Below are 243,793 nucleotides of genomic sequence, written 5' to 3' on the forward strand. Positions count from 1 at the left end.
GAGCACTGACCCAGGTGCCAATAAATCCCCGACACGCTCCTTCGGGCGAATATCATATTTAAAGCACCAACACAGCAACTCCCTCATTTCACTCTCCTCCAATTTCTCCATTAACTCCTTCACAGTCTCTGCTTCGCTTACCTCCAACACCGGTTCTGGTCTCCTCCTTGGCTCCTCACGATAAACAGGGGGAGTTGGCTCAGGTCTGCGACCTGGCGTAGCCATACTCCCTGTTAGCCCCCCCCCCCAAGAAATTTTTGAGGCTTACTCTCGGGCTTCCATCCGCTCCGTCGTGCTACTTCCTCATATTTGCGCCTCTCAGCTTTCGCCGCCTCCAGTTCTTCCTTGGGACGGCGATATTCTCCCGGTTGAGCCCATGGTCCACCATTATCTAATTCATACTCCCATGACGCTCTCTCCCACTGCGGCTGCGGCTGCTGCTGCTCCTGCTGCCTCTGTTCCTTCTTCGGCTGCACCTTGGTGCGGCTATACTCCCCTGGTTTAGCCCAGGGTCCTCTCCCGTCGAGGATTTCCTCCCATGTCCAGAAATCCTTACAACGTAACTCCTCTTTTTGCTGCTGCTGCTGCCTGTTGACACGCCGCTTGGTCCGTTGGTGGTGGGTGATTCTGTAATGAGTTTCGTCTTCATACGAAGGAGAGTCGGACCAAAATGCAGCGTGTGGTTTACAATCCATGTTTATTAATAATACGAAACACGAATCTCCAATACAATACTACAAAAACAAAACGTAACGAAACCCTAACAGCCTATATAGTGTGAACACAGGGACACATAGGACAGGAACAATCACCCACAAACACACAGTGAAACCCAGGCTACCTAAATATGGTTCCCAATCAGAGACAATGACGAACACCTGCCTCTGACTGAGAACCATATCAGGCTGAACATAGAAATAGACAAACAAGACAAGAAACATAGAATACCCACTCAGATCACACCCTGACCAATCAAAACATAGAAAATACAAAGTAAACTATGGTCAGGGCGTGACAAGAACGAAGTTCAACAACGGTTTGAAACCGTGTAAAAACACATATTTGAGCTGATGCATAGGCTGATAAGCCCGAGCCCGGAAAAAATAAAGAACTGAATTAAAATGATTGTGCCGTTATAGAATACACAGCCCACCGTATTATACACATGGCAGAAAAACATAAAACATAACTAATTTAAGATGTCTTTGGTGCATCATTGGTCTAGCCTATACTCCAAAATGAAACAAATGGACCTTTGTGTGTAGACTGTATTATTATGCATACTGGATGGGCTGGCTACCTTTATGCTACGCTCTAAAATGTCTATCCATGAGTCTGGGAGAGAACCTGTTTGGTTCATTGGTTGTGCACTTGTCGGGGCAGCGAGAGCATGCTCAGTGGTTGATGCTTGGAGTGAAGTGAGTTTTCTTATATTTATTTCTCAGCTGCTGTATTAAGCACATGCTCCACTGTAAAACCGAAGTAGCCTACAAAACGGACCAGTGGGAAAGCACGCGGCCTCCATTCGCTAGTCGCTAGTCGAGTGAATACAGATGACATGTATCGTTTCCCCTGCCCCTGTTCCTGCCCATTTGATAATGGGCCATTCTAAATCGAAACTTAATTTTTACCTATTAGCAAAGACGAGATTAAATTGAGAATAGTCTGTCTGAATGGTGGGAATATGATCAGTTGATGAGAAAACGGCTGTGCAGCCTGAGGCAAGGAACAGAGCTCAAGCTTTTTTTGCGACTTTCTCAAGTCATCAATAGCCTGTTGTAACGGTGTGCGCTGAGAGTCGGGAAGCAAGTACAGGGAGTGAGTGTTTTAATCAATTAACACAACATAATACAAAATAAAAAACACGAACCACGCACAGACAGGAAACTGAAACAGAAACAATGACTCCTGGGGAAGGAACTAAAGGGAGTGACAGATAAAGGGCAGGTAATCAAGGAGGTCCAGGTGAGTGTCATATTGCGCTGATGCGCGTAACGATGGTGACAGGTGTGTGCCATAACGAGCAGCCGGGTGACCTAGAGGCCGGAGAGGGAGCACACGTAACACCTATAATCATGTACAGTACCAGTCAAATGTTTGGACACACCTACTCATTCCAGGTTTTTTGTAGAAAAGTTTTTTGTAGAAAATACATTTTATATTTGAGATTCTTAAAAGTTACCACCCTTTGCCTTGATGACAGTTTTGCACACTCTTGGTATTCTCTCAACCAGCTTCATGAGGTAGACACCCGGAATGCATTTCAGTTAATTTGTGGAATTTCTTTCCTTCTTAATGCTTTTGAGACAATCAGTTGTGTTGTGACAAGGTAGTGGTGGTATACAGAAGATGTGGTAAAAGACCAAGTCCATATTATGGCAAGAACAGCTCAAATAAGCAAACAGAAACGACAGTCCATCATTACGGCAGGGCGGCAGGGTAGCCTAGTGGTTAGAGCGTTGGACTAGTAACCGGAAGGTTGCGAGTTCAAACCCCCGAGCTGACAAGGTCAATCTGTCGTTCTGCCCCTGAACAGGCAGTTAACCCACTGTTCCCAGGCCGTCATTGAAAATAAGAATTTGTTCTTAACTGACTTGCCTGGTTAAATAAAGGTAAAATAAATAAAATAAATAAATTACTTTAAGACATGAAGGTCAGTCAATCCGGAAAATGTCAAGAACTTTGAAAGTTTCTTCAAGCTCAGTTGCACAAGCGCTATGATGAAACTGGCTCTCATGAGGACCACCACAGGAAAGGAAGACCCAGAGTTACCTCTGCTGCAGAGGATAAGTTCATTAAAGTTAACTGCACCTCAGATTGCAGCCCAAATAAATGCTTCACAGAGTTCAAGTAACAGACACATCTCAACATCAACTGTTCAGAGGAGACTGCGTGAATCAGGCCTTCATGGTCGAATTGCTGCAAAGAAACCACTACTAAAGGACACCAATAAGAAGAAGAGACTTGCTTGGGCCAAGAAGCACGAGCAATGAACATTAGACCGGTGGAAATCTGTCCTTTGGTTTGATGAGTAGGTGAACGGATGAACGGATGATCTCCGCATGTGTTTCCCACCATGAAGCATGGAGGAGGAGGTGTGATGGTGTGGGGGTGGTTTGCTGGTGCCAATGTCAGTCATTTATTTAGAATACAAGGCACACTTAACCAGCATGGCTACCAGAGCATTCTGCAGCAATATAGCATCCCATCTGGTTTGCGCTTAGTGGGACTATGATTTATTTTTCAACAGGACAATGACCTAACACACTTACAGGCTGTCTAAGGGCTATTTAACCAATAAGGAGAGTGATGGAAGTGCTGCATCAGATGACCTGGCCTCCACAATCACCCGACCTTAACCCAATTGAGATGGTTTGGGATGAGTTTGACAGCAGAGTGAAGTAAAAGCAGCCAACAAGTGCTCAGCATATGTGGGAACTCCTTCAAGACTTTTGGAAAAGCATTCCTCATGAAGCTGGTTGAGAGAATGCCAAGAGTGTGCAATGCTGTCATCAAGGCAAAGGATGGCTGCTTTGAAGAATCTCAAGTATAAAATATATTTTTATTTGTTTAACACTTTTTTGGTTACTACATAATTTCATATCTGATGTTTCATAGTTTTGATGTCTCCACTATTATTCTACAATGTAGAAAATAGTAAAAATAAAGAAAAACCCTGAGTTTGAGTTTATTTTATTTTTACAAGGACAGTGCACATTCATCAACGTTTCAGTAAAAGTGCCGGTTTTAGCCAGCAGGCTAATTTTCAACCGCAGTCCCTGGGCAGGTTATTAAAAACAATTACAATATAGACAATCATTGAGCAGTGAGCACACGCAGAGCAACATAGGACAAGCAAGACATAGCATACAGACAGAGCAACATAGGACAAGCAAGACGTAGAATACAGACAGAGCAACAAAATTCATAAAAGCAACAAAGTGTTTCCACACCTCACAAGCTACAGACAACAGACAACATGGAAAGCGATTATGTTCACACATCTGATTGCCCTTTACCCATGTATTCATACATTTTGTGAAAGTGTGATAGGTGGTGCAGTATGTCCAAACTTTTGACCGGTAGTGTATGTTTTGATTTCTGAGACATTGTAAGGTTTGTATCATTCACAACTAAATCTAGCATATAGGACCTGTTTCAAATGATCAGTTTACGCTCAACATAGCCACTTCATACAGTATGCGCAATTGCTTCGTAATGGGAAAAAATATCCCTTATTTTTTTTCCAGATAAATTCAATTATATTCTTCTTACTATAAAAGCGTATAAAATAAAATAATGGCACAGGATTTATAAGTATAGATTTTCTTCATGTCCTCATTTTTTAAAACTTAACAAAATGAAATAGTGGATATATTGTGATGGTGTATATTAAATTGATTTATTCAACTTTTTTAAATCAGCGGCTTGTATCTGGGGAGGCCTGGACATGCTAAACGTGTTAATTAATGGTAAATTACCTGAGACCGCCATCTTTTGCATGACAATAACCGGCTGACAAAATGTCATGACCGCCACAGCCCTAATCTACAGTGACAGCTATTAGCGTCCGTGTTGGTTTGGTTGTGTATCTTTATCACAGCAACATGAATCAAGTGTGACCTCCATTAGAACAAATACAACAATGAAACAACTCCCATAAAAAAAACATTATTTTGTCAAGCACTGCCATATTAATACACAATTTCAGAGGAGTGTGCGTGTGTGTGTGTGTGTGTGTGTGTGTGTGTGTGTGTGTGTGTGTGTGTGTGTGTGTGTGTGTGTGTGTGTGTGTGTGTGTGTGTGTGTGTGTGTGCGTGTGACTTTCTATGCCTGCCTGTGTGTGTTTATGTGTGTGGGCCAACCTCATACACATAACCCACACACATACACACATTGCATACACAACAATAGTTCTCGGGTCATTGTGTGCACTCCATGTCTTGACTTGATGCAAAGCTTAGCAAACAGAAAACTCCTCTCCATTCACATTTCATGTCCTTTCTACTTGAAACATTATATTTATTGAGTTTTTGGTTTTCTTTTTACAATAATCAGATAAAGAGGTGCAGTCTCGTCTCCTTTCCAAGACCATGCAACTACAACAACAATGGAAACAATAGCCACCATTTCCCATCATCCAGCAGCGTGCATTATTTTAGTAACAATAACCCTGTAGCCTAGGCCAGCGAAATGTGGCCTAAAATATTTCAGCGTCCTGACCGGTAGTGCTCCAGACTTGGATGCTCTGGCTTGCATCTAGCAGCACTTTCCCCGCTCTGATGTAACGAGAGTTCCCCAGGGACAGCCAGTGACGGCAGCAGATGTTAGCAGTTGAAGAAAAATGAAAGAGAGGGAGACGGACCGAGAGAGACAGATACAGGAAAAGAGAGAGCTAGAGACAGAGAGAGAGAGAGAGAGAGAGAGAGAGAGAGCAAGAGAGAGAGAGAGCTAGAGAGAGAGAGAGAGAGAGACAGATACAGGAAAAGAGAGAGCTAGAGACAGAGAGAGAGAGAGCTAGAGAGAGAGAGAGAGAGCTAGAGAGAGAGAAGGGGGGGAAGAGATGAAGACAAAGAGAGAGCGAGAGAGTTGGAAGGGGAGAGAGCGATAGACAGGAAGACTGCGGAGAGAGGCTAAGACACAAAAACAGGGTGAGATGGAACAACAACAAACAAAAACAGCAAGAGCGGTAGATACTGTAGTTAGCAGTAATATTGAGTTGTGAAAAAAGGTAGTAAAGGTGTGACAGACTGTGCTATCGCCTCTCTCTCTCTCTCTCTCTCTCTCTCTCTCTCTCTTCATCCATCTGTCATAGCTGTCTCCAGTAGTGCTCAGATCACGCACTGTCGCTCCTGCGGAGGTGAAAGCGGTTTCATTTTCCCGGCGAAGCGATGGCGTGTCAGTCTTGTCTGTCTGCCGGTGCGTTCCTCAGACATACTGCACCGTCACACCGCTGGAACTGTGACAGCACACACAGATGTGGCATTAGAGGTCTACTGCCTCGCTGTCACCCGCACACACACACGCATACCTCTGAAGCTGTCACTGAGATGCACTGAGCTCCCACTCTGTCGCTGTGTGACTGGGTTTCTCTGCTAGTTTGTTTCAGTTCTACCGTTTCCTACCATTTTAGTTCTTATCATCCTTGTTCTGACTAACCAGTTCCTCTACTGACATTCCCTTTTGAGTAGATAACAATAATGAGATTCTGTTCAGTATACCTTGACCTCCACACAGATTTGGATTGTTGTTCTTATGTTAAGCTGCTTGTCAATTCATTACGGGGTCAGTGAATTCAGTTCAGAGATGATCTTAGTATTTGCTCTGTCTAGAGTGTCATTCAGTATAACGTCTTACCGTTTTATATTTACTCAAAATGAAAACAAAACACCCCTATTTCTATGGACCAGAAAACTATGATGAATGAAGGGATACCAGTCCCAGATTGCCCCTTTAACTGGCATCCTTCATGTGTGTTGAGTGCAGACTGGGGCTCACAGTTAGAACAACTAATTTCATAGTTTGCCAAGTTCCTTTCAGTTCTAATAATTGGTACAGTGTGTTTTGCCTTTTCCCCTGGACATTACAGTGTGTAATGTTGAGTGTGCATGCTTCCAAAATGCCGCCATTATTTCCTATTTAGCGCACTACTTTTGACCAGGGCGCTGGTCAAAAGTAGTGCACTATGTAGGGGGGCAGGGTGCCATTTGGGCTGCGGCCTCTGTATAATAATCCCCCTGGATGTGAAGCTGATGGGTTGTTTTCTGTCGCCGGGCAGACGGAACACATTCCTCCATACGACGTTGTGCCTTCCATGCGACCTGTGGTCCTGGTTGGACCGTCACTGAAGGGCTATGAGGTAACAGCATTGTTATTATAAGGGTTGTTATAAGTTGTTATGCAGTTGTTATAAGGGGTTATCACTGACACTACCACCCTCACCACTAGTACATTATATTTAGATCACTACTTGTTAAGTTTGCCAAATCCGGTAACTTTCCCCAAATTACCAGGTTTCCCAGAAACCCAGGGAATCTTCCAAATGGTAATTCTGGAAAACCTGGACATTTTGGGGAAATTACTTGAATTGTGCAACCCTACTACTGGTACTAGCACCACTACTACACTCACTAATACATTCTGTTTACACTAATTCCACTTCTACTACTTGTTCTCATTGTGGACATATGGACACACCAACAGAGCAGAGCTTTGTCTCTGTGGTTAAATGGGAGGCAGAAAGGGGAGGTTCCTCTGGAACCTGATGAGAACAGGACACACTAAGCTGAGGAGGAGCACAGTTGTTTACATGGGAAAGGCTGAAGTGCTGTCCGTCAATTCTGAAACAACAGTCTGTGCTGTCCGTCAATTCTGAAACAACAGTCTGTGCTGTGGGGCTCCCTCTCTCACCAACAGAGAGCTTGCTTCAATTCACCAACCAACCCACCCATGCAAACACACACACACACACACACACACACAGTCTGTTTTCAAAATGATGGTCGTTCCATAAATGTTCACTGTGTTTTTCTTATCCCTTTTGCTTGCAGGTGACAGATATGATGCAAAAGGCACTGTTTGACTTTTTGAAACACCGATTTGAAGGGAGGTACGTGCTTTTCTTCCTTCCCCCTCTCTTTTTCCCTGTTCAGTCTGCTCTGCCTGAGTCCTATAGGCTGGTATTTAGTCGTCCCGGGAGGTTTTGCCGAAGGAGTATGTAACAAGTTTGTTTGGCCTGGAGATGTGTGCTAGCTGTTGCTTTAAATAGGCCTTCTCCATGTCCTTAATAGGCCATAGTGGGCCCTAGTGCAGCGCAGGGTTCTCCTCAGCTCCTCTCCTCTCCATGCACCAGTCCCTGCCTGGGCTTCCTGGCCAGTCTCCCATCCACAGTAAATAAATGATGTTACAAAACTCATACTGTACTCATACTGTAAACCGTATTTATATTCTTCTCAGAGTGCAAGCCTTTTGATCATTAGCAAGATGTTTTACATATGGTATTTGACTATAAGCATACTCACACCATCTCTGTCCTCGTCTACTAAACCTTAGAAATCACAACTCTCCCCTCTTCATATGGTGATTTGGTTGCTATCCCCTTTTTATTTGGAATACAGTCTTCTTTCCAAGTGTTACATTTTGCATTGCTATTGATCATGAATCAAGGCTATTTGATTCGGAAATCAGAGCACGCTCTATTCTCTCTCTGACCAGTTATTTTTTTTTCTCTGCCTTCCTATCAGAATATCAATCACTCGTGTCACGGCAGACATCTCTCTTGCCAAACGCTCGGTCCTCAACAACCCTAGTAAGCACGCCATCATCGAGCGCTCCAACACACGCTCCAACCTTGGTAAGTTCTGGAAGTATGAGACCTCTGTGTTCCTCTAGTGCCCTTTGTATTTAGAGAGACTAATTGCATAGAGAAAAGGGAAGGAGTAAAAGATTAAACAAAGCCTTCTGATGTGTCCAAAATGGCATCCTATACCTCATACAGCAGTGGTGGAAAAAGTACTCAATTCTCTCTCGTAGAAGTAAAGATACCTTAAAAGAAAATGACTCAAGTAAAAAGGAAAGTCACCCAGTTAAGATACACTTGAGTAAGTCTGAAAGTATTTGGTTTTAAATATACTTAAGTATCAAAAGTAAAAGTATGAATAATAAAAACAAATCCTTATATTAGGCAAACCAGGAAATCCAGGGTCACACTCCAGCGCTCAGATATCATTTAAAAACAAAGCATTTGTGTTTAGTGAGCCCGCCAGATCAGAGGCAGTAGAGATGACCAGGGATGTTCTCTTGATAAGTGTGCAAATTGAACCATTTTCTGTCCCGCTAAGCATTCAAAATGTAATGAGTACTTTTGGGTGTCAGGGAAAATGTATGGAGTAAAAAGTACATCATTCTCTTTAGGAATGTAGTGAAGTAAAAGTTGTCAAAAATATAAATAGTGAAGTACAGATACCCAAAAAAACTACTTAAGTACTTTACACCACTGCTATACACTATACACTCTTAGAAAGAAAGGCGCTATCTATAACCTAAAAGGGTTCTTCGTCTGTCCCCATAGGAGAACCCTTTGAAGAACCCTTGTTGTTTCCAGGTCAGACCCTTTTGATTCCAAGTACAAATGTTTTGTGTTCCATGTAGAAAGAACCCTTTTCCACTGAAGGTTCTACATGGAACCCAAAATTGTTCTACCTGGAACCAAAAAGGGTTCTCCTATGGGGACAGCTGAATAACCCTTTTGGAACCCTTTTTACTAAGAGTGTCGTTCACGACTTTTGACCAGGGGAAATCAAAAGTCTAAAGTAGTGCACTATATAGGGAATAGGGTGCCATTTGGAAGAAAGCCTTGAAGATGGTTATAGTGCAGACCTACAGATGTTGGAAGGGGACGATTGACCTGTCTGGGGATGTGATTAAAAAGGTTTGTGTTTGGAACAAAAGATAGGGAAAGAGAGGAGAATCCAGAAGCCTGCTGCCAGATAACAAGGTCAAGAACCCAGCTGATTTTACCAGGCTTGATTAACAAGCTGCGGTTTAGAATGAAACAGATTCCTCAGCTCTGACCTCACAGGGGTGGCCGGAGAGCCAACGGAACTATGGAAGCCACAGTCCTAATCTTTGTATTGGATCACTGACATGAGCAACGGTGCTCTGTAATGTTACTCCTGGGTAGCATCCCAAATGGCACCCAATTCCCTATTGAGTGCACTACTTTTCTGACGTGCCGGTTGCTCGGGCAGCGATGTCCCGGGATTAAAGCCCTTTCTGTGGAGCCTCAGACGGAGCGTGGATGGATGCTAGTAGCACCTCCCTCTGTCTACCCCCACTGCCCCACTCATCTTTAAAGATACTTTAAGACTGGGTTACACTTAAAGCACTGCACAGCTCTGTACAACCTCGGTGCTCCACTTTTGATGACAAGCTCTTCAACTGGAAGCCAATGCAACTGTATAATTATTTAATCACTTCAGGGACACACGTGTTGACAGTGCGCTGAACCCGAACTCTGTCTCGATGGCAATAGATAGGAAGACTTTTCTGAAAGCAACAGTTGTTCCCAATGTGGCTGAAGTTATTTCAGGAATCTCTTACAAGCAGACCCATCGCTTGAGTTAAGCATTTGTGTAATTGAGTTAGTGTGTGAAAAGTAATATTATGCGGCCTATGTTGCATTCCAGTCACAGCTGTTAGTTCCTGTTTGATTTCGGCCTAGATATCATCAAAACCCAGTGTTTCCAACAGGAAGCGTCTGATATGAAAAACATCATCATAAAATGCATCCCAAATGGCACTCTATTATTCTCTTTGTAGGGCACTGCTTTTGACCATGGCCCATAGAACTCTGGTCAAAAGTCGTGCACTATATATAGGGATAGAGAGGGATTTGGGATGCATCCATAATGTATTATAATCACCAGACACATCTGGACTCTCCACTCAATTTCCGGCAACACGCGTGTCTTAGTCATTGCAGCAGTGGATGTGCAAACACAAGTTTGTTTGAGCTTCTAATGAAATGTAACGAAGTGAAGTGTTGCTTGAAGGAGATTTCCTGGACTGTCTGTGATTTATGTTTATGACCTAACCACGTCTATCTGGGGGGGGAAAGTGCATTAGCTAATACATGTTCTCTCACGTTAAATGGGATACTTCCGTATTTCCGCATGATCCTATGGCCATTCAGTTTTGATAATCTCTCCTCCTCTCGAAGCCGCATAACTGAAGGGCGGAATGAAAGCGGATTTATGGCTTGACTCTCGTTCTCTCTCCCTCACTCTCTCTCTCTCTCTCTCTGTCTCGTGTCTCTCCAACCCTAATGCTCTCCCTCTCGTTCTCTCTCCCTCACTCTCTCTCTCTCTGTCTCGTGTCTCTCCAACCCTAATGCTCTCCCTCTCGTTCTCTCTACCTCACTCTCTCTCTCTCTGTCTCGTGTCTCTCCAACCCTAATGCTCTCCCTCTCGTTCTCTCTCCCTCACTCTCTCTCTCTCTGTCTCGTGTCTCTCCAACCCTAATGCTCTCCCTCTCGTTCTCTCTCCCTCACTCTCTCTCTCTCTGTGTGTCTCGTGTCTTTCCAACCCTAATGCTCTCCCTCTCGTTCTCTCTCCCTCACTCTCTCTCTCTCTCTGTCTCGTGTCTCTCCAACCCTAATGCTCTCCCTCTCGTTCTCTCTCCCTCACTCTCTCTCTCTGTCTCGTGTCTCTCCAACCCTAATGCTCTCCCTCTCGTTCTCTCTCCCTCACTCTCTCTCTCTCTCTCTCTGTCTCGTGTCTCTCCAATCCTAATGCTCTCCCTCTCGTTCTCTCTTAGTAGCTGAAGTGCAAAGTGAGATAGAGCGTATCTTTGAGCTGGCCCGGACCTTGCAGCTGGTGGTTCTGGACGCAGACACCATCAACCACCCGGCCCAATTGGGAAAGACCTCCCTGGCCCCTATCATCGTCTACGTCAAGATCTCCTCTCCTAAGGTGAGGCCAAGCAAGGCAAATAAGTGGTAACTTACATCTAGTCTGGTTTCAGTCAGTCACCTTCGGTACACGGGAGGCTACTCGAAGAGAGAGGGCGGCCAGGTTCGGGGGTACCCCCCCGCCACTTATGTCTGCCTCAGTCAAGCACTGGCTTCCTCTCTTCATAGACTTCTTAAGGATGGGTCCGGTCACCTCAGTGATCCGGTTCTACGTAGACTTTCGACACTGGGCTAGCTAAATGAGCTTTGCATGTCGTGCTAGCCAGGTTGTCTTAACTCGCCGAGGCGAGCTAGCTATAATACCTATTACTGCCTCCCCACTGGTGTTGCTGGGCTAGCTAGCCTAGCTTATGCTAAAAAGTGTCCTTGCTAACGTTGGCTAGCATGCTTAACTTCCTTGAGTAAAACTTACTAGCTTTCCCCCAGCGTTATGGCAACCCCATTCCTATTTTAAGTTCCTGGAGTTGGAGGGAGTGACGGAAATGGGGTTTAAGTGCACCTCCGATGTAGAAGCAGCCCTCTGAGCACTTGGCTGGGGTAACTCCCGGAGCGTGGGGCCAAGCATGTGTCTGAGTGACCAGTGCGCCCCTCTGCAAAAACATTACTGTGACAACAGTGGCCCCACGTTTGGCAGACGGCGTACTACGTCAGCCATTGCCAGAGCCCCCTGTGCTTATATAGGGGCCAGGCTTCATGCAGGCTATACAGTCTCACAGAAGCACAATGTATGTTGGAAGCTTGTCCATACTTAATGCACAGGGGTAGATCAATCTCCCCAGGGTGAGTATGACAAGTTGGGTCACTGTGCCCATGGCTGGTTCATTACTGGGATTCATTGATTCCTGCCTGTAGCTCACTAATCACTATGAGGTGTCTAGTGATGCAGGTTATGGGCTCTATAGGCGATGAGTTGTTGGTAGCGGAGTCGAGGGAATGAGCAGGGTTGGACACGACCACGCTATTATCCCACATGCAGTCTCTGTGGTTCATAAGAGCCCCCCAAATGAGCTGTCTGTCTCCAGCTCAACACTTTACATTCCTGAAAATGAGATTCAATTACCAATCACCCCTGTCTGTTACAACAGAAGGGGTCCGTTTTTCAGAGCTACCTGTCCAATTTCCAGCTAGGTTACAAGGCGTTTTGTCGCTAGTACCTATGACTGGTTGGTAGGGTAACCTCCATGATTAACTTTTGTTCCCTGGGTCTATGTTTTATGTGTGCGGTCCAGCGCTGGGTGCCAGCTGGTTACTGAAACGCATCTTACTGCCTGAACCTGGTGAGCCTCGTTGTGACAACAGTGCCTTCATGTGGCACTGCCAACCGGGGTACGTCACTGATCGCCAGAGCCCGTGTACCCAGAGTGGGCCGGGCTTTAGGCAAACCTTGGCACATAAACACAGTTTTTTTCAGCCAAGTTCCACAGTTTTGACGGGTGGAACTTTGACGGGTATGTGAGTTCAATTTTCGCCCGGGATCATGCGAACAATGATGTCAGGGTACAGGCTAGAACTTGTTGTGCATCCCCCACGCGTCTGCAGCATCATCACGTCGACTGTTCTTGAGGGAGGAAATATCCTCCCGTCTCTAGAAGCAGGCAATCTGAGTGGTTCCTATGTCGAAGACCCGGGACTTCTAGTACAGCCGGTATTCCTGGTTTACGGAAACGGACGGGACTTTGCGTCCTATTCTCGAACTACGTGCCCTCAGCAAGCACCTCAGAGTCTACAAACTCAGAATGCTCACCATCCGATCGCTATTACATTGATTGGCTGGTGGTAGAGTATGCACATATTCTCCAACCGCTCAGGCGAATAACCGCTCCTCGGTCACTTGAAAAAAAACTGCCGCTCCAAATTCGTTCCATTTATTAAACTCACCATTTAACCAACACCAATCTACTATTGTGACCACCCGGACCTACCATTTGGTTTTGAAGTGTTGAAACCAAACCATATGATTTGAATGAAAACTATGTTAATTAACAGAATGAAAAAGTGACTGTAAGAAGTGCTCATCATTTGAAATAGGCTACATTAAATGACGTTACATTAAAAGGCATATAAACACTCTCTAACTAGGTCAAGAACCAGACAGGTAAACTGACTTAAATACAAATGAAACAAAAATACCTTATTAGGCTTAGTCTACAGTTCCTTTGAATTCATTTTTACAAACACCAGAATTTGTCATCAGGCTCATGCGATGGTGCCTGGAGATCAGGCCAGCAGTGGAGAATACCCTCTCCGTGCTTGCAGAGCCACTGGGAGTCTTCAGGCCACTTTTGCCAGGCTGGGCAGGGATGCAGAGTTGTTTTTAAAAATGTGTAGGCCTAAATGCTTTTTGGCAAAAACGGAAAGCTCCTTGGAAAACATAACATGTCATGCCTATTGGGCCAAAATCTATTTCAGCCTATTGTATAGATAATATAACTTTTAAGAAGTCCGATTTTTTGTTTATAAATACTTAGCTAGCTACCCACCTCATTCCCTTCTGTTAGCATGTGCACATAGTAAGTACACCATCATGCTTTAGGGATAGGTGTCTTTTCGGATTCCACAATGATTCTTTAGTTGTGAACACTAGGTCACCACTCTACCTCTCTTGGTCTTGGTCGTCCTCATCTTTGTCACTTTGATTTTGCACCTGTGTGTTTTATCATTTTCTTTATGAAAAGATTTAGCGAACTCCATGACAGTAGCTAAAGCAAGGGGCTATAGAATAACACAAATAGCCTACAATGCATGCTGGACCGGGCATTCCCTGAGTGAAGTGAACGGTACTGGAGTGAAATTGGAGCGGGGGGGGGGGGGGGGGGGAGTAGAGGCTGTCCCAGGTATGGAACATTTTCGGCAGGGCCGATGTCGATTTTTAGGCATTGTGGGAAAACGCGCAGTGACTTCTATTTTTCGCCATGAGGTATCCCACGGTGAAGTGGGTGCACCGGGATGGCTTACCTTTGATTCTTGTGTCTCCCCAGGCAACCTTATTTCGCAGAGATCATTAACCTTTTAGGCGGGGACCCGTGGAAACACCCGTTAGGCAGGCACCTGTTGTCCCAGGTGCACTGGCAGGTATGGTAAGCGATCCTATGGGCCTGACCACTAGAGGCCAATCTGATGGCTAGAGGTTTACCTCTGAATGTTATTGCTACCAAGGGCGCCCTCCATGAGAGAACTGTATGCGAATAAGTGGCAAGCATTTGCGCTCTGGTGCCAAGATAAAGGACTTTTCAGTGCTCTGTAAGGGACATCCTTATGTTTCTACAGGTGCTTTTCAAGCATTCTCCACTTTAAAAGGGTACATGGCCTCTGGAGTCGGTGGATCAGAAGATACTCTCCTACAAAACCTTCCTGCTCATGGCTATGGCCTAGGCTAAAAGTGCTGGGGACCTCTGTACACCCTTGCTGTTCTCAGTAGGCCCCGGGCGTCCAAAAGCGGCCTTCGCCCCAAAAGTAATGGCTATGTCCTACAGGTCCTATTTACCTGTTCGCCTCCTGCTATTGCTTCTGAAGAGCAACAAAGGTTACATGCCCTGTGCCTGTTGCGAGCTTTACGCACGTACATTAAATGGACCCGGGATATCCGGTCATGTGACCAACTTTTGGTCTGTTTTGCTAATCCAGCTCGCGGCAGGGCACTCTCTAAGCAGCGTCTCTGCCACTGTATTGTGGATGCTATTGCCCTGGCATATAGCAGCAAGGGGCAAGGATTACCTACCAGTGTCCAGTACACCAGGGGTCTGGCAGCGTCTTGAGCATTGTTTAAAGGGTTGACCATAGGAAATATTTGTGCTGCTGCGAGTTGGGCATCACCACATACACATGAGGTTTTATAGCTTGGATGTGTCTGCTCCCAGTATAGAACACTGCGTGCTTGCGCTTGGGACAGGGGAAAGTCATTAGACAGGGCGCCGTTTGCGCAATGCCCAGACTGCCGCATCTGGAGTGGTCAGGTTGGGGTGGTCTGCCATGGGCCGTTTCATTTAGTATCCGTTGGGTCGTGATTATATTTCGCAATAGTTTGTTGCACCAAAGATGACTGACTGAAAGGGAACGTAACGCTATGACTATAACTACTGTTCCCTGAAGGAGAAAAACGAGGTACGACACCTGTTTGACCCCGCACCGCCCGTTCCTGGCCTCGGTGAAGAGCGGTATTAAATTGAAGGAATGAATCCAACCCTCACGCTTATAACCTGTGGAAGGCAGGGCTTCCAGCGAGGCTTGGATTTCATTGGCCTTGTCAGGCGTGATTGTAGATCCTTCATCCAAAGTTGCGAGATTGCTACTCCCCATACATAGTGTGTTGTACTTTGTTTCACTCCTTCATGGAACAGTAGTTATAGTCATAAAGTTACGTTCATTCACAATACACAATTTCCATTCCACAAATACATGTGGTAGTTTACATGGCATATCAAATCATGACATGTCAAATTTGCAATGCAAAAAGTCTGGGAGTGTTATGGCTTGGGTGTAGAAGCTGTTTAGAAGCCTCTTGGACCTATACTTGGTGCTCTGGTACCGCTTGCCATACGGTAGCAGAGAGAACAGTCTATCACTGGGGTGGCTGGAGTCTTTGACAATTTTTAGGGCCTTCTTCTGACACCGCCTGGTATAGAGGTCCTGGATGGCAGGAAGCTTGGCCCCGGTGATGTACTAGGCCGTACGCACCACCCTCTGTAGTGACTTGCAGTCGGAGGCCGAGCGGTTGCCATACCAGGCAGCGATGCAACCCATCAGGATGCTCTCGATGGTGCAGCTGCCTTTTGATGCTCTGAGGACCCATGCCAAATGTTTTCATTAGGTTTTGTCGTGCCCTCTTCACAGCTGTCTTAGTGTGCTTGGACAATGTTAGTTTGTTGGTGATGTGGACACCAAGGAACTTGAAGCTCTCAACCTGCTCCACTATAGCCCTGCCGATGAGAATGGGGGTGTGCTCGGTCCTCCTTTTCCTGTAGTCCACAATCACCTCCTTTGTCTTGATCACGTTGAGGGAGAGGTTGTTGTCCTGGCACCAAACGGTCAGGTCTCTGACCTCCTCCCTATAGGCTGTCTCATCGTGTCATTGATCAGGCCTACCTACCACTGTTGGGTCATCATACTGAATCTCGGGGTACTAGCAGTTTGCCCCAGTGTATTACATGGTTATTATTCCAATACTAACCTTTATTTTCTAGTCATGTATTCAGCCAACCTTCCATCTCACACACAGTAATAATATACAGAACTTTATTATTATAAAAAAATTGACTACATCGTTCAAACAAGATACTAAGTAGTTCAAACAAGATCGTTCCAAGTGATTTTTTATTTTTGTTACCTTGGGCTTCAGGGCTTCCATACATAATATGTGTCAGTGTGTAAAGGTAGAAGCAGGGCAGGTAGAGACTGATCCCCTCCAGACAGTATGAAAGAAGTGAGTGACAGATTGATGAAATGAACAGAAGACGAGAAGTAGTGAAGTAGTGAAGTCGTCTCCTACTGGTTTATGTCTATGGATGTCCCTGGTGCATTGGGGAGCCAATGGTGTATGGATGTGTCTTGTCACTGTTCATATCGCCTTTTTCTTACTGAATGGCGACCTGCTCCAGTTTTTAAACATGGCCTTTTTTTTAAAGCTCCGTCTACTCAGCTCGTCTAAATGGGAGAGAGTCAGGTGTGTGATTCATCACGCTGACCTTCAGCTGTCTGCAAATAACACAATAAAAACCCTGCCATTTCAGGAACATAAAAAGGGAACGAAGGCGTAGCTGAAGATGTGTGAAATACGGCCACTAAATCAACGTTTTGTCAGCCTGAATCACATCTCGACGGGATAAACCGTCTGACACCTCTCGTCTCCTCTTTTCATCAACCACTGCTGCTGTGAATCAGTAGAATCACAGTTCTACTGTGCTACTGATGTTGGATTGAAGTCTCCACCTTGCTGCTACATTGGAGTTGACTTACGTTACAGTGCCGACGATGCTGTGATGTGATGGAGTTGACCTTGTTAGGGTGTGGACGATGCTTTCATGTGACGGAGTTGACTCTGTTGCGGTGTTGACGATGCTTTCATGTGACGGAGTTGACTCTGTTGCGCCGTTGACGATGCTTTCATGTGACGGAGTTGACTCTGTTGCGGCGTTGACGATGCTTTCATGTGACGGAGTTGACTCTGTTGCGGTGTTGACGATGCTTTCATGTGACGGAGTTGACTCTGTTGCGGTGTTGACGATGCTTTCATGTGACGGAGTTGACTCTGTTGCGGTGTTGACGATGCTTTCATGTGACGGAGTTGACTCTGTTGCGGCGTTGACGATGCTTTCATGTGACGGAGTTGACTCTGTTGCGGTGTTGACGATGCTTTCATGTGACGGAGTTGACTCTGTTGCGGCGTTGACGATGCTTTCATGGGACGGCGTTGACATTGCTACGGTGTCCACGCGCTTTCATGTGACGGAGTCGACTCTGTTGCGGCGTTGACGATGCATTCATGTGACGGAGTTGACTCTGTTGCGGCGTTGACGATGCTTTCATGTGACGGAGTTGACTCTGTTGCGGCGTTGACAATGTTTTCATGGGACAGCGTTGGTTAACATCGCTACGGTGTCCACGCACTTTCATGTGATGGGAATGGGATTTGTTGTGGTGCTGACGGTGTCGTGACTCTCATGCCCCTCGCTCATATTTCCCACAGGTTCTGCAGAGGCTCATCAAGTCCAGAGGGAAGTCCCAGGCCAAGCACCTCAATGTCCAGATGGTCGCTGCAGACAAACTGGCCCAGTGCCCTGCCGTGAGTATAGCCACACCGCTGGCCAGAGGTCTACCTGGATCACACCCGCCGCACGCCACAGCTATTACAATCTGGAAGGATACTGTTTCTTTGTGCAGATTGACGATTTGGGTCTCTGTGCCTCAAGCCTCTATTGATACCATAAAGGAGACTGTCAAGGGTGGAGAGGAGGAAAACTTGAGAAGACACGCACTCAAGTTACTTGAAGTCTTGTGTAAATCGTGCACTGACGTTGATTTGCGTGGAGGTTTTTTGAGTTGTGTGCGTATATATCTCCCGTCAGGATTCTGCCCTTATATTAATAATACTGTTGTGGAATGCTTCAGAAAGCCTCATATCTCCTGCCAAATCTATTTCAGTCCTTCTGTGATCTTCTCTGGTTTTCTTTTAGAATATGATCCCAAACATCACAGGCTTGTGAAAAAATCCACCCTAATGTAATTCCAATAGCATCGCATCCCTGGTGGTATTTAGCTTTTAAGAGTCTCCCTGATCTGACTATTCTTGCCAAATGAATATTTAATGCTATTAAATTGGTTATTTTGTCTCTGATACAGTTTTAGTCTAACTTAATCCAAGAAGCATGTCAGTTTCTTGTAAAAAAAAAACAACAACAAAACAAGGTGCAAAGTCATTTGGAATCTATAAAATAAAGTATCTAAGAAAAAATAGATCCTCTCTTATAAAGTTGTTATCTATCGTTGACCCATACTAAGCTCACACCTGTACTGTTTTGGGCCCATAAAGACACTAACAATACTGTTTTCCCCTCTGTTTATCTCTCTCCATCTCCCTCACTCAGGAGATGTTTGACATCATCCTGGATGAAAACCAACTGGAGGATGCGTGTGAGCACATGGCTGATTACCTGGAGGCCTACTGGAAGAGCACCCACCCCGCCAGCTGCAACCCCCCCAATCCGCTGCTGCCCAAGGTGTCCACGGCCGCCCTGCCCTCCAGCCCCGCTCCTGTCTCCAGCATGCAGGTACAGGCGCTAACCAGGCTCCGGGCCATTGTGGGCGGCCTGCTCCGGAGCCCAGACAAGGAGGAGGACAGGGAGAGCAGGGAGGGCAGGGAGACAAGTAGCTCACTGGCCGTCAGCAGTCTTTACTGCCACAGAGTCAGCGCCATGGCACACTGACCACGACAGGGAAGAGCAGGACAGAGAGAGAGAGATGAAGAACAAAGAGATACAGAGATACAGTGAGAAGGAAAATGAAAGAGAGAGGGAGATGGGGGGGGGGGGGGGGGAGGCTGAGGATGCAATGAGATGTAGAGAAACTAATAGGAAGAGGCATCGAGAGACGAGAGGTGGCATGACTAGTGGTGGGCCTGCTAACCATGACTGAACAAGATCATTAAGCCTTGAAATTACACCGACAAATCTGGAGCTTGTGTTTAGAATTGGTTCAACACGGCTGGTTGCTATCCTTTGAAAAAATGAATTCTTACAGGCAGAGGAATTTTGCACGACGCACTTTTGTCAGTTTGAGAATAATGATCTATTTGAAGTGTCTGTATTTAACTGCAGCGAACAATTCGTCTGGGCCATTTGATCGATGCAGATCAGTTTCATGTGAATTTCAAATGTCCACGTCTTTTCTCCGTCCCCATGCCTTGCTGAAACTCCTGACAATGAACGTCCTTTTTAAACTACTGAAAATGATTCTGACGAGTGAGGTTAACATGTGTGTGATTGCGGTGAGTGAGAGGTACTCAGTCAAAAGAGCGGTGTGGACTTCAGGTTTAGATTCCCATGGTGATTCAGCCTTGGTCCTGCAGACTTGGGTGTGCATCCCAAATGGCACTAATGGCCCTATGCAGTGCACTACTTTTGACCAGGGTTCATAGGGCTCTGGTCAAAAGTAGGGCGCCATTTGTAAATCAATCAAGTTCAAACTAATATGATTACTTTTTGGGAAACGTTTAGTATTCTCCAGGACCACAGTCAACCTTTCTAGGGTTGATCCTTTCATTTCAACCTTTGAGTGTGCAGTGCAGTACACGTGTGTACTTCTACAAGTGTGAGTTTGAATTTCATGCATGTGGGTTTGCGTGTGTGTTTGATTTGATATACTTTATGGATGTGGTTGGAGTGTGTGTTTGATTTGATATACTGTATGGATGTGGATGGAGTGTGTGTTTGATTTGATATACTGTATGGATGTGGTTGGAGTGTGTGTTTGATTTGACATACTGTATGGATGTGGATGGAGTGTGTGTTTGATTTGATATACTGTATGGATGTGGTTGGAGTGTGTGTTTGATTTGATATACTGTATGGATGTGGTTGGAGTGTGTGTTTGATTTGATATACTGTATGGATGTGGTTGGAGTGCGTGTTTGATTTGATATACTGTATGGATGTGGTTGGAGTGTGTGTTTGATTTGATATACTGTATGGATGTGGTTGGAGTGTGTGTTTGATTTGATATACTTTATGGATGTGGTTGGAGTGTGTGTTTGATTTGATATACTGTATGGATGTGGTTGGAGTGCGTGTTTGATTTGATATACTGTATGGATGTGGTTGAAGTGTGTGTTTGATTTGATATACGTTTTGGATGTGGTTGGAGTGTGTGTTTGATTTGATATACTGTATGGATGTGGTTGGAGTGCGTGTTTGATTTGATATAATGTATGGATGTGGTTGGAGTGTGTGTTTGATTTGATATACTGTATGGATGTGGTTGGAGTGTGTGTTTGATTTGATATACTGTATGGATGTGGTTGGAGTGTGTGTTTGATTTGATATACTGTATGGATGTGGTTGGAGTGTGTGTTTGATTTGATATACTGTATGGATGTGGTTGGAGTGCGTGTTTGATTTGATATACTGTATGGATGTGGTTGGAGTGTGTGTTTGATTTGATATACGTTTTGGATGTGGTTGGAGTGTGTGTTTGATTTGATAAACGTTTTGGATGTGGTTGGAGTGTGTGTTTGATTTGATATACGTTTTGGATGTGGTTGGAGTGTGTGTTTGATTTGATATACGTTTTGGATGTGGTTGGAGTGTGTGTTTGATTTGATATACGTTTTGGATGTGGTTGGAGTGTGTGTTTGATTTGATATACTGTATGGATGTGGTTTAAGTGTGTGTTTGATTTGATATACTGTATGGATGTGGTTGGAGTGTGTGTTTGATTTGATATACGTTTTGGATGTGGTTGGAGTGTGTGTTTGATTTGATAAACTGTATGGATGTGGATGGAGTGTGTGTTTGATATACTGTATGGATGTGGTTGGAGTGTGTGTTTGATTTGATATACTGTATGGATGTGGTTGGAGTGCGTGTTTGATTTGATATACTGTATGGATGTGGTTGGAGTGTGTGTTTGATTTGATATACTGTATGGATGTGGTTGGAGTGTGTGTTTGATTTGATATACGTTTTGGATGTGGTTGGAGTGTGTGTTTGATTTGATATACTGTATGGATGTGGTTGGAGTGTGTGTTTGATTTGATATACGTTTTGGATGTGGTTGGAGTGTGTGTTTGATTTGATATACTGTATGGATGTGGATGGAGTGTGTGTTTGATTTGATATACTGTATGGATGTGGTTGAAGTGTGTGTTTGATATACTGTATGGATGTGGATGGAGTGTGTGTTTGATTTGATATACTGTATGGATGTGGTTGAAGTGTGTGTTTGATTTGATATCCTGTATGGATGTGGTTGGAGTGTGTGTTTGATTTGATATACTGTATGGATGTGGTTGAAGTGTGTGTTTGATATACTGTATGGATGTGGATGGAGTGTGTGTTTGATTTGATATACTGTATGGATGTGGTTGAAGTGTGTGTTTGATTTGATATACTGTATGGAGGTGGTTGGAGTGTGTGTTTGATTTGATATACTGTATGGATGTGGTTGAAGTGTGTGTTTGATATACTGTATGGATGTGGATGGAGTATGTGTTTGATTTGATATACTGTATGGATGTGGTTGAAGTGTGTGTTTGATTTGATATACTGTATGGATGTGGTTGGAGTGCGTGTTTGATTTGACATACTGTATGGATGTGGTTGGAGTGTGTGTTTGATTTGATATACTGTATGGATGTGGTTGGAGTGTGTGTTTGATTTGATATACGTTTTGGATGTGGTTGGAGTGTGTGTTTGATTTGATATACTGTATGGATGTGGTTGGAGTGTGTGTTTGATTTGATATACGTTTTGGATGTGGTTGGAGTGTGTGTTTGATTTGATATACTGTATGGATGTGGATGGAGTGTGTGTTTGATTTGATATACTGTATGGATGTGGTTGGAGTGTGTGTTTGATTTGATATACTGTATGGATGTGGTTGGAGTGTGTGTTTGATTTGATATACTGTATGGATTTGGTTGGAGTGTGTGTTTGATTTGATATACTGTATGGATGTGGTTGAAGTGTGTGTTTGATTTGATATACTGTATGGATGTTGTTGGAGTGTGTGTTTGATTTGATATACTGTATGGATGTGGTTGAAGTGTGTGTTTGATTTGATATACTGTATGGATGTGGTTGGAGTGTGTGTTTGATTTGATATACTGTATGGATTTGGTTGGAGTGTGTGTTTGATTTGATATACTGTATGGATGTGGTTGAAGTGTGTGTTTGATTTGATATACTGTATGGATGTTGTTGGAGTGTGTGTTTGATTTGATATACTGTATGGATGTGGTTGAAGTGTGTGTTTGATTTGATATACTGTATGGATGTTGTTGGAGTGTGTGTTTGATTTGATATACTGTATGGATGTGGTTGAAGTGTGTGTTTGATTTGATATACTGTATGGATGTTGTTGGAGTGTGTGTTTGATTTGATATACTGTATGGATGTGGTTGAAGTGTGTGTTTGATTTGATATACTGTATGGATGTGGTTGAAGTGTGTGTTTGATTTGATATACTGTATGGATTTGGTTGGAGTGTGTGTTTGATTTGATATACTGTATGGATGTGGTTGGAGTGCGTGTTTGATTAGAAATGGATTTGTATATGGATACAATGCATTCAAAATCATAGAGGATAATCCAAAAAAGTGTTTTACTCTGCATTAGGTGTGTTGGTGTGTCTAACTGTACTAACGGCCGTGTTGTTTGTTTGTGTTGCTAACCCCAGGGCAGCGGGGCAGAGCAGAAAGCAGGGGACAAGGCAGGACAAGGTGGGGAGAGGAAGGGCTCCAGGGAGGACCACCACCATCACCACCACCACAGCCAGCATCAGAGCCAGGAGCAGCCAGACGGGGAGAGGGAGGATGAGGAGGAGGAGGAGGGGAGGCCCCTGAGGACAGAGTCTTCCAGGAGACCCCAGCACATCCACCACCGCTCCTCCTCCCAGCGGACTGAGCAGCACCACAACAACCACCACCACCATCATCATACTGGTGGCGGTGGTAGCCGGGGCAAGGGCCTCTCCCGGGGGGAGACACAGGACTCAGAGACCCCCGAGAGCCGGGAGAGCAGAGAAAGCAGAGACTCAGCCTACATAGAGCCCCGCACTCACCTCCTCCACCAGGAGGAAGAGGAAGAAGAGTTTGGAGAGGAGGAGTATGAGGAGGAGGGGCTGGGAGAGGGGGGGCACCCTCAGCAGGGGCGCTACGAGGCTCCGCCTCACCCCAGGGACCACAACCACCATCACCATCACCACCATCACCGTGGCGGCACTGGCGAGGAGGCGGACCACGTTACGACAGGACACCACCGCTCCAAGGAGCGCAACGAGCAGGACCACAACGAGCGCAACAAGCCGCGCGGTCACCAGCACCACCAACGACCGGCCCGCGATCACCACCAGTACTATGACCGAGACAGGGACAGGGAAGGGGAGGTGGCCCCCAAAAAGAGGGGCGACACAGGGGACTGGGCCAGAGACCCCTATATTCACCAGTGACAGCCCAGCCCCTAGACCACAAACCCCCTCACACACTGAGACAGTGGTACTGTAGGACTCACCCCCCTCTTTCCCAAACCATTCTGTTGTCCCATCTTGCTGCTATACTCTTAAGCCCCTGCATCCCCTGTTTATGTCCGCTTCCTTTGTAAAGCCTGCTGCATCCTTAGCAACGGCAGTATTTTGATCATATATAGATATGGATATATAAATATATAAATGTGTGTATCAATACATAGACGTTGTCGTTTATGTGTGGATATGCATGGATCTTCTCAAATATGCATATTTTCAACCTGTGTTTGATAACGCATGACACAACAGCAGAATTCTCTTCTGTACTGTGCTTTCTGTGATTAGCGTTTTTAAATTGTATTTCTATATTGTTTTTTTCTTTTTCTTACTGCCACTTGAACAATAATTTGTTCATTCAGACTACTGTTAGCGGTGACTGACTGAGAAGTGGGAAACCAGGTAAGGTTAAATGCTAAATATTTGCAATTGTTTTATCTTTGTTTAATTCAAATGTTCCTGTTTTCTTTCTTTCCTTCTTTTTTTAGTTTTTTTATTCTGCTAATTTTCGGTGTTTGGTCCTCTGACATTGGTTCCTCTGGTGTTGATGCTGCCTCTCCATTGGGGCACACCTTAGTCTTGCCTTACAAGACAATTAATAGTGACATGACTTGCTGTCTTACATTACAGTACTGTTGTTCTATTTATAAAGGGTCCAGAAACATTTTATAACATTGATAACACTCTGTTCAGCACTTTTAGCACAACATTCTGTAGACTGATTCACAGTGTTGGTGTCCGGTGTACAGCGATTTGATATTTTAGGGTACAGTTATCGGGTCAAACCAATCCACTCACACACTAGGGGACTTTTATCTATGATGAAATGTCTTTTTTAAGTTTGACCATTTTCTAAGGACAGTTCCATGTACTTAGTACAGTCCAATTAGCTATGAATGTGCATTATGAGGTATTGTGAGAAATTTGCCAATTGTCCACTTTTTCTTTTGAAAATCAATCACAACCACTGAATGATATCAACTGGATGAAAAAGGGAAGCCTTTCTGCTAAGCTACTGTGGTCAAGAAATGTCGTAAAGCCCCAAGTTATAACCGGAGCCATACATTTAGAAACGTTTTCTCTCTAAAAAAATATTTATTTTCAAATATATGGCTCTGGTTATAACCTAGCACAGTTGAGGTTAGGGCCAACTCCTAACTTAGTTCAGGCTGCCCTCTGTAAGTTAAGTAAGTTAAGGGAGTTGATGTGCCCCAAATTGCACCCTATTCCCTATACAGTGCACTACTTTTGACCAGGGTGCACTATGTATGAAATAGCGTTCCATTTGGGATGCACCCCTAGGGTATCCTGTCCCTCTGTTTACATTACCATCAACCAACCGGTCCCCTAGAACAAGTCTTAGTTTTTAAATGTTATTTTTGCCTCAAATATTATGATTATAATGTACAATCCATTTATATGCTACTGTAGTAACACTACACATTTTTAAGAGTGTACATTTGTATGTACATATGTATAAATACAAAAAAATAAACTTGGCAACAAAGGATTTATGTAGAGGACAAGAAAATCAACTGGTCTTAGATTTATTTGAAATACGTTTCAGGAAATGCTGTTTCTTACATACCTGTGGTGTCTGTCTGTACTTTGTGTGTCGGCAACAGTGTGTACGTGCGTGCATGTCTGTGTCTAAAAGTCATCGCTTCCTCTGAGAATGACATTCACAGCTTACGTTAGTACTCTGACCAGGAATGGCCCACCAGGACATGGGAGAGATGAGAAGAGACAGAAGTGAAGAAGACTGGTCTGGTCTAAGAATAGAGACCTCTGAAACCATCCTGAAACTCCCAGGTGGAACCAGCTGCCTCCGAGTCGCCATGACGCCATGGACGTCAACAGCAGAGAGAGAAGGAGAGACAGAAGGGACTGAGAGCGAGAGAGTAGACAGGTTTAAATAAGGCAGAGAGCAGTGTTTTACTTCCCACTGTCTCTCCAGAAATGGACTGGCCATAGGGCAGTTAGGGCGAACGCCAGATGGACTGGTCCATATTTAGCCCAGTGGGCTGGTCCATCTTTAGCCCAGTGGGCTGGTCCATCTTTAGCCCAGTGGGCTGGTCCATCTTTAGCCCAGTGGGCTGGTCTAAATTGGAGGTTTTGCACAGAAATATCATTATCTGGCTAATAATGGGGTCCTTGAGGAAAAACATAGTCCGTGTGTTAGAAATGCCCATCCCGATGTCTGGTCCCAGTCAGTCCCTGCAGAGAGCAGTGTATTACTTCCCAACATTTCTCCTCAGGTCCCAGAAAATACACCAACTCGAGTCACTCTTAAAGCTGCATCTCAATTTTAGTGAATGGACAGTCCCTTTATCTTGTTACACTGCAGAGTACCAACAACAAAAAGCAACCACTTATGCTGTTCCTGGGTCAGATTTAAACCACAGATAGTGGGGTCTTAGAGGCCTGTCAGTGGAGCCATTTTAATCACTTTTCTAGGGCCATTCCTAGATGCTATTTCTCCTCCCAGGAAGCCAGGGAAAGTGGGGTGAGCTGAGGTCATTGTGAAGGTCTGAGTTCTGACTCCAGCACGGGAAGTATGGGAGAGGTGGCCTGTAAATTGAAGCCCATATAGGATATACAGTACCAGTCAAAAGTTTAGACACACCTACTCATTCCAGGGTTTTTCTTTATTTTGCCTATTTTCTACATTGTTGAATAATAGTGAAGACATCAAAACTATGAAATAACACATATGGAATCATGTAGTCAGCAAAAAAGTGTTAAACAAATCAAAATATTTAATATTTTAGTTTCTTCAAAGTAACCACCCCTACCCCGGTCAACAGCACTACACTCCCCACAGCAACTCACCCAAGCCTCCCCCATTTCTCCTTCGCCCAAATCCAGATAGCCGATGTTCTTAAAGAACTGCAAAATCTGGACCCCTACAAATCAGCCGGGCTAGACAATCTGGACCATCTCTTTTTAAAATTATCTGCCGAAATTGTTGCAACCCCTATTCTGTTCAACATCTCTTTCGTATTGTCTGAGATTCCCAAAGATTGGAAAGCTGCCGCGGTCATTCCCCTCTTTTGTGGGGGAGACACTCTAGACCCAAACTGCTACAGACCTATATCTATCCTACCCTGCCTTTCTAAGGTCTTCGAAAGTCAAGTTAACAATCAGATTACCAACCATTTAGAATTCCACCGTACATTCTCCCCTATGCAATCTGGTTTCAGAGCTGGTCATGGGTGAACCTCAGCCACACTCAAGGTCCTAAACGATATCATAACCACCATCGATAAGAGACATTACTGTGCAGCCGTATTCATCGACTACAAATACCTAGGTGTCTGGTGAGACTGTAAACTCTCCTTCCAGCCTCACATTAAGCACCTGCAATCCAAAATTAAATCTCGAATCGGCTTCCTATTTCGCAACAAAGCATCCTTCACTCATGCTGCCAAACATACGTTCGTAAAACTGACCATCCTACCGATCCTCGACTTCTGCGATGTCATTTGTAAAATAGCCTCCAACACTCTACTCAACAAATTGGATGCTGTCTATCACAGTGCCATCCATTTTCTCACCAAAGCCCCATATATTACCCATCACTGCGACCTGTACTCTCTCGTTGGCTGGCCATCGCTTCATACTTGTCGCCAAACCCACTGGCTCCAGGTCATATACAAGTCTCTGCTAGGTAAAGCCCCTCCTTATCTCAGCTCACTGGTCACCATAGCAACACCCACCCGTAGCACGCGATCCAGCAGGTATATTTTACTGGTCACCCCCAAAGCCGATTCCTTTTTTGGCCACCTCTCCTTCCAGTTCTCTGCTGCCAATGACTGGAACGAACTGCAAAAGTCACTGAAGCTGGAGACTCTTATCTCCCTCACTAGCTTTAAGCACCAGCTGTCAGAGCAGCTCACAGATCACTGCACTTGTACACCATTTATAAACAGCCCATTCAACTACCTCATCCCCATACTGTATTTATTTATTTTGCTCCTTTGCACCACAGTATCTCTATTTGCACATTGATCTTCTGCACATCTACCAGTCCTGTGTTTAATTGCTATATTGTAATTACTTCACCACCATGGCCTATTTATTGCCTTACCTACTTATTTAGTACCTTACCTTATTTGCACTCACTGTATATAGACTTTTCTTTTTTTTCTACTGTATTATTGACTGTATGTTTGTAATTCCATGTGTAATTATGTGTTGTTGTATGTGTCGAACTGCTGTGCTTTATCTTGGCCAGGTCGCAGTTGCAAATGAGAACTTGTTCTCTACTAGTCTACCTGGTTAAATAAAGGTGAAATAAATAAATAAAAAAAATAAATTGTCCTGTTGAAAAACAAATTAGTCCCACTAAGTGCAAACCAGATGGGATGGTGTATTGCTGCAGAATCCTGTGGTAGCCATGCTGATTAAGTGTGCCTTGAAGTCAAAATAAATCACTGAAAGTACCACCAGCAAACCAACCTCACACCATCACACCTCCTCCATGCTTCACAGTGGGAACCACACATGCAGAGATCATCCATTCACCTACCCTCACAAAGACACGGTGTTTGGAACCAAAAATCTCAAATTTGGACTCATCAGACCAAAGGACAGATTTCCACTGGTCTAATGTCCATTGCTCGTGACTCTTGGTCCAAGCAAGTTTCTTTTTCTTAGTGGTGTCCTTTAGTAGTGGTTTCGTTGCAGCAACTCGAACCATAAAAGGCCTGATTCACGCAGTCTCCTCTGAACAGTTGATGTGGGAGATGTGTCTGTTACTTAAACTCTGTGAAGCATTTATTTGGGCTGCAATCTGAGGTGCAGTTAACTCTAATTAACTTATCCTCTGCAGCAGAGGTAACTCTGGGTCTTCCTTTCCTGTGGCGGTCCTCATGAGAGCCAGATTCATCATGGCGTTTGATGGTTTTTGCGACTGCACTTGAAGAAACTTTCAAAGTTCTTGACATTTTCCGGATTGACTGACCTTCATGTCTTAAAGTAATGATGGACTGTCATTTCTCTTTGCTTAATTCTTGCCATAATATGGACTTGGTCTTTTATCAAATAGGGCTTTCTTCTGTATACCTCTCCTACGTTGTCACAACACAACTGATTGGTTCAAATGCATTAAGAAGGAAAGAAATTCCACAAATGAACTTTTAACAAAGCACACCTGTTAATTGAAATGCATTCCAGGTGACTACCTCATGAAGCTGGTTGAGAGAATGCCAAGAGTGTGCAAAACTGTCACCAAGGCAAAGGGTGGCTACTTTGAATAATCTCAAATATAAAATATATTTTGATTTGTTTAAGACTTTTTTGGTTACTACATGATTCCATATGTGTTATTTCATAGTGTTGATGTCTTCACTATTATTCTACAATGAAGAAAATAGTCAAACAAAAATAAGGAAAAACCCTGGAATGAGTAGGTGTCCAAACTTTTGACTAGTACTGAACACTTGTAGATTTATGACGTTGACCTTCACCCGCATTGACCTTCATCCATTTGATCAAATCGACTTAATAAATAAATGTTTTGATACTGCAAGCAATATGGTGATGTTTATACACAAATATTTAATGAGAAAGTAGTAAAGAATATGCAAATATACATATTTAGTTTATTTTCAATTTATTTGAGAGAAAAGGGGATAAGTAAAGTAACAAAATCTGTTGAATGTAGAGAGAGCATAAACTGAGGAATAGCTGTGTGATGCCATCTTGTTCCTGTAAAAAATAACCATACCGGTTCCTTGTTTTTAAAGCACTAACTAAAAGGCAGTAAATTGTTAATACCTCGTGACCTCTTTCAGCACGCTACTTCCTGATCTACGCTCCCAGAGCCAGCAAATCCGCTGTCACCAGGGCAGCTGTGTCGTCACTGTTGTCATGGCGACGAGGCGAACGGCAGCAGAACTGCATTTGCCGATACTCATCCACCCTACGCATTTTCTCCCTTACTCACCCATAAATGTTTTTCATCTTGTTCAATCCCTCCCTCCCCTCTCTGTTTATACAAGTCATCCCTATATGGGCCAGTGTTTTAGTAGGCAGCCAGGCAGGCACAGAGGTGGATGTTGTAAACCGCACAGGGAGTGTGTGTTCTAAATGCTCTCCTGCCTGAGTACAGTGAGAGGTGTAAACACCATTATTCCTCTCTGCAGGCCCTGTGTGAAGGCAGGGAGAACAGCTCGGTTCTAACCAGATGGGGAGGGTACTGCTAGTCCAGTCCTGTCAGCTCTTCAGGAACTTGGCAATGAAGAAGCCGATAGTGTCCTTGTTGGCTCGGTGTGCGAGGGGGGTTGGGGACTCTGGCTGTTCTGTGGGGCTGTCATCCTCTCCCCTGGCCTCGGCCGCGCTCCAGCCCAACTCAGGACTGAACCTCTGGAGGAGACGCAGCTGCTCAGGTGACAGGCCAGCTCCCAGCATGCCCTCTGCTCCGATGTGGGGCTCCTGAGAGAGACAGACACCTTAGTTAGTCTTTTTGTGTGTGCACGTTTGTTACCTGAGGCTCTGTGTACACATTTGTTACCTGAGGCTCTGTGTGTACACATTTGTTACCTGAGGCTCTATGTATGTACACGTTTGTTACCTGAGGCTCTGTGTATGTACACGTTTGTTACCTGAGGCTCTGTGTGTACACATTTGTTACCTGAGGCTCTGTGTATGTACACGTTTGTTACCTGAGGCTCTGTGTATGTACACGTTTGTTACCTGAGGCTCTGTGTGTACACATTTGTTACCTGAGGCTCTGTGTGTACACATTTGTTACCTGAGGCTCTGTGTGTACATTTGTTACCTGAGGCTCTGTGTGTACACATTTGTTACCCGAGGCTCTGTGTATGTACACGTTTGTTACCTGAGGCTCTGTGTGTACATTTGTTACCTGAGGCTCTGTGTGTACACATTTGTTACCTGAGGCTGTGTGTATGTACACGTTTGTTACCTGAGGCTCTGTGTATGTACACGTTTGTTACCTGAGGCTCTGTGTGTACATTTGTTACCTGAGGCTCTGTGTGTACACATTTGTTACCTGAGGCTCTGTGTGTACACATTTGTTACCTGAGGCTCTGTGTATGTACACGTTTGTTACCTGAGGCTCTGTGTGTACATTTGTTACCTGAGGCTCTGTGTGTACACATTTGTTACCTGAGGCTCTGTGTGTACACATTTGTTACCTGAGGCTGTGTGTGTACACATTTGTTACCTGAGGCTGTGTGTATGTACACGTTTGTTACCCGAGGCTATGTGTGTGTGTGTGTGCATACGCGTTTGTTACCCGAGGCTGTGTGTGTGTGTGTGTTTACAGGTTTGTTACCTGAGGCTGTGTGTGCATGTGTGTGTGCGCTACCTGAGGCTGTAGTGTGAGGCAGGGGAAGGTGTTAAGGGCCCAGGCCACCTGCTCCTCATTCTCTGCCAGAGTCACAGTGCAGGTGCTGTACACCAGGACTCCACCTCTCTTCAGGAGCCGTACCGCCTGCCAATTATATACACACACACACACACACACACACACACACACACACACACACACACACACACACACACACACACACACACACACATTAAGGTCACACTCACAGTAAGCACTCTTTAACATGCCCTCATCGCTCAATAGATAGACACTGCATTGTCAAAATGCTGGTGCAGCTATGTACACACACACATTTACCTTACTGCGGTCTCTCCAGAGCCTAGATATTAAATGGCCTTAAGGAAACTCCAGTGGACACTGATGGAGCGCTTTGTGCCGCTGGAATAAGTGATGTGCTCACTATTGGACCCTAATCTCCCCACAGTAATCCATCTGCCGGCTATACTTAAGCTTTTCATCAGAGTATATCGGAGCCCAGAGCTCTAGAACACACAAGCTCGTCCACACTGTCCTCTACTGGTCAGCACTGGTCACGGACAGTGTTATGCGAGGTAAGTGTGCCCGAGCGGGCATGCATGCGTCTGTGTGTGTGTGTGTGTGTGTATGCGTGTGTGACGCACGGTGTGGAAGAGCTTGCGCTGTAGAGGCTGGTAGGAGCAGATCTCCTTCAGGTTCCAGGTACAGACCATGCTGGGTCTCTGGCCTAGACCGCTACATGGAGCATCCAGCAACACCCGGTCAAAACTCTGTGGAGGGAAGGGTGGACCTGAAAACAGGGTGACATGAAAGTATCCAGGTCTCTGAATTAGTAACCACGCTAGCCAACCAAGAAGAGGTGAGAATAACATTGAAATCGGCAGTGGTGTTCATGCCGGCGATCTAAACGGCACCCGATTACCTATAGTGCACTACTTTTGCCTAGGCCCTGTTCAAAAGTAGTGCACTACGTAGGGGATTAGGGTGCCATTTGGGATGTGCGTCCCATCAGTTACATTCCGTACCCTCAGTGTCCTGGGCCTGGTCAGTGCACACAGCCTTGATGCTATTGAAGCAGTGGGCTTTGATGCAGTCCAGATGCAGCGCTTTGGCGTTCTGACGGATGCGCTCCACCTTGCCTCTGATCTTATCCAGGGCCACTACCTCTCCCTGCAAGGGACAAACCAAGTGGGCAGCAAAGGCAAAAACAACATTCCAGGTAGCAGTGGGAAAAAGAGCTCAACCTTGCACAACAGCTCCACCTTGTGGAGAAGTAGATGTAATGTGCAAATGGAAACTTAAAAAGGGACATTTTACTCATAAATTAAAGTTTTGTTTTCAATTATTTGGGGTGGAGCCACATAGCTGGATCTATACAAGTGACGTAATGGGACGTGGCTTCATCTTGACATTAGACCACATTAGACTACTTTACATCTCACAAACTTTGACCTGAAAGTGTAATGTCCCTTTAAAGCTGCAATATGTAACTTTTTGGGTGACCCAACCAAATTCACATAGAAATGTGAGTTCTTGATCTGTCATTCCCATTGAAAGAAAGTCTAAGAAGCGGTAGATATGTTCTACGTGAGCTATTTCTATGCTTCCCGTTCTTAAATTTGGTTTTTGTGTCTTTCACTTTGGGTTTTGAACACCAGCTTCAAACAGCTGAAAATAAAATAGTTTTGGTTATGGAAAATATATTTCACAGCGGGTTAGATGGTACAATGATTCTCTACACTATACTTGCTTGTTTTATCACATAATCTGAAATTAGGCGAACTATAAGAATTTTAGCAACCAGGAAATTGTGGAGCAATTTCTGCATATTGCACCTTTAACTTCAAGGTCTTCAAAGCCCAGCAGAGCCCCCCCCCCCCCCCCCCCCCACACTCTCTCACCTGTCCCCGCATCAGGGCAGCAATATGACAGGTCTTCCCCCCGGGAGCGGCACACATATCCAGGATGCGCTCTCCAGGACGGGGCCCCAGCACGTGACCCACCACCACCGATGGGAGGTTCTAGAGTCATAGAAAGAGACGGGGAAAACAGAGCTCAGAGTATGAGTGCTAATCTAGGATAAGTGTTGCTGCTCAGATCATAATGAATAAGATTTTACAGAGAGGTGGGGACCTAGCACTCTACTCTGAAATGCTTTGTGGTTACAGGCCCAGGTCCCCAATGTCCATGTGATCTTATTTGTTGTGATCAAAACCGATTCTAAAATCAGCACTCCTTCTCTGAGATTCTTGATACACGAGATGCCCCTGATTACGACCGTCGATCCAGAGAATCTACTGCCGTCTCAAAAAAACTGCTGTTCAAGAGGTACCTGTAGGAACGCCAGGCTGGGTAGTACCCCATCGAAGGAGGGGCTCTGGTACAGGGGCTCTACCATCCGAATACCAACGCCCCTACACGGGGAGAGAACAGTGACATTACTGTAAAATATATTCAAGCCTGAGCATGTTTTACAGCGTAGCGTACACTTTTTACTAGGACTAAATCTTTCTGAGCATTGATATCGAGTATCTGCGCCTGCTTCATTCAATGAGGCTTGATCTGTAGTAAAACTTTACTCCAATAGCAACCATACTATTACCATGTTACTACCACTTTGATGTGCTATAAAGTGCTGGCCAAATAGCAGCCTTATAACAAACTAGTGTAACGCTGCTCTGAGAGAATTTTGAATAGAGATTCGAGAACTAAGTGTCTCTGCCTACTTGACTGGTTCGTCTGAGCAGAAGATGCCGGAGCGGTCCATTTCAGCGACTCCATTTCCCACAAACACTTTCTTTCCCTTAAAGTCCTTGTTCCCCCGTGTGCACTTCCCCTCCAGGTCCGAGAACACAGACACAGCATCTCCTGTCTTCATGACTGAAACAGACAGAAAATGATCCGGCAACAGGTTTACGAGTCAATAGTCTTTTTTTTTACAGTTCTAGCACAATTATCTGCAGTAAAGGCAACTAGTATCACAACATTGATATGTTACACCACGTCCTGTCTTCATGACTGAGACCAAAACACGCCGCTAATATTGTGCCTCCAGTCCAGGCCATAATGTTCATTCTCAAAACTATTGTTTCAGTAGACTGCTGATAACAGTTCTAACGCAACAATCTGTGGAGAACGCAACTAGTATCCCTTCAAATGATTGAAGAAGAACTCAAGGGTCTACCAAATCGTTACGGTCAAAGGTACCAATGGCAACTAAGGAAGTGAAGGAAAAGGGTGCCGTCCTTGGCTTGTAGTTGGAGTGCATGAAGTCCTCTTACACTTGGGTGTGGCGAGGATCCCTGGGGCGAAGACGTGCGCTCCCCTCAGAACAGCACTGCCACACTGAGCGCCTACTATGACCTCCGAGGTGAGCTGGACCACAGGCCTGAGCGCAAAGTAAAAGGGTGGTAAAAACACATTTACATGCCGCTTATTTTCTATGGTTACGTCCCAAATGGCACCCTATTCCCTATGTGGTGCGCGAGTGATGAGGTGAGGAACAGCGCTAATGATCAGAGGTACCACTTATATGCTATCCCCACACACATACATATCAATAGTAGCAAAGGACAAATTCTTGGAAAGATTAAGAACAGAAGAGAAAGTTGCCTCATGTCATTAATAGCAATTGTTGGTTTATGCGGGGCTTTCTTTGTGTCTTTAAGTTCTGTCGTTGAGTTGGTTACATAGGTGAATGTCAAACCCAATGTGCATAGTGTTTTTGCATAGCGAGTTCAATTAAGAAAATTGTTCATTCTACTGTAATTTTATGAAATCATGTGTAGTTGTGGCCATGGTGGGAGTGATTTTGGAGAGGGTTTGGGATTTTTCTAAGCTCTGGTCCAGGAAGGCTCAGAAAGCTGCATGCAAAGTCCTGGACAAGAGCTTCGATTTTTTACATCGGTAAAGAGTGCTTTTCCCTCTTACCTTTGTGGAGTGGAGTCTTACACTACACGACCAAAAGTATGTGGACACCAGCTCGTCGAACATCTCATTCCAAAATCATGGGCATTAATACAGAGTTGGTCCCCCCCTTGCTGCTATAACAGCCTCCACTCTTCTGGGAAGGCTTTCCAATAGAGGTTGGAACATTGCTGCAGGGACTTGCTTCCTCTCGGCCACAAGAGCATTAGTGAGGTTGGGCACTGATGTTGGGCGATAAGGCCTGGCTCGCAGTTGGCGTTCTAATTCATCCCAAAGGTGTTCGATGGGGTTGTGGTCTTGGCTCTGTGTAGGCCAGTCAAGTTCTTCCACACCGATCCTGACAAAGCATTTCTGTATGGACCTCGCTTTGTGCACGGGGGCATTGTCATGCTGAAACAGGAAATGGCCTTCCCCAAACTGTTGCCACAAAGTTGGAAGTACAGAATCATCTAGAATGTCATTGTATACTGCAGCGTTAAGATTTACAGTTGGCACTATGCATTGGGACAGGTAGCGTTCTCCTGGCATCCGCCAAAACCAGATTTGTCTGTCGGACTGCCAGATGGTGAAGCGTGATTCATCATTCCAGAGAACGTGTTTCACTGCTCCAGAGTCCAATGATGGTGAGCTTTACACCACTCCAGCTGACGCTTGGCATTGCGCACAGTGATCTCTGGCTTGTGTGCAGCTGCTCGGCCATGGAAACCCGTTTCATGATGCTCCCGACGAACAGTTCTGGTGCTGACGTTGCTTCCAGAGGCAGTTTGGAACTCGTGAGTGTTGCAACTGAGGACAGACGATTTTTATGTGCTACACACTTCAGCACACAGTGGTCCTGTTCTGTGAGCTTGTGTGGCCTACAACTTCGCAGCTGAGCCGTTGTTGCTCCTAGACGTTTTCACTTGACAATAACAGCACTTACAGTTGACCGGGGCAACTCTAGCATGGCAGAAATTTGACAAACTGACTTGTTGGAAAGGTGGCATCCTATGACGGTGCCACGTTGAAAGTCACTGAGCTTTTCAGTAAGGCCATTCTACTGCCAATGTTTGACTCTGGAGATTGCATGGCTGTGTTAAATTTTATACACCTGTCAGCAACGGGCGTGGCTTAAATAGCCAAATTCACGAATTCAAAGTGGTGCCCACATACTTTTGTATATAAAGCTGTCATCAAGGCAAAGGGTGGCTACTTTGAAGAATCTCAAATATAAAATATATTTTGATTTGTTTAACAGTTAATACATGATTCCATATGTGTTATATGTGTTATTTCATAGTTTTGATGTCTTCACTATTAATCAACAACGTAGAAAATACTCAAAATAAAGAAAAAACCTGGAATGAGTAGGTGTGTCCAAACTTTTGACTGGTACTGTATATAGTGTATTTGGCGGACATTTTGCAGGCATTCCTGACATACCTAGGCCCGATGACAGGAAGAAGCAGCACATCTGGAATGTGTGGGTGGGGGAGAATAATAACGGAAATGTCTTCAGACTGAGAGTCACACTTCTGCTGCTGCAAGAACAGAGGTTGCAGGGTTAGAAGAGCGCGCACTGAGGCGTCAACACACAGAAAACTGTGTTGAAAATCATAAATGCATACACACACACAGTCAGACATAAACGCTCTTACACAGCATACCCACCGGGACAAAAAATACCTTTAGCAATAAAAAAAAAGACAATTTAAGTAGTTAAGTTTTCGGGCAAAACTGCGCCATAGACATGTCCACTATGGCTGTGTCCTGATTCTCCACCCTTTTCCTAAAGTGTGCATTTGCACCCTGTCATGTATTTAAAAGCATTGGATTCGTGTAAGCATTGGCTGGAGGGAGTTTCCCTCATTGTTAAATCCATGACTGCTGATGTAAAAAGGGTTTTATAAATATATTTGATTTATTGATTGATTGATGACGGAGAGTGATCAACTGTGCAAGTGCACACTTCGGTAGAAGGGAATAAACTCAGTCCATCTGTCTCTCACACTATAGCCTAGAAGGAACCTTGAACTCAAGCACATTTCAGTTAACGTCCTACAGTGAATCAATCCCACCCCCACGAGCCAGCAACACAGAAAGCAGACTGCTCCCCACCTGTTTGAGTTCCTCCCCAAGCCTGTGTTGGATCTCCTCCAGGGAAGCCAGGTGAGTGCTGGCTCGTACACAGGTCAAGGCAGGCGGGTGGGACAGGCAGGACAGCAGCCTCTGGAACCTCTGCTCTGCCTCTCCTTGACTCACTGCAGCCAGCACCTGCACCCAAACATAGGAAAGGGGGTGTCAGGTTCGAGTAGCTGAACATTACTTCTCTATTTCAACAGATCATTGATGGGTGACACTTTGAACTTCAGGGCCCATATTCATGAAGCATCTCAGAGTAGAACTAGGATCAGGGCCTCCCTTTCAATAACATTTGGATTCATTTTATCTAAAAGGCCAAACTGATCCTAGATCAGCAATGCTACTCTGAGAAGCAGGAGAAATACATGCCCAGATAGCTGTACATAAATAGATGAGATCTCATGTGCGAGAAAAAGCTTAGGTGTCATTTAGGAACAATAAAGTTGCATCTAGTAGAAGTCAACCAACGTCTTGTTCGAACAAGAACATAAATGTAGTCACTATCAAAACAATGAACACAAACACATTAATTAGTGTGTGTGTGTGTGCTAGGTGCTTTTAGCAACGCGGGTGTATTTACATACTAAAATAAATAAATTTAACCTTTATTTAACTAGGCAAATCAGTTAAGAACAAATTCTTATTTACAATGATTGCCTCCCCCCCCCCCTCCCCCGGCCAAACCCTCCCCTAACCCGGACGACGCTGGGCCAATTGTGCGCCGCCCTATGGGACTCTCGAACACGTCCGATTGTGACACAGCCTGGGAACGAACCACGGTCTGTAGTGACGCCTCTAGCAGTGCCTTAAACCGCTGCACCACTCGGGAGGCAATTGCTTTAAATTGTACTGGGTTGCAAAAAAAACAGTCCGTGGGAAGCCAGAAAATAAATACATTTTAACTTTCCTGCCGATGGGCAGGACAGTTGATCATTATGAGAGAAAATATCTAAAGGATCATATTATTAAACATACTTTCCAAACTTTGGTCTGTTATATACCCCACTTCCTCTCTGCTTGCCTCATGTCAAAACAAACGTCCCCCACAAGTTATTCCTTATTTGTCCACATATGCCGCATGTGCAGGACTTTTATTTTGACATGAGAGGCAGAGAGGAGAGAGGAAGTGGGTCTACAACAGACCCTGGCTTGGAAACTCTTTAATAACACAATTCTTTAGATATCCCTATGTGTGTGTGTGTGTAGCAGGTAAGGGAACCCCACCTCCTTGTTTATGAAGACATTCCTCAAGTAATCATGAACTTCTGGCTTCAATGCAATTCTTGGGAAAATTGACATTTCTTCTGGCATTGGTTATGGCAATTTGAAGATGGAAAGAAATACACCTATTTCGACCTGAGATGTAACCTAGGTTATTACATAAACAGAAATTAAAGTTATTGTTAATTACTGCATACATTCCCTTGAAATGGTCAATATCTGACCATTTTAACCGGAGACCTGGGAGCGAAAAGGCTAGTTTTAGGTGATATGAAGACATCAAACGCATAAGCTTCTTTGCGATTCCATTATCTAGCATGTTCCTCGCATGAAGTATTGATTCAAAGTACTTTTGTGTGCAAATTCTAAGCGAAAAGCGTTTTACAAGTCAGTTTTGAATCAGTTTCCATGCTACTCACGTTACATTTTTGGGTGAAGGATCTTCGTAGGGTATTTCCTTATACGTCATTAACATGTCTGTATCGTAATGTTGGGAGTTGTAGTTCTTTTGAGGCAATCTAATTGGAGTCGTTTTCTCGTTCTTTAGATACTGTTCTGCATGTTGTTCTACATCCATGTTGCTATTGACACACACATTTCAGTTCAGTGATAATTCAAAGATTTTGTATATATGTTTTGAGTTTATGTACATTAATCAAACATTAATCAACTCACATGTGATAGTCACTTACAGATTATTATTACCTACTCATTAATAGTATCTATAAAATGAGACATCTAAAACTACACCAGACAGGGATGCTTCATTGTTTTTTTTTTCTTTTCTTGAGGACACCATTTTTCAGCTCTGATTTACTTCACTTAGACTAAGATTAATACTAAAATTACAATCCTAACTACATCAGGACACTGATGTGAAATGTGTTTTTAATCGTATTACATTTTAAGGGGGGGGGGGGGGGCAAAACTGTTGTTTCTGCTCAGAACTGTCATTGGCATTCCTGTGTCAGCTGATTTAAAATATATATATATATTTAACCTTTATTTAACTAGGCAAGTCAGTTAAGAACAAAATCTTATTTACAATGACGGCCAAACCCGGACGACACTGGGCCAATTGTGCGCCACCCTATGGGACTCCCAATCACGGCCAGATGTGATACAGCCTGGAATCTATCCATGAACTGTAGTGATGCCTCTTACACTGTGATGCAGTGCCTTAGACCGCTGCGCCACTCGGGAGACACTGAAAGGTGAAAGTAATATGCTGTAAAGGGGTCGATTGGAATTCACTCCCCTCGAGTACTATCTCTCTTCAAGCCCTTGCAGCAGAGGAGGTCAGACCTGGTCTCAGCGGTGTCTTTCTGAAGGTCTCTTCCTGTTGGAGTTTCCTTCCAGTTCGGCTGTTGTTCTCTTCAAGCTCAGTACTAGAACAGTGGTAGCTGGCTCAGTGCAGTCTAGGGGAACATAAAGTTGTTATTCTATGGGGAGTTTCTGTATCCTCCCTTTGTCAACATCAGCTCAAAGGCGAAGGTAAGATGTTGTACAGGGGTTGAATAAAAACCATATTTTCTCTCATCAGAGTAGCAAAATCTCCAAGCATTATCCCTGTTACAATCTCTCTTCAAACCCTTGCAGCACAGAAGGAGGGTAAGAACTCAGCGTTGTTTTGAAGGTCCTATCTACAATTGGAGTGTCCCTTCATGTTCTGCAAAATTGTTCCCTGGAGAGCTGCTTTGAATTTCAGTCCTCATTCCCAGTTGGTTGTGCAGATCAAATGTGATATCAGGTGATTTTTGGTGTCCTCTTCTTCTTTCTTCTTTTTCGATGCTGTCTTTGGCTAATTCCATTGGAGGAGGGTTTGGTTTTGAACATTAAAGAATTTTAAGACCCAATTGTCCAGTTAAGTACCATAAAAGGGGATGTTGTTTTGGTACTAACAGCTACTAATTCCAAATTACCAAAATCTCTCCCCACTCCAATCATGTTCCCACCCTTACCCTCCTCAATTTGCTTACATTGCTATAGAACCTGCAAAAAAAAACGAGAGTAACAAACAAGAGCTGTCAGTTACAGAATGGATAAGATTTTGTAAAAGATCTGATAGGTATGACATAAAGTATGCAATATGACATTGTTTGATGACACAGTAATAAATGTATTTCATATCAGCATTTCTTATGGCATTTGCAACGGACACGGACTTAGGGGCGAGCCCGGTCCGACAGCCAGTCGTGCAGGAGGATCTGCTCCAGAACGGGCCTCTTCAGAGGGTCTTGCTTGAGGCACCAGCGGACCAGGTCTCTGCATTCTATGGAACAATAGGATTAGATAGAGTCACAAATGGTATCTTGTTACAGTAGAAAAAAGTATACAGAGAGAACAAACTTGTTGCAAACTTCAGTTTAAACTCTGTGAATCATGTATCCTACCCTAAACCATTTTTTAATGCAAAATAGTTCAATTCTGTGTTTCTACTGTGTCGTCATCGCTTTGGATAGTGTGTAGATAAAGCACTGGTAATTGGACCCGTACCAAATTGCACCCTACTCCCTAAACACGCCTACTCTCCTCCCAGCTGCAACTATATACCTTTGGAGATCCCTCTCTTGAAGCGCAGGCGTCCTCGGATGATTTCGGCCTCTTTCCTGAAGGGCAGGTCACCGTTGACCAGGCCAAACAGAAGCACACCCAGGGACCAGATAGTGGCTTTCCGCCCCTGGTACTTTCCATCCAGAACCCACTCAGGGGGGGAGAACTCTGTAGTGCCTGAGACAGATGGGGGGGGGGGTTACATTCCTTTGCCTGAAGCTCACAACACCAATGCTATTCAGTCTTCGTCTCTTCTCACCAGCAAAGTCCCTGAAGAGTTTCTCCCTCAGCAGATCCCCGCAGCCAAAGTCGATGAGCTTGACGTTCAGAGTGTCCGTCTGCACCAGCAGGTTCTCCACTTTGATGTCGCGGTGGATGACGCCGCGGTCGCGGCAGTGCCGTACCGCCAGAACCACCTGGAGCATGATGACCCTCGCCATGGCCTCGTTGAGCTTCCCACCCATTGTCTCACAGTAGTCGTACAGGTCCATGCAGGAGGTGGGACGCTCCAGGACCAGGATGAACTTCCTGGGCTGCTCGAACCAATCCACCAGCTCCAGCACGTGTTCACAGACAGGGGGCCGCGACACGATCTGCATCAGGGCGACCTCCAGGGGCAGCCTGTGCGTTGTTCCAGGCTAAACGGGGGAAGGTTGATTAACAACCATTTCATGCATTGGCAGTGCACAGTGGGCTGTTATATTGGTCTGACTGTACAAACAATTATTAGGTAGGCTAGCACTCCGATGTGACTGTTTTGGTGGTTTGTTGGGTAGGCTCGTACACATTTATCAGACTGTACTTACAATTGTGAGGTAGTACTCCGATACACCCTTAGGAATGTACTTAATAGCGACCTGAGTGACAGAGAAGGGAGAAGCATGTTGTGAATAAACAACATAATTGTGGTAATGTCTTATGCTGTGGATGGACAGATCTAAAGAGGGAGGAAAGAGAGGGAGGGATGATTACTTCTCTCCCATCTTCCTTTCGTGTTCCCTCATAGACGGACCCACAGCCTCCTTGTCCCAGCAACTTGCCCACGTTATAGAGCGAGGTGAAACTGGCTGCAACACAAATGTCACAGTTAAGGACACGGCCCAGTCCCTCCCCTAACCACACACTGTTTATCAGGCTGTTCAATGTCTAACAGGCTTCATTGAGGACAATAACCAGATCTAGAAGAGCACAAACAGAGCAATACAAATAATCAGACAGGGGGCTTTATTGTACACTTGACTTACTGTAAGTCAGCCCTGTAGGCCTTTAGGTACAGTGCCTTGCGAAAGTATTCGGCCCCCTTGAACTTTGCGACCTTTTGCCACATTTCAGGCTTCAAACATAAAGATATAAAACTATTTTTTTGTGAAGAATCAACAACAAGTGGGACACAATCATGAAGTGGAACGACATTTATTGGATATTTCAAACTTTTTTAACAAATCAAAAACTGAAAAATTGGGCGTGCAAAATTATTCAGCCCCCTTAAGTTAATACTTTGTAGCGCCACCTTTTGCTGCGATTACAGCTGTAAGTCGCTTGGGGTATGTCTCTATCAGTTTTGCACATCGAGAGACTGACATTTTTTCCCATTCCTCCTTGCAAAACAGCTCGAGCTCAGTGAGGTTGGATGGAGAGCATTTGTGAACAGCAGTTTTCAGTTCTTTCCACACATTCTCGATTGGATTCAGGTCTGGACTTTGACTTGGCCATTCTAACACCTGGATATGTTTATTTTTGAACCATTCCATTGTAGATTTTGCTTTATGTTTTGGATCATTGTCTTGTTGGAAGACAAATCTCCGTCCCAGTCTCAGTTCTTTTGCAGACTCCATCAGGTTTTCTTCCAGAATGGTCCTGTATTTGGCTCCATCCATCTTCCCATCAATTTTAACCATCTTCCCTGTCCCTGCTGAAGAAAAGCAGGCCCAAACCATGATGCTGCCACCACCATGTTTGACAGTGGGGATGGTGTGTTCAGCTGTGTTGCTTTTACGCCAAACATAACGTTTTGCATTGTTGCCAAAAAGTTCAATTTTGGTTTCATCTGACCAGAGCACCTTCTTCCACATGTTTGGTGTGTCTCCCAGGTGGCTTGTGGAAAACTTTAAACGACACTTTTTATGGATATCTTTAAGAAATGGCTTACTTCTTGCCACTCTTCCATAAAGGCCAGATTTGTGCAATATACGACTGATTGTTGTCCTATGGACAGAGTCTCCCACCTCAGCTGTAGATCTCCGCAGTTCATCCAGAGTGATCATGGGCCTCTTGGCTGCATCTCTGATCAGTCTTCTCCTTGTATGAGCTGAAAGTTTAGAGGGACGGCCAGGTCTTGGTAGATTTGCAGTGGTCTGATACTCCTTCCATTTCAATATTATCGCTTGCACAGTGCTCCTTGGGACGTTTAAAGCTTGGGAAATCTTTTTGTATCCAAATCCGGCTTTAAACTTCTTCACAACAGTATCTCGGACCTGCCTGGTGTGTTCCTTGTTCTTCATGATGCTCTCTGCGCTTTTAACGGACCTCTGAGACTATCACAGTGCAGGTGCATTTATACGGAGACTTGATTACACACAGGTGGATTGTATTTATCATCATTAGTCATTTAGGTCAACATTGGATCATTCAGAGATCCTCACTGAATTTCTGGAGAGAGTTTGCTGCACTGAAAGTAAAGGGGCTGAATAATTTTGCACGCCCAATTTTTCAGTTTTTGATTTGTTAAAAAAGTTTGAAATATCCAAGAAATGTCGTTCCACTTCATGATTGTGTCCCACTTGTTGTTGATTCTTCACAAAAAAATACAGTTTTATATCTTTATGTTTGAAGCCTGAAATGTGGCAAAAGGTCGCAAAGTTCAAGGGGGCCGAATACTTTCGCAAGGCACTGTATTTGCATTTTACAACAATTGGCCACAGTTGAATTATCTCATTGAAACACTCTGTGGTGTCTGGTCACTCAAACCTAAGGCAAATTATAACCGATGTGTCTGACCTCTGCGTGGTGGGTTGCGCCGGACTTTGGTCTTGTGTTTATCACAGACTTCTGAACCTTTAGAGTCAGTTCTCTCGCTGCTGGTGGATGCATCTGTTGATGTGGAGGAGCCAAAGGAGCTGTATGACCCGGATGCCATGGTGACCTTGATCTTCTTAGCAGCCCTAAGGTCGTCTGAATCCAGATCTTGGAAAAAAGTCATCCTTTTCCTCTTTGATCCCATGTCGCATTGGGTTTCCTTGTCCTCCATCTTGGGGGTTGGTAGGCCCTTTTTCCTTGGCATCTTTGAAATTGCCCTGGTCTCCATAGGAGTGGGCCAGTCAGGGTCAGCCTCACTCTCAATCTGCAGTTTCTGGAGAGTGCTCTGTGTCAATTGAGGACAAGGGAGCACCAAGGAAACCATTTTGGTTATGGCCTGCTGGCTGGACCGTTTTTTGGTTGGGCGTTCGCCCCTGTCCACATTGAACCTGCACTTCCTCTTCATTCTCAGCCCCTTGTTCTGAAACAGTCAGACAGTCCTAACATTTTATTTTGGGATGTTTGTGATAACCTTTATGAGAAAATAGTGTGATTTGCAAGTGCACCAATAAGCCACCTTGCCATTGTAATAGATATATGTAAGCCCTGTCCAGAACAGAGACAAACCAAGAGCCACTAGGCCCCATAAAATTGTGTAGGTCTGAAAGGATTTGATTGCCTAAGCAATATGGTGAAAACAATTATATTCAGCCTATTCTAGGGTAAAACAAACCAATTGAAAGAAAGTTCAAGCTCATACTTGAACTTTGATACTATTTTTCACTGTTCACATCGAAGACCATTTACACACTTTTTTCTCACCATAACCTATTCTGTTGAATTCAGTCCTGGGTTCAAATACTATTTTAAATCTTTCAAATACTTTGCAAAGTAACACTGAACACCACTCTCTGAGCCATATGCACACAAAAAAATATAATTCACACATGTTTAATACACACATGAAGTAGGACAGATGTAAACACCCACCTATTTATTATTATTACTATGACTGTTTGCTTTAGCCTACCTGGAGTGCCAAATTAGGCGGGGTTTGTCATTTTAGGACTGTTCCATTGGCCTGATTTCAAACAGTGTTTCAACCCAGTTCTGGTTGGATTATCACTGAAGTCAATCAAATGTAGAACCTACCAGGAGTGTGAATATAGAAAGTTGTTCCGGTGAGGTGGTGGACCCGTTTGATTGATTTGTCCATCAAAATGTCTATATATACATATACATATATATGTCAGACATGATGTCATCTGGCACAACTTTGTCACACAGTTGATGTCACAATAGCTCACTCTTAACAACAACGCGGCCAGTCCCGGCGACAGTAACCCCCACGCTTGTTGTTAAAAAAAATACTCCTGAATATATAAATAAACATTTTATTCAGGTTTTTTTAAATGAAAAATAATCCTGTAAATTTTCAACCAATTATTGAGCCCCTAGCGTCAACGTCATCAATTGTAACCTGACACTTAGGCCGGGGGTGGCATTTGAAATACACTGCATCTGGGTTTACACAAACAGTCAATTTGAAGAGGCTAGAACACACAGCCAGATCTCGGATTAAGGAAAACTTCGTGTATATAAGGTTCTCACTGTAGAGTTGGCTAGCTAGCAGCTGGAAACGAGTCGACTTGAAGTGGTTAATGTTAAACCCTTAGCTAGCTAATTTAGCTCCGGGCCGTTAGCTCACAGAATTCCAAAGGCACCATCAGGAAAGAGTGTTGTGTCAACGTATTTGGCCATAACGGATAGTAGTGACTCTGATGCTAGTTAACGTTAGCCCATATACAAAATAACTGAGTCTGGTACCTCGGATAGTAAAGAAAGGTAGCTAGTTAGCTAATCATTTCTCAACTAGAGTTTTGTTGTGGAGCTAGCGAGTTAATTTACGTGGCTTGTTGTGGACCTGGTTATTCATTTCAGAACTACTAACGGGGGCTTGTTGTGCCAGCTAACGACGTTAGTTAGCCCTGGATACGTCGACTGTCCACTCTTTGCAGTTTAAACCACTAACGACATGGGTCTTATATTTGCCAAACTGTGGAGTTTCTTTTGCAATCAAGGTGAGTACTTATCTACCAGCTAACATTTTTAGCTTGCTAGTAGCTAACTAGTACGTTAGCTAGTATACACGCAATAATATGGGGCCTTCATCAGTAACGTTAGTTAGTTAGTTGGCTAGCTAACGTTTTTGGTTGCCAGCTGTTCTTCGTCCCGATGTGTAGTTAACGTTATTCCTTGACAATGGCTGCATGCAAAACAACACATAGTAGTGGTCTAGTTAGTTGGCTAACTATTTATTTATTGTAGCTCAATTTTAGGTAGTTACCGTGGGCAACATAATATAATGGTGGTAGATGTTCACAGAATCAGCCAGCTAAGGATACTGTTAGATGTAACGGTAACACTCAAATAGCCACATGTTTGAGATGAATAATGTGCAGTCTGTGGTCCAATTTCGGACTTGCTGTTTAGGCTACTGTTTCTGTTGACTTTGAGAAATGGACACACGGGACAACTTTGGAAGGATGTGGAAGTCGGTTTGGAGTTTTATAGGGCTAAATGGATAACAAAGACGTGTTGTAATGGCCCTTTCCTGTCTTTTCAATCCTGCAGAGAAAGAACATGTCAATATAATGGAATTGGGCAGAGCCTTTAAAAAAAAATAAAAAAAATAGGCAAGTCTTTTAAGAACAAATGTTTATTTACAATGACGGCCTAGGAACAGGGGGTTAACTGCCTTGTTTAGAAACAGAACGACAGATTTATACCGTGTCTGCTCGGGGATTCGATCTAGCAACCTTTCAGTTACTGGCCAAATGCTCTAACCTCTAGGTTACCTCCCTCCCCCTTAAACCTGGTCCCATATCTGTTTGTGCTCTTCCCAACTACATTTCTCATTGTCAAGCCAAACATGACAATGAGGGACAAGGAGTTGGCATGATGATAGCACAAACAGACTGGCACTCATGCTAGCCTGGTCCCAGATCTGTATACCAATGGAGGTAATCTATAGTAGAACAACTCTCATACTACTGTCCCGCAATGTTGGGCCCTAAAGTAATCCTGTGGAATTGTGTATCCCATTGGCCTAATCCCTCAGTGAGACAGAAGAGGACCAGTGAATTGCTAATCCCAGCCTCCAGTGTTTTAGACTAGAGGACTTTAACAGGTCAAAAAAGTTCTTCCGAAATGGATCCATGGCATTTCCACCTGACCTGATATGCATAAATAAATAAAAATAGACCCGTTCCGAATGGACTCGAGGACAGTCGGACCTGTTACGAAAAGACCGGTGGAAAAACAGACCAGTGCTCATTTAGGTCCGAGAGTAGAAAGAGGGAGCGAGAGAACCCCAAGCTGGGCGCTGCCAGCGACATCAATAAACGAGCTAACTTGGCCAAATGATCCAGTTACTTGCCCTTAAACTGAAAATATATAGATTTGTTGTTTCAATGTGTAGCATATTAAAAACTTTATAGCCTATTTGATTAGTTTCTACTTTCTGAAAACAATTGTCCACCTCACGTTTCAGATGTAGGAGATTTGAGCGCTAAATGCATCAGTATGATATATATATATGTATATATTATAAAAAAGTATAAAGGAAGGCATAGGTGTCCATTTATTTAAAAAAATAAGTATAAAGGAAGAGCTATAAGAAATACACTGCTCAAAAACATAAAGGGAACACTTAAACAACACAATGTAACTCCAAGTCAATCACACTTCTGTGAAATCAAACTGTCCACTTAGGAAGCAACACTGATTGACAAATTTCACATGCTGTTGTGCAAATGGAATAGACAACAGGTGGACATTTTAGGCAATTAGCAAGACACCCCCAATAAAGGAGTGGTTCTGCAGGTGATAACCACAGACCACTTCTCAGTTCCTATGCTTCCTGGCTGATGTTTTGGTCACTTTTGAATGCTGGCGGTGCTTTCACTCTAGTGGTAGCATGAGACGGAGTCTACAACCCACACAAGTGGCTCAGGTAGTGCAGTTCATCCAGGATGGCACATCAATGCGAGCTGTGGCAAGAAGGTTTGCTGTGTCTGTCAGCGTAGTGTCCAGAGCATGTGACAGTCTGGAGACACCGTGGAGAACGTTCTGCTGCCTGCAGCATCCTCCAGCATGACTGGTTTGGCGACGGGTCAGTCATGGTGTGGGGTGGCATTTTTTTGGGGGGCCGCACAGCCCTCCATGTGCTCGCCAGAGGTAGCCTGACTGCCATTAGGTACCGAGATGAGATCCTCAGACCCCTTGTGAGACCATATGCTGGTGCGGTTGGCCCTGGGTTCCTCCTAATGCAAGACAATGCTAGACCTCATGTAGCTGGAGTGTGTCAGCAGTTCCTGCAAGAAGAAGGCATTGATGCTATGGACTGGCCCGCCCGTTCCCCAGACCTGAATCCAATTGAGCACATCTGGGACATCATGTCTCGCTCATTCCACCAACGCCACGTTGCACCACAGACTGTCCAGGAGTTGGCGGATGCTTTAGTCCAGGTCTGGGAGGAGATCCCTCAGGAGACCATCCGCCACCTCATCAGTAGCATGCCCAGGCGTTGGAGGGAGGTCATACAGGCACGTGGAGGCCACACACACTACTGTGCCTCATTTTGACTTGTTGTAAGGACATTACATCAAAGTTGGATCAGCCTGTAGTGTGGTTTTCCACTTTAATTTTGAGTGCGACTCCAAATCCAGACCTCCATGGGTTGATACATTTGATTTCCATTGATCATTTTTGTGTGATTTTTGTTGTCAGCACATTCAACTATGTAAAGAAAAAAGTATTTAATAAGAATATTTCATTCATTCAGATCTAGGATGTGTTATTTTAGTGTTCCCTTTATTTTTTTGAGCAGTGTATAAAGTGTCGCTGGTTCGCAGTTGTCCAACTGAATGTATCTTCCGCATTTAACACAACCCCTTAGTTAAATGCTCGGGGATTCGATCCTGCAACCTTCCGGTTACTGGCCCAACACTCTAACCACTAGGTTACCTGGTGCCCCATTAGCTAAGCCTAATAGCTAGGCATACCAAACCTTCACAGAAGTTAATTTTGATATTACCCTAATAAAGGTAAGTCAAGTCATTGTTTACAGGGAAAATACAAACAGGTTATTATATTGCAGCATTAAATTGAGTTTTGCATCTTGCCCTTTTTTTGTTTTTTCCTTTTCATGGTTTGAGTGCGTGTAGCCCTAGGCCTTCTGATAATTATGTTATATTGCAGCAAATGTAACATTACTCTAAATTTGGCCAAAGAAAATGGCTGAACAGAATCATACAAAACATTTAAATAACTGGTTTAAACCTTGAACAGGCCTATATTGCAGTAATTACCAATAAATGTGAGTGCCTACTGTAGGCCTACCCAACAAATGACAGCAATAGGCAAATGTTATTTTATAACAGGCCTACTTATAACCTAAATACAGAGAACAAAATACAGAATTTAATTTGGGCAACAAAATGATAAAATTTTTGCATATTTCAAGAACTGGTTTATGTTATTAAATAGGCTAATAATAATATACAAAAATAATAAAACAAATGATAATGGGTACCAAAACAAATAGGTTAGAAAACTGCATCAAACCTGAATAGTGAGTTCCATTTGGCCGTGCCAACCTTCTCATCTTTCTCCACTACAATATTAAACTTGTCCCTGAGGACATTTTTTCTTTCTCGCTCTCTCTCAGCAGCAGGCGGACGTGAGGCGAGCAGCCGGAATCACTTTCAGCTGGGCAGAAGCTATACGTTTTTGAGTTGCAGTTGGCTGACAACAATAAAGCTTGTGCGGTTCTTGTCTGTCTCACGCACATTACATTTAAGAGGACTGGTCCAGATGACAAATAAATTTTAATTGCACAGATCCATGGCAATTTTATATCAGATCCGAGAGACAAGTCAGAATTTACCATTTCGGGGGCTTAGAACTCTACCAGTTTCACTCACATCAACAGAGTTAATGGTAGTGAGATTACTACTAGGATGGATGCTTGTGGAATGTGCATTCTGGACCACTTCCATCATGGTGTTTGTCATATTGAAAACGTTTGATTTTGTTTGAATGGAAAATATAGAGTTCACACCAGTCCATGGATATGGAAATGTTGGATAGTGTTCCTTGCATGTAATAAAGTCTCAACTCTCTCTGTGAGCTTTTTTTGGCCGGGCCAACCCACATCCACAACAAGGTAGCTATCCTCTCAGGAAGCAATAGCTGTGGAACATCTGACGACATCATCTGTTGTGTGCCAAAGCCTGTCAAAGTCATCAGCCTTCTGATAGTACTACCTTCCTCCTTGTCGCCCATGGGCTTCAAAGGTGAAGTCCCCTATGGGGGATATTCTAACACAGACGTGCCAACTTTGATTCAGGCTTTGGTCTGCCAGCCACTTCTGTATGACAGTGGAGTGTTAAAGGCCCTAAAGCAACACAGAAGCTAAAGACCCTGTATGGTGATTTTTGGGGGGTGGGCTACTTGCACTTGTGTTAAGCCAGCTAAAGCTAGGAGCTAAGCTAAGAGAGAATTTGCTTGAAGAGGTAGGCTAATTAGCTTTGAAAATGGCTCTGGTGTGAAGTTTCCCGTAGGTACAGATCTAGGATCAGCTTCCCCTCCTTTAATCTTAGTGTGGCAAGAAGGTAGTGTATCTTTGGAAGGGAAACTGTAACCTGTGCACACTTTCTTTGTTGCAGAACACAAGGTGATTATTGTCGGGTTGGACAATGCTGGAAAGACCACCATACTGTACCAATTGTGAGTACTTAAAAAAACGTTTTAACCTTTATTTAACTAGGCAAATTCTTATTTACAATGACGGCCAGACGCTGGACCAATTGTGCTCCGCCCTATGGGACTCAAAATTACATCTAGATGTGATACAGCCTGGATTAGAACCAGGGACTATAGTGACACTTCTTACCCTGCGATGCAGTGCCTTAGACCGCTGCTCCACTCGGGACTACTACAATTTCCCCCCCCCCATGTCTACTGTCTCCATGTATCTTCAACTAAAACTCAAGCGTTTTTCTATGTTTAGGGAAAACTCCTGGCCATCCTACTAATGACTGTTGCTCTCTGAGGTAGATGACTGCAACGTTTTTGTAACTTCCTCCTCAGTCTGATGAACGAGGTGGTCCATACCTCGCCCACCATCGGGAGTAATGTGGAGGAGATAGTGGTGAAGAACACCCACTTCCTCATGTGGGACATCGGGGGACAGGAGTCTCTCCGCTCCTCCTGGAACACCTATTACTCCAACACAGAGGTAAGTTACACCCACCACCCCAACATACTCTACTCACCCAGTGGCCAGTGCTGTACGTTTTAGTGGTAGCAGACAGATGGTGCATCAAGGTCCAGTGGTGTGTGTTGTAAATAGTGGGGCTCCTAATCCCTAATAGATGCTGTCAGAGAGGGGAACAAAAGTATTACCCAGCTGCCGTGTTTGTTCAGAGCACAGACGGACCAAAGGGGCGTCCCCGGGTTCAAAGGTCACGCTGACAGAGGCCTGTCTGAAAGGCATGTTTTGCCTCAGCAGCTTATGGTAAGAGTGAGGGGAAGAGGAGGATGAGGAATGTGGCTCTTCATTGGAGCTCTGTTTTAAAACCCCCCCAGTAGGACTCTTCAAACCGTATGACACACTCTTGCCAATTCTGGAACCTGACATCTGCTATGCTCTGTTCACATGCTCACTTCAGCACAAACACTGCATCCACATCTGCTATGCTCTCTGAACGATACACAATGAGTCATTAGCATGCTAGCCACCAGCCCCGGAGCAAGCCCAATTGTGAGGGTCTCCGCTCGGAAATATCCACCCACCATGTTTCACTGTACCTGTTCTAAATGGCATCTGAAAAGATGAAGTGTCCTATTGAATCTATTGGCTTCTATGGAAGTCATGAGCTTGTTTCACCAGCCATCTGTGCTCTGTCTCTGTAACTTGTCTGTTGCTGTACTTGTCTTCCCAGTCGCATGTGGCCAATCATTCCAAATCCCTCTCGTTCACTCAACGAGTACGAGCATAGTGTCTTGCTGGTGACAAACCTAATGGCCGTGTCCAATATCTGTCTTGCCTAGTACTTATTTAAACTGCGTACTTTGTAATAATGTTACTGTAGTGAACAAAATATAAACACAACATACAACAATTGCAAAGATTTTACTGAGTTCATAACGAAGTCAGCGAATCAAAATAAATTAGGTCCTAATCTATGGATTTCACGTGAATGGGAATAGAGGGATGCATCTGTTGGTCACAGATACCTTAAAAGAAAAGGGTAGGCCCGTGGCTTAGAAAACCAGTCCGTATCTGGCCACCATTTACCTCATGCAGCGCGACACATCTCCTTCGCATAGAGTTGATCAGGCTGTTGATTGTGGAATGTTGTCCCAGTCATCTTAAATGGATGTGTGAAGTTGCTGGAACTGGAACTCGCTGTCATACATGTCGACCCAGAGCATCCCAAACATGCTCAATGTGTGACATGTCTGAGTTTACAGGCCATGGCAGAACTGGGACATTTTCAGCTTCCAGGAATTGTGTACAGATCCTTGTGACATGAGGCCGTGCATTATCATGCTGAAACATGGTGATTGAGGCAGATGAATGGCACGACAATGGGCCTCAGGATCTCGTCACGCTTATCACTCTGCATCGATAAAATGCAATTGTGTTCGTTGCCTGTAGCTTATGCCTGCCCATAACAACCCCATTTTTTGGGGGGGTCATTTTTATTAGGCTCCCCATTAGCTAACGCTATAACGCTAGCTAATCTTCCTGTGGTCCAAGACCAATTAATGAGACATTAAACAATTACAAATCAAGACTTCAAACATTTAACAAGTAGACAATACAGACAGGAAACACTTAACATTCAGCTGATGCCTTCTATTTCCTGTCCAGTGATATGGTCTATCGCATTAGATGTTCTTGTGTAGTTGTGTGTGACAACTGCACATTTTAGAGATGCCTTTTATTGTCCCCAGCACAACGGGCACATGTGTTATGATAATGCTGTTTAATCAGCTTCTTGATATGCAAAATCTTTGGGCTCCTAAGTGGCTCAGTGGTCTAAGACACTGCATCTCTTTGCAAGAGGCGTTACCAAAGTCCCGGGTTCGAATCCAGGCTGTATCACATCCGTTCGTGATTGGGAGTTCCATAGGGTGGCACAATTGGCCCAGCATCTGGGTTTGGCTTGGGTAGGCAGTCATTGTACATTTTGTTCTTAACTGCCTTGCCAAGTTAAATTTAAAAAAACTGGCAGGTGGATTATCTTGGCAAAGGAGAAATGCTCACCATCAGGGATGTAAAACCAATTTGTGCTCAATTTCTGGGATCTTTTATTTCAGCTCATGAAACATGGGACCAACGTTTGACCTTTTATATTTTTGTTCAGTGTACATACTATTTAGAACGTACTGTTTAGTGAAAAAGTATGCAGTAAGCAACAAATAAACATAAATACTCATCTATCCTGAGAAGGCGTGATCTAATGCACAATCACGCAAGAATAGAGTACCCCTATTCTTATTAGCTGTTGTCAAACACGGGTGGGTGTGAAAAGACTATTCTCTTCCTCAAGGGTGCAACGAAGTCTCCTAGATGAAAAGCTGAAATGAGTATGACATCCTGGCATTTTTAAAGCATACATTTTTTTCTAAATATCACATACTATCTATTTTCGCACACCTCAAAAGCCTACTATTTAGTACGCAAGTACGTGTTTTTGGAAATGTCTACTTTCCTCTTGCAGGATTTATAAAGTGATTTCAGTTGGCATTTTCTGTCTCCTGTAATTCCCAGTTTATCATCTTGGTGGTGGACAGCACAGACCGAGAGAGGCTGGTGATCTCTAAAGAGGAGCTCTATAAGATGTTGGCTCATGAGGTTCGTATATTAACCCCCCCAGTACTCTGACCTTCATTCACACGCATGCTGGCACATAAAACTGGTGGGAAACCATACAGAACTAGTCTTGTCTTATCTCTGTAATTGATTTTTTATTTTTTTGCTAGCCAAAAAAAAAAGGAGCTAGTCTCACAAGTCCACATGAGTGATTCCTAGTTCCCTCCGTCACATTGTTTAGGGGAAGTTTCCGTTGTGCTTGGTTGCGTCCCAAATTGTGCCCTTTTCCCTATATAGTGCCATAAGGCTCTAGTCAAAATGAATGCACTAAAAAGGGAATAGAGTGCCAGTTGGGACACATGTTGTAGTGGAAGTTGCATTGTTCTCTTTGCCCCTTCTTTCTTCCCAGGACCTAAGAAAGGCAGCTTTGTTGATATTTGCCAACAAGCAGGATATGAAGGACTGCATGTCGGCGGCGGAAATCTCCAAATACCTCACCCTCAGCTCCATCAAAGACCACCCCTGGCACATCCAGTCGTGCTGCGCACTCACAGGAGAAGGGTGAGAGGGGCCTTGGCATCACGCGGACACACACACACAACCTTAACACTGTCCCATTCCTTTCTATAGCCTATGTGATACGCCTCTTAACATTACTTCTTCTGAAACTTCAAAAGGGATCTGCAATTTAGACTGTTCATCATTTTTTATTTTCAGCTTATGCCAGGGCCTGGAGTGGATGACCTCGAGGGCGGGACTAAGATAGCCCCTTCTCCCTCGTTGGATGTTGAACTGACTGACTACCGTTCTCACCTATCTGGTGTTCTCAGCCTCTCCCTATTGGCTTCTTAAAAACAAAACAAAATTGTTCAATTTTGAGCTTAAGGCTGCACGGGAAGCAAGTGTTGCGTCTCTCCCTGCTACATCAACTTGACCTCGCCTGGGTTGTGTTCATTCAGCACCAAACAGAAGAAAACAAACCAAAACAGGGAGGGACTTCCAGAACTTGTCCAATTAGAAATGCTCCTTTCCATTACGTTTTTGCTACGGTGTGCTGTAATGAATACCACACTATTATAAGGTCCTTGTTAACTGGACCCTCTTACTAAACCACATGGACTTTTTGCTACCTGGATGTGATCAAGCTGATAGTAAACTGCAGTAGAACCACAGCCAGAAAGAACACTTCTCCTCTAAGACTGGAATACTAAGTGTCCACTTGAAGCGATGGACACACCATCACCACTACATATCATGATTATATATCATAATGCCATATTAGGACCTGGATTAACATTTAGGTCTCTTGAATGTTCTGTGCGGAAGTGTTTCATCAATCATGTATTCATTTGTCTGTCTATTTTGATGCCTACTATACAGAGGCCTATACCAAACAGTGTTTACCTACTCACTTATGGTAGTCAGGTTAACTTACTTAGGTTGGGGAAAGGAAGGGGTTTATCATGGTGAATGGACACCGGGTAGTATCAGTAACACTGGTATTCTATGTTGGTTACAGGAGTGGAAGTCTGTTACAATACATGTGTTTTGGTTTAGGCCTATGTGTGCAGGATGGCATGTTCAAGATATTTTTAACTACTTTTTGGTGTGTTTTTTTTATTTCCTGGTGAGTTGTCGTCGGGGCTTATTATACATGGTCAGAGGGTTCTGTTCAAAAGTAGTGCCCTATATAGGGTGCCGTTTGGGATGCACACTGGGTACAAGCCTCGTGGTGCTTGTTTCTTTGACTGTGGGAGCCAATGTATTATTGGGAATAGTCGTATTGCATTTGACTTCTCAAGCGAATGTCGCTGGGATCTGTTTTTCTTAGCACTCATTCACACCGGAAACAAATGGGGTGCTAACTAGTGCTGAGCGATCAACCAAAATGTTGTTTATTTTTTGTTTTTTAAACCGCTAATTGACCAACTTTGGTTCAATTATTTGAATTCCATATAATCTAGCCCGATCTGTGCGACGTATTTTCCAAAAGGCCAATATTCATAGTTTAGTGCAGAAAACGTGATAATTAACTACAATGACCATTATGCATAATCCTACTTTTCAGTTTTTTTTTTCGTTACTCCTGCTATGTTAGGTTAGTGTGGGGCAGACACTTAGACCGAGAAATGCATGATCAAGAGGGATAGAGAGCAGTTGCTTCGTGAGGTATCTACCTGAAAATGCATTTATCTAAGTGATTGATAGTATGCCTTATTTCCATTGAAGAACTACTAAAATAGTGGGTTTTTTTTTTGTCAGACAGCATAGGCAGCAGCTCTTTAGAGATGAGGAGATTTGGAATTAAAGTCATCAAATAAAACAAATGTAATATACAGAATGAAATATTTTTAAGTAATTAAGTGATACGCAGTAAATTGGCAGTCACTACTAATAATGGGAATTTTAATAATTGTTTTCTGTTAACATTTAACCCACAGTGCATTTAATGTTAAAATTGTATCAACTGAAAACTGTGATTATTGGAAAAAAAATAATCAAACCGAAACCATACAGACCTCAAATGCAGTAATCGCTCGGCACTAGTGCCAACCAACCACTACCGTGGTAATATCAGTGTTCAAAGCTCAAGTTTCATACCAGTATTGTACACATGTCGATGCAGCATTTTGATTAGATTATTTTAGCATTTTGTGTATACACATCTCAAGTATGTGTTGAGATGTCGAACTGAGCAGGTCAGTAATTGCAGCTACGTTTGTTAGTGTATCACCTTATTCTGACAGAAATGACTCCTTAGAGTTAAAGTAGCCTGAGTGTCAGTCTGTTTGTGCTATCACACCACCTCCTTGTTTTAGCTTGACAAGGACATCAATGGAGTTTGCAAAAGCACTAATGGATCTGGGACCAAGCAAGCGTTAGATATATGGTAGTCTTTGTGCATTTTTGACTGCAGTGTGTCGGAACATGCCATCCAGTCCCCATCAGCTTATGTTGCGTACCCTCAAAACAGCTAGCCTGATCCCAGATTTGTTTGGGTTTTAGCCAACTTCTCTAGTTAGAGAAATTGGCTGAAGCACACAGGTCTGGGACCAGGCTACTGACAGGCCTCAAAAGGAGTCAGGGTTAGGGCTTCTCCTGTGTCAAATGTGCCACATGTCAGACAGACTCGCATGTGAATGAATGGGATGTTGATGTTCTTCTTATGTCAATGTCTGTCTGCTTGCCCTGACAATATTTTATCCCTTGTTCCCGCTGTATCAAGATTCTCAGAGTCTAGAATCAGCCCCATTCCACAATATTACTCATTGTGGATGGAACCACTAAATTGATCCTAAATTGGCACTCCTACTCTGAGAAGCATGCTACATATGGCCTCTCACCACCAGGATTTGTTACGACATTGGCCTGATGGGTGAGTTCTTTTAAATAGCTAACAGATCTATGCACGTGTCACTTTGCAGGTGTGTGTGTGTGTGGTGAAGTCGAGGAAACAACTTCAGTCTTTTCATTGGGACTAGATTCAGAGTAGCTCAGGGTCCGGTTTCCCCAAAGTACCTTAAGGCTACGTTCATCATTAGGACCTTCGTAGGAGCATCGTTAAATCTCTTAAGCTGTTTCCCAAAACCACCGTTTTAATAAAGCTGCTCTTTAACACTTATTTACCCACGACATCAGGCCACTTGTAGAACAGCTAAGAATGTCGTTAGATGCTTTTTTTTTTTGCCGTTCTGCTTGACTTTAAAAGATAAATACAGTATAGGCTACAGACCTAATATACTGTATTTGAATATATAGCTAATTGTAGACTAGCCTTCCGTCTAATATTTGCCAAATCTTGATTTAGTGCGTTTTTATAGGGTAAACATTAGAATAAGCCGCCTCAATATTTGTAGCCATAGACAATAAATAACATCTCTCTAGGAGCTGATCCCTCGTCAGTAATTCTAATGTTAAGATTGGAAAGGCAGAACGCTGCTCCGAGAAGGGCAGTATCAACACAGGCCATAACATACTCTGTGGTGGTTTGTGAAAAGCATGTTATAGCTTTGACTGTTGTAGGGCTAGATTAAAACGGTCATAAGCCTAAGTTTCAGTGGGAAACTGGGCCCTGGTCCATCGCGCGACAAGTTACAAAGCGCAGTGGCATCCACCCTGGTCCGGGAGAGTATCTGAGTCCACTGGTTTTAATTGACACACAGTTAGCATTATGTGAAACCGATGGACCCAGGATGTGTCCCAAATGGCTCCATATTCCCTATAGTTACTACTAGCAGTAGAGGGCCATTTGGAATTGGGACACATACCCAGTCTCTTGAGAATCATAGTGCATTCCATTGGTCCATCTAGTGCTTTATACTCTGTCAGACAGTGGAATGGTCAGACACTTGAATCAGGATGATAATCACATGTATGATCTGGGTTGCACATTTCAGTTTTATTTTTAAATAAAATATTGTATTTTGAAATGTGAATCTGGTTTGTTCACTGATTAGGCCCAGAAGGCTGCGATTTGCTTTTCAATGTTTCAGGCATCCACAGCTGGCTGCCAGCAGTCTCATACTGTTTATACCCTCTCATGGGTGAAGACCTGATGAACATATGAGGACATCTGCAGACCCTTCTCAGAACAGAGAACCTAGCAGCTGTCATGACCAAGGCTGCATTTACACAGGCAGCCCAATTCTGATATTTCTTTCACTAATTGGTATTTTGACCAATCAGATCTGAATAAGTTCTGATTGGTTAAAACACTAATAAGTGGGGAAAAAGATCAGCATTGGGCTGCCTGTGTACGCTATCATCTGGTGTGTTGCACCGCCATAATAAAGTAAGCAAGACTGTTATTAAAAACAATGTTTTCTCAATGTTATTATAAACTCAGCAACAAAAAAAAAGGGTCCTGAAAAAGGAACAGTCTTTCAAAGATAATTAGTAAAAATCCAAATAACTTCACAGATCTTCATTGTAAAGGGTTTAAACACTGTTTTCCATGCTTGTTCAATGAACCATAAACAATTAATGAACATGCACCTGTGGAACGGTTAAGACACTAACAGCTTACAGACGATAGGCAATTAAGGTCACAGTTATGAAAACCTAGGACACTTAAGAGGCCTTTCTACTGACTCTGGAAAAACACCAAAAGAAAGATGCCCAGGGTCCCTGCTCATCTGCGTAAACTTGCCTTATGCATGCTACAGATGTGGCCAGGACAATAAACTGCAATGTCCGTACTGTGAGATGCTTAAGAGAGCGCTACAGAGAGAAAGGACGGACAGCTGATCGCTCTCTCAGTGGCAGATCACGTGTAACAACACCTGCACAGGATCGGTACATCCGAATATCACACCTGCGGGACAGGTACAGGATGGCAACAACAACTGCCCGAGTTACACCAGGAACGCAGAATCCCTCCATCAGTGCTCAGACTTTCCGCAATAGGCTGAGAGAGACTGGACTGAGGGCTTGTAGGTCTGTTGTAAGGCAGGTCCTCACCAGAAATTACGGGCAACAACGTCGCCTATGGGTACAAACCCACTGTTGCTGGACCAGACAGGACTGGCAAAAAGTGCTCTTCACTGAAGAGTCGTGGTTTTGTCTCACCAGGGTGATGGTCGGATTCGCGTTTATCGTTGAAGGAATGAGCGTTACACAGAGACATGTACGGGATTGAGGTGGAGGGTCCGTCATGGTCTGGGGTGGTGTGTCACAGCATCATTGGACTGAGCTTGTTGTCATTGCAGGCAATCTCAATGCTGTGCGTTACAGGGAAGACATCCTCCTCCCTCATGTGGTACCCTTCCTGCAGGCTCATCCTGACATGACCCTCCAGCATGACAATGCCATCAGCCACACTGCTCGTTCTGTGCGTGATTTCCTGCAAGACAGGAATGTCAGTGTTCTGCCATGGCCAGCGAAGAGCCCGGATCTCAATCCCATTTAGCACGTCTGGGACCTGTTGGATCGGAGGGTGAGGGCTAGGGCCATTCCCCCCAGAAATGTTCGGCAACTTGCAGGTGCCTTGGTGGAAGAGTGGGGTAAGATCTCACAGCAAGAACTGGCAAATCTGGTGCAGTCCATGAGGAGATGCACTGCAGTACTTAATGCAGCTGGTAGCCACACCAGATACTGACTGTTACTTTTGATTTTGACCCCCCCCCCCCCCCTGTTCAGGGACACATTATTCCATTTCTGTTAGTCACATGTCTGTGGAACTTGTTCAGTTTATTTCTAAGTTGAATCTTATGTTCACACATATTTACACATGTTAAGTTTGCTGAAAATAAATGCAGTTGACAGTGAGGGGATGTTTCTTTTTTTGTTGCTGAGTTTAGGTGAAAAATATACTCTAGCTTGCAATATAACACTGAGGACGTATTGTAATGAGTGTTGGCCAGCGTACTAACACAAGGTGATTTCACGTTAAACCATCAATAAGTGCTAAAAATAACCCGCACAGCTGATTACAACCATCATTGGCCACAATTTACTGCTCCTTAAAACCCTTTCCTGCAATCAAATGACCTAGTAGCCACAAGAAATGTTAATGTTTTTCATAATTAATTTTTAATTAATTAACTTAATTCAGAAAATCCAGTGTTTCTGTCAAACGGTTTTGTTATATTTTAGCCTTCTGTGATGTATACAAAATGTAATATTGGGATGCAAACTATATTTGACATGGTACAGGTGCCCGTAACCATGTGAGGCGTATACTTTTGTTTTAAAGTAGATTTGTTTAAGACTACCAAGAAACACTCTGTGACCCTGATTTAGCCCACTGCACATGCGCAGATACAGTGTGTGACCGTGAGAGTGAAGTCTGCATCTTGCTCAGCTCAATATCTCTTGTGCTGTTCGTGGCAATGTCATTTCGCAGAGTCTACCTTTAAAACAGATGTCGAGGTTATCTTTTAGACCTGATTGCTGCCAACTTTGTTCAAATATACCCTGGGTATTATCATCTGAACAAATGTATCCTTATGTTTTAGTAGACTAAGGGAGATGTCATCCCGTAGAATTGAAAAAAGCATTTCCTTGTTTACCACGGCAAATCTACTGTGGTAATTTACCCGAGAGCTTGTATCAATGGAAAACTACTGTTGGTGAAGCCTATTCTTATTTTTTTTTATGTAGTCCATGTCTTTAAAAAGTGCAAGTTGGCATTCATTGAGATGACTCATGTACTGGAGGCAGTTTTGCAGGTCATCAGTAGTTAACACAGCCACAAAGTCACAATTATGGCTAAACACCGCCTATTTCTTAAAATTTGATTTGAAACCCAACCTTAACCACGCTGCTAACCTTATGCCTCTCCTGAAAGGAAGACCAAAAATATCATTTTTGTAGGCTGTGGAATCTGACTTTGTGACTATTTTAACTAGTGACGAGCAGAGGGCTATCCTATGAAGGTTTGAGAAGTTAGCGAGGTAACTTTGGTCAACTGAGTTCAACACCTTTTAGCCAGGTCAATTTCTATGGTAACAAATCTTCACAACTAACCTGCTCGGCTAACTCCATTTACCCTGGATTAAATGACTGAGCCACGAGTTGAGGACCAATGAAATCTTGCAAAGATTGCGTCATCATCCCCTTAATTTGAGGAAGACAACTGATTAAATATGTTGTTAATCAAATGTTTTTTGTGTGTTAAATGGTACACATTTTAATGACATAATGCATTTTAAACTACACGCACAGTAACACTTATGACTTAATACAATTATTTTATCGATAGGAGTGAGAAACATATGCTTGGGGTTGTGCATTGATAAGCACACCAAAAAGTCAGCATTAAAAATAAGAAATCAAATAAAGACGGCACTTCCTAAAAAGCTTATTTCACACTATAGCCTGTGAAGATAACTTTTCTTTCATTTTGATTTCGGCAACCATTTAAAATGTAGCACTGACTCGCCCATGTATTGGTATTTCAGCATTGGCTCAATGAAGAGTTTGCGTTCGACTAGCCATGTGCGACATGCACGCGCAGTTTCAAACCTGCTAGATTTAGTGGCAGGCGGATGATCAATATTCACCATTGTAGTATGGATGAAGACTGACTTGGAATGTGAAGCTAACAGAAGCCGGTGCTTTTACACAGGCAGCCCAATTTAGATATTTTTTCACTAATTTATCTTTTGAGCAATCAGATCAGCTCTGAAAAAGATCTGATGTGATTGGTCAAAAGGCCAATTAGTGGGGAAAATATCAGAATTGGTTGCCTGTGTAAACACTATTATTTTGCTATTTAAAATTAAGGTGAAACGGTTTAATGAGAAATAGGCTTACTACTAATTACAGTTTTTAAAAAAATACATTTTATGCACGATGGCGCACGCGCGAAGCCGGTTTGGGTTCCGTGTTACGGTTTCTATATTCCGGATAGGTTGATATTTCATTGGAGTAGAGAACATAGACGCAGCTGTCTTGTATCATAATCACTTGACTTGGTAACAACTGACCTGTTAATAGTGTTTCAAGAAATCCAGCTTTGTAATTAAGAGAATGGCTTTGCTGTGTTAACCATAGGTCCCCACTGACGGGGGATTTACGAGAATGGTGTGCATCTCAAATGGCCCCCTATTCCCTAAACAGTGCACTACTTTTAACCAGGGCCCATAGGAGTGCACTACATAGGGAGCCATTTGGGGAAAGGTTGTCCAACTGAAATGAATCTTCCACATTTAACCCAACCCTCTCTCTGAATCAGAGAGGTGCAGGGGACTGCCTTAATCAACATCCATGTCTTCAGCACCTGGTGAACATTGGGTTAACTGCCTTGCTCAGGGGCAGAACAACAGAATTTTACCTTGTCAGCTCATGGATTCGATCCAGCAACCTTCTAACCACTAAGCTACCTGCCACATCCATGGAGTAGAGGCATGACACTAGAGGCCTTTGACTGACACACTGCTAGAGCCTTAAACTATATCATTTCACACATGAAGAAAAAACCTGTTCTATGTCATCTGCTCGAAACGGCTACTTGATATGGCGTCCAAAATATTATTCACACATCCTTTTCCAATGGATATCCTTGGATTTCTGTTGCAAGAGGAGCTCTGATTCAGTCAGTTCATATCCTGTCCGGTATTTGCATCGTACTAACAGACAAAAGGCTCATATCAGCTTATTAACGAGGTTCGTTAGGTTGTGTAACCATGTCTGTGTCCCAAATTACACCCTTTCCCCTATTTAGAGCATTACATTTCCATAGGGCTCTGGTCAAAACAAAGGTAGTACACTATATAGGGAATAGGGTGCAATTTGGGATGCAGATTATGTTTCCTCTGTGGCCTAGGCTTTCCAAGTATCGCCACGTCTCGGGTGACATAAGACTGGTTAGAAATGAATGGATGTTCTCTTCCATTTCACAGAGAAGAATGGATCTTCTCTTCCATTTTCTATGTGACCACCTCTCTGCATCTGATGATATTTCTACAAGGGCCATTAGAAGTCCAAGTAGTCTGTCTAACTGTCTGTAGCATGTTTACACAGACAGCTCAATTCTGATCTTTTGCCAATAATTGTTATTTTAACCAATCAGATTAGATCTTTTGCCAATAATTGGTTAAAATATCAGAATTGATCTGTGTAAACATAGCCCAAAGGCCGGCAGATGGGGATATTGAGTCGTTTCATCTTACCGAAGGGCAGGTATGCAGCTGGCTATACACTCGTATCCCCCGTGGACCGGTTCATACATAAAACATTCTCCATTCAGGCTGCAAAGGTGTCAATTTCCTTCAGGTGCTACACATAGGATTTTCAGAAGATGTCCATAATATATCTGCAGTAATATTATATAGTGGAAATCACTTTGTCATTTCCCGGCTTGTTAAAGTTCGACTCTGTTCGCTCAGTTTCAGTTTTTGTGAGAAAACAAGCACTGAATAGTGTAGGGAATCACTGTATGATCTAAATTGCTGTGAAATATGTTTTCAATACAAAACCATATAGTTTTTTACAGCTGTTTGAAGCTGGTGGACCAAAACCTTAAGTAAAAGGCTCAAGCGCGAGTTGATGTGAAAAGATCTGATGTGATTGGTCAAAAGACCAATTAGTGGAAATGATATCAGAGTTTGACTGCCTGTCTAAAAGCTGCCATAGATTATTGATCATGTGTCTGATAAATTGCCACTTGGTGCATTTTAGATTTGGTGCTTTAGCCTTTGAAATTATATATTGTCCACCAGGTAGCGACATTGTATCATCAGTCAGTCTATGGGCCAGAGATAGGATGTTCTTATTCCTCATCCTGCTTCTCATCCTGAATCTCCTCCTCCTCATCATGTAGGTACAAAATGGATGACATACCAAGCTTCCAACTATTTAGCCAGTCAGCTAAATATTGACCTTGAGGGCTAAAACAATTGTTCCCTGATGAGACTTTCATACACACATCATGTATATCAGGGTTCCCCAACTGGCTGTCCACTTGTCTAATTTGGGTGGTTTTATATATGTTTTTTATTTATTTTTTGGACAATAAAGACTGTAAAAACACCAGCAAATCAGCTCCAATTGATTTTAATTTTGTTTTCAATACCAAAAAATATCATAAGCAAATGTTTTAGTCAAATAGTATATCTGTTTGGGGTCTTTGCGGTCAATTAGCATGTCCCCGGCCCCCTGACCACCCTCTCAAGAAAAAATCATCCCACGGCTAAATCTAGTTGATGATCCCAGATGTGTATTGTTAGTTTGTGCATTACTGTGCACTTTTGTCCCTATTAACAGGGTACATTTAGTTTTATGGATCTTGCTATCTACCATCTTGCATTGAGAGCCTGAGTCTAAGTGAGTACGGTTTTGTCCCAAATAGCACCCTATTTCCTATATAGTTCCATTTGGGATGCACACTCTGAGTGAGGAAGACAGCGTCTTGCAGAGGGAAATTATTTCTCTGATCGATGGGGGGCCACTTAGAGCATTTACAGGATTACAGAACCTGGGGCCAGTGGGCCAGGCTTTTAACAGTCAGCCTGGTGAGCCAGGCTTTTAACGGTCAGCCTGGTGAGCCAGGCTTTTAACGGTCAGCCTGGTGAGCCAGGCTTTTAACGGTCAACTTGGTGAGCCAGGCTTTTAACGGTCAGCCTTGTGAGCCAGGCTTTTAACGGTCAACCTGGTGAGCCAGGCTTTTAACGGTCAGCCTGGTGAGCCAGGCTTTTAACGGTCAACCTGGTGAGCCAGGCTTTTAACGGTCAACCTGGTGAGCCAGGCTTTTAACGGTCAGCCTGGTGAGCCAGGCTTTTAACGGTCAGCCTGTTGAGCCAGGCTTTTAACGGTCAGCCTGGTGAGCCAGGCTTTTAACGGTCAGCCTGGTGAGCCAGGCTTTTAACGGTCAGCCTGGTGAGCCATGCTTTTAACGGTCAGCCTGGTGAGCCAGGCTTTTAACGGTCAGCCTGGTGAGCCAGGCTTTTAACGGTCAGCCTGGTGAGCCAGGCTTTTAACGGTCAACTTGGTGAGCCAGGCTTTTAACGGTCAACTTGGTGAGCCAGGCTTTTAACGGTCAGCCTGGTGAGCCAGGCTTTTAACGGTCAACTTGGTGAGCCAGGCTTTTAACGGTCAGCCTGGTGAGCCAGGCTTTTAACGGTCAGCCTGGTGAGCCAGGCTTTTAACGGTCAGCCTGGTGAGCCAGGCTTTTAACGGTCAGCCTGGTGAGCCAGGCTTTTAACGGTCAGCCTGGTGAGCCAGGCTTTTAACGGTCAACTTGGTGAGCCAGGCTTTTAACGGTCAGCCTGGTGAGCCAGGCTTTTAACGGTCAGCCTGGTGAGCCAGGCTTTTAACGGTCAGCCTGGTGAGCCAGGCTTTTAACGGTCAGCCTTGTGAGCCAGGCTTTTAACGGTCAGCCTGGTGAGCCAGGCTTTTAACGGTCAACTTGGTGAGCCAGGCTTTTAACGGTCAGCCTTGTGAGCCAGGCTTTTAACGGTCAGCCTGGTGAGCCAGGCTTTTAACGGTCAGCCTTGTGAGCCAGGCTTTTAACGGTCAGCCTGGTGAGCCAGGCTTTTAACGGTCAGCCTTGTGAGCCAGGCTTTTAACGGTCAGCCTGGTGAGCCAGGCTTTTAACGGTCAGCCTTGTGAGCCAGGCTTTTAACGGTCAGCCTGGTGAGCCAGGCTTTTAACGGTCAACCTGGTGAGCCAGGCTTTTAACGGTCAGCCTGGTCATCCAGGCTTTTAACGGTCAACTTGGTGAGCCAGGCTTTTAACGGTCAGCCTGGTCATCCAGGCTTTTAACGGTCAACTTGGTGAGCCAGGCTTTTAACGGTCAGCCTGGTGAGCCAGGCTTTTAACGGTTAGCCTGGTGGGCAGCTTAACTGGGCCTCACCTCTTGTGTTAAGTAGCACCATTACCGGATGGTGACTGTACTGTGGTCTGTCTGTGCTGCTGGGCATGGGGGCTTGGGTGGGGCGGCCAATGTTTCACAATGAGATTCAGACAGTCTCTGGTGTTTCCACAGGGGCCATTTATTGCTGATGCTGGTTCATGCAGTGCTATAAGTACATGCAGTGCTATAAGTACATGCAGCGCTATAAGTACATGCAGTGCTATTCTGTGAGACATGAGTAACTGCGTTACCGTGTTCATCTAACTGCAGGCTTTCCAATGACTTACACATTGACACAGACCGCACAATTTTCCAAATTTTGCAATCTGTTTGGGAAACAATCAGCCGCAACCTGTTCAAGGTGCATTGCTGCGTCCCCTTTGAACACCACAGGGAGGAAGAGTTTGATTCCATTCAGACGATTCCGATTTTGTCAAACACACTGCTTTTCTACCACAGGCAGAAATGGCTTTCTTTGGTTCATTAGATGCCATTAATCATGTTTCTGTGCCATCGCCTGCTTTCTGCAAGGGTGTCCAAAAACGTGTTGAAAGAAAGTGAAAAATTGTTTCAAGTCTGTAGATGGAAAAAAGTCTGGAACCTCAAGATATAAATTCAAACACTGGTACAACAGAGACTTATGATATATTATGGGCTATTAGACTTGCCAGTCATTGCTTCCATTGATGCATTGTGTCAAAGCAGAGATTGATCGCTCAGCCTCATTCTGGACTAAACTCAGTAAAGCTAGTCGTTAGGATTTCACTTGTTTTGTTGGGGGATAAAATACCGGAAACAAAGCTAGAACATTAAACAGTCCTCATTAAATATTAACCTCAATGATTTATTATGAATCTGCCACAATTATTCTGGCCTTCCTCCATGCTCATGTAGCATAGCCCGAGTGCCAGTCAGTGCTATCATGCCAGTTCCTTGTCACTTATTAACTAGCATTAATGCACGCCTATTATAATTCAGAATAGCGTAAGTCTTATGATCACATTATACAGACAGGTTGTAACGTTATTGTCTATCGACACCGCTGGCAAACGTTACAGCACTGGCATTTAGCCTGCTAACTTAAATCGCTCGAACTCTCTGGCCCAACTAGGAGAGGTAGGCTACTGAAGTTGAAGCAGCGAATTCTGTGTGTGAATAATGTGAAAATGATGTGTTTTTATTACAAAAAGGTAGGCTAACGCACACAAATTATAAAGAGGACCGTTTCCAAATGATCTTTGGGACAAAGATACCGTGCCGCAATGATCTCTGTCAGGACCCGTAGGTCCTGCTGGCATCCAGCGGGAATGCAGCCCTCTAGTGCACAGTCAGTACACAGCACTACGCTCATCATGTCTTAGCAGGATTATGAATGATACAAAGTTCCATCTTGAATTGATGGATAGACCTACTGTAGCTACAGGACAGCATCTTAAGCCTAAAGCTACAGTTTGGGATCTGGGAATAATGTTCATTTCAATTATTGAACCATTGATTCTATTCTTGGGTAATATAATGTATAAATGTACACCAAGGTAATTCTTAGCCATGCCTCATCTTAGGAGTATCAGATGGTGACGGGTCTCAGAGGGGTCAGGCAGCCAGGGAAGGCCAGGCTGTGACGGAGCTGAGGTGAAGTTTTGCAGATAAAACACTTTATTCTTGTCTGACAAACCTCCAAAAGTTGATTTCCAAACTGTATCATGGGTTGATAGAGGCTTTTCCCGATGACACAAAACATGTCAAACCAAAATGTGAGAAAGACCTGGTAGAAGCTATTGATGATGATGAATGGATACAGATGTGTTTGAATGCCCAGTCATGTTCATATCACCTCAGACATAAACGACTGCAGTTGAAGACCATCCATAGAACATACTATATGACGGTGAAACTGAATTACATGCACTCTGAAATGTCATTCCTCTGCTGGAGGTGTAAAACACAAAAGGGGACATACCTGCATATGTTATGGTCTTGTGAAGGCTGGCTGAATTCTGGCATTGAGTGTGTACTTTTATCTCAGCAAGTCTACAGATTATCCCTGTTTTTGTTTGCTTAGAAATGTTGACACTGGAGACTCTGCTGTCCTGTGAGTTGTCACTCTGGCCTTGGCCTAACACACCAGAAACCAATAATGAATGTTTCACTAAGATCCTAAAGCTGAGTTGGGTTTGTTGGGTTGGGGCGTTACAGGGTGTTGGACCCCTAGGGACAGGATGGGGCAACCCTGCTATATTGTGTGCAGGTAAAAAGATCTCTACAGTCCTATTAGGCCTGTGAGATTAATTATACAGAGAATTTGCTGTTTGTGTGTTAAAGTATATTTGAGGTGTATGGGGGGGGGTTCAAACCTTTCCCTTGGGAATTAAAAAAATTCAAGGTGGGAACTAGGAAGAAAATTGTGTTGGGAGAGAGATGAGTTACTGACTAGACTGGTAGGGATCCGGTGTGCTGGCTGGTCCGTCTGGCTGAATTTTGATATAGAGGATGTGTTAAGAAAGACAATCAAAAGTCTTTGTATTTTTTCAAGAGTTGTTCATTTGTTAGTCTATTGGTTAAACGTGCAACACAATATTTATTATTGAATTACCTTTGACCTAGTTCAGTCTTATTAATCACTTAAACCTATTTAATAATGATCTCTTACCGAGCTTGATGACTGTGGGCATTTTTGCTTACTTTTTGTTCTAAATTAGAGATGGCATTTTGGATTGTGTAACAATGTAGAAAATCTGCCTTAGATGCCCCCAACAAATTCTGGGGGAGAACACTCAGACCCCCTGCCAGGTTATGTGCCCCCCACTTCTAAAACCAAAGTGGCACCCCATCACACGGCTGCAGGTTCTGACAACAACAAAGTGTTTAGAGCCAGAGTGAAGCCGACTCGGAGGGTAACAGACACACCCCATCACACTTTGGTGAAGTCATGGGGGACGGGGCAATTGCTGCAGCCCATTGCGCCTGCATGGCAGAATAAGTATTACATTATTATCAAAAATTAGCTTCAGTGTTAGTAGTCGTATACTGCTACAACTACTTGTAATGTTCCTAAGGTTTTAACAAGAAAAACATTGTCATATCTGACCAGCTTGCTTGTGCTATCCAAGTTCACAATACCTGGTGCTGCCATCAAGTAGGTTTGTTTACACAATTACCATGATTACATTACATGATTACCATGATTACTGTCATTAAGCACTGAAGTAAATGTACTCAAATATACAGTCGTGGCCGAAAGTTTTGAGAATGACACAAATATTAATTTTCACAAAGTCTGCTGCCTCAGTTTGTATGATGGCAATTTGCATATACTCCAGAATGTTATGAAGAGTGATCAGATGAATTGCAATTAATTGCAAAGTCCCTCTTTGCCATGCAAATGAACTGAATCCCCAAACAAACATTTCCACTGCATTTCAGCCCTGCCACAAAAGGACCAGCTGACATCATGTCAGTGATTCTCTCGTTAAGACATGTGTGAGTGTTGACGAGGACAAGGCTGGAGATCTCTCTGTCATGCTGATTGAGTTCGAATAACAGACTGGAAGCTTCAAAAGGAGGGTGGTGCTTGGAATCATTGTTCTTCCTCTGTCAACCATTGTTACCGGCAAGGAAACAAGTACCGTCATCATTGCTTTGCACAAAAAGGGCTTCACAGGCAAGGATATTGCTGCCAGTAAGATTGCACCTAAATCAACCATTTATCGGATCATCAAGAACTTCAAGGAGAGCGGTTCAATTGTTGTGAAGAAGACTTCAGGGCACCCAAGAAAGTCAAGCAAGCGCCAGGACAGATGGAGATGCTCGTGATTCAGGTTACTTACTGTGATTTTATCACATGGACTCCACAAGATTGCCTGATCTTCTGTGTCACCAGAGATAAAGTTTTAATCCAATGCTCCATCAACATTCTCGTGACATCTGGGCGAGGCACATATTCCCCAGACTGACACACCACGATGTACAGGTAAGTGCGACACAGGTATACTTTTACGACATACTGTATGCTGTATAGAACTACACTGAACAAAAATATAAACGCAACATGTATAGTATTGGTCCCATGTTTTATGAGCTGAAATAAAAGATCCCAGAAATGTTCCATACGGACAAAAAGCTTATTTCTCTCAAAGACTTTGCACAAATTTGTTTTCATCCCTGTTAGTGAGCATTTCTCCTTTGCCAAGATAATCCATCCACCAGGTAGGTGTGGCATATCAAGAGTACTACTGATTAAGCAGCATGATAATTACCTTATAATTACCATTACTTTGTGCTGGGAACAATAAAAGGCCACTCTAAAATGTGCAGTTTTGTCACACAACACAATGCCACAGATGTCTTATGTTTTGAGGGAGCGTGCAATTGGCATGCCGACTGCAGGAATGTCCACCAGAGTTGTTGCCAGATCATTTACTGTTAATTTCTTTACCATAAGCCACCTCAAACATCGTTTTAGAGAATTTGGCAGTACGTCCAACTGGCCTCACAACAACAGACCACGTGTATGAGGTCTTGTGGGCGAGCGGTGAACAGAGTGGTGGCAGTGGGGTTATGGTACGGGCAGGCATAAGCTACGGACAACAAACACAATTGCAGTTTATTAACGGCAATTTGAACGCACAAAAATACTTTGACGAGAACCTGAGGCCCATTTTTTTGAAGGTATTTGTGATCAACAGATGCATATCTGTATTCCCAGTCATGTGAAATCCATAGATCAGGGCCTAATTTATTCATTTCAATTGACTGGTTTTCTCATATTGTAATGGCCGTCATCGGTGGAAGAAGGTGAGGACCAAAGCGCAGCGTGGTATGTGTTCATGATGATATTTATTTAAACTCAGAACACTAAACAAAATAACAAAGAGAAAGAAACTAAACCGAAACAGTTCTGTAAGGTGACAAAACACACTAGACAGAAAATAACCACCCACAAAACACAATGGAAAACAGGCTACCTAAATATGGTTCTCAATCAGGGACAACGATTGACAGCTGCCTCTGATTGAGAACCATACCAGGCCAAACACAGAAATAGAAAATCAAAGACAAACTAACATGGACAACCCACCCAACTCACGCCCTGACCATACTAAAACAAAAGACAAAACAAAGGAACTAAGGTCAGAACGTGACCCATATGAACTGCAACTCAGTAAAAATCTATGAAATTGTTGCATATTGCATTCATATTTTTGCTCAGTATATTCCATTTGAATGATACTAACCGATGTCATAACTTGGAAAAGAACGCGCAATATGTGTATGTACATCAAATATGCAGATGAACAAAGTCATGTCTGCACGCCTGTGTTCATAACTTTGTATTTTATTAGGGGGTTGATCACAACCCCAGTGGTGATGGCAATGCAGGCAGCAGGGCGGCAGCAGCAGGGCAGGCAGCAGCAGCAGTAGGGCAGACAGCAATAGCCGCAGGGCAGGCAGCCGTAGTGTTAGTGCAGTTAAACCTCTAAAACAAACATGATTTTGCCAGTTATAATATTGTTGCAGTGCACCATCTGTGTGCACCAGTAAGATTATAACATTTGACCGTGACAATCCCTATTGTTCTCGTTGTTATTATCAACCACACTGCCTGACATGTTGACTGGAGCGGCACAGACATGGACAATTTTGTCGATTGTTGCCTCTTCTTTGTCTTCGCTCTCATCCTTCAGTTTCTTAACCAGGCGCAGGTTAAGTGGCCCATCCAGGATGGGGAACCGCGTCTTCAGCACGCCTATCAGACTCTCTATTGCAAAACATTGGAGCAACACACTCCGTGGTCTTACATACTGGTCTCACGACTTTTGTTTTTCTTGTTGAATAGAAGCAGAAGAAGATGACCTGTTATCTATTGGAGTTCAATACTATGCACAAAATGTACAATTCTGAAGCATCATTTAGGCTCTCAACATAAATGAATTCTCGTCTATGTGAATCCTCACATTCGACTTCACACTTGAGTGCTCTACTTCTTTCCCCACAAACTGCATCGGACTCCAGACTCAAGGCAGGGGTTTTGAGGTGTGCTCCAATAAGGGCAAAATCATCCTTAAATGTGAAGCCCCTGTCTGCCAAAATCTGAAAGGAAGGACATTAGAACACAGCACAGATCAACGAGCATGCACTGTAGGTTACATCTTTTCAACCATTTATACAATACATGTTATTGTCTATGGTAGCCATCTCAGGTCACAGAAGGCCTTTGTACACGAACACTATAGCAACTAGAATTATTAAGAAACTGTACTACATGCCTGATCTCCAGAGTGGTGCTACGAGTGGGATGTAAAGCCCGACTGTCTTACAATGTGGAACCTCTGATGCTCTTCCTCCCCAACCTTTTGACAAGTGGCTGAAGCTGCCAGACGGGTGGCAGGCGATTAAATACTTCACTGTGGCAATGTTCACAAATAGACACAGCATAACTAGCTGCTACAAATATGGGGGTAGTGGAATATCAATGTCTATTTCAATGCATGTGTTGTTCTATAAACTGTGTTGCCTTGTTAAACCACCAGTGTGTTATGATATACAGTTAACATACCACCATCAGCATTTGTAGTGTGCTTTATGACAATTGAAAGGTAATCTAAACACATTTTACTTATTGAAAACTAATGAACATTATAGTGTATTTGAGCTAATTTCAATTAGGTACACATTTTGGATGCTCAATCCTGATGTCGAAGCAGCCAATTGTACCTGCCAGTCTGGGGAATTTAGTTTGAGCTTCTGTTGACGAGGATCTGATGCACTCCCGGTCTGGCCAGTGATTTAAAAAAAAAAAGTCCTATTGACATATATCAGATCGATCCATCAGGAGATAACATTTTGTATATTGGGTTTACTCAAATGTAATACTTGATTTAATAGGGCTGTGGAGGGGGTTTTGCCTCAATTTGACTAGGGTGACAAACAGCTGGTCTTCTGTTGATCATTTGCAGGTGAAGCAGAAACATGCAAATCGACAAACACTGACCGGTCATTAGTTTGCAATGATTGTCCTTGTTTTTGACACTGCTCGCTGTAAATCTTATCACATCACCACTCTCTTCTGGCCGCATCCCTCAAGGTAAAGATTTCCTCTTCTAGTTTTGCACGCTCAGATGTGGTCAATTGAACCTCTTCGTGTTGGGGAACTTGTTCCAAGTCGGGGAACTGGCTTTCCTGGGGATTCCTTTCTCCCCCTCTGCTTCTCCAGGGACCCCCCTCTTGGGCGTGCTTTCAAGAGGGTGTTCGCATTTTCTTTTGTTTCGCTATTCATTGTATTTTTTGTTTTCGAAAATGCCCCCCCTTACAAAAATAGTGAGTAACACAATAACAGCACTTACAGATGACCGGGCAGCTCTAGCAGGGCAGAAATTTGATGAACTGACTGGTTAGAAAGGTGGCATCCTATTACGGTGCCATGTTGAAAGTCACTGAGCTCTTCAGTAAGACCATCCTACTGCCAATGTTTGTCAATGGAGAATGCATTCATGGCTGTGCTCGATTTTTATACACCTGTCAGCAATGGTGTGGCCAAAATAGCCGAATCCACCAATTTGAAGGGGTGTCCACATACTTTTATATATATATATATATATATATATATATATATATAGTGTAAGATGAGCTGGGCTAGATCTGGCATCATATATATCATATACATATGTGTACGTGTGTGCTGCTGGGATCCCAGATCTTGCCCCGCTCCTCTTGCCAAATAGCTTGTAGCCACCGGTTCCTCCTGTCTGGCTCAGTTGCAACGTTTGGAAAAACATAAAATCTTAATTCTTTGTTTTGTTTGCTGTGCAGAACACAGCAATTTTAGGCATTTTCTATGTAAAGTATGCGATTCATAGGTTAGTAAAAGTCAGTTTGAATGGGGGTCTACGGGCAGTGTCTCATGTTTTCCCCCAAGGGGGGCGTGGCCTTTTGCACCTATTGGTAGAAGGGTAAAAAATGTAAAAAGCAGACATTCAATATCCCTTTGATTATGGTGAAGCTATTAATTACACTTTGGATGGTGTATCAATAGACCCAGTCACTACAATGATACAGGCGTCCTTCCTAACTCACTTGCCAGAGAGGAAGGAAACCGCTCAGGGATTTCACCATGAGGCCATTGGTGACTTTAAAACAGTTACAGAGTTTAATGGCTGTGAGAGGAGAAAACTGAGGATGGATCAACAACATTGTAGTTACTCCACAATACTAACCTAAATGACAGAGTGAAAAGAAGGAGAACTGCACAGCATAAAAATATTCTAAAACATTCATCTTGTTGGCAGTAAGGCACTAAAGTAAAAACTTTTTAAAAAGGTGCAAAGAAATTTACTTAATATCCTGAATATAAAGCTTTATGTTTTGGGCAAATCCAACACAACACATCACTTAGTACCTCTCTTTATATTTTCAAGCATGGTGGTGGCTGCATCATGTTATGGGTATGCTTGTTATCGGCAAGGACTAGGGAGTTTCTTAGGATAAAATCAAATGAAATAGAGCCCCACGGGCCTCCTGCTGTGTTAAGAAGCAGTGTGGCTTGGTTGGGTTGTGTATCGGAGGATGCATGACTATCAACCTTCGTCTCTCCCGAGCCCGTACGGGAGTTGTAGCGATGAGACAAGATAGTATCTACTAAACAATTGGATACCACGAAATTGCGGAGAAAAAGGGGTAAAAGGTTGTTTTTTTTAATAAATAAATAGAGCCCCACAGTGAAGGTGTCTGTTTGACCTTGCAGTCAAACAGGGAAATGGTTCCAATCGTTTTTCCACCATTCATTTTTGCAATAGGGATTTTTAGAAACACTTAGAATAAGGGCTGTGTTTTGTGTAGGCTTACCCTGGAGTGATGTTTTGATAAATCTCTCGTGGACAAGGTAACTTTATCAATATATTTGGCTCTATTAACTCTCAGATCTGAAAATGCAAATTTACATCAAAGTAGACATCGTGCAAGCCTACAAATCCCTGCATGCTCCTGCACATCATCTCTAGCTGACACCTTTGCTAACAGGTATTGTGTCAATTTAAAACTTGAACAAGATAGTTCACAGAATTGTACATTTTGCCAATTTATTCATTACTGAAATCACCTAACATTAGATAGGTAATCCAGTGATTCTTAACTTTGCCTCGATTCGGCAATCTCGTCCAGATCATCATCATGGCATTTGTAGTTCTTTATGATGCTAATTAGCGTGATTTCTTTTTGGTGGGGGGTGGGGGGGGGTAAATACAGGTGAATATATTGATAAAGTCTGGTTTCCAATAGACACTTGGAGACAAATTCACCTTTCAGCAGGACACCACCCTCTGCAACTGAATCCTGGACAGGCTGACTACAGGCTGTAAGGATTGGCAACAACTCCTCCTCCACACAGATTCTAAACACAGGGCCCTCCCTGGGGTGTGTCCTCAGTCCTCTGCTGTACTCCCTGTTCGCCCACGACTGTGTGGCTTTGAACAACACCAACTCCATCCTAACGTTTGCTGACGACACCACGGTTGCAGGCCTGATATTCAACAACGACGAGTGAGCCTATAGGAAGGAGGTAAGGGAACTGGCATTGTAGTGTCATGACAACAACCTCTCCCTCAATGTCAGCAAAACAAAATAGTTGATTGTTGAAGGTGGGAACATGGCCCGATCCACATCAAGGGGACTGCAGTAGAGTCACGAGTTTTAAGTTCCTCGGCATCCACATCACTGAGAACTTGTTATGGACCAACAATACCACCACTCTTGTCAAGAGGGTGCAACATTGTCTATACTTCCTGAAGCAGCTGAAGAAATTCAACAAGCCTCCCCGTGTCCTCTCCAAATACTACTGCTGCACCATCAAGCGTGTCTTGACCGGTTGCATCACGGCGTGGTAAGGGAATTGCGCCATCCCCGACCGCAAGGCCCTCCAGCGGGGTGGTGAAGACGTGCTTGGACCGTGGCCCCACCTGTCCAGGACATCTACTCAAAACGGTGCCTGAGGATGGCACGCAGCATCATCAAGGCCGGTATCGGAGCACTTGAACTGGACTGAACACCTGCTCTGATTCTCTGCACCTTAGCACACATGCACTCACTCAGCACACACCCACACACACATCACAACTGCTGCTACCAGACTTATTATACTGCTAAATGTATACACTGGCCCCCCATCCCCCTATATATTGGACTGTAAATTGTGCCTTCCAATACAATATTATTATTTTTAAAATATATTCTATTCAACTGAGCCATTTACTTTATGCTCATATTCTTGTCTTTTATTATTTCTTATTGTCGGGAAGGAACCTGCAAGTAAGCATGGATGCTGTATACCAGTGGTCACCAACCGGTCGATTGCAGTCGACTGATCGATCTCCAAGGCATTCCTAGTCAATCGACAAACATTTTTTTTGTAAAAAAACAAACGATAAGGACTTGTGTTCCTATTTTTTATTTTATTTGTGTCCCGCTGTTGATGGTGTTGGCTGTATCTGATGGTCAGTCAGCAGAGGGAGAGAGCAGCAGACCGGGTGTCCGCCTCTCAAGATCCCTCCACTCTCCCTTTCCTCCACTGACACTGACCAAAAATGGCATCTCCCAGCTGATGGGAAAACTTCAGTCGCACCACATTATTTCTGCCTCATGCACAAATTCATGTTGTTACTCCTATGAAAGGAGAAAGTGAAATATGACTCGATATAAAAAAAACAAGCCGCTAATAATAACAATGCAAACCGAGAGATACACTTTCTTACTCATTCATTGGGGAAAGGGGGGTACCTAGTCAGTTGTACAACTGAATGCCTTCAACTGAAATGTGTCTTCTGCATTTAACTGCTGCTGTTGTAGAGCTGAGTGGAAATAGGAAAAACACACATTTTATGGCTTATAAAAGTATTGACAGTGCTGAGAAAGAACTTAAACAAACTCACTCTTAAAAACAGCAGCTCTTTGCTGTATTCGTTGACAGTCTCTCTATAATCAAATTTTATTTGTCACATGCGCTGAATACAACAGGTAGACCTTACAGTGAAATGCTTAATTACAAGCCCTTATTAACCAACAATGCAGTTTTAAGAAAAATAAATAAAAGTAACAAATAAATAGAGCAGCAGTAAAATAACAATAGATAATAACAATGGATGGCAGAAAGCTTGGCCCCGGTGATGTACTGGGTGGTACGCACTACCCTCTGTAGTACCTTGCGGTCAGATGCCGAGTAGTTGCCATACCAGGCAGTGATGCAACCCGTCAGGATGCTCTCAATGGTGCAGCTGTAAAACCTTTTGAGGATCTGAGGACCCATGCCAAATATTTTCAGTCTCCTGAGGGGGATTAGGTTTTGTCGTGCCCTCTTCACTACTGTCAAAGAACTTGAATTTCTCAACCTGCTCCACTACAGCTCCGTCGATGAGAATGGGTGTGTGCTCGGTCCTCCTTTTCGGTCCTCCTTTTCGGTGTGCTCGGTTCTCCTTTTCCTGTAGTCCACAATCTCCTTTGTATTGATCACGTTGAGGGAAAGGTTGTTGTCCTTACACCACACGGTCAGGTCTCTGACCTTCTCCCTATATGCTGTCTCGTCGTTGTCGGTGATCAGGCCTACCACTGTTGTGTCATTGGCAAACTTAATGATGGTGTTGGAGTTGTGCCTGGCCATGCAGTCATGACTGAACAGGGAGTACAGGAGGGGACTGAGCACACACCCCTGAGGGGCCCCAGTGTTGAGGATCAGCATGGCCGATGTGTTGTTACCTACCCTTACCACCTGGGAGCGGTCCGTCAGGAGGTCCAGGATCCAGTTGCAGAGGGAGGTGTTAAGTCCCAGGGTCCTTAGCTTAGTGGTGAGCCTTGAGGGCACTATGGTTTTGAACGCTGAGCTGTAGTCAATTAATAGCATTCTCACATAGGTGCTCCTTTTGTCCAGGTGTGAAAGGGCAGTGTGGAGTGCAATAGAGATTGCATCATCTGTGGATCTGTTAGGGCGGTATGCAAATTGGAGTGGGTCTAGGAATTCTGGGATAATGGTGTTGATCTGATCCATGACCAAGCTTTCAAAGCACTTCATGGCTACAGACGTGAGTGCTACGCGTCGGTAGTCATTTAGGCTACCTTTAGGTTACCTTAATGTTCTTGGGCACAGGGACTATGGTGGTCTGCTTAAAAAATGTCAGTGAAGACACTTGCCAGTTGGTCAGTGCATGTCGGAGTACACGTCCTGGTAATCCGCCTTGTGAATGCTGACCTGTTAAAAGGTCTTACTCACATCGGCTGTGGAGAGTGTGATCGCACAGTCGTCCAGAACAGCTGATGCTCTCATGCATGTTTCAGTGGAGATTTATCATGGAAGTAGAGAAGTACTCACTTTTGTATGACGCTAAAAAAGATGTGGTCTGGAGAGAGTTTGCAAAGACCATGTGCATTTCAGCTAAAGTATAACAACCCAATGTTCATTCTCTGGTATAAAATGAACTAGCTAGCTGAATGTGAATGGCATGTGTGCTGTATGATTTTTTTTAATATACAGAAATCCTCCGAAGCCAACAGTCACATGAGAAAATTAGGTGGAAAATTACTAGTATTTAAAAAATGTAAAAGTTTATGTTTTTTTGTTCACTGTTGAAGTAATGGTGGAATTGTACAATAGTTGTAAAGTGTTGAATGAATACACAAAACAAAGGAAGATGTTGTCAAAGTTGAACTTACTGTCCCATGTTGATCAATCAGGAAGGATTTTTTTTAACTACACACATGCACACGCACACGCACACGCACACACACACACACACACACACACACTCACACATAGTGCATCTAAGCAGGCCTAGCTACAACCATTCTGTTCTGGAAGTCAATTCTGCCTGCCACAGATGTGAAATACTTTGTAAACTTTTCTCTGACAGAAACCGCCTCCTGACCTGCTCTGTTGGCCTGGATGGCTATGCTTCTCATGCCTTGCCTCATCCCTGCCCCACTCTGCTGTAGCCACATCTCCAAATCACAAGGCTTTGTGAGGAAGTTATGGAGGATCCACATTGCAACCACTAGGGTATCAACCATGCATGGCAGTAGGTTGATTCCCTTGTAGAAGATCCTCCATCTGGCTGCAAGGATCCCTAATGCCTTCTCCTCTGTCGTTCTAGCTCGATAGAGACAATAGTTGAAGATTTCTTTGTCGTAGCTGATGTTGTGCCCTGCATATGACCTCATCAGGTCAGGTTGTAGTGGGAAGGCCGTGTCCCCCACAATTGTGTTTGGTATATTTCCCAAATCTTCACCCCCAGGCGGAAAGGCATCTTGGGGCACCTGCAGGGTTTTTGACACCATTGCCCTTCCAAGTGGGGAGTTGGCATAGACTCCGCTGTCGCTGTTTCTCCCCAAATCCCCCACCTGAATAGCTGTGAAGTGGTATTTGGCATCCACAAGGGCGAGTAGCACCACAAAGAAGGTTAATTTATAATTTAAAAAAATGTCTCCCTGAATTTGGAGGTTTGGTGATCATAATGTTTTCCATCATCCAATCCCAAACAATTGGGAAAGTCCAATTTTTCATGAACCTCTCAATGCTAGGGTGCAGTATTTTCACGTCCGGATGAAAAGTGTGCCCAAAGTAAACTGCCTGCTACTCAGGCCCAGAAGCTAGGAAATGCATATTATTAGTAGATCTGGATAGAAAACACTCTGAAGTTTCTAAAACTCTTTGAATAATGTCTATGAGTATAACAGAACTTATTTGGCAGGTGAAACCCCGAGGACAAACCATCCAGGAATTTGTTGTTGTTGAGGTGACAGTGTTTTCAATTATTTTCTATGTGGATCTAGATTTCTAAGGCACTTGGTTGCAGTTCCTATTGCTTCCACTAGATTTCAACAGTCTGTAGAAATTGGTTGAGGTTTTTCCTTTGAGTAATGAAGAAGTAGTTATTTCCTATCTGGGTGGATAGCCAAGGGTACTGTTGTGGTTGGGGCGCTCGACCTGAAGCTCGCTCCACTTTCACTTTATCCGCTATGGAATGCAGTTTATCCTGTCTTAATTTTTTATCTGTTATTTACTTTACAAAATAAAGTTGGATTAGGAAAGTTGTTTTGAAATGTTTGGACAAAGTTTACAGGTAACTTATTAGATAATGTGTAGTCATGTCAGGCGAGTTGGAACCGGTGTTTTTCTGAATAAAATGTGCCAAATAAATGGACATTTTGGAGATATAACGACGGAATTTATCAAACAAAAGGACCATTTGTGATGTTTATGGGACATATTGGAGTGCCAACAGAAGAAGCTCTTCAAAGGTAAGGCATGAATTATATTGTTATTTCTGAGTTTTGTGTCGCGCCTGGCGGGTTAAAATATGATTGTCATGTGTTTGTTTGATGGGGTGCTGTCCTCAAATAATAGCATGGTTTGCTTTCGCCGTAAAGCCTTTTTGAAATCTGACATGGTGGCTGGATTAACAAGAAGTAAAGCTTTAATTTGCTGTATTGCATTTGTGATTATATGAAAGTTAAATATTTCAAATAATTACATTTTAATTTGACGCTCTACCATTTCACCGGATGATGTCAAATCGATCCCGTTAACGGGATTTGTTTCCTAAGAAGTTTTTAACAGGCAAAATAGATGTAAATTCTTCGTGGGTAGCTAGCTAACAATTCTTTGCGGCTAGCTAACAGTAGTACCTAGCCAGTTAGCCCTATTGACGTATTATGGGCTTGTTATATACGGTATGTAGGCAGGTAAACATGCCAAAATGAAGACAGCATGTATTTATTAACATGTCAAGATAAAATATTGTAGGCAGGCAACATAGGAGATGTGAATAGGCAGCATTTAATTCCGGAGAATATTTTCTCTTGTCTAACTGCAAATTTCACAAATTTCACACACATTTTTTCTTAGTTGCGTCATATTTCTTTGCATACTTTCTGTTGAAGCTTGCATCGATGCATGCTTCAAAGTATGTGCAAACGGAGTACATATTCCAGAAGTGCCCTCCGTGCTCCATTTCGCATACTTCAATTTAGACTTATTCTCCGACCCTCTAGTGCTCCAATTTTGCGTGCTTGGAGCACGATAGCATGCATTTTGAGAAACACCCATTATGTGTGAGGATATAAGGAAGTGGGTTGAGAGCAATTCAATTACTGACCAAACGACACTGTGGATGAGTACAGCTGAACACAATGTACATCTGATGAGGCAGAGGCCTGTTAGATAAGAATGCACACAGATTGACTGCAAAAAGTACACTTATAGAACACACAAAAACATCCAGTTCTGCATGTCATTACCTCACAGAACATCACTTCAGAGATGAAGTGGAAGTGGGTGTCTGTATCAAATGTCTTGATGAGTCTCTCAACTACAAATCATCATTTATTCAGACAAGAAAATTACCTCAATGTCTTCCTCAGTGATGAGGGCATCAACTCCGAGGTGGAGAGCAAGAGTTCTGGAAAATAGCATGTAATAAAATTATATATTTTTTTGCTAAATTCTGCATCAACTACAGTGTAAGGTGACTCCAATAACATACCGGTCGTATGTCATCTTTGTCAACGCGTATTCTGCCAGAGACAGGCATGGTATCGATGAAGATGCCACAATGCTGACTCATCAAGTTCTCCGTGAACCTCGAATCTGTAATACATAAGCAACAATACTTACTACATGGCCTTGAAATAAATATTGATCACCCATATTTCTCAGTCTGAAAATCTTCTCACTCCAAAAGGTAGGCTATAAAATAGCACAAGAGAAAGTGCAAGTCCAACTCTGCTCGCTTCAAACTACATCTAACATATTTGCTGATATAGCCCAGGAATACCGATATATTCTCACATGGCCCATTATATTAGGCTATGGTAATGTAACCTATTTCTTAGGTTATTTTTGATATTGCTTATACGGTGCAAAATTGCTGGGACCATGGCACCGAATCTGTCGGATCCTGGTGCCATTGTGATGGATACACGGTGGTCCATTCACTCAGATCCCAGACATTCCCGAAGGCATTGATGCAATAAAACAGAATTTTGTTATTCAAGATACCACAGGCACAATTTCCCATGTTTTGAAACTGTAGTATGAAGAGGGTTGAGGTACCTTGGCGGGAGCCCTTTGAGTCGTACATTCTGGTCTGCTTGGACGCCACATCGAATACCTGTCAAATATATAAGCCCATCAGTCTAATTCCTGTCTAAGCCAGGGGGGTGGTCTACTAAACTATATGGAATTGTTTTAAGAAGGTCATACCAAGGATCATTTAGCTATTTTCAAGAGAGGTTTCATTACTGCCACTTTTAGTGAGTTTGGTACACATTCGGTGGATAGAGAGACGTTTATTATGTTCAACATAGTAGGGCCAAGCACAGGAAGCAGCTCTTTCAGTAGTTTAGTTGGAATAGGGTCCAGTATGCAGATTGAAGGTTTAGAGGACATGGCTAGATGTTCTTTACCATTCGGCCATCAGATTTGCCACCAATGCTCCTCATAGGACACATCATTGCACTCCATACTCCTCTGTAAACTGGTCATCTCTGTATACCTGTCGCAAGACCCGCTGGTTGATGCTTATTAATAAAACCCTCTTAGGCCTCACTCCCCCCTATCTGAGATATCTATTGCAGCCCTCATCCTCCACATACAACACCCGTTCTGCCAGTCACATTCTGTTAAAGGTCCCCAAAGCACACACATCCTTGGGTCACTCGTCTTTTCAGTTCGCTGCAGCTAGCGACTGGAACGAGCTGCAACAAACACTCAAACTGGACAGTTTTATCTCAATCTCTTCATTCAAAGACTCAATCATGGACACTCTTAATGACAGTTGTGGCTGCTTTGCGTGATGTATTGTTGTCTCTACATTCTTGCCCTTTGTGCTGTTGTCTGTGCCCAAAAATGTCGGTACCACGTTTTGTGCTGCTACCATGTTGTGCTGCTGCCATGTTGTGTTGCTACCATGCTGTGTTGTCATGTATTGCTGCCTTGCTATGTTGTTGTCTTAGGTCTCTCTTCATGTAGTGTTGCGTTTTCACTCTTGTAGTGATGTGTGTTTTGTCCTACACTGTTTGTATTCTGCAATATTCCCAGTCTTCTTGCCATTGTTAAATGCAGTGGTTCGCACATTCAGTTTTGCACTAATGCTGCCATCTATCCACGGTTTCTGTTTAGGATAGATTTAATAGTCACAGTGGTAGGTTTTAATAGTCACAGTGGGTTCAACATCTCCTATACAATTCCTGATAAACTCAGTCACCGTATCAGTATATTTGTCAATGTTAGTCTCGGAAGCTACCCGATCTAAACAGATCTAAACAATCTTGATGCGTGGATTCCAATTGGTCAGACTAGCGTTGAATAGTCCTTAGCACAGGTACTTCCTGTTTGAGTTTCAGCCTATAGGAAGGGAGGATCAAAATGGAGTCGTGGTCAGATTTTCTGAAAGGAGGGTGAGGGAGGAGGGCCTTGTAGGCATCCCGGAAGTTGTAGTAGCAGTGGTCGAGTGTTTTAGCAGCACGAGTACTACAGTCGATTTGTTGATAGAACTTCGACAGCCTTTTTCTCAAATTTGCCCCACCCCCTCCGTTCTGCTTCCCGGAGAGATATTTATTCCTGTCTGCACGATGAACTGAGAACCCAGCTGGCAGGACGGACTTAGACAGCATATCCAGAGGAAGCCATGTTTCTGAGAAACAGAGTATGTTACAATCCCTGATGTGTCTCTGGAAAGAAATCTTCACCCTGAGCCCGTCAACTTTATTATCCAGAGACTGAACATTTGCGAGTAATATACTCGGAAGTTGCGGGTGGTGTGCGCGCCTCCTAAGTCGGACTAGAAGACCACTCCGACTACCTCTCCTCCATTTTGGGTCGGTCTCTAGAATCAGTTCAATTGCCTTGGGGGGTGCGAACAAAGGATCCGCTTAGGGAAAGTCATACTCCTGGTCGTAATGCTGGTAGTGCTGGTTAGTTACCACCACTCTGATATCCAATAATTATTTCTGGCTGTATGTAATAACAGAAAACATTTTCTGGGCTAATAATGTAATACTGCAAAGTTTCCTAAGAGCAAGAAGCACGGCAACCGTCTTTATTGGCGCCATTTTTCCCACACGCCACTTTTGTATTTACTTTTATATGATAACACCTTGTGTTATATAACTGTTGATGTTGGATTTATGTTTTTTGTTCCCTCTGCCCACTAGTCTCTGGTTCTCCCTAGACTGAGTGAGGCAGATTTACTGATAACACGGTCTAGGGCGACACCTTGTGACGCTTCACTGTGATATCAGTTGTGTGAGAATATTGGAACACAAACTGCCTGATGATTAAAAAGCATGATTATTGCACAGGTGCATCTTGTGCTGGGGACAATAGAAGGCCACTCTAAAACGTGCAGTTTTGTCACAATGCTCCAGATGTCTCAAGTTTAGAGTGAGCGTGCAATAGGCATGTTGACTCCAGAGAGGTTGCCAGAGAATGTAATGTTAATTTTTCTACCATAAGCAGCCTCCAACATCATCTTAGAGAATTTGCCAATACATCCAACTGGCCTCAAAAACGTAGCAGTGTGGTGATGTTAGGATTCAAATCAGATTTTGTCAGAGAAATGATAGAAATAGGCGATGTTTAGCAATTTGTGGATGTGTTAACTAGTGAATACCCTGTTTGCCTGTCAGCCTTTTTTCCCTATGACAACAGAGAAATGCAGGGCAGGATCAACTAGGGAATCATTGTGTAATGTGAGCATCCACGTCCTGGGGTTGAGGATGGACGGAATGAAAGATTTGGGACAAGGAAATCGGTAAATGTGAGCACGTCCAAGTTGTTAAGCCATGTAGTGTATGCCCAGCATTAGCTGTATCTAGGTTGAAGACTCCAGGTGGCGTATGCATCAAGATTCTCTTTGTCTTGTAGATTACTAAGATTGCATTAACAGATGGAGCCTGATACTCTTGAGATGCTTTGCACATATGGCCCCAGGTTGCTGTGTTGCCATGACCTTGGACTAGAACTAGACCAGTACCCTTTTACATGGTTAGTCTGTCAAAATATCATCTCCCAAGTTAAATGAGGAACATACAGATGTCGGATCTTAACTTGATCACTCTTTTGTCGCTGAGAATTCAAATGAGCCTTGTTGAGAAGGATGAACAGTTCTCTTTCTTTCTGTGCAGGGGCAGTCGAATCAATGGGATCAGGGCTCTCAAAATAAGGTTATCTCGCTCACTCAAATGCTAAGCTTAGGTTCTATTACCGCAAGATTCAAATGTACAAAAATGTAACTGAAATCATACACATCAACAACCGTCGTTTTATATAGCTTAATAACAAGATAGATACATATCCGAAGGTTACGAATGTCCTGTCATAATTGAGTTCAATCGTGGCCTCTGGTGGTCTAGTGATTAGGGCTGCTACCTTCAGCGTGCACGTATAAGCCTACCTTGTCGGCGTGTGTTCGATTCCAGAACACACCCTTCTGGCACAAATAACAGTCCTCCGATTGACTTGATGTAGATGCACATTTTAAATACGCTCAAAAAATGTGGGCTTCAACTATAGTTCTAAGATCCTCAAAGATCCTTGAAGAATCTTAGGGTTCTTGGAAATGAAAAACAGCCCCAAAAGGTTAGGGTTCAGCTAGGGTTAGGGCTTGGGTTCATCGAGGAATCCCCATTTGTTACTGGAGTTCTTTGGGGAGCTTCGAAATTGCAGCTGAAAACATTCATGCCAAGTTTGAATGAGGCAAAAGGTAAAAGTTGGGTTGATGTTTGGTTCTGAATATATATCAAAATAATTAATATAATAATATAAAATACTAATGCATAACAAAGACAATTATGGTCTTCTGTGAATAGCTTCCATGACATTAGCTGTCAAGTTAGCTAGCTACTTTAGTTCAGAAGAATGAACGTAAACATTAGAAAGCCGGGTTTGACTGTTGTATGAGCTAGCTAGCTAACGTTATGTCTAACTAGGCAGACCTAGGTTTGTATTATTTACTGAACGTCATTCTGCCCCATATATTGTATATTATTTCCGTAAAGCCAGCATGGCTTTACACTCAGTAATGTACATTTCCAATCTAGAGCAGTTCTCTCACTTTTGTGAGAATTAACTAGCTATGAGATGTCACGACAAACTTGTATATAAAAAGGTGAGTAATCTCTATTTCACATATAAAAAGGTGATTAAACTATGTTTACATGCATTTACCCTCCATTACATCCCTGGTTGGGTCTAGCAAAACCTATCCATAAACATCCATATCCTGCCATGCAGGATGGAATCGACATTTGCCCAGCACTTTAGATATCAATGTGACGTTTGGCGGTGCCAAACTACCACTCAGCCAGGCAGTTCTGTACCTGCCTGGCTGAGTGGCAGTGTGGGTGGAATGAGCGAGCTCGGCTGACAACCAGAGCGCGAAACACGTGAGGAAATTAAACTCAGCAGTTAATTTGCAAGACCAATACATTTTAAAAATAGTTTTTGTAGTTTTTAAGTACCAATTTGAGAACATTTCAGATTTTCAAGCAATTTCAGAGTGCTACATTTTGAAGTACTTTAAGCACCTTGTGCTGTCTTAGATTATTTTAAAACCTCCATTGTCGGCTATTTTATATACACTACATGACCAAAAGTATGTGGATACCTGCTCGTCGAATATCCCATTCCAAACTCATGGCCATTAATATGGAGTTGGTCCCCCCCTTTGCTGCTATAACAGCCTCTACTATTCTGGGAAGGCTTTCCACCAGATGTTGAAACATTGCTGCAAGGACTTGCTCGTATTCAGCCACAAGAGCATTAGTGAGGTCGTGCACTGATGTTGTGCGATTAGGCCTGGCTAGCTGTCGGCGTTCAAATTCATCCCAGATATCATCGATCAGGTTAAAGTCAGGGCTCTGTGCAGCCCAGTCAAGTTCTTCCACACCGATCTCAACCAATCATTTCTGTATGGACCTCGCTTTGTGCACGGGGGCATTGTCACGCTGAAACATAAAGGGGCCTTCCCCAAACTGTGGCCACAAAGTTGGAAGCACAGAATCATCTAGAATGTCATTGATGCTGTAGCGTTAAGAGTACCCTTCAATGGAAATAAGGCCCCAGACCATTATTCCTCCTCCACCAAACCTTACAGTTGGCACTATGCATTTTTGTTGGAAAGATTGCATCCTATGACGGTGCCACATTGAAAGTCACTGAGCTCTTCAGTAAGTCCATTCTACTGACAATGTTTGTCTATGGAGATTGCATGGCGGTGTGCTCGATTTTGTACACCTGTAAGCAACGGTTGTGGCTGAAATAGCCAAATCCACTCATTTGAAGGGATGTCCACATACTTTTGTATATATAGTGTATGTGCTGTAGGTTTGGGTGAACACGTGGTTCAGCTTGGCATGTAAGCCCACTGGGTAGAGTTACATGATATATGAAGCCTTTTTATGATGTTCTGTGTCGCTGAACGGAGAGACATAAAAATGACGAATAGTCCTCAGTACTCTGTCCTGGCAATCAAGTCGATGCCTGCGTTGATTGATGACCCGTCTCCCGACAGGTTTTACAGGAGCAGAATAGCGTCTTTTACACACTCCTTGAGATCTAGGTAAACCCAAATGGCACCCTGTTCCCTTTATAGTCCGCTACTTTTTACCAGCACCAAGGCAATAAACTATGAAGGTTATAGTTTGCCAATTGGGATGCAAACTATGTCTTGATACTATAACTTAATTATTCTTGTACAAGCTCACAGATTCAGGGAGCATGGAAATTAAATGTGAACTCTCCTGAACTCCACCTGATCCGCTAGTCTACAGAAAGAAATACCATGATAAATTCTTTAAAACAATCAAAGCAAAGCCCTCCAAGTCACTGAACTAGTTGGCTTTATTAGATTTTGGATCATAATTTTTCATACTGTATGTGAGATCAGTGTAATTTCCAAGCATTTAGCAACATCATTCATTTTCTAAATATCACTAGTTTCAGGAAACGAAAGATACTAAGTCCAAAGTTATCCTATTTACACATTAGGTTGTATTTTCACATACATTTTTACATGTGAAAAATCGCATTTTCACATGTGAAATAGCTATTTTCACACAGTGAGCTGAAAATGTCACAAAAAAGCTAGAGGCATGTTTGGTCAGTTGTTCACATGTGAAACCATATCTTCACATGTATTAAATTAAGAGTTCACATGTTACACAACACAAAAAACAAACATGTGGTACATAATTTTTTAAAAACAACTTTCACGTGGAATTTCAAATTCTGTAACAATATTCTGTAAAAAGGTAACGAAGCCTACCTGAGTATAGTATTTCTAGTTGGGCCGACATGTTTTTAAAGGGTGACTGCACTTCCTGATTTTCCTAATTTTGAAGATTACTCAGTAAGGAATGCTAGCATGTGGTTAGATGTGGGTGTGTTATGTTAGCATATCATACCCTGGCAGGTACTGTTGTTTGTCCCTCCTGAGTCTCCGTAGCAACAACATGGCCACTTCCTAAAAATATAAATTTCCCTAAAATAGTAATAATTATTCTAAGAAAATAATCAAGAAATCTGTAATTTATTTAATGTTTTTTTGCCAAGGAGGATTTAGTCACGCAATTTTAGATCTAGCTAAGGTTTTTGGTCAAATTACAAAATGTACATAAAACCAGTCAGTGCACTGCCATACAGTCTATCTAGTCGGGAAAGTCTGGCTGTGAAAACAATGTATTATAAACCCTGGATTGTTAATGCTATGTACTGGCCAATGAGAGGCTTTGAATCCACCAGTCGGCAATATTGACACTCCCCAGTATGAGCAGTCCTCCATAATAATGTGTGACGATGTGCGCTGAGAGTCGGGAAGCAAGTTCAGGAAGTGAGTGTTTTAATAAATAAACACAACATAATACAAAATAAAAAAACACGAACAACGCACAGACATGAAACAGAAACAATAACGCCTGGGGAAGGAACCAAAGGGAGTGACATATATAGGGAAGGTAATCAGGGAAGTGATGGAGTCCAGGTGAGTCTGATGATGGTGACAGGTGTGCTCCATAACGAGCAGCCTGGTGACCTAGAGACCGGAGAGGGAGCACACATGACAGAATGAATGGAATTCAGCAGTATTTCAATTAAAAGGACCAAAAAAAGATTGAGTGGGAACAGCAACATTCGTACTCTCAACAACAACAAAAACATTTTTTTTTATTTTTAGCTCCATTATACAATTTATAAATTGAAAGTATGCATTAAGGTGTCTGTAATACAATAAATGTGTCAAAAACGAATGTAGACATTAATAAATGCATTTCCATAACTTCCTAACTGTCACTTTCTGACCTTTATTTCCTTTGTTTTGTCTTTATTTAGTATGGTCAGGGTGGGAAGTCTATGTTTGTTTTCTATGTTTGGTTTCTGGAATGCCGTTACACTAAATCCTTTTTCAATACAGCACCCCCTGTCAGTCATCCAGGTTTTTTTTTCTCACTTTCTGACCTTTATTTCCTTTGTTTTGTCTTTATTTAGTATGGTCAGGGTGGGAAGTCTATGTTTGTTTTCTATGTTTGGTTTCTGGAATGCCGTTACACTAAATCCTTTTTCAATACAGCACCCCCTGTCAGTCATCCAGGTTTTTATACACATTGGGCTGCACACTCGGGACTGATTTCTGAGAACAATAACATGTCTAACAACTTCATCATCTGCAAGCTATCAAACTATCGTAAATAAAGCACAAGCAACACGCTGTTCATCCAACTCTTGTGTTTGTCAATGAAGCTAGCAAGTAGTAACTAAGGTACATTGAGCACCCAGGCCACAATCAGCTTATCAAGTATTTGTATTTGTATGTATTATGGATCCCCATTAGCTGCTGCCAAGTCAGCAGCTACTCTTCCTGGGGTCCGGCAAAATGAAGGCAGTTATACCATTTTAAAAACATTACAATACCTTTATTACAGAATTCACAACACACTAACAACATACTCCACTACCACATATCTACAACGCAAAATCCATGTGTGCATGTGTGTATAGTGCGTGTGTTATCATGTGTTTGTGTCTGTGCCTATGTTTGTGTTACTTCACATTCCCCGCTGTTCCATAAGGTGTAATTCTACCTGCTTTTTAAATCTGATTCTACTGCTTGCATCAGTTATCTGATGTTGAATAGAGTTCCATGTAGTTATGGCTCTATGTAGTACTGTGCTTTTCCCATAGTCTGGACTTGGGGACTGTGAAGAGACCTTTGGTGGCATGTCTTGTGGGGTATGCATAGGTGTCCGAGCTGTGTGCTATTATTTTAAACAGGCAGCTCGAAACCTTCAGCTTGTCAACACCGCTTACAAAAAACAAGTAATGAGGAAGTCAATGTCTCTTCCACTTTGAGCCACGAGAGATTGACATGCATGTCATTAATGTTAGCTCTCCGTGTACTTTTAAGGGCCAGCCGTGCTGCGCTGTTCTGAGCCAACTGCAATTTTCCCAAGTCCCTCTTTGTGGCATCTGACTACACGACTGAACAGTAGTCCAGGTGCGACAAAACCAGGGCCTGTAGGACCTGCCTTGTTGATAGTGTTGTTAAGAAGGCAGAGCAGCTCTTTATTATGGACAGACTTCTCCCCATCTTACCTACTGTAGTATCAATATGTTTTGACCATGACAGTATACAATCCAGGGTTACTCCACGCAGTTTAGTCACCTCAACTTGCTCAATTTCCACATTATTCATTACGAGATGTGGTTGAGGTTTAGGGTTTAGTGAATGATTTGTCCCAAATACAATGCTTTTAGTTTTGGAAATATTTAGGACTAAGTTATTCCTTGCTACCCATTCAGAAACGAACTGCAGCTCTTTGTTAAGTGTTTCAGTCATTTAATTTACTGTAGTAGCTGATGTGTATAGTGTTGAGTCATCCGCATACGTAGACCCACTGGCCTTACTCATAGCCAGTGGCATGTCTTTATTAAAGATTTTAAAAAGCAAGGGGCCTAAACAGCTACCCTGGGGAATTCCTGCTTCTACCTGGATTATGTTTGAAAGGCTTCCATTGATGAATACCCTCTGTGTTCTGTTAGACAATTAACTCCTTATCCACATTATAGCAGGGGGTGTAAAGCCATAACACATACTTTTTCCAGCAGCAGACTAGGATCAATAATGTCAAAAGCTGCACTGGTCCAACAAGACAGCCCCCACAATCAGTTTATGCTTCTACATCTGCATTTCTTGCTGTTTGAGGTTTTAGGCTGGGTTTCTGTCCAGCACTTTGAAATCGGCTGATGTGAAAAGGGCTTTATAAATACATTTGATTGATTGATCATCAATTTCTCTCAGCCAATCATCAGTCGTGTGTGTAAGTACCGTGCTTGTTGAGTGTCCTTCCCTATATATGTGCTGAAAGTTTGTTTACTGTGAAATAACATTGCATCTGGTCAAACACATTTTTTCCCAGAAGTTTACTAAGGGTTGGTAACAGACTGATTGGTCGGCTATTTGAGCCAGTAAAGGGGGCTTTACTATTCTTGGGTAGCGGAATGACTTTAGCTTCCCTCCAGTTCTGAGGGAACACACTTTCTAGTAGGCTTAATATGAAGATGTGGCAAATAGGAGTGGCAATATTGTCTGCTACTCGGGTCTCCGGTGTGAGAAACAGTCACTTTGCAAACAGAGCCACTAATAGTCGGCAGAACCCAGAAGATGAGGCAGACACAGCAGTACTTGAGACAGTGTTTTAATAAAGTAAAAAGGAAAGTTCTTCAGGCAAAAATACAAATCCACAACGTCAGTAATTCCAAGAGAAAAATGTAATCCTCCAAGTCAAAAGGTAAATCCACAAGGTGGTAGGTACAGCAGAAAAAAGCCTCAAAAGATAATCAGAAATAAATAAACAAGAACAAAAACAGAGTACCACAAGAGAATCCAACTTGAGCAACAAATGTTCACAGCATCGCTGGGTGCTAACATTCAAACACAGAGCAAAGAACTGAGGAAAACTAAGTGTTTAAATACATTCAAGGGAAATGAGGCACAGGTGCAAATAATAACTGGAAACAAGGGAAAACAAAAGGGTCAAAAAGCACAATGGGGGCATCTAGTGGCCAAAACTTTTGCCTTTCATAATTTGGTCCGAAATACTTGAATGTGTAGTGTCAGCGTTTATTTCTGGCATGTCATCCCTAAGTTTGTTTATCTTGCCAACGAAAATGTAATTAAAGTACTTGGCAATATCAGTGAGTTTTGTGATAAATGAGCCATCAATGAACCTGTTATGGATGATGCGAATTTTCGCAGCTTTTTGTTAAAAATCGCGCAACATTACAAAGTCCTGCTACTCATGCCAGGAATATAGTATATGCACATGATAAGTATGTGTGGATAGAAAACACTCTGAAGTTTCTAAAACTGGTTAAATCGGGTCTGTGGCTATAACAGAACGTGTTTAGGAGTAAAAATCCCTGGTAAAACTGTTTACCAAAAACAAAAACAAAATATTAGTCCGCCATTCAATGTATTGTTAAAGGCGACCTAAAATAAATGATCTCCTGTAAACGCCTACAGCTTCCACACGATGTCGCCATTGCTGTCATTTTCATATTAATTTATCCTTGGTTACAACACGAATAGACCCCTCCTTTCTTGAGGCGCACCACAGTATGTTGTGAAACTGAAAAAATGGACGATGATTTCCAGACTTGCTGCTATCGAATACAGATCGCCCCGTGACCAATTTGATACATCATTAACGTTTATTAATACCTAAAGTTGGTTTAGAAAAGTCGTTTGAAGTGATTTGTAAAAGTTTATAGGCGACTTTTGTAATTTTAAAAAGTGACGTTGCGTCTTGTAAATTGACTTTTCTCAGCATCAGACTGGTCTTCAGCAAATGACATTTTGGGTATACAATGACGGATTTAATCGGGAAAAATACCCAATTGTGATGTTTATGGGACATATAGGAGTGCCAACAAAGAAGCTCGTCCAAGGTAATGAATGTTTTATATTTTATTTCTGCGTTTTGGGTAGCGCCAGTTACCGCAAAATCTGTTGTTTACGTGTCGTGCTGGTATTTTGGGGGGTGCATGCTATCAGATAATAGCTTCTCATGCTTTCGCCGAAAAGCATTTTACAAATCTGACTTGGTGGCTAGATTCACAACGAGTGTAGCTTTAATTCAGTACCTTGCATGTGTATTTTTATGAAAGTTTGAGTTTTATTGAGTACTTTACTCAAGTACTATAGGTGACGCTCTGAAATTTCCGCTGAGCTATCCCTGTGCAGGGACCACCTCCATAAGAAGTTTTTAATGAATGATGGAGCTGGCTTTTTTCCCCAAAATCTCATGTAAGTGTAACAGTATAATTTTAAACCGTCCCCTCGCCCATACCCGGGCGCGAACCAGGGACCTTCTGCACACCTCAACAGTCACCCTCGAAGCATCGTTACCCATCGCTCCACAAAAGCCACGGCCCTTGCAGAGCAAGGGGAACTACTACTTCAAGGTCTCAGAGCAAGTGACGTCACTGATTGAAATGCTATTTAGCGCCCACGCTAACTAAGCTAGCCGTTTTACATCCGTTACACTCACCCCCCTTTTGACCTTCCTCCTTTTTTTTCTGCAGCAACCAGTAATCCGGGTCAACAGCATCAATGTAACAGTATAATTTTAAACCGTCCCCTCGCCCATACCCGGGCGCGAACCAGGGACCTTCTGCACACATCAACAACTGACACCTACGAAGCGTCGTTACCCATCGCTCCACAAAAGCCGCGGCCCTTGCAGAGCAAGGGGAACTACTACTTCAAGGTCTCAGAGCAAGTGACGTCACTGATTGAAACGCTATTTAGCGCCCACGCTAACTAAGCTAGCCGTTTTACATCCGTTACATAAGGTGCCCCAAAGCTTTTTGCTATCATTCTTTATATCATTTATCTTTGTTTCATAGTATAGTTTATTTTTATTTAGCTTAGTCACATTATTTCTTAATTTGCAGTATGTTTTCCAGTCAGTTGGGCTGACAGATACCTTTTGCCTCATCCCTCTCAACCATACAATTCCTCATCAATCCAAGGGGATTCAACAGTTTTTACAGTCATTTTCTTAATGGGTGCGTGCTTATTAGTAACTGGAATAAGCAATTCCATAAATGTGTCAAGTGCAGCGTCTGGTTGCTCCTCATTACATACCACAGACCAGCAAATATTTTTTACATCATCAACATATGGATCACGACAAAACTTATTGTACGACCTCTTATACACTATATTAGGACCAGCCTTTGGAACTTTGGTTTTCCTAGATACAGTATGGCTATTATATTGTGATCATTACATCCTATGGATTTGAATACTGATTTAAAGCAAATTTCTGTGGCATTAGTAAAGATGTGATCAATACATGATGATTTCATTCATGTGCTGTTTGTAAATACCCTGGTAGGTTGACAACCTGAACCTGGTTGCAAGTCATTGGCGAGTGTGCTTCCATCTGGCAGTGTTTCATAGGGAATCATGTTACAAAACAGGTCTTGGGGAGGACAAAAGATGCTTTCCAATGGGTTTTGGAATATTGAAAAGTTGCAGTTAGAATACAAGTGCGCTCGGATCATCTCAATTCTCATTTTGCCCCAAAAAGTGGTACACTCAGGTGATTGACAATATCAAATACAGGGCTTAGGGCCAAGAGTTATATTAACCATAATATTGGTGACATGTTGTCTTATGTAAACAAGTCTGAGGTGCTGCTTTTTGGGCAGGTCTGTCTCACTCTGGAGGTTCTGGCTGCTATGATTTCATAGACAATGTGCAGCATCAGAAAGTACAGTATTCACATCCCTTGACTTTTCCCATATTTTGAGGTGTCACAGACTGAATTTACAATGGATTAAGTAGGGATTTTTTTTGTCACTGGCCTACACACACAAAAAAACATTTTTGTCAAAGTGGACATCACAAATTAATTAAAAATAAAAAGCATGAATGTCGAGTCAGTAAGTATTCAACTCCTTTGTTATGGCAAGCCTAAATCAATTCAGCTGTACAAATGTAACAAGTCAAATGTAACAGGTCCCTCAGTTGATGAGTGAATTTCAAACACAAATTCAACCATAAAGACCAGGGAGGTTAGGGCACCTATTGGTAGATAAAAAGCAGACATTGAATATCCCTTTGAGCATGTTATTAATTACACTTTGGATGGTGTATCAATACACCCAGTCACTACAAAAAATAAAGGCGTCCTTTCTAAATCAGTTGCCGACGAGGAAGGAAAATGCTCATGGATTTCAACATGATGCAAATGGTGACTTCAAAACAGTTAATGGCTGTGATAATCGAAAACTGAGAATGGATCAACAACATTGTAGTTACTCCACAATACTAACATAATTGACAGAGTGAAAGAAGGAAGCCTGTACAGAATAATACACTTTCCAAAACATGCATCCTGTTTGCAACATGGCACTACTGCTAAAAAATGACCAAAGTAATTTACTTTTTGTCCTGAATACAAAGTGTTAGAACAATGAGACAAATATTTCACCGGATGTATACAGTGGGGCAAAAAAGTATTTAGTCAGCCACCAATTGTGCAAGTTCTCCCACTTAAAAAGATGAGAGAGGCAGGTGCCAAACAGTTCAAACAGGTGCCATTAATACAGGTAACGAGTGGAGGACAGAGGAGCCTCTTAAAGAAGAAGTTACAGGTCTGTGAGAGCCAGAAATCTTGCTTGTTTGTAGGTGACCAAATACTTATTTTCCGCCATAATTTGCAAATAAATTCATTAAAAATCCTACAATGTGATTTTCTGGATTTTTTTCTCTCATTTTGTCTGTCATAGTTGAAGTGTACCTATTATGAAAACTACAGGCCTCTCTCATCTTTTTAAGTGGGAGAACTTGCACAATTGGTGGCTGACTAAATACTTTTTTGCCCCACTGTAAATGTGAAGCATCCGGTTGGTGTTTCCTCTCACTTCCAAATATGGTAGTGAGAGGAAGCCCTGTGGCCGGCAGTGGGAGAAGATGGAGCTAGGTGGATTTTGGCCTACATTCTGCAAGTTTTTTTCATCAATGAAACATTTGATCGCCAAAAAATAATCTGTAACAGAGTGCACTTAGTTTGGTAGACTTGACTTACCTAATTGTTTATAAGTTTGTTTAGGACGAGTGCACTAGATAGTGGATGTTTTCCTAATGATCGTTATGTACATTCAGTAAGGCACAAATGGTCTTCATCCTCTTCTTGGCGGTAGCTAGCTAGCTTGTCCCAAGTAGATATTTAGCTGGCTAGCTAATTCACAACGCACAAAAAATTGCTAGAAATCAATGTCTTTGCAAGTTTTGCCACTACTAGTATTCATCTGTAAATCAACTTCTTTTTCACGATAAGAAACATACGTCATCAATAAATACCTTGTTTACTGTAAAATGTCCAGTTTCCAACAGACGTTGAAAGGTATGTAATAAATAATGAGAAGATGCATTTGGAGTAATTATTGCATGGTGAGGCTCGGTTGGCTGTGTAATCAGTAGTGGTGTTGTATCCATGACTACCCATCAAATCAATCACCAAAGCAATGATCACTGATAGATAAAACATGGTAACTACCAGTAATGAAACAAAACTATAGCTGGGTTTAACACTAGCATGAGGCAGCATGGCTAGCTAACGTTAATTTACCAATGTATCCAGCTATATTACATCCAAGGCTATCCCAGGGTATGCTGCACAATCAATAGAAGCCATCATTTGTGACACTGGGTCATTGCAAAACAATTTATCGAGCTGTAGAAAACCATTAAGTACCTCTTAAATTGTGGTAGATGTCTGTAAAATATTATATAGGCAACTACTTATGTTCTGTTGCCCTATGATCAGATTAGGTCAGAATATCATAAAATATAGTCTACTATAATTATATGCATCTTCAGAAAATAGACAAAACTTAAAAGGTTGGACATTTATTAAATGCCTGTTAACATGGTGAAAAATATAGAGCATATAGAAACCATGAAAGTAGAGCACTTGACCACAACCTGGAAGAACACATGCATGCATCCCTTCAATAGGAAAATGGTACAAAATAAGACATACACCATGTGTAGCATTAGAGCGCGCTTCACAAGATCAATCAGGTTTAAGAGGGAAGCAGCTGAAAATGTTTCATGGGTGTGGAAAATATGTTAAGTGTCATTTGTAGTACCTCTCTTGCATTTTGTAGCTTAGGTTTCTGGCAGTAATGGGTGCCAAGGACCTAAAGTCGACAGTGTGGTGGATGCTACCTTTTGCATTCTGTCAACGTCTTGCCATCACCACAGCACCATGTGGATGTAATAACCATGGAAGTATGTAATGTTATAGCCCAGATGAGACTTTGATATATCTGTTCTTTCTTGCACAGTATTTACTTAATTTAAATGTAAAGTTAATGTTTCAAACAGGGCCACGAGTGAGACGCCACAACGGGCCAACAGTGCCAAGGTAAGAGCATAACTGTTACCAACTTAAATGTAAATACTTATTGGAAATATCTGCAATCGGTCTTTAATCTTTTCATTATGTTACATATTTACAATGTTGTTGTTTTATTATTATACAACGGGTGGGTCTAATCCTGAATGCTGATTGGTTAAAACCACATTCCAGCCGGTATCTGTTCCAGAAGTTACCACAAGCTAAATCTATGACATTAAAATAACTATTTACTCTGTTCCACCTGACTGCGCAATCCACTGTCTACTCAGCCCAGCCAGGCAATTTATAAACTTGATCTCCACTATAAAAGCTTGCTGTCCTTCTCTCTGACATTTGCAACATTGTTTCAATAATCAAATTTGATCTCCAGCTGTCCCATAGTAATGAACTTGTTGGGATTCGGAACAAGATAAATAGGCAGGCAGCGTTTCTCAGCCAGTCGAAATAATGAATCAGCTGGCATCATTTTTATGGATATATGCAAAGAAATGTAAAATGAAAAAAGCTAAAACAAAACAAAGTGCAGCTAGTTAGCAGTCTTTCCAGTTTCAGTTTGAACCGATTGTCTTATCTGGGTTGTTGGCTAGCTCCTCTGAATAAGTGTCCTGACGAGTGAGCACCTTTCCTATGCCAGGCGAAATCGCGGCTCATTTGCTCAATCTTGTGGATGTATCCAAATAAATGTCACTAGAAAACAGCTTAAACAAATGGAAAAGTTTTTCTGGCCTCACTTTTTGACGTGACTGTACATTAGCCGTAGTTGGCTAGCTAGCAAACAAGAGATTAGAACGTTGCCAGACAGTATGGTAATGTCACATTTAGAACGAAAACTGGGTTGCATCCATAGATACGGAACAAACAGACTGAATGACTGGGTAACCGAACCGATAGAACGAATGACCAGGCGGCTTGAGTAGCAACCCTAGATTTGTGTGGGGACTATATATTGTGGAAGGATGAAATAGTATGAATGAATTCATTCAAATAATGTATTTAATGAAAATATGTCAATCGTTATTTGAATTTGTTGGAGAGACCGTTGTATAAAAGTGATCATGCCCTCGACTTCGTCTCAGGCCTAGCAACACCCGTGTCAATATATCCTCCAAACACCGGCTTCTCTGGCATTATCACTTAAGAATGAATTAGATTAGACTGGATTAGATTTTTTTAGTCACTAGTGGATCCAGGAGACCAGGACTGCCCTGGTTATCTGTTATTTTGCACACACATTATTTTACAGTATTTTTCCAAATGAACATGGAGTTCAATGCACCTTTAAATAATAAAAAGTTATAAATATATATACAATTACGTGGCAATAGGGAGGAGGCATGCCGCTGGCTTGATGCTAAAAAAGCGTATTGCCTCCGACTAGCAGCTGTAGTGTTGCTGGCCGGGAGAATGGCAGGTCATGGGCGGGTGAGATGCGTGAGGAATACGGCACGTGAATGGCAGGAGCATGGCTGCGGCATATCGCTAAGGCCCGTGGATGAGGCAATGGACAAAAAAGCTGTCGCACAACCCCTCTGGAGGGGCACCGGCCTCAAGATTGCTCATTGCTAACTGGTTGCTAGCTAGCTAAACAAAAGACTCAAAGTTAAAGTGTATTGTTAGCTAGTTAATGTTAGCTGGCTGGCTCACTGTATTATCTGTTTAGAAAATATTATTTGTATCTCAGGAAGCAATTTGCATTGCTAGTTATAGCCTAATGTTAGCTAGCTAACTAACATTGAACCTAGTTGATTACCTTTAACTGGCTATGACAATCGGTTTGTATTGCTAGTACTGGGATTATGGTTAATTGTTTAGCTAGCTAGCTAGCTAGATGCGTAAACAAAAGACTCCTCTTTGCCAGATGATTACATGACCCATCAAGTTAGCTAGGTGTGTCTGGCGGTGATTAGGGCCATCTATTGTATAATAATGCTAAAATATTTGTATCACAAATGAGTCTTTCAGCATCAGTAGAACACACCTGACTCTCCTCTACCAGTCATACAAGGAGAATGGTCAAATGCCTCCCATCAAAATGAGAGCTGGCCCAAGCAAGCACAGGTTACATCTGAAGCATAAGGACTTGCAGCGAGTTGTGAACTTCATCAACAACTATGCATAGGAAAATGCAATAGTTTTACGAGGATGCCACCCTTGACACAAACACTTTGGTGGAAAGCGTCTCTACAAGGAATCGATGACAAAACTTGGTATGTAAAGCATAAACAACATACATTTTGGTTATTTCATTTACTTCCAACATAAATTGCCACAACTTTTATTGATTTCACATTATTTGTGCATTTTTCAGAGGTATGTGTAGTCTAGCTGTCTTCCTTCAGGAATCTGTGGAGAGAATTGCTGCCCCACATATTGAGCACTAAGCCTAGGACAGACCTGTGCTGGCAGTGTGGGAAGAACAACTATCATGTCTTCAGATCTGCCAATCTGCCAGAAGCTGTTAAATTAGTCAAGCTGAAGAAACAGCATCTCCTGCTTGTTCAGAGTGAGCGCTCTGTCTACCAGAAGATGGTTGCTGACTGCAAGACAACCTGTCAAGACCTGCAGTTGTCTCTGAATGTGTTTGTTTTTTATGACCGTGGTTTTCTTTCTGCTTGCATTTTTTATTTATATTGATTTGTGTATTTTCTGTAATTTATGTAATTCAGGGCTCATCTGTAAAAGAGACCGTGGTCGCAGTAAGACTCCCTGATAAGTTAAAGGTAATATATACTGACTTTTTACACATTTTGTTACATTACAGACTTGTTCGAAAATGAATTTAAAAAAGAAGAATAATCTCCTCAATCTACACACAATACCCCATAATCAGGCGAAAGAGTTCAATCTTGGTTTCATCAAACCAGATAATCTTGTTTTTCATGGTCTGTAAGTCCTTTAGGTGCCTTTTGGCAAACTCCAAGCAGGCTGTCATGCGCCTACTCCTGAGGAATGGCTTCCGTCTGGCCAGTCTACCATAAAGGCCTGATTGGTGGAGTGCTGCAGAGAATCAATCGCTCCGCCCTCAACTTCCAGATTTTTATCCTTGCTGTTGTGCTGTTTGTTGCTATCTGGCTATCTGACAAACATTTTGGTTTTTATCCTTGCTCAACGTCTTTCATTCAACTTTTTCCCCCGGGCGCTTTATCTGGTTCTATAGGACCTCCGCCAGCCGAAAAAGCTAGGTAGTAGCATTAATACTGTGCCATCTAATTGCAGTCGCTGTACTCATAATATACAGGAGAACTATCGCCTTATGATGAGGATAGCCGTGTTGCAAGCACAGCTTCAGATGCAATCGTTAGGCAAGGGCAATTTAAGTGTAGAATAGGATGAAACAGCGTCTTGTGCCACCAGTAAGTACAGATAGTAGTATAAATCCTCTCGCACAGTCCCCTCAGCTGGACAATTTTCTCAAGGCTTCTGGAAAGAAATGCTGTCGGCATGCTCAACCGGTGTCACTTATTCAGCTGACAGAAACTTTCAACCGGTTCTCCCCATTAAGCAACGAGTCAGAGTCAGAGGCCGAGCCTTCTCAGGTCTCTCCTCCACCCATTACGGGGTCTGTGCCGCCGAAGCCTCCCACCATTAGCTCTGAAAAATGTAAAATCCTAGTCATTGGCGACTCCATTACCCACAATATTAAACTTAAAATTAATCATCCAGTGATCATACACTGTTTACCAGGGGGCAGAGCTAATCTGAAGATGGTGATTGCTAAGGCTAAAACTGACGAGTGTAGAGAGTATAGGGATATTTTTTATCCACGTCAGCACCAATGATGTTAGGATGAAATAGTCAGAGGTCACCAAGCGCAACATAGTTTCAGCATGTAAATCAGCTAGAAAGATGTCGGCATCAAGTAATTGTCTGTGGCCCCCTCCCATTTAGGGGGAGTGATGAGGTCTTCAGCAGTCTCACAACTCAATCGCTGGTTGAAAACTGATTTCTGCCCCTCCCAAAAGATAGAAATAGGGCCAATTATTTACAAATTCTGGGACTCACCCACAAATAGGACCAAGCCTGGCCTGCTGTTGCACCTTCTTCCCAACACTGTCTGTGTGGGTGGACCATTTCAGTTTGTCTGTAATTATACGCAGAGGAACTTAACTTTCCACCTTCTCCACTACTGTCCCTTCAATGTGGATTCGGGGGTGCTCGCTCTGCTGTTTCCTGAAGTACACAATCATCATCTTTGTTTTTTTGACGTTGAGTGATAGGTTGTTTTCCTGACACCGCACTCCAAGTGTCCTCAACTCCTCCCTGTAGGCTGTTTCGTCATTGTTGGTAATCAAGCCCACTACTGTTGTGTCATCTGCAAACATGATGATTGACTTGGAGGCATGCATGGCCACGCAGTTGTGGGTGAACAGGGAGTACAGGAAATGGCTGAGCATGCACCCTTGTGGGGCCCCAGTGTTGAGGGTCAGCAAAGTGGAGATGTTGTTTCCTACCTTCACCACCTGGAGGCAGCCCGTCAGGAAGTCCAGGCCCAATTGCACAGGGCAGGGTTGAGACCCAGGGCCTCCAGCTTGATGAGCTTGGAGGGTACTATGGTGTTGAATGCTGAGCTGTAGTCAATGAACAGCATTCTTACATAGGTATTCCTCTTGTCCAGATGGGATAGGGCAGTGTGCAGTCTGATGGCGATTGCATCGTCTGTGGACCTGTTGGGGCGGTATGCAAACTGAAGTGGGTCTAGGGTGGCCGGTAAGGTGGAGGTGACATGATCCTTGACTCATCTATCAAAGCACTACATGATGACAGAAGTGAGTAGTCATTTAGTTCAGTTATCTTTGCCTTCTTGGGTACCGGAACAATGGTGGCCATCTTGAAGCATGTAGGGACAGCATACTGGGATAGGGAGCGATTGAATATGTCCATAAACACACGAGCCAGCTGGTCTGCGCATGCTCTGAGGACGCGGCTAGGGATGCCGTCTGGGCCGGCAGTCTTGCAAGGGTTAACTCTTAAATGTTTTACTCACGTCGGCCACGTAGAAGGAGAGGGGTGGGGTGCAGTCCTTGTTAGCGGGCTGCGACTGTGGCACTGTATAATCCTCAAAGCGGGCAAAGAAGGTGTTTAGTTTGTCTGGAAGCGTGACGTCGGTGTCCGTGACGTCTTTTTGTAGTCCATGATTTCCTGTAGACCCTGCCACATACGTCTCATGTCTGAGCCATTGAATTGCGACTCCACTTTGTCCCTGTACCGGCATTTCGCTTGTTTGATTGCCTTCCTGAGGGAATAACTACACTGCTTCCATGGTTAAATGCGGTGGTTCGTACTTTCAGTTTTGCGCAAATGGTTAAGGTAGGTTTTAATGTTCACAGTGGGTACAACATCGCCAATGAACTTTCTTATAAACTCAGTCACCGAGTCAGCGTTTCAATCGATGTTGTTCTCTGAGGCTGACCGGAACATATCCCAGTCCGTGTGATCAAAACAATCTTGAAACGTGGATTCTGATTGGTCAGACCAGCATTGAATGGTTCTAGTCACTGTTACATCCTATTTGAGTTTCTGCCCATAACACGGTAGGACAAGATGGCGTCATGGTCGGATTTAGCGAAGGGAGGGCGGGGGAGGGCTTTGTATGCAACGCGGAAGTTAGAGTAGCAGTGATCAAGTGTATTACCCCCATGCGTAGTGCAATCAATATGCTGATAGAATTTAGGTTTCCTTGTTCTCAAATTGTCTTTACAATCCCCAGCTACAATAAATGCAGCCTCAGGATATATGGTTTCCAGTTAACATAGAGTCCAGTGAAGTTCCTTGAGGGCCGTCTTGATGTCTGCTTGAGGGGGAATGTACACAGCTGTGATGATAACTGACGAGAATTATCTTGGGAGGTAATATGGCCGGCGTTTGATTCTAGATCAGATGAGCAGAAGGACTTGTGTTCCTGTATGTTGTTACACCATGAGTCGTTAATCATGAAGCATACACCCCCACCCTTCCTCTTCCCAGAGAGGTGTGTATCTCTGTCTCTGATGCATGGAGAAGCCCGGTGGCTGAACTGATTACGACAACAAATCCCGAAAGAGCCATGTTTCCATGAACTAGAGAATGTTACAATCTCTGATATCTCTCTGGAAGGCAACCCTTGCTCGAATTTCATCTTCCTTGTTGTCAAGAGACTGGACATTGGCGAGTAGTATACTCGGGAGCGATGGGTGATGTGTATGTCTACGGAGCCTGACCAGGAGGCTGCTCCGTCTACACCTTCTGCGGCGCAATTATTATGGGTCTGGTTCTGGGATCGACCCAAAACTGCCAGTTTAGTGGAGTCTGCCAGTAGCACAGTCAGTGTAGTCAGCTCAGCTATCCCCATTGAGACTGTCTGTGCCTCGATCTAGGTTGAGCAAAACAGAACATGGCGGTGTTTGCCTTAGTGATCTCACTGTAATAAAGACCTCCTCCATTCCGGTCATTATTGAAAGAGATTGTGATATCTCACATTTCAAAATAGGGTTACTTAATGTTAGATTCCTCACTTCCAAGGCAGTCATAGTCAATGAACTAATCTGATCTTGATGTGATTGGCCTGACTGAAATATGTCTCAAGCCTGATTAATTTACCATTAATTGAGGCCTCTCCTCCTGGTTACACTAGTGACCATATCCCCTGCGCAACCCACAAATGCGGAACATTTATGACAGCAAATTTCAATTTACAAAAAAATTTGTTTCTTGTTTTGTTTTATGTTGTATATACACTCACTCCCTGAACTTGCTTCCAGATTCTCGGCGCACATCGTTACACCTTCCTGAAGACAAATAATGTATATGAAATGCTTCAGTTTGGTTATAGACCCCATCATAGCTCTGAGACTGCACTTGTGAAGGTGGTAAAAAACATTTTAATGGTGTCAGACCAAGTCTCCGCATCTGTCCTCGTGCTCTTAGACCTTAGTGTTGCTTTTGATACCATTAAATGCCACATTCTTTTGGAGAAAACCCTAATTGGTCTACATGGACAAGTTCTCGCCTGGTTTAGATCTTATCTGTCAAAAAGATATGTGTTGATCTCTGTGGATGGTTTGTCCTCTTACAAATCAATTATACGTTTTGGCGTTCCTCAAGGTTCTGTTTTAGGACCACTATTGTTTTTACTATATATTTTACCTCTTGGTGATGTCATTTGGAAACACAATGTCAACTTTCACTGCTATACGAACGACACACAGCTAGCTGTACATTTCTATGAAACATGTTGAAGCCCCAAAATTGCCTACCCTGGAAGCCTGTGTTTCAGACAGTTTTTAAAACTTTTAAACCTTGACAAAACAGAGATGCTAGTTCTAGGTCCCAAGAAACAAAGAGATCTGCTGTTGGATCTGTCAATTAATCTCGATGGTTGTACAAATAAAACTGTGAAGGTCCTCAGCGTTACTCTGGATCCTGATCCCTCCTATGATGAACATATCAATAATATTTCAAGAGCAGCCTCTTTTCCATCTTCGTAAAAGCTAATCCAAAGCTAGTCATTTCAAGATTAGACTATTGCAATGTTATACTCTCTGGCTACCTAGATAAGGCACTAAATAAACTGCAGCTAGTGCTAAATACGGCTGCTGGGATCTTGACTAGAACCAAACAAATGTATATACTGGCTTCCAGTTGTTCCTGGGGCTGATTTCAAGGTTTCAAGGTGATTTCAACCTACAAATCACTACATGGACTTGCTCCTGACGATTTGGTCCTACCGTACATACCTACACGTACGCCATGGTCACAAGACGCAGGCCTCCTTGTTGTTCCTAGAATTTCTAAGCAAACAGCTGGAGGCTCAATTTTTATGGAATGTTCTGCCGATCCTTGTGAGAAGACTCATCTCTTCGGTAGGTCCTATGCTTTGTGCGTAGTCTGGCCCAGGGGTGCGAAAGTGAATAGCAAGGCACTGGAATTGCAAGGCACTAGAGTGACGAACCACCCTTGCTGGGATACTCTCTGCCTCTGACTCTATTACGGGGGCCGAGTCACTGGCTTGCGCTCGCTCTCCCATACTTCCTGTCTTTGGGCTCGTGCTGTGGGGGAAATCTTTGTGGGCTATACTCGGCCTTGTCTCAGGGTAGTAAGTTAGTGGTCAGTTGTTATCCCTTTAGTGCTTTGGAAAAGTGGGTGGGGTTATATCCTGCCTGGTTGGTCCTGTCCGGGGGACGGGGGGGCCACTTTGGATGGGGCCACTGTCCCCCAACCCCCCCTGTTTCAGGCTCTAGTATTTATGCTGTAATAGTCTTTGTGCTGGGGGTTAGGGTCACTCTGTCATATCTGGTGTAATTCTCCTGTCTTATCTGGTGTCCGGTGTGATCTTAGGTATGCTCCCTCTAATTCTCCCATCTCCACCTGGCCTTACAACTCCTGGCTGTCCCAGTCCACCTGGTCGTGCTGCTGATGGTCAAGCTGCTTATCCAGTTTCTGTTGTTCTGCCTGTGGATATGGAAGCCTGACCTCTTTGCTGGTCATGCTACTTTGTCCCGGACCTGCTGTCTCTCTTCTCTCTGTCTCTAGGTTTATTGCCAATTATTATTTCTAGGCTAACCTAAATAAATGAAAATAGTTTTGTTTTACAAATGCATTTTTTTTAAATACCAATTTCAAATGAATGCTTGACAGTCATTGTTTCCAATTAATCATCTTTATTTTGTTGTTGTTCAAGTTGCTCTTGCATTTCATTCTGTCATTCCTCACTATAGTCTACCTTTCTCTTCTACAGCAGATATATTCTAGCCATGCCTTTTTTTATCTTCAAGTCAACGTTTTGCATTGATACCAGTTTGTGCTTAATATCAGTCTCTATCTGTCTCTTACCTCTTTAATATCAACCTGGAAAAAAACTAAATGGAAAATGATGAGTTGGTATTCATGTTGGAATCTAAAAGGAGACAGATCCTGTTGTTCATTTTCCCTGCAGTGCAGACATTTTTCGGTAGACTAGAGCATGAACGTTCAGCATGTACTCATTGGTGTTGCTAATTATAATGTATATAAATGTTAATGTCTTATTTCACCAATACTTACACCACTTACCTTAGGGTCCAGCAGCATAATGTCAGGCAGAGTTAGTGGGTCCGGCCGAGGTCCACATCTCGTAAGAGGAAGGGTAGTTTCCCTAATGAAATACATTAAAGACATGGTATTCATTAGCCCTCATTGAATTGCCACTAAAGTACTTTCTAAAGTCAGCCTAAACTACAGATTCTTACCTCTAAAGGCCTCTCAGAACATGCTGAGATGGTCTCCTCCTCCACATCATGCTCATCCTTCCCCTATAAACTCACTAACTTTAATGCGTTCAGTTGGCAATTCTTGTGTTTTGATCGACCGGTCACTGAAATAAAGAGATGGAAAAATATAAACATGGATTCATCTCAACAATAAAGAGATAGGAAAAACATGGATCCAAACATTAAATGTGATACGTCTACCCTTTATATGAAGCAGCACCTGTCTAGGGTGGCAGTCATTTCAGATGAACTACCCCCAACGATGCCTTCCATTATTTGTCTCCCTTTATTGTGGTGTAGAACCAACTCCTCTGCTGGAGAAAGCTGGAGGTGTCGGCCCCCTTTTTGTCTTCCTCTATCCCCCCCTTTTTGTCTTCCTCTACCCCCCCCCCCCTTTTGTCTTCCTCTATCTCCCCCAGCCCCCCGGTTGGCTGAATGAATACAGTGCAACAAATCATATAATCAGTCAAATTGGCATTTGAACCACATTGGAACCCTGTGGTTTGAATTGAAAAGGGCAGTCCATAAGCGTAGACGAATGATATCAAACATCTGGAAAGATTCTGTATGGAGAAATGGTTCAAGATCCCTCCCAATGTGTTCTCCCATCCCATAAATTGTTTCTGAAAAAGTCTCAGTGTCATTATATACTCCCATTATTATAAAATATTTCATGTTTATTTATTTTTTTGTATATAATTTAGGTCTGTATTTGCATTATTTATTTTGTACAGTCTTTTTTGCTCATCTTTAACAAGGGATCCAATAACTCCGAACCCCACTGTATATTAAAGTCCTGCATCGGGATGGATACCCACGGTTCCCCGCGGTTGACCCGCTATTATGTACCATTTTGTGAGCAGTGAGACAGACAAAGCCTAGGTCAGGCCAGGGCTGCTTAATTCTGGTAGTGAAGGGCCAAGTCACTTCTAGGGCACATTCAATACACCAACTGTGTTGCAAAACGGTTCTTAAATTAAAGTAAATTAAACTGGGAGGGACCTACCTGAATTTGTCCAATAGAAACTCTTGTTTTATTTGCAACTGTTTGGACTAATATGTTGTACCCCTGGTTTTTGATTTTAACTGGTAGTTCATTGCAACCTTAAAAGAAAAAGAGAGCCACACACTCTGTAAGCTCAGATGCAGTAATTTAATACCAATGTTTTGACTGTCAAGCTGTCTTCATCAAATAAAATTGTATTAGTCACATGCACCGAATACAACAGTGAAATGCTTACTTACGAGCCCCTAACCGACAGTGCAGTTTCAAAAAATGAGGATAAGAATAAGAGATAAAAGTAACCATCAGCAATAGTTTTGGGACTTTTGCTTTAAGCAATCAGAGTATATGGTCATTTTTAGATATACATGGAAAAGTTGATAATTTCATAACAAGGACAGCAATCACTTTTGCGAGCATCACTGCATGGCCGAAGCGAGATGAGAAGAGTAGCTCACTCTGGTTGCGTTCCCCTGCTCAGACCTTGCATGCATCAACCAATGTTTGTGTGCCACGTCATCGACTGTGTCATTGACTGACAGATTTCTAAAACATAGCATGTGGTTAGCTGATATGTAAAATACCTATCCAGGCACTGTAAGATCTGGAATGCGTCAGCCTGGGCAGAGGAACGTACAAACGTCCAAACAATCACAAACATTTGATTTTAAAAAGGTGGTGACATCCAAAGTTGTGCTATATGTCATAACAATTTTTTTAATATAGTTATTGATACATTACTAGTTCAAACACTTAAAATCTACAAAAAAGTGGGGGGACAAAAAGCATACATGCACCGAAATATCACATTTACATAAGTATTCAGACCCTTCACTCAGTACTTTGTTGAAGCACCTTGGGTAGCTATTACAGCCTTGAGTCAAATCAAATCAAAATGAATTAGTCACATTCGACAAATACAGGTGATGCTTACTTACAAACCCAGATGCTTACTTACTTACAGTGCAGTTTCAAAAAATACAGATAAGAATAAGAGATAAAAGTAACATATAAGAGCAGCAGTAAAAAATAACAATATATACAGGGGGGTGCCGGTACAGAGTCAATGTGCGGGGGCACCGGTTAGTTGAGGTAGTATGTAAATTGTAATTACTTCGCCACTATGGCCTATTTATTGCCTTACCTCCTTACTTCATTTGTACACACTGTCAAGAGATGTTCTATTGTGTTATTGACTGAACGTTTTTATATCCCATGTGTAACTCTGTGTTGTTGTTTTTGTCGCACTGGTTTGCTTTATCTTGGCCAGGTCGTAGTTGTAAATGAGAACTTGTTCTCAACTGGCCTACCTGGTTAAATAAAGGTGAAATAAAAATAAAATAAACAAACATGTAGGTAGAGTTAATTAAAGTGACTATGCATAGATGACAACAGAGATTGGCAGTGGTGTGGAGGGTGGGGTGAATAATCTGGGTAGGCATTTGACTAGATGTTCAGGAGACTTATGGCTTGGGGGTAGAAGCGGTTTACAAGCGTCTTGGACATAGACTTGGCGCTCCGGTACCGCTTGCTGTGTGGTAGCAGAGAGAACAGTCTATGACTAGGGTGGATGGAGTCTTTGACAATAATTAGGGTCTTTCTCTGACACCCCCTGGTATAGAGGTCCTGGATGGCAGGAAGCTTGGCCCCAGGGATGTACTGGGCCGTTCGCACTACCCTCTGTAGTGCCTTGCGGTTGGAGGCCAGGCAGTTGCCATACCAGGCAGTGATGCAACTCGTCAGGATGCTCTCGATGGTGCAGCTGTAGAACCTTCTGAGGATCTGAGGATCCATGCCAATACTGTCATAATGTGCTTGGACCATGTTAGTTTGTTGGTGATGTGGACACCAAGGAACTTGAAGATCTCAACCTGCTCCACTGCAGCCCCGTCGATGAGAATGGGGGCATGCGCTGTCCTCTTTTTCCTGGAGTTCACAATCATCTCCTTTGTCTTGATCACGTTGAGGGAGAGGTTGTTGTCCTAGCACCACACGGCCAGGTCTCTGACCTCCTCCCTATTGGCTGTCTCGTTGCTGTCGGTGATCAGGCCTACCACATCATAAGGACAATCATCTGTAATCATGGCCAGCTGTGGCATGATTTAATTGGTAGATTTACAACTATCAATATAACATAAAAAAAGCATGAATGGATTACATACAATCATAAATACAATTAGGCTACACCATATGCTCCTATGTTGTTCTCATTTTTATTAATGATTTGGGAAATGGGATGCAATCAGCAACGATACATCTATATGCAGATGTTACAGTCATATATTCATGTGCTTCTTCTCTGGTTCAGGTTGTTGAAGAGCTCCAGACTACTTTTCAGAGAACGGAGGAGTGTAAATTACAGAGGAGCATAAATGCTTTTTTTTGGGATGGATCATGTTGTTATTGTTGTTATTGTTGTATGCTTAAATTCTGTAATGTATTGATTGTTGCTGCCTTCTTGGCCAGGTCTCCCTTGAAAAATAGACTCTGGGGCCTCCCGGGTGGCACAGTGGTTAAGGGCACTGCACTGCAGCGCTAGCTGTGCCACCAGAGACTCTGGGTTCGCGCCCAGGCTCTGTTGTAACCGGCCGTGACCGGGAGGTCCGTGGGGCCACGCACAATTGACCTAGCGTCATCCGGGTTAGGGAGGGTTTGGCCGGTAGGGATATCCTTGTCTCATCGCACACCAGCGACTCCTGTGACGGGCTGGGCGCAGTGCAAGGTTGCCAGGTGCACGGTGTTTCCTCCGACACATTGGTGCGGCTGTCTTCCGAGTTGGATGTGTTAAGAAGCAGTGTGTCTTGGTTGGGTTGTGTTTCAGGGGACGCATGACTTTTGACCTTCGTCTCTCCCGAGCCCGTACGGGGGTTGTAGCGACTAACAATTAGACACCACGAAATTGGGGAGTAAAAGGGGGTAAAATAGAAAAAACTTTGGGTCTCCTGATTCCTGATTAAATAAAAAAATATATATATAATTTACACTCACCTGGTGTCCCAGGTCTGAATTAGAAGGAGAGGATGAAAACCAGAAGCGTGTCAGCGCTCCAGAACCGGAAATGGGCAGATAAGCTACCATCCAAGTAGCAAGAGAATGGAGCAGGGAACTGTCCAGTATTTACATTCCTAACATGTCAATGTGCAGAGCTTATGTTCCCTGACACCACGTGACAATACGTTGCCAATTTTATTTTCCCTGACTCCTAGGCAGTGGTGTAAAGTACTCAGTTAAAAAATATTTTCAAAGTACTACTTAAGTCAGGGGTGCCCAACCCGTCAGTTGCAATCTACTGGTCGATCTCAGAGTCCTTGCCATTCGATCTTGAGATGATTATACATCTACAAAATTCAGCCACACAAATCAATGCCTATAATCTCTTTCTGTTTAAACGTTCGACAGTCCTCCATTCACAGCAATGTCTGAAAAGTCATGTAATTTACATAAAATACGACCAGTCCCTGCCCACTTATTGACATATACCTAGTTAGCGTGGTCAGATGCCGCCCGTCCACTGCAAGTCGAGGTCACGGTGATGCCAGGCAGGTAGCTAGCTAGCTAACTTTGTAGCCAGATTCCTTCTTAAGTTGTGTGGTCGACAGCAGCAATAATGAGTGAAGGGAAGGATACAAAATAACAGAAGACGTAGCATTTCCACAAGGAATGGGAAGAGGATTATTTTTTTTTCGCTATGTCAAACTCAAAATATGTGTGCCTCGTCTGCCATAATAGCATTGCTATCCCAAAGAAAGGTAACATAGAATGACATTTTAAAACCACACACAAAACCCAGGAAAGAGATTTTCCAGCAAATACTGAATTATGAAGAAAGGTACAAGAACAAACAAATCAGCTGGCAGCGCAGCAGTCAATTTTCACAAGGCCTGTGACCAAAGGGAGGCAGCAACCATAGCATCTTATTGTGTAAGCATAAAAAGTTGTTCAAAGATGGGGAGATAAGCATCAAAAGTTGTTCAAAGATGGGGAGATAAGCATCAAAAGTTGTTCAAAGATGGGGAGATAAGCATAAAAAGTTGTTCAAAGATGGGGAGATAAGCATCAAAAGTTGTTCAAAGATGGGGAGATGATCAAGGAAGCATTTATTGAGGCAGCAGACTCGCTGTTTGAGGATTTTAAGAATAAGACTGAAATTATGGCTGCCATTAATGACATTCAGTTGTCCAGAAATACAGTGACAAGAAGATGTGAGGGAATAGCGGAGAACCTCGAGGATCAACTGAAGATGGATATTGGCAACTGCGAGTGTTATTCCCTCCAGTTTGACGAGTCCACAGGTAGATGTGGCACAGTTATACATTTTCATCAGAATGGTATTTGACAACATGAGTACAAAGGAGGAACTACTCGCCATTTTGCAACTGAAAGGACATACAAGGGGCGAAGATATTTTTCAAGCTTTCATGGAGTTTGATAACAAATTCCAACTGCCCTTTTGTAAACTTGTCTCCATTACTACCGATGGGGCACCAGCTATGGGGATGACAAGTGCGTGAACTGGACCATTTTCCTGTCCTGCTAACCATTTAAAATGTAATAAGTACTTTTAGGTGTCAGGGAAAATGTAGTGAAGTAAAAATACAAAGTAAAAAAATACATAAATAGTCAAGTAAAGTACAGATACTCCTAAAAAATGACTTAAGTCAGGTGTGCCCAACCTTCTTTGACGTGAGATCTACTTTTTCATTTGCCCTGCTGATGAGATCTAGCAGTCTCTAAATTTAAACCAACCATCAAAATGTATGGAACGCAACACACCACTATGATACCTATTTGACACCCAAATATAATGTGGACCAATAACATGTTTTCCACAAATACGTGCAACTAATTTCATTTCCTACCTTAGTGTGACTTTTGGAATTTCAGTTTCTGCTATAGTTGTGTCCAACTGAAAAAGTGATCCCATTTTGGAGGCTATGGCTTCCACATTTATGTCTGTGCCAAACGGAAAGCACATATGAGTGGCAATAGGCTCAAGTGATGCAAACGACTGTCAAACTCAGATAAGATGCTCTGGACTTGCTCCACGTGACGTGCACTGTCAAGCTGTGCTGTATCCTACCTCAAAATGTACCTCTGCTCGGCCACTGCACATCCGTGTGCAGCAGCAGGTCCGTGTGCTCCGCAGCAGGTCCGTGTGCTCCGCTTCAGCCTCTTCTAAGTGAGCGCGAAATAGCCTCCGCTGTAGGCTTCTTGCTCGAGTAGAACACGCGATCTTCATTGCAACATCCATCACCTCTTTCATGTTTAACATCTTCCCTCACAAAGCTTGCTGATGAATTACGCAGTGATAATGAAGAAAGTCTGGGAAAGAATCATCTTGTTTGCACAATGCAACGAACCCACTAATGCGGCCTAGCATTGGCCTCTGATCTGGCGGACTCACTAAACGGATGGTTCGTTTGTAAATTATGTCTGAGTGTTGGAGTGTTCCCCCATCTAGCCGTGCCGTCGGATTTTCTTAAATATAAAGAATTAGAAAATATATATACTTTTACTTTTAGAAATTAAATTGACTTTTGATGCTTAAGTATATTTGAAAACCAAGAACTGTTAGACTTTTAATCAAGTAGTATGTTATACTTTTATTTAAGTAATTTTCTTTTGAGGTATATTTACTTTTACGCAAGTAGGACAATTGGGGACTTTTTCCATCACTGCTCCTAGGTCACGCGGAAATGGCGTAACAGGATAAATAAAAGTAAACATTATGATGGTGGAATACACCATCGTGGAAACAGGTGCTGCACTACTGAAATTCCCGGTTTGGAATTTTGGAGTCATTGTGGACAACAACCGTGAAAGTGCAAACAGGTATTTGTTTACGATAATTCAGTTAATTATCAGTTAATTATTACATTGTCAGGCTTTTATTCATTTAGAACATACGCAGGCCATTTGCAGTTTGAACCCATGCTGGTAAACTTTGAGTATCCAAAAGCCTACCAAATGAATGCAGGTTATTTTTGCAGCCTATAGCCTATTTGATCCTGGGAATTGTTTATTTAAGTTTCAATTAAACTATTTGATTATCTAAACAATATTGAATGTAAATATATTGTTATGTCAGCTATAGGCTTTCATTAGGAGGCTAATTAGAAGGCTATTTTTTCAAAGCGATTTGAGTTGTCAATGTGCCGCATTGTGAAAATAAGAAGATAGGCCTGTCGTTTGTAATTCATGGCATGGTTACTTTTACCCAAATATTGAATAGACATGAGGCTAAATTAAATCAGGAAGGGAAATAGTTTAATAGCTTACTACTATGAAGTCATAAAAGCAATTCGATATATTGATGTTATTTGGCGGGTCACGGATCGGGTCTCGGAACAATTCTATGCGTGTGGGTCAGATTGCGTAGAAAAGTCTGTCCTGATGTCAGATTTCCGGTGGGGCTCGGAATTGATGGGCGGGTGTGGCTCCAAAAATAACTGATCCGTGCAGGACTCTACTGTAAATGATCTTTCCTCATGGAAATTAAACTCTGGATAAAATATCTTTAGAAAAGGCTTTCTCCCCCTGCCGTTTCTGTCATTTTGCTTGTGTATACTGCTCTGGTGTCAATTCCTCTTGATGTTGACTAAAATCTTTGTGGAAATGTACACAAGAAACTGTGAAGGTCCAATTTTGCCCCTGCCGTGTCCTAAACTGTATCTCAAACAGGTGAGCATACTGAACAACAGAGGCCAGGGATTTAACACAATGGATCCTTTGTGCAAACAGATTAAATGCTGACATCATATTTAATCTCTATGAATCTCAAACAGTACCTGATATACCCACAAAGACTGAAGAAAAGTGCAAACTGCAATTCAGTCAGAGGGGATAGTAGACATGAAAATAGCTTTTCTGCAGTATAATGGTTGATTCTTGAGAATTTCTCCTCCTTCAGTTCCCTCGCCAACAGCAGTGGCTTTAAGTGGCCGTTTGTAGCAGACACCAGGCGATGCTGGTGATTGGAGGAGATAGCTGGAGTCAGAGTGCATTGGCTGAGTCTGGTCTGGCAGGAGTCAGATATTGGACAGAGAAGAGGAGGTATGGATAATACAGCTTGGCTGGGGCAGGAGGCACCTGGGCAGCCTGCAACAAACGTGGCTGAAATCTTTGATGAGACTACTCCATAACCCAGGCCTGTCCTGAGTGAATTCCTCTGTGTTATCTCAAACTGAATAAGGGGGGAAGAAATAAAGGATATTTTTATCAGACTGGGCTGGGCTAAAGAGAGTCGCTATTCTGCTTGTGCTGGCGTTATCTATTCTGACCCTGCTCCCTGCCTCCAGATAAGAGCAAGCTCACTGTAAGAGCAAGCCCCTTGTTGTATCCTTGTCCATCCGGTTTATCACAGATGCCTGGCATCTCTTTCCAGCTGAGAGAATATATGCAAAGAGAGTTCATAATGCAGGATTAGATTGATGATGCAGTCACTCAGAATTCTGCTTTGTTTCTGAGAAAGGGTTTGTTTTCTGACGGCCAGCCTATGACTTGGGCAAGTTATCTGTGGAGCAAAGAAATTCTATTCTAGTTCTATATCAAAATGTTTTATTCTGGGCCTCCCAAGTGACGCAGTGGTCTAAGGCACTACATCACAGTGCTTGAGGTGTCTCTACAGACCCAGGTTCGATCCCAGGCTGTGTCACAGCCAGCCGTGACTGGGAGACCCATGAAGCGGTGCACAATTGGCCCAACATCGTCTGGGTTAGGGGATGGTTTGGCTGTCCGGGATGTACCATCGTGCTCTAGCAACTCCTTGTGGTGGGTCGGGCGCCTGCTAGCCCACTTCAGTTGCCAGTTGTACGGTGTTTCCTCCGACACATTGGTGCGGCTGGCTTCTGGGTTAAGCAGCACTGTGGCTTGGCACGGTCGTATTTCGAAGGATGCATGGCTCTTGACCTTCATCTACCCCAGTCCGTACAGGAGTTGCAGCGATGGGACAAGACTGTTATTCTATTCACAGTAGTCACAAACCAGGTTTCCATCCATTTCTTGCAGATGAATTACCTAACACCGGGCCGATGGAATCCATAAATGTCGGTACAATTTCATACATTTCAACATACAATTTGTTTTTTTTTCTCGATGTGGTGGGATCTTTTTGTGTCTGTACAATTAATTATGCGAGAAATGGCGGGGGATATCATAACCATCATGTCAAAGTAAACGTGGAGTCACGCGATGATATGTTGTGTGGTCCTCCCAGCATGGGAAAGCATGCAGTTTAGGGTGAACGTGCACGGTGAGGAGCTTGCTACCTCTACACAGAGAGAACATAACAAAGCCAACCCACATGGGCAGAGGTTTTGGATGGGTACCCCACAGACCTGTTTCAGGATTTAGCGGCGGGGGACGGAGGCCTCGTCATGATATCATGGATATTTTCCAGCCAGACGAGGAGGAGGACGCCCAAGCCCACCGCTCAAGGCCCTCAGAAGAGCATCGTCGCCCAATGGCAAATACAGGCTCATCGATGTCTGCAGAAGGGCAGTGGTCAGGTTCGGTATCAAAGGCAGTTGTGCGTGAAAAGCGCAGTCGGGCAGCTGTTTCTGAGATACTGGATCCGACGCGCCTGGCACCGAAGATCATACCACCATATATTTGTTAGTCATTTTCAAGCTGCAAAAGTGGTCTATTCTAATGTTGAGGTGATTCCATGTCCGTCATGAATTTAATTCTAAGCTAAAGGCTATATTAAGATTAATATCTGAGAGCCCTCCAAACCATATGCTAATGATCATATGTTTAGACTAATTCAACTAACTATTGTAGTTTTTGGTTCTTCATCAAATATTTGCCAGCCATCAAATAAATATTTGTTTACTTTCAAATATCTTGCATACATTCAGATATGATTCGTTTTTCTTGAGCAGTGTGCAAAATACTTTCAAATATTATCTGGTTTTCTGAGATCTGTATTTGAATATCCCCAAAAATGATTGTCTTTTAGTTGAAAGTCAATATTAACTATATTTGACAGTTCGTCCTATCCCATATGTGATATATCGAAAATAGTAGTTGAAAGAGAACTCAAGGTTACTTTCGTAACCCTGATTCTCTGATAAAATGAGTGAGATGTATCACTGCTTTTCCCTCCTCGCAGAGCTCAAGGAAGAGAGACATTGCGAGTGGTACCTTATATGGAGGGATGGGCTCACCTCATTGGCCACTCGACCTGTCTGTCACCGACAGACTGTGTGATTGGTTACTTCCGTAGTGAAAGGCAATTTAACATATTGATACATCTTACTAATTATCGGAGAACCCGGGTTTACGAAAGTAACCTTGCGTTTTATTCAGATTTTCAAATATTTGCATGAAAAGCTTTTGCCAATTGGATGGAAACCTAACTACAGACTGTATCTGAGGCCAAGTTCAGAGGTGCAAATCTACAACACGGTGAAAGGGAAGTTCCCTTGGGGGTTTTGCCAAGGTAAAAACTGATTAATGTGTTTTGACAGGTTAAAAGCAATTGTGAATTTCCTTCAGAGAACCCCATGCCAATAGAGGTTTGAGGAAACAGACACATTTTGTAAAACATCTCACAGTCTACACATGTCAGCTTACACGTGTTTGCGGTTATGGAAATGTCAATCCAGAAGTCTATTGTACCTTGTCTTCTCATTTGATGGCAGTAACAGAAGTTTAATGTCCAATTGGAACTGAGGCATCGGTAAATGAATGGCACTCCATTAGCGCTCAGCCATGTGGAACATTATTTTATCACTTCAATTAGCCGCCTTTCTTCACCTTCATTTCTCTCCATTCTGTAATTGCTGTAACGTGAGAATGAAATGAAACTATGCCAGCCTTATTCTTCTCCAAATGTTAATTCAGAGCGGGCCAGAAGACATGTTGAAGAAGTTCTTTAGACAATTTCACTGTACTTCACATAGGTTTCAATAAGGCATTATTGATGTCTCACAAATTGAGAACACGCTTTGTAAAGATACTGTAACGATCCTAGCCTTGGTAAGTGTGTTGAGAGCAAAGGCTTTCATTCTAGTGAGACTCAGTGGACAGCATGCTTGACTCAGGACCAGCAGAGTGTTGGCCATGGGATTTGAGTGTTCTCCTTAGACATTTCGTCTCCTATGGTGCTATTCTGAATGAACCATGTGAGAGACAGCGAGAGAGAGAGAGAATGCTTTTTTACAGTTTTTATTTTAAGACATTAATATAAGACATACTTTTATGACTGCTGAACACCAACTATCAATCACTGAGATCATGTATTTTCAGGTGGAGATATGTCGTAAGCAACTGCTTTCTATCCCTCTTGCGCAATCTCTCTTATCTCCATCAACGAGGTCTCCATGTCTGCACTACACAAACCAGACAAGTAATCGGGCGCGCAATGGATTATGGTCATTAATTACCACATTTTCTGTGCTAAACTTAAAAAAAAATATATATATATATATATATATATATATATATATATATATATATATATATATATATATATATATTTATATATTTATATTTATATATATATATATTTTTTGTTGCCATTTTTCTCCCCAATTTCATAGTATCCAATTGGTAGTTACAGTCTTGTCTCACCGCTGCAACTCCTGTATGGACTTGGGAGAGGCGAAGGTCGAGAGCCATGCGTCCTCCGAAACACAACCCAACCAAGCCGCACTGCTTCTTGACACAATGCCCACTTAACCCAGAAGCCAGCTGCACCAATATGTCGGAGGAAACAGTGTACACCTGGCGACCGTGTCGGCGTGCACTGCGCCCGGCCCGCCACAGGAGTTGCTAGTGCTCAATGGGACAAGGACATCGATGAATTGAATGTTAATTTCTCTATCATAAGCCGCAACCAACGTCGTTTTGGAGAATTTGGCAGTACATCCAACTGGCCTCACAATCACAGACTTGATGTCAACTTTGTCAGCAGAGTGTCCCATCATGTGGTTAAGGTATGGGCATGCATAAACTACAGCTCCTAAGGCCCATTGTTGTACCATTCATCCGCCGCCATCACTGCAGGTTTCAGCATGATGATGCACAGCCCCATGTCGCAATGATCTATACACAATTCCTGGTAACTGAAAATGTTCCAGTCCTTCCATGGCCTGCATACTCACCAGCCATGTCACGCACTGAGCATGTTTCAACGTGTACGACGTGTACAACAGCGTGTTCGAGTTCCTGCCAATATCCAGGAACTTCGCACTGCCATTGAAAAAGGAGTGGGACAGCATTCCACAGGCCACAATCAACAGCTTGATCAGTTCAATGCAAGTGAGATGTGTTAAACTGCACATGAGGCAAAAGGTGGTCACACCAGACACTGACTGGTTTTCTGATCCACGCCCCTTCCTTTATTAAGGTATCTGTGACCAATAGATTCATATCTGTATTCCCAGTCATGTGAAATCCATAGATTAGGGCCTAAAGAAATAATTAAAAAATCACTGATTTCCTCATATGAACTGTAAAATCTTAGAAATTGTAGCATGTTGCATTTATATTTTTGTTCATTGTGTGTATGTATGTGTATGTGTGTGTGTATATGTATATATATATATATATATATATATATATATATATATATATATATATATATATATATATATATATATATATATATATATATATATATATATATATATATATATATATATATATATATATATATATATATATATATATATATATATATATATATATATATATATATATATATACACACACACATCTGTCTGTTAACAATTGTTGGGAAAATGATTTGTTTCATGAACAAAGTAGATGTCCTAACCGACTTGCCAAAACTATAGTTCGTTAACAAGACATTTGTGGAATGGTTTATAAAACTATATATATATATATATATATATATATATATATATATATATATATATATATATATATATGCAGTTGAAGTTTACATATACTTAGGTTGGAGTCATCAAAACTTGTTTTATAAACCACTCCACAAATGGGCTGGGGACACGCACCTCATGGCGAGTGCGGGGAGGAGGAACAGGGCGTACTGTACTGCCGAGGCGCACTATAGGCCTGGTGCGTGGTGCCGGCACTGGTGGTACCGGGCTGGGTACACACACCTCAGGGCGAGTGCGAGGAGCAGGAACAGGGAGTACTGGACCTTGGAGGCGCACTGGAGGCTTGGTGCGTGGTGCCGGAACTGGTGGTACCGGGCTGGGGACACACACCTCATTGCGAGTGCGGGGAGGAGGAACAGGATGTACTGGGATCTGGAGGCGCACAGGAAACCTGGTGCGTGGTGGTGGCACTGGTGGTACTGGGCTGGTGACACACACCTCAGGGCGAGTGCGGGGAGCAGGCACAGGACCTACTGGACTGTGGAGGCGTACTGGAGGTCTGGAGTGTAGAGCTCACACAACCCGTCCTGGCTGGATGTTTATTTTCACACTGCAAATGCAGGGCACTGGCACAGGACGCACTGGGCTGTGCAGACTCACCGGAGACACAGTACGCAGAGCCGGTGCAGGATATCCTGGTCCAAGGAGGTATACTGGAGACCAGGAGAGCTGAGCCGGCACCCTCCTTCCTGGCTGGGTGCCCATTCTAGCCCGGCCAATGCAAGGAGCTGGAATAGAACGCACCAGGCTAGAATAGCACACTGGAGACACCGTGCGCATCTCTGCATAACACTGTGCCTGACCAGTTACATGCTCCCCACGGTAAGCACGAGGCTCAGGTCGGCTCAGGTCTCCTACCTGACTCAGCCAATCTCCTCGTGTGCCCCCCCCCAAAAAATCTTGGGGCTGCCTCTCGGGCTTCCGTGCTAGTCGTGTACCCACATATCGTCGCCGTTCCTCCTGTGCTATCTCCATGGTAGGCGATCCTCTCCTGCCAGTATATCCTCCCACGTCCAGGATCCTGTACCGTCCAGTATTTCGTCCCATGTCCATGCTGTCTGCTCCATCATACGCTGCTTGGCTGCTTGGTCCTTGTTTGGTGGGTTATTCTGTCAAGTTCGTGGTATGGAGGAGGCCGAGGCGCAGCATGATAAGAGTACATAACTCTTTTAATGAGAAGAACGAACACTGAACAAATCTATACAAAACGAACCGTGAAGCGATATACAACGAGTGCTGAAACAGGCTACTACACTGTCGTGGAAATTTCCTCTATTTACCAAATCATGAGCGCAAACCACACACAAGAGTTAGTTATCAAAGTTCATCTTTAATTATATGAGCTTCATCACAACCCTGCGACTCTCAGACAATTCAGTGTCTATCCATGAATTCTCTGAGAGCCCCTTCCACATTTCAAATGAGGTCCTTTATAGCAAAGACACACAGGATAAGACAGCATCGGCATAATTCATCGTTCAGCTTTGTCTCCTTTCTCAAACCCCAGAACCATAGACCAATCCTCCATATCAACAGGCATATATCAAATTGTTATTTAGATACAACCAACTCTAAATACAACCAATCCTGGACAAGCTCACGGAGAGGAGAATGATTCCAGACACTGCCATCTCCGATGGGAAAACTAGGGAGTGAACTGGCACACACACAGTGGAGCAAAAGATATGTTTACACATGATAATACTTTGACCTCTCCCCTCTCTGCGGCCCATGCAACTTAGTCTTGACATAGAACAGATAACTGCAACCTCGTCACAGTATTATACAAAAATACCATTCTGATGAGAAGTAACTTATGATGAATTTGAAACATCTTACATATGTTACCAACAAATTTGGATTATTCCACGACAACACATAGAATAATAACCCACGAAATACCCAAGGAATATGGGTACCTAAATATGGTCCCCAATCAGAGACAACGATAAACAGCTGCCTCTGATTGAGAACCAATCTAGGCAACCATAGACATAACAACACCTAGACTGGAAATCCCCCATAAACATACACAAAACCTAGACAGGACAAAACACATATATCACCCTCGTGTAAAGATAACGAAGGTCAAGGCGTGACACACAGGGATAGCAGCATCATGTTGTGGGGGTGCTTTGCTGCAGGGGGGACTGGTGCACTTCACAAAATAGATGGCATCATGAGGGAGGAAAATGATGTAGATATATTGAAGCAACATCTCAAGACATCAGTTAAAGTTAAAGCTTGGTTGCAAATGGGTCTTCCAAATGGACAATGACCCCAAGCATACTTCCAAAGTTGTGGAAAAGTGGCTTAATGACGACAAAGTCAAGGTATTGGAGTGGCCATCACAAAGCCCTGACCTCAATCCTATAGAAAATTTGTGGGCAGAACTGAACAAGTGTGTGCGTGCAAGGAGGCCTACAAACCTGACTCAGTTACACCAGCTCTGTCATGTGGAATGGGCCAAAATTCACCCAACTTATTGTGGGAAGCTTGTCCGAAACATTTAACCCAAGTTAAACAATCTAAAAGCAATTCTACCAAATACTAATTGAGTGTATGTAAACTTCTGACCCACTGGGAATGTTATGAAAGAAATAAAAGCTGAAATAAATAATTCTCTCTACTATTATTCTGACATTTCACATTCTTAAAATAAAGTGGTGATCCTAACTGACCTAAAACAGGGCATTTTTACTAGGATTAAATGTCAGGAATTGTGAAACTGAGGTTAAATGTATTTGGCTACGGTGTATGTAAACTTCCGACTTCAACTGTGTGTGTGTGTGTGTGTGTGTGTGTGTCTGTCAGTCAAAAGTTTGGATGCCTACTCATTCAATCATTTTCCTTTATTATTATTATTTTTTTACATTATAGAATAATAGTGAAGACATCAAAACAATGAAATAACACATATGGAATCACGTAGTAACCAATGTGTTATTTCATAGTTTTGATGTCTTCACTATTATTCTACAATGTAGAAAATAGTAAAAATAAAGAAAAACCGTTGAATGTAGGGGTAGGGGTTTCCAAACTTTTGACTGGTACTGTATATACTGCATGTCTCATTAGGTTGTATGTATATTCAGATAAAGGCCTACTGTAAATGTGTCATTGTAACGTCATCTATTTTGCAAAAAAATAAATACAATTACACACAATGTTGAGCTACATAGTCATTTGACAGAGGTAATGAACTGTCCATTGTTTAGCCCAGCAATTGTTGAAAAACAAGTGGTTCTGAGCTTATGTCAATGTTACACAGGTAAGCTAACGGTTACAGAAATCAGGAATACAGACATGCTCTATAGACCTCTATATCTACAGTGTAATTGTGACTGTGTCGAACACACCACCACCTGTTGTTATGTTGGGTACCTACTGACCCAAAAATATGTTATGACATGTAAAGGTCATAAAATACATGTTTAAGGAAATACAGGCAGGTACCACATTACAAGACAAAGCGGCTCACTCAATCAAGCGTGAAAATGTAGTGGAATGGCGTAATGTCTTAGTATGAGGTGGGAAGAATGCAATACATTACCTTGTATGCGCTACTAATTACATTATTGTGGGAGACACTCTTCTAAGAGTATGACATTGGATGTTTGAGAAGGTTTGAATCCTAAGCATCCTGCGTACACATTGTTGGAAGTACAAGTAGCCAAGATAGCTGCTGTAGTAGGTCAAAGCTATGTGCTGGAAAACCTTGGTAGGGCATGGGTGAAGTACGCATTGTGGCCCTCCTGTGGATTTCCTTTTGTTTTTGGCTTCAGACCAATGCCTACTTCTCACTTAAGCATTTTCGTTTTTGTTTTTGTTTTTAATTGACATTATCAGAGAAGAGAGTGGATGTCATTGAGGGGTGGGTTTTAATTTACTGTGGATAATAACATAGTAATTAAAGGAACCATACTTAAACTCCTAGAGCATGTAGGTTAGTGTCTGTTTAATCAACAAAATCTTCCCGCTAATGATCAATTAGCTTCCAGAATTACCCAGTTAATTCACTTTGAAACAGCTAATGAAAGGGGAAGTATGTGCTTGCTTTCTCTCCTTATTCCACAAGTAATGTAGGAGAAGTATATGCAGGGATACATGCAGATTTTTAATTTATTTAACCTTTATTTAACCAGGCAAGTGGGGCGGCAGGTAACCTAGTGGTTAGAGTGTTGGGCCAGTAGCCGAAAGGTTGCTGGATCGAATCCCTGAGCTGACAAGGTGGAAATATGTCATTCTACCCCTGAACAAGGCAGGGTAGGCTGTCATTGTAGTTAAGAATTTGTTCTTAACTGACTTTCCTAGTTAAATAAAGGTTACATTTAAAAACTTCTTCAGGATTGGTGGGTCCCTTTCGGGATGGTTGAGCTAAGGTAGGCTAATGTGAATAGCATGAGGTTGTAAGTAACAAGAACATTTCCCAGGACATAGACTTATCTGATATTGGCAGAAAGCTTCAATTATTGTTAATCTAAATGCACTGTCCAATTTACATTAGCTATCACAGTGAAATAATACCATGCTATTGTTTGAGCAGAGTGCACAGTTTTGAACATGAAAAATTATTAATAAACAAATTTGGCACATTTGGGCAGTCTTGATACAACATTTTGAACAGAAATGCAATGGTTCATTGGATCAGTTTAACTTTGCACATACACTACTGCCTTCTAGTGGACAAAATATAAATAGCACTTGGGCTGGAATAATACATTATAGCCTTTCCCTTGCATTTAAAAGATGATGGTACAAAAAAATAAAATAAAAACGTTTTTTAATTTTTTGTAATTATCTTTTACCAGATCAAATGTGTTATATTCTCCTACATTTCTTTCACATTTCCACAATCCTCAAAGTGTTTCCTTTCAAATGGTAACAAGAATATGCATATCCTTGCTTCAGGGCCTGAGCTACAGGCAGTTAGATTTGGGTATGTCTTTTTAGGCAAAAATGTAAAAAAAAAGGGCCGATCCTTAAGAGCGGGCCCTTTCCTTTAAAGTCAACTAAGAACAAATTCTTACTTACAATGACGGCCTACAAGGGGGAGGGGAGGATGTAATGTAACTCACATCATTTCTACAAAGGGTTAATAGCACTAGGATGACGTATTCTCAGATTCCTACTGAGGGCACACATGCACAACATTTTCACTCCCTTTTTCCTTATCTCCTCTTTTCTTCTCCCTTGGTAGCCTGGTGACTGACGAAGCTGTGTCATGGTGGAGCCGGAATGAATATGTAGAGGGGTAGCAACTCCGGTGTCTGTCCAATCGAGAAGCATCCAGCTGCAGATTATGTATGCTGACACGGTGTGGCCTGTGAACCTCAAAGCCATGTGCGTGTGTCTCACACAAATACGCTAATCAGGCCCCCGAGGACTGGAATTGCCCACCCCTGGGTCTAGCTAGTACACACTAGCAAGTACTTAGCTTCTAATGTAAATGTAATTTAACCACCCATGCTGTTGGTGGCGGTAACGCACCATCCTATCTGACACCATTCGACATCCTGTCTCATCTCGTATGTCTCACAGACATACGAGGCATGAGAAGGTATCTGCTGGAGCCAGACCCTACTTGTCCTCTTTGCTTCTCACAAATTATGAGCAGGTTCAAGTTTAGAGGCACATTAATAAATGTGGCTCCCTTTGCTGTATGTCCAAAAATCAACATTTTATGGGTGTGTGTCGCAAACAAATTAATTGCTAATTAGTGGAATTAGAGCAGGATTATTCATATTTTTTTTACAATTTTCCGAAATCATACACCCAGGGACGTCATGCATGGGAGAGGAGTCTGAAGCTGAACAGCTTGGCTGTTGACACCTTTTTTGTATTCGTAACAAACACCTCTGACTCATACACTCTGGCTTGTGTCCTAAATGGCACCCTATTCCCTTTAGTTACAGTACTTTTGAACAGAGTCCTACGGACAGTGACGGCTGTGAGAATATAATATGGACCACTGGCAGACAGATGGAATTCATAAGGCTCAGTCGGTCCACGGTGTAGCCAAGGCTTTCACCTCCCAGCAGATTCTACCTGAAGAGTTGATGCTCTTTTCCACTTGTCACATCTCTCCAGTTAATATTTTTTTGATTTATGGTGTAAAAATTAGGGCACGATTGCTGCTGCACATGGAAGTATACAATGCATTGAGCAGCGCTCCAGGCACATTTCCCTTGATCAGAGAGTTAAAGTACCAAAATAGAAGGGCCGCTCTTACAGCTGTTGTCTGCAGGTGTGAAGATGAAACAACCCTCTCCCATGATGAGTTCACTTCAGCCTGCCGTGAATAACGGGTGTGCGTCTCAGATGGCACCTCGTTTATAGTGCACTACTTTTCACCTGGGCCCATAGATCTCTGATCAAAAATAGCGCACTATATAGGGAATAGGGTGCGATTTGGGAATCATCCCGAGACTTAGTCGGTGTAAAAGAAGCAATGGCATCAAAGCAGTGAATAATGTACCATCTCCAAAACAAACGGAGTGGAAACGGAATGCGAACGCTCTTCCCTTTTAATACATTCTAATTAACAGGCTGTCTAAAGGCAGCAGGATGGAAAAAAGCTATTATGAAGACGAATGAAGAGTCAACAGGACTTAGCTTTGGTCTGTTTTCCCCTTCTCCTTTGTTGCCCACAAATATGCATTTCTCTGTGAACTGTTGTGTAGTTGGCTCAACAGACACAGTAATCAGTTTCCCTGCATCTGCTGAATGGGAATGTTGCTCCAGTGGTTCAGGAGAACGGCAATGGACATTTTAGAGCCTTTTGCGAGGCCAGTGTTTTTAAAGTCTCTGGTGTGTTTTCGCCCATGTCTCTTGTCTGTATATCGGTATTATTTCGCCACTATATTCATGTGAGTTCTCTTGTAGGTATGATTTTAATGTTTCATATCTCGATGTGTGTATGTTGTAGCCAGGCCTACCTTGTCTGTCCCTCATACACTATTGTGCACCCGTATTCACGTGATTTCTGTCTATGGACTCACCACTATATAACTGGCATGCCATTACAGAGGATGGGTGCATCTCAAATTGCACCCCTTTCCCTTCAAAAAGTTGTGCACTTTAGGAAGTTCCTTTCCAAAACGCTATATATCCATATTCAGAAATGTTGGTCAATTTGATTAGATTTTTTAAAGAATTTATGAAAGAGAGTGGTGTGTTTTTCACCATCCTAATCATGGCATGGGGTTGTTCAGTGATAGACGTATTTGTTTGAAATCTATCACTTGATGGTTTAATTTCAGAGAGACAATCAGTTTTTTTTTGCAAAATGCTATCTATCCACCTCACTCTCAGAGAAATAAGTATAAGTAGACAGTCAAACGTAACAAATAACAACATTTGTAATAAAGAACTGTACAAACGATACTATATACAATAAATAGCCAAAAGTATATGATATTCCTGTGGGGACTTGCTTCCTGTCAGCCACAAGAGTATTAGTGAGGTCTGTTGCCACAAAGTTGGAAGCACAGAATCGTCTAGAATGTCATTGTATGCTGTAGCGTTAAGATTTCCCTTCACTGGAACTATGGGGCCTAGACCGAACAATGAAAAACAACCCCAGACCATTAATCCTCCTCCCCAAACTTTACAGTTGACACTATGGATTTAAGCAGGTAGTGTTCTCCTGGGTTCCACCAAACCCAGATTTGTCAGTTGGACTGCCAGATGGTGAAGCATGATTCATCACTTCAGAGAACGCATTTCCACTGCTCCAGAGTCCAATGGCGGTGAGCTTTACACCACTCCAGCCGACGCTTGGCATTGAGCGTGGTGATGTTAGGCTTGTGTGCGGCTGCTTGGCCATGCGGCTGCTTGGCCAACCCATTTCATGAAGCTTCCCACGAACAGTTTTTGTGCTGACGTTGCTTCCAGAGGCAGTTTGGAACTCAATAGTGAGTGTTGCAACCAAGGACAGATTGTTACGCTTCAGCGCTTGGCGGTCCTTTTCTGTGAGCTTATGTGGCCTACTACTTCGCGGCTGAGCCATTGTTGCTCCTAGATGTTTACACTTCATAATAACAGCACTGACAGTGCCTTCGGAAAGTATTCAGAGCCCTTGACTTTTTCCACATTTTGTTACATTACAGCCTTATTCTACAATGGATTAAATCGTTTCTCCCCCTCATCAATCTATACACAATAACCCATAATGACAAAGGAAAAACTGTTTTTTAGAAACTGATATCACATTTACTCAGTACTTTTTTGAAGCTGCTTTGGCAGTGATTACAGCCTCGCGTCTTCTTGGCACATCTGTATTTTGGGAGTTTCTCCCATTCTTCTCTGCAGATCCTCTCAAGCTCTGTCAGGTTGGATGGGGAGCGTTGCTGCACAGCTATTTTCAGGTCTCTTCAGAGATGTTAGATTGGGTTCAATTCCGGGCTCTGGCCAGGCCACTCAATGACATTCAGGTTCTTGTCCACTTGCCACTCCCGCGTTGTCTTGGCTGTGTGCTTAGGGTCATTGTCCTGTTTGAAGGTGAACCTTTCATCCCAGTGCTCTGGAGCAGGCTTTCATCAAGGATCTCTCTGTACTTTGCTCCGTTCATCTTTGCCTTGATCCTGACTAGTCTCCCAGTCCCGGCTGCTGAAAAACATCCCCACAACATGATGATGCCACCACCATGCTTCACTGTAGGGATGGTGCCAGATTTCCTCAATATGTGATGCTTGGCATTCAGGTCAAAGAGTTCACTCTTGGTTTCATCAAACCAGAGAATCTTGTTTCTCATCTTCTGAGAGTCTTTAGGTGCCTTTTGGCAAACTCCAAGCAGGCTGTCATGTGCCTTTTACATAAAGCAGTGGTGGGAAAAAGTAGCGTATTGTCATACTTGAGTAAAAGTAAAGATACCTTAAAAGGAAATGACTCAAGTAAAAGTGAAAGTCACCCAGTAAAATAGTACTTGAGTAAAAGTAAAAAGTATTTGGTTTTTAATATGCTGAAGTATCAAAAGTAAAAATATAAATCATTTCAAATTCCTGATATTAAGCAAACCAGTCGGCACTATTTTCCTGTTTTTTAAATAACGGATAGCCAGGGGCTATCTCCAACACTCAGACATAATTTACAAATGAAGCATGTGTGTTTAGTGAGTCTGCCAGATCAGAGGCAGTAGGGATGACCAGGGATGTTTCTTTTTGAATGCATAAATTGGACCATTTCCCTGTCCTGCTAAGCATTCAAAATGTAATGAGTACTTTTGGGTGTCAGGTAAAATTTATGGAGTAAAAAGTACTTTATTTTCTTTAGGAATGTAGTGAAGTAAAAGTTGTCAAAAATATAAATAGTAAAGTACAGATACCCCAAACAACGACTTAAGTAGTACTTTAAAGTATATTGACTAAAGTACTTTATGCCACTGCCATAAAGGCCTGATTGGTGGAGTGCTGCAGAGAATGTTGTCCTTCTGGAAGATTCTCCCATCTCCACAGAGGAACTATTGAGCTCTGTCAGAGTGACCATCAGGTTCTTGGTCACCTCCCTGACCAAGGCCCTTCTCCTTGCTCAGTTTGGCCAGGTGGCAGCTCTAGGAAGAGTCTTGGTGGTTCCAAACTTCTTTCATTTGAGAATGATGGAGGCCACTGTGTTCTTGGGGATCTTCAATGCAGCAGACATTTTTTGATGCCCCTCCCCAGATCTGTGCCTCGACACAATCCTGTCAATTCCTTCGACCTTATGGCTTGGTTTTTGCTCTGACATGCACTGTCAACTGTGGGACCTGATATAGACTGGAGTGTGCCTTTCCAATCGATTGAATTTACCACAGGTCGACTCCAATCAAGTTGTAGAAACATCTCAAGGATGGTCAATGGAAACAGGATATACCTGAGCTCAATTTCGAGTCTCATAGGGTCTGAATACTTATGCAAATTAGATAATTATTATTTCTTAGCAAAAATGTCAAACCTGTTTTCACTCTGTCATTATGGGGTATTGTGTGTAAATTGCTGAGGATATATATATTTTTAAATCAATTTTAGAGTAAGGCTGCAACGTAAGAAAATATGGAAAAAGTCAAGGTGTCTGAATACTTCCCGAAGGCACTGTACAGTTGACTGGGGCAGCTCTAGCAGGGCAGAAATTTGACAGACTGACTTGCCGGAAAGGTGGCATCCTATGATGGTGCCACGTTCCAAGTCACTTAGCTCTTCAGTACGGGCCATTCTACTGCCAATGTTTGTCTATGGAGGTTGCATGGCTATTTGCAAATGTATTTATTTTTTACACCTGTCAGCAACGGGTGTGGCTGAAAGAGCCGAATCCACTAATTTTACAGGTTGTCCACGCTCATTCAATCGAATTTGTATTAATCAATAGAGTAATGAGCTAAGTATGTAAAATATGTGCTTTTGACATTTTAGTCAGTTAGCAGATGCTCTTATCCAGTGCGACTTACAGCTAGTGCATTAATCTTAAGATAGCTAGGTGAGAGAACCACATATAGTAAAATATACATTACATGAACATTCCAGTCCAGCTAAACAATGGATGTGTACTGTCTTGCAAAAAAACATTTTAATACACACCCTAAAATATATGAATTAAATCTGAGAACAGTCATATTTTACACACACATATGAAGGTACCCATAAGCAATCATTTCGGGGGGGAAAAACAAATGTGGAGGTAGAATTTTGGAAATAAACTCTTCATATAGGGATAGGGTGCCATTTGGGACATACTCGATGACAGAAACAGAGGTCAAAGGTGCCTGTGCTAACATCCTTAACAGACTGGTTGCAAATGAGAATTCAATCATACCTAGGTTTTAATATGTACCAGACACTGGGCAAAGAAGATTGTTGCCATACTTTGACAAATGGTTGCAGTGGTTCCCCCAGCCCTGTGGACCTAAATTAGAAGTATTTCAAAAAAAACTTAAGTCACTTACCATGGTGCAGCAAGTTGACCTCTCTCTCTTGCTTGTGAAGGTTAATTGATTCTCGGGAGTTACAAATTCATAAGCTGGAAAAGAGAGGGAGAGAGAGAGAGGGATGGAGGGGGGGGAAAGATACCTGGACTCAATGCTGGCCTAACAAGAGAGCGTGTGGAGGAAACCCGTGTTGTGGTTTAATCAACCGTTTGTTGATTTCATCAATTGCTTCACCTCAAAGTTTCTCATTTTCCACAGAAGAATACACTTGAAAGCACATTACGAATTTTAAGACACGTCATCTGTGCGTTAATATGTGCGAAGATGCACTGGAGGAGAATGAAGGTAACTAACCCCCAGTCTACGCCAACCCGCCAACCCATCTGGATAGAATGCATTCAAGTTAACCGCCAATTGGTGTTTTGCATAGAGGATACATGACGTCGTTTCTACGAATATGAACACTGACTGCTTGTAGTTAAATGTATCCATTGATGAAGTCCAACTTTACTTACTGTAAATGAGCTCCTTGGCTCGTTTGGGCAGTTAATGACTTCTGCTGCTGACGATGGCAATTAATTATGCTTAGATTAGACACCTCCGCTACACTGTATTGCCATTCTGAGTTTCTTCCTGCAAAAGAGGCAAAGAATTATGTCAAGCTGTTTTGCTTTCATTGGCAACTTTCACTGGGGACGGGTCATTTTGAAATGGCATTTTTGTCCCCCCGCCCCCCCAGTTGTATCAGTGGAATGTAATACAGAACAAGGCATGTTGTGCTCTAGGTCCATGTGGACATGTTACATATGGGTGGTCCCGGGAATCAAACCCAGTGCCCTGGCATTACAAGCGCCATGCTCTACCAACTGTGTTACACGGAATGAGTTTGACACCTCTGCCCTATATTGTGCACTACTTTTGGCCAGAGCGCTAGTCAAAAGCAGTGCACTATATAGGGGAACAGGGTGTCATTCTTAGTTCCAGCGAGCTGTTGATCGTCCCTCTTGTCCCAGCGTTGATTTCATTTGGGCTCCTGGCCCCTTGTGGCCGTCCTGGCCGTCTGCCGCTGGTACATCTGAATGATATCCTTTACTTATTGATTCATGTGAAATGAAAGTATGTTTGAACATACATTTGTAAGTACGAGTGGCCCTGTCGGGCAGAACTAATGGTCCTCTTTCACGTAGTTCATATTTCCATGGAGAGTTAATCTCTCTCCTGTGTTGTGCTACAAAGCCCTTAGACATATCATTGGTTCGTGGTAAATGTCCTTACCTGGACCCCACAGCGTGGAAAGTGTACTTTCTAGACTAGGGTTGCAAGTAGCCTAGTGGTTAAGAGTGTTGGGCCGGTAACTGAAACGTCACTGGTTCAAATCCTTGAGCCAACTAGGTGAAAACACTGCCGATGTGCCCTTTAGCAAGGCACTTAACCCGAATTGCTCCTGTGAGTCACTCTGGATAAGAGTGTCTGTGAAAGGACAAATGTAGATTATGTGCAAGGCGCTAGCGGTCTTCAATTGCACTGACAGCGCAATAAATACAAAACATCCTATGCAAATGACTAGAGCTTGAAAAATTGTTGAGAGGGAAACATTTGACTACTTACATTCTGTAAGGCTTTTATTACAGCCACAGGGACAGCCTTACAGTCCCAGACTCAGGTACACACACACAGGCCATTGAGTAACAGTCATAAAAGCCATTTATTGACTAGGAACAACAGCTGGAAAACGCGTTCGCTTTCAATCTAAGTAAACTGTGACTGGCGAGGGGCTACTTTTGTTGTGTATTTTACTCATTGTTTTGTAAAAAAAAAATAACATGGTTTTATGGAAGTGAAGGGTGAGCGTGTGATTGTGGACTAGCCTGAGTATTGGAATAACCTACCTGATGACTTTACTGCGGAGGCCTCTGTGCCTGCTGGCCTGCTCTCTGCTCTGTGTCTCTGTGTGTGCTGGGACCTGCTGGCCAGGAGAGTTTACATGTGAACAGGGCTGGTGTGTGTCTGAGGACCATGTGTGTGACTTCACTGACTACTGTGGGGATGGCAGCGATGAGAGAAATTGTGAGTATACAGCTCAATGAGTCAGTGATTTACATTCATAGTTTGTCTTTCCGTTATTGTTGATTACAGATTACTGTTGAATCGTTGATTATTCGGCCAAAGAATAAACCACTAATTAGGGTGTGTGTGTATGTAAATGTGGAATTGTGTGATAAGATTAACGTTCTGAGATTATGCGTAAAACCTACATAACATGTAAAAGTAGCCTCCATCTTTGAGGGGAAAGTGTCCTTATTTCACAGTAGACCTATAAACAGGCTTTAATGTATGTCATCGGAAGGAGACCAAGGTGCAGCGTGGTAGGCGTACATTATTTTATTTAAATGTTCCACCAAGAAAACCAATACACCGACCGAACCACTTCATCGTGCAAACTACATGCACTCAAACAAAGACAAGATCCCACACTGAAGGAGGGCAAAAGGGCTGCCTAAGTATGATCCCCAATCAGAGACAATGAAAGACAGCTGCCTCTGATTGGGAACCACACTCGGCCAAACACAAAGAAACAGAGAACATAGAATTCCCACCCAAATCACACCCTGACCTAACCAGACATAGAGAATAACAAGGATCTCTAAGGTCAGGGCGTGACACAGGCTCATGTTTATGGAATATATTTATATTAAAAATTACCATTATATGGTCACATGAAATGGAGGAGAGAAGTGTATTCAAATGAGGAGATTTCCTGTGCTTTGCGCCAATGGAAATGCACAGAATGTTTACCACATGCACATGTTCTAACACCTAGGCTGGCGAACCACATGACTACCTAGAGTAGCCCTAGTAAAGACAGACAGACAGATCAATATTTATGGTACTAGTCCTACGCTGCTTCAGCTCCATGCATTCCAATATGGCTGAGTCCCAAATGGCACCCTAGTCCCCTAAATAGTGTATTACTTTTGACCATGGCCCATAGGGCTCTGGTCAAAAGTACTGTAGTGCACTACATAGGGAATAGGTTGCCATTTGGAACACATCCTATGTCTTTAGAGATACTTTGGCTATGCACAGCCATTTAGCTCTGTACAGCCATTTAGCTCTCCCACCTCTCCCTGAGTTTTATTCACAAGGTTCCCTCACTGACCCTAAGGCTACGGGTATGTTAACCCCCCCCCCCCCCAAAAAAAAATAATTTTCCCCCTCTTTTTTTCCCACATTTTTGTTCCCAATTTCATGATATCCAATAGGTAGTTACAGTCTTGTCTCATTGCTGCAACTCCCGTACGAACTCGGGAGAGGCGAAGGTCGAGAGCCATGCGTCCTCTGAAACACGACCCAACCAAGCCGCACTGCTTCTTGACACAATGCCTGCTTAACCCGAAAGCCAGCCACACCAATGTGTCTGGAGGAAACACCGTACTCCTGGCGACCGTGTCAGCGTGCATGCGCCCGGCCCGCCACGGTAGTCACTAGAACGAAATGGGACAAGGATATCCCTGCCTGCCAAACCCTCCCCTAACCCGGACGACGCTGGGCCAATTGTGCGCCGCCCCATGCGTCTCCTGGTCGCTGCCGGCTGCGACAGAGCCTGGACTCAAACCAGGATCTCTAGTAGCACAGCTAGCACTCTCGATGCAGTGCACTCGGGAGGCCAACACCGCAGTTTTGACATAGGGCCGTAAAGTAGCACTTTAGGGAGCATAAGCAGATCTGCTAAACAAATGGTTCTTTATGATGCCTACAATACAACCTACAGTGGAACCCTACACCTCAGAGGGCTCTTAAACTACTATGTAGTCCATAGGGCTGTGGTCAAAAGTAGTGAACTACTGTATATAGGGAATAGGGTACCATTTGGGGGACAGACTCACGGTGTCCAATGGCCGACCTGCTGTGTTCTGTGTTTATGAATGTTCTTGGTGGTTATAATATTTTTGTGGGGGTGAAGGTTCTGGATACACTAGGTGTGACTTTGAGCAGGGGTTCTGTGACCTGTTACCCAGCTCGGAAACACACTTAGGATGGACCAGAAGAACAGGGTTCAACACCACCGGACCCAAACACGACCACAACAACCAATCAGGTACCGCAATGATGAACTCTGAATTTCAGAAGCTACTTTGGTAAATGATTTGGGCCATTCTGGAACATGATGCACAGATTCGCCAACTCCAAGTACACGAGCACTCAAGAACATTGGACATTTTATAAGATTCTTTCTAGTTCTTTTTACTATCTCTCTCTCTCTCTCTCTCGCGCCTCCAGCTCATTACCTGGCTCTGTGGCCTGTGACAGGAGAGACAGCACAGGCTTACTTGAGGAGTCCTGTGTTCCTGCCCTCAAAGACATGCTGGGTAAAACACAGCTTTAATAACACCCGGTTAATCCTGCCATTGTGTTAACTGGCTGTCACCCTCCTTTACTGACATGCCACATGTCCTCCCCTCTACAGGTGACCTTCTATCACCATGTGGGGGTGGTGAGTGGGTCTTTACAGGTCCTGACCCAAAAATACCCGCTAGGTTGGAGCCACTCGGCGTGGAACCGGTCAAAAACACAGGCACACACATGGCTACGGACAGTGATACCTTTCACCAGTGCTCACCAATTCCAGGTCTGTATCAACCTGCCTCACAACTTTCCACTGTCATTCACAATCACAAACCATACAGTTAACTGGCTGTACCGTTTGGTAGGTCATATACTGCATGACCAAAAGTATGTGGACACTTGCTAGTCGAACATCTCATTCCAAAATCATGGGCATTAATATGGAGTTGGTCCCCCCTTTGCTGCTATAACAGCCTCCACTCTTCTGGGAAGGCTTTCCACTAGATATTGGAACATTGCTGCGGGGATTTGCTTTCTTTCAGCCACAAGAGCATTAGTGAGATCAGGCGCTGATGTTGGGCGATTAGGTCTGGCTCGCAGTCGGCATTCCAAATCATCCCAAAGGTCTTCGATGGGTTTGAGGTCAGGGCTCTGTGCAGGCCAGTCAAGTACTTCCACACCGATCTCGACAAACCATTTCTGTATGGACCTCGCTTTGTGCATAGGGGGCATTGTCATGCTGAAACAGGAAAGGGCCTTCCCCAATCTGTTGCCACAAAGTTGGAAACACAGAATCATCTAGAATGTCATTGTATGCTGTAGCGTTAAGATTTGCCTTCACTGGAACTAAGGGCCCTAGCCCAAACCATGAAAAACAGCCCAGACCATTATTTCTCCTCCACCACACTTTAGTGTTAGCACTATGCATTTGAGCAGGTAGCGTTCTCCTGGCATCCACCAAACCCAGATTGCTCCGTTCGGACTGCCAGATGGTGAAGTGTGATTCATCACTCAAGAGGACGCAATTCCACTGCTCCAGAGTCCAATGGTGGCGAGCTTTACACCACTCCAGACAACGCTTGGCATTGCGCATGGTGACCTTAGGCTTGTGTGTGGCTGCTCGGCCATGGAAACCCATTTCATGAAACTCCCAACTAACAGTTCTTGTGCTGACGTTGCTTCCAGAGGCAGTTTGGAACTCGGCAGTGAGTGTTGCAACCGAGGACAGACCATTTTTACGTGCCGGTCCCTTTCTGTGAGTTTGTGTGGCCTACCACGTCGCAGCTGAGCCATTGTTGCTCCTAGATGTTTTCACTTCACAATAACAGCACTTACAGCTCTAACAAGGCAGACATTTGACGAACTGACTTGTTGCAAAGGTGGCATCCTATGACAGTGCCACGTTGAAAGTCACTGAGCTCTTCAGTAAGGACATTTGACTGACAGTGTTTGTCTATGGAGATTGCATGGCGGTGTGCTCAATTCTATACCTGTCAGCAATGGGTGTGAAGTGGTGTCCACATACTTTTGTGCATATATAGTGTACATGCAACCATCAATTGGATTGCAGACATCACAGATCAAGAGCTAACTGGTAAAAATCTGTCATTCTGCCCCTGAGCAAGGCAGTTAGCCCACTGTTCCCCGGGCACCAAAGACATGGATGCCGATTATGGCAGCCCCCCGCACCTCTCTGATTCAGAGGGGTTGGGTTAGATGCAGAATATGCATTTCAGTTGAAGGCATTCAGTTGTGCAACTGACTAGGTATCCCCCTGTCCCTTTGTCTCTGTTTGTGGTTTTTGCATGTATTTGTCATTGTTGACCGTTGAGGCATAAAGCTGTCAGGTATAGCGTGTAGCATTAAATGGGGGTCCAGAGCCTCTTAGATTGTTCTGACCCAAATGGACTCTACTCTAGCCATCTGGACTGAGTTGAAACCTACTAATAGTGTCCTCCTCTGCTCTACAGACACAGACCGGGTCTCACCACCCTGTTGTCTGGTCCCTTACCCCCTTCTGTTATCTTTGTCTCGACCATCTGCTACAGGGACTATCCAGCTCCACAGCTCCACATCTCCACAGCTCCAAAATGGCTGAATGATTCATGTAATAGAGGTCAACTCTGCTTGTATGCTGACACTCAGTTTCACTTTGAGACGCAAATTAATTTTCCGATCATACAGTACATGTCAGGCGATTCAGTTTTGAATTATATCAATACAGCGACTTGGAATGGAATCTGTCCAATGATCTGTCCGTCAGAATGAGGGTGATATGCAACATGCATCATCAGTCTCTTGTTGACAGAAATATGAAAGGTTGAGTCATAGCATAATGCTGATGTGGGTATGACACAAGCCATTGATTCATGTAGTCATAAATCAGTCCTAATCAGATGAGTTGTAAAACTCCACTGTGGAAGATGTAGCCTGTGGACTTTGAACAGAACAATGGCGAATTAGGCTGATAGCGGAGACAGGAAGAGAGATAAAGGTTTGGTCAGATGAACTCAGTCCTAAGATGCCTTAGCTAAGTGCACTATTAACCATACACACTGGTGGACACGTGCGCATGAACACCACACATACACAGTGTCATGTCCAGAACATTTTTGAATAGGGTGGCCAAGGTGGGGCGCAGACCCAGTCGGGGGGGGGGGGGGGGGGGGGGGGCAATAACATTTTGAACCTTAATCGATGGAGGGTGGAATTTTTGTTCTATATCATTATGATGTTTCAACACATGAAATGCTTCAGCATAGGTTTGGCCATCCCTAAACTTTTCCTCTTCAAATAAATCATAAATCAATTCCAAAAGTCTTGTTACAGTGCTTGCACTCAAGGTCAGGATTTTATATAAGGGAATTAGCATACAGCGGTAAATCCACTGGAAGGTGCCATTATACCGTGACATTCGGGAGTCTCTTTTTCATGGGACCTCCCATATATGGCCTTTATAGTAAAAACACATAATTTAACTGTAAAAATCTATTACCTTTTTAATGTGTCATTAACACAACCAGTCATAATGTTTTTATCTAGTTGTCAAACAAATCACTTCAAAAGGAGATTAAGTAGGTTACCTGCGCACGTTCGTGCACTTCAAAACAAGGCCAGCGTCCGAATGGCGCGCTGTGCACCCGCCATTTTGACTGGAAAGGGACATCTATTACAACCACCATCATCTCAAAGGTCCACCTCAGAGGAAGATGCCCCACCTATTTCAAGTCATTCCTGTCCTAGAGCGGACATTATCCTAGAGGTGAAAGCACCATCAGTTAAGACGGGCTCCTTTACTGTCAGGTGAAAATAACTATTTCAGAAAAAGACTACCAGTCTACCTGTCAGGAGATGAGTCTCAGCTAAACCGTGCCTATACAACCTTTTGACATGTTGAGGGTTGACGTTCGTCTGACTCTTGCTGTTTGATAAATCCAGTGATACCGTGTCGTATTCCTAATGTCATTAATATTTCGACATGCACACGGACCAAATAGCTCTATTCTTTGTTCTCTCTTATCATTTCAGGAAGCTAGCTAGCTATACACTGGGTATACAACATTAGGAACACCTGCTCTTTCCATGATAAAGACTGACCAGGAGAATCCAGGTGAAAGCTACGATTCCTTTTTAATGTCTCCTGTTATATCCACTTCAATCAGTGTAAATAAAAGGGAGGAGACAGGTTAAAGAAGGATTTTTAAGCCTTGAGACAATTGAGACATGAGCTGTGTTCAAATACTCATACTAACCGCTCTAACCGTACTATTCGTGATGTAAATTGAGCATGTAGTATGCTTATTGGTCATAGTATGGAGATGGTTAGTATCCAAAAGTTCCAAAAATACGAAGTATACAAGAGGACACTATTTCCGTCCATGATGCAATTCTTCAGAAAATGGGCCTGGCTTCGCAATGTTTTCAGATTTGAAGAACATGGTGGAAAATATGCAGCTGAAGTCCGACAAGAGCGGATACATATTCATTGCTTTAACTAATTATGACAAATGTTAAGAAAATGTTGAGCAATGTGATAAAGTCATCACTTTTCAGATGAGTTCCCGTTACACATTATGTTGACTGACAAGCCTTACGAACCACAAAGTCATTATGTCATTACAGCTGTTGCTTGTATGTACTGGTATTTTAGCGAGCTACCTAATGTTAGTTGGCTACTAATACATTGAACTTGCCGGTATAACTATATGCTATCTAACTACCCAATGTTTATTGACTTGATTATTCACATCATTCTTAGCTTAGCTAAACCGTATAGTCAAAGCCATTTGGGGTTTACTACCATTTTATTTGGGCATTTTTATTTTTCAGAAATGTGGTGGGTACTCTCTTCATTCGCAAAACTTTATCCTGCTAACTGTTCCAAATGTCCGAACTGAATTTGGTAAAAGGGCTTTTATGTACTCTGCGCCATCGGCTTGGAACGCCTTACAAAATACTTCTAAACTGGAAGAACTTGTTCCGATTGGTGTTTTTAAATCACTGATGAAGGATTTTGAGGCTAATTCCCTGACCTGTCAATGTTTTTAATTTGCTGTTTTATGATTTTGTTATACTCTTGTGAATTCTATGGTTTTTACTATATTACTTGTAGTTTTTCATGTTGTTTGTCTGTAATTGTGTCATGACTTGGTTCTGCCTATCTTGGCCAGGACGCTCTTGAAAAAGAGATTTCAAATCTCAATGAGCCCTTACTGGTTAAATAAAATAAAAAATAGTTGTTGTGCGTTCTCAATGGACATGGTTAATGAAGTCGTAAGATGTCTAGCTAGTAATTTGTTATGCTAACAAGCTAGCAAGAAGTTGCATAGCAACAGCATCAACTTTCAGTAGACAGGCGAAGCGCTAGTACACAACTAAAAGGATACAGTTTGTTTACAGTATACTAAAATTAACTAATAGTATGTGGATATACTCATTAAGTGTGTAGTATACAGTATGTTGGTACAAAGTCATAATTTTCTGTCACACCTGCTCCCGCTCTCCCTCTCTGGTGCTCAAGGGCGCCAGGCTGCCCTTCATTACACACACCTGTCAACATCATTACGCGCATCAGCGCTCACTGGACTCACATGGATGCCTTCACTTTGTTGATTGACTTCCCTATTTCTGTCTGCTCCTCACTTTGTTCCCCGTGTCTGCATTATTGTCGTTTCCGTTTCCCCTGTCCAGACGCTGTCCATATTCTGTTCCTGTCCATGGTCATTATATGTTCACTCCCTGCACCTGCTTCTCGTCTCCAGTGTCGATCCTTACAATTTTCTTAAAATCAAATTTTAAATCTAACTCTCACCTTAACCCTAACCTTTACTACACTTCTACCATTAGCCTAAATCTAAACTCAAAAAGCATTTTTTTTCATGAATCTGTACAATATAGCCTATTTTGACTTGGTGGCTGTTTTATCTAGTGGAAACTCAGGTGTAGGCTACATAGAAAAGCTGTTTGGCTCTCAGAGGACAACAGGTGTTTCTGATGATTGAACATTGCAATGCAGGTGGGTGTTAATGGTGCTTTCAAAACAACTTGGAACTCAGAGAAAAAAATAGGTCAAATCATGATGTCAGTGATCTGCAGGTTGGAAAAGCAGAGCTCTAAAAATATGCCATAGTTTCCAACTTGGAATTCTGAGTTGGATGACCGATTTGTCTTGAATGCACTGAGGACGGCATAACATTTCAATAAAACCACGCCCTGAAACAAAATGTTGGCTGAAAAGAATTTGCACATTATCTCATAGGAAAAGGCACGTAAAACTCACGGAAACATTAAAAGACACACATTCGGATTTGGCACATCAAGCCCAAATATATCATACTTTGACTAAAACGATGACTTATTTTGCCATTTGTCTTTCAACTCCAAATAGTATTCTACTGATGTGGGCGTTTAATGACATTCAGACTACAGAGTGGCATGTATTAATGGATGCCAAGGGGAGCCAGCCCCCCCCCAACAATTTTAACAATGCAAAAAGAAACAAGCGTATAAATGATTTCTCATTCGTGTCTATCCGTGGTTCATAATTGTCCTTCAATTCGCAAGAGGCAGCAGAGGAGGCAGCAGAGAAAGCACCAGAGCGAGGCAAACAGCTCCCCTCTGTCTTAGTATCTGTAACCCATGTATCTGATGATGTCTGACCCAAAATAATATGACATGTCACATACTAAGACAGGGGCGCTGTTTCGTTCGTTCGGATGCTTTCTACAGTGAGATTGAGGCGTCTCGCTGTCGGTGAGCGTCTTGGTCAAAATGATCAATATATTCAGAGATGACCTATCAGAGCTCAGAATTTGTGGGGGGGCTACTGGGGTGGCCAATCAGATTTCAGGGAGGGCTGTGGCCACCCCCTGGACATGCCACTGCACGCACACACACACACACACACACACACACACAGTATGATGTTCCTCTGTCCTGTGTATTACAGGTCATCATTCTAGGGGAGCTCTCTGGTGACAGTGACCCCTCTGAGATCGTGGCCATAGATGACATCTCCTTCAGTGATGGTTGTGTGACTGTCCCTGGTAAGGTCTTCTTCCATACCACCTCACTGTACACACAAATGTCAGGCCATGGCAAGGGTTAAAATGATCAGAATCAGCGTTACACAGTAAAGTATATCCCCTATAGGGCTACATATGAGGAAAACCAAGAAGAGGGGGATATACTGTAGTTGAAATACAAATATCAATACACACAGAATCCTGTTCTGTGTGTTGGCATTCTGAAGAGGCAGGTAGACATGGCCCGAGCTGTCAGTCATAACTCCAAATGTGGAAATGTTTGGTTGTTTTTTGCCTTATAAACCTACCCTATCTGGCCTCAAATTGAGGCCTCTTAATCACGAAACAATAAATTTACCCCAAAGTGTGAGCTCACCATCTTAATTTATGGCTGTTGGCATGATGGAGTGGACAAGAGAGACATGTGGCCTTGTGAAACCATAATTCAGGGCTGTGTGTGTGTGTGAGATAGCTGGACATGGATTTGTGAATGATAGCAGTGAATGTGAGAGGCCCCAGAGCTGCACAGCATTAGATCAGATCATATTACCTTATGCATTGAGCAAAATACATGTTAAACCTGCTAGAGGAAGATTTCCATAATCTCCGCCTCAGTGAGCTCCTTCAGTAGAGGTAGAGGAGATCAGCAACACTTGGAGAACAAATGGATTTAAATAAAAAAGCTTTATTGCAATGAATCGTACCAACATGTTTCATATTTTATCCTTCTTTAGGGTTTTTACAGAAATAAGAAGGAATGAGGATTTTGAACGTTTCAAAGTGGCCTCGGGGACCAATCACAAAGAATATGCTAATAAAAACATGTGATAGGTTAAAACAGTTGTAGAAAGACCAATTGATTGTGAGTGCATGTTGCACTGACCAATGGAATGTGAAAACACTAAAATAACATCAAACGTTAGGTTGGATGACTTACATGAATCTAACCAATTATTATTAGTGTAGACTGACCAATAGATTGTGATATTATGTTGTACTGAACAATGGAACATGTACATTTGTTTTCTGTAAGGGGGTTCTATTAATCTTGCCCGGGTGCCCGTGTAGGCATGTTTTTTTGCACCTGGTGAAGTTGATTGCATTCTTTTTGGAACGAGAAGGGCGCTCCTCTCTCCCCGCGTTCACCTGGTGACGTAACGGGCCTTTGGCCGGTTCCATTCGGTTCAGATAATCGAATCCGCCCAATGATAAAGTCAGTTGAGAATAATACCACCTGACAATGTAAACAGACACTCACGACATTACCAATGATAAATAAGGAAAAATAAGAGATATGCTTTCTAGAGGAAATCCTTGAGAATGAATTTCTCGCTCATACAGTACCAGTAGGAAATAAATATTTGAAAATGGAATCTATAAAACGCCTCTCTACGCTTTCTAAATGGATTAATAACGCCACCTCTTGGACCCAGGGACATTTTCTCAATACCAACAATTAGCTTTTTTTAAATGTCTGGCCACTGGATTTTTTTATGATCTTCTCTTTTGATCGAGCGCCTGTGTTCAATGATGCTTTCCTTAAGGGACTCAGTTTATCATTTAAACAACATTCTTGGTTTTACAAGTTGTGAAACTGCTCATTTCCGTTCTCTTGCTCTGACAGGGCGATTGTACCATTTTAATGTTTCTTTTGAGTTGACAATTAATACAATTACCACACTTAAAATCCCCCCACTGCTGGGCATCCTGTAGGCCTATTGGACGAGACGAGCTTGTGAGGGACAAGCGTTCACACCTCTATTTATTATCTCCTTAAGTAGATTTTCTTAAAGGGCATGACTTTGTAAAATATACCAGTGTTTAAATAGAACATTCTTTTTAGTACTTGTCTTGGGAGTAAGGGTCGTGCAATATATACGAGATGGCTTTCTCCTTCTCCTGTTCTGAACCAGTGGGATCTTTCCCGGATTCTCTGTTTTAATTTGACTTCAGCTTCTTGTAGCCATTCCCTTTTGAAAATGCGAATCTTCCAATTAATCCAGCACACGTTGTTTATTCCTCTCTTGTACAATGGGTGGGTCTAATCCTGAATGCCGATTGGTTAAAACTGCATTCTAGCTTGGTATCTCTTCCACAAGTTACCACCTGCTAAAGCTAAAGGCTTTTCTTCAGAGGTAGGGTGATAGTGGTTTTCATGTAAAAGGATGTTGCAGTCTGTGGGTTTGGTATACAGATCACAGGATAAAACACACTTTTTTTTTGCGACCATTATGTCCAAAAAGGTAATCGTTTCTGTGTTATAATTCATAGTAAATTTCAGACATCTAAAACGATCATTTATAAACCTCCAACATTGTAATGTCTCCCTTGTTACAGTAAAAAAACATGATCGATATAACATCTCCAAGTAACAATAATGGGGGAGAAAATAGTTAATGTTAGGGTCCTATACATTTTTTTTATTCTAGTCTGCCAACAAAAAGATTAGCATAACTATATAAAAGCCATCTTTGTTCCCTTGCCAGTCGAAGGTATGGGAAGTTGTTTTTCAAAACAGAAGAAGCCAGGCTGACGGTGAAGCTTGTGGGGAGGTTGTGTACTGGTCTGGTATCAAGATAGTGTTCTGAGGTCTCCAGGCATTGTTGGTGTGTCATGGTGGTATACAAGGTCTTAATGTCCTAGGAGCACAATATAGTTCCTGGGTTCAACAGGGGAGGCTATAGATGAACACAAGGAACTGAGTGCTGTCCTTGATGTATGACTTCAGCTTAGGGACAAACTCTTTAATGTGATGATCTACAAAACTGGAGACCCTTTCTGTGAGTCTACCAAACCGGAGACAACTGGCGTGTCAGGATGGTTAAGAGGCTTGAGGGGGCACTCATTCAGGAGAAACTGTGCAACTTTAGGGGTGATATCTGAATTAAACGAACCCTCCTCGAGTAAGAGTCTGAGATCTGTTTGGAATACTCGTGAAGGATATGCGTTCATCTGTTCGTAGAAACAAGAGCCATTAAGTTGTCTTAGGACCTCCTGGTCACATCTGGATTTGTCCATAACGACAATTGCGCCTCCTTTATCTGCAGGTTTTATGACAACAGAGGCATTCTTCTCAAGTTCACTTTAGTGCCATCTGCTTTTCTTTAGAGCTGTTAATAATTCTGTCTTCAGATGCGTTTCCAAATCCAACTCAGCGAGTCTACACTACAGTGCCTTGCAAAAGTATTCATCCCCCTTAGCATTTTTGCTATTTTCTTGCATTACCACCTGTAATTTAAATTGATTTTTATTTGGATTTCATATAATGGACATACACAAAATAGTCCAAATCGGTGAAGTGAAATGAAAAAAATGACTGAGTCAAATGATCTGTCACAAGATCTCAGTATGTATACACCTGTTTTGAAAGGCCCCAGAGTCTGCAACACCACTAAACAAGTGGCAACACAAAGTAAGTGCCACCATGAAGACCAAGAAGCTCTCCAAACAGGTCAGGGACAAAGCTGTGGAGAAGTACAGATCAGGGTTGAGTTATAAAATAATATCCTAAACTTTGAACATCCCACGGAGCACCATTAAATCCATTATTAAAAAATTGAAAGAATATGGCATCACAAAAAACCTGCCAAGAGAGGGCTGCCCACCAAAACTCATGGACCAGGCAAGGAGGGCATTAATCAGACAGGCAACAAAGAGACCAAAAATAACCTTGAAGTAGCTGCAAAGCTCCACATTTGAGATTGGAGTACTTTAAGCCGTACATTCCACAGAGCTGGGCTTTACGGAAGAGTGGCCAGAAAAAAGACATTGCTTAAATTAAAAAATGTGGGAGACTCCCCAAACATATGGAAGAAGGTACTCTGGTCAGATGAGACTAAATTTGAGCTTTTGGCTTTCAAGGAAAACGCTATGTCTGGCGCAAACCCAATACCTCTCATCACCCGGAGAACTACATCCCCAATGTTTTTCATCGGCAGGGACTGGGAAACTGGTCAGAATTGAAGGAATGATGGATGGTGCTAATTACAGGGAAATTCTTGAGGGAAACCTGTTTGTCTTCCAGAGATTTGAGACTGAGATGGAGGTTCACCTTCCAGCAGGACAATGACCCTAAGCATACTACTAAAGCAACACTTGAGTGGTTTAAGGGGAAACATTTAAATGTCTTGGAATGGCCTAGTCAAAGCCCAGACCTCAATCCAGTTGAGAATCTGTGGTATGATTTAAAGATTGCTGTATACTAGCGGAACCCATCCAACTTGAAGGAGCTGGAGCAGTTTTGCCTTGAAAAATGGGCAAAACTCCCAGAGGCTAGATGTGCCACGCTTATAGAGACAGACCCCAAGAGACTTGCAGCTGTAATTACTGCAAAGGGTGGCTCTACAAAGTATTGACTTTGGGTGGGGGTGAATAGATATGCACGCCCAAGTTTTCAGTTTTTTTTATTATTTCTTGTTTGTTTCACAATAAAAACTATTTTGCATCTTCAAAGTGGTATGTTGTGTACATCAAATGATACAAACACCCCAAAAAATATATTTTAATTCCAGTTTGTAAGGCAACAAAATAGGAAAAATGCCAAGCGGGGGTGAATACTTTTGCAAGCCACTGTATGTCTCAATTGAGTTACCTCCTTCAACAGTACACATTGTACACAGATGTTCAATTCCTGAGTGTGACACTCAGCCTTGGCATATCATCTTTAGTAGTAGCCTACCGACCTTGGATTTGTCTGTGTGCATTGACAATGGAACTCAAATCTGTACCCACAAGCCAATGTTTTGGGCTTTTTCTTTTCACATGATACTACAGCAATATTTCTCAGCACCAAGTACACTATAGCATCTTTACGGTGCGGTTTACGACCAACATAATTCACCCGATAGCATTACGTACCTTTTCTCTGTGTCTATAAAACAAATGGAGGTCATAGGTTCTCCATCGATTTTCCTATTTTACCATCCGCCGGGTGCCTTTGGGCCTTAAAGTCCTCTCTCATGGTTTGATGTGTGTAGAGAGAGAGTCTGTATTGTCGTTTAACGTAACACTCCTAAAGCGGTGCTTTGAGGCGTGGTTCCCTTAGTCTGCCCACCACAGGGCCGGCTACTAGCCTCTAGCACCGGGCCTAGTTTAGCGTGTCTAAGTGGAGGGGGTAGGTCAGTGACATCCCAGGCATGCAATCTCTCTGCCTCCATCTGTCTTCTTGCTCCTGTGGTGCCACTTTTAACTGTGTGACTGTGCTATGACTCATCAAGCCTGGGAATTGTCCTGGTCAACCGTAATGGCAAAGACGTAAAAACACACACAATCTGCTAACGCCGGGGCGGGTCCAAGATCCCGACCCTAGTGACTTCATCTTAGTGTCCGTGTTATTTTCTCTCAGGTGTCTGGTTGGTCATTTCGACTCCTACTAAACTTTACTGCTAATGAATAATTTCATCATGTTTTAATTAAACACCCTTGAACAGAGCAGAAGAACCTGTGTTATACCAACACTTGTGAAAAGTAGGCTATAGTTTAGTAGCTTGACTTTGATCCATAGCACATGAGATGTTGACATGTCTCTATGAGCTATAAACACATCATTCATTCGTTTAATTACCCAGTTGTAGGAAATGTACCGTTTGTAGTATATTTCAGGATTAAAAAGGATTCTGAAGTTTGTAATTTCCACTTTGAAATTTCTGACTTGTCCATTTAATTTTAATCCACATAATAATTCATATTTTCTGTTGCTGCAGGATAATTTCCCTCCTGTAGCAAACTGGCTAAATTAAGATCCTGCATCTGTAGCACCATATTGCCTGTAGCCTACTGTACATGGTGGAGGAACATATTGTCTGTAGTCTACTGTAAATGGTGGAGGAACATATTGTCTGTAGTCTACTGTAAATGGTGGAGGAACATATTGTCTGTAGTCTACTGTACATGGTGGAGGAACATATTGTCTGTAGCCTACTGTACATGGTGGAGGAACATATTGTCTGTAGCCTACTGTACATGGTGGAGGAACATATTGTCTGTAGTCTACTGTACATGGTGGAGGAACATATTGTCTGTAGTCTACTGTACATGGTGGAGGAACATATTGTCTGTCTGTAGTCTACTGTACATGGTGGAGGAACATATTGTCTGTAGTCTACTGTACATGATGGAGGAACATATTGTCTGTAGTCTACTGTACATGGTGGAGGAACATATTGTCTGTAGTCTACTGTACATGGTGGAGGAACATATTGTCTGTAGTCTACTGTACATGGTGGAGGAACATATTGTCTGTCTGTAGTCTACTGTACATGGTGGAGGAACATATTGTCTGTCTGTAGTCTACTGTACATGGTGGAGGAACATATTGTCTGTAGTCTACTGTACATGGTGGAGGAACATATTGTCTGTAGTCTACTGTACATGGTGGAGGAACATATTGTCTGTAGTCTACTGTACATGGTGGAGGAACATATTGTCTGTAGTCTACTGTACATGGTGGAGGAACATATTGTCTGTCTGTAGTCTACTGTACATGACGGAGGAACATATTGTCTGTAGTCTACTGTACATGATGGAGGAACATATTGTCTGTAGTCTACTGTACATGATGGAGGAACATATTGTCTGTAGTCTACTGTACATGGTGGAGGAACATATTGTCTGTAGTCTACTGTACATGGTGGAGGAACATATTGCCTGTAGTCTACTGTACATGGTAAACTGTAAGTGGCCCTTCACATTTTTGTATGGAAAACGACTGTGAGGATTTCTTTGACAATATTCACAATATATTGACACAATTGCAATCTTTTTTAGAATAAATATCTTATTTCATCAATTACATTTGGAAATGCGTATTTGAGTGAACATTAGCAAGCCAGCAGGAGATGAAACACAAAGTGAATTCTCTCTTCCCTGTCTCCCGGGTTTTAGCTTGCGGCTATTAGGATTAGGATTTAGGATATTAACTAGCTTGTACATGACAAATTTAGCTAGCTATGTTATCGACATATGGCAGTACACAAACAAAATCTAGCTCGCATATTTTGCCAGCTAGAAAGAAATAGCCGCAAATTTATTCAGTAACGGAGGAAGAGGATAGTGTAGCATGTGCTTAGCATGGAATATGCTAACAATGAAACTGACCAAAGGACTAGGTTCGGGAAGAGCAGTAATGAGATTAGCATTAAAAGATCAGACCAGAGACCAGGATATACAATTTTAACATGGTACTAATGCCGGCTAGTTTATTTTAGAAAAAGTTGTAGTTCTGAAAGTAAAAAATGTCCTCTTGAAGACTCAAACCATAAAAAAAAATGAACAATTAAATGGTCCACAAATGCATTCAACCGCTTCTCAAGATGTATGGACCATCAATTATCGGCGTTTCTCTGAAGAGATGGTTATGATTGAACTCACAATTAAAGACTAGACCTAAAGGATTTGCGCATTTCTGATTGGCAGATAATCTAGTTGGGTTGTTTCTCTCACATTTCCCGGACTATTAACCCATTAGTTGACCTGGTTTACAATAGCTAGCTATAGCAAGCTAACGTTAGAAGCTGCCTCTTCAGCAAGAAGCAACTTTGACAACATTGTCAAAGTTGACAACAAAAATTGACTTTCCCATTGATCATAATCGACAATACGAAGACAGCATGGCTCTGGGGCTTCCCCGAAATGCCACCAGTTCTGCGATTGGATCCATGGCCAAAGCGTCATATTTTAGTATATCCCACACTCAGCAGGCTGTATAGAAAAACTCTTCTGGAACCACAGAATGACCATATTACCGCAACCCACAACCCCCATAAACACCATGAAAACTATAAACTAACAGTGACCTCCGTCGCGGCCAAAACTACTCTTTCCCATAGGCTTGCACTATCTATAGTATGACAGAATCAGCAGTTAGCCACCAACAGCTGGCAGACATGTTTACATTTGATTAGTTTTATTAGTGTTATTTAGATGGAAGACGTGAGCTAAATGTGCTATAGCTAGCTAACGTTAGAATTGAGGTAGCAAGTTAGCTCTTTCACTTAGCTACTGGTTCACTTACATTCTCTCGGTCTCTGCTGGTGCTGCTGGCTGTTTAAGATGCTTTAGAAACCACATTGATGGTAGGGACAGCATGCACTTTAAGAAGCAACTTCTCGCTGAAGCTCTCTCACACATTTCTGCAACATTGAAGGTTCCCAAGAACACAGTGGCCTCCATCATTCTTAAATGGAAGAAGTTTGGAACCACCAAGACTCTTCCTAAAGCTGGCCACCTGTCCAAACTGAGCATTCGGGGGAGAAGGGCCTTGGTCACGGAGGTGACCAAGAACCTGATGGTCATTTTGACAGAGCTCCAGAGTTCCTCTGTGGAGATGGGATAACCTTCCAGAAGGTCAACCATCTCTGCAGCACTCCACCAATCAGCCCTTTATGGTAGAGTCGCCAAACAGAAGCCACTCCTCAGTAAAAGGCACATGAAACCAAGATTGAACCCTTTGGCCTGAATGCCAAGCGTCATGTCTGGAGGAAACTTGGCACCATCCCTACGGTGAAGCATGGTGGTGGCGGCATCATTGCTGTGGGGATGGATCCAAGATAGCGTAGCAGTAAGACCTATTGTTTTTGTCCCGTGTAAATATTGAGTTTTGTTTAGTTTTTTTGTATACATTTCAATATATTTCAGTCTCTGTTCTCCATTTTCGGATTAAATATACCTTCCTGCAACCCACCTCACCCAATGTGGTATGGATCTGCTATTTGTTAGACCTTTAACTGGAGCCTCCATCAGAGGCTAGCCATCAGTAGCTAGCCAGCTAATTAGCTACTAGCTATTTAGTAATTGTTAGCCACTGCTAGTGGTCTTTACCTTTAGCTCAGATGCCAGCCGCATTAGCCCGGATAGCCCTGGATAATACCTGCCAGTCTGCACAGCGCAATATCAGCCCTGAGCATATCGGGCTGCTTTTTTCCAGTCCGATTCCTGCCACAAGCTCTGGACCCATTACACCGGATCATCACAGCTAGCTAGCTGCTACCGAGTGGCTATTGTGGCTAATGACCTTGTCCAGAAGCAAGCACCAGTTAGCGTCGAGCTAGCCTCGAGCTAGGCCCATCTCCCGGCTAGCAAACTAAGTACACCAACTACAATACCTTTCTTGCCAGTTGGCCTGGACCCTTTGTTGACACGGAACCCCGCCGATCCATCACGACTGGTCTGCTGGTCTGTTGACATAATTTGGCCGATGTGCTCTCAACCGGCAACTGCGTTGTGGATGTCGGTGAAGACCCATCTGCTAGCCCCGGCCCGCTAGCTTTCTGAACGCTGTGTCTCCGGCTCGCCTAGCGTAGTAACGACTACCGAACGGCTCCCTGTTTCATCTATTGCTGCTCATTGGACCCTATGATCACTCGGCTACACAGCTGATGCTTGCTGGACTGTTCATTAACACAGTACTTCATTTTGTTTATCTGTCTGCCCCAGCCTCAAACTCAGGCCCTGTGTGTAGCTAACTGACCCTCTCTACCCATTTATCGCCATTTGCCCATTGTTGTTGTCTTAGCTGTTTACCTGTTGTTGTCTTACCCATTGTTTTAGCTCTCCCAATCAACACCTGTGATTGCTTTATGCCTCTCTAATGTCAATATGCCTTGTGTACTGTTTAGCCCCTAGTCCTGCTCAACATGCCTCAGATAGCGCCTTTGTCCCACCCCCAACACATACGGAGACCGCACCTAGCTTAACTGGAACCTCCAGAGATACAACCTCTCTCATCGTCACTCAATGCATAGGTTTATCTACTGTAGAGAGAGCATGCAGAGGTCTGTCATACTATCCAGGTTTATGCCCAAACAGTTCGAGTTTCTACTTTTAAAAATCCATCTCTCCAGAAATAAGTCCCTCACTGTTGCCACTTGTTATAGACCCCCTTCAGCTCCCAGCTGTGCATTGGACACCATATGTGAATTGATTGCCCCATCTATCGTCAGAGATCGTACTGTTAGGTGACCTAAATTGGGATATGCTTATTAACACCCCTGCCATCCTACAATATAAAGTAGATGCCCTCAATTTCACACAAATGATCAAGGAACCTACCGGGTACAACCCCACATCCGTTAACATGGGCACCCTCATAAATATCCTCCTGACCAACTTGCACTCTAATAACACCTCTGCTGTTTTCAACCAGGATCTCAGCGATCACTTCCTCATTGCCTGCGTCCGTTATGGGTCCGCGGTCAAACCACCACCCCTCATCACTGTCAAACGCTCCCTAAAACACTTCTGCGAGCAGGCCTTTCTAATCAACCTGACCTGTGTATCCTGGAAGAATATTGACCTCATCCCGTCAGTAGAGGACGCCTGGTTGTTCTTTGAAAGTGCTTTCCTCACCATCTTAAATAAGCATGCCCCTTTCAAAAAATGTAGAACTAAGAACAGATATAGTCCTTGGTTCACTCCAGACTTTACTGCCCTTGACCAGCACAAAAACATCCTGTGGTGTACTGCACTAGCATCGAATAGTCCCTGTGATATGCAACGTTTCAGGGAAGTCAGGAACCAATATACACAGGCAGTTAGGAAAGCAAAGGCTAGCTTTTTCAAACAGAAATTTGCATCCTGCAGCACTAAAGTTTTGGGATAATGTAAAGTCCATGGAGAATAAGAGCACCTCCTCCCAGCTTCCCACTGCACTGAGGCTAGGAAACACTGTCACCACCAATAAAACCATGATAATCAACAATTTCAATAAGCATTTCTCTACGGCTGGCCATGCTTTCCACCTGGCTACCCCAACCTCGGCCAACAGCTCTGCAACCCCCGCAACAACTGGCCCAAGCGCCCCCCCCCCCATCTTCTCCTTCACCCAAATCCAGACGGCTGATGTTCTGATAGAGCTGTAAATTCTGGATCTCTACAAATCAGCTGGGCTAGACCATCTGGACCTTCCTAAAATTATCTGCTGCCATTGTTGCAACCTCTATTATTAGTCTGTTCAACCTCTCTTTTGTATCGTCTGCGATTCCTAAAGATTGGAAAGCGGCCACGGTCATTCCCCTCTCCAAACTGTTACAGATCTATATCCATCCTGCCCTGCTTGTCTTCGAAAGCCAAGTGAACAAACAGATTACCAACCATTTCGAATCCCAGCGTACCTTCTCCGTTATGCAATCCGGTTTCCAAGCTGGTCACGGGTGCACCTCAGCCATGCTCAAGGTCCAAAACGACATCATAACCTCTGATCGATAAAAGACAGTACTGTGCAGCCGTCTTCATCGACCTGGCCAAGGCTTTCGACTCTGTCAATCACCACATCCTCATCGGCAGACTCAACAGCCTTGGTTTCTCTAATGACTGCCTCGCCTGGTTCACCAACTACCGAGTTCAGTGTGTCAAATCGGAGGGCCTGTTGTCCGGACCTCTGGCAGTCTCTATGGGGGTGCCACAAGGTTAAATTCTCGGGCCGACTCTTTTCTCTGTAGATATCAATGATGTCGCTCTTTCTGCGGGTGATTATTTGATACACCTCTACGCAGACGACACCCTTCTGTATACCTCTGGCCCTTCTTTGGACACTGTGTTAACAAACCTCTAAACGAGCTTCAATGCCATACAACACTCCTTCCGTGGCCTCCAACTGCTCTTAAATGCTAGTAAAATGAAATGCATGCTCTTCAACCGATCGCCATCCGCACCCGCCCGCCCGACTAGCATCACTACTCTGGACAGTTCTGACTTAGAATATGTTGACAGCTATAATACCTAGGTGTCTGGCTAGACTGTAAACTCTCCTTCCAGACACATATTAAGCATCTCCAATCCAAAATTAAATCTAGAATCGTCTTCCTATTTCGCAACAAAGCCTCTTTCACTAATGCTGCCAAACATACCCTCGTAAAACTGACTATCCTACTGATCCTTGACTTCGGTGATGTCATTTTCAAAATAGCCTCTAACACTCTACTCAGCAAATTGGATGCAGTCTATCACAGTGCCATCCATTTTGTCACCAAAGACCCATATACTACCCACCACTGCGACCTGTATTCCTAAAAACCAGTTTTTGCTTTGTCATTATGAGGTATTGTGTGTAGATTGATGAGGGGGGAAAAAAACAATTTAATAAATTTGAGCCTAAGGCTGTAACGTAACAAAATGTGGAAAAAGTCTAGGGGTATGAATACTTTCCGAATGCACTCCATATAACAGTTTCGCCTAATAGGAATACACAGCAGATTACAAACAAATTATTGTGTTTTTAGCCAAGAAAAGCCTCTTTGGATATATAGCTCCCGTCTTTTATATCTAACCACGTGCCATTTTGTTCAGTTACATTGGCTTCTTTATGCGCAATGTCTGTTATTATTCATATCACCTCCAGTTCGGCTGCAAGTTTGCAGCAGTGATGTATTTCCCCACAATGGTTATAAATACCGATACAGTGCTTTGTCACAAATAATGGGCTTAGAACCATCAATAATACCCCACGATTAAACGGAAACCATGGATACAGGATGAAACATGACAAACACAGGTTATTGTAAATATTCCCGTCCCCTGAAACAAATCCGGGTTAATAAGTGATCATAGGTTTGACCTGTATTCACCTGGTCAGTCTGTCATGAAAAGAGCAAGTGTTCTTAATATGTTGTACACTCAGTGTATCTCCAAAGGGACACACATGCATGTACACATACACACACACACACACACACACATATATATATATATATATATATATATATATATATATATATATACATACATACACAAAGACACTTTGCATAGGTAGATGTCAGTGGAATGCATGTGTACTTTTGTGTGTGTTTAAAGGGATTTGGATGTCTTGTCTTTTTGTATGATTGTGAGTGAGTGAGTGGGTGGGCATGTGTGTGTGGAACACGCTACTCCAAATTAATAATTTTGACCTGTTCCAGTGATTTTCTTAGTTATTTTGTCTGGGGCTCTGGAGAGGAACTGAATGGGTGTCTTTCTGGCTGCTGGCTCCTCAGTCTGGATCTCTCTATGCCTGCATCCCAAATTCAAACCTATTCCCTACCTAATACATTACTAAAAGTAGTGCACCATGTAGGGAATAGGGTGGCATTTGGTTCGGAAGCCTGGATCTCTCTGTCAGTCACAACTCATGTTGCTGGAGTCGATCCAGGAGATAGTCATCTTTATTACCAAAGGCTACAAGGGGAAGGGACATGTTATTTTTTATCCCATTCATTCACAAGATACTAGGGCAAGGCCATAGACTTGATACCTCCTCCAAAACAGAACCTTATGGTTTTATTTCAAACATATACAACTCAGTCACTGTAGAGTACAGTAGTAGTTCTCAAACCTCTCCTGTAGGGGATCCTTGCCACTCCATGTATTTGATTTATTGCAGAGCTAGCACACCTGATACAACTTGTCAACTAATCATCAACCCTTGACTAGGTGAATCAGTTGAGCTAGATCAGGGCTACAACAAATTGTGAATAGTCTGGGGGTTCCAGAGCAGAGATTTGAGAACCACTCGTCTATATTCTCCAAGTACAACAGAGGAACTAAGCATGACCTTCCTGTACATTTTATGTAGCCTGACTAATATCAAACTCAAAGTGGACAGCTTGCGTTGTACCATGCGGTCTGGATTGCCAGGCTAGCATAGACCTGCTACCTGTTCTAAACACATCCTGATGGTCCTACTGTATTTAAAACAGATGCAACTCACAGGCGGCACTATAGTCCACAGTATCCAAGTGCAACAGAGGAACTATGCATGAACTTCCTGTACATGTCGGTACATTCTGTTTTTAAAGTTTTCCAATGTTTGTGAGTTACTGTTCTTACTCAAAGAAATGAGAAGAGAAGCCTTTTTTTTTCAATATCCAGCCAGAACCCATCTGAAAATTGGACTATTTTATTTAATCGTGTTTCCAATACTTCTCATATAAAAGCCAGAATTTAATTTCAGTCCAATTAAGAGAGAGTCTCTACGGCTCAATATTGATCTAAATAACTCTACGCTCCCATTGGTTCTCATCACTTCATGGTCCAATCAAAATCCTCTCTGCAATAACAACATAATGTACTTACTCTTATGGAGGATGAAGACTGATTAAAGGGTAGCTTTCTTTAGTGCACAGTGATTTCACATGAGTGGAGCTTTATGAAAAACGTGCAAGGGATAGATATCATGGCTGTAAGTGCCTGCATGTGAACAAGACATAACGTAGAGCTCTGTCTGAATTATGAGGTCTGTATCTAAAACGGCACCCTATTCCCCATATACAGTGCCTTCAGAAAGTATTCACACCCCTTTACTTATTGACTTTTGTTGTGTTACAGCCTGAATTTAAAATGGAATACATTATGAATTTTGTCACTGACCTACACACAATACCCCATAATCTCAAAGTGGAATTATGTCGTTTTTTTAAAGAATTGAGATAAATTTAAAAAATGAAAAGCTGAAATGTCTTGGGTCAATAACTAATCAACACCTTTGTTATGGCAAGCCTAAATAAGTTCAGGACTAAACATTTGCTTACACGTCACATAATAAGTTGCGTGAACTCACTCGGTGTGCAATAATAGTGTTTAACATGATTTGTGAATGACTACCTCATCTCTGTACCCCAGACATACAATTATCTGTAAGGTCCCTCAGTCGAGCAGTGAATTACAAGCACAGAATCAACCACAAATACCACAGAGGTTGCCTTGCAAAGAAGGGCACCTATTGGTAGAATGGTAAACATAAAAAAAAGCAGACAATTAATATTTCTTTAAGCATGGTGAAGTTATTAATTACACTTTGGCAGTTGTATCAATGGTACTGGAGAGGAAGGTAGACGTTTTATGTGTCCATCAACCTTTTGTGTTTTTTGTTTATTTGCTTTGTTTGAAACTTATTTTTTTACTTATTTTGTTCCTAATGTTGCCGCTACCGTCTCTTATGACCTGAAAGAACTTCTAGACATCAGGACTGTGATTATTCACCATGGACTAGCAGAATATTTTTTTCCTTTCACAACTCTGACGAGCCCGACGCAAAGGATATATTGCTTTCTCGGGAATAGACCCAGATCCCCGCGATTTGCGTGAAGAGGAGGTGGAGAAAAAGGGGCCAAAGGGCGGGCCACCTTCTGAGAATTCGTAGGCGATCGAATAAACCCCCGCTTCCCTCCATTTTGCTAGCAAACGTGCAATCTTTGGAGAATAAAATCTACGAGCTACACGGAAGATTTAACTACCAACGGGACATTAAAACTGTAATATCTTATGCTTCACGGAGAGTCGTGGCTGAAAGACAACACTATCAACATTCAGCTGGCTGGCTACACGCTATACCAGCAGGATACAACAGCGGCGTCTGGTAAGACAAGGGGCGGTGGACTATATATTTTTGTAAATAAAAGTTGGTGCACGATATCTAAGGAAGTCTCGAACTATTGCTCGCCTGAGATAGAATATCTCATGATAAGCTGTGGACCACACTATCTACCTAGAGTTTTCATCTGTGTTTTACGTTGCTGTTTACATACCACTACAGTCAGAGTGAGCTGTATTCCACCATAAACAAACAAGAAAACGCTCACCCAGAGGCGGAGCTCCTAGTAGGGGACTTTAATGCAGGGAAACTTAAATCCGTTTTACCAAATTTCTATCAGCGTATTAAATGTGCAACTAGAGGAGAAGAAAACTCTGGACCATCTATATTCCACACACAGAGACACATTCAAAGCTCTCCGTTGCCCTCCATTTGGCAAATCTGACCATAATTCCATCCCCCTGATTCCTGCTTACAAGCAAAAATTAAAGCAGAAAGCACCAGTGACTAGATCAATAAAAAAGTGGTCTGATGAAGCAGATGCTAAGCTACAGGACTGTTTTTCTAGCACAGACTGGAATGAGTTCTGGGATTCCTCCGATGGCATTGAGAAGTACACCACATCAGTCATTGGCTTCATCAATAAGTGCATCGATGACGTCGTCCCCACAGTGACCGTACATACAGTACATACCCTAACCAGAAGCCATGGATTACAGGCAGCATCCGCACTGAGCTAAAGGCTAGAGCTGCCGCTTTTAGTGAGTGGGAATCTAACCCGGAAGCTTATAAGAAATCCCGCTATGCCCTCCGACGAACCGTCAAACAGGCAAAGCATCAATACAGGACAATACAAGATGGAATCGTACTACACCGGCTCTGATGCTCGTTGGATGTGGCAGGGCTTGCAAACCATTACAGACTACAAAGGGAAGCACAGCCGAGAGCATGTGACACGAGCCTTCCAGACGAGCTAAACTACTTTTATGCTCGCTTCGAGGCAAATAACACTGTAACATGCATGAGAGCACCAGCTGTTCCGGAAGACTGTGTGATCCCGCTCTCCGCAGCCAATGTGCCTAAATGACTACCGACCCGTAGCACTCACTTCTGTAGCCATGAAGTGCTTTGAAAGGCTGGTCATGGCTCACATCAACACCATTATCCCAGAAACCCTAGACGCACTCAATTTGCATACCGCCTCAACAGATCCACAGATGATGCAATCTCTATTGCACTCCACACTGCCCTTTCCCATCTGGACTAAAGGAACACCTATGTGAGAATGCTATTCATTGACTACAGCTCAGTGTTCAACACCATAGTGCCCTCAAACTCTACAGAGTATTTTGTGAAGATCGTTGACAAAAAAATACAAATAAATACATTTAAAACTTTGTAACACAACAAAATGTGAAAACGTCAAGGGGTGTGAATACTTTCTGAAGTCACTGTAGTGCACTACTTTTGACCAGGGCCTATAGTAGTGCACTATATAGGGGATACAATGCCATTTAGGACACTGTCTGAAAGGCCTCTACACTGTCCCTAGTCCACATTGTTTACTGCTACCAGTAATAGCATTGTCTTGCCATGTGATATGTATATTCCTTCCTTTCTATGTTCTTTATCTGCTTTCATTCCCAGCCCCAGATAGCAGTGTTCCTCTGTCCCCAGTCCTTCTGTGCCCCCCCTCCTCCTTTACCTGTGCCAGTGGGGAGTGTATTGATGAGGGCAAGGTGTGTGACTTCACCCCACATTGTCCTGGCGGGGAGGATGAAGCCAGCTGCCGTAAGAACCCTGTTGCCAAAAATGCCAAGTAACAAACACACCAAACTCCAAATCCCATAAACAACCCTGGGCGTATCCCAGGTGCTGTGCTCAAGCTTCTGTCTTTTTGTAGTTTCATCATTTTTTTTTGCTACAGTTGTAGGCTATATCAGAAATGATCACGTTTGATCCTTCAGGTTGTTGAAGTTTGATGTAAGAGTACTTCTTCATTGTCCAATGTAGTTGAAGCTATGAATTAGTCAAACGTAGTCCGGAGGTCAGAATGGGGGTCAGTTCCAATCCTATTGCATTTCAATGTAGGAAAGCATTGACCCTCCTTCTGCTCGATGCCATTGAATTCATTGTCTTGTTGATTTGATTTATTTTGTGGTAAAACATTACTACAGTTTAAAAAGTACACAGAAATCCCAGAGAAGAACACAAGCAAGCTTGAAATACACTTACTTACTTATGCTCTCTCTTCACCCAGGCTCCTTCTGTGACTTTGAGAGTGACTCTTGTGGCTGGCATGAGTATGGCTTTGCCCAGGGGGATGGTTTCGACTGGGTCAGGGGCTCAGCAATGACCGTACCACTGGACCACCAGGGCCAGATCCCTCCTCTGGACCACTCCACCAACAGCAGCCAGGGTAGGAGGAAGGTGTCACTGTCAACACAACACCACACAACACTCCAAACAGCACAGTAACGCTAGCTCTGGTCCAGGGTGTTACGTGCTTCTTCCTAACAGCATCAGTGTCAGAAAATCGCACCTAACACCATGAACCAGAGCTAGGCAACACTGTGGTCTGAAAATAGTTATCTCCCCCACCCCCCACAGAGCGAGCTAATGGAATAAGCACAGAGGTGTGATTGCCTGATAAGAGGCTGTGTGGTGTCGGCTCGACGCTGTCGGTTTGGAAATAAGAGGCAGAATAAAATAATATTACTCACAGATTAAATCAATCACTTCTTCAGAAAATGCCCCGGCTGGTAATTTTGTAAGTACAGAGCCAGAGAGAGCAGCGGCGTCTGGAGAGAGAGAAACGCTTTCTCAGCCATCTGAATAATAGAGGGGAAATCGACATCTCTCCCGCCTGGTATTAAAAACCACACACCTCTGCGCAATATTTCACCCACTCCCAAACTTTATGTGCTCTTCTTCCTCTGCATTTTCAAATATATATATTTTTGCAATCAGGATAGTCAGGTTAATTGTTGTACGTTTATAGCTTCTTCCTCATGTTTATTTTTTATATGGGATGTCTCCTTCCTCCCTCCCTCTCTCCCCCCTCCTTCCTTCTCTCCGTCCATTTCTCTCAGCTCTGCTATTTTCAGTTTTTTATGCTGTTGTAAAGTTCTCCTCTGCTTTCCCTTCTCATTGCAGGCCACTTTATGTTTGTCTTGAAGAACAGTAGCAGTATTTCCCAGAAGGCTTTTCTCCGGGGCCCCCAGTACCGACAGTCAGCCTCTGGGTGCACCATGACCTTCTGGTGAGGATAATGACCCTGTTATCTTACAAACGGCATTAGAAGATTCCATTCCTCATGGTTCAGTAATGGGTCTGATGTTATTTCCACACTGGGGTGCCTCAGGGTATAGCTTTTGATTATCTCAGTACAGTGGCTCACTTTCTCTATGGGGCACCGCGACACTGTGCTACATACAAAATATTTACCGCTGTCTCTCTCAACAGAATAGGCATGAATTGAGATAACGCTGAATTTCTCCCGAACTCATTGGTCTGTAGATATATCACATGCCTATCTAAAGCTCTGCTGTTTTAGACTGCCAATTTGAGTTATAGATGTTCAAGTGCAGTATTTCACTAGCTCTGCCTCTCTCTCCCTCTCTTTTTGCTCTATGAGCATATCCCATTTCGTAGCTTCAGTCAGTAGTGAGACGTGCATCTGAATCGGTCACATTATGACACTTTTATGGCTGTTTAACATCCCTGTCAGAAGACAGATTGTATATTTCCTTTGGATGATTGGAATGCTACATTTGTCAGAAAATTGCAGTTCGAGGGTTTATCAATTTCATTTTCTCCAGAGCAAGCAGAAATGTTCGCGTTTAATGTCCGGCATGTTACATTATCATTCCTGGACAAATCATTACCTCGTCTCAAGAAATGAAGTACACTTCAACAGAAAACTCTGATGGGTTGCAAACCAGCCTGGTCAAATGGCTGTTATGTATCAGTAGTATGTAATGTGTGCGTCCCAAATTGCAACCTATTCCCTACATAGTGAACTACTTTTGACCAAGTAGTGCACTATAGAGGGAATAGTTTGCCATTTGGGACGCAAACAATTATCCCTCTCTACCCCCACACACCCAGGCATTATAACTCAGGCATCTCGGTGGGGGCTGCAGAAATGTACCTGCGTATCGCTGGCATGGACAACACCACCGTGCTGTGGCAAACCCTCTATAACCAAGGGAACCACTGGAACCGGGTCACGGTGCAGCTGGGCCGAATCACTCAGCCCTTCCAGTTCTTATTGGCTAAGCTCAGCCTGGGCGTGTTTGATGGAGTCTCCGCCCTGGACGACATCAGCTTCCAGAACTGCTTGTTACCCCCAGCGGTGGAGGCGGGGCAGTGCCCCAGCCACACCCACTTCCACTGCTTGCGGAGCCGGGCATGTGTGGAGCACCTGCAGCTTTGTGACCTGGTGGACGACTGTGGGGATGGCTCGGACGAGGATGACTGCTGTGAGTCATACTCACACAGACAGACAGAGGCAACCATACAATCAAAATAGAATGTACAGTACATGTGTGAGATACTAGAACATACAACAAAATTGGAACATTTTGGCTAAGCACTTTGCTCTTATAGCACCATATTTTGTGGGACGATAACAGGAAAACTCTTTCTCTCTGTCAATATTGTCTTCCTCTCCATCTCTTCCTCTCTCAGCCGCGGAGCTGATTTGTGACTTTGAACAGGGACTGTGTAGCTGGACCCAGGAGCAGAGCCACAAGGGAGGTGACATCTTTGACTGGACGCACATCCAGGGACCAACGCCCACCCTCCAAACTGGCCCCTGGAAGGACCATACCCTGGGCAACGTCAACGGTCACTACCTGTACATCGAGTCCTCTGCCCCCCAGGAGTTTAAGGACACGGCTGTGCTGGTCAGCCCAGTGTTCCAGCCTACCCTCCACCATGGTAACGGAATGCCCAGCATCGGCACAGGCCCCCGCCACCCCTGTGTGTTCCGCTTCCACTACCACATGTTTGGGTCTCATGTGTTCCGCCTGGCCGTGTACATGAGGACCACCAAGCCTGGCCATGGTCACATGCTGTGGGTGCGCTACGGCGACCAGGGCAACCTGTGGCACAGGAAAACTCTCTACCTCAACAGCGCCAAGCCCTTCCAGGTAACTAGGGTTGCAAAATTCTGGCAAACTTTCCCAAAATTCCCAGGTTTTCTAGAAATCCCAGATTGGAAGTTTCCTGGAATCAGGAGGGAATAAGCAGCAAATTGGGGAATCCTCCAATCAGGATTTCTGGAAAAACAGGGAATTTGGGGAAAGTTCCCTCTTTTGCAACCCTTTAGGTAACTCATTCAAAACTCTTCAAATTAGTGCCAGAGAGAATCTTTATATGTGATGGTTTATTGATGTTGTCGTCTGGTGAGCCTTTCTGATGGATGGTTGGTTTAGTGGTATTTCTGTTATTAAACCACACTTTTACCTCCTAAAGAGATACCCGCCACTGCTCTGAGACTCAACAGAAAACAGTCCACATTGACATCAGTCGGTCAACTGTTCACTTCCAATCGGACAACACAAATTGCATGCTGTAGTTAAACAGGCCTCACTTGAGTTCTTCGTTGTTCTAAAGCCTTGTTCGCATTGGCATTTTTTTTGCATATCTGATTGGAAGCTGTTCTTTTCCTGCAGTCTGAATAGCCAAAAAAAGCACATTGAATCAGATATTTCAATGGACATTTCAAACCACCTTGGTAGGTTGTTTTGAAATCAGATACAAATCTGATTCTTGGCCATGCAACTTGATCTGATTTATTTGTCCTCAAGTGGTTTTTAGACTGTTATTTGGCACATCCTGTTGCTTGCTAGCTACTCTGACATTTTTGACAAGAACAAGTTGTAGCTAATGGGCTTGTTAATTGTTTCTAAACAATTTAGTGATTGTGCTAGAAAGCGTAACAGCTACCTAGCTAGCTAGTTGACTGCTGTGGATAGCCAAAAATGACTTGTTTTGAAAGTTGCATATTTTTTTCCTTTGAGGCTTTTAAAGTGTTCTTACACTATGATTTTCTTTTAAAAAAATATTACATTTTTTTATTAACAAACAGAACACATTCCACATCCACAGATGTGGCAGACATAAATAATCTAATAAATAAAACAAAACCAACATATTTGCAGCAGCACTATCTGTGATCATAGCTATTTCCAGCTTTAGCTGAGACAACAAGCGAGGAATTTGTTTTGCAGCACCTTACACAACATCTACAGTATATACACACATTTCCCTAATCACGCCATTCACTCTGTCCAATTTTGAAATATAGTTGTGTAGTGGAGACCAATCTATCAAACCTGGGCTGTCTCTTGAAGAGGTTATAAGTGAGCTTTTCAAGAGGAAGAAAATCAACAGTCTGGTCAATCCACATGTTAAATTAGAAGAATTAGAAGCCCACAGTAGATAATGATAGTATGTGATAGTCCTAAACACATTTTCTCTGTCTGGATCAAGAACAAAGTCCTGTTGGGCATCAAGAAGATAGACACAGGGTTATATCAAACTGTACATCTAGTATTTTCTGTGCAGCAGTATGTATAGATTGCCAAAATCTGATAATCTCTCTACAACTCCAAAATACATGAATATACAGCAAATTCCACTTTCAGATGTACATCTTTTACAATCAGGAGAAATGTCTGTATTCATTCTATAGAGAAATTTGTATAAAAAAAAAATATATTAAACAAAACATTTTTATTTTAGTAGAGGAGCAGTATACCCTGTCGCAAACATCCGCCCCACAACTCTTCACTGATAGTCAGACAAAGGTCCTTTTCCCAGATTATTTTCAAAGGGGTTATTGAGGAGCCCACATTCTCAGAAAGGAGTCTATAGATATAGGAGATTTTGCCTTTGGTGGATTGTGCTGTAGCAAGAAGGGTCTCAACTTCATTCAGCTGAGCTCCATAGCTCCCCTTGGAAGTGAATGAGGAAAATGACATGTCTAATATAAAGATATATGTTTTAAATTGGATCTTGGCACATTGAATTCACTGCAGAACTCTTGAAAGGATTTCAGTATAGTTGTGTTCTGATGAAACAGGTCTGACACGTTCCTGATCCCGAGAGTATGCCGAAGATGAAAGTTGGCATCACTCAGGGCTTTGGGCAAGTTTGGATTGCATGTTATAGGTGAGTGAGAGCATATCTGTGAGGAAATGCCGAGGTATGTTCTTACAGTCCCTCCATGCTAGTAGGACGTTGTAAATCACAAAGGTTTTGGGTATGTTGCCCACTTCGCTAAAGTTATTCCTGAATATAATTGAGCTTAGGGGCAATGGACCACAGGATTGGGCCTCTTATCTGAATCCACATTGAGTCTTGTCTGTTTGTGATCCATGTTAACATGTTGTGGATTTGTAGTACAATTGAAGGCAGGGAAGTGCAAAACCACTCTTAGAGTCAGGTTTCGATAGAATAGAGAACTTGATCCTAGGTTTTTTTATTGTCCCATATACATTTGGTGATGCGTTGGTTGGTTGTTTAGAAAAAAGAAACTGGGAGACAGCATGGGAGCATCTGAAATAAATAGTTAAATCTAGGGAGGATGTTCATATGGATAGCATTGATTCTTCCGACTAAGCTAATTGTGAGGGAAATCCAGGTTTTTGAGATCATTCTTGATTCGATCCAGAAGTGGGAGATAATTTTCCTTGAAAAGGCAATTCAGATCTGGTGTTACAAAGCTTCCAAGGTATTGAAACCCCTGTGTCTTCCATTGGAACGGGAAGAGTGTCTTCATAGAGCTGGTGAGTCGAAGATTGAGAAGGAAAACAATGGATTTGTTCAAATATATCTTAAATCCTGACAACTTGCCGCAGTGAGCAATTGTGTCTATAAAATGGGAGGGTGGGATTTCTCAGGATTGGATATGTAGAGCAAGACATGATCAGCGTAGAGGGAAATCTTGTTCTGACCTGCAGAAACCCCCATAATACTTGGATCGCTCCTCATCAACTCCGCCCCCAACAAGTAGAGCAGGGGGACAGCGAGCATTCTTGTTTTGTTCCACAAGGGAATCTGTGAGAGTTCAGACCGTGAGTAGACACCATGGCATTTGGATGAGAATATGGGGACTTAATCCATTTACTAAAGTTTGGTGCCCATATTGAACTTTTCTAAGACGGAGAACAGAAAGCTCCACTCCATCCTGTCAAACGCCTTCTCAGCATTCAGTGAAGCCAGCAGGACAGGGGTCTTTTGTGCATTTACCTGATCTATAATATTAAAAAGACGGTTTGGTCCCCTTTTATTATTTTGGGAAGAAGAGTGTTTCGTCTTTTGGCAAGCAATTTGGTAATTATTCTGTAATCGAAAACCAACAAGCTTATGGGCTAGAAGTACGAGCAGGATAGAGGGTCCTTGTCTTTTTTTGAGCAACACTGTAATGCGAGCTGTGTACATAGAGTCTGGGACAGCTCAGTTTTCACAAAAATCCTCCAGCGTTGGCATGAAAATGGGGCTAAGCTGGGACCAAAAAGCTTTGTAGAACTCTCTGGAAATCTGTCTGGGCCTGGGGACTTGTTAGGTGGCATGGAAATGATTGCCTCTAGGACCTCCTCAGGAGTGAAGGGGGAGTCGAGATCTTCTTGGTCGGTCTCCGATAGTTTTGGTAGCGAGATTCCTCTATGAAGGAATGGAGTTCTGCTTCTGTATGTTTTCTCTCAGAAGTATATCATTTGCAGTAAAAATCATGAAAAGTAAAATGTATCTTATCTGGATCATAAGTGACCTTGTCATCTTCTGTTCGGATTGCCATGATTGTATGCTTGAACTGATCTGTTTTAAATTGGTATGCAAGCAATCTGCTAGGCTTGTTGCTATACTCATGGTATTTCTGATTAGTAAAGAAAACATGTTTTTTAATCTCTCGAGTATAGTCCAAGTTTAGTTTGGCTTGGGCTGCTTTTAGTTGACTCCAGGAGGAGCTGTCTGTTGATTGTTTATATAAATATATATATACAGTGGGGCAAAAAAGTATTTAGTCAGCCACCAATTGTGCAAGTTCTCCCACTTAAAAAGATGAGAGGCCTGTAATTTTCATCATAGGTACACTTCAACTATGACAGACAAAATTAGAAAAAAAATCCAGAATATCACATTGTAGGATTTTTAATGAATTTATTTGCAAATAAAGGTGGAAAATAAGTATTTGGTCACCTACAAATAAGCAAGATTTCTGGCTCTCACAGACCTGTAACTTCTATTTTAAGAGGCTCCTCTGTCCTCCACTCGTTACCTGTATTAATGGCACCTGTTTGAACTTGTTATCAGTAGAAAAGACACCTGTCCACAACCTCACACAGTCACACTCCAAACTCCACTATGGCCAAGACCAAAGAGCTGTCAAAGGACACCAGAAACAAAATTGTAGACCAGCACCAGGCTGGGAAGACTGAATCTGCAATAGGTAAGCAGCTTGGTTTGAAGAAATCAACTGTGGGAGCAATTATTAGGAAATGGAAGACATACAAGACCACTGATAATCTCCCTCGATCTGGGGCTCCACGCAAGATCTCACCCCGTGGGGTCAAAATGATCACAAGAACGGTGAGCAAAAATCCCAGAACCACACGGGGGGACCTAGTGAATGAGAGCTGGGACCAAAGTAACAAAGCCTACCATCAGTAACACACTACGCCGCCAGGGACTCAAATCCTGCAGTGCCAGACGTGTCCCCCTGCTTAAGCCAGTACATATCCAGGCCCGTCTGAAGTTTGCTAGAGAGCATTTGGATGATCCAGAAGAAGATTGGGAGAATGTCATATGGTCAGATGAAACCAAAATAGAACTTTTTGGTAAAAACTCAACTCATCGTGTTTGGAGGACAAAGAATGCTGAGTTGCATCCAAAGAACACCATACCTACTGTGAAGCATGGGGGTGGAAACATCATGCTTTGGGATTGTTTTTCTGCAAAGGGACCAGGACGACTGATCCGTGTAAAGGAAAGAATGAATGGGACCATGTATCGTGAGATTTTGAGTGAAAACCTCCTTCCATCAGCAAGGGCATTGAAGATGAAACATGGCTGGGTCTTTCAGCATGACATTGATCCTAAACACACCGCTCGGGCAACGAAGGAGTGGCTTCGTAAGAAGCATTTCAAGGTCCTGGAGTGGCCTAGCCAGTCTCCAGATCTCAACCCCATAGAAAATATTTGGAGGGAGTTGAAAGTCCGTGTTGCCCAGCAACAGCCCCAAAACATCACTGCTCTAGAGGAGATCTGCATGGAGGAATGGGCCAAAATACCAGCAATAGTGTGTGAAAACCTTGTGAAGACTTACAGAAAACATTTTACCTCTGTCATTGCCAACAAAGGGTATATAACAAAGTATTGAGATAAACTTTTGTTATTGACCAAATACTTATTTTCCACCATAATTTGCAAATAAATTCATTAAAAATTCTACAATGTGATTTTCTGGAATTATTTTTCTCATTTTGTCTGTCATAGGTGAAGTGTACCTATGATGAAAATTACAGGCCTCTCTCATCTTTTTAAGTGGGAGAACTTGCACAATTGATATATATATGTATGTATGTATGTATGTATGTATGTATGTATGTATGTATGTATGTATGTATGTATGTATGTATGTATGTATGTATGTATATATATATATGTATGTATGTTGTTTTTTCAGCATTCCAGCTCCCTTTCAAAATCTAACCTGTGTGCTTCCATTGCTATTTTCTTAGAGGAAGCATATGCAAATAGATGACCTCTTAGTGTGGCTTTGGGAGCGTCCCATATTGTGGCCGGAGAAACATTAAAGTCTTTGCTGTCTTGTGTATAGTTGTCTATCCATGAAGTGACCAATGTATGGAATGCTTTGTTTTATAAAATGGAGGTGTTGAATTTCCAATTCTTTGACCTTGGGACGTTTTTACAGAGGTCAAAGCAGAGGCGGACAAAGGCGTGATTTGAAAGTGCTATGGGTTCGATTGTACAAGTGGCAGAAGTTATGGGATAAAAATGTACTCTATACGAGAGTAGGTTTTATGGACATTGGAGTATGTATAGTCCACAGATGAGCTATTAGTCCCTCTCCAGGTATCTATCAGTCCCCATTCTCTTTAGTAAGAGAGTTCAACGTCTTTGCCGATCTAGGGTTTGTGGTGGGGACTTGAGATGATTTGTTCAGAGTTGAGTTGAGGGTACAATTAAAATCTCCAGCCAGCACGCCAAAGGAAACGCAATGCTCATTGAACAGGGTTATCATTTTCAACATGAAAGTGGGAGTATCTGTGTTAGGGGGCGTATATATTGAAGATAGTAATTGGTTGCCCGTACAGTGACCCAGTTATTATAGGAAATCTTCCCTCTGGATCAGATGTGTTTTTGTCAATTTTGAATGGAACATGCTTATGGATAAATATGGCTGTGCCTCTATAGTTAGATTTGAAAGATAAAGAAACACACCTGTCCCACCCAAGCTCTGCTCAGTTTAGCGTGTTCGCTAAACTGGCATCACAGAGGTCTCTTGTCGTAGCGCAATGTCTGCTTTTTCTTTTTTGAGAGCACATAGTATCTTTTTCCGTTTTATTGCAGGACCTAGCCCATGGCAGTTCCATATCAGTAGATTAAAGGTACTAGTCAAAGTCATTGTACAGTTATGGAACTCTAGTGCAAGTCATCTCTGGGTATATAGGTGGATAATAGTTACAGCTGCAATCACATGAAAAAAAAAAAAGAAAAAAGAACAATCTCTGAACACCACAGCCGAATTCCCAAACAACTCGACATACTGTTTCCTGTTGGATCTGTTAACCCCAAGCTTAGTCGCAATTCTGTGTTTCCGAAAAATGCGATCAATGCCTCATCCTCTCCGCTCCGCATTAACTGAGTGACAATGTAGCATCCGTCCAGGCCACCTTTAAAAAGAGAGGGAGAAATAAAGTAAACAAAAGCAATAGCCCAGCCTCCAAATAAATCCTCCAAATCCTCCAAAGGACATAGGCTTAATCCCGAGTGGCGCAGCGGTTTAAGGCACTGCATCTCAGTGCTAGAGGCGTCACTGCAGACACACTGATTTGAATCCAGGCTATATCCCAACCGGCCGTGACTGGGAGTCCCATAGGGCGGCATACAATTGGTCCAGCGTCGTCCAGGTTTGGCCGGTGTAGGTCGTCATTGTAAATAAGAATTTGTTCTTTAACTGACTTGCCTAGTTAAATAAAGGTTAAATAAATCAAAAACAGAAGTGAGGGAACAAATCCCTAAGAGGAATCTATAGGATAAGTTATTTGTTATATCAACAGAATAAAAACGCAATCATACACATGAACATCAACTTGACAACACTGATCCTCCTGTTGATGTGTCTCCCAAATAGCCTACATGTTCTACAGACAAGATAACACGCTGTAAATGGTTCATTGTCCCACTTCACATTAAAGGTGAAATAAAAGAAGGCTAAAACGTTAGTAGGCCTAGGTTAGGCTATAGGGCATATTCCTCTCGCAGACAAAATAAAAAATAAATAAAAGGATGTGTTCAACAGAGGATGAGGTTGGCAGTTGTTGGGCCTTGGGAAGGGACGTGTTCTCACGCTCCTGGCTAATGGCGCTAGTTTTTTTCCTGAAGCTAGCTGTTTCTTGGAGGCTTTTTCGGTGGCTATTGCTCGAGTCCGGGTTAAAATGTCACAGGTAACGTTGCCTTTTGTAGCCGCCGTGGCTATTTTGACTATAGCTAACGGGGTTTAACTTGAAGTGGAGGTAAGATTAAGAATTGGAAATGACTTGTGCGGAACTCTCAGTTCATGCGGCCATCTCGTTCAAGAGTCCCGTGATCCCCCCTTTACACTATGATTTTGAACACTCAAAACAACTGGGAAGCGTCCATGGCAGGCATTGTTGTCGCCATAGCTTGCTACATAACCTCTGAGTGATAAAAAGCATGAGCACCACCACCAATCAACCTACACTTCTGCGCACACACCCATTGTTACTATGACAACTAGCGTAGCCATGATAGCAAATGACTGCTGTCTGAACACACACACACATCCAATTTGGTCACTTGTAACTTGCTGTTTGGGCAGTCAGTATTCCAAAACAGATTTGAAAAACAAAACTGATTTGAGCATTAAGGTGTGAACAAGGCTTAATTGCACTGAAGCAAAGAGGGCCTGATTAAGTTACTAGCTAATATGCTGTAGTCAGGGGTTGTCACGTTCTTCCCTAGACTCGGCATATCTCCCCTCTGTCCAATAAACTTGGGTTTATTCCAGCTCACATCCAATTAACAGTCCAGATTAATTGGCTCTGGCCTGAGGTGAGCTGTAGGAGGTGTAAAAGCAGCCCTCTAAGGGTGAAGGAGATCCACTCACTCACTCACTCACACGTTGCTCTATCAGTCCGAATTACGGGGGAGAAAGGGAGAGGTAAGATCTGCTGAATGAGACATGAGTTCCTCTAAACTCAACAAATGTCAAACTTTGGGGGCGGTCTCTAAATATTGATAATTTGACCGGGACGCGCACCGACAGCAAGATGCATCTACCTCACCGAAGAAAACACTTGAGCAAGCGAAACAGCGCCCCTTTGTCTCAGTATGTGTAGCCCATGTGTCTGATACTGTCTGGCCAAAAAGAGTATGACAATTCACCTCTCCAGTGAGATAGATTGAGCCACTTTCAAATTGAAGGATAATTATGAAACGTTCTTCCATACTTTTTTTGTTGTTCACATTTTTGGGGGACGCATGGTTTCCCGTGGCATCCATGAATACACCCCACTGTAGTAGGCTTAATGACAATCACCAAATGTCATTACACTTATGGTGTTTGTAACAGATATCCCTTAACATTTATCAAATGGGTCAAACGTGCACAGTGCACTGGAATTATGGACGAACGTGCACAGCTGCAGGTAGCCTACTTTTTGAAGTGATTTGTTTCACAATCGGATGAAAACATCATGAATGGTTGTGTTCATGCCACATTAAAATGTAATACATGTTTACTGTTAAATTTTGTCTTTACTATTAGGCCCATACAAAATATTAGGCCCAATAGGCTCCCCCGAATGTCACTGTATAATTCCCACTCTGTGTGGAATTCTAATATACTGAACAAAAATATAAACGCAACATGCAACAATTTCAAAGATTTCACTAAGTTACAGTTCATATGAGGAAATCAGTCAGTTGAAATGAATTCACTAGATTCTAATCTATGGATTTCACATGACTGGGAATACAGATATGCATCTGTTGGTCACAGATACCTTCAAAAAAAATGGGCCTCACAATGGGCCTCAAGATCTCGTCACGGTATTTTTGTGCATTCAAATTGCCATAGATAAAGTGCAATAGTATTCGTTGTTCGTAGCTTATGCCTACCAATACCATAACCTCACTGCCACAATGGGGCACTCTGGTCACAACGTTGACATCAGTAAACTGTTCGCCCACAAAACTCCATACACGTGGTCTGTGGTTGGGAGACCGGTTATATGTACTGCCAAATTCTCTAAAACTACATTGAAGGTGGCTTAGGGTAGAGAAATGAACATTACATTCTCTGGCAACAGCTCTGGTGGACATTCCTACAGTCAGCATGCCAATTGCACACTCCTTCAACATTTGAGACATTTGTGGTTGTGTTGTGTGACAAAACTGCACATTTTAGAGCACAAGGTGCACCTGTGTAATGATCCTGCTGTTTAATCAGCTTCTTGATATGTCATACCTGTCATATGGATGGACTATCTTGGTAAAGGAGCAATGCTCACTAACAGGGATATAAACAACATTTGAGAGAAATAAGCTTTTTGTGCGTATGGAACATTTCTGGGATCTTTTATTTCAGCTCATGAAACATGGGACCAATACTTTACATGTTGCGTTTATATTTTTGTCCAGTATAGAACAGACCTGGGGGTGGTCAGTGGGGGAGTTTTTTCATTAGCTTACTAGCTACCAGTTAATTGGATTTGAAGAGAGACGTTGGAGTAAAAGGTGTAGTGCAATATCTTTTAGTTGAGGGAGCGCAATAAAAACATAATTACTTAATCATTTCCTAATCAAAATTTGTAGCCTATTGAATATCATTGTAGAATTGGTCTATGCATAAAATGCATCCTCCAATTGCAATGTCTCCCTATGCCCACACGTATTGTCACAAGAACATTTACATTTTTAATTCCCTCAAACACCAAGTTAAACTGCATGCCAATCATTTGATCTCGATCAGTTTCATGGGAATATTCATTTAGATTTTGAATGACTGTTTTGTGAGCGAATTAAAGCATACGGCGTTATCAAACTATTATCTCGTAGGCCTATTTTGTTTCGATCAAAGCATACAGTGCAGAGTATTACATAGGGCTGCATCTCAGAGAGTATTCAGACCCTTGACTTTTTGTTGTGTTACGGCCTGATTCTAAAATGGATTAAATTTAAAAAAAAATCTTCATCAACCTACTCACAATACCCCAAATGACAAAGTGAAAACAGGCTTTTAGAATTTTTTTGCAAATGTAAAAAAAACAAAAACAGAAATACCTTATTTACATAAGTATTCAAACCCTTTGCTATGAGACACGAAATTGAGCTCAGGTGCGTCGTGTTTCCATTGATCATCCTTGAGGTGTTTCTACAACTTGATTGGTGTCCACCTGTGGTTAATTCAATTGATTTGACATGATTTGGAAGGCACACACCTGTCTATATAAGGTCCCACATTTGACAGTGCATTTCAGAGCAAAAAACATTCCATGAGGTCGAAGGAATTGTCCATAGAGACCCGCGACAGGATTGTGTCGAGGCACAGATCTGGGGAAGGGTACCAAAAAATGTCTGCAGCATTGAAGGTCCCCAAGAACACAGTGGTCTCCATCATTCTTAAATGGAAGAAGTTTGGAACCGCCAAGACTCTTCCTAGAGCTGGCTGCCCGGCCAAACTGAGCAATCGGGGGAGAAGGGCCTTCGTCAGGGAGGTGACCAAAAACCCAATGTTCACTCTAACAGAGCTCTAGAGTTTCTCTGTGGAGATGGGAGAACCTTCCAGGAGTACAACCATCTCTGCAGCACTTCACCAATCAGGACTTTATAGTAGAGTGACCAGACAGAAGCCACTCTTCAGTAGAAGGCACATGACAGCCTTCTTGGAGTTTGCCAAAAGGCACCTAAAGACTCTCAGTCCATGAGAAACAAGATTCTCTGGTTTGATGAAACCAAGATTGAACTATTTGGCCTGAATGCCAAGCGTCATGTCTGGAGGAAACCTGGCACCATCCCTACAGTGAACCATGGTGGTGGTTCACGCTGTGGGGATGTTTTTCAGCAGCAGGGACTGGGAGACTAGTCAGGATCGAGGAAAAGATGAACAGAGAAAAGTACAGAGCGCTCAGGAAGTCAGACTGGGGCAAAGGTTCACCTTCAAACAGGACAATGACCATAAGCACACAGACTAGACAACGCAGGAGTGGGTTCGGGACAAGTCTCTGAATGTCCTTGAGTGGCCCAGCCAGAGCCCGGACTTGAACACGATTAAACATCTCTGAAGAGACCTGAAAATAGCTGTGCAGCAACGCTCCCCATCCAACCTGACAGAGCTTGAGAGTATCTGCAGAGAAGAATGGGAGAAACTCCCCAAATAGAGGTGTGCCAAGCTTGTAGCGTCATACCCAAGAAGACTCAAGGCGATAATCGCTGCTGAAGGTGCTTCAACAAAGTACTAAATAAAGGGTCTGAATACTTTTGCTTTCTCATTATGGGGTATTGTTTGTAGATTGAAAGGTAACAAAATGTGGAAAAAGTCAAGTGGTCTGAATACTGTCCGAATGCACTGCATATCCTGCCTAGTGCCGCGAGTTGTTGAGTTTTGGCCTCATGAGTAGTTATTTTTTACTATTCAGTTTCAGATAAGAAATGACTGAGGAGGTATATGCTACTATGTTCGGTACTGTTATGTAAAATAATAATGAATCGTGTGATCTTGTAAACGATCACCATTGTGAGAAGTGATAATCTTCCATTTGTAATAATAGTAACAATACAAATGTGATGAGTAGGACTATTAGATGTAGGTCAAATCTTCATGAAGGTTATTGAGTGATTTGAGCCCCCTTCGATCCCTGGTGCAGAAAGGACAGGCAGTGAATTTGGAAATAAATCACATGGGTATGATGGTAAGGTTCATATGGTGGATCAGTATTTTTGCACATGGACAGTTGGGCGAGTTCAAGTGCGTACGACATGAAACCCGAGTCCATAAAAAAAACTGTTTTGAGGACAGCCGTTTTAGCAACCCCTGATAGAGTTTTCTGTCTTTAACGGTTCTTCTTACATCGGATTTGGCCAACTCATTTGGCCCAGAGAGAGAGAGAGAGAGAGAGAGAAGACAAGGAAGAAATCCCAATTTACCTACCTATAGGCTGCTATAGTCTACACATTTAGTTAGTCTGCCATTCTACTGTTTTCATGGACTTTTTGTGGTAATTAAATACTATTTATTTAGAATTTATCGGAATCTATTTTCCAGAAATATTTGTACCAGCTTCGTGTATTCTCTAATAGGAAAAAGTGAGGGAGTGACACTCCCCCGCGCTACAACAGCACTACATCTCTGGTTGTAGTGCTTGACTTGCTCAGGACTCAGCGTTTTGGGTTTATGCTGAAACGACAATCTACAACTGTGTTCTGAGGTAAATTGTTCTCCGTACTGTGCTGCTCTCCTGGTAGAGTGACAGTTACCAGGCTATAGGCTGAACCTGCTGAGGAGGCTGAAAGGGACATAGGGAATAGAGTGTAATTTGAGATGCAGCCCTATGTAGTGCACTTCTATTGACCAATGCCCATATAGCTGTTCACTACATAGGGAATCAGTTGCCATTTGGGACACTACCATAAAATACAGTATCACACACTGCACTTAGATGGAAAACAAACATACACACACAGAGCCATACATTGTTGTTTGTGTTGGCAGATTCTGGTCGAGGGCACAGTCGGTGATGACTTCAATGGAGACATCGCCATTGATGACCTGTCCTTCCTGGACTGTGTGCTCTATAATGGTAATTAGTATACATACTTCAGCAAGACCCTTATTCAAAAATATTCAACATCTATTATTATTATTTAGACCACTTCCCCTGCCATAAAACATTTTTGGGACAGCTGAGGTAAGCACACCATTTTTCTTCAGGAAGATTTCCGATTGTAGTTATACCTTACCACCAGCATGTAAAACTGTGTCCCACTCTAGATTGAGTTACAGTTTGTTGGATGTGTTGTGTGTATTTGTTTGTTTCAGGGGACTTGCCCTCGGTGAGCCCCACCACCCCCTTCCCCCCGACGGAAGCCCCTACAGTCCAGCCCCACATCTGCCCAGAGGGGAAGTTTGTGTGTGGTGCGCACGGAGAGTGTGTGGACCAGAGCAGGGTGTGTGACTTTAGACATGACTGCTCCGATGGGTTGGATGAACAGCACTGTGGTGGGTAGTGACCTTGTTCCCTCAGATCAGGGACAGTGTGTATATAGGATAAGGTCTTGCCTCCCCATTTAAACTTTTCAACTGTGTGTCTCAAAGGCAAATCTGCTTGATACATATGGCCCCTGGGCTGTGATTTGACCAGAATTTGATTATTGGAATTTATCCCTTCTCTCTCTTTCTCTCCCACCCTATTTCTGTCCTTGCTGTGCACTCTCTTCATCCACAGAGAAGACAGAGACCACTAGAATTGTCTTGAATCAGAAATAGAATTGTTCAGAATTTTCAAAGACCATAGGTATTGTCTAATGTTTGTTTGTTTGTTTGTTTGTTTGTTTGTTTGTTTGTTTGTTTGTTTGTTTGTTTGTTTGTTTGTTTGTTTGTTTGTTTGTTTGTTTGTTTGTTTGTTTGTTTGTTTGTTTCTTTCTTTCTTTCTTTCTTTCTTTCTTTCTTTCTTTCTTTCTTTCTTTCTTTCTTTCTTTCTTTCTTTCTTTCTTTCTTTCTTTCTTTCTTTCTTTCTTTCTTTCTTTCTTTCTTTCTTTCTTTCTTTCTTTCTTTCTTTCTTTCTTTCTTTCTTTCTTTCTTTCTTTCTTTCTTTCTTTCTTTCTGTGTGTCCCCCAGTAAAGGAGGTATGTGATTTTGAGGGGGGTGTTGCATGTGGCTGGGAGAGGGTCAGTCCTGCTCCCTCTGTCCTGCTCCATTCATTCCGCTGGCTCCCTGACCAGGGAAACACCGTACACCTCGGAGAGCAGTACCACCGGCCAGTCATCGACCACACCCTGTGAGTCACAAACACATGCACAGACACAGGCACACATGTACACGTACAGTACAGGCACACATACGTGCACACACACACACACTAGAAAGGTGCATGCCCACCTGAGGATCACTCCTTTTTAGCCATCTGAAAATCCACTTGTCACTTAAATATCACTGGATTGATGGCTTTCATTTTACTGTAGTGACTCTTGCTTAGTTTTTTCCCGTTAACGTAGCGACCGCGCAAAGTTTGTAATGACCTGACAAACACACTCTGGTAATGGCTGAAGTGGGCTCAGTGGAATAAATTGGCTTGTGATGCATTTATAAGAATGCCAATGCACCGGCTCGGCAATTACATCACAAGAAAGGTAACTTTATTTTAGTTGGTGTTGATTTTTTGTGTAATTAAAAACTATATATATATATATTATTTAATGTTTATTTAACTAGGCAAGTCAGTTAATAAGAACAAATTCTTATTTACAATGACGGCCTAAGAACAGTGGGTTAACTGCCTTGTTCAGGGGCAGAGCAACAGATTTTTACCTTGTCAGCTCGGGAATTCAATTCACCAACCTTTCGGTTACTAGCCCAACGCTCTCACCACTAGGCTACCTGCCACCCCAATTGAAAAAACAAATGATTTAATACAGTTGAAAGGTTTACAAATCAAATGCGCTAAAATGAAATCAACTTCTGAAAATGAACACTCGGATGAACTATCCGCCGCCATTGTTGCAACCCCTATTACCAGCCTGTTCAACCTCTCTTTCGAATCGCCCAAGATCCCTAAAGATTGGAAAGCTGACGCGGTCATCCCCCTCGTCAAAGGGGGTGATACTCTAGACCCAAACTGTTACAGACCTATAGCCATCCTGTCTATCTAAAGTCTTCGAAAGCCAAGTTAATAAACAGATCACTGACCATTTCGAATCCCACCGTACCTTCTCCGCTGTGCAATCCGGCTTTCGAGTCGGTCACGGGTGCACCTCAGCCACGCTCAAGGTACTAAACGGTATCATAACCGCCATCGATAAAAGACCGTACTGTGCAGCCGTCTTCATCGACTTGGCCAAGGCTTTCGACTCTGTCAATCACCGTATTCTTATCGGCAGACTCAATAGCCTTGGTTTTTCTAATGACTGCCTCGCCTGGTTCACCAACTACTTTGCAGACAGAGTTCAGTGTGTCAAATCGGAGGGCATGTTGTCCGGACCTCTGGCAGTCTCTATGGGGGTGCCACAGGGTTCAATTCTCGGGCCGACTCTTTTTTCTGTATATATCAATGATGTCACTCTTGCTGCGGGCGATTCCCTGATCCACCTCTACGCAGACGACACCATTCTGTATACTTATGGCCCTTCCTTGGACACTGTGTTAACTAACCTCTAGATGAGCTTCAATGCCATACAACTCTCCTTCCGTGGCCTCCAACTGCTCTTAAACACTAGTAAAACTAAATGCATGCTTTACAACCGTTCGCTGCCCGCACCCTCCCGCCCGACTAGCATCACCACCCTGGACGGTTCCGACCTAGAATATGTGGACAACTATAAATACCTAGGTGTCTGGTTAGACTGTAAACTCTCCTTCCAGAATCATATTAAACATCTCCAATCCAAAATCAAATTTAGAATCGGCTTTCTATTTCACAACAAAGCCTCCTTCACTCACGCCGCCAAACTTACCCTAGTAAAACTGACTATCCTACCAATCCTCGACTTCGGCGGCGTCATCTACAAAATAGCTTCCAATACTCTACTCAGCAAACTGGATGCAGTCAATCACAGTGCCATCCATTTTGTTACCAAATCACCTTATACCACCCACCACTGTGACCTGTATGCTATTGTCGGTTGGCCCTCACTACATATTCGTCGCTAGACCCACTGGCTCCAGGTCATCTATAAGTCTATGCTAGGTAAAGCTCCGCCTTATCTCAGTTCACTTGTCACGATAACAACACCCACCCATAGCACACGTTCCAGCAGGTATATCTCACTGATCATCCCCAAAGCCAACACCTCATTTGGCCGCCTTTCCTTCCAGTTCTCTGCTGCCAGTGACTGGAACGAATTTCAAAAATCACTGAAGTTGGAGACTTATTTCCCTCACCAACTTTAAACATCAACTTTCTGAGCAGCTAACCGATTGCTGCAGCTGTACATAGTCCATCTGTAAATAGCCCACCCAATCTACCTACCTCATCCCCATACTGTTTTTATTTTATTAACTTTTCTGCTCTTTTGCACACCAGTATCTCTACTTGCACATCATCTGCTCATTTATCACTCCAGTGTTAATCCGCTAAATTGTAATTATTCGCTCCTATGGCCTATTTATTGCCTACCTCCTCATGCCTTTTGCACACACTGTACATAGACTTTCGTTTTTGTCTCTACTGTGTCATTGGCTTGTTTATTGTTTACTCCATGTGTAACTCTGTGCTGTTGTCTGTGTCACACTGCTTTGCTTTATCTTGGCCAGGTCGCAGTTGTAAATGAGAACTAGTTAAATAAAAGGTGAAATAAATAAAAATAAATAAAAATGTCTAATCTTGCAGACAATGTAAAGTATGTATAGATGGGTGTAATCTAGAGCCAAGAGTTTAGATTTTTAAATGTGTGGGTATCCTTGTCTTGACACACTTGTTGAATTATGCAAGAGAATGTGACAACAGTAATTAATGAGGCAGCCTAGATACGGCAGGTGAGTGCAGGTAGGCCTAGACACGGCAGGTGAGTGCAAGTAGGCCTAGACACGGCAGGTGAGTGCAGGTAGGCCTAGACACGGCAGGTGAGTGCAAGTAGGCCTAGACACGGCAGGTGAGTGCAGGTAGGCCTAGACACGGCAGGTGAGTGCAGGTAGGCCTAGACACGGCAGGTGAGTGCAAGTAGGCCTAGACACGGCAGGTGAGTGCAAGTAGGCCTAGACACGGCAGGTGAGTGCAGGTAGGCCTAGACACGGCAGGTGAGTGCAGGTAGGCCTAGACACGGCAGGTGAGTGCAGGTAGGCCTAGACACGGCAGGTGAGTGCAAGTAGGCCTAGACACGGCAGATGAGTGCAGGTAGGCCTAGACACGGCAGGTGAGTGCAGGTAGGCCTAGACACGGCAGGTGAGTGCAGGTAGGCCTAGACACGGCAGGTGAGTGCAGGTAGGCCTAGACACGGCAGGTGTGTTGTGGTTGCAGCCCTGTTCCACCAATTTATATGAATTTATTCATGTGGGAAATACACCCAGTGTATATATGCAAATGAGGAACATACTTTTCTTTATTTTATCACAAAATATATTTAAAAAAATACCTGATATACTAAGGAAATGTAAAGAAAGATATATATTTTACAATAACAATTTCGATGACCATTTCTACACACACACACCGGGGTCAAAAAACGCCATCACAGCCCTCTGAGACATCCTCTGAAACTGAGTAATGATGTTTCAGAATGTTACCTGTCTGGGCTATGATTGCCTATCTGAGGGGTTGACAGTGAGAGCAGAAATCAACTCCTCCACTCTATTACTGTCATTTCCTGTCCTTTCCTCTTGTAGCCAGTGGGCCAGAGTACGGGTGCAATCATCCCTCTTCCCTCCCTTCCTCCTCCCTCTTTCCCTCACTCCTGCTGCAGTCCTTTACTCTTCAGTAACAGACGATTACTAAGCTCCGGCAGCCATGGAAGTGAGAGGGGGAACTGGTCTTCTCCAAGCCCAAGGGGAGCCTCTCCTCTCTTGGGTAGGAAGGGTGGAGAGGCATGGTATCCAGGGAGCTGTGAGCTTATGGAGATGGATGAAAGCAGTCAAGCGAATCGCAGCCCTCTGCTCTATTCTCCCATGGTTGTAAAGGATGACTGTGATTGACAATCTGTAGGGGCCTGGGTCTAGTACAGGGAGAGATAGATGAGTTTCAGTGACCTGCCTCTGTGGGCGGACACTCTATGTGTGGGGTGGGAGACAGTGGAGGACTTGTCAGACGTGGAGAGCGTGTACTTGAGCTGCGCGGGAAAAGACGAGGATGCCGTCGAGGTAGACGAACACAAACCGGTTCAAAATGTCACGGAGAACGTTATTAACCAGGACCTGGAACACAGCAGGAGCGTTGGTCAGACCGAATGGCATCACCAGGTATACGTAGCGTCCGCTAGCCGTGTTGAAGGCTGTCTTCCACTCCAGTGGCAGAGTCCGTAAGGTACAGAATGGCAGGCAGGGTCAGGGTCAGGACGGGCAGAATAATCAAAACCGGAAGAACTAGAAAACAGGGACTAAAGAGACACGGAATAACATGCTGTTCAGCTTGACGAGACAAGACAAACTGGCAACAGACAAACAGGAAACACAGGTATAAATGCACAGGGGAAAATGGGTGACACCTGGAGGGGGGTAGAGACAAGCACAAGACAGGTGAAACAGATCAGGGTGTGACAATTAGTGTATTTGTTCTTACCCAACCTTATTTCCCATAAACTAATACTTTCTACAGTTTCTATTCATTATCATATATATTGTATTGCACTTTAAGGTAATTGTCTTTCATGGTCATCTCTATTTATTGTCTCCGTTTGTTGTATGTGTCTGAACCACGGCTATAGCCTTAAATAGAATTGCCCCATGGTGACAAATAAAGTTGTTTGAATTCAATTGAATTGTGTTAATAATGTGAACCTCTAACCTCCCCTCTTCTTGCATCTACACTAGTGGCAGTCCAGAGGGTTGGTACATGTATGCAGACAGCTCCAACGGTGGTTACGGCCACATCACCGACCTGCAGACCCCTGTCATCTCCTCCACTGGACCCCAGTGCACCTTGGGATTCTGGTATCACATGAGCGGCTTCACTGTGGGAACCCTGCAGGTGAATGAATCCCATAGAGTCTCTCAGATGTATCACCAAGAAAAGAGAAAATAAGTGTTGCGTTGTTTCTGTGAAAAAATATATACATGGTATTCATAGGAAACAAGGGTCTAAATAGACTGAGAATACATTTTATCTTAAAAACAATGCAACAAAAAAACATGGCACTTATTTTGTCATCTAAATTAAAAAGCCTTTGTTTTTTATGGCAGGCTTTAATTATTTTTTTTCTCACATTTTTTACATAAGCTTAAACGTATTTTGTTTTGTCTCTCAAAAGTACTTTGCACCACAATATACCATATGGTGAATAAAATACAGCCAATGGCCATGACAATGTTTTTAAAAAATATTTATTTTTTATCACAAAGCTGTGGTACAACTGTGAGATTTTCTTACTGTATTTCACAGGTGTTATTGAAGTATGGAAATGTCACCCATGAAGTGTGGTCCCAGACTGGTAACCAAGGCAACAAATGGAGACGTGGAGAAGTGTTTCTCGGAATCGACCATGACTTCCAGGTCTGTCAATCATCTTGTCTTGGAGAGAACCAAGTCCATAAATCCATCTGTCACAGGTCTTGTGGAGTGATTCATGCTTATTCATGCTGTTCCACGCTGGATAAGAGGGTCTGCTAAATGACTAAAATATAAAACGGTTTTGTTTTGTGGACTCTTTTTTTTGGGGAGGGGGGAGGACCATTTGCAATTCATGCTTGACTGTTACACTAAGAGGATTTCGACTCACACAGCCACAGATTGATTGTTTGACTCTGTAAAGAGAATTAATCACATTTATTTTATAAAGCCCTTTTTTTACATCAGCAGTTGCCACAAAGTGCTTTACAGATACCGGGCCTAAACCCCAAAGAGCAAGCAAAGCAAATGCAAAAGCACAGTGGCCAGGAAAATCTCCCTAGACGGAAGCTATCTAGGAAGAAACTGCATGCTTTCCAATGGCTGAGTTCACCCTACCAGAAACAAGACAAAGACCTGACATCAACAGTGAAATAGCAATTTTAGCAACACATCCCCTGACCTTTGTACTGATGTCCATTAACCTTTGTCAACCGGGCCCAGTCAGATCAGCCATTCAGATAGAGCAATCAGTGTGTCCTTTAGCACTGAAGCGGTGTGTTCAAGAGCAGCTTTCTTACCATCAGAGCTTCAGTGCCCTTTCTCTCTCCCACAAAGCACTTAATCAGCCCAGGTCCTCTCTCGTGTGAAATACAGGTAACTGTCCAAATAAAGGAAACACCAACTTAAAGTGTCTTAAAGGCGTTGGGCCACCACGAGCCACCAAAACAGCTTCAATACGCCTTGGAATAGATTCTACAAGTGTCTGGAACTCTATTGGAGGGATGCGACACCATTAGTCCATGAGGAATTCCATAATTTGGTGTTTTGTTGATGGTGGTGAAAAACACTGTCTTTAGGTGTCTCTCTAGATTCTCCCATAAGTGTTCATATACACACCCTTAAAACCGCCTATGCTCCTTTGAGACCACTCTTTCAACATCGCTGAGATCTCTTCTTCTAGCCACGGTAGCCAAAATAATAGGCAACTGTGCATTTTATACATGACCCTAAGCATGATGGGATGTTAATTGCTTAATTAACTCAGAAAACCTCACCTGTGTGGAAACACCTGCTTTCAATATACTTTGTGTCGCTCATTTACTCAAGTGTTTCCTTTATTTTGGCAGTTACTTGTACATTACTCAGCAATTTGAAGGATGAGCTGCTTGTGTAGTATACAGTTGGTGATTTTGGGCTAGATCCTAAGTGGAACCTTATTCCCTTTATAGTGCCCTTCTTTTGACCAGGTACCATTTGGGATGCCCTGGTATGTTGGGTTTAATTGTGTTTATGTCATGTTTAGCCTTGCTTACCAGGATTTTAGTGAAGATGGCTGAGAACGAGACTAATGGCATGTTATTGTGAATTTGCTAGTTTATTTACGGTACTAGACAGTTTTGTTAATTTATAAGTATTTGGGTATTACTTCAAGCATTGAAAGACTTGGACAGATGGCTTACTTCAATCCTGTCTGTCATTTAGGTAATCTTCCAGGCCAAGCGGGGGATCAGCTACATGGGAGATGTGGTGGTGGATGACGTGACCTTCCAGAACTGCACCCCTCCCCTCAGCCCAGAGCAGCCGTGTGGGCCTGAGGAGTACACCTGCTCCAATGGATACTGCATCCCAGAGGACAACCTGTGTGACTTCCTCAACCACTGTGGAGATGGCTCCGACGAGGACCCCTACATCTGCAGTGAGTGAGAGACCCTTCGCCTGCCCGTTTGATAATAATGAATTAAAGAACAGTGTTATTTACAGCAGCTTTTGTTGAATTTTGTGTGATTTATTTTGATGTATTTATTTTTTATTTAACCAGGTAGGCCAGTTGAGAACAAGTTCTCATTTACAACTGTGACCTGACCAAGATAAGGCAAAGCAGGGCGACAAAAACAACAACACAGAGTTACACATAAACAAATGTACAGTCAATAACACAATAGAAAAATCTACAGTTGAAGTCGTTTTTCAACCACACCACAAAAGTATTGTTAACAAACTATAATTTTGGCAAGTTGGTTAGGACATCTACTTCGTGCATGACACAAGTCATTTTCCCAACAATTGTTTAACAGACAGATTATTTCACTTAAAGTTCACTGTATCACAATTCCAGTGGGTCATAAGTTGACATACACTAAGTTGACTGTGCCTTTAAACAGCTTGGAAAATTCCCGAAAATGATGTCATGGCTTTAGAAGCTTCTGATAGCCTAATTGACATCATTTGAGTCAATTGTAGGTGTACCTGTGGATGTATTTCAATGCCTACCTTCAAACTCAGTGCCTCTTTGCTTGACATCATGGGAAAATCAAAAGAAATCAGCCAAGACCTCAGAAAAAAAATTGTAGACCTCCACAAGTCTGGTTCATCATTGGGAGCAATTTCTAAATGCCTGAAGGTACCACGTTCATCTGTACAAACAATAGTACACAAGTATAAACACCATGGGGCCACACAACCGTCATACCGCTCAGGAAGGAGACACGTTCTGTCTCCTAGAGATGAACTTACTTTTGTGCGAAAGTACAAATCAATCCCAGAACAACAGCAATATACCTGGTGAAGATGCTGGAGGAAGCAGGTACAAAAGTATCTATATCCACAGTAAAACGAGTCCTATATCGACATAGAAATAGAACTGTTTGGCCATAATGACCATTTGTTATGTTTGGAGGAAAAAGGGGGAGGCTTGCAAGCCGAAGAACACCATCCCAACCGTGAAGCACGGGGGTGGCAGCATCATGTTGTGGGGGTCCTTTGCTGCAGGAGGGACTGGTGCACTTCACAAAATAGATGGCATCGTGAGGGAGGAAAATTATGTGGATATATTGAAGCAACATCTCAAGACATCAGTCAGAAGGTTAAAGCTTGGTTGCAAATTGTTCTTCCAAATGGACAATGACCCCAAGCATACTTCCAAAGTTGTGGCAAAATGGCTTAAGGACAACAAAGTTAAGGTATTGGAGTGGCCATCACAAAGCCCTGACCTCAATCCTATAGAATATTTGTGGGCATAACTGAAAAAGTGTGAGCGAGCAAGGAGGCCTACAAACCTGACTCAGTTACACCAGCTCTGTCAGGAGGAATGGGCCAAAATTCACCCAACTTATTGTGGGAAGCTTGTGGAAGGCTTAAGTTAAACAATTTAAAGGCAATGCTACCAAATACTAATTGAGTGTATGTAAACTTCTGACCCACTGGGAATGTGATGAAAGAAATAAAGGCTGAAATAAATCATTCACTCTTATTATTCTGACATTTCACATTCTTAAAATAAAGTGGTGATCCTAACTGTCCTAAAACAGGGAATCTTTACTAGGATTAAATGTCAGGAATTGTGAAAAACTGAGTTTAAATGTATTTGGCTATGGTGTATGTAAACTTCCGACTTCAACTGTATGTACGTGTGTGCAAATGTTGAAGAGTAGGGAGGTAAAGGCAATAAATAGGCCATTACTGTGGTGGCAATGGTGTTTTTTATTAATTGTACAATCTAATGTAACATTCAACCTTAAAATGAGTATGGCCACATTTTGAGCATCATGTAAATATGAATGTATTGTTATGTAATCATATGAATGTATTGTTATGTAATCATATTATCTTCTCAATTGCTGTAATTATCTGTGCAGAATCTCGAACGACATTAATCACTTGCACCATGTAGCCTACTTTTCTAATGTATTCTCAACTGCAATCCCAGTCGTTTGGTTCTGCTATTAGATGAAGCACAGTGATAACACATTCATCTGTGGTATAAATGAACAAAATAGCTGACATTGTACTCCCATTTGAAATTTGCTGTGCTTTTAAATAATTGAAAGCACGGCGATAAACATTTCGGTGACGACTAAACCAAAAATCTGACATTGTTTTTCCATTGGAGTTTGGTTGTGCTATTAGATTAGTCTCCCTAGGCAGACAGTTGCCTCCCACAATGTATCCAAAGCTACGGCATACACTGCTCTTGCCTAGGGTCGGGTTTGCGAGACTGCTTTTACACAGTTAAAAGTATAGTGATAAATTGTCATAACTTTAGGCTGTTTTTTGAGTGGGTGAATATACAGTGAGTATTTGGACAGTGCTTTTTTTGTTGGCCTCTGTACTCCAGCGCTTTGGGTTTGAAATGATACAACGACTGAGGTCAAAGCGCAGACTGTCAGCTTTCATTTGAGCAGTAGCGGGTACGTGAGTAAAATCTCTCGAGGAAGCCAAGCCAGTTTTTAAAAAAAATAAGCCATATTTACAACCTTTGTTGTGATAACTGCGGCGTTCGCTCTGTAACCCGTTCGTTCGCACGCCACCGTGATATACAATAAGGCCGTTACGACAAAAAAAAAAGACAACAGTCACACAGTGGCGGAATAAACTCAACTATACATGCGCTTGTTTCATCACAAAACCGGAGAGCAACATCTGCCAGTTGAAGTCCACAAACCAAATGGTGCATGTGACAAACAGTTCTATAATCTGCAGCATGGCCAAGTACGTTAATGTTTTGGACAGTTTGTTAAACAACTACTGATTTACAACCACAACTGCCTCCGCTATTCCAGCACCGTTTCAACTGAAACATTTAAACATCATCAAATTAACAAGGCTATATATGCTTAGTTTAATACACTGAAAACAAACCTAAAGACACCTTAAACTATTTCGTCCAATTAATGTTGCTTAAAATCATGTGGCTGTCCTTAATACTGATTTCTGTCTGTGCATGTGTGCATGTTTTAAAACTCACCCTACTTGTAGACTAGTTGAATGCCAATGCCATCATCCTCTTTCATGTTGGCACAACTGTCTATGGCTCTGTCATACAGTACATTTTTAGTTTTGGTTGTCATAGGCTACCTAGCTAAAATGCTTGCTAGCCTAACTTCCTCACATGGGCAACAATGTACCAGGTAAGTTAGCTAGCTAGTTAGCGTGCGCTTACTAGGCAACATCTAGGCTACATATTGAATTTCAATTGTTTCAGGTCAGTGGCACAATATATTAATTTATGGTCAGATCAGAATCACCATCAAAGTCATTGGCCTGTACAGAGAATTAAGTCAAAACCACAAGTCCAAATCCCCATCTCCATCATTGGCTTGATCGTTGCGTGCTAGGAATATGGGACCAAATACTAAACTTTTGACTACTTTTGTCCCAATACTTTTAGTCCCCTTAAATGGGCTATGTACAAAAGGTGTTGTCATGTATAAACAGTTCACCCGATATAGATGAAAATACCCTCAAAATAAAGCTGACAGTCTGCACTTTAACCTCATAGTCATTGTCATTTCAAATCCAAAGTGGTGGAATATAGAGCCAAAACAACAACAAATGTGTCACTGTCCCTATACCTTTGGAGCTCACTGTTGGTTGTAATCTCCTTGATCAACGTCTCAACCAAATATTACTCCATTATCCACATCGAAATTACGTGGTGTGCCAAGTGTGGAAGTTATTTATGTCATGGTGAGTATACTAATGACTAATTAAGCTCTCTTCCTCTCTGTCTCTCTCTCTCTTACAGAGGGCTTCAGCGGACACTGCAACTTTGAGTTTGACCTCTGCTCCTGGCGCCAGTGCCTGCAGGACAATTTCGATTGGCTTATCAAAGCGGGCAGCACACCGACCACTGGCACAGGTCCATCTACTGACCACACCCTGCGGGACCCGTCTGGCCACTACCTCTATGTGGAGAGCTCTTTCCCCCAGGCAACCGGAGACGCCGCTAGAATCTCAGGACCCCTCCTCAGCCGCAGGAGCAAGCAGTGCAAGGTCAGGGCAGAGACTGTAGATAACAGTTCGGGAGCCATGTGGGTGTTACTGGGTCGAGATTAAAAGGGTCATATGATCAATACATGGACACAAGCGTTGGTCCTGGTCGGCCCCTGGATGGGAGACCAGATGCTGCTGGAAGTGCTTTTGGAGGGCCAGTAGGAGGCACTCTTTCCTCTGGTCCCCCCAAAAAATATCCCAATGCCCCAGGGCGGTGTGGTGGGACATTTTCCTGTGTAGGGTGCCGTCTTTCGGATTCATCGTTAAACGGGTGTCCTGACTCTATGGTCACTAAAGATCCCAAGTCACTTATCTTAAGAATAGGGATGTTAACCCCAGGGTCCTGGCTAAATTCCCAATCTGGCCATCATGCCATCATGGCCACCTAATTATTCCAAAATTCCAATTGGCTCATTCACCCCCCCCCCGCCCCTATAATCCACCATACAAACCTACAGACAGATTAAGGGAGGAGGTTCAGGTAGACTATGAAGTAGAATTGGGGGAATATGTATAAAGGGCTTGGTCAGTCAGTATCTCCTCCCTCTGTGTGTGACGAGATCAGCCAGTGCAGTGGGTGAGTCCAGGAGCCATCTCAGGAGCCATCTCTCTTCTCTCTCTGACTGAGCTCACATCAGTCAGTCTGTCTGAGTCCTTCTTATTGAGTGCCTCGTTTGTACGGAACTGTGTCTGTCTCATCTCGGGCTGGACCTGCCAACCAATCACACACGCAGCTGACAGGCGCCAATTAAACAGAGCGAGGGGAGGAGGGGAAGAGAGGGGGGAGAGAAGAAGCGGTAGTTTAGTCTTCTCACTGCCTCCCGCCCTCCCTCCGCATCTAGTTGCATTTGGTAGAAAACTCCTTAGCACTGCGTTAGGAGTGGCTGACTTTGTGGGCTAGCTGTAATGAACAGGGGAAATAGAAGGAAATGAATGGAGCTACGGAGATTTTTGTTCACAACAAATTACCTTTGTATATAGATAGACCTCTTGCTTTGCTTTCATGGTCTACGGGGAGGTGAAACGAGTGATCATAATAAGAGTGTTGCAGTGAAAAGTCAATGGTAAGGCAGAAAGCATGAGTCTCAGGTGCGTGTTGCTTTGATCAGATTTACTGAATCAAATCAAACTGTATTTGTCTCATGCGCCGAATACAACAAGTGTAGATCTCACCGTGAAATGCTTACTTACAAACCCTTAACCAACAGTGCAGTTCAAGAAAAGTTCAAATATAAAAAGTAACACAATAGCATAACAATAACGAGGCTACATACAGGGGGTACCGGTACAGAGTCAGTGTGCGTGCGGGGGGGTACAGGGGGTACAGGTTAGTCGAGGTAATTTGTACATGTAGATAGGGGTGAAGTGACTATGCATAGATAATAAACAGCGAGTAGCAGCAGTGTACAAAACAAATGGGGGGGGGGGGTCAATGTTAATTGCTCAGCAGTCTTGTGGGTAGAAGCTGTTAAGGAGCCTTTTGGGCCTTTACAAGTCAGGGGTATTTAAACTTCACTTTAATGAGTCGAGGAAAGTCTCATTGCTTAAATATCATGGTATTTCCCAGACTGTCTGTGCTGATCCAGAAATTTGATGGTACAGATGGAGATGTTTTAAGATGACGAGTTAGTTTAACTAATTCAACTTGGCTACACTTGCATGACTTCACTATGTTTGTCACTTTCCTGTGTGTGTGTGTGTGTCCCCCTTCCCTTCTCCAGATCCGCTTCTACCTGCACATGTCGGGAGACGGCTTTGGAACGCTGAACGTGTTCCAGGTCACCAGCTCCTCAGGTCACCAGCTCCTCCTCAACCTGACTGGAGACCAGGGAAACTACTGGCAGAGGAGGGACATCCAGCTGACCTCTCAGGAAGACTTCCGGGTCACCTTCGAGGGCAAGGTGATGAACATTTGTATTGAATTCTTGTGACTTATGTTCATCTTGTGCATATCTGGCATAGTAGTTGCATCTGTGAGTGTTGCTGTTACTGTGCCATGAAAAAGTATTTGCCCACTTTCTGATTTTCTCTATTTTTGCATATTTTTTAATACTGAATGTTATCAGATCTCCAACCAAAACCTAATATTAGATAAAAGGAACCTGAGTTTACAAAGAATTTAAAAATATGTATTCTTTATTTATTTAATTAGAAAAGTTAAGCAACACCCAATTCCACTATGTGAAAAAGTAATTGCCCCCTTACACTCAATAACTGGTTGTGCCACCTTTAGCTGCAAGGACTTCAACCAAATGCTCCCTGTAGTTGATCAGTCTCTCAAATCACGGTGGAGGAATTCTGGCCCACTCTTGCATGCAGAACTGCTTTAACTCAGCGACATTTGTGGGGTTTCAAGCATGAACTGCTCGTTTCAAGTCCTGCCACAACATCCCAACAATTGGGATTAGGTCTGGACTTTGACAAGGCCATTCCCAAACTTACAATGTGTTGCTTTTTAGCCATTTTCATGTAGACTTGATTGTGTTTTGGATCATTGTCTTGCTGCATGACTCAGCTGCGCTTCAGCTCACAGATGGATTGCCTGACATTCTCCCGTCGAATTCTCTGATGCAGAGCAGAGAATTCATGGTTCCCGCAAAGGCATAAAAGCATCCCAAAACTATCACACTATCAAATCAAATGTTATTGGTCACATACACATATTTAGCAGATGAGTACGCACCCTTGTGGGGTCCCTATGTTGAGGATCAGCGAAGTGGAGGTGTTTTTTTCCTACCTTCACCATCTAGTGGTGGCCTGTCAGGGAGTCCAGGACCCAGTTGCACAGGGTGGGGTTCAGACCCAGGGCTCCAAGCTTGATGATGAGCTTGGAGGGTACTATGGTGTTGAAGGCTGAGCTATAGTCAATGAACAGCATTCTTACATAGGTATTCCTCTTGTCCAGATGGGATAGGGCAGTGTGCAGTGTGATGGCGATTGCATCGTCTGTGGATCTATTGGGGCGGTAAGCAAATTGGAGTGGGTCTAGGGTGTCAGGTAAGGTAGAGGTGATATGATCCTTAACTAACCTCTCAAAGCAATTCATGATGACAGAAGTGAGTGCTACAGGGCGATAGTAATTTAGTTCAGTTACCTTGGCTTTCTTGGGTACAGGAACAATGGTGGACATCTTGAAGCAAGTTGGGACCGCAGACTGGGGACCTGCTTGACCGTTGGTATGAGGTTCTTGCTGTGGAATGCAGTGTTTGGCTTTCGCCAGGCATAATGGGACCCATTAGAAAGGTGGCAAGCACTTTTTCATGGCACTGTATATGTTTACTCTCTTTATCTTATCTGACTTGCCACAACTAAAGTTCCCTGTGGAACAATTATGCTATTTTATTCTATCCTAAGGTGGGCCCCAGCGCCAAGGGGGACATCTGTCTGGATGACATCACCTTCTCACCAGGCTGCCTGCTCTCGTCTACGTCAGAAGCACTGGAGACTCCACCCCCATTAGGTATGATGTCACTCCGGGTGCGTCTCAATAGTCTTAAGTGACCTCCTCGTCTCCTTGTCTCCTCTCCTTCATAATAGTCTGAAAACCTACCCACTGGGAATTGACTTTGGCCTGTTCAGTTTTTTCGCGTTAGTGCAGATGAAGGAGGGAGAAGAAAGAACTAAGTAGTACATTATTTAGGGAATAGGGCTTAATCTGAGACGTTAGTCATGGTTTTGTGAACCAAGCGGTATCAGTCAGTGAATAAAGAACGGCTTGGTCTCCATTCAGATGATTGTACGTTTCCTCTGCATTCTTCCTGTTCTTTACGAGCCAACCCTTGAGAGACGAGAGAAAGGGACAACAACGTGTACTGATTTAGCCCCGTTGTCACAGTGGTGCATAGCAGCTATAATTGCCCTTTCTAATGTATAGCTTTACTGTTGTATTGGGTGTCGGAGTGGAAGAGAGAAGAGGAGAGGGAGAGAAAAGGGGGGTTTTGAGGGGATGGGGAAGGCTTTGTGTGTGGCCTCTTTAAGGGACCTCTAGTGATCTGCTGGGCTGGACTATAGGGGCCTTATACACAATAGTCCTGTTGTGTGCGTCTATGTCTCTTTCTTGCTTCCTTTCTCTCTCTCTCTCTCTCTCTCTCTCTGACTTACTCACAGCCTCAGAATGTGTTTGAGAATGCAACCTAGCCTGCTGTGAGTCTGCCAACAGGCACGGGCATTAATGAGTCATCACATGACTTTAATGGAGTCTCAGCCCAATGGTAGTCGGCGGGAGTCGGCGGGAGTCAGTGTGAATATGAGGATGTTGTTAATGATATGTTGATATCCAGCTTGCTCTTTCTTTTAACAATTGCCGTGCGTGCATTTGCGTTTGCTGAAATGTTACACTTGTTTTGGGATTATCCTTATGTCAGTCGGAGTTTGTGGTTCACAAACATTTGTGCGTTATGTCACCCCCCCCCACCAAGAAAACAAAATAATTTGTCTCTCCCAAATGGAACTATATGCAAACCCGTAATTTAAGAAACCCCTGCAATGCAGAGAGAGACCTATGCCAAAATGGCTTTGACGGACATAGTTGAGAAAATGGCTGTCTTTTCTCTTACATGAAATATTATTTTGGCCAGACCAATGGCAGTACATATTAGTCCTCTCACTGGACTTTTTGATGTTAAACACACTTGTATATTATATTCCTTGGTCATTGATAGCACTGGAATGGGAATAATAAATAAATAAATAAATAATATTCTAATATAGTCAGAATTACACAATGTAGTCAAATGTCTTAATAAAACAAAATGAGATACAAGCAACAGAGGGCAGGGGAAGATCTAAGGGAGCGATACAGATGGTTGGTGTACGTGCATTAGAAGACGAGGCCACTGCTACCATTACCCCGACATTATTATTCCATTTGGAACGAGTCAATCCCAAGGACGGCAGCCCCACAATCTCCAAGATCAATGACAAAATAAATCAGATCACCAGGCAAGCAAGGTCGACCTGGCTTTCTCTCTTCTTCCTTTTTTAAAAATCAACGTTGTATGATGAACAAAATGCGGCTGAACTTGTTTTCGCTCTTCCTCCTCTCCCCCCTTTCATCAGAAAGAACGTGATAGCATCTGAAAATACTTGCGCAATTGTCTCAGATAAATCAAGCTTAAAATCAAGCTCATATGTTAATATCCATGCCTTTTATGAGATGCTACTCTCTGGCTGTCTCCCAAATGGTACTCGATTCCCTATATATTGCACTATTTTTGACCCAATGTTGCCATTTAATATGTAGCTTATGACGCATAATGGCATGTAACGACCGTGGACTAATCACATCAAAAAATGGTGGAGAATGGGCCTGTTGTTGAGGAGGACAGGGAGATGAGAGACAGCCTATTCAGATGAGAGGGAATGAGCCAAAGTGATGGAAAGCCATGTGGGACAAATGTAATCAGACAGCAGTGGGACGGCACCTGATACAAGAGGAGATTCATGGCTGGAACAGGTCATTACCGTAAGATTGCTGAGAGTCTGGATGCGGCTGCTCTGTGATGGTTATGGATCATGTTGTCAGTAACACACAACCCACCAGACAATAAACACCGATGCCACAGATTCTTATACTCCCCAATCCATCAGGGGACAATATCTAACCCGGGGTGAGTATATGGGGTCGAAGGGCAGTGGGTCATTACAGTACCTGTGTACCAGTGGAGGCTGCTGAGTGGAGGACAGCTCATAATAATGGCTAGAATGGAATGGCATCAACTAAATTAGATCCACTTTTAATGTACAGGCTTCTGAGCCATCATATCCCATAATGATCATCATATAAAAGTCCATTAATCCTCGGTATTGGGAGAGAGAGGTGAGGTGAATGGGGGAATAAATAGAGTTTGGCTTTGCTGTTATGATAGAACATATCAGACCTGGGTTCAAAAACTATTTTAAATCTTTCAAATACTTTGAGTGTTTACTCCATCCTGCTTGGAGTGCTAAGTGGGCAGGGTTTGCAGTTTTGGGACCTTTCTGATTGGTCCATTAAGCCCAGCAAGCTCAATCAAGCACATATACATTATTTAAATTATTTATGACCATTTGAACCCCCGTCTGGAGCATACAGTACAAAATCAGCTATTTACTAAGGCAGAAACAACTTTCAACATTTGAAATGACTTGAATGTATGGAAATAATTGTCATTGCAGACCAAACTCTTTCTTCATTACCTTTGAGAGGCAAAATGGTTTTCTGTTTTTTCCATGTCCATGTATGGCCCCAAATTGCACCTGGTCAAAATTTGTGCACTATATAGGGAATAGGGTGCACATCATGCCACTATGGTGGGACCATATTCCTTCTGGTCCTGTGCACCTGAAGAAGTGGAAGAGAATATTAGAGGGGATTTATCCCCCTTTCTTTGCTTGAATTACTGGGACCACCCCTCTTCATCACGCATCATCACGCCTCTCTAATACTCCCAAACCCCAAGTCTGACCCCACTGGAATGCCTGGCTCCTATACAGCCACAAGCCCCTCTTCTCAGCCGTCTACTCCCCCTCCTTCTGACACAAAGCCTTACTGCTCCCCTCCTTTGTCCTCCTAAGCCACTGACTGAAAGAGAGGCTAATGTATCATTCAGATCGTCTGCCTGCTTGGCTTACTTTTTATATTCAATTTGAATTCTTGGCCTTTCAGGTCTCTTTGGTTGTTTTGAGATTCAGGATCAGCTTTGCCTTTTAGATCACAATTAATAACATTGCATGCAGAAACGGGGGGGGGAACTGATACTAGATCAGCACTCCTAGTCTGAGACACTTGATGTCGTTTCGACGAATGGCTTGACTAAACTGTATGGATTTTACGAACTCCACTAGATGTCATTAGCCCGACATTATGAAGGTGAAGTTCTGATCATGCATAGGTGAGCTCACCATCTCAATACCTGCATTATTTAATAGCAACTGCCTCTTTATTGTCACCTTGGGCCTTTTCATCCAGTCTGTGTGTGTGTGCATTGCATGTACACTACATTACCAAAAGTATGTGGACACCTACTCGTCGAACATCTCATTCCAAAATCACGGGGATTAATATGGAGTTGCGCCGGGTTGAGGTCAGGGCTCTAGGCAGGCCAGTCAAGTTCTTCCACACCGATCTTGACAAACCATTTCTGTATGGACCTCACTTTGTGCACGGTGGTATTGTCATGCTGAAACAGGAAAGGGCCTTCCCCAATCTGTTGCCACAAAGTAGCAAGCACAGAATAATCTAGAATGTCATTGTATGCTGTAGCGTTAAGATTTTCCTTCACTGGAACTAAGGGGCCTAGCCCGAACCATGAAAAACAGCCCTAGACCATAAATCCTCCTCCCCCAAAGTTTACAGTTGGCACCATGGATTTAGGCAGGTAGCGTTCTCCTGGGTTCCACCAAACCCAGATTTGTCTGTCAGACTGCCAGATGGTGAAGCATGATTTGTCACTCCAGAGAACGCATTTCCACTGCCTCCAGAGTCAAATGGCGGCGAGTTTTACACCACTCCAGCAGACGCTTGGCATTGCGCATGGTGAATTTAGGTTTGTGTGCAGCTACTCATTTCATGAACTCCCGATGAACAGCTTTTGTGCTGACGTTGCTTCTAGAGGCAGTTTGGAACTCCGTAGCGAGTGCTGCAACCGAGGACGGTGCCACATTAAAAGTCACTGAGCTCTTCAGTAAGTCCATTCTACTGCCAATGTTTGTCTATGGAGATTGGATGGGTGTGCTCAATGTTTTACAGCTCTCAGCAACGAGGTGTTGCTGAAATAGCAAGATCCACTAATTTGAAGGGGTGTCCACATAATTGTGTATATATATATATATGTGTATTTCTGATGATTGTTAGGTCTTAAGACCAGAGCCAACCCAAATCCACAGGGAATTCACACTACTGTTTGTGCACTGAATGGATACACACTATTTGTTTTGATTTCAATACTTCATTGATTTCCTATCTCACTGTCCTTTGTCCAGTCTGGTCCTGCTTATCACCCTAGTCTCTTGGCTGCATGTTGCAGCATGATCCATAACATTTTTACAGCACTCTGTGTCCCAAATGGCACCCTATATCCTATACAGTATAGTGCACTACTTTTGGCCAAGGCCCAAATACATGATGTATGAGGAAGCTAATGTATGCCAACATCATGCTAGCTACACACACAGATCCTGACGCTGCTGCAGTTTCCCTTTGCCTTCATGTGCAAGCCACTGAATGCTATACAATAGATTGACTTTGTGTAATTCTCAATACATGGCCTCTCCCTTAGTCAGTGTGTGTGTGTGTGTTAGTGTGTCTGTCTCATGCAAGTATTATCCGTGTGTGTCTGTCTGTCTGTCTGGCTCAAGCATATATTATGCATTATAATCAGTGTGTGTGTTCCCTAGGATCCTGTCCTCTGGGCCACCTGCAGTGTGAGAACGGCCAGTGTTTCCATCCAGACAAGAGCTGTGACTTCATAGACGTTTGCGCCGACGGCACCGATGAAAAGGATTGTGGGACTTCCTGCTCTTTCGAGAATGGTCGCTGTGGTTGGAAGAGCTCCCTGGCTGACAACTTTGATTGGGCATTGGGTGTGGGCTCGGTCCAGGGCATAAGACCTCCATTTGACCACACTCTGAAGAATGAGCATGGTAGTGTATTAGTGTATTTCTCTCTGCAATTCCTATGTGAATTCCCCTTATAGTCCAGGCGATATGTGGATTTTTCCCACACTTTTTATATAAACATGAAACTTGGTTCAGTTGCACAGTTTGGAGCTCTGAGCACAATAAAACATCCTCTTGCCATGGTGGCTATTTCTCTATCCGACCATAACCGAACAATGTATTTTTTACTTCATACTGTATCTGCTGAACCAAAGCATATAATAGAGTCCAATAACATACTTAAATTGATTTGAGGAAGTGTATAAAATTTAGATTTTTTACATTCCCTACCTGCTCTGCGAATAAATTAAAACCTGTATCCCTGAATTTTATGAGATAGTTGGATCACATTTCTTGGCTCAAGATGGAGAGGATTGCATTCCGTACATAGGGCTCTGGTCAGTAGTGTATTGCGCTATATAGGGAATAGGATAGGATGCCATTAGGAATGCATCTCCGTCGATGTATCACAGACAAGATATTGAATGGCTATTCATCTGCAGTATCTTGAGAAGCTTTTGAATTGACTTAGAGCCACATATGAATGATTAGAGTCTTCCAGTCTGTTGAATGTTCTAGATCACTGACTCCCATTGAATCCAGCATGTTCTTTTTTAACTTTGGAGGTTTGATCATTGACTTGGTAAACTTTTCTGTGCCCTCTGTAATGGCAACCACTGAAGGCACCAAGGGGCAATTGCAGTGATCGCCACCCCATGACCTCACTGTAATTTGTCATCAGAAGCAAGAACAGTCTGAGGAGGTGGCTATCAATCTGCTTCACACCTCTTTCTCTCTCTCTCTCTCAGGTCATTTTGTCTATCTGGAAGCTACTCCAGTGGGATTTAAAGGTGATAAGGCTCACATGAAGAGCTCTGTGTGGAAGGAGTCCAGTGCCACCTGCAAGCTCACCTTCTGGTACTACATTTCCCACAAAGCATCAGGAACCATCCGCTTACTGGTCAAGGTAAAAATGTGATTTTACTTCTTGTTGAGGGATGGACATAATATGGAATAGTATACAGTTGAAGTCGGAAGTTTACATACACCTTAGCCAACTACATTTTACACAATTCCTGAAATTTAATCCTAGTAAAAATTCCCTGTCTTAGGTCAGTTAGGATCACCACTTTATTTCCATCCCTAACTAGAACATCTCCTGACAAGATAGAACTGCCAAAGGGGGCGGTGTTGCAATCTACTGCAGAGATAGCCTGCAGAGTTCTGTCTTACTATCCAGGTCTGTGCCCAAACAATTTGAGCTTCTACTTTTAAAAATCCACATTTTCCAGAAACTTTATTTTAAGAATGTAAAATGTCAGAATAATAATAGAGAGAATGATTTATTTCAGCTTATATTTCTTTCATCACATTCGCAGTGGGTCAGAAGTCAATTGTAATTTGGTAGAATTTACTTTAAATTGTTTAACTTGGGTAAAACGTTTTGGGTAGCCTTCCACAAGCTTCTCACAATAAGTTGGGTGAATTTTGGCCACCTTGCTCACACACACTTTTTCAGTTCTGCCCACACATGTTCTATAGGATTGAGGTCAGGGCTTTGTAATGGCCACTCCAATACCTTGACTTTGATGTCTTTAAGCCATTTTTCACTTTCCAGAAATAAGTTATAGGCCACCCTCTGCCCCCAGCTGTGCCCTGGACACCATATGTGAATTGATTGCCCCCCATCTATCTTCAGAGCTCGTTCTGCTAGGTGACCTAAACTGGGACATGCTTAACACCCAGACATCCTACAATCTAAGCTTGATGCCCTCAATCTCACACAAATAATCAATGAACCTACCAGGTACCACCCCAAAGCCGTAAACATGAGCACCCTCATAGATATCATCCTAACCAACTTGCCCTCTAAATACACCTCTGCTGTTTTCAACCAAGAGCTCAGCGATCACTGCCTGCATCTGTAATGGGTCAGCGGTCAAACGACCTCCACTCATCACTGTCAAACGCTCCCTGAAACACTTCAGCGAGCAGGCCTTTCTAATCGACCTGGCCCGGGTATCCTGGAAGGATATTGACTTCATCCCGTCAGTAGAGGATGCCTGGTTATTTTTTTAAATGCCTTCCTCACCATCTTAAATAAGCATGCCCATTCAAGACATTTAGAACCAGGAACATATATAGCCCTTGGTTCTCTCCAGACCTGACTGCCCTTAACCAACACAAAAACATCCTATGGCGTTCTGCATTAGCATCGAACAGCCCCCGTAATATGCAACCTTTCAGGGAATTTAGGAACCAATATACACAGGCAGTTAGAAAAGCTAAGGCTAGATTTTTCAAGCAGAAATTTGCTTCCTGCAACACAAACTCAAAAAAGTTCTGGGACACTGTAAAGTCCATGGAGAATAAGAACACCTCCTCCCAGTTGCCAACTACACTGAGGATAGGAAACTCTGTCACCACCGATAAATCCACGATAATTGACAATTTAAATAAGCATTTTTCTACGGCTGGCCATGCTTTCCACCTGGCTACCCCTACCCCAGTCAACAGCACTGCACCCCCCACAACAACTCGCCCAAGCCTTCCACATTTCTCCTTCTCCCAAATCCAGAGCTGGTGTTCTGAAAGAGCTGCAAAATCTGGACCCCCTACAAATCAGTCGGGCTAGACAATCTGGACCATTTCTTTCTAAAACTATCTGCTGAAATTGTTGCAACCCCTATTACTAGCCTGTTTAACCTCTTTCGTGTAGTCTGAGATTCCCAAAGATTGGAAATCTGCCTTGGTCATTCCCCTCTTCAAAGGGGGTGACACTCTAGACCCAAACTGCTACGCACCAAAGAACGCATCTCCTTCCTGAGTGGTATGACTGCTGCGTGGTCCCATGGTGTTTATACTTGCGTACTATTGATTGTACAGATGAATGTGGTACCTTCAGGCGTTTGGAAATTGCTCCCAAGGATGAACCAGAATTGTTGAGGTCTGAAATTTCTTTTCTGTGGTCTAGGCTGATTTCTTTGATTTTCCCATGATGTCAAGTAAAGAGGCACTGAGTTTGAAGGTGGGCCTTGAAATACATCCACAGGTACACCTCCAATTGACTCAAATTATGTCAATTAGCCTATCAGAAGCTTCTAAAGCCATGACATCATTTTCGGGCGTTTTCCAAGCTGTTTAAAGGCATGGTCAACTTAGGGTATGTAAACTTCTGACCCACTGGAATTGTGATGCAGGGAATTTTAAGTGAAATAATCTGTCTGTAAACAATTGTTGGAAAAATGACTTTTGTCATGCACAAAGTAGATGTCCTAACCGACTTGCCAAAACTGTAGTTTGTTAACAAGACATTTGTGGAGTGGTTGAAAAACAAGTATTAATGATTCCAACCTAAGTGTATGTAAACTTCCGACTTCAACTGTATGTGCATTTACATTGAATGCAGCAAGAAATATATCTGTTTGCACTTTGAAGCACACAATGTCCATAGGATGTCATTGCTGATGACTCGCGTAGATGGGCTGTCTCCCAAATGGCACCCTGTTCCCTATAAAGTGCACAGGCTCTCTTGATTCTTGCTTTGTATTTTTTGTTTACTCTCAAACATGATTAAACTTGGCATGGTAGTGCTCAAGGTTAAGGTGCAAACAATGCTTTAGATCTGCAGGTTTGTGAGTGTCCGTGTGTGTGATACTCTTGTTGTTTAGCTACGGCAGGGTACAGGCCATGAATGCTGATCATACCAACGCACACAAACACACACACTGTTCTGTGCGTTAGCGTACACATGTGGTACTGTGTGTATGTGTGCTTGACACTGTGTGTGTGATCGTGGGCTCGTGTGTGTTAGCGTTCACGAATGGTTCCCTGTGTGTGTGAGCTTGCACACACAGCAAGAACCATTCTGTGCAATTTGCAAAGCAGGTCAGGAAGTCATCATGTAAATTTCAGCAAAGCCTCTTATCCCTCTTCTAGCAGCAAGGGGTGGTATCCCACCTACAGGAATTAGCATTTCATTAAGCTTCCCCTGATAAAGGAGGCGACTGTTATGCTAATAACCCAGATAATGCCTTATGCAGGAAACTGGACTGCCTGCGGTAACACTAGCTAGCGTAACAGAGCTCATGGTGCATGGTGAGTGTGTAAGAAAGAGAGCTACAGGCGATGAGAGCAAAATGGCACCCTAATTCCTGCATGTATATAGTGCCTGGTTAAAAGTAGTGCACTATACAGGGAATTGGGTGCATTTGAGATGCACCTTAGGAGTCCAGTGCACCAGAGCCTGAAGCTAACCGTGCCTTGTCAGAGGTTGGTTGCTAAGGGGATGGATGTTCAGAAATTATTTAAACCTATACATATATTTTAGGCAATGGTGTCATCTCTGTGATTACTCTAGGTGACTGTAATAAGTTAAAATAACAGAATTCAATCATTTGTTTTCACAGAAACCATTACAGGATATAAAAAAACAGCAACAGACACTTTACAAAAAAACATATGGGGACAGGGGACTTTACACGTGCAGTGATAGAAGGGATGATCAACATTATTCACATCACAGATCAGGAATCACATATGGGTCTGTGAAGTGCAGTTCCATACATGAAGGTAATGTGCTATGTCCATTTATTTCATTGTACTGCCCCCACTCATTTAACTGAGCTGCATTGCTTGGATTTTCAGCCCACCACGCTATTCCATAGGATCACTGTCATGATGGAGGTGTGGGGACAAAATGTCACGCGTGATCATGGACATGAGTTCTAAGTTAACAGTAGTATCAGGTCAGAGTGGGAGAAAAAGGGAGTCATGGTGGGCCATTTATTAATGTAGATGTAGTTGTGTGTTTGTGTGTGTGTGTGTGTGTGTGTGTGTGTGTGTATGCAACCGAGCGACACTCTGATCTCTTTGTCACTGTGTTCGAATGAAGTATGAGGAGCTCTAGTCTGTACAGGCTAAGTTGAGAGTACACGCGCACACACACACTGCTCTGTGTGCTGTGGATATTGGCTAAAATTGTCAAAGACCCCAACCACCCAAGCCATAGACTATTTTCTCTGCCTCCGCACGGCAAGAGGTGCCAGTGCATCAAGTCTGACACCAACAGGCTGTTGAATGGCTTCTATCCCCAAGCAATAGGACTGATAAATAGCTAACAAAATAGCTACACACACCGAGTTTACCTTGTATCTTTATTGACCTTTTATTTTAGTCTCTATGCACAATCACTGGGCCCTACACACTCACACCCACTGTCACTCCAACACACACACAAACACTCACTCCATCATTTGCTCACTCGCACATAATATGTACATACATGTATACTGACGACTCTACACACTCGCACGCCCGCTCACATACAAGCTGCTGCTACTCTGTTTATCTTAAATCCTGTTGCCTAGTCACCTTACCTCTAAACAGTACCAGTCAAAAGTTTGGACACACCTACCGTTTCAAGGGTTTTTCTTAATATTTCACTATTTTCTACATTGTAGAATAATAGTGAAGACAAACTATGAAATAAAACATATTCTTCAAAGTAGCCACCCCTTGCCTTGATGACAACTTTGCACACTCTTGGCATTTTCTCAACCAGCTTCATGAGGTAGTTAAATTGAGGAATGTCTTTCCTTCTTAATGCGTTTGAGCCAATCAGCTGTGTTGTGACAAGGTAGTGGTGGTATACAGAAGATAGCCCTATTTGGTAAAAGACCAAGTCCCTATTATGGCAAGAAGAGCTCCAATAAGCAAAGAGAAAGACAGTCAATCATTACTTTAAGACATGAAGGTCAGTCAATGCGGAAACTGTCAAGAACTTGTGCTAAACCAACAAGCGCTATGACGAAACTGCCCGCCACAGTTAAGGAAGACCCAGTTACCTCTGCTGCAGAGGATAAGTTCATTAGAGTTACCAGCCTCAGAAATGTATTTGCAGCCCAAATAAATGCTTCACAGAGTTCAAGTAGCAGACACGTCTCAACATCAACTGCTCAGTCGAATTGCTGCAAAGAAACCACTACTAAAGGACACCAATAATAAGAGACTTGCTTGGGCCAAGAGACATGAGCAATGGACATTAGACCGGTGGAAATATGTCCTTTGGTCTGATGAGTCCAATTCCCGATTTTTGGTTCCAACCACCGTGTCTTTATGAGACGCAGAGTAGGTGAACGGATGTTTTCCACAGCATGGAGGAGGAAGTGTGATGGTGTGGGGGTGCTTTGGTGTTGACACTGCCATTTTTTTATTTAGAATTCAAGGCACACTTAACTAGCATGGCTATCACAGCATTCTGCAGCAATACGCCATCCCATCTGGTTTGCGCTTAGTGGCACTACTCATTTGTTTTTCCACAGGACAATGACCCAAAACACACCTCCAGGCTGTGTAAGGGCTATTTGACCAAAAAGGAGAGTGGTAGGTGGCTGCATCAGATGATCTGGCCTCCACAATCACCCAACCTCAACCCAATTGAGATGGTTTGGGATGAGTTGGACCTCAGAGTGAAGGAAAGGTAGCCAACAAGTGCTCAGCATATGTGGGAACTCCTTCAAGACTGTTGGAAAAGCATTCCATGTGAAGCTGGTTGAGAGAATGCCAAGAGTGTGCAAAGCTGTCAAGACAAAGGGTGGCTACTTTGAAGAATGTAAAATATAAAATATATATTGAATGGTTTAACACTTATTTTGGTTACTACATAATTCCATGTGTGTTATTTCATAGTTTTAATGTCTTCACTATTATTATACATTGTAGAAAATATGAAAAATCCTTGAATGAGTAGGTGTGTCCAAACTTTTGACTGGTACTGTACCTCCATCACTACAATATCTCTGCACATGTAAATATAGTATTGGAACTCAGTTTTTAAATATTTCCTGTACATAGTATGCTTAATTACTGTGTGTATTTCTGTTTTTTTCCCCGTGTTTATTCCCCTTCTACTAATGCATTGTAATTGATTATTGCATTCTTGGGCTGTGACTTTGCAAGAAAGGCATTTAACTGTACTTGTGCATGTGACATTAAAACTTGGATAATGGCCTATGCCATTCTGAAGGACACAGTGTAATATGAACAGAGAGGTGGTCTTCAAGGGTGTTTGCAGAACAAAGGGAACTAACTGAACTGCAATTATGACTCAGGAGTCCTTGATGGGTAGGGAGGAGGGTGAACTGAATATACCTGCCTTAATCACTAAACACTTTTCCTCTGAATTTACAGTGCCTTCAGAAATTATTCACACTGTTGACTTGTTCCACATTTTGTTGTGTTATAGCCTGAATTTAAAATGTGTTCAATTGTGATTTTGTGTCACTGGCCTACACACAATACCCCATAATGTCAAAGTGTAATTATGTTTTTAGAATTTTATACAAATTAATTTAAAATGAGCTGAAATGTCTTGCTATTACCCCATTGTTATGGCAAGCCTAAATCAGTTCAGGACTAAAATTGTTCTTAACAATTCACATAATAAGTTGCATGGACTCTGTGTGCAATAGTGTTTAACATGTTTTTTTTAATGACTACCTCATTTTTGTACCCCACACATACAATTATCTGTAAGGTCCCTCAGTTGAGTAGTGAATTTCAAACATAGTTTTAACCACAAAGACCAGAGTCAATAAGGTGCAGAACATCAGGCAGGCTCAGGATCAGGGTAGGCCGAATGGTCAGAACCAGGGAAACAGAACTTGAGAAAGCAGGGAGAAGGGAAACCACGCTGGTAAGACCTGACAAGACGAACTGGCAACAGACAAAGGGAGAACACAAGTGTAAATACACTGGGGATAATGGGGAAGATGGGCGACACCTGGAGGGGGTGGAGACAAGCACAAAGACAGGTGAAACAGATCAGGGTGACACAGGGAGATTTTCCTACACCTCACAAAGAAGGGCACCTATTAGTAGATGAGCAAAACATTTACAAAGCAGACATTGAATATCCCTTTGAGCATGGTGAAGTTCTGAATTAGACTTTGGATGATGTATCAATACACCCATTAACTACAAAGTTGCCAGAGAGGAAGGAAACCATGAAGCCATGACTTTTACACAGTTGCAGAGTTTAATGGTTGTGATGGAAGAAAACTAAGGATGGATCAACAACATTGTAGTTACTCTACAATACTAACCTAAATGACAGAGAGAAAAGAAAGAAGCCTGAACAGAATAAAAATATTCCAAAACATGCATCCTGTTAGCAATACGGCACTAAAGTAAAACTGTAAAAAATTACCTAAAACTTTATGTCCTGAATACAAAGCGTTATGTTTGGGGCAAATCCAACATAACACATCACTGACTATCGCTCTTCATATTTTCAAGTATGGTGGTAGCTGCATCATGTTATGGGTATTATTGTCATCAGCAAGGACTAGGGAGTTTTTTTAGGATACAAATAAATGGAATAGTGCTAAGCAGAGGCAAAATCCTAGAGGAAAACCTGGTTCAATCTGCTTTCCAACAGACACTGGGAGACAAATTCACCATTGAGCAGGACAATAACCTAAAAAAACAAGGCCAAATATATACTGGAGTTGCTTACCAAGACAACATTGAATGTTCTTGAGTTGCCTAGTTACTGTTGTGACTTAAATTGGCTTGAAAATCTGTGGCAAGACCTGAAAATGGCTGTCTAGCAATGATTAAACAACCAACTTGACAGAGCTTGAAGAATTTGAATAATAATAATGTGCAAATATTGTACAATCCAGGTGTGCAAAGCTTAATCAAGATATAGCATTTGTTTTTTAGTTTTTTAAATTTGACAAATGTTAGAATTTTTTTGTACACTTTGACAGAGTATTTTGTGTAGATTGTACAAAAACATTTAAATCCATATTAATCTAATTTATAACACAACAAAATGTGGGAAAAGGTCAAGGGGTGTGAATACTTTCTGAAGGCACTGTAACTTCTATTCTGTAGAGCTGTCTATTCATATCAGGATTGGTAATTTCTGAGCAATCTATCAGCAATCTATCAAGACCCAAGTGCAGACTGTGTGGAATTAACAATGTTTATTGTAACAGGGGCAGGCAAACGACAGTTTAAGGCAGGCAGGGGTCGATAATCCAGAGTAGTGGGGCCAAGGTACAGGACGGCAGGCAGGCCCGGGGTCAGGTCAGGCAGAGGTTGGTAATCCAGAGAAGGGGCAAAGGTACAGGATGGCAGGCAGGCGGGCTCGGAGTCAGGACAGGCAGGGGTCAAAACCAGGAGGGCAAGAAAAGAAAAGTGAGACTGGAAAAAGCAGGCGCTGAGACACAAAACACTGGTAGGCTTGAACAAACAAGACGAACTTGCACAGACAGACAGAAAACACAGGTAAAAATACCCGGGGGATAAGTGGAGAATATGGGCGACACCTGGAGGGGGCGTGGAGACAAGCACAAGGACAGGTGAAACAGATCAGGGCGTGACAGCAATCAGTCCTGATCAGACTTCTCTATCAATGGCTCAGCCCACCGGGGGGGAATATAATTAGTGTAGGCAGTCTGTGACACTGGGCCTGTCACAAATGTAGTGCACTAATTTTGCCCAGAGTCCTATGGGTCAAAAATGGGGCACTATGTAGGGAATGGGTTGCCATTTGGGATGCAGAATTTGAATCTGAGCTGTTAGGAGGTATGGTATAAGATAGAAACACGGTGACACCTTTTTCTCAATCACTTAATCCTCAAACAGAGAACAGAAAAAAACATAATGCACTCTGATTTGAAGGTGAGCCGACAGCCAAACAGCTGCCAGCAGCCCCGTAAAATGAAAAGCCCATGAATATAAATGGGATTTCAGCTTAGCAGGACATTTAATATAATAGTAAGTCATTAGGGAGATTTTAATGGCGATTGCAACTTTCCCCTGTCCGTTTAGGCTACTGCGACTGTCATCAAATGTGATCAAATGATGCCAATGATACATTTATGTAGATGTCTACCTGGCCTCGTTATGCATAGTGGATTTTGCGGGTTGCGCTGCGGCGACTCTTTTGAATGAACTCTGAAATGTATCTGATAAGTGCCTCGATAGATATCGCATTGAGACATCAAATATGATCTATGCCGGTATGATCCACCAGTCAGCCACCGCACCGAGACTAGTTTTATGGATGGAGCTCCCTTTCTATATCACACACACACAAATCTGGATAAATCACGTGGTAAAATTGGCTATTAATCTTTTACATTCGCCGTAACAAGATTATTTCTAGCAAGGACTCCATTGGCATACAGCAGGCTGGTGGAGAGGACACGGACTGTGCATGGCTCACCCTCGGGTGCATTTTAATATACTTTTAAACTGCAGAGTATAACATGACATTGCCTGTCCTCTGTTTGGGCCTAACCTACTCAAGACTCTTTCATTGCAATGGCTATGTAAACTAAGGCCCTTGGCAAAGTTTCGGTAACCATGAAGCCACAGCAAATTGCTGAGCCTGACCGTAAATTCCTGTCCCTGACCATAAACCACATATCATAGGTGAGACATGTATCTTAACCCTTTACACTCGTTGGGAGTTGGCCAATATGGATAGGGCTAAATTGAAATGTTTCTTACAGAGGAAATAACCATGGTAGCATAACCATGGTAGCAATTGAAAAGGAACAGTTTGTAGATTATTAGACCAAAGGTGAGGGAACAACAGTTCCCCTGTCACAGGACTGAATCCAAACATTACACTGTTGATTCTATGTACAATTTACATTTACTGTACCTTTTGCCACATTTGTTGATAACGAAATCTGAAAATACTCTGGATACATTCATTAACATGATAAGAATACTCCTGAAAAATGTGCAACATAAAACCAAAGAAAGTACAAGGGTTTAAGTGAGAGGACTATCTGGTGTCTCCAAGTGGCTGCACACCTCTCCAAAGTGTGCACATTAAAACTTCTTATGGCTGGGGGGCAGTATTGAGTAGCTTGGATGAATAAGGTGCCCAGAGTAAACTGCCTACTACTCAAGCCCAGAAGCTAAGATATGCATATTATTAGTAGATTTGGATGGAAAACACTCTGAAGTTTCTAAAACTGTTTGAATGATGTCTGTGAGTATAACAGAACTCATATGGCAGGCAAAAACCTAAGAAGAAAATCCAACCAGGAAGTGAGAAATCTGAGGTTTGTAGGTTTTCAAGTCTTTGCCTATCTAATACACAGTGTCTATGGGAACATATTGCACTTCCTAAGGCTTCCACTATATGTCAACAGTCTATAGAACCCTGTTTCAGGCTTCTACTGTGAAGGGGGAGAGAATATGAGCTGTTTGAGTCAGGTGTCTGGCAGAATGCCATTAGCTCAGTCTCGCGCGTGCCAGTGTGAGTTCGCTGCGTTCCTTTTCCTTTCTATAGACAAAGGAATTGTCCGGTTGGAATATTATTGAAGATTTATGTTAAAACATCCTAAAGATTGATTCTATACATCGTTTGACATGTTTCTACAAACTGTAATGGAACGTTTTGACTTTTCATCTGGCCTGCGCCTCATGAATTTGGATTTGTGAACTAAACGCGTGAACAAAAAGGAGGTATTTGGACATAAATGATGGACTTTATCGAACAAAACAAACATGTATTGTGGAACTGAGATTCCTGGGAGTGCATTCTGATGATCATCAAAGGTAAGTGAATATTTATAACGCTATTTCTGACTTTCCCTGACTCCACAACATGGCGGGTATCTGAATGGCTTGTTTTTGTGTCTGAGCGCTGTACTCAGATTATTGCATGGTGTGCTTTTTCCGTAAAGTTTTTTTGAAATCTGACACAGCGGTTGCATTAAGGAGAAGTATAACACTTGTATTTTCATCAACATTTATGATGAGTATTTCTGTAAATTGATGTGGCTCTGCAAAATCACTGGATGTTTTGGAAGCAAAACATTACTGAACATAACGCGCCAATGTAAACTGAGATTTTTGTATATAAATATGCACTTTATCAAACAAAACATACATGTATTGTGTAACATGAAGTCCTACGAGTGTCATCTGATGAAGATCATCGAAGGTTAGTGATTCATTTTATCTCTATTTCTGATTTTTGTGACTCCTCTTTGGCTGGAAAAATGGCTGTGTTTTTCTGTGACATATGCTTTCGTCGTAAAGCCTTTTTGAAATCGGACGCTGTGGTAGGATTAACAACAAGTTTGTCTTTAAAATGATGTATAATACTTGTATGTTTGAGGAATTTTAATTATGAGATTTCTGTGGTTTGAATTTGGGTCCCTGCACTTTCACTGGCTGTTGTCAAGTTTATCCCGTTAACGGGATCTCAGCCATAAGTTTAACTAAGTAATTTCAATGTACTTTTTTTACCCCCTTTTTCTCTGCAATTTTGTGAATATGATCTTGTCTCATCACTGCAACTCCCAAACGGGCTCGGGAGAGGCGAAGGTCGAGACATGCGTCCTCCAAAACATGAACAGCCAAACCATGCTTCCTAACACCCGCTCGCTTAACCCGGAAACAAGCTGCACCAACGTGTCGGAGGAAACACCGTTTAACTGACGACCGAAGTCAGCCTGCAGGCGCCCAGCCCGCCACGCGTTGCTAGAGCACGATGAGCCAAAGTCCCCCCGGCCAAACCCTCCCCTAACCCAGACGACGCTGGGACAATTGCGTGCCCGGTTTTCTTCACAGTAGACAAGCAATGTGAAGTGCACATTTGGACTCACGGGTGTTTGGCTTGCTTATGTGACATCAAAGCGGTATTTATTATAATCCTCAACGGCTCATCTTTCCAAATACAATTACAGCATTTCACTCACCCAGTCAACTAAACATTTACAAAAGTTTCCAATTAGCGGGAGGGATGGGGGCAACTTCTTACCCCGCGCAGTGCTCAAGGTCAGAACGGCTGTCAGTCAAAACCCATACAGCGCTGTGAAGCGCAGAGCCTGAGGTCTGACGTCATGTATAGCATTTTACCTTCCATCCACTGTGTTCCAATGAAGGTATTTATCAGTGCAAAAATGTGCCATTTTCAACCCGTATAACGGTACTATAAAGTGCTATAAGAATGGCCAGCAATAACCTGAACCACAACATATTCATATGGCTGTAACAGAAAAAGAAATTATCTGATTATATGAATCATGACATTTTATGGGAAACGGATAGTTAAATCCATATTCTCCACCATTTACATACTCTTTGAACTAACCAGCCAAGGTATCCATTAACCTAATCTGTCTGAGGAGCTTTTTAATATTATTGTTTCTTATCATTCCCTGTCACAGCGTTTGAGAAATGGGCCTCGTCCCAAATGGCACTCCATTTGCTATATAGTGCACTAATTTTGACCCGGGTCCATAGGACTCTGGTCGAAAGTACTGCACTACAGTGCCTTCAGGAAGTATTCACACCTCTTTTTCCACATTTTGCTGTGTTAGACTACATTTAAAATTGATTTGAGATTTTGTATTGAGATTTTGTGTCACTGATCTACACACAATACCCCATAAGATTCCCCACAGATTCAACCACAAAGGCTGCAGAGTTTTTCCAATGGTTCTCAATGAAGGGCACATATTGATTGATGGGTAAAAAAAAACACGTTGAATATCCCTTTGAGCATGCTGCAGTTATTCATTACACTTTGGATGGTGTGTCAATACACCCAGTCACTAAGAAGATATAGGTGTCCTTCCTAACTCTGTTGCCGGAGTCGAAGGAAACCGCTCAGGGATTTAAAACAGTTACAGAGTTTAATGGCTGTGGAAGGAGATAACTGAGGATGGATCAACAACATTGTAGTTACTCCTCAATACTAACATAAATGGCAGAGTAAAAAGAAGGAAGACTGTACAGAATAAAAATATTCCAAAACATGCATCCTGTTTGCTACAAGGCACTAAAATAATACTGCAAAAAATGACCTAAAACCCAAGGCTGGAGTTTCTTACCAAGACGACATTGAATGTTCCCGAGTGGCCTAGTTACAGTTTTGTCTTAAATCGTCTTGGAAATCTATAGCAAGACTTAAAAATGTCGGTCTAACATTGATCAACAACCAACTTGACAGAGCTTGAAGAATTTTAGAACGAATAATGGACAAATATTGTACAATCCAGGTGTGCAAAGCTCTTAGAAACTTACCCAGAGAGACTCAGAGCTGTAAGGTAATTCAAATGTATTGACTCAGGGGGTTGAATACACATCTAATCAAGATATATTAGTGTTTGTTTTCCATACATTTTTCTTCCACTTTGACATTACAGAGTATTTTGTGTAGGTTGTTGACAAAAAAATGACAATTAAGTCTATTTTAACCCCACATTGTAACACAACAAAATGCGAAAAAAGTCTAGGGGTGTGAATACTTTCTGAAGGTACTGTATATACGGAATAGGGTGCCATTTGGATGTAGACAAGGTCTGTCTGTTAAGATTATCCTACTAGAAGGAAGCGATGAGGGGGGGCAGGTGGATCTCCATTTGTGTGTGACAACAAAGAGCTCTATCCTCAGTCCCCACACCATCGGCCCAGACCTCTAAAAATCTATATTCCCTCTGTCTCAATCAGAGACGACAATTCAGTCCATACCACTTTATCCTCACTCGTGTTCCAATTAGTCCACGGTTAGGTGGTTTGGCAGCAAACTGGGAGGTGATACAGTATATTGTGTTTTTGCTTCACTCCAACCAGTACTGTGATGGTGCCTGGAAAAGTTGGTATACTCTACTTTTGCCAAACTGGAACACTGGAGATTAAACAAGAGTGAATCCAAACATTACCCTGTTGATTTTATGTGTATTTAAATGATTACAAGGGTTTGAGTGAGAGGTCTAACTGGTGTCTCCAAGTGGCCACACACCTTTCCAAACTGTGCACAGTTCCTATGTAATTTCAATGCACTTTTATGACTTAAGGAAAGAACCTTCAACTATAAGGTGCTTTTTTTGACCTCTCCTAGCTTTGCCATTGAGGAAATGAAGCAAGCACACTTGTAGATGTTTGTTTGGAACACAGCCCTGCGTCCCCACCGTCACACAATAAAACAAAAATTAGTTTTGTGTGTTACAGCCTACATTTTAAATTATCTGATTATATGAATCATGAAATGTTATGGGAAACGCATAGTTAAATCCATATTCTCCACCATTTACATACTCTTTGAACTAACCAGCCAAGGTATCCATTAACCTAATCTGTCTGAGGAGCTTTTTAATATTATTATTTCTTATCATTCCCTGTCACAGCGTTTGAGAAATGGGCCTCGTCCCAAATGGCACTCCATTTGCTATATAGTGCACTAATTTTGACTCTGGTCGAAAGTACTGCACTACAGTGCCTTCAGGAAGTATTCACACCTCTTTTTCCACATTTTGCTGTGTTACAGACTACATTTAAAATTGATTTTTGAGATTTTGTATTGAGATTTTGTGTCACTGATCTACACACAATACCCCAAAATGTCAAAATGGAATTATGTTTTTAGAAAGTTTACAAATGTATTAAAAATGAGGGGCTGAAATGTCTTGATAAGTATTCAACCCTTTTGTTTTTTGGCAGGCCTAAATAAGTTCAGGAGTAAAACTGTTCTTAAGAACTCACATAATGAGTTGCATGGAACTCTGTGCGCAATAATAATGTTTAACATGATTTTTGAAGGACTGTCTCATCTCTGTACCTCACACATACAATGATCTGTAAGGTTCCTCAGTCGAGCAGTGAATTTCAAGCACAGATTCAACCACAAAGACCGCAGAGTTTTTCCAATGGTTCGCAATGAAGGGCACATATTGATTGATGGGTAAAAAAAAAACACGTTGAATATCCCTTTGAGCATGCTGCAGTTATTCATTACACTTTGGATGGTGTGTCAATACACCCAGTCACTAAGGAGATATAGGTGTCCTTCCTAACTCTGTTGCCGGAGTCGAAGGAAATCCCTCGGATTGAAAAACAGTAACAGAGATTTAATGGCTGTGGAAGGAGATAACTGAGGATGGATCAACAACATTGTAGTTACTCCTCAATACTAACATAAATGGCAGAGTAAAAGAAGGAAAACTGTACTGAATAAAAATATTCCAGAACATGCATCCTGTTTGCAACAAGGCACTAAAGTAATACTGCAAAACATGACCTAAAACACAAGGCTGGAGTTTCTTACCAAGACGACATTGAATGTTCCTGAGTCGCCTAGTTACAGTTTTGTCTTAAATCGTCTTGAAAATCTATAGCAAGACTTAAAAATGTCGGTCTAACATTGATCAACAACCAACTTGACAGAGCTTGAAGAATTTTAGAACGAATAATGGGCAAATATTGTACAATCCAGGTGTGCAAAGCTCTTAGAAACTTACCCAGAGAGACTCAGAGCTGTAAGGTAATTCAAATGTATTGACTCAGGGGGTTGAATACACATCTAATCAAGATATATTAGTGTTTGTTTTCCATACATTTTTCTTCCACTTTGACATTACAGAGTATTTTGTGTAGGTTGTTGACAAAAAAAATGTTTTTTTTAACCCCACTTTGTAACACAACAAAATGTGGAAAAAGTCAAAGGGTGTGTACTGTATATACAGAATAGGGTGCCATTTGGGATCTAGACAAGGTCTGTCTGTTTAAATGATCCTACTAGAAGGGTAGCGATAAGTGGGGGGCAGGTGGATCTCCATTTGTGTGTGACAACAAAGAGCTCTATCCTCAGTCCCCACACCATCGGCCCAGACCTCTAAAAATCTATATTCCCTCTGTCTCAATCAGAGACGACAATTCAGTCCATACCACTTTATCCTCACTCGTGTTCCAATTAGTCCACGGTTAGGTGGTTTGGCAGCAAACTGGGAGGTGATACAGTATATTGTGTTTTTGCTTCACTCCAACCATTTCAAACTTTTTTAACAAATCAAAAACTGAAAAATTGGACGTGCAAAATTATTCAGCCCCTTTACTTTCAGTGCAGCAAACTCTCTCCAGAAGTTCAGTGAGGATCTCTGAATGATCCAATGTTGACCTAAATGACTAATGATGATAAATACAATCCACCTGTGTGTAATCAAGTCTCCGTATAAATGCACCTGCACTGTGATAGTCTCAGAGGTCCGTTAAAAGCGCAGAGAGCATCATGAAGAACAAGGAACACACCAGGCAGGTCCGAGATACTGTTGTGAAGAAGTTTAAAGCCGGATTTGGATACAAAAATATTTCCCAAGCTTTAAACATCCCAAGGAGCACTGTGCAAGCGATAATATTGAAATGGAAGGAGTATCAGACCACTGCAAATCTACCAAGACCTGGCCGTCCCTCTAAACTTTCAGCTCATACAAGGAGAAGACTGATCAGAGATGCAGCCAAGAGGCCCATGATCACTCTGGATGAACTGCAGAGATCTACAGCTGAGGTGGGAGACTCTGTTCATAGGACAACAATCAGTCGTATATTGCACAAATCTGGCCTTTATGGAAGAGTGGCAAGAAGAAAGCCATTTCTTAAAGATATCCATAAAAAGTGTCGTTTAAAGTTTGCCACAAGCCACCTGGGAGACACACCAAACATGTGGAAGAAGGTGCTCTGGTCAGATGAAACCAAAATTGAACTTTTTGGCAACAATGCAAAACGTTATGTGTGGTGTAAAAGCAACACAGCTCATCACCCTGAACACACCATCCCCACTGTCAAACATGGTGGTGGCAGCATCATGGTTTGGGCCTGCTTTTCTTCAGCAGGGACAGGGAAGATGGTTAAAATTGATGGGAAGATGGATGGAGCCAAATACAGGACCATTCTGGAAGAAAACCTGATGGAGTCTGCAAAAGACCTGAGACTGGGACGGAGATTTGTCTTCCAACAAGACAATGATCCAAAACATAAAGCAAAATCTACAATGGAATTGTTCAAAAATTAACATATCCAGGTGTTAGCATGGCCAAGTCAAAGTCCAGACCTGAATCCAATCGAGAATCTGTGGAAAGAACTGAAAACTGCTGTTCACAAATGCTCTCCATCCAACCTCACTGAGCTTGAGCTGTTTTGCAAGGAGGAATGGGAAAAAATTTCAGTCTCTCGATGTGCAAAACTGATAGAGACAAACCCCAAGCGACTTACAGCTGTAATCGCAGCAAAAGGTGGCGCTACAAAGTATTAACTTAAGGGGGCTGAATAATTTTGCACGCCCAATTTTTCAGTTTTTGATTTGTTAAAAAAGTTTGAAATATCCAATAAATGTCGTTCCACTTCATGATTGTGTCCCACTTGTTGTTGATTCTTCACAAAAAAATACAGTTTTATATATTTATGTTTGAAGCCTGAAATGTGGCAAAAGGTTGCAAAGTTCAAGGGGGCCGAATACTCTCGCAAGGCACTGTATCTCATGATAAGCTGTAGATCACACTATCTACCAAGAGAGTAGTTTTCATCTGTTTTTTCATAGCTGTCTACATGCCACCACAGACTGATGCTGGCACTAAGACCGCACTGAATGAGCTGTATTCCACCATAAGCAAACAGGAAAACGCTTACGGAGAAACAGCCCTCCTAGTAGCCGGGGACTTTAATGCAGGGATACTTAAATCCGTCTTACCAAATTTCTATCAGCATGTTAAATATGCAACCAGAGGGAAAAAAACTCTGCACCACCTTTACTCAACACACAGTGATGCATACAAAGCTCTCCCTCGCCCTCCATTTGGCACATCTGACCATAATTCTATCCCCCTGATTACTGCTTACAAGCTAAAATTAAATCAGGAAGCACCAGTGACTCGGTCAATAAAAAAAGTGGTCAGGTGAAGCAGATGCTAAGCTACAGGACTGTTTTGCTGGCACAGACTGGAATATGTTCCGAGATTCCTCTGATGACATTGAGGAGTACACCACATCAGTCATTGGCTTCATCAATAAGTGCATCGATGACGTCATCCTCACAGTGACCGCACGTACATACCCCAACCAGAAGCCATGAATTACAGGCAAAATACGCACTGAGCTAAAGGCTAGAACTGACGCTTTCAAGGAGTGGGACTCTAACCCGGAAGCTTATAAGAAATTCCGCCATGCCCTCCGACAAACCATCAAACAGGCAAAGAGTCAATACAGGACTAAGATTGAATCGTACTAGACCGGCTCTGACGCTCGTCGGATGTGGCAGAGCTTGCAAACCATTACAGACTACAAAGGGAAGCACAGCTGAGAGCTGCCCAGTGACACGAGCTAAACTACTTCTATGCTCGCTTCGAGGCAAATAACACTAAAACATGCATGAGAGCACCAGCTGTTCCGGAAGACTGTGATCATGCTCTCCACAGCCGGTGAGTAACACATTTCAACAGGTCAACATTCACAAGGCCACAGGGTCAGACAGATTACCAGGACGTGTACTGCGAGCATGTGCTGACCAACTGGCAAGTGTCTTCACTGACATTTTCAAACTCTCCCTTTCGGAGTCTGTAATACCACCTTAGTCCCTGTGCCCAAGAACACTAAGGTAACCTGCCTAATTGACTGCCGACCCATAGCACTCACATCTGTAGCCATGAAGTGCTTTGAAAGGCTGGTCATGGCTCACATCAACACCATTATCCCAGAATTCCTAGACCCACTCCAATTTGCATACCGCCCTAACAGATCCACAGATGATGCAATCTCTATTGCACTCCACACTGCCCTTTCCCACCTGGACAAAATTAACACCTATGTGAGAATGCTATTCATTGACTACAGCTCAGCTTTCAACACCATAGTGCCCTCAAAGCTCATCAATAAGCTAAGGACCCTGGGACTAAACACCTCCCTCTGCAATTGGATCGTTGCTCCAGAGCCTTTCCGTTCACCTTCACACTCCTGGGCCAGAATACACTCAAACATATGACCCACTGAAGAGATGAGTCTTCAGTAAAGACTTAAAGGTTGAGACCGAGTCTGCGTCTCTCACATGGGTAGGCAGACCATTCCATAAATATGGTGCTCTGTAGGAGAAAGCCCTGCCTCCAGCTGTTTGCTTAGAAATTCTAGGAACAATTAGGAGGTCTGCGTCTTGTGACCGTAGTGTACGTGTAGGTATGTACGGCAGGACCAAATCAGAAAGATAGGTAGGAGCAAGCCCATGTAGTGCTTCGTAGGTTAGCAGTAAAACCTTGAAATCAGCCCTTGCCTTAACAGGAAGCCAGTGTAGGGAGGCTACCACTGGAGTAATATGATCACATGTTTTGGTTCAAGTCAGGATTCTAGTAGCCGTATTTAGCACTAACTGAAGTTTATTTAGTGCTTTATCCAGGTAGCCGGAAAGTAAAGCATTGCAGTAGTCTAACCTAGAAGTAACAAAAGCATGGATTAATTTTTCTGCATGATTTTTGGACAGAATGTGACGTAGATGGAAAAAATCTGTCCTTGAAACAGTCTTGATATGTTTGTCAAAAGAGAGATTAGGGTCCAGAGTAACGCCGAGGTCCTTCACAGTTTTATTTGAGACGACTAAACAGCCATCAAGATTAATTGTCAGATTCAACAGAAGATCTCTTTGTTTCTTGGGACCTAAAGCAAGCATCTCTGTTTTGTCCAAGTTTAAAAGTAGAAAGTTTGCGGCCATCCACTTCCTTATGTCTGAAACACAGGCTTCTAGCGAGGGCAATTTTGGGGCTTCACCATGTTTCATTGAAATGTACAGCTGTGTGTCATCTGCATAGCAGTGAAAGTTAACATTATGTTTTCGAATGACATCCCCCAAGAGGTAAAATATATAGTGAAAACAATAGTGGTCCTAAAACGGAACCTCGAGGAACACCGAAATGTACAGTTGATTTGTCAGAGGACAAACCATTCACAGAGACAAACTGATATCTTTCCGACAGATAAGATCTAAACCAGGACAGATCTTGTCCGCGTAGACCAATTTGAGTTTCCAATCTCTCCAAAAGAATGTGGGGATCGATGGTATCCAAAGCAGCACTAAGGTCTAGGAGCACGAGGACAGATGCAGAGCCTCGGTCTGACGCCATTAAAAGGTCATTTACCACCTTCACAAGTGCAGTCTCAGTGCTATGATGGGGTCTAAAACCAGACTGAAGCATTTTGTATACATTGTTTGTCTTCAGGAAGGCAGTGAGTTGCTGAGCAACAGCTTTTTTCAAAAAAAATTGAGAAGAATGGAAGATTCGATATAGGCCGATTTAGTTTTTTTATATTTTCTGGTCAAGGTTTGGCTTTTTCAAGAGAGGCTTTATTACTGCCACTTTTAGTGAGTTTGGTACACATCCGGTGGATAGAGAGACGTTTATTATGTTCAACATAGGAGGGCCAAGCACAGGAAGCAGCTCTTTCAGTAGTTTAGTTGGAATAGGGTCCAGTATGCAGCTTGAAGGTTTAGAGGCCATGATTATTTTCATCATTGTGTCAAGAGATATAGTATTAAAACACTTGTTTCTCTCTTGATCCTAGGTCCTGGCAGAGTTGTGCAGACTCAGGACAACTGAGCTTTGGAGGAATACGCAGATTTAAAGAGGAGTCTGTAATTTGCTTTCTAATGATCATGATCTTTTCCTCAAAGAAGTTATTATTTTATTACTGCTGAAGTGAAAGCCATCCTCACTTGGGGAATGCTGATTTTTAGTTACCTTTGCAACAGTATCAAAAGGAAATTTCGGATTGTTCTTATTTTCCTCAATTAAGTTCGAAAAATAGGATGATCGAGCAGCAGTGAGGGCTCTTCGATACTGCACAGTACTGTCTTTCCAAGCTAGTCGGAAGAATTCCAGTTTGGTGTGGCGCCATTTCCGTTCCAATTTTCTGGAAGCTTGCTTCAGAGCTCAGGTATTTTCTGTATACCAGGGAGCTAGTTTCTTATGACAATTTTTTTTTGTTTTTAGGGGTGCAACTGCATCTAGGGTATTGCGCAAGGTTAAATTGAGTTCCTCAGTTAGGTGGTTAACTGATTGTTGTCCTCTGATGTCCTTGGATAGGCAGAGGGAGTCTGGAAGGGCATCAAGAAATCTCATTGAGTTTGCCAATGACAAAACAGTGGTAGGCCTGATCACCGACAATGACGAGAAAGCCTATAGGGAGGAGGTCAGATACCTGGCGGTGTGGTGCCAGAATAACAACCTCTCCCTCAATATGATCAAGACAATGGAGATTATTGTGGACTACAGGAAAGAGGACTGAGCACACCCCCATTCTCATCGACGGGGCTGTAATGGAGCAGGTTGAGAGCTTCAAGTTCCTTGGTGTCCGCATCACCAACAAACTAACATGGTCCAATTACACCAAGACAGTCTTGAAGATGGCATGACAAAATCTATTCCCCCTCAGGAGACTGAGAAGATTTGGCATGGGTCCTCAGATCCTCAAAGGTTCTACAGCTGCACCATCGAGAGCATGGTTGCATTACCGTCTGGTATGGCAACTGCTCAGCCTCCGACCCCAAGGCACTACAGAGGGTAGTGTGTATGGCCCAGTACATCACCGGGGCCAAGCTTCCTGCCATCCAGGACCTCTATACCAGGCGGTGTCAGAGGAAAGCCTATAAAATTGTCAGAGACTCCAGCCACCCTAGTCATAGACTTCTCTCTGCTACCGCACGGCAAGCAGTACTGGCGCACCAAGTCTAGGTCTAAGAGGCTTCTAATAGACAGCTTCTACCCCCAAGCCATAAGACTCCTGAACATCTAATCAAATGGCTACCCAGACTACATGAATTGCCACCTCCCCCCCTTTACGCTGCCGCTACTCTCTGTTATTATCCACGCGTAATTCACTTTAATTACTCTGTCCACATGTATATATTACCTCAATTACCTCGACTAACCGGTGCCCCCGCACATTGACTCTGTACCGGTACTGCTGCTCTTTAATTATTTGTTACTTTATTTATTTTTCTTTTCTTAAAATTGCATTGTTGGTTAAGGGTTTGTAAGTAAGCATTTCACTGTGAGGTCAGAGTGAGGGATGCCACCTGTTGTATTCGGCGCATGTGACAAATACAATTGGATTTGATCAGGCTTATCAGACAAACAGATTGTAATTTTGATGCATGTAATGGAGAATGGAGTCATGAGTGTGTGTTCCGTGGCAAATTTTCTTCACAATACCAAAAACAAAGACTCATTCTGTTCAGGACAACCCAGGGTATAACGCTTGTCATCCTTGTATCTGTACATTAAACATAGCAATCATAGTAAATTACATCCCACTGTCAATTCAACATCTATTCCACTTTGTTTCTGCTTAATTTCATTGAAATGACTTGGAAAAAATGTTAATTCAACCAGTGTGTGCCCAGTGGGATAAGTTTTCAAATATGGAAAAGTGAAGTGCACATTTGGATGTGTGGTTTGCTTGTAGGACATCAAAGTGGTATTTATTATAATTATCCAACGTCTAATCTTTCAGAACACCTTGACTCCTCTCAATTTACAACATTTCCCTCACTCTGACCGCAACAAATGTGCAAAAGTTGCCCAATTAGCAGAAGGGATGATCATGATCTTTTCCGCGTAGACCAAGCCGTTGTTGCTTCTAGACGTTTCCACTTCACAAAAACATCACTTATAGTTGACCGGGGCAGCTCTAGCAAGGCAGAAATTTGACGAACTGACTTGTTGGAAAAGTGGCATCCTATGACGGTGCCATGTTGAAAGTCACTGAGTTCTTCAGTAAGGCCATTCTACTGCCAATGTTTGTCTATGGAGATTGCATGGCTGTGTGCTTGATTTGATACACCTATCAGCAACGGGTGTGGCTGAAATAGCCGAATCCACTAATTTGAAGGGGTGTCCATATACTTTTGTAAAATATTAAATCAAATATTGTTTTAAAAAAATGGGGTGCCAAAATAATATCACTCACTGTCCGGTTGTGGCCCTCAGGCCGCCTTTTGCCGACTTATGGCTTACAGTGCACTTGTGATGGCAGAGTTTGCAAAAAAAATGCCCTCTGAATTGATACAAATCATCATGATATCAATTGGCCATTGTAGGCCTACTCTGCAGATAACATTAAATTGGGAAGTTTTTTTTTTTTTCAAACAGTGCATGATGACTGTATTGTGCAACTCAAAGATTCAACCAAGACATCAGACCAAACTTTTTCAATAACTGGTTTGCATACCGAGAGCAGAGCGGCACATTTTGCTGAGGGCTGATATAAATCCTATGCATGCCAGTCTCTCTTGGCTAAGAGTTGAGGAGAGACTGACTGCATCACTTCTTATTTTTATAAGAAACATCAATGTGTTGAAAATCCCAAATGGTTTGCATAGTCAACTTACATGCCACCAAGGGTCATTTCACAGTCCCCAAATCCAGAACAATTTCAAGAAAGCGTACAGTATTATATAGAGCACTAATTGCATGGAACTTCCCTCCATCTCATATTTCTCAAATAAACAGCAAACCTGGTTTAAAGAAAACAGATAAAGCAACACCTCGTGGCCCAACGCCTCTCCCCTATTTGACCTAGATAGTTTGTGTGTGTGCACTGATATGTAGGCTACATGTGCCTTTCATTTTTTTCAAATGTATTTCTGTTCTTGTCTATCGATGTTCTGTATTATGTAATTCTGTATTATGTTTCTTGTTTAAGGTGGACCACAGGAAGAGTAGCTGCTGCTTTTGCAACAGCTAATAGGGACCCTAATAAAATACCAAAATACCAAATACCCATTGTTGCCTTAGTTAGCATTAACTGGTTGATTTCATAAGCTGAAATGTCTTTCCTACACCTATTCTACTGGCTACCGATGTCGTTCTTTAAGATGCTACAACCTAACCTAATTGTTTTAATCTGCATACAATATCCCATAATGAGAAAGAAAAAACAGGTTTAATTTCTTTTGCTAATTTATAATAAAAAAAATAAAAACTAACACATTAGCATAAGTATTCAGACCATTTACTCAGTACTTTGATGAAGCAACTTTTGGCCGCGATTACAGCCTTGATTCTTCTTGGGTATGACGCTTCAAACTTGGCAAATCTGTATTTGGGGAGTTTCTCCCATTATTCTCTGCAGATCCTCTCAAGCTCTGTCAGGTTGGATCGGGAGCGTCGTTGCACAGCTATTTTCAGGTCTCTCCATCTCTCTATTACTTTGCTCTGTTCATCTTTCCCTCAATCCTGTGCCTTTTACTGAAGAGTGGCTTCTGTCTGGCCACTCTACCATAAAGGCCTGATTGGTGGAGTGCTGCAGAAATGCTTGTCCTTCTGAAAGGTTCTCCCATCTCCACAGAGGGACTATGGAGCATTGTCAGAGTGACCATCGGGTTCTTGGTCACCTCCCTGACGAAGGCCCTTCTCCCCCAATTGCTCAGTTTGACACTGATTGCTCAGTTTGACTTCTAGCTAGGTGGCTAATGTTAGCTGGCTTGCTAACATTTGCTAGGCTAGAGGTTAGGGTTAAAAGTTAAGGAGTAAGGTTAAAGGGTTAAGGTTAGGGGAAGGTTTGGCTAAAAGGATTCAGGTTAGGGTTAGGTGAAGAGTTAGTATAAATGGTTAGGGTTAGGGGAAGGGTTTGCTAACATACTAAGTAGTTGCAAAGTAGCTAAAAAGTAGTAAGTAATTGAAAAGTTGCTCATTAGGTAAAATGCTAAAGTTGTCCGTGATGAGATTCAAACTCGCAACCTTTTGGTTGCTAGACGTTCACATTATACGCCCCCCACCCATCTACCCCGAACAACCACCCTCCTTTCGTTTTTGCCTTAAGTAACCATCTGTTTTATGTAACCATACCAAATGGAAAATATCAACCTAAATGTAGTGCCTCGGATTTACGTACAGAATAATACTGAACGCTGTAAGACCAGGTTGCACAACCAGTTGAGAACTGCTGCTACTTGACCCTAAAACTAGGCTACGTGCTTTGCGATGTGTTGGCTACTTTGTGCATGAGTTCTCTATTGTACTACATAATTGATGCAGCGTACTGTATACATCCGCTACACTACTTTGATATGCATCAGTGAGGATTAAGAAGTGAGTATACACAATACCTACTGAAAAACAAAGTGTGTATGTGGCTTATTCCTGCGTATAGCCCCCACTACACCACTGAGACCAACTTTCCTACTGCATTAAAGGGGTTAGTATATAGATTTTTTAAAACATTTTTAAAGTGGAGTGACCACTGAATCCCAAATTACCCCCTTAATCGCAGAGGGGTGAAGAAATAAGTCCAAAAGCTAAATTATGCCTGATTGGACAACTGAATGGGATTTTATTTATTACTGTGTGGGTGGAGCAAATATAAGAAACAACAAATACTATGTATCTATAATCTAACATAGTTAATTAAGACAGAATAACTAGGGCCCAGAGATTTTCCTGAACACTTCACCTATTATACCCTAGGGTCTGGTTTAAACACACACACACAGTCAGGAAAAACTCTTGTCCCTAAACTAACATTAGCATGTTTAATGACATTTTGCCTGATTTGACTGGGGAAGTGTCCAACTGCAACACCACAGCATTATGTTCAAAACCTGAGAATCTAGCCTGTCGTGATATGCAGTACCCCGCTCTAAGTCGCATTCATCATCTCAGCTTTATTAGATATCATTCAGTGCCTCTGCAATACCATGGGAAAAGACAGAAAGGATTTACCAACTAATGCTATTTGGCCTAGATTTTAATCTGTTCCATATGTGGCATGAGTCTAATACATTAAAGATGACTGGGGTCGAATCCCAAATGGCACCCTATTCCTTAAATTGCAGACTACTTTTGACCAGAGCCCTATGGAATAGGGTGCGATTTGAGACTCGGCCTGGGAGAGAACCGGCCCGTTACAGATTTAATAGGAGGTCTAAGGGCAAGAGCATTCATTACTGTGATGTTATGCTAATGTGACTATAATGACTCTTCTTAAATGACCTCCGTGCTACTCAGAGGTGGAAAGCGTTCCATTACTCGGCCTCAATTCAATGCAACATCATATTCTGTACTCCTCCATACTGTATGTGATTGAATGATCTGGGCTCTGTATGATTACATTACAGAATAATCAGCAGTGCTGTACATTTTCATATAGATCACTTTTGAATGACTCCGAGTGGCTCAAACCCTGTTCCTGGTGAACTACCCTCCTGTAGGTTTTTGTTTCAACCCCAGTTGTAACTAACCTGATTCATCTTATCAACCAGCTAATTATTCGAATCAGGTGTGTGAGATTCGGGTTGGAGCGAAAACCTTCAGGACGGTAACACTCCAGGACGAGGGTCAGAGAGCAATGCGGTAGAATAATCAATGTACAGCGTCCATATTATGACAGCCTCAGCAGGAGTTCTCAATATGGACAGCGTACCAAAGTATTCCATGGAACATTGTGTTTGACCTCTCTACGCCTGACCTCTCCACAGACTGAGAACAATGGGGTGACGGAGGTGTGGAACAAGACCGGGAACCAGGGGGAGGAGTGGAACCGGGCGGAGGTTCCCCTGCGGAAGTTGAGGAACTTTGAAGTGGTCTTCGAGGGGATACGCTCCAGAGACGTGAGCGGAGGGGCTGCGCTGGATGACCTCCAGTTCACAGACTGTGACCCCAGTAAGTGAGCCATGCATCCACAACGTGAACGTTTTCTGTACAACAGGTTCTACGGTGTCCATATTAGGACACAGCCTCAGTCTCATCAGGACTTCTATCACACCTTTATACATCTCTGTCTTATATGTCAATACACACATGTCAGGTGTGTACTGTCTTTCTCGGGAATCTCCTATCAGGTTTGGATTTGTTACTCCTTGTACTAGGAGTTACTCCTAGAGATACTCTTGGTACTGACACAGTTCTGCAATGCACAGTGTAACTTTCTCTTGGAACGGCTCGCTCTAGTCTTGTCTTTGAAGATGTTCCGGACACAGAACATGACTCTAAAAACCATTCTCCCTCGAATCAGGGATTAAAATGTACAAGTTAATTAGAAGTGAACAGAAGTTCATTGGCTAGTTCCTACGAAGCCCCCGGGATCCTCTGACAATATGGAAATAAATATATAATTCCCTGGCATGAAAATAAATTGAATTAGTTTTAAGTCATGTCAGATCCTATGCCTTGAAATTGGAGTTGAACCCATTGGAATCTGTAGAGAAAAGCAACAAAAGGCCAGACTAGCACCTGAGGCTAGATTCACTTTTAATAATGTGGATAAAGGACATTCAAGTAGTCCAGCAGCATCTAAATGCGCATCGCTCTTCAAATCAAATCAAGATGTATTGGAAAGCGTACACATACAGTATTTGCAGGTGTTATGGCAGGTGTAGCAAAATGCTTATGTTACTAGCTCCAACAGTGCAGTAGAATGTCTTGCAAATACAATACAAATCCACAAATAAAAATAAAAAATCTAAACAAGAAATCAAGAAATAACTATCTAGGTAGATTCACTATAAATACAGAAGTATGTGGACACCCCTTCAAATTAGGAGATTCGGCTATTTCAGCCACACCCATTGCTGATGGGTGTATAAAATCAAGCACACAGCCATGCAATCTCCACAGACAAACATTGGCAGTAAAATGGCCTTACTGAAGAGCTCATTTCAACGTGGCACCGTCATAGGATGCCACCTTCCCAACAAGTCAGTTCATCAAATATCTGCCCTGATAGAGCTGCCCTGGTCAACTGTAAGTGCTGTTATTGTGAATTAGAAACGTCTCGGAGCAACAACGGCCCAGCTGCAAAGTGTTCGGCCACACAAGCTCAGAGAACGGCACTGTCGAGTGCTGAAGCGCGTAAAAATCGCCTGTCATCAGAAGAACTGTTTGTCAGGGAGCTTCATGAAATGTGTTTCCATGGCCCGAGCAGCTGCACACAAGCCTAAGATCACCAGGCGTAATGCCAAGCATTGGCTGGAGTGGTGTAAAGCTTGCCACAATTGGACTCTGGAGCAGTGGAAACGCATTCTCTGGAGTGATGATTCACACTTAACCATCTAGTAATCCGACGGACGAATCTGGGTTTAACGAATGCCAGGAGAATGCTCAAATGTGTAGTGCCAACACTAAAGTGTGGTGGAGGAGGAATAATGGTCTGGGGCTGTTTTTCATGGTTCGGGCTAGACCCCTTAGTTCCAGCGAAGGGAAATCTTAACGATACATCATGCAATGACATTCTAGACAATTCTGTGCTTCCAACTTTGTGGCAACAGTTTGGGGAAGGCCCTTTCCTGTTTCAGCATGACAATGCCTCCATGCGCAAAGCGAGGTCCATACAGAAATGGTTTGTCGCGATCGGTGTGGAAGAACTTGACTGGCCTGCCCAGAGCCCTGACCTCAATCCGATCGAAGAACTTTGAGATGAATTGGAATGCCGACTCCGAGCCTAATCGCCCAACATCAGTGCCTGATCTCACTAATGCTCTTGTGGCTGAAAGAAAGCAAGTCCCCGCAGCAATGTTCCAACATCTAGTAGAAAGCCTTCCCAGAAGAGTGGAGGCTGTTATAGCAGCAAACGGAGGGACCAACTCCAAATTAATGCCCATGATTTTGGAATGCGATGCCCAATGAGCAGGTGTCCACATACTTTTGTGGGAACCTTTTTATTTTATTTTATTTATTTTATTTAACCTTTATTTAACTAGGCAAGTCAGTTAAGAACAAATTCTTATTTACAATGACAGCCTACCCCGGCCGGATGTGATGCAGCCTGGATTTGAACCAGGTACTGCAGTGTCTTAGACCGCTGCACCACTCGGGAGCCCACCTGCATACAGGTGTCCACATACCTTTGGTAATTTAGTGTACATAAAAAAAATGGGCATGGTGCATTCAAATTGCCCAATGCAAAACGCATATGTGTTCGTTGTCTATAGCTTATACCTACCCATACCATAACCCCACCTCCACCATGGGCGTGAATTTACAACATTAACATCACCAAACCGCTTGGCCTCCCAATGTCATACACATGGTCTGCGGTTGTGAGGCCGGTTGGACGTACATGCAATTCTCTGGCAACAGCTCTGGTGGACATTCCTGCCGTTAGCATTCCAATTGCACGCTGCCTCAAAATTTGAGACATCTGTGGCGTTGTGTTACCAAACTGTACATTTGAGTGACCTTTTATTGTCCCAAACACAAGGTGCACCTGTGTAATGATCAGGCTGTTTAATCAGCTTCTTGACACGCCACACCTGTTAGGTGGTTGGATGATCTTGGCAATGGAGGAATTTGACAGTTTGACACACTCAACACACCAGCTGCTATGTGAGGAATATAAGCCACCTGCTTGAATCTGTAACACCCCCCACCACCAGACACATCATCAAAACCAACATCAAAACAGCTTCATTTTCTCAGATTAAATCTGTTATTTAGTAGTAATGATATGGGAAAAAGATAAGTGTAGTAGTATAACCAAGAGAATCATGTAGTAGTATAACCAACATAATCATGTAGTAGTATAACCAAGAGAATCATATAGTAGAATAACCAATAGGATAGTGTAGTAGTATAACCAATAGGATAGTGTAGTAGTATAACCAATAGGATAGTGTGGTAGTATAACCAATAGGATAGTGTAGTAGTATAACCAATAGGATAGTGTAGTAGTATAACCAAGATAATAGTGTAACCAAGAGAATAATGTATATTCAAGTAGATCTTTCCCCATTTCAGCTTGCCTCCGTTTGGTTCCAACTGAATACAACCCTGTTGTATTTTAGTATAAAGCCATTGCTTTTTATTAGGAGACTCTGCTACAGACAGGTATTCCACATTAGTACAACCTTACATTAAGCAGGGGCTGACAGAGGGCCTTGCAATGTGTGGCAACTGTCCAGACCCCTGCAATGCTCCCTCCAACACACAGTCACACACACAGACACACACACTTTCATCAAACAAGCTTTATTAACCCAAACCCAGTCTGCTCTCAAATTGCTCATACTCTCATTTTTCAGGTTCGATAGACATGAAATTAAAATGGTCAGGTTTGTCTTTGCTTGTCAACGTGCAAAAGGGGTTTTCCTTGTTTCTGTAGCCTTGATGGAGGTGCCTTCAGAAAGAGGTGCCTTCAGAAAGAGGTGCCTTCAGAAAGAGGTGCCTTCAGAAGGAGGTGCCTTCAGAAAGTATTCACACACACTTTTCACTCACACTTTTTCCACATTTTGTTGTGTTACAAATTGTGCTTAAAATGGATCCTTTTTTTTTATCTACACAGAATACTCTGTAACGTCAAAGTGAAAACATATTATATATATTTTTAAAGATTGATGAAAAATAACACACTAATATTGATTCGATATATATTCAACCCCTTGAGTCAAAACATGTTAGAATCACCTTTGGCAGCGATTACAGCTGTGAGTCTGTTGGGATAAATCTCTAAGAGTTTTGCACACCTGGATTGTACAATAATTGCCCATTTATTATTTTTTAAACTCTTTAAGCTCTGTCAAGTTGGTTGTTGACCATTGCTAGACAACCATTTTCAATACCTCCCATAGATTTTCAAGTCGATCTAAGTCAAAACTGTAACTAGGCCACTCGGGAACATTCAACGTCGTCTTGGTAAGCAACTCCAGTGTATATTTGGACTTGTGTTTTAGGTTATTGTCCTGCTGAAAGGTGAATTTGTCTCCCAGTGTCTATTGGAAAGCAAACAAAACCAGGTTGTCCTCTAGGATTTTGCCTGTACTTCGCTCTATTGTTTATTTTTATCCTAAAAAACTCCCTAGTCCTTGCTGATGACAAGCATACCCATAACATGATTTAGCCACCACCATGAGTATTACTTTCGTGCCTTAATGCAAACAGAAGTTATGTTTTTGAATATTTTTATTCTGTATACACTTTCTTCTTTTCACTCTCTACTTTACAGTGCCATCAGAAAGTATTCATACCCTTGACTTATTCCACATTTTGTTGTGTTTCAGTTCAAAATGAATAAAAAAATACAATAATTTGCACCCATCAACGCACAATAACCCGTAATGACAAAGTACTTTTTTTTTTTGAAATCTTTGCAAATTTATTGAAATCTAAATTACAGAAATATCTAATTTACAAAGATATTCACACCCCTGAGTCAAAACATTGTACTAGCACCTTTGGCATACACACACCTCTGATCCACCTGATCCCGGTCTCTCGTGTTCTGTACTTCCTCTTCTCAAACAAGTGGCTGAGCTGCAGGATGATGCTTTGACTGTGGTCCTAGTTTGTTGTTGTGTAACCGGTCCTGAACACAGAGGTGTGTGCTTTCCTCTGTTAGGCTTCCTGACTGCTCAAATGCTCTTGCACACACCTTGAGAACACGTCATCCAGAGCTTCACCTCATCTCAGCACACACTCTCTGATTCTTATTCAGTCTTTTGATCCACTGTGGTTCGTTCAGCTTGGTAGTTGGCTCACAGCAGAAACAGCCTCTAACAGAGGAAACCGCAAAGGCTGTCTTGTTATGGTGAAAGACATCCGTGTATGTTTTGAACATGTGCAAGCGTGTTTGTGTGTCTGTGTGTGGTCCAGGTGCAATGGTGCCAGCGTCATGTCCGGCGGTCACAGACTTTGTGTGCCAGAGCGGTGACTGCATCGAGTCCCACCTGGTGTGTGACAGCAAGGCCGACTGTGCAGACGAGTCGGATGAGGTAGACTGTGGTGAGTAGAGCTAGCTCTGGTCCAGGGAGTTACGTGCGGCTTGCTGATGGCTCAGAGTCAGCAAGCCGCAGGTAACGCCCTGGACCAGAACTAGGGAGTACTGAACTATACAATAGAGAGCTATTAAGGAGTCATCTGCAACTTTGCTATTTCTTTGCCCTCTCTGTCTTTCTCACTCTCTTGCTCTTCCTCCCTCTTCCCAATCTCTCTCTCGCTCCCAGGCTACATTGTAGGCCTACCAGGTGCCTGTAACTTTGACATGCCAAAGGATATGTGGGAGGAGACCTGCCAGCTGACTCAGGACCCTGATGATGACTTTGACTGGAGGATTGGTCAGAGGAGAGACACCCCAGGAACTGGACCCCCCTTTGACCACAGCCCTGGTCAGTACTGCCCTCCTTGGACATTGAAATTTTACTGACCACGCTCTGAAAAAAGCTGGGTTAAAATTTGGTAACCCAGCGCTGGGTAAATATTGGACAGAACACACGCTGGGTTATTTTGACCCAGCCAGTTGGGTTTGTGAATAACCCAACATGTTGGGTTGTTGGGATTACCCAAACATGGGTTAATTTAACCATCAATTGAGGTATATCACTTTCATGCTGGGCTGACCCAGCAGCTGGGTCTTTTTAATGCAATGTTATTTACAGGAGGCATGGCTTATTAGGGGCGTGGCTTTCAGATAGTTATTTTTTGCTACCCGTGAGAGTAAATGTCATTCTTGATCATCACGTTAAGTTGGTACAACCCACGTTAAGTTGAACAACCCAACATTTCTATTTTTAAAGAAAACAACCCAACTAATGTCCCCAATGCATGCAACCCAGCATTTGTTCTGAGTGCACATGGTCTGAACAGGTAGAATAGCATATAACTTGAGTTGTTCCGGAACAAATGACCTGAAGAGGACAAATAGGCTGTAACTAACAGATCACATGTCCAGGGAAAACTCTGGGTGCATTTGGGACGCTACAGTAGTGGGATGCGTCCCAAATGCATCCCACCCTATTCCATATACAGTGCTCTACTTTTGACCAGGACCCTATTTTCCCTGGTCCAAGTAGTGCACTACAAAAGGGAACAGGGTGCTATTTGGGACACAGCCATGGAGTATCATTCTGCCTGTGTGCCTGAGTTCAGGGAGTCCATTACTTATTAGTTCTGTATACCACACAGAATGCAATCTTCTGTGGCTGGTTTTAAGATGCTCCCAAAGCATTGGAGCAGATTGACAATGTTCCTGTGGCAATGAGAGGATTTCCGCACAGGAAATTCAGGCATTCTTCCGTTTATTAGGAATCTAAAGGGGTATTTACAGCTGTTTGGATTGTGTACCATTAAAAAAAACATGGTTGCCCAGGCTAGTGTTAGCCTGGACACACACCAAGTACAAAGCTGGCCATCCAATGATGCATTACATCACAACAAGTCGACCCATGAACTTTACAAGGACAATCGTTGTTATAGTGGAACACATTCATCCAGAATGTAGAGAATATTGTGTCCACAAACTATTCCCGTAGGGCTCTGGTCCAATGTAGTGCACTATATAGGGACTAGTGTATGGACACAAAATGCTATACCTTCTGGATGAATGTGTCCACTATAACAACGATTGTAGGTTGCCATTTGGGACGTAGCTCGTAGTGACTGGCCACCCAACTCATAGATCGTGGAGATGAATGTGGACACCAGGCTCTGTGGCACAGGCTGACCTTATGATCTCACTGGGGAAGGCAGATCAATGGGCCTAGCCCGCCGTATCACATACACACAGTCAGGCAACACACACGCGCGCATGCACATGCACGCACGCACACACACACACACACTGCTTAGATAGTCAATAAAGAAAAGAGAGAATACAGAACATCACACAAGTGTGGTGGAACTCTCTTACTTCCACCATCAGAATGGTAGGGGTGGAGAGGACATGCATCCCCTAGTCATGCATTAGCTGATTTACCGTTGCATTTAAAAGCTGATTAAAACTTTAGAAGACAATAAAAGCCAACACACAGCTCTTTCCTAGAATGAAAGAGACAGAAATTAGGAATAAAGACATTGAAGATTCTAGAAGATTCTCCAGGGAAATACAGAATTTTGGGTGGGAATATTGTGGTGTGGGACTCACCAGGCATTGAGACGACCCCAAATCCCCTCTAGCTCATGTGGAAAACTCTTACTTAGTTCTGGCGTTGCCTCAGTGGCCTCTCAGTCTCAGTCTAAGAGACTAAATAGAAGCAGATCAGAAGAATCCTCTCAGCACAGCATGTCTGCAGGAAACAGGCTTTTAGACAGTAACACCGTCTTCACAAAATGTTCTTTGACTTCCAGTTGTTTTGGGTGGTCCAATACTGTTCACATTTAGGGCAGAGAGTTGTCAAATGACCTTATCAGGAAATATTCTGGGTCTAAGTTTGAACCTGTAAGCATAGCTAGTCTCCAACACATTCGATTTGACTCACTACTCGGAGAAATGACTAGAGATGTATGCGGTTGCATATTTCTCTCCATGATCCACAGGTGGAGAAGGGAAGTTTCTATATGTGCACTCTGCCACAGAGAGAGAAGGTGACATCGCCAAGGTTACGACGCGGAACCCATTCCCGGCCAGTATTGGCCTATGTCACCTACGATTCTGGTTCTACATGCATGGATCAGACAGGATGGGGACGTTAAAGGTAGGAGGAAAGCTTATAAAGGTAGTTCAGTATTTTACATAGATGGTTCCCCCATAACTTCCTTTGTTCTGTAGCTAGCTGTTTTAGGAAAACCGAACCATGGACTACCAATTCTCCTTGCCTAAAGACTCGTTTCAGGCTGAAGAACCATCGAACATTAAGTAGTAATCAATTTCCCCTTTAAGTCATGCCCTAATAAATACTTTTGTTGTAATGTTTGTTCTGTCTTTTCCACTGCATAAAACTGAAGTTTGTTGCAATATGAGTTTAATCCATAGAACAAATATTACATCACATATGATGAATAATATATAATATATATAATAAATTGGACTGGTGGTGTTATGTCACACATGCAGCTAACAAAAATATGTTGAAATGTCTGCTCTACTCAAAATTACAACCAACTCATTTTAACGGAAAAAAGAAATGAATGAGGCAAGTGGAACGGGGAGAAAGTAAGGAACTTGTCTGCCGGCCCTGAATTAAAGACCAAAATTGGTTAAAGAAAATTGTGATGAATAAAAAAAAGTATACCAGATGAATTTAAGGACCAAAAAATTGACAGCTGTGCCATATAGATTACAAAATAGTTGGGAAGAGATTTTCAATGTACCGATTCAATGGCACATGGTTTATAAACTGATACACAAAACGATGCAGGTTTCAAAACGTATTCTTGCAACCAATGGACTGTTATTTATGCGTAGATAGATAGACGGACGGACAAACTGACTGATAGGGGAAACAACCATCCCAGCTCTGCAGATTTAGCCGCAAAAGAGACAGCATCATTAGATCATTTGTTTTGGTACAGTCCATATGTAGCTTGAAGAATTGCAACATTTACCTGGAGCTAACTTTGCAAATAGCACTGCTGGGTTATTTAAAAAGTCATAGTCAATCGATCAATAATATAATAACGCCCTGAGCAAATATGTTTATCTTTCATTTACAATCTGTAGAAACTATGAAAATGGTTCAGAACTTTTGAAAACATCACAGCGCAGTTGAAATATATGGCAGTACAGTGCATTCAGAAAGTATTCAGACCCTTTGCCTTTTTGCACATTTTGTTACCTTACAGTAGGTGTTTCCAAACCTTTGACTGGTACTGTAAATATTTACAAAAAAATAAATAACTTAACTGTAGTCATGGATCCCTGTCCTCCACACTCTGTGGTTGTTACAGTAAGTGTGTGTGTCCCTTGTTAAGCCACAGCTAAGTGACATTTATAGTGCTGCAATCTCACTGGCGTGTCACTCAGGTCTACACTGTCGGCTCAAGCGGAACTCGCCTGTTAATGTGGGCCGCCAGTGGTAACCATGGTGACCGGTGGTCCTACGCAAGTGTGATCCTGTCCAACACAACCCCCTTCAGAGTGACCTTCCAGGCAGAAGTGGGGGGTGACGTGTGGACGGACATTGCCCTGGATGACATCTCCTTTACCACTCAGTGTGTGGTGGGAGGTAAGAGTTCTCTTCTCTTTGTCATGTTCTCTCGCTCTCCCTTGCCCATTTCACTCCTCGATTATATTTTCTCTCTCCCTCTCTTCCATTCTCTCCTCCTCCCTCTGCTCCTTTCCTTTACCCGACTTGACACCCTACATTCCTGCCATTTCCTCTGACGTGCACATCGCTCTCTCTTCTTCCCTCTCTCTTCTTCCCTCCCTCCCTCCCTCCCTCCCTCCCTCCCTCCCTCCTAATAAACGGGTTCCATTGTGCCAGGGGGAGAGTAGAGTAGTGTAGTGAACTAATGAAGCCTGTTGTTCTGCGGGCCTGTATAAATTCACTGTGGAGTCTAGGTTTGCCGCTGGGGGAGAGGAGAGAACAATGGGGGAGAAAAACAATTACATTTGTATTGTGTTGTCTTCACACACCCCTCCCTCCCCTTCCCTCCTCTAGCTACTGTAGCTTACTCCGCTTCCTCTCCTCAGCTGTATACTGTCTCCTCTCACATGGGATGCGGCTGAAATGGCACCCCTTTTTGGGCACTACTTTTGACCAAAGCCCTACATGCCCTAGGGGTAATAAGGTACCATTTGAGACACAGACGAAGGAGGATCATAGAGAACATTTAGCATTGTTGCGTTTGTTCATGTGTAATAGCTGGACCATTAAAGACGACATCAACTCCCATGTGTGTTTTCCCACAGGTCCTGTGACTCCAGAGCCTCTGACCTGCGGCGCGGGTCAGTTCCAGTGTGTCCACTCCTTCCAGTGTGTCCCTCTGTCCTGGAGGTGTGATGGGGAGGAGGACTGTGCTGACCAGTCAGATGAGGAGCAGTGTCCCAGCCTTGTCCCAGGCACCCTGCCCCCCCAGGACCACTGTCCACACCCTGACCAGTACCAGTGTTTAAACAACACCTGTCTCCCCTCCCTACTACGATGCGATGGAGTCTCTGACTGCCCCTACGGAGAGGATGAATACAGCTGCCGTAAGGGTCCTTGACTGTGTGTGTGTGTGTAGGTGTGTGTAGGTGGGGATTATGTGTGTGTGTGTGTGTGTGTGTGTGTGCGCTCACATGTGTGTAATTACATAAGAAAAATACAGTGTCAGACCATGACATTTACAGTTAGAATCCGTAAGTGTTTTCACAGCCTTGCCTTCATACTCAGTTGTACATGATCATGGATGATGAAATCTTTTCATTTAAACCCGTGTGAGGGCTCCTCTTCTCTTAGCACTATTGTGTTAAATAATACATTGAAAGTGATTGAAAGCAGAGCTGACTTTCTCTATCTCTCGCTCCTCTATCTCCCTCTTCCTCCCCAGCTCTCCAGCAGTGTGCACTGGGGTCTCTGGTGTGTGAGAGTTCGTCCAGTTGTGTCCCGCTCCAGAAGCGTTGTGACCAGATCGTTGACTGTCTACCCTTTGACTCTGACGAGTCCAGCTGCCATGGTAACTGCTTCTACTATACTTTGTCCTCTCTTTCTATCACACTCTCTCGCTCTCACACCCTCTCTCTCTCTCACACCCTCTCTCTCTCTCTCTCACACCCTCTATGTCTCCCTCTCTCTCTTTGTCTCTCTCTCACACCCTCTATGTCTCCCTCTCTCTCTTTGTCTCTCTCTCACACCCTCTATGTCTCCCTCTCTCTCTTTGTCTCTCTCTCACACCCATACTCTAGCTTCGTCTTTCCTCCAACTGGACGTCTCAGCTTGGACCGTTTCCTCCAATATGTTTGAATTGCAGTACTTGAACGGTCTTTCATATTGTCTTGGAGAGGGGGGGGGGGGGGGGGGGGGGGGGGGGGGGGGGTTCCAGTAACTTTACTAAAATTCCCAGGTCTGGTTTCTCAAATTGAAAATTGAAAATCCTCCAACTAGGATTTCTGTAAACCCTGGGAATTTTGAGAAAGTTACCGGAGTCTCCTGGCTCCCACTGTAAAGGTCCATCTTTGCATTTCCAATGTATTATTATTTTCCCATCTTTACTCAGTTCCATTTGTGGCTGTCAAATGTGCCAACTTTGGCAGTAATGACATTCTCAACTACAGCAATTCTGCCTTCAAAGCACACCTCATAGGTCATTCTGTGCAGTGCCAAAACCACTCTTCAAAACCTCAGCTTTTCTGTTGCCTTCGAGAAATGAAACCAAACGGAACCGCCCATTTGGCTGGAATCCACCAGAAATGCAGCCCTGGAGTTACACGATTGGGGATTGGACAAATCGCTCCATACAGTGATTGGAGGATTAAGTGGATTCAGGTCTGAGATATCATTTCCAAAACCTTGAACAATCCAGATAAGCAATGCTGTTGAGACGAAAGTGAGGAGAGAGACACAGAGAGAGAGAGAGAGAGAGAGAAAGAGAGAGAGAGAGGAGAGCATCGCTTCAGGGGGAAAAAAAACATGCATTTCACAAGTGAACTCGAGAAGTGTTCCTGTAAGGGAAGAGAGAGAGACAAATGTAGCGACAAAAGCAGTGGTGAAGGAAGAGAGGTCCAGGAGAAACCTGTAACATGTTGACACTCTCACTAAAGAGGTTTTTCAGAAAATACATTTTCAGAGGTTTTTCCACTTTGCTCTCCGGAGGCAATTCCCTGTCTCTCTGCCAGGCATGTCGTGATGTCAGAGAAACATTGTGGATGCGTGGATCATATTTCCCATTTCCTAGGTGTGGACATGATTTAACAGGTGGTGTCAAGAGAAGGAGAGAAGGGGGGCTGAGAGGAGATTGGTAGAATCGTTTACACCAAAAGAGCTGGGGTGCATCCCAAATGGCACCCTAATGTAGTGCACTATGTTGACCAGGGCCCCATCAAAAGAAGTGCACTACAAAGGGAATGGGGTGTGATTTGGGACGTTGCCCTGGTCTCAACTGGCTCTGTACGATGAGAGAGGGGTGTTGTTGAAACACATGTTTGGCCTCGTTGCAGAATGCCCTCCGAGATACTGTCTGCATCACGGAGAGTGCCATGTGGAGAGGCATGGGCCAATGTGCATGTGAGTATGTGTACTGCAAACATGCATTCACATGGACACACGCACACATGCACACAATCACAACACACAAACCCCCCTGCCATTCATATCATATACATTGAATGCTATCTATTTTTATTTTCTCTTCCGATCCCTTCTCGCTACAGATCTCTCTCTCTCTCTCTCTCTCTCTCTCTCTCTCTCTCTCTCTCTCTCTCTATCGCTCTCTCTCTCTCTATCGCTCTCTCTCTAGCTCTCTCTCTCTCTAGCTCTCTCTCTCTCTCTCTAGCTCTCTATCTCTCTCTAGCTCTCTCTCTCTAGCTCTCTCTCTCTATCGCTCTCTCTCTCTCTCTCTCTCTCTCACTAGCTCTCTCTCTCTCTAGCTCTCTCTCTAGCTCTCTCTCTCTCTCTAGCTCTCTCTCTCTCTCTAGCTCTCTCTCTCTCACTAGCTCTCTCTCTCTCTCTTGCTCTCTCTCTCTCTAGCTCTCTCTCTCTAGCTCTCTCTATCGCTCTCTCTCTATCGCTCTCTCTAGCTCTCTCTCTCTCTCTCTAGCTCTCTCTCTCTCTAGCTCTCTCTCTCACTACCTCTCTCTCTCTCTCTATCTCTCTCTCTCTCTCTATCTCTCTCTCTCTCTCTATCTCTCTATCGCTCACTCTCTCTATCGCTCTCTCTCACTAGCTCTCTCTCTCTCTCTCTAGCTCTCTCTCACTAGCTCTCTCTCTATCGCTCTCTCTCTATCGCTCTCTCTCTATCGCTCTCTCTCTCGCTCTCTCTCTCTAGCTCTCTCTCTCTAGCTCTCTCTAGCTCTCTCTATCTCTCTCTCTATCTCTCTCTCGCTCTCTCTCTCTATCTCTCTCTCTCTCTCTCTCTCTCTCTATCGCTCTCTCTCTCTCTATCGCTCTCTCTCTCTATCGCTCTCTCTCTCTATCGCTCTCTCTCTCTCTAGCTCTCTCTCTCTGCCTTAAAACATGGAAATCCCATCAGTCTTGTTTCCAACCCTGCAAAAGACATGCTCGGCAGACCATGGGGGAATCTCGGTTTATCCCAGACGGATTTTAGAAGGGGGCTCACCTCTCATTTCTATCCGCCACGGACTAGCGCAACGTTCCCAGAACGTTCCCAGAGGGATTTTGCAATGGACACTCGCTGGTCAATATTTGAACGTTCCCCCACCGCAAATTGTCTTGAGGGAAGACCACGTAAGACCTTCACAGTAGATTAATCCGTTGGATTTAGGGAGGCTAGCGTGACCCCGTGTGGAGTTCAACTCCAACTCTTTGTGGTCGCCCACCACACACACACATTTTTTAAATCTTACACAAACCACATACTGGGCTAAGGAGCTAAGGAACTAGAACTTGAGATATTGAAGGGAAAGAGTTGACGACATGCAAGACAAGTGGTAGTTAACTGCTGTGAAATTTCAATAAAATATTCTGCATTCGATAGAACGCCTAGTCTAAACATGAGGCAATATACCTACTATATATATATACCTATATATACCTCCACCTGCTGATATCAGCATAAAAGGGAAAGTTCACCCAAATGACTAAATTCCTTAACCTGTAAGCAATCCATGGACAAGATAAGACAGCAATCCATGGACAAAATAAGACAGCAATCCATTGTCAAGATAAGACAGCAATCCATGGACAAGATAAGACAGCAATCCATGGACAAGATAAGACAGCAATCCATTGTCAAGATAAGACAGCAATCCATTGTCAAGATAAGACAGCAATCCATGGACAAGATAAAACAGCAATCCATGGACAAGATAAGACAGCAATCCATTGTCAAGATAAGACAGCAATCCATTGTCAAGATAAGACAGCAATCCATGGACAAGATAAAACAGCAATCCATGGGCAAGATAAGACAGCAATAAATGGACAAGATAAGACAGCAATCCATGGACAAGATAAGACAGCAATCCATGGACAAGATAAGACAGCAATCCATGGTTTTGCTTACCTGACTTTGTTTACCTCACTACTGTAATTTGGGTGAACTATCTCTTTAATGTTGACTACTACCTGGCATTTCACATTCTTCCTGGTACCTGCACTCCAAAGCCACATGACTGACTGGAATATATGATGCGTCTTTTCCCACAATGCTATGTGAATGTCACATTGAGATGCAAATGGTTCCACATTTTTTAAATCGGCCAAACTCTGGGGAGGTGATACTTCACTGGTGTTTGGCAGTAAAAATACTGTCTATTTCCCTCACCTCCCTTTCCCCTCTCTCTCTCTTTGCTCTCCTCTTTCCTGTTTCTCATCCTCCCTCCCGTGCTCAATCTCTTGCTGCCCATTTCTCTCTTTCTCTCACTCTCTCGTCCGTGATTATATAACAGACTGTGCAGTGCTGTGCAGTGCTGACCCCAGCATGTAGTGGTGCCTGGGGCCTATGTATGTCAGCGAGTCAGAGGTTCGGACTTAGCAGGTCATGTTGGTCCTCTGGGCAGGATCCTCCGAGAAGCTGGACCAGAGCCCAGCCTACAGTCCTGGCCAGCCTGCCACACAATATGCAAAGAGACCCTTCGGAATGAGAATATAACACAACTTCATGCAAGCAGTATGTTTTGTCCAGGAATGTTTGTTTTGCATTAGAAAATCCCATGGCAGCACATGTCTACCCCAAAAACTAGCCATGGTATTAAGCAGATGTGGACTTGGAAGAGAAGTCCTGAATGAATGTTTTGTTTTCTCAAAGGTGGGGCCATGGAGAGGCACCCTAATCACTCAACTGAGGTGTCTGAATGAAGCTCCTTGTTCAGTCTACTGGTACTATCCATGTAGGATTCTCCACATAAGAAGGACATTGTTTTCCGTTGAGGAGGCGCACCTCCTTACTTTCTTCCAAGCCTGTGTTCGTTCGTTCAATGTGGACATTCAGTGTGACAAGCACAGTGAAATGTCTTGCTTGAAACCTTTAACCTGCAGGGTAGCCTAGTGGTTAGAGCATTGGACTAATAACCGAAAGTTGCAAGTTCAAATCCCTGAGCTGACAAGGTGCAAATATTATGTGTGTGTGAGCAAAAAATGGAGTGAGTGTTTGTGTGTGTGTTGGAGTATCAGTGTGCGTAGTGTGTATGACCCTGTGAGTGTGCAGAGAGAATAAAATACTAGCCCTTTTATTAGCTATTCAGCTATTCAGCAGTTTTATGGCATGGGGATAGAAGCCGTTCAGGAGCCTGATGGTGTCAGACTTGATGCACTGGTACCGCCTGCCATGGGGAAACAGAGAGAACAGTCTATGGCTTGGGTGGTTGGAGTTTTTAACGATTTTCTGGGCCTTCCTTTCACACCGCCTGATATAGAGGTCCTGGATGTCAGGGAGCTCTCCTGGGCTGTCCACACCACCCTCTGTAGTGCCAGGCGATCGAGGGCGGTCCTATTGCCATACCAAGCAGTGATGCAGTCAGTCAGGGTGCTTTCAATGGTACAGCTGTAGAACGTATTGAGGATTTGAGGGCCCATGCCTTACCCTTTCAACCTCCTAAGGGGGAAGAGGTGCTGTCGCGCCTTATTCACGACTGTGCGCGTGTGTGGACTATTTTAAGCTCTTAGGGATTTGGACACCGAGGAACTTGACCTCCTCCCTCTCATGGTCGCCGGTGATCAGGCCTACCACCGTCGTGTCATCACCAAACTTGATGGCGGTGTTGGAGTCGTGGGTGAACAGAGAGTACAGGAGGGGTCTAAGCACACACCCCCGTGGGGCCCCAGTGTTGAGTGTCGGCGTGGTGGAGGTGATGTTGCCTACCCTCGCCATCTGGGGGCGGCCTGTCAGGAAGTCCAGAATCCAGTTGCAGAGGGAGGTGTTCAGTCCCAGGGTCCTAAGCTTGGTGACGAGCTTGGAGGGGACAATGGTGTTGAACGCTGAGCTGTAGTCAATGAACAGCATTCTCACATAGGTATTCCTCGTATCTAGGTGGGTGAGGGCAGTTGAGATTGCTTCATCGATGGATCTGTTGGGACGGTATGGAAATTGGAGTGGGTCTAAGCTGGCTGGGAGGATGGAGTTGATGTGTGCCATAACCAGCCTCTCAAAGCACTTCACAATTACAGAGAGCATCAAGCCTTAGAGTTCTTGGGAACAGGGTTGAAAGTGGTAATCTTAAAAGATGTGGAGATTACAGACTGGGACCAGGAGATGTTGAATAATTACTGTGAATATACCAGCTGTTCTGCACATGCTCTGAAAATGCACCCTGGAATATCATGGGGCCTTGCGGGTATTGACCTGATTAAAGACTACTCACATCAGCCTCGAGGAGCGAGATCACCCAATCTTCTGGGTTGATGGCAGCCCTCACACCCGGCACAATGTTGTTGTCAAAGCATGCATAAAATGCATTGAGCCCGTCTGGTAGAGAGGCATCGTTGTAATCCGTAATGGACTGTAGCCCCTGCCACATGCGGCGCGCGTCAGAGCCTGTGTAATAGGATTCCACTTTATTCCTATATTGTCCTTTTGCTCGTTTGATGACTTTGTGGAGGTCATAGTGGGACTTCTTGTACTTGTTCCTGTCCTCAGCCGTAGCCTCAGGGTCGTCCTGCGATAGCTCTGTGTGTGGTAGCCCGATCCTATTTGGACACCGTTGCCGATGCATTTCCTAATGAAGCCGGTGACGGAGGTGGTTAGCTTGTCGATGTTATCAGCAGAGTCCCGAAACATATTCCAATCAGCGCTAGCAAAGCAGTCCTGTAGCATAATCTCTGATTCTGGAGACCATTTCTCAACAATGCAAGTCACGGGTAATTACTGTTTGAGCTTCTGCTTGTAAACAGGAAGCAAGAGTACGGAATCGTGATCTGATTTGCCGAACAGCGGCCGAGGGAGGGCCTTGTATGCTTGCTTGTGGTTAGAAAAACAGTGCTCTAGACTGTATCACTCCTAGTGGCAAGGGAGAAGTGTTGATGGAAATTTCTTAATGATGCTGAATTAAAATCGCAGGCAACCAGAAAAGCAGCCTCTGGATGGTTGTAGCCTTGTACAGTTTCTTAAGTGCCAGATTTGTTATTTGTCTTGTCCTGAAGGGGAATGTATACAACAGCTGAAAACTCCCTCGTGTGGTAAAAGGGTCAGCATTTGACCATCAGCTATTCCAAGACAGGTGAACAATGGGTCGACACTTCTATTTGACTTCCACCGCACTCGAGTCAACACACCAGTTGTTGTTGATGAAGAGGCAGCTCACTTCCCCCCTCAATTTTCCCAGACTCCACTGTCTGGTCGGCATGGTGAATGGAGAATCCATCGAGTTGGATATCTTGTCAGAGAGCCACGTTTCAGAAAAGCAGAGAATATTTCAGTTTCGATAGTTGGTAGCCAATCCATCCATCTTGTTATCAAGTGACTGGCCAGTAGAATGGAGGGAAGAGGTGGCCGGTTCTCCCTTCACCTTAATCTTAACCCTTTCCAGGTGCCAGGATGGTTGGACAGGAAACCGTTGCCACGTGAGACCAAAGCCCTCTCCCTCTTCCTCAATCTCAACGGCCCTGCCAGAGGATCCCGGACTAGGTAATATGGACATACCCTATTATTATATGAACTTAGGGTAGCAAACTTCTGGTAACTTTTTCCATCAATCGCAGTTGGAAGTTTTCCGGTATCAGGAGGGAATAAGCAGGATATACAGGAATCCTCCAACCAGGATTTCAGGATAACCTGGGAACTTTGGGAAACTTACCAGAATGTTGCAACCCCCTTTATGTACCGTAAGACTGTGTGAGTCTCTGGGGTGTTTATTGATTGTCAATCCATGTATTTGTCTCACCCATAGAGACTGTGTATGCTGGCATAGCCATTGGACTGCCCCTGCTGATTCTTGGTATTGCTGTCTGTGTCCTGTTTGTATTCCTAAAGAGACACTCTTTGAAGTAAGTCACTGGTTAGGATGTTATTAATGTTGATAAAGGGGATGGTTATGACGTTGCTTTCATGAATGACGTCGGAAAATACTGTGATTTCAATCAAACACCTGTGTGATCTGTCTTGATTTTTACCTTTGTCAGCTCGGGGATTCGATCCAGCAACCTTTCGGTTACTGGCCTACCGCTCTAACCACCAGGCTACCTGCCGCCCCATTATTGCTGTTGTTGCTGTTATTATTATTACTGTTACTGAAAAATACGACTCCAATTTTTGTCTGCTTCCACAGCAAACGTGACCTGAAGGACTTTGAGGCGATGGACAACCCAGCCTTTGATTGGAGGGCAGAGGTTAGCACACCCCCTTCCTCTGTTCAATGACAATCAAGCTCCCATAGAAAATGTATCGTTCTTAAACCGTATGATCTAGAATTCATTAGATACTCATTTAGTTTGTGTGTGGGTGGATGACATCTTTCTCAGACGTGATTGTAATTGTGGTCAGTGGAATGTCTGCAAAGCCCTACACCTCCGCTTCTTCAATGATACGAATGTGTTTGCGTGCGTGTGCGTGCGTGTGTGCGTATGTGTGCAATCATTCTCTCCTCTACCACCACTGAGAAGGTACCCTGCAGGGGAGTAGATGCCATCACAGCAATTTCGCTCAGGAGATGGCTGTCATTTTCTGAAGTGTGTTTATATTTGTGTGTGTGTGTGTGTGTTACTGAGCATTGAGCGGTAGTAAAAGCGGGAGTGATTGTGAGAGTCATCACTGTCACAGTGTCGATGACGGGGGTCACAGCATTGCACGCGTGTTTGCTGGCGTGCGTGCATTTGTCTCTCTGTGTCCGTGCGCGCGTGTGTGTAAATGTGCATGGGCGTGTGTGTGCTCAGTGTGTGCGCAGGAGGGTAACACAGAGGGTAACTTAAATCACACAGGCTTCATACAGCGAGCAACACTCACTTTATCCACAGAGAAGTGGACAGGAGAGGAGTCTATGGTTGTCGCTCAAATGGCACCCTATTCCCAATATAGTGGACTACTTTTGATCAGAGCCCTATGGGCCTGGTCAATAGTGATGCACTATAGAGGGAATAATGGCATTTGAGACACAGCCTATTTGACCAAGGAAAAAGAGGATTGAGTTACTCACAGTGAAATGTTATCATAAGCTCACTCTGTATAAAGAGCAACCTTTAGAAATGAAAAACAAGTCCGAGGTGTGGGTTGAGTGATTAGAGACAAAGGTAGTTCCTCTATTGTCTCTCACTATTTCTCTCCCTTCAGCTCCCCGGTCTGGGAACTTGCCCTAGACTTAACCCCAAGACGAGGGAGGGTCCTGGGCTTCCCATCAGTGTCTACCCCTGGAGGAGGGATGCGGAGTGGGAGGTAGGCTTCCATCTCTTGTTGACCTGTCTGCCAACTGTCTCACTGTCTCTCTGTCAAATTGTAATGCTGTGTGTGTGTTCTGCAGGGTCCAGTCCGGAGAGATGCCAAACTGTCCTTCCCAAACCCTCTGTACCAGTACCCCTCCACTGCCAATGGGGCTGACTGCAGCAGCTCTGAAGCATAAAAACAACAAATACAACATACTGTGCCATAGCCAATACTCATGTCAACTTTACTGAATACGTTTGTGACCGACCACCTCGATTCGGTCTTACGTAGCAACATTTGAAATAGTTTTTTACATTGGATAAAAGTAGAGACTCAGAGCTAGAAGATGGTATATCATATACTGCAGTTGAGGAACAATGGGAAAGTAATTCTGCTTTGAAAGTTGATAAACTTGTCACCCCACTTTTGAGAAAACGTCCCTTGAATGTTTTGGTGCACCTCCTGGAGAGCTCTTCTTTGTCTACACCCATTCAGTATCGTTCACACCCTCTTAAGCCTTAGCCCCACCCATCTCTTAAAAGGATGCACACGTAAGGCCATGTGCTAAACAGAGTGAGTAGTTTAGTAAAAAAAACAAAGGTTTCAAGACTAAAAATGGTAAAAGTCGTAGCCTACAATAAGGA

At 43.0% G+C, this 243,793-nt stretch overlaps 5 protein-coding genes across 18 annotated transcripts in view; 3 read left to right on the forward strand and 2 right to left on the reverse strand.

The window, feature by feature from the left end:
* cacnb2a (calcium channel, voltage-dependent, beta 2a) overlaps nucleotides 1-25,730 on the forward strand; it is a 112,201-nt gene extending 86,471 nt beyond the window's left edge. For all 5 annotated transcript variants that reach the window (XM_036944239.1, XM_036944241.1, XM_036944242.1 and 2 more), the window contains 7 exons: nucleotides 6,779-6,859; nucleotides 7,551-7,609; nucleotides 8,244-8,353; nucleotides 11,317-11,471; nucleotides 18,153-18,248; nucleotides 19,051-19,233; nucleotides 23,357-25,730. In XM_036944239.1, coding sequence (XP_036800134.1) covers nucleotides 6,779-6,859; nucleotides 7,551-7,609; nucleotides 8,244-8,353; nucleotides 11,317-11,471; nucleotides 18,153-18,248; nucleotides 19,051-19,233; nucleotides 23,357-24,127 — 1,455 coding nt within the window. In that variant the 3' untranslated portion in view covers nucleotides 24,128-25,730. The remainder of the gene's footprint in view (nucleotides 1-6,778; nucleotides 6,860-7,550; nucleotides 7,610-8,243; nucleotides 8,354-11,316; nucleotides 11,472-18,152; nucleotides 18,249-19,050; nucleotides 19,234-23,356) is intronic.
* Nucleotides 25,731-29,799: 4,069 nt separating this feature from the next.
* nsun6 (NOP2/Sun RNA methyltransferase 6) lies at nucleotides 29,800-39,328 on the reverse strand. Of its 8 annotated transcripts, none has more exons than XM_036944244.1 (12): nucleotides 39,224-39,328; nucleotides 38,808-38,951; nucleotides 37,560-37,715; nucleotides 36,885-36,982; nucleotides 34,817-34,923; nucleotides 34,262-34,415; nucleotides 33,868-33,949; nucleotides 33,437-33,556; nucleotides 32,561-32,705; nucleotides 32,180-32,325; nucleotides 31,536-31,661; nucleotides 29,800-30,637 (listed from the first exon to the last, which is right to left on the reverse strand). In XM_036944244.1, the coding sequence occupies exons 2-12, from the start codon at nucleotides 38,892-38,894 to the stop codon at nucleotides 30,419-30,421; spliced, it is 1,440 nt and encodes a 479-aa protein (XP_036800139.1). In that variant the 5' UTR covers nucleotides 38,895-38,951; nucleotides 39,224-39,328; the 3' UTR covers nucleotides 29,800-30,418. The 8 variants fall into 8 exon arrangements, with proteins under 8 accessions (XP_036800139.1, XP_036800140.1, XP_036800141.1 ...); XM_036944245.1 differs by having other exon boundaries at nucleotides 39,229-39,263; XM_036944246.1 differs by having other exon boundaries at nucleotides 36,885-36,979; nucleotides 38,808-39,266.
* Nucleotides 39,329-40,969: 1,641 nt separating this feature from the next.
* LOC118938887 (serine/threonine-protein kinase pim-3-like) lies at nucleotides 40,970-44,637 on the reverse strand. Its single transcript, XM_036945532.1, has 7 exons — nucleotides 44,355-44,637; nucleotides 42,509-42,535; nucleotides 42,330-42,424; nucleotides 42,164-42,214; nucleotides 41,617-41,995; nucleotides 41,358-41,534; nucleotides 40,970-41,076 (listed from the first exon to the last, which is right to left on the reverse strand). The coding sequence occupies exons 1-7, from the start codon at nucleotides 44,635-44,637 to the stop codon at nucleotides 40,970-40,972; spliced, it is 1,119 nt and encodes a 372-aa protein (XP_036801427.1).
* Nucleotides 44,638-45,847: 1,210 nt separating this feature from the next.
* Nucleotides 45,848-58,691, forward strand: arl8 (ADP-ribosylation factor-like 8). Of its 2 annotated transcripts, XM_021562988.2 has the most exons (7): nucleotides 45,848-46,217; nucleotides 46,314-46,453; nucleotides 51,104-51,164; nucleotides 51,528-51,675; nucleotides 54,220-54,303; nucleotides 54,671-54,822; nucleotides 54,979-58,691. In XM_021562988.2, exons 2-7 carry the CDS (start codon nucleotides 46,408-46,410, stop codon nucleotides 55,025-55,027), a joined length of 540 nt encoding a protein of 179 aa, XP_021418663.1. In that variant the 5' UTR covers nucleotides 45,848-46,217; nucleotides 46,314-46,407; the 3' UTR covers nucleotides 55,028-58,691. The 2 variants fall into 2 exon arrangements, with proteins under 2 accessions (XP_021418663.1, XP_021418662.1); XM_021562987.2 differs by having other exon boundaries at nucleotides 45,848-46,453.
* A 74,031-nt stretch (nucleotides 58,692-132,722) lies between these two features.
* Nucleotides 132,723-243,571, forward strand: malrd1 (MAM and LDL receptor class A domain containing 1). Of its 2 annotated transcripts, XM_036944252.1 has the most exons (34): nucleotides 132,723-133,081; nucleotides 134,979-135,113; nucleotides 135,296-135,384; nucleotides 135,483-135,644; nucleotides 141,810-141,906; nucleotides 158,813-158,956; nucleotides 159,426-159,584; nucleotides 160,322-160,427; nucleotides 161,276-161,649; nucleotides 161,858-162,321; nucleotides 175,155-175,242; nucleotides 175,482-175,661; nucleotides 176,280-176,439; nucleotides 181,119-181,275; nucleotides 181,687-181,797; nucleotides 183,337-183,550; nucleotides 187,379-187,626; nucleotides 189,348-189,527; nucleotides 190,981-191,086; nucleotides 196,003-196,248; nucleotides 197,073-197,230; nucleotides 223,535-223,718; nucleotides 228,642-228,770; nucleotides 228,992-229,153; nucleotides 231,300-231,457; nucleotides 232,726-232,927; nucleotides 233,614-233,895; nucleotides 234,234-234,359; nucleotides 235,840-235,906; nucleotides 241,324-241,421; nucleotides 241,684-241,780; nucleotides 242,062-242,122; nucleotides 243,060-243,161; nucleotides 243,247-243,571. In XM_036944252.1, exons 1-34 carry the CDS (start codon nucleotides 132,907-132,909, stop codon nucleotides 243,343-243,345), a joined length of 5,520 nt encoding a protein of 1,839 aa, XP_036800147.1. In that variant the 5' UTR covers nucleotides 132,723-132,906; the 3' UTR covers nucleotides 243,346-243,571. The 2 variants fall into 2 exon arrangements, 1 of the variants encoding a protein (XP_036800147.1); XR_005036078.1 differs by lacking the exons at nucleotides 235,840-235,906; nucleotides 242,062-242,122; nucleotides 243,060-243,161; nucleotides 243,247-243,571.
* Nucleotides 243,572-243,793: the final 222 nt, after the last annotated feature.

This window comes from Oncorhynchus mykiss, chromosome 15 (assembly GCF_013265735.2).
Source record: "Oncorhynchus mykiss isolate Arlee chromosome 15, USDA_OmykA_1.1, whole genome shotgun sequence".
Taxonomy (NCBI): domain Eukaryota; kingdom Metazoa; phylum Chordata; class Actinopteri; order Salmoniformes; family Salmonidae; genus Oncorhynchus; species Oncorhynchus mykiss.

Bases quoted from the DNA above. Each gene is read 5' to 3' on its own strand.
- arl8 (XM_021562987.2), top strand. From the start codon at position 46,408: ATGGGTCTTATATTTGCCAAACTGTGGAGTTTCTTTTGCAATCAAG. The intron at 46,454-51,103 runs GTGAGTACTTAT...TCTTTGTTGCAG, and splicing joins GAGTTTCTTTTGCAATCAAG to AACACAAGGTGATTATTGTC. The intron at 51,676-54,219 runs GTAAGTTACACC...TGTAATTCCCAG, and splicing joins CCTATTACTCCAACACAGAG to TTTATCATCTTGGTGGTGGA.
- nsun6 (XM_036944244.1), bottom strand. From the start codon at position 38,894: ATGCCAGAAGAAATGTCAATTTTCCCAAGAATTGCATTGAAGCCAGAA. The intron at 34,416-34,816 runs GTAAGAGGACTT...TGTCTGTTTCAG, and splicing joins GATCCTCGCCACACCCAAGT to TCATGAAGACAGGAGATGCT. The intron at 31,662-32,179 runs GTGCGTCACACA...TATAATTGGCAG, and splicing joins AGCGCAAGCTCTTCCACACC to GCGGTACGGCTCCTGAAGAG.
- malrd1 (XM_036944252.1), top strand. From the start codon at position 132,907: ATGACTTTACTGCGGAGGCCTCTGTGCCTGCTGGCCTGCTCTCTGCTC. The intron at 158,957-159,425 runs GTAAGAACCCTG...CTCTTCACCCAG, and splicing joins GGAGGATGAAGCCAGCTGCC to GCTCCTTCTGTGACTTTGAG. The intron at 242,123-243,059 runs GTTAGCACACCC...CTCTCCCTTCAG, and splicing joins CCTTTGATTGGAGGGCAGAG to CTCCCCGGTCTGGGAACTTG.
- LOC118938887 (XM_036945532.1), bottom strand. From the start codon at position 44,637: ATGCCAAGGAAAAAGGGCCTACCAACCCCCAAGATGGAGGACAAGGAA. The intron at 42,425-42,508 runs GTTAGACATTGA...TTTGTGTTGCAG, and splicing joins TATTGTCCTCAATGAAGCCT to CCAGTTTCACCTCGCTCTAT. The intron at 41,077-41,357 runs GTATATAGTTGC...ATTGTTCCATAG, and splicing joins CAAGAGAGGGATCTCCAAAG to AATGCAGAGACCTGGTCCGC.